Source organism: Dermacentor albipictus, chromosome 1 (assembly GCF_038994185.2).
Source record: "Dermacentor albipictus isolate Rhodes 1998 colony chromosome 1, USDA_Dalb.pri_finalv2, whole genome shotgun sequence".
Lineage (NCBI taxonomy): Eukaryota > Metazoa > Arthropoda > Arachnida > Ixodida > Ixodidae > Dermacentor > Dermacentor albipictus.
In genome coordinates this window covers 440,449,110-440,737,467 of record NC_091821.1, presented here as the reverse complement: position 1 = coordinate 440,737,467, position 288,358 = coordinate 440,449,110, and the positions used below count along the sequence as shown (strand labels likewise).

Here is a 288,358-nt window from a genome sequence, read left to right as displayed (position 1 = left end):
CCTGCAGCTCCGGCTCCCCTGCCCTCAAAGCAATGTTGTGGAGAGCGGCGCAGGCTGCCACGATTGTGGCTGCATCCTTGGGCTCATAAAGGAGTGTCCGGTACCTTTGAAGGCACCGGAACCTTGCCTTCAAGACGCCAATAGCCCTCTCCACAACGTTCCTCATGGAGACATGGGCCTGGTTGTAGCGCCCCTCCGGAGTGTCAATGCCTGGATGGCCTGGCACAGGAGTCAGCAGCCATGGCTCAAGAGGGTAGCCCGAGTCTCCTGCATGTTGGAAACATAACTGTGTAATATACTTCACTGATTGCAACATGTCTGCAGCACTCACCAAGCACCCATTCTCCACGTCGCAGGTTACGTGTGAGGCGGCCTAACAGTGGTGAGTGCCTCCACACGTAGGAGTCATGGCACGATCCGGGGAAACGGGGATCGATGTCCACGATGCGCATGTGGGCATCACACACCTGGAGGGCAGAGCAAACGGGCGGAAAATGGTTCAGAATAAGCAATTTGAGCTGGAATATTCTCATATTTCACGTCATGCTGACAGATAAATTGTCTGAATGAAATGTTTTTGCACCGACATGATTTCATAATTCTTTCCCAGACACAGCTGCATTCTTTCTCACATTAGTAAAAAGCAATCTCCGAAATAGTCTTCTTTAATTATTGCAAGAAATGTGCAAAAAGCTACATTCACGAGACATTTGTGAATTAATGCTCATCATAGCCGCCTTGGTTGTTCAATGCGTACTCTTATACCCGTACCGCAAGGGCACTATCGATCAATTTGATTCCGTTCGAAATTATCAACCGCGATTACCTGCCTCCCGCAGCTTAAGCAAATGAGTCAATCTGGACCGAGAAATTAAATTCCGAACGGGCTCGATCACGATCGATATTGCTTTACGTGGTACCCGTATTGTACACACTACGACGGCATTACATAAAACCGATAACCTAATAAAAGATGACAGCGTGCAAAAAAAATGTCAGATCGTGAGTACTTACGATCATGGTATTCAAGGCGTAGAAGCCTTTTCTTGACATGAAGCCCGCGGTCTCGCCCGGGCTGAGTCCTTCGGGCTGTTTGATCGCTATGAGCGTCCCGTCGACGCAGGCCACTACACCGGGAATGCGGCCCCGATCCGCAAAGGCCGCCTTTGCACTAGCCTTGCCGGCCGTTGACAACGGGAAGCTTACCCAGCCCTGTTGCCGGCCCACCACGGTTATTGCTTCCGCAACTGCGTGAATGCTTTCGCTCACGGAAGCTTGCCCCATCGATACGAATTCTTCGCTGCCGATGGATCTTTGGTAGCTCCCCGTCGCGAAGAAACGGAGAGCACAAAGCACCCTGTCTTGCGTCGTGATGCCACCGGTCCGAAGGCCACCGATGGCGTCTTCCAGTTGTTCGCAGAGCCAGCGCACAGTGCGCTTCGAGAGCCTGAAGTGGTCGCGGAACTCTTCCTCGGTAAGCTCGTCAAATGCGTCCCGAAAGATGCGTTGCCGAGGCTGCCCGAGCGACTCCAAAAGCGCGATAATAGGAGCGGCCATCGCGACTCGTGAGCACCAAACAAACCGCCGAACAATGAACGCGATTCTCTGAGCACAACGTGAAACGGCGAGCATTATCGACAAATGCACTCGGATCAATCAAAATTAAAACAGCATTTATATTTATCACAGCGCAGGCGCAGCATTTAATTTCACTGTGATCACAGTTGTTTTCAATAATTAACATCGCTGACGTTCGGCGATGGCGGATCGCGTTTTAATCTCGAAAAACTCGACCCCCGCCAGGGCCAGCCATGTTCGGCGAGCGACGACATTATGAGCAGACGACAGGCGCATCGTCTGCTACTAGCGCTGCTATGGCAACGGCCATTCATTCTTCGAAACGAATGCCCTTGTCGACCGTTCCACGAAAGTGGCCGTTTCCCCTCGCTTTTGGAATGATTGACAGGAGTGTGACGTAAGCGCATTTTGTGGTCCCGCCCCGGCACAATGGCCGCCGTGACGAAACACGCGGGCGCCAACGAATCACGAGAGGGCAAGCGAGAGAACGGAAAAGCGAGCTGTTTGCGCGATCGCACCCCAGATACGACTAGGCTTCGAGTGGTCGGGCGGGTGTGAATGACACCAGTTTACCGCGTGCACGTCACTCAAGCGACCCTCTTATTGGTCTCAGCCGTTCGAGATTCACGTCTTTCACCTCTCTATCCGCGTTCACTCTTTCATCTTGTGTGTTCGTTCGCTCGGTTACGGTGCCCCCGCCGCCAACGCTCGCTGCAGTAAGGAACACCTATGGGTTGCCCTCTAAAAATATCTATAGAAGGAATAGAACAGTTTTCCTCTATCAGCATCTCGACCAGATCGTGCACATTCACTCACTCTAAACAGTCTTGTAACAGTATTAAAAAAAATGTGAATAACGCTTAAGCTCCGCCTTTAAGAGTGGAACGCGACAGCGTTCAAGGATCACTCACTGCTTCTCACGCTTCCCAGCAACTGCAGCTTATGTAACTGTAACGTTTACTGCGAAACACTGGCGAAGAACGCTATGCAGGAAGGCGATCTTGCTGGTATAAACGCGGCCTCTTGCGTGGGTCGCGATGCGGCGGAGGCAAGCACCATCTGGAGGTGTTGCTAGGAACCAGGCGCGCTGCTCCGTAGCCTCCGAGATTTGAGCGCGCAAATACTGGACGCCATGGCATGTCTGTGAATGGTAGAAACGCTGGAAAAGGCGTTTGTGTTTGAGTTTCCGTGCAACAGAAATAGGATTTTTCGCTATTCAAATTCCAATCCGACGCTATCAGATCTGTAGGTCATGTGTAAGTCCTACCCTATAATTTTTTCTGACGTATTTTACTTTGAGAAATTCAATTAGTGCAGCAACTTCTTTGCGCTACACGGATGGCTTGCGTGGTTGGAAATTACTTTTGCCGAAACGATGGCCGCCGCCGGGTTTTCTACGACGCTGGGTCCTTAATGCTATCGCGTGACTACTTTTTTTCATGTCATCGCAACGACGGTAGCCGCACACTAGTCGCAGCGTAATGGTCGCAGGCTAAATACTAGGTGCAAACTGCGCTGACATTATTTTTATGGGCTGATATATCGGCTGGAGCGGATTTGGTGGTTCCCACCATGTGCTAACAGCTTCTCCACGGAAGTAATCTATTTGGTGCGGCGCCAACACCTGAGTCAAGCGCGCTCTCTTAAAAAATTCACCATTTCACACATAACTTTAAAACGGAATGAAACGGACAGCGCACGGAGCGCGACATCGAAGAATATTGCTCCGAGAACAACAACGCTGCGCGGAGCTCGGCCATCTTTTCTTCCCTCCTCGTACACACTGGGAGCCATGGAAAAGCACAAGCATATTCGAGGCGTATGTCGCCGCGACTTATTAACGTAGAATAACGAATCGAATGGTCATGGTCCCTCCTGCGGCGAAACGCGCAAACTTAATATAAAGGTCAGAGTCACGTGTGCGATGAATGTGAGGTGTCCACTTGGTGACGCATCGCGATAATGAAAACAAAAGTAAAAAGCGTCAAGCGAGGGAGTCTGAAGAGGCAGGGAGGGCACTGTGAAAGAGGGGAGTTGTCGCGCATTGTTTAATTGTAGCGCTAGTAATATTTCTGCTATAGGGAAGTGCCGGTTGAGGCTAATACGAATCTCGTTGGTGCCTTCCACCCTAGGCGTACTTTTGGTTGTAGGTGTAGAGTAGCAGTGCCGCCACTAAACCAGCGTACGAGGCAGAAGCGCCCTGAGAAAAGACTGCCTTCCGCGGTTATTCGGGTCTATTCTTACATCAAGTGGCTGGATCGTATCAAAAAGAGTGTCATGCCCTCAGTGGAGTCATATGCGACACTTGTTATTTTGACCTACTGATGAGCAACACCATCAAATAATTATTGGCACCTCTCCAAAAGCAGCGTGGGGCTGCATTTTATGTATTTGTCTCCATAAACGTTTTGTTTCCGCGCTCTCTTCAGGTGTTCTGTTGCGTAGTTTTTCTTACGCTCAAAGGACTTGTTTCAGTAACCTTTCAAAAAGGAACTAAGAAAGCGGAATATAATTGTCTAAGATTTTATGATACTGTCTGCCACGTGAAGAGACAAATGCACACAAACCTGGCTCTATGATTTGGAAGATAGTACAAAATGTTAACATGCGTGCTCACGCTTGGACTGCCAAACATATCTTTATTCACAGCGTAAGCGCAGCTGCATCTTACGGTTTCCGAGGGGCTCCTGTTACGACAAAGTGCCCCTTTGCTTTCCTTCCAGAATAGTAACAAAGAATTGAGTGCTTTTCACAGTCTTCGGGGCTTGAAAGGAGATTCCAATGGCCTTTTCTGACTGAGAGGCCCTTCGAGAGAAAATAATGGAAGAGGGCATTCACCGCTTCCTCGCTGCACGATGTCTTAGTGTATCCCGATGCAGCCAACATAAATGGAGCTATTTACGCACCCAGCAACGCCATCGATTTTCCAGATAAATGCAAGTACGGTATAATGAAAACTAAAAGGCGCAACTGTGCTGAAGGTTCTGCTGTACAGGGCCTCCACCACTATCCTACTCATTCTCTATGTTCTATGGCATACTTTCCGTTAAATATATTTCCCTGTGATTGTAATTGTGCGTGATCGATTGCCAATTTGGCTTGGTTACGAAATGTGTTTAAAGTACATACGTACTGTTTAAATATTTCTGCGTTAAACAATCACGCGCTAATGATAGACCGTCATGAAGAAAAGCGCCTTCCATGCCGTAACGTCAAGACGACATGGGCGCTCTTATGAAATTGGGCTGAAGTGTTTGTTCTTGATCACGCACAGCGATGTGCTTGGTGTCAAAGTCTGCTGATTTCTGACGACGGCTTCCAAGAGCACAATGGTTGGACGGGATTCTTGTCACGTAGGGCACGTCCATCTCGGGTAAAATTATGTGCAAGGTGTTGTTGGTACGTGATGCTCCTGAAGGTCACCCCAAGAAGTAGCGATTCTGCTCGTCAGCCGGGGCAGACACTTTTTGTTCATTTCGATACCGTAAATACTTAGACCAAGCAGAATAAAAGTGCTGTCTGCATGCATGGGGCCAACCTCTTTTTAATGCTGGCATATCGATATTGGCCTTCGCCCAATTAGGACAATTACGTCGTGGCTGTACGTTCTTTACAATTTTGCAGATGTCGGGGACTTGTTTATTCGCGGTTAGCTGAAACAAATTTTGTATACAGAAGATGTCTCTGTTGTCTCGCGTGTAAATGCCCCAAGTGATAGGCGGGCAGCCATCATCTATTCTTTTCGGAACGGGGTAGTGTCCGGCTATTAAGAAAAAAAAATCATTTTTTAGGCATAACATTGAGACTAGTACATGTAACTTTGACACGGTGAGTTTTCGTGGTTTTATGATGTCATGTGGCAGACAGGTGAAGTGAGTGCGGCCTGAAAGCGCTTGACCAAGAGCGGTGGGCTAATGGCAAAAAGGCGTCAAATCAGCGATAATCTTTCTGCCTTCATTCGGTTTATTATTGCATATACAGTGCACCCATATTTAGTGTGTTGTCGCAAGACAAAGACTCGAAATTGGGTTTGCTGGAATGTATTTCGACCAGTAGTGCAGGGCTGACTGCAGAAGTGGCGCATTATAGCGTAAAGCTATCCGAATTCTGCCATCAGCGCGTCATGACTGATCAAAAAAGCTTCCGCACCACCGCCACTTTGCGTTTTTGCCTGCGACGTCACTAAAACCGTGATAGCTCCCCATCTGATAGGAAGTGTACGCAATAATTATGCATTGTGCCCCGTTCCGAAAAGAAGATGGCTGGCCACCGAACGCTCAGGCACTGGCTCCTTGCACCTAATGGAGAGCATGAATTGAACGCATAACAAAACTTTTTTGTGTGGCAGTATAACGTTACCCAACCATTTCGGCACGTATATGACATTGCTCTGCCAACTCTTTCTTGCTAAGAATCCGCTTCAACGGCGTTCTTAACCTTACGTTGCACGCCGCCACGATTTTCGAACACCGACCGCATCCAAGTAACAGGAAGCGGACCAATCCCAGACGCCGTTTTCAACATCCTCGTTCGGTTATCTATTTTAACTGCACTGGCTTGGCCATATCGAAACGCTCTCCACTTGAGCGTGTTCCCCGCTTCTTGTCAGCCAATTAGATAAGAAAAACTACCTAATGTGGCCAATGTTATTGGTTCTTATAGCAAACAAGAGGGACCTGCTACAAACGAGGAGATGGTTTAAGTGGGCTGGTCAGGCAACGCTGTGGGTTACCGCCCGATGCTTGCGCCGGTGGTTACGTAAATTTGATGAGAGGAGATTGGAATAAAAACAGACTGGAATAGTTTTACGTTATAAGGCCCTTGGAATAGATTAGTTTCGAATAGCTTTACGTTGCAGCGCCCCTGTTGATGACTGAGGTCAGCGGTCTGTTACGTCGTTTGCGCACAAAATGGCGAATAAGCATGCATAAACACGTATTATAAATAACGCCTAATAGTGCACTTTCGTTTTAACATGTTCGTTTTAAAATACCTAGTCACTCCCATAGGTGGAGTAAAATGAAAAATTTACCAATTCTGGACCCCCGTAGAAGTCATATATTGCCAGGAATCATTGTTAGTGCCCGTCATTGCAGGGTCACAGTATCTAAAGCGATTTCGGAAGACCTAAAGCAGCCATAGAATTGGATAGCCAGCTTGCTACGCTACGGCTTACAACGAGGTGCAGAAATGTTCGTGTGAAAGCTGTGGTTTTATTTCACCGTTGCAGAGCCAGTGAGTACATGTAGCACTTCTAGGTTTATATGCCTACCTAATTAGGCCATTTAATTATTCTAGTGCCAATCTGCTGTAAAAAATCATCATCATCATCATCATCAGACTGGTTACGCCCACTGCAGGGCAAACACCTCTCGCATACTTCTCCAACTACCCCGGTCATGTACTAATGGTGGCCATGTCGTCCCTGCAAACTCCTTAATCTCATCCGCCCACCTAACTTTCTGCCACCCTCTGCTACGCTTCCCTTCCCTTGGAATCCATTCCATAACTCTTAATGACCATCGGTTATCTTCCCTCCTCATTACGTGTCCTGCCCATGCCCATTTCTTTTTCTTGATTTCAACTAAGATATCATTACCTCGCGTTTGTTCCCCCACCCAATCTGCTCTTTTCTTACCCGAAACGTTAAACCTATCATTATTCTTTCCATAGCTCGTTGCGTCGTCCTTAATTTAAGGAGAACCCTTTTCGTAAGCCTCTACGTTTCTGCCCCGTACGTGAGTACTGGTAAGACACAGCTGTTATGAACATTTCTCTTGAGGGATAATGGCAACCTTCTGTTCATGATCTGAGAATGCCTGCCAAACGAACCCCAGCCCATTCTTATTCTTCTGATTATTTGAGTCTCATGATCCGGATCCGCAGTCACTACCTGTCCTAAGTATACTCTTACCACTTGAAGTGGCTCACTACCTATCGTACATTGCTGTTCTCTTCCGATAATGTTGAGCATTACTTTAGTTTTGTGCAGATTAATTTTTAGACCCACCCTTCGGCTTTGCCTCTCCAGGTCAGTGAGCATGCATTGCAGTTGGTCCCCTGAGTTACTAAGCAAGGCAATATCATCAGCGAATCGAAAGTTACTAAGGTATTCTCCATTAATTCTTATCCCCAATTCTTCCCAATCTAGGTCTCTAATACCTCCTGCAAACACGCTGTGAATAGGATTGGAGAGATCGTACCTCCCTGCATGACGCCTCTCATTATTGGGATTTTGTTGCTTTCTTTATAGAGGACTATGGTGTTTGTGGAGCCGCTAAAGATATCCTTTAGTATTTTTACATACGGCTCGTGAACACCCTGATTCCGCAATGCGTCCATGACTGCTGAGCTTTCGACTGAATCAAACGCTTTCTCGTAATCAATGAAAGCTATATATAAAGGTTGGTTATATTCCGCTCATTTTTCTATCACCTGATTGATAGTGTGAATATGGTCTATTGCTGAGTAGCCTCTACAGAATCCTGCCTGCTCCTTTGGTTGACGGAAATCTAAGGTGTTCCTGATTCTATTTGTAATTACCTTAGTAAATACTTTGTAGTCAACGGAGAATAAGCTGATCAGCCTATAAATTTTCAAGTCTTCTCAATCCCCTTTCTTATGGATTAGGATTATGTTAGCGTTTTTCCAAGATTCCGGAACGCTCGAAGTCATTAAGCATAGTGTATACAGGGTGGCCATTTTCTCTAGAACAATCAGCACACCATCCTTCAAGAAATCTGCTGTTACCTGATCCTCCCCAGCTGCCTTCCCCGTTTGCATAGCTCCCAAGGCTTTCCTTACTTCTGGCGTTACCTGTGCGATTTCGAATTCCTCTAGACTATTATCTATTCCATTTTCGTCGTGAATGCCACTGGTGTATAAATATCTCAGCCACTTGAATTATCTCATCCATATTAGTAATGATATTGCCGGCTTTTTATCTTAACGCACACATCTGATCCTTGCCAATTCCTAGTTTCTTCTTCACTGCTTTAAGACTTCCTCCGTTCCTGAGGGCATGTCTAATTCTATCCATATTGTACTTCCTTATGTCAGCTGTCTTACGCTTGTTGATTAACTTCGAAAGTTCTGCCAGTTCTATTCTAGCTGCAGGGTTAGAGGCTTTCATACATTGGCGTTTCTTGATCAGATCTTTCGTCTCCTGCGATAGCTTACTTGTATCCTGTCTAATGGAATTACCACATACGTCGATTGCACACTCCTTAATGATGCCCACAAGATTGTCGTTCATTGCTTCAACACTAAGGTCCTCTTCCTGAAATAAAGCCGAATACCTGTTCTGTAGCTTGATCTTGAATTCCTCTATTTTCCCTCTTACCGCTAACTCATTGATCGACTGCTTATGTACCAGTTTCTTCCGTTCCCTCCTCAGGTCTAGGCTAATTCGATTTCTTACCAGTCTATGGTCACTGCAGCGCACCTTGCCGAGCACGTCCACGCCATGTATGATGCCAGGGTTAGCGCAGAGTATGAGGTCTATTTCATTTCTAGACTCGCCGTTCGGGCTCCTCCACGTCCACTTTCGGCTATCCCGCTTGCGGAAGAAGGTATTCATTATCCACATATTATTCTTTTCCGGAAACTCTACTAATAACTCTCCCTTGCTATCCCTAGTGCCTATGCCATATTCCCCCACTGCCTTGTCTCCAGCCTGCTTCTTGCCTACCTTGGCATTGAATTCGCCCATCAGTATAGTGTGTTTTGTTTTGACTTTACCCATCGCCGATTCCACGTCCTCATAGAAGCTTTCGACTTCCTGGTCATCATGACTGGATGTAGGGGCGTATACCTGTACAACCTTCATTTTTTACTTATTAAGTTTCACAAGACCTGCCACCCTCTCGTTAATGTGATATTATTCCTGTATGTTACCAGCTATATTCTTATTAATCAGGAATCCGACTCCTAGTTCTCGCCTCTCCGCTAAGCCCCGGTTGCATAGGACGTGCCCGCTTTTTAGCACTCTATATGCTTCTCCTAACTTCACTGAGCCCTATTATGTCCCATTTACTGCCCTCTAACTCCTCTAATAGCACTGCAAGACTCGCCTCACTAGATAACGTTCTAGCGTTAAACGTTGCGAGGTTCACATACCAATGACGGCCTCTCCAGAGCCAGGGATTTTAGCACCCTCTGGTGCGTCGCAGGTCTGACCGCAGCCGTGGTCAGTTGGTTCGCAGCTGCTGGGGTCTGAGTTCCGGGGTTTGATTGTTGTGTTCGTATAGGAGGTTGTGGTCAAGTACTGCAACAGGGTGGCCAATCCGGCTCTCGTGAGGGAGTGCGTTACCGGTTCTGGTCACCGGTATCAGACCACACTACAGATCTCTTTATGCAATTTTATCAACACGCGGATTTTTTTTTATTCCGGTGGAAAATTGCGCGGCACCGGGATTCTAACCACGGACCTCTTGCATGCGAGGCGGGTGTTCTACCGCTACCCCACCTTTGCACCCTTATAAAACACCGAGATTGGAATTTCGCCTCCTGAGAACGTTTCTAAAAAAAGCATCTGTGCGAATAACGAAAAGAGGCCCTTCTACGATACACTAAATCATTACACCAAAAATTGCACCTGCTTTCATTTCCTTTTTTTGCGACACTCGAAAGATGCAATGTGTGCAGCCATCATCACCTTCGTTATTAATTATGCCCGCTGCAGTACGAAGGCCTCTACATGCGTTCTCCAACTACCCCTGTCCTGTGCCTACCAATTCCAACTAACGCCTGCGAATTCCCTATTCTCATTACCCCACCTAGTCATCGACCGTCCTCGACTGCGCTTCCTTTCTGTTGACAACCATTCTGTGACCCTAAAGGTACACCGGTTATCTAACCTAGGCATTAGTGGACTGCCGAGCTCCGTTTTTTTCTCTACACGTGAATTAGAAAAATGGCTATCCGTTTGCTCTCTGATCCATCTGCTCTCTGATCTTCCTGTGTTTTAACGTTACACCTAACGTTCTTCGTTCCATCGCTCTTTGCATGGTCCTGAACTTCTCGAGCAGCTTTGTCAATTCCCAAGTTTCGGCCCCATATGTTAGCACCGGTAGAATGTATTGATTGTAGACGTTCCTTTTCAACTGTAGTGGTAATCTTCCTGTCAGGATCTGACAATGTATGATGTATGTCACTCCAACCCATTTTTATAATTCTGTAAATTTCCTTCTCATGATCCCCTGTGAGTAATTGACCTAGGTAAACGTGTTCCTTCATGGACTCTAGAGGCTGACTTTTGATTATGTACTCTTGTTCTTTTGTCAGACTATTTAGCATTGTCTTTGTCTTCTGCATATTGATCTTCAACCCCATTCTTACGCTTTCTCTGTCAAGGTCCTCAATCATTTGTTGCAACTCGTCCGCAGTGGTGCTGGACAGGACAATGTAATCTGCAAACCGATAGTTGTTGAGGTATTAGCCATTTATCCTCACTCCTACGCCTTCCCAGTTTAACAGCTTGAATACTTTTTCCAACATTGCAATGAATAGCATTGGAGAGGTTGTGTCTACATGCCTGACCATTTTTCTTTAGAGGTATGTTTCTACTTTTCTTGTGCTGGATTAAGTCAGCTGTGGAACCTGTAGATGTTTTCAACGATACTTACTTAAGCCTCTGGTACTCCTTGATTACTTAATGCCTCTATGACTGGTGGTATCTCTACTGAATCAAATGTCCATTTGTAATCTATGAAAGCCATGTAGAGAAGATGGTTGTGTTCTGCAGGTTTCTCGATTGCCTTATTGATGACGTGGATGTGGTCCATTGCAGAGTATGCTTCCTGAAGCTAGCCTGTTGTCTTGGTTGACTGAAGTGCAGTGTTGCCCTAATTAGATTGGTGATCGGTAAATGCTCGTTATAATGCTGGAGGTAAGCTAACGCGCCTATAATTTTCCAACTCTATAACGTCTCTGTTTTTGTGGATTAGCCTATTGTTGCCATTCTTCGAGTTCTCTTGGACACCTAATGTCGATATACCGTTCGTAGAAAGGGCCACCGGTTTTTCAAGCATAAGGTTTCCTCCATTTTGGATTAAATCAACTGTTATTCAATCTTCTCCTGCCACTTTTCCCCGTTTGACATCTTGCGAGGTTTTTATATGTTCATCGCTAGTTATCGAAGAAGCCTCTGTATTCTGTTCATTACTACTTCGAATGAAGGTACTGTGGCTGCTCTGCGTATTGTACAGGTCAGTATAGAGTTTTCCTGCTGATTTTACTATATCATCGAGATTGCTGATGATATTTTGCTGCTTATCGTACTGAACATATATCTTGGCTTGTCCTATGCCAAGTGTTCTCACTGACTTCATGCTGTGTTGATTTTTGACTACTTCATCGATCTTTCTCACGTTTTACTCTTGAATATCCCTTACTTACATGCCGTATCATGAGCTCATAATTTAGGAATCGGTCTTCTAAAACGTACACGTGACAATGAGTATCGAGAAAATAATTTGATAAGGTGGAAGCTTGGACAAGTTGGTGATTAAATATCGGCATGTTTGAACAGTGCAAAAGACGAGGACTGAAGGAATAACACAATTTTGCCTGATCTGTCGGCCCATTTTAAGCTGATGAAACGGGGCATTGTAATTCTATGATTCACCAAATGCACTAAACAAGTCTTGCTTCCACTCTTTAACGCGCAGTCTCCAAGTGCAGGCCTCCGACCTAACATATGCTGGGTACCCCAAGCTTTTGTTAGTTTCAGTCGCAGAAAAGCGATTAAAGAAAATCAAGCTGGGAGGCAAAGTAGCAGTTCACAGCGCTGCCGGAGACAATAAGCCAGTCGCGGTGCTCCCTTACTTGAACAAGATATTGCACAGCTGGAAGAAGATAGACAGTAAAGTAGAGGTTAAAGTTGCCTTTTCTGCCCCGGAAAGTTTATCAGTGCTCTGTAGGTGTGTAAATGCTCATGCCGCATGACGAAATATTTGCGATGCTAACCATAGGAAGCTGTTTGGAGCATGCGCCGTGGGTGTGGTTTACGTGATTCCCTTCACTTGCGCAAAGAAATAGGTTGGCCAAACAGGCACATGTTTAAATTAGCAATTAAAAGAGCAGTTTTACAATGTTCCTACCGCAGTGCAACGTCATCTTGGCATTCACTGCAGAGACTTCCACTGCGACCCTGAATCTGAAAAGTGCGTCGTAATTTGCAAACGCCGCGAGAATAGCTTACACGTGAAATTATAGAGGCTCAAAAGATATAGCGGCTGGGTGATCTTTGCATCAGCATGCCGTTTATTGCCCTCACAAGAAACCAAATGAAGTATCTGGCTATGATGCAATAGGGGTTCATGTGTGACATAATGCAAAAGCTGTTTTTTTCATTACTTTTGCTCATGTACATAGTTCTGGTGATCCCGCAAATAAAGATCAGCTGAATCATGCAGCGCCCGTGTTGTGTTGTTCCTTCAGTCCTCTTTTTTTGCGCTGTGCAAACATTTCTATAGGGAAAATAACATTATGAATGATGAGAATGAATAATCTGCGCTCGCAGCAGTGCAAGCCATGCTCACTAACTCTCCAAGTTTCCCCTCTGATGATGTAAGATCGAGAAGATCATACTAACCCAAACAATAATGAAATGTAATCATATGGGCAAGATGCTTAGCAAACAAACTAGCTATGGAAAAAGAACAGTTCCTTTGTTGAATTACTTAAAACTCACAACAGGGATATCAATTGAAAAGTACACTGTATGGTAACGGGCTAAGTTCTGTCCGCAATGTACACACTATGTTTGAAATGCCTACCCCACATATTTGAATTTCTTGTACATATGCATAGCCTCATAACTATTACTGTCGAGCTGCCTGGTACATGACTATACTCCGCTTCAGACATCAGGTGCAATGCTGTGTAAGCTACGCAAAAATTTCGGTAACAAAAATATACCACGTCGTGCATTCTGTCTCTGCTTCGCAGCGCGCCAACGGCGTTCGCTCGCGCCACCGTGCACGTGAGGCTGCCGCCATGGCCTGGAAATATAAAACCCGAACAGAACCGCAATAAAAAACAAATTTAGTTTAAAAGATTATGCAGATCCCTCGCACTGTGGCAATCTTCATAAGCGAAGCTTTCCGTGCTGTTTGCTTTGATTGAAAATAAATAGCGTTGAGGTTGACGACGAATGTTTTTTTCTTGAACGTTTTGTCCAACAGAAGAGTGGCGCGTTGATGTTAAACGTTACCTTGCATGCGCCTCTGCTCTTTGTCGGCCTAGCACAGAAAACCCGAAGGGAAAGGTGTTTGCTTGAGGTGTTGCTGCGTGCCATATTTCATAACCTCAGAGAGGGCCGAACAATGTCATTGCCTCGCATGGCACATCACATCGTGGCAGAAGCGTTAAACTTGAATTGGATTACGGGGCTGTAAACTATCGGATCATCAGGCAGGCCGTAGTGGCGCACACACAATTATTTTGGCATCTTGGTGTTTTTCAACATATGCCTAAATCAAACCGGATGGGTTTCTTTTATTTCACCCCGTCGAAATGCGGCTGCCTCGGTCAAATCCGCGACCTCGAGCAATGTCATAGCCGCAAAGCTATCGTCGCGGGCACCAAAGTGTTTATTTGACTTGCGACCGCTTACGTTGTGTCGCCTAGGCCATGCCGTGCGCTTTAATTAACGTGGCTCTGCTTCTGCACGCCCTGCATAAGTTGTCTGCTAGACATATTTGCACGGTTTTATTTTTCAGAAATAGCAGAAACGAACCGTAGCATTCCTTGAACTCAGGTTTATGCAGCGTTTCCTTGCCTTCTCACGTCGGCTTTTCCCTATCTCCCCCCCCCCCCCCTTGTTTGGGAACTGCGAGCAAAGAGTGGCAAGGCTGTTATCCACTCGTTTCGCGAGTGCGTCGATTCTGCCCAATCTCTGCCTTCTTGCCCCCTCCTCTCTTCCATTCTATCTAGCTTCCTTCTGGACTTGCACGTCCGTAGAAAGGTAAGCCCTTTCGGGGGTCACGGATAATTACCGCTGTTAAAGATCGCTACTTCAGAGGTCATTCGAAGCGGTGCGGTCCAAACGAGTGCCTCTCGTCTGTTTTCTTCTCTGCCACGCATTTTCCATATATATGCACACACTAAACCACTCCCCAACGATGTGTGTCGCACAGCAACAGCCACAGTGGCCACAGCAGTAGCAGCAGCAGTGGGAAAGTCGAGGGAAAGGCAAAGGAAGCTTCGATTTATTAAGACATTAGATAGCCGTATACGACAGTTGGTTTGTTCGTAAGAATTAGCACTTTCTTCATTCAATACTGAGCCAGCACAGTTTCGCACAACTGCGATCCAGAATATCGAACTATTTCTGAGGGCGGAATGCAACAAGCCACTGCAAAAAATTCGCTAGCCTCCACAGCGTGCACCTGATGTCTGAAACGGTAGTATAGAATGGGACTGAGACGTAACATGATACGAGGATGAAGAAGTGCAAGTTTTCGCATCTATTTTTGCTGTAAAGCTTTATTGCACTGTATTGTAAATGAACTCTGCTTTCAGCTATTTGAGGGGGCACCTACAAGAGTCCTCTTAAGCCAGTGCGTAGACTCAAGCAGTGCATTTTGAAACTAAGTGCATAAGGTACTTTGTATTTCGTTTAGGTTTTCTTTCTTGAAATGAATTATCTTGCGAAAATTATGAAATTAGAAAATTTGGAGCCATACCTTGGAAACAGCTAGCGCAAGGTAGTGGTAATTGGAGGGCGCTCGGACAGGCCTTGGTCTTGGGCAGTGGAGAAAAAAAGTTTGCTGGTGATGGGGGTCAGGCTCCTGAAGAAAGCATCTCAGCAACATAAGGCTTTTATTGAACATGATGGTCAGCTTTCGAGAAGTGCCACTTGTTTTCTCGCAGTCCTCTCACTTTCAGTGCAGTGTTGCGTGACCTTGATAAAAGCAATGCAAGCTGCACGGCATACAGCAGCATTTTAGCCTGTATGTGACATGTTTTCTTTGAGGACACTTATATTCAGCAATGATTTCGGCTGCACGCAAACGAAGGCGGCTTTACTGCACTCGAGAACTGGGAAGCACCCTTTTAAGACCATTATTCATCAGAAGTCCACCATTTCAATCAGGAATACCAGTCCTACACTTCGCATTACCTTCTTAGGGATAGTACAGAATAAATCTACGCAGTTTGTTTTCCCCTTGAAAGTGTAGCCAGCGTAAAAAGCACGATATATAACTTATGCCTTAAACCACTCTCAACACGACATAAAGTTGCATGATTAGGTTTATGTCATAGATTTCCTCCTCATGAACGTTGCACCATATCCTTCTCGTTCCACGTTCACGCTTATCTTTTGCTTGATCCCAGGTGGAGGAGGAAGACGAAAAGGAAGGAAGGAACGGTAGGAAGGTTTACCAGACGCACATCTGGTTTGCTACCCTAAACAGGGAAGGGGTTTAACGGAAGAAAATAAAGAAGAGAGGGAGAAGAAGGTACTATCGGTGTGAGTATATGTGGATGTCCATAACCTCACACCTATAATCGATTACTGAGGCCAGTCGCTTTCATGAAACCTAGCAGTGCCCGCGTCGCTTTGTAAGCCTGTGACGCATAGGGCCATGGTCCGAGAATCTTAGCCTATAAATTATACATTCTATCATGTAAAACCAATGCCTTTTTTATTCATGTATTCCATACTCATGCTATGATTGGGAAGACCTTTCCTCTAATGCCACGAACATAAATGACGGTTCATTATGCAGTTCTGACATTCTCCAATTAACGAACAATGAACAAGTGTTATTTTTGTGCTATTCTATTTTAGTTTTTTTCTGTCCTTAAGTATGAACCGTTCATGCTTATTTTCAGTTGCATACTTATATTTCGTAATCTGCAGTTGTAAATTTTATAATTTACTTGTTTGCTTAGCACTACTCTCTCTTAGGTCATGTTTTTATTTCGAGAGTTCAAACAAGTAAATAAGCATCGCGGAGCACTTTAGCCGTATTAACCATTTGTCTACGATTTTTAACAGCCAGTTGGATCGATGATTTGCCTGAAGCCATGTATCACAAGGAGGCTTGCTTTCTCTCGGGATAGCGTGGCTGATTATGAAGTGACTTGGAGAAGCTACCCATCTGATCTATTCCACGAAAACAAGCAATTAATTTATTCTATTATATTTTTGTTCTGACCGGCAATGCCCACTAGATTGAACGTCGGGTTCTGTGTTTGCCAATCATAGCTCTATGCTACTGCAAACATAAGAGCATTAGACTCTTTTTAGCACCAAAATAACAGCGCTCGAACGTGTATACCAACCTTGCTTCTTCCTCGACTGTTGTAGCGCTGTCTTTGTCAAATGTAAATGTTGCGCAACCTAGTCCCAGTTTTCATCTAATTGCAGTAACTAAGCCTCCCATCTTTCTTGGTTGCTTCTCCATGCTGTGCTCACGTTACCTTGCTCATGCATTTGAGGGAGCGATCATTCTCAGCAGAACGATTCTTGGAGATTCTGCGCGTAGAACAGGGAATTCGCGTTGCTTGAGAGGGAGCTCCTGCAAATGTCTGGAAATTATTGAAGGCTGACTCCTTTGGGAACATGAAATTCATAGCGTGTGTAAGCGCCGGCTGTGTTATCTGTTGCAAAGCATCAGGCGCAGACTACTGAGGGTCAGTTGAAGGACGGCTGCAAAGCTGTGAGCACCATCGCTGTCACCAGAGCTGCATTTGATGTAGGAAGCGTTGCTGCCAAGAAATTTCCAAGTTTTCGTGAGCGTACCTACACGCGTGCGTCATTACCACTTAAAAAAAAAGCACACGCAGGTGCTCTCACACGCACGCACGCACACGCACACGCACGCACAGATAGCCACATCACGGCTAACATCGACCAATCACACCGGGGAAAATTACAACCGTTTCTTCGCCTAATGACTGCCATTCAAACGCGGACGCGCAGGCGAAAGGCATCTCGTGGAGAGAGACAATGTTGATCATCTATTGCTGCTCTCCGTATACAAAACCAAGAAAACTTGAGGAAAAGACTGGGTAAATACTCAAAACGCGAACTCTGTGGGCTACTCCCTCGTTCGCCTTTCTACTTTTCCTTTCATTTCTGTATGTCTTCTGTTCTCAACTCACTATCGTGAATATTGTCTTCTCACTACAGCCGTTATGCGTATCGTTGAGCTCAGCTGAGTGGTACAGTGCAGGGCCATTATAACGTCGATACATTCCAATCTGTTGCTGTTTCATTTCAGACACTAGTCCTCCACAATTCGTATATTATTTTTCGGGACACTCTCACTTCACCTGCCTGCGACGCAACCTCATGAAATACGCGGACACGCTCTGATCTTACGTGTACATACTCAGTAGGCCCCATAATTACGCCAAACAAAACAAACTAAATTCTTTAGGATCCCTTGAATTTTTCACCTTGAGCCCTACGCTTTTGCTCGAAACATTGCGTGCTGGGCCCACTTCGTCTATCTGTCACAAGATGGCACAGAACCACGTCAACCCACCATTTCAAAGTAGCACTTACGCAATCAAGATGCATTATTATGCCGAACAACAGTGAACATTTTTATCCGAATAGACGTAGACTGCCCAACTCTGGAAAGGATAACCGTGACTACTCAGCAATCGCTTTGACCATAGCTACTCGTAGGTGCTGCGGAAATTTTAATTCTCTTCGTATAATAAAATGTTTGTAATTTTGTTTGTAGTAATTCGTTCTTTAAGCGGACCTGTAACACAAAGCTTCCCATTTCGTGCTCTCGCTGTAGCCAGGGACACGTGTGAAATATTAGTTGCAGATGAATTTTGTGAGCTAATTTCCAGATCTGCCTTTTCATCACAATGTGCAGAATTTGATATTTCAGTAGAGTTGGCTAAGCGAAAAATTACTGCTTGCTACTGGGCCCAACATCCTCAGTTAGATCACACTTTCACATTAAACGAGCTCCAATGTGCAATTGCATCATGTCGCCAAAAGTCCGCTGCTGGGCCGGACGGCATTACGTACAATATGCTAAGAAACCTCGGACCGACAGGTACAAATGCGCTCTTAGACATCTATAATAACTTATGGATAGAGGAAACTGTACCTGACTCTTGGAAAGTCGCTCGAATCATACCAATTTTAAAACCTGGTAAGACGCCCTTGTGCCTTGAATCCTTCCGCGCCGTTAGTTTGACAAGTTGTTTATGCAAAGTAATGGAGAAAATGATTGACGCGCGACTTCAATGGTGGTGTAATGAAACGAAGGTGTTGTCCAACTACTTAGTAGGTTTTAGAAAACATAGATGCACAATGGATACAATATTAGATATAGTAACCTGTGTGGAGCACGAGCGTGCACGTGGAAACATGACGATAGCAGTATTCCTAGACATCAAGAGGGCATTTGACACCGTTAGTCACGTTCATGTTCTGCTAAGCATGTTGGAACTTGGTCTGTCTGGCCGGTCCTTGCGATGGATTTCTGAATTTTTATCAGGTCGCAAAATATTTGTTCAGACGGGTGAAGGAAAGAGTTCTGAACATATTGTCAAACAGGGAGTACCACAGGGAAGCGTACTCAGCCCCTTCCTTTTTAACTGCGTCATGGCTGATTTAACGCGAAGACTGCCATCACAGTTAAAGTTTTCACTGTATGCAGATGATGTGTGTATTTGGACATCTGGGTCTAAAGCTCAACTACTCCAGATGGCATTGCAAGACGGCATAAATATCATCAACCAATTTTTGAGAAAAAGAGGAATGGTACTATCACATGCAAAGACTGCTGTATTGCCCTTCACTCGGAAGGTGTTAAAAAATTTCACTCTTAATCTGGAAGGACACCCTCTAACGATTGTCACACAGCATCGATTTCTTGGCATAATACTTGATAGGCAGCTATCCTGGGCACCCCACTTAAAAAAACTCGAAAACGAGGTCAATGCCATAGTGACTGTACTTCGCAGACTTGCAGACACATCATGGGGCGGATCAGTATCGTCCATGCTGACTGTTTACAATGCATTAATACGTCAAAAAATTGCATATTCCGCGCCCATCTTACACGGACTTTCCCACACGTCAGAAGAGAGACTTCAAAGACTTTTAGCTAGAGGACTACGCCTGTGTCTAGGAGTTCCACGAGCGACTTCGAGTTCTCTTGTAATAGCTGAGGCTCGCCAATCACCATTTCCAGTTATGCGAACTACAGAAACATGCCGGCATTATTTCCGCCTTCAAACCCAGCATAAAAACCACCCATTGGCTTTAGACATAATGAATCGAGATAGAAGTTATGTTCATATAGAAATTCAAGAAAATCTTCACATATTGCCAGAAAATGAATTTTGGAACTCAGACATCGAATATCCTCCATGGCTGCTTGCAGTTCCAAAAATTGAATTATCAGTAGAAGGGATATTCAGCAAAAGAGACATGTTCATTCAAGCTGCTCAACAACTAGCACTATACCAGATATATATGCGGTATTCAGGATACACACACGTCTATACAGACGGCTCCAGTACAGCAACCTCTTCAACTTCATCATTCATTATACCGCACCTCAACAAACAAGAATCATTTAAGTTATCTCGTACGACTTCGTCCACAACGGCTGAACTGTTCGCAATCCTATGTGCGGTAAAATTTATATTGTCAGTAGCAGAAGCGCAAAAATGGGTAATTTTCAGCGATTCACAGGCGGCACTAACATCACTCTGCAGCACAAAGGGGAAAACATTCAGCGACAGTGTAATATATGAAACACTTAAATACCTCACAAAGGCAAGCGAAGCAAAACATGCAATAGCATTCCAGTGGATACCAGGGCATTGCAACATTCCTGGCAACACAGCAGCTGATGAAGCAGCACGACAAGCGCACCTGAAAGACGATACGGCTCCGCTCCCAATATCAAAGAATGAATTACGCTGCATTATAAGGACAACGTCTTTCAACATGTCTAGAAACACTTGGTTTGACCAGAATTCTAAGAGCTCTGACTTATATCATATTGATCCATTTATTGAATTCAAATTTTCATTGTCATTAGATAGAACTATGGAAACGCTTATTCATCGATTAAGGCTAGGCACTGCCTACACAAAGCATTTCTTACACAGAATTGGCCGAGCGGAAACCCCCGAATGTGATTGCGGATTTGTAGATGAAGATATATATCACCTCCTTCTAGATTGCCCACATCACGACACACCAAGATGCCGACTTAAATCAGCGCTAAGTAAATTAGACCGCAGACCTTTCAGTTTAAGGAAACTTTTGGGCCCTTGGCCAACAACGGCCTTGCAGAAAAGCGTTTTAAAAGCACTAAAGACTTTCTTTGAAGACAGCGGCATCGCTGGACGCTATTAGTGCTTTCATTGCTCTGTTCATTTCAATGTGACCCTATATATCCATCTGTTTGGGAATTATGTTATGTTGAGTGCTTTGTTGTGACTGTGAATGATTGTTTACACGATGTATATACCACCCGCTGACTAGACAATGTGCTATTAGGCAACAGTATCGTTTGTACTTTTGATACTTTCGACTACATAAGTGTGGAGACATTTGCCATGTATACTGTATGTACCCGCTGATCCGCTGACTAGAAAATGTGTTATTAGGCGACAGTATCGTTTCTACTTTTGAGACTTTCGACTACATAGGTGTGGAGACATTTGCCATAGTCTTCCTGTGGAAACGTTGCTTTATAAGTCCTGGTGCTTGTGTGAAATGATTATTTGATATGTAACCGTGAACCCTGAATGATGTATGACGGAACCACCCAAGAGATAAGGAGTAGCCGGCGCCTTAAATTGCGCGCCAACATCTCCTTATATCATATCAATAAAAAAAAAATGTTTGTCATAATAGAACAATCGAGCCATTTCTGTGTGCATGCTACTCGTTCCTCCAACACTTCTTCACTGAGGATCAATCTTAGCGGTGTTTTTACGTTTCGCTTGCACGCCTCTGCGCGTTTGGACTAGCCACCGCAACTAAGCAAGCGGAAGTGTAACAAACACAGACGCCGGCATAACACTCCTCATCCGTTTCTTTACTATCATTTCGCTGAGACGAACCTACCAATCTCCCTGCACTTTATCGCGCTCCTTGCCTCCTGTAAGCAATTCAAATTAAAATAATAATAAAAAGAAACACGTCAAGGGAGGCAATGCTATCTGCTTTCAAAGCAAACAGTATTGATCTCCAATACAAGATGAGAATGTTTTAGTGGGCAGCTCAAAAAACGCTGCGGGTCACCGCCCAATGCCTGCTTCGACGATTACGAAAATTTGACATATGGAAGGGAATCATGTAAAAACGAAATAGTTTTAAGTTACTCGGCTTTCGACGGTGTACAAACTAGCAAAACTATCTACCCTCAACTGAGTTTATGACTAACGCTCATTGGTATGGCTAAAAACGAAATTGCGGCCATTCTACTCTCTGAATGTGAGCTATCAGTGGAGCTGTAAAAAAGACAAAGCACACCACGGAGTTTAAAATCTAAGTTATTTTCGAGCTGTTCTTTTCCGCGTCTGTAGCATACCCTGCGAACGTGCGCAATCGCTACTAATAGCGACTCTACTCGACATGGTGTCCAACTCCAAACGTGCCAAGCGCCTCAAGACGCTGGCTAGCCCACAATAAATTCATAAGTGCGTTCTATTCCGCTTGTCGTGGCGCGCCTTCGTGGCTTGATGGCTTCAATGTCGGGCATCTGTGCTAGAGGTCCTGTGCTCGAATCCTGCCGGCGGATGAGCTTAATAATGTTTGTTTATTACACAGTACTTTGTTGAAAATGACGAATTTACAAAGTTGAAGTGGCGTTTAAAACAAGAAGGATGAAGTTTAGGCAAATCCATGCACTTCCCATAATTCCCTTGCTGGCTTAACCACACTGATTGCAGGTCCTGTAGACACTAGCGCCAGAGTTTGCTCTAGTAATTATTGTACGGAACTATGTTTTGGGTAGCCCTTTAGCTTTCTTTATCGTACGACAGGTATCAGCACGTGCTTATAGTTTGCTATGCCTCCTCAAGGAGGACGCGGGAGCCTCGAGGCCATGGACATTGAAAAACGTATGGAAGGGTAGACATATACAGCTCTGCTGTTAAAAAGATTGTCCCTGATCATCACTCTGCCTTGTACAACGGTGTCTCTACTGGTCCGACTGCGCCTGAGTGCAATTTACGGGCTCATGCTCCTCCTTCTGTTTACATACTGCTAGAGATTGAGAGCCTTACTTCCTTCGCTCATCATGAGGCAAAATTGGTACGATTTGGCGGAGGGTGTGACTGTCACTCTTCCCCTCGTGACTCTTCCCATGACAGGTAGTAGCACCTCAATAAAAGTGATCATGCCATTCCTTTTTTAGGCTTGTAGCGTAGCTCAGAACGAGCAAAAAGGAAGGCGGAAGATGAAAAGGAACGGAAAACGGGGTCAGCACTCACCATGTTCTCCGTTCCGTTTTATTACCCCTTCCGCCTTCTTTTTTTCTCGTTATGAGCTGCGCTACAAGCCTAAAAAAAATATGACATACCGACTCACCCAAAATGCTACGCTTGTGATCATGTCATGGCCGGCATAAAGAAGTCGAGGGGGTGCCGTGGGGCAAACTAAAACAAAAAAGAAGCAGAAAGCAATTACAAGTCTCTTCAAGAGCAGCAAGATATCAAGCTGTACACACGATATGGAGAACAACGTCACCGGCATTATAGGCCTTAGAGCCTCCATATATAGCTCTTCTAGGCAGCAAAGTCAAAGAAAGACACTTCACCGTCTTTAACTAAAGCTTTGCTCATTGGGCCGCCTGCGTATCTAGCAAACAACGTCCAATGTGCAGCATGAGAAGCCTGATTATTCTGAAGAAAGGCTCGCTCGCATGAAGACGTCGAAGGCATAAAGACCATTCTTTGACTGCGCAAGAATTCGAACCACAGTAATAATGACCTCCCCACTGGGAGTACACGGATTTAGGCAGATGCAATACGAGAAAAGTAGAAAAGAGCAATGCTATCTAAGTCATAGCATGAAGGCTACAGTGCTACCTAATACGGTCATTCCATCGCCGTGCACACGAGATAGCACCTCTTCTCGTTCGCTTGAGAACAAAGAAATCGAGATGAAAAAGCGGTATTCAGGTAATGAAATGTATATTGGATGAGAGAGATAAGTTATTCCGCCAATAACCTGATGGCATGGCTGCAGTAATGACAAGTCCGCCACGCGTAAGACTATGTTGAATTCTTTGAAGAACATTGCTCAGTAGACAGACGTAGATAACTTCTTTTGTGATGATCTTAGAATTTTGAGTGAAATTGTGCGGGTGCATTGTTCTTTAAAAGGTCCAGATGCAAGCTTTCCAGAGCTATCTAAGCACATGCGCAGTGAATCTTTTTTTTTTTTGTGATGCAACCATTCCTTGGGAGTATTGGCTAGAAGTTAGCAATGTAATTTGCGGAGGTAAAGTGAAAACAAGAAACTAATTATTTTCGCCTTATTGCGCGGCCGTTAAAAAGCGTCAAAGTTTAGAATGATGGATGGGCGCCTGTGCCTTGAAAAACTTTTTTATTGTAGCTTACTACTATGCACAGGGTACGTTCCGAAAGTTTCGTCATTTATTTTCAGATGCAACTTTATTGTCATAAAAAATAGACCATGGCATCATGAAATATACACCTCGCACTATTTTTCTGCGCAGTTGCCATCGTCATTGTGACATTTTTCTTAGGGTGCATTGAATTTGAATGAACGACTATAGTAAAATTTCGTGCCGTGCGACGCAAGGCCTGAGACATGTCCTCTTCACCGTATATGATCCGTAGGCATTCACAGATGACGGACACACTAATCCCACGTGCCCATTCATACCGGATAACAGCACGCGCTTCCATTCTGAAATAACCTCAGGCATGCTGGTCTGCTTGCAATCTTTCTTATTCGGCGGCCCACGCATCCGTCACTCCGCATCCGCTGTCGATCCTTCCGTCCTTGAATGAGCCACGGGCGTCGTTCTTTATGGCGACTGTTTCACCTAGTGTGCTATCTTTTCTCCCTGAAAATGACGAAACTTACTTTCGGAACGTCCCTTGTAGCTTTGATAAATTCGTTAGGAGTGCCCACGCAGTGTTTATTTCAGGGCAATTCTTCGCGTGATTTGTTTTCAGTTCTTCTCAAAAGGTTGTGCAACAATAATCATCGCGAGTTCCTGCCTTATTCTTTTTTTAACAACTTCAAAACTCCCATGCCGAGGCTTGCAAACGATATCGGTAATATGTGAATTACTTCAGGCCTTTTGTGCAGCTTGCTTGCTTGCTTGCATTCTTTCTTCCCATATTATGGCGCGTAGCCACTAAGGGGATTGGCCAGAATCCGGTAGTGGAACGGCTCTGGCACTGGTATAAAACTTGGTGGAAAAGGTATATGTGAGGGAACAGTTGAAATTGTACAATGAATTAAAGTGGACAACCTAGTGTCAGAGACATTCTTCTTGCGGAAAACGTGTCCCTTTTGAAGGGCGAGCACGCCAGAATGTAATAATTTCTACTCTACATAAATGAAAATTTTGTTAAATAGTTAATAATAGATAAGTAACTCAACCAGGTATTTTTCTTGTGTCACTAATGAATTTGCAGACGGGCATGCATACGTTCCTGTGCCTATAACTCAGTGTAGATGCCCCAAAGGAGAGAATAATTTCAGTGCTTACGGAAATGCCTAATGTTCAGAATGGTATTTCGAAGTACATTGTTCTCTCATTGCAAATTATTTATTTGTTATTTGGAATACCTGTTTTGCAGAGCATATTAAAAGAGAAGATATTCTAAATTAAGCCGCGATGATGTAAGCCTGTTATATTTCTGGAGCCCTTACAGCAGATTTTTGGTTCCTTCTCCTTGCGCGGAGCTTTATTGCAAACTTCTTTCTTGGCGCCCTTATAGACGCAAATATGCAGAGCTTTCATGTAGAGGGCTCATCGCTTAGCTCATTTAGATACGCTCCTTCAGAAACCATACGCAGTTTTACAGCTTTTCCTTTTAGGGTTGTAGGAGGTTACAGCTTTTCAAAAAAAAAGAGAAAAAAAAAGAACGGGAAGAGTTGGTCAACTGATGTGTGTGGACAAACTACGCGGCGCTATACTTTGCTGAAAAGAAATTTTGAATGCGCCCCCCCCCCATGCTTCGCAATCTCCCAACGTTTCCTTGATAGTCACATTTCTTTTCTATTGTGTATTGTCCAATATTGTTTCAGAAGACAACTAACTACCGGAAAATGATGGGTTTAAAAGGAATGACATGAGCTGAATATTCAAAAAGCAACTTCTCACTCTGTTGTAATATCCCACAGTGGCCTTTGTAAGTGTGATTTTTTTACCAGAAATTGTTTCGCTGGGCTGTAGCGAAGAAGAGCGACGCTATATTGTGCCATCCTCTCCAGAGCTTTTGGCTCGGGAACGCTGCTCGTCCTGGGAGTCTGTGACCTACTCTAACAATTGGCACCCGTCTCAAACCACCGACACAATTCTGCCTTACTGGCCGGATACATATGAATGCCACAGCAAGAGATGCTAAAGAGCTCCGCGATCTCGCTCGGGCTTTAACTCCAATGACCAAGAGCGCCAGAAGACCACTCGCGGTGATACAACTTCTGCGCCCACCTTCCTTCCTGCAGCCCTTGTGTGGCTATCGGGTTCTTCCGCTGCACCTGCTCTTTCTTAAAAACTACTACCCAGTATGAAGGACCCTACCACGTCGTCGAACGAGCATTCCCCGTCAACAACGTGATCGAACCCATCGCACGGTCTTCGGACATGCGCCGTCGTTAACGAGACATTGTCAACATTTAGCGGCTCAACCCACTCATAGTGAAGAACTGTTAGGGCGCCGGACGGCTCCCGCTTAGTCTCCGGGGGTAATTGTAGGGAAGAAGAGAGACGCTTTAGTAGGCCATCGTCAACAGCGCTTTCTATACTCGCGGACAACTTTCTTTGGCAATGAAAGGAAAGCAACGGAGGCAAAGCACGCACAAGTGAGAGCGCTCCTGAAAAGATTTCCGTGTTTTGATCCACCGTAGTTTAAGCTGGGGAAGAGAAAACACAAACAATTTATTAGTAACCGTTAAAGAAGATAAAACATAACACTGAATGTAGAAGCTTACTTATTTTGCGGCTTTTCCCTTCCCTGTCTGAGCAAACGCGAAACGTTCGCACGTGAAGCTGCGTCGATTCAGCGTGTTTTCCGAGCAACCAAAGCACTATCAATCGCTGGCGGACTACCTGGTGCCCTAACACATGTGCGGCAGCCACGTGCCCGTAGTGTTCCCTTCATTGCCACAGAAAGTTGTCCGCGGGTCCAGCGGGTCAGTCTCTCCAGCGCTTTTGCCCGACGAACACCCATCGGGCTGGTCCCAAACTTCGGTAACTATGCTTTTACGTAGTGGCATAGTATTTCCAAATAAATACGCTAGACGGAAATGTGGCGCTAGTGTCTACGGGGGTTCAGCTGAGCGTCGCCTGAACCTACATGGGAATGAGGGGAAATACAAGCTTCGGATTGACTTCGACCTTTAGTCTAGCGGCGTTCGCTTGCGGCGCAGTAAACGAAGCTATACTCAAACATTATCGCGTAAAATCTAATTTTATTTCTGCAATGTGTTGTATAATGCACAACACTCTACATAAACTTTGTATGGTTTTGAGATTGAAGCACGGTTTACTATGGTTTACAACGTGACACACCAGGGTATGCATTCTTGTGCAATTCTCTTCCCCATTTTCCACCAGAGAATAACTGTTTATTTATTTTTGCTACAGCAATAACAACTGTGCATGTGCTCATATAAAGATACTCATCAAGTATTTATGGAAATAAAAATGTTCTACGGTGAGAAAGTGTTGCGCCCTTGAGAGAAATGCTACAAGTGTCGCCGGCTACGACGCCTGCTCGCTGTGAATGCAAGATTTTTTCGCAGGCGACAGGCACATGCGAACCCTCTCGCTCTTTCGAAAGGCTGCATCGGCTGTCACGATTGCTGAACATCATCAAGTAATTTTAAGCACATCTGCTGGACTGCTAGCAGGGATGCTTGAGGCTTCCTACGAGTATGCTTCATTTTATATTATGTTGACGTACCGCTTGCGAAGCGTTAAGGCGTGGCTTTGCACTTGCCCACTTTGCGACACTAGACTACCGCCAAGAAGTAGCAACCTTTCCTACCGCAAGTAAGTTTGTGTGCTTAAATTCCTAAAACACGCATTTCAATGAGCACATCAATGAGCAATGCGTAATGAAGCCCTCAATAAATTTGATTATCAAGCCACTAGGAGTACAGTTGTCCATGGCTTTTATCAGTAGTGCTTTCTTTTTCCTATTCTCAAGTTTCATAAAGCAGATAATGCTACAGCGCCAACCAAACACATTTAACAAACCAAGGTCCAAATGGTCAAAACATGTTCTTTCAACGTTTACGATGCCGTCGCTTTCTGGTAAGGGCTTCGACACCACAGCGCGACACAAACACCATCCTAGCCGCTGGCCCAGCGCGCTATCTTCCCATCGAGAGAGAGAGAAAAAACATTTATTTGTCATGAAATTGGGCGACTTCCTCGCAGGGTGGAGCCTTTAGTTCAGGGCCCCATTGGCTCGCGCCACTCCGCGTGCCCGCCATTTCAGCCGTCGCTGCTCTTGCGGTTCTGAGCTGGTCAGCGCAGTTTCCCAGGAGGAAGGTGAAGGTGAAGAAATAGGGGAGTAGCCCGGAGGGTGTGGGCACTCCCAGGTGCAATGATATACTGTGGACTTTGCTCCACAATAGGGACAGTATGAGGAATATTGTGTGGGGTGCAAGAGGTAAAAATAAAAGAGGCAGGGAAATGAATTAGTTTGAAGCTGTCGCCACGCGATGGCATCTTCTCGATTAAGGGAATTATGTGGTGGAGGGAAGTCTCTCCTTTTATCTCTCTAATATTGTAGAGTTTCAGTGTAGTTCAGTGGTTCTGTCGTTTCGTCGTCTGGGTTGGACAGCTCTTCCATTGGCGCCCGGTTAGCGAGCTCTCGGGCTACCGCATTAGCGCGTTCATTACCATGGAGAGAGGCATGTCCAAGTGTCCAGGCGATACTCACCCTGTGTAAAGCTGTTGGGTGTAATGATGTAAGGATGCGGTGTGTGTAGGGTGTCACCCTCCCTTGTGCCAAAAGCCTGCAGCTGGTCTGAGAATCAGTGACCACTGTGATAGGTCCATCCGGCGCCGCCATGGTTGAAGCGTGTACGATGGCTAGGGCGATAGCAGCCTCTTCCGCCGTGCCACTGTCCACAGTGTTGAGCGTGGCCGAAGCCCTCAGAATGCCTGCACTATCTAGTACGACTAGACATAGAGCACATTTCTATCGTCAATTCGAGTAACAGAACAAAGGAAGAGAGCTTTGCTTTGCACTCTCCCACGGCAGACTATAGCAATTGCGCTTGGAGCGAAACCAAAACTGGCAAAAAATACTTGTAGACTAGTTTGCCACTCAACAGAATGTCAATTCGTAGCCTGTACTTCCCATAATTCCCATGATGGTTGAACGATCGCAGCCCCAGATTTCCCTCTCGTTATACTAATATGACACTTTATGCCTAGAGGTAAAAAATTTCGCTGTCAAATAAATTTCGAAAGCATTCACACACGTACGTCTTTTGAAGGGTATTCACACACGGAGTCTTTTGAAGGGTATGCAATGAGGCATAGGAGGAAATATGCAAGTTGATTGTGCCTTTTTGTGCACTTCTGCAAAGCAGCGTCGTTCCAGCTAAGCATTTCGTCACAGAACTCTGACGCAGTGCGGTTCACTGGCCCTGTTTTCCTTCGCGCAACAGCTGTCTCAGCAAAGGTGACTACATTCCAGAACGTTCTACAATGCAACCCGAGTACCTTCAACCACATACTGGAAAAAAATCATGCATATCCAATGCACAGGTTATAAGCAATGTCAAAAAATGCTTTCGTTACGCCCTGGTAAGTCTAATGCTATAAAAATGTTTTTTTTTTTTCACTGCAGCATTAGTTGCCGCACAACAGTTATATTCCTGCTCGCAAAAACTTCAAGAAGACGCGGCACTGCCGCGCATAAAATTAATAATGCGGTGGCTCTGCGTTACAGCCATTGTTAATTAATATCCAATCAAAATTAAAGATCCAGGAAGGCAAGGTGGTAGAAATGTGAACATACTAGCCCCTGTCTTGGGCGCAGTATGCGAAATCTTGCAAGAACCTTGTGCATTTCTGCTCATGCGAATATTTTATCCAGAAGATTCAGCGCAATTTTCCTAATTAACTTGTATGATATTCGTTCTTTCTGCGAGTCTTATGGGTTATTTATTTATTTTTTGATTTACAATAAACATCCTGGAGGCTTCCGTCGTAAGGTCTGCAGGACACGAATCTTTCACTAAGACGCCTCGACCACGCTAAAAGAGAAGCTTGCAGGCCAGCAGTGTCGGAGCGGTTGCTGCGTTGCATCAATCCTCTCTCGCGGGAAATTAGACTGGCCTTTGCTCGTAGCACGCGCTTTCCGTATACGCAAAGCCAGCGGTACACGACTGCCATGCGCTGAAATGCTCGCACCCGGGGGACACGTCCTTTCGGGGGAGCCGTTTGCATACCAAAGTACAGGGGTCAGCAGCAGTCTTCTTCCAGGAAAGAACTTGCGCTCTGTTTCCCGCAAAGCAGGCTAAAGAAATCAACCGTTTTGTAGCGCCCACATACTGGCCGGCCTGCCCAAAGCACGGTGCAGGTAATATGACCTCGAAAGAGAGCAAGGTCTTGTAGGACTTGTAGCACGATAAACAATCGCACTTAACCGTTGCTGTGCCAGTCAAAAATTAACAGTGCGGTATTTTCATGGCGCACACAGTAGCAGCCTCTAGTATTGCCGCGTCCTGATGTCATTTGTTTCTGTTAGCATTTCACAACACTGGTTGCATGAGAAAAGTCTTTCCACTTCCTGGGTTTTGCTTTAAGGTTAATTTGTTGGTAATCAAATCTGGTCAGTGCTCGGTCACTCGGGTCAGAGAAGGAATGCGTGGCTATAACTTCGTGAGTGCTCTGATGCCGAAATAACTTTAGTAGCAGGAGTTGCTGGGCTTGTCGCTTCATGCTGAACAAATTCAAACCATCAATTGGCTGACTATTGCTGCCAAGGCATGTAAATGGTTTTTACGCATTAGCAAGTCAGACAATTTGTTGCAGTTTTTGTAGTCCACATCCTTTCGCGGATGGGTCACCCCTGCAGGCAGTACATACCGCGGGCAAAGAAGTTGCTGTCATACGAGTCGGCACATTCGAAGATTGAAATCAGAGCCATGGCCTGTTTTTCATGGTCCACTCTTGTAAAGTCATGCCCTCCTGTTATGCAGCCCTGTGTTCAATTACATCGACAGTCAATTACATCGACTGTCTTCGATTGCGTTTTCTTGAGCACTATTCAATTCCATTGCTGAGTCACTCCTCTCAAAATTCAAGTGAGGTGATTCAAGGGAAAATGAGTACCTAGCGCAGGAAGCCCTAAGGCGTGAAGTTCTGCCTTATATGCACCATGTATCCCACAACGCAAAGAAGGTAGCAGAAGACATGCAGTGCCCATTTTGTTCCCTGCGCCACGCTAGCTCTCCCAGCTGGGCCTCTGAATACTATTTGATAGTAGAAAAAAGGATTCGTTGCACTAAGAAGCATGTCTGGCTGTACCGAAAAATGTGCTAACCCAGTTGTCTGCAAGACACAGCTGTATTCTGGCAAGAGCTATGTCGGCGAGGCCGGGCACTCCGTAAGCGAACTTGCGGGGCAATATGAGCTAAGTCCAAAACGTAAAGGCGCAGCGGTTCTTTGGCTTCGCACTAGAATTCACATGAGTGTGAGCCACGAATACAGAAGATAAAGATTCTCGGCAGAAGTAGGGCCGCAGTGGCACGTGAACTAGACGCCTTTCATATTGCATAGCGAGGTGCGTCTGGTATCAGCTATGCACCAGTTGCTTTCGTTCCTTCTGAGACAGGTTTTATGGATAGCTTGGCGGGGCGGCTGCACTCGTGCACGTTTGAAGATTTTTAGCATACATTGCAGTGCATGCTTACATCTGTTGGATATCCTTGTAAGCAGAATAAAAAAATCGAAAGTAAGGCACCCACCTGGTGCTCGCCCCCCTCTCCTTTTGCTTTCATTATGCGCTAAGTCGTCACAGGTGTGATGATGTCAAATAATTCTGACATAGCATTACTTTCTGTGTACAGCGTAAGCTGTTATTAGCTCGTTGCAATAGCCGTTTCGGTTGGTAATTATGTCCACCGCCACTGCCGCCGCCGGTGTCTGGTGTCCGTAGCAGCTATCGCCTGACATGAGTAAAAGATACCTTGCTTCCCATCCCGATCAAACGCGGGCCTGCGGCGTGGGGAAAGCTACAATACCAGAGCCATGCTGACGCGTGCTAGCATACAGCGGAAAAATGCCCTATAAACGCGTCCTAGCGTGCGAGTAGAGACACGATGTGACATGCAGGCTGCGTAGCGTCCATACGTGCGCGCATCATCATCATCGTTGTCACCACCATCATCATCATCATCATAATCACCATCATCATCATCATCTTCATCGGCCTACTTTATGTCCACTGCAGGACGAAGGTCCCACCCTGCAATTTCCCATTGCCCCTGTCCTGCGCCAACTGATTCCAACTAACGCCTGTGAATTTCCTGATTTCTTCACCCCATCTAGACTTCTGCCGTCCTCGACTGCGCTTTCCTTCTATTCGCACCCATTCTGTAACCCTAATCGTCCACTGGTCACACATCCTATGTATTACATGACCTGCTCAGCTCCGTTTTTTCTCGCAATGTCAATTAGAATATCAGCTATGCCCATTTCCGCTTTGATCCACACCGCTATATTTCTCTCTCTTAATATTACGCCTAACATTCTTAGTTCCATCACTCTTTGCGCGGTGCTTGACTTGTTCTGAAGCTTCTTTGCCAGTCTCTAAATTTCTGCCCCATATATTAGCATCTGTAGAATGCATTGATTTTACACATTTCTTTTAATTATAATGATAAGCTTCCTGCCGGAATGCACTCCAACCCATTCTTATTTTGTAAATTTCCCTCTCATGATGGGAGTACCCTGTCAGTTATAAGATAGGTATGCGCATTATTTCCCAGACTAACTGTTAAAGACGCTGTGTGTTCAGACGCTGACTGGCCACCCTGAACTCTTGTTCCCTTGCCAGGCTGTTGATAATTATCTTTGTCTTTTGCATGTTAATCTTCAACCCTACTGCTATGCTTCCTCTGCTAAGGTCCTCAATAATTTGTTGCAACTGGTCCCCAGTGTTGCTGAATAGGACAAGATCATCTACAAACCGAATGTTGTAGATATATTCACAGTTTATCCTCACTCCTATGCCTTCCCAGTTTTACAGCTTAAATACATCTTCCAACCATGCAATGAATAGAATTAGAGAAATTGTCTCTTTTCCTTACCCCTTTCTTTAGAGGTACCTTTCTACTTTTCTTTTGGAGAAATAAGTTGGCTGTGGAATCTCTGTAGATATTTTGGAACATATTTCCGTAACCGCCCTGTACACCTTGAATACGTAATTTCTCTATGACTCCTGGTATCTCTACTGAATCAAATGCCTTTTCGTAAATTATGAAAGCCATATCAAGAGGGCGATTGTGCTCTGCGGATTTCTCGATTACCTGATTGATGACATGGATGGGATCCCTTGTAATGTAACCCATCCTGAAGCCCAGCCTGTTCCTTTGGTTGACCGAAATCCAGTGTTGCTCTTATTATATGGGAAATAATGTTGGTGAATATTTGATATAATACTCGGATAAGCTAACAGGCTAATCATTTTTCAAATTTTTAACGTTTCCCTTTTCGTGGATTAGTACAATGTTGGCATTCTTCCAGTTTTATTGGACCCTTGAAGTGGATCGACACTTCGTACAGACAGCTGCCAGTTTTTCAATCAATATGTCACCTCCATCATTGATTGACCATTATTCCTTCTTCTCGTGCCACTTTTTTCCTTTTCATGTCTTGCAAGGCCCTTCTAGCCCCATCGATTGTTATAGAAAGAGCATCTGTAACCTGTTCATTAGTTCTTCGTATGCATGTATCGTGGCGCCACTGGACATTGTACAGGTCAGTATGAAATTCCTCTGCTGCTTTTGCTATATCTCCATGATTGCTGATGATATTTCCTGCTAATATTTCAGTACATACATCTTGGTTTGTCATATTACAAGTTTCCTTCCCACTGATTTCAACTGCGTCCATTTTTTATTGCTTCGTCATTCTGTCTGACGTTATAATTTCGATTATCGCTTATTCTCTCCATGTTGACCAATTCTGACAGTTCCGCTAATTTTATATTACCTCTTGAGTTGGACACTTTCAGGCTTTTTCATTTCATTTTTAGGCCCTTTGTTATATTGGAAAGCTTCTCTATTGATTGTCATGGTGCCTTACTTCCGTCTTCAATTGCTGCTTCTTAAGCCAGCGTAGTTACAGTTTCATTCATTACCTCTATACCGTCTTCATCTCTCTGTTCTAAGGCTGCTTATCTGTTTGCAAATACTAGCCTGAATTGGTCTTTTTTAACCCTTCCTGCGTCTGTTTCTTTGTGACGCATTTAAATAATTCTATCTTCAAATGAAGGTGAATCCTTGACCTCAGTAACCTATGATTACTGCACTTTACCCTACCTAAATATTCAATATCCGGCAGAATACTGGGATTGGCACAAACAATAAAATCTATTTCATTTCTTTTTTCACAATTAGGGCCTTTCCAGATGCACTTTCTGTGGCTACGCTTCCTGAAGAACGTTCTGATTATTCGCAGCTTATTCTTTTCCGCGAATTCTATCAGTACATGAAGCTTACGTAAATATCTTGCAAAGAAACTACAGAGATTCCACAGCTACCTTAATTCTACACAACAAAACCGTAAAGAAAGGCGTGAGACAAGTATAGACGCAATCTATCCAATGATATTCAGTGCGTGCTTGGAAGAAGTATTCAAGCTATTAAACTAGGAAGGCTTAGGAGTTAGGCTCGATGGCGGATATCTCCGCAACCTTCGATTTGCAGATTACATTGTTCTGTTCAGCAACACTGCAGACGAGTTACAACAAATGATTAGCCTTTATCAGAGAGAGTAAAGGAGTGAAGTTGCAGAAATATATGCAGAAAACATAGATAATGATCAATAGCCGGGCAAGGGAACAAGACTTCAGGATAGCCAGTCAGCCTCTAGAGTTTGTGAAGGAGTACGTTTACCTAGGCCAGTCATTCACAGGGAACCCTGATCACGAGAAAGCATTTCATAGAAGAATAAAAACGGCAGACATTGTCAGCTCCTGACTGGAAGCTTACCATTATCATTGAAAAGGAAGGTGTGCAATCAGTACATTTTAACGGTGCTGTGATATTAGGAACACACTTGGAGATAGAAAAAGAAGCTTCAGGCCAAGCTAAGGGCCGCGCAAAGAGCGGTGGAACGAAGAATGTTAGGCGTAACGTTTGGAGACAGGAAGAGAGCGCTGTGGATCAGAGAGCAAACAGGGATAGCAGACATTCTAATTGGCATCGAGAAAAATAAATGGAGCTAGGCAGGTCATGTAATACGTAGGTTAGATATCCAGTGGACCATTAGGGTTACAGAATGGGAGCCAAGAGAAGCGAAGTGCAGTCGAGGAAGGCAGAAGACTAGGTGGGGTGATGAAACTTAGGAATTTGTAGTCGCTAGCTGGAATCGGTTGGCGTATGACAGGGGTACTTCGTGATCGCGGGGATAGGCTTTAGTCCTAGAGTGGACATAAAATAGGCTGATGATGATGATTATGAATACAAAATCACTGAAAAAAAAGAACATTACACAAATATTAAGTATGCACCCATATACAATGGCACACAACCTTGTGCGACAGAACACGGAATCTAGAAAAAAATTAATATAACTAGCAGCTTCCACAAGTAACACCTCTGTAAATTCAGGGAAAATACAGGGAAGGCGGGAGATGGAAATAAAGACGACGAGGAAAACGATAATCAGGTAAAAGCGGGAGCGAGCGTTTCGATAAGTGGACTTGTCTTCTTCAAGGCGACATATGTTTTATACAGACCAGAACAGCAAGGCGTCATACACCCATCTTTGGAGGAATAAAAACACAGCACGTGGTAAGAACTCTAACAACAGAGGGAATAATAATAATATTAATATGAAACGACCATCATGACAATTTATGCCAGCTAACATATTTTAGTGCCTACAGTAATTCTGAAATAAATATCAAAGCTTTCTTTATTGATCCTGATTAACAGCACGGGAAACGTGCAACGCAAGGTCTGCGAACGGTAATATGCTCGAAATGTGGGGGCCACCCCCCCACATTCCTCACAGGAATCACTTTCCTGTAACTAGAACAAAGATATTGTTGCATCATTGGTAAACTTCATGGGAAACTAATTCTTCATCCAGAGTGTGAAGTTCCACAATAAAAGCACTGGTAAAATTTCATTCTGTTTAAATAAGTCTTTAGTTGGATCGCAGAAAAATACGCTAGCTAGTAAGCAAACCGAATGAGCAAAAAACAATAGCAAATTTTAGGTCAGTTTTACATAAGCACAAACACGCAAGTTATATTAGCAAAGTAGGAATAATTGTCAAGCATGGGAGACGCAGAGAAGTGCGTAATGAATAGAAATGATTATATGTATTATATATTAAATCTCGGCTGAGGTAAAGCTCTTAGATAATGCTGTTTTGCTATGAGGGAAGGCGAAGCCCAATAAGCACGCCAGAATGACACAATCGCCCATGTCATTCAGCCACATTATTTCGCTTTTTAATGAGTGCAGCACAGTAAAAAAAAAGTGTATTGCATTGTTAAAAATCTTATGTTACAAAGTCGAGTACAGCACCACTCATCTTGTCAGAGAAGCAGATTAGCTGATGCCACCTTCAAACACCAGCCTGTCATTAAAGGCAGTGAAAAAAAGTTAGTCTTTTACCATGTCCAATATCACCTCTTGATTCAATCAGCGCTAAACGTGGCGCACAAAAAGCGCAAAATAACATCATCTTCATTTATTGATCGAGTTTCAAGAAATCCCATTGTTGACAGACTGAGCCTCGCATAGCTTCGCATAAAAGCCGCACCTAATGCTAGCCTACGCTGGAGACTCACATGCCTGAATTTTAGCGAAATTGTGCCAGACATTAAATGAGCAAGCTGTGCCTTGCCAATATGCAACCAAGCTGCAACCAACTGAATATTTTTCACTGTTCGCTTGAGAAGATCGGTGTATTTTTTCCCAGACGTCTTGCATTATTCACCAATAACTATCAAAGACCTTTGAGAGAATTGATAAATGTTCATACATAACAAGAACCTAATAGTGCGAGTTTTTAAAGGGTATGTACAACATACGCGCCAAGATTCATCAATAGTGTCCTCAAAGGCGGGCTATCATTTGTGACGTTGACGCACTTTGGGGCTATACTTTAAAATGAATACACTAACAACGTAGCAGCACCGTGAGAAAAAATTGACCTGCCTGCTTTTTTTATCACAAGTGTGGACTATGTCGGAAGTCAAGCCTCCCAGTGGAAATGTCGACACGACAGTCTAGTTCTTTCCGCGGCTGCAGGTCTACTTTGTCCGATGCATATCGACTCGTCCGCTTCCTCGTTCATCTTCTAACAGAACGAAAATATTGATCTCCATGTAACATGTTATATTTAGCACAACACTTTCAGGAGTGCCTGTGATTCCGTGTAGCAGTGCGCAACAATAAATTCTTTTTTCTCGAATAAATTTTCATCCACAGCGCAATTTCGCCTCCGCTACATCTAGTTTGGCTTACAAAAACGACATTTCGGTTATTTCCTGGCGATTGCTTACGCTTGTTTAGCTGCTCATATTTATTCCTGTTAGAATACAATCAGAACTTGAAGAAATGCAATTAGAAGACCACCAATATTGGCAGCTAAAATCTGTTTTCTCGGGAAGCGTTATCACGAGTACTTTTACTCTTGTCTCCGCAATTTCGCATTGTAGTCATGGAGCATTTACTGCGAGCACTGCGCGTTTGCCTTATTGCTTTCACCGACGCAGTTCTCTAAAGCTGATTTTCATCTCTTATATCGTGAGACGTGTACTGGTTTATCTTTTTCGCTTCTTTCTTGCTCTGCGTTTTCCTCCACCTTCATGTGGTAGGTATTTTTTGCCTCGTCAATCTTTTTTTCTTGTTTTCCTTTGTTTATATGCGTGAACTTTGTTACTTCCTCGTCAATAATCGTAACCCCTTTTTTTTCATCCCCTCTTTCCCGTTTGTTTATCTTCGAAGCTGCTAAGTCTTCCGCTGTCGTTTGCACGCATCTGCCAGCAAGGGGTGCGGTACGGGAAACATGGGTCGAGCTGCACCGCCTCGTTGCGAAGCTGCTTATTCTGCATCCTAAGAGGATGCGGGTCTGTTCGTTCTCGGAAGAGACCATTTATTTCGCTCTCTCAGTCTTTTTCCCTCCTAAAGTATTCCACTCGTCCCAGCAAGAATTCAACTCACAGGAGATTGCTGATTGAGCGGAACGAATAAGCAATACGCAAGCTCCTCGGAGAGCTGACGTTCGCAAATAAAGGGACGCCACTCAGAACGGGGCCGCCAAGAGCCTCTTACAGAAAAAGATCACGCTTTCTTTTTGTGTCTTTGTGTTGCGTTTTTCTCCTTCTTTTCTGACAACTAAAGGTTGCTTGCGTCAAAACAAAGAAAAGGGTACGCATCTGTAAAACAACGTCTAGCAATAATAATCATGATGTCTGGCTGAACGACCATGCTCGGTTGAGCTGAAAACAAGACCAATATGTGGATCCTAGGCTACGTACTCAGAAATGGGAAAATATAACATGGAAGACTTTTAGTTCAATGCCTAGTGTAGTGGTATCTGTAGGACCGTATGTTAGTCACCTTCAGATGTAGCACTTAGGTCCACCTCTCGAGCGCAACGACAAATACAAATAATCGTGAAAGAGCTAAGAAAGGCCATAGGCTGCCTGCCTGAAAGCAAAAAAAAAAGAAGAGCACCATTTAACGTTCTTACCCGCACTGTCGATTCAGCGGTCGATTGATTTATAAAAATATTGTGCCTGAGTAATGCACGCCATATATTGGCCACCGTATGGGAGGAAGGAGAACAAAAGAGTACGCACAGGAACGATTTCAAAATCAGGTGTTTTATTAGTGCCATAGGACGGCGAACAAGTGTTATTTCAGGTTGCCCTAGAAAATTGGGGCGGCCCGCAGTAGATCCCGCTGAAGACATTGTTAAAGGAATGTGGGATATGTTTCGACAAATATATAGCGGGGATAAGGATGATCATAGTGATGGTCATCATGAAGAAGAAAAATGATAATATTTTGTCTATAGATAATGGAAGGCTGATCTAGTGGTGCGTCAGTGGATGGCAATTGTTCCGTGGGAACAATGCCTTAACTGAGAGTTTAAGAAATGCAAACGTCTAGGTCGATTCTGCTGGCGTCATCCTAGGCACCATTTTGGCGAACTGTCATGGCAAGAATCTGTGGCCTTGACGTCGCGTGCAAGCTATCTCTAGGAACATTGCGAAATGCCCCGTTAAATATAAGCGCAGCGCGAATCAGGCGAACAATGGGGCACTCAGTGTGAGTTTTGTTAGCATGATGTTTACCACGCTTTGCTTTAAAAAATTATGAGCAATTGAGCGCTATGAAGCTGGTTGACCAGCGAAGCTGTTTAGCACACGACATGCAGGTGACAAATAATTTTGAACAAAGGTTCGAGCTCATTTATTGACTTGATGGGTGTCATCGTGACGAAAGGTACGCAAACTCATTTATTGACTTGATGTGTGATAATTATTTCACTCGCAACTGCAATCACATTCTTTGGTAGTGTCAAATCGATTCACGTATGCCACTGGGTGGTCGGTTGGGCCTCATCGATGTGCCATCGTAAGGGAAGTGTCTGTTACACCGAACGCGTAAACCGCTCCTTTTTCAGTACCAACACATTCACATTTAAATCACCGACAACGACAACAGGGGTAGTGTCATCGCAGCTAATTCACGCAGAGTGAGTATCCGTGACCCTCACGGGACTATGAATCATTGCATTTTTTGCTTGCTTACGGAGGTATGAGCCATTGCTCATACATGGGGGTATGCGCCATTGATAATGACCGTTTTTGACATGCTGTGCTCTATGTTGTGTGCGTGATTAGAAAGAATTTAAACACTGTTTGCTTCACTTTGCTGAGTGCTTGTAGCCTCTGCCTTACGGGGCTATGAGCCATTGCATTTTTTGCTCGCTTACAGGAGCATGAATGCCTACGGTGGTATGTGCCATTGATGATGATAATTTTTGTTCACGGAGAACAAAAATTCATGGAACCCTAGTCATATACAGCACCGCCGTAAAATTTTATTAGTGCAAGTTGTTTTTTTAGGTAGCCCCATATTAAAATAAATATTGACACAATGATGATGAGTGGAGATAATATTGACGCGCATGCAGTACACTTGTCTGGAGGGAGCCGTCTAAGTGCCCCCTTAGTTGTCAATTTGCAATAAAGAAGGGCAATAATTAGACTCATGGTAGTGATGCCATTTTTTGGAAGCAGAGCTCTGAATGTGTGCCACCTATCTCTACTTTTTGCATTGTCAGTGCTGACGTATGTCAGTGCTCTTTCCTGCCATTTCTCTTTCAAATGTAGATCGTCGCGCTGCTAACCAAAGATAGCTGATAATTATCAACCTGATGCTTTTTTTTATGAATAACAAGTTTAAATTCTTCATCCTGTCTGCTAATCTACGAGCTTCGGCTTGAAATAGTCGTGAATGGCTTACAATAGTTGGTTATCGGTCTGCCCCTCCCCCTCCGCCAGTCAGCTGCAGTTATAACAAACGCGTGTCTCCTGTGTGAGGGGAGTCCTCCGCTTCAGCCAGCCGTAACTTGGCGCAAGAACGTTGGTTTGTGGACGCCAACATATAGCGCGGCGAGGGTGTCAGAACTGCTATGAAAGCGAGCGCTGCTTCGTACAGAACTTAGGCAAAATAACAGCGTAGCGATGGAGTTCGCCGTTGCTTTTCTTCTTACTCATCTACCTCAGTGGTAAATTTTGATGGTATCTCTCCATTTTTATAATACTGGCATTGAATGAGCTGCCGATAGTCTCTTGTGAATCATGGTGCTGAATTCTTCATTCTTTCCATTCAACATCCCAAAAAAGATTGACGTGATTCAAGCAACGAAAAACAGATTTCTCCTGCCTTAAAAAAACTTGCCACCACGTTTTAGTCATTGCATTTTGTCTTCATGTGAAAACATACCGTAAGGAACTATGGTTGAGCTCTGCTTCGTTTACATGCTGTTGCTAAGTCACTTATGTGCTTTAAATTCACTTTCCCTCGCAATTATCTTATTGCCTTTGGCGCTAAGATAAGCGCGACTACATTTAGATTTCCAGGAAATATTACGAAGCACAATCATAAAAGTGTTACAGCAAATCAAGCAGGACTACAAGACAAGAAACATCATTAAAAAAATTTTGGGAAGAGTTGTTTTACATGCGGCATCCGCTACATTTGTGACGTTTATATTCCGTCTGCGAGCAAGCATAACGCTAGGGAGGACATATGAGGAGCAATCCTGGTATCGAGATCTAAAGCAAGCAGCTGCGGGGGCCAACGTGCACCCTCCTTAATACAAAATAATCCATTGAGCCTAAACTCGCCATTGGCTACTGCAGTATTTCCGCAAACCTCAAATAATTTGTCGCTGCAAATAATTAGGATCCATATTTCGAACCCCATGCATCAGTGCCCGGTACCCTTCCCGTATCCTACTCCACAAATGCTCCAGGCTCTAGATTTTGCCGTTTCACACCTGGAAAGTTTTTCAGTTTGACCAGCTTTGCCACAGTGCGCCTAAACCCGAGCCAACTGCATTTACAATCTGGCAGTGTATTGGGGCTCTGACGCCGAGATAGGGCATGGTATTTCATCCACACTGTCCATCCTCGCCATTGATATTTCATCACCATCATCATCAGCCTGGTTACGCCCACTGCAGGGCAAAGGCCTCTCCCATACTTCTCCAACAACCCCGGTCATGTACTAATTGTGGCCATGCCGTCCCTGCAAACTTCTTAATCTCATCCGCCCACCTAACTTTCTGCCGTCCCCTGCTACGCTTCCCTTCCCTTGGGATCCAGTCCGTAACCCTTAATGACCATCGGCTATCCTACCTCCTCATTACATGCCCTGCCCATGCCCATTTCTTTTTCTTGATTTCAACTAAGATGTCATTAACTCGCGTTTGTTCCCTCACCCAATCTGCTCTTTTCTTATCCCTTAACGTTACACCTATCATTCTTCTTTCCATAGTTCGTTGCGTCGTCCTCAATTTGAGTAGAACCCTTTTCGTAAGCCTCCAGGTTTCTGCCCCGTAGGTGAGTACTGGTAAGACGAAGCTATTATACACTTTCCTCTTGAGGGATAATGGCAACCTGCTGTTCATGATCTGAGAATGCCTGCCAAACGCACCCCAGCCCATTCTTATTCGTCTGAATATTTCTATCTCATGATCCGGATCTGCTGTCACTACCTGCCCTAAGTAGATGTATTCCCTATTTACGGCAATTTAACGTGCAAAAGAGTTATCGTAAGTGCCGTCAATATTCATCTGCATTTGGCGTGCATTCAACAGACACACAAACCCAAGTCGGCACCACACAGACGCACATGCGCCCGCACACACGTGCAAATATACGTAATAACTAAATCGTTGTACAGATGCAGCAATGTTTTCGTGATAGTTAGGCGAAGTGGCAAACAGCATTTTGGTTTCTTAGAGGCAATATGGATTTCAAAATATGGAACTGGAGAGCTCTGGCCGGTTAATCGGCGCGGTTGTGCCCGGTTGTGCAATAAAGCGCTTGAAGTATATTTCAGTTGGTACCGCTAGCACAAGTCCATTGAGCTTACCGGCACAGTCGTAATTAACACTGGAAAAATGGTCTCTATGGGTCAGCATAATGACACTTTAAAAAATGCTTTGTATTGCGGTCTGAATTGTTACTTCTCCTCACTGGAGGTTTTGTCTATGGGAAAATACCGGCGATGATAACCCATTCTGACAAAGAAGTGCGTTTTGTGTCCGAACATAGCAAAATATATTTTTTTATAAATTAATGGCCTGCAGCAGACGAACGTCCTATTTTTTGTTAATGATATCCACCACTATTTCTATTGTTCTAGCAGCGTCTAGAAAAATGTTTTATTCTTTTACCCAATTCGTACTGACATCTGCCATATATTTCTATTGTTCCAGCAGCGTCTAGAAAAATGTTTTATTCTTTGACGAAATTCGTATTCTAGGGAGGTCTGTCCCATCTGAATAAATCAGCATATGCTGCTTTGAAGAGGGTAAGTGGAGAGCAGCTGTGGTCAAGAAAGCGAAATTTAACGACGAAGTACTCTCGCATAATAGCATTGCGATTTTTGCCTGGCAGGCAGCCTCCTTCCCTGAACCTCGTTCTCTAAACCTCACACGTTTACGATGATGAAAGCAAAAAAAAAAAAAGACATGGGATAGTAGTTTTCCCAACCCTGACGTGGCCGATCGTTCTTCCCTTCCGGGATGTTTTTATTTGCTATTTTCCATTCTGCTGTCGGTTACTTCTTTGCCTTTGCCTTATAGCACCGTAAGTTTTTCCAACTGGATGCGTAACTACACAGCTCGAGATAACGATAGATTAACGACGAAAATATACATAGTTGAATGCGGTATTTTCTTTCTGCTCATGTGGAGAGAGCTCAGCAGCATATAACGAGATTTGCGCGTTGGGAACCGCCCTAATTGACAGTCTCTGCGTAACCGGGTGGAAGGTCGAGTAATTATGACGAACGAATTTTCGCCCTGAGCTCATGTCGTCCTGTGTTCCAGAGGGTTGCCTTACTACGCATAATGCTCTCTGCAGCCCAGTCGGTACAACCCTGCGATGCTCGCCAATTTGCGTTCTGGGTTTAGATTTTCTTCTTTTTTTGCCAGTGTATAAGTTTTTGAAAGAAATGAAAATAAATGACATATATTTACACTCCGCCTAATGGTGGCGTTTACTGCTTTGCACACAATAATACTATTAGAAAAAATCCAAAATAAAGAAGGGACACCAACGATGCATAAAATATTAAACACTGCAAGTTTACAAAATGAATAAGATCATCTTGTCGTCGTCGACACGCTGAAACATACGGAAGTAAATGGAAATGAAAGTTTGCATCATGCAGTATGCTGAGTCACTGCAGATACGAATATATCGAGTTCCTAACACGACGCCGCAATGTGTTTCGAGATAAACAGGAGCACCGATGCGAAATGCACAACAGAGAAAGTCAGACTTCTTCACAGAAGACGGAGAAAGACGTAAATGTTGAACGTACCAGACAATAAGGAAGAAGAAGAAGAAGAAGAACCAGAAGAAGAATAAGGGCCTACAAGTGGGTTTAAAATGCGTAACTCGAGGTAGTGCAGGGCCTAGTGGACGTTTAGTATGTCTCTGCATATATATTCAGACATTTTTATTTATACTGTTTAATTATTTGTTGTGGAATGTGGTCATCCTTACGTTTTGTCATAGCTTAGTTTCGCCATCAGTAAACCACCATATCATTTCTTCCGTTGATGCTTTTTAGCCATTCTGTCCGATACTGCCGCCGCCGCCGTGACTTTTGCTTTGAGCAACATGAAATGCAAACGTCGTTATCTGTTCATAACTATACTAGAATTCAAGTGTCTGTACTTATATTCTTGACAATTCTGACCATTTGTTAATCTTGGTTTTGCAATGTTCGTGTTCATATGTAGTGATAGCGGTTATCCTACTAATTTTCGAATTCGTTACCCTTCTAAGTAATTTCAATAGCTTAGCCCTATTGCTTGCTTCCAGTCGTCTATATGAATGGGACGTTGATAGTGTGTAACACAATGTAACGCCTTCCCAGGCTGCGTGGCAGCACCCACAGAAACAGTTTTGTATTGTGTGCGTGTGCTGTTCATTTCTTTTCGTATCCTTTTTTGCTCATCTATCTCATCCATTTGCCCCTCCTGCGGTACAGGGTAGGCAAACGGAGATAATTTCTGGTTAACCTCCCTGTCTTTCCTTTGCCTTTCTTTCTCTCTCTCTCCAGACATGTTATACTGTCGCTCGCTAATAAATCTTTGATTTTTCGTGCTCCTGCACCCATGTTTACGTCTTGTGCCAATACTAATTTAACCAAACTATATATCGTTATAGGTGCACAGAGCTATGCACTAAAGAAACTAAGATTGCTATATTGAAAAAATTGGCCCTTTTCATTTCATGTATTTTGAGAACACTCATTGTATGTCGTTTTCAAATGGGTACGTATTTCTATGCCTACCAAGGAAGGATACCTGTCCGTCCGCCACGTAACACGATTCGCAAAAAATTAATGTATAAGAGAAAATTCATTCGAAACAAATAACGCTCGCGGTGATGAATTTCCCACCGGCTACCCCATGCTCAGAAGTCGAGTGTCTTACTCAATCGGGTAAACACGCTAGCTTGCACAAGATGAATATATCTGAGCTCTAGGATTGCGTTGTACCGGTGGTGAAAAAACAAATGTCAAATGAGAAACAGTTTCTATGAAGCTTTGTTGAAAGATTTGGGGATGATGAAATGAAAGCCATCTTTAGGAACCAATGTAGAGTCGTCTCAGAGCATTGTAAACACCAGGAAATTTCCGATTTTGCGAATATTTAATGCCAAACATGCCTTATTCTCGATGCGTTTTGGTGGTCGCGGGTGGTCCGTTGGGACGTTCCTTCGTTGGCCAAAATGTCACTGATCTCTGAGGTATTATGCGCTTGACATCACGCAAAACGCCGACAGATAAGCTGGCAATGAGTTGGTGAGGAGTGGTGAGGGGATATATGGGTTTCCTCACGGTTTATAATGGTTCGACGCGTATGGATAAGGTTCTAAAGACCGACAAAGGCTTATAATGATCAAAGAAATGCTAATAAGGTTAATAAGTATCGATAAGGCTTAAATAAAGTCCGGTAAGGTTGCTAACGACTGATAAGGCTTGATAAGGGTTTATACTGATTGACTCAAGTTTCATAAGGTTGATAATGACACGGGGCTGTGTGGAGATGAGCAAGTGGCGCAATGCTTATGCATGCTTAGACAAATACAAGATGAGTTCCTGCGTGAATTATTTCTGCAACTGTATCCGAATCGTTGTGCCCTCAGTACCTCTCTTATGATGTATTTCTTGTTTTTCTTTGATCTGTCTTCAGAAACCCAAATCTGTAGACAGGTATTATGTTAATAGCATCGCTCGTTCTGGCTATCATATTTTTGATAGTAGTATATTAGCATAAATGTAATACAAACGTCACAATTATGTGCGCTTTTTGGTTATTTAGTTTTTAGGCGGAAGGTACCTGTGGGCTATTGACCTTATACTGTAAATGGCGGCCAGGGTAGGCGGCGGTTGGCTTGCAGCGCACCATGTCTTTTTTTTTTATGGCGTTGTTGCCTGGAGCGTAGAAAGCTCGCACCCTGCCGATGGTCATCGCTTACGGCGACAAAAGTGAGCGACTCCTTGTGGCGCCGCTGTTTGCTCGAAAGCAAAAACGCATTCTGAGTGATCACATGTCGCCGCTCGAGCTGGTTCATCACCATGAAGTGCTGTGAATACGTTCTCACTTGACTACAATAAGTGCTGAAATAAACGGTGACTTGAGCGCTTCAGGGCCATAACAATCGCAGTGTAATTTGAAGAAATAGTCTTTTATGTAGTCCAGAATATTATACATTGCATTATGCGCAGGATGGTCAGGTGACACTAATAATAATAAAGTTTGCCCGCCGCACTTTATTAAACATAATTTCTCGGAGAGATCCAGTCACTTTGGAGTAGTCATCTACGAGCCACAATTATTTGCCGCCACTGGAGGCGGCAACGACCTCGAGCATACGAGAAGAATTCCGATCATCGGAAGCTTTCGGATGCAACAAAAGAAAAAGAAAGGCGGTAAAGCGAGAGTGCAGGGTAATTGCGAGCTGCTCTTGAAGTTAGGATAACGAGGAAATTAGGGCAATTAGTTTAGCCCTGCGAAAAACGATGCTGTTTGCGCTTGGAGAGCGAGTACTTGTGACACACCGAATTCAGAATACCGCAGTCCTTCGGCACAAGGATTTCGCTTCCGCACATAAATCTATAAATGCGCTGCTAGGCAATGTCCTTTAAAGGGCTGTGTATTGATGTGCTCTTTACACCACCGTTTCGTCCTGAAAAAAAAAATCGGCGTATATTAGCTTTGTAGGTGCACTGAGCACTCGTTCGTTTGTGTCCTGTCGAGCAGCACGTTCCAGATCTGTAAGATAAAGAAAATAGGTGTCCGTAAAGACTACTACGAATCGAATCAAAATTATAAAGCCTATTACGATTCTTATCGTAAAACAATTACGATTCTAAGGAGGTGAGATAGATGAGGTACCCTGCTCCTCATTCTAATTTTCTATATGTCTTGCACGAAAAGACAACGTAAGCTGTTAGAAAAAAGTATCAAAATGCTAATCATTCTTTACGCAGGAAAATTAGTGAAGAAATGCAGGTAACTATGGGGACACTTAAACAATTCATATGGTGTGTAAATGCGAGAGCATTACTTGTCGCGTAGCGTGTCACTGAGTTATGTCGTTGAGGTAAATGTTGCGGCGTAATGTTACTGAGTTAGTGCTGCTCTCCTACGTTTCCGAGTGTAACGCTGCTGCTTATGAGGTCACGACAACGAAAGATGAGAAACCAGCCATATTGCGATAATCTCAGGCGAGTTATATTTGCGGAGTTCTCAGTAGGATTTCTCGCACATTGCATTCAGTGTTGCTTCTCGATGAGGGCACCTTTCATCAGGATGACACAACTTTCACGAGCAACGAAAGTACTTTTCCGAGCAGCACCATAGTGTTGACACTAGACTTCTTCGTCGTGTTCGTAGGCGAACTCCACCGCATACTCTGGGGGGTTGCCGTAGTTGTCGTCCGATGTGTACCTACGAGCTGCATCTTTTCGTCATCGTCGGTCATCGGCTCCGGCCACGGTGTCTGCGGGCCTCCGACAATGCGAAAGGCCGAGCGAGAGGCAGCAGCTCGGCGTGCTCGCTCCGCAGCCGCTGGCTCTGCCATCTAGTGAACCGCATGTCAAACAGAGCGCAACCACGCATACATGCCCGAATATATTCATAACGGTGTATGTTGCCTCGCTCGACAAAGTTTGTGCTTCGGGTAGAGGCTGCTTAAGTGCTTAATGTGGTTGGAACCTTTTATCCGGTTCCTGGTGAGGCGATTTTCCCTATGGGCGATTTTGCTTGTTTGCCTAGTTTTTGAACTTTCGTTGGACTGAGTAGCACGTGTGCATTTCTTTTTCATCTGTGTACAAGTATAACATTACAATTTTGGTCATGAAACTACTCATAATTGCATGCCATAAGAAAAAGAAATTGCAAAGGTGGCGCCGTGGTTGGCGTCCTCGGATGGTGGCAGTGGCGGTGAGGCACACTACGGAATCGTCACTGTCGCCACTGTTTTCCTTTGTTACATGAAGACGACATATTTGTGTGATGCTTTCTTTCCGTGGCTTTCCGATGACGGCGGGGTCGCAGAATGAGCAAATTAATGCTATCGCATTAGGAATGCAATTATGTTTGAGTTAGCAAATCGTTAGTGATGCTTTTGACCTCTGCTTAAATATACAAATTATACCACACCCGTACTTATCCCGCTCACTTTCATTAAAAGGGAACAGCTGGCGATGACAAGAACTGCAGCAGCAACGTACGCCTATAGAAATAACAGCGCCGCTTCAAGAATGACAGGCATGACTATCTGCCTACACTCGTTATTAAGGCGAGCCGTGCTTAGTTTTCAAACTCTAATTGTGTGGCATGCCTGCCAACGAGCTTCATATACAGTGATCTCCCCACCCGACGTAGAATTTAGAAGATAGGCTCAATTTCAAAGCTGTTCGTTGGGCTAGTATTAACGCTTTTATTGATGACATTACCGAAACAGATGGCAAAGTTACGAGATTGTTGGAATATGCATTATGAATTCAGCATTAAGTCGCAAGGCACAGGAAGAATAGATTGGGATATTGCTTATTGTGAACCAGTCCTTGGTGAGCGTATCATTCGCGTTACTTGTGCAGAAGCACTTAATCAACTACGTGCAGTAAGTCTACGTTCACCTAAAAGGTTATTTCAGATGCACTAAATATTTTGGCAAGATCTGCATATAGATGTGGCACCACGATAGTCATGAATTGCACCAGCCTATTTAGCTGCAACATGCCATATACCCTGCACCACAAAGATAGGTCAGATGTGATCACCAGACTATGGATGACTATGCTTACTCTTTGACATTAACAATCTAAAGAGAAGCTTCCTTTCCCTCATCATTCTATTTTTGCCATACAGGGTTCCATATTTGAAAATAAACTGACAAAGAAATTATACTAATCAGTCAGCGCATATGTGGGTCTACTTTCTCGGCACCATTGTCAATGTGCTTGGAGAATCCTAGTGTGTCCTAACAACTAAGTCGATCATCAATAGTCTGCTTAACGAAACGTAGTAGCGAGAGCGAAGCAGTTACAGTACGGTTCTATAGGTGAGCAACAGCGCCTTGTTTCACGTCCTATCATGACCCGCGAATTGCAAAAACGAAAAGAAGCGCTGACACGAGCAGGCCATTTTCCTTTTTTTTTTTCTACCAGCGCAGAAAATGATAAACATGCATATATTCCGCAAATTTTGAAGCCTAATGCACTTGCAATATATGGAGATGTATTGCAGAGGTATTACGTTTCTACAAGAAATGCATGCAAATGGAGGCTATGTTCATAAGTAATAAGATTAATAAATATATATTAACACTAGCACACGTATTACTCCCTGCATACATTCAGCCATTACTTGCGAAAACAATAGGAATAATACAGTTGCACAAAACGACTTTTATGCACAAAACGACGGGTATGGTGCGACTATCGCCGCACCATACCCGGCCGCATCCCGGAGCGTCAGAAAGCGCCTCGGCTATAAGCGGTGCGGAGAGGAACGTGGCTCCGCCCAATGCAGAACGTACGCTTCCTTCGTCCGAAATCGTCAGCTGGAGGGAAACGTGCTCGCACAACCTAGGAGGACATTGTGCGGCCTCACAGTTTCTATCAGTTTCGTATGGATTCGCTTTAGGGAAAGCATTTTAGGTATTGAATTAATCAGCAAAAGCTTGTCATTTTCTGTTGAACTCACAGCGACTTCAATTATTAAATTTTGACTGGCAGACATATTTAGTTGTTCGTTTTATCTACAGTTTCCTTGCACCGCGTTGGGTTCCGTATCTGTTCACGAAGACCTGTCAAAGTCCTGCGCCTTTATCTACGTACGCCAGTCAGGACTACCATATTTCTTGACGTTATGATCTTTGACTTTTTCTTTCCTGTATTTATTGTTTAACTATCTTGGCACCTTCACGTCATTTCAAACCCTCCATCTGAAGCAGCAAGCATAGCACTAGCAGAGGCTCATATCTTCAATTCTCAATTAACGATTTCTCTCTCCGGGTAAAAGCACGTATTTTGCTGGCTTCTGGTGCGCGACAGCTTCATTTTTTATTCAGCAGTGCTGGGATATGTCAGCAAGATACGTGAGCGCACAAATTGAAGAATGTTCGGCGTATGGACATTCCTGCAATTGTGAGGCGGGCTTCTAGATTGAGACCTACCGAAAAGGGAGATGGGCGAGCGACGTAAATTTCCAATACTAAAAAGGAAAGAAAAATAAATAACAAAAACACATTAGTCGCACGCTTACATCACTGTATTTCATGCACTAGGGTGCCTTGTAGGAACATTGTGACATAAAACTAAGAACTTGTCGTGCTTTGGTGCTTTTTTTATTTTTTGTAGGTCTAGCAAATGAGATCTACGAATGCACTTGATGTTTGTGAGGAGCATACATGCAATTTTGTATGGGTAATAAAATAATTGGTAATAGCGCCAGCCTTGCTTTCTTTTTTATTTCTGTATGAGTGCTCATCAACTACTCGCCTATCTGTTAGCATTTGTGAGAAGCCTGCAGCGTACAGGCTGCCGCATTCGACTCTTCTCCAGCGCCTAGGGAAGTTGCAATAAATTCTTGAGAAGGTCTTTCTGTAACACATTGCTGCAGTAGTTTCCCGAGGAAATATCGTTTCCGTACGACGTTTATTATAACGCAGTCATTCAATAGCTGCAGATGAAACTGAAAGGAAGCCATTTTCATAGATACCTTTGTGTTGTAGTTCTACTATGGTTTGCGTTCTCCACCCATTAGAGCTCTATACATCGTGTTTCCCATCAATGTGAATAAGCCACATTTTTTTTGTTTTACGAAAGCACGAGAGATCTTTTTTTTCCTGCTGACATAACTGCGGGATAAATTATGGTGAAGCTGGTTTGCTCGGGCACATCATTTACTTTTCTACCCTCTTTTGCAAGACTCACCGCCTCGGCGATATCCTTTTCTTCCTACTCCGTGACCTGAAAATTCCGAGGCCTTTGGCACCTTGCCAAATGGGAAGCTACCGGTGAAAGGCGACCCAAAAACGTCAGCTTGTCGCGATGAGCCTAAAATAAAGTGCGCTTTGTGCAGTGCCAATCTCGGAAAAATGCCAACTTATCTCTTGACCCTCATTTTGATCCCCACCTCCTTATTTCCTGCCTCCTCCTCACCTTTAGTTTTCTGTTTGCTTACCTTTTGTCTCTCTAATTCATGTCTGCCTGTAACTTTTTATTTGCTTTCACAGCAACATTGCTACTATACATTATGTCAGTTCTTATTTTCTTCGGCATGTTCCTTTTGCTATAGCCGTAACTGATTGAAGCGCTGTTTGACTTTTGTCTTCTATTTCAAGAAATTGTTGATGTTTTTTGTTATCCTATGACCTAATTCTCATCTTCTTGGTCATAGAAAGTGTTATCAGAGTTCAATTTTATTCGAACAATTTAGTTGCCTTCCAATTTTACAAGCAACAATCTTTATGCGTTTGACGCAGCTTCCTTCATTCCCGCGATACCGTATACATACTTCACAAACATTCGCTGCTTTCTTTTTTTTCTGGTTCGCCTTTTCATTTAGTTTTAGGATTTCTATTGATAACGTAGTCGAATAGCTGTGAGTAAACGACTCAGATTACCAAATTTCCCACATGGCGGTGAAGACGCTGCGTAGCGCTTCCGCGAAGTTGTTGTAAACAGGAAAACGTGGGCGCTAACAAATCAGAACGCATGAAAAAAACAAAAGAACTTCTGCAGTAAGAATAGCGAAAAAGTATTTGACATTTAGGCGTTAAGTTAACAATCCACAGGAGACGCAAAATGGTCAAATATAGGCGAAGCAAACACAGCACCTTTTGTCGCCTATGTTAGTGGTGGTATGACCATGAGCCGCTGATGCGGACTTGAACCCAGTAATCGGGAGACGACAAAGACGGGCTTCGTGATGATGAAAACATTAAAAGCTATGACAGAACCTATCTCACGATGGGTGTCTACTTCAATGCGATTAGCAATCAAGCTGTGCAGCCTCACACTGTAAAACCGCGGCCGAAGCACGCCATCGAGAAGGCGCTTAAGCAGCCTGCATGGCTTCCCTCGTAGTTCTCTGAACAAGCTCTGCCATCTGGCGTCACCGCCATGAAGTACAGTTGTGGCGCGCGTGAATATAGATTCAGAGATGATTGTCAGAATTCATATTACGCGTGTTCGGTGTCGCCACATACGGGATAAATTTTAAAGGCTGTCTTGTTTTTTATTGTCACTTAAGAAGGGCACTGTAAGAACGGCACATGCAAATGGTGTCGTATTGATCAATTTAAGAATGGTCCATACTCAGTGGCACACATTCAGCGACCCAAGTTAGCGTCAAGGATCTTCACTGACGAGTGGCACAAGAGCAGTGGCGCTTTCCCACTAACACACGTTGTCTTGAAACGGTTTAAGAAATGAGCGGCAAATACCCAGTGTCACGTACCCAGTGATCCAAGATGTTCCCGAGGATGGTTTCGAACACGGTTCCTTAAAGGGACTGGTAACCAATTTTCCTGGTACCCACTTTTTTTAGTGAAATGGAAAGCTTACCGCCCAGAGTGTCTAAACATGAAGTGATAATGCGGAAAATGCCATTGAACATTTTATCAGAATTTTTCAATCTGCACCGAGGACGAAGCCGTTCACTGCAAGCATGCGGACAGCTGTGATAGGTGAGTCATGGGTGAGCGCGATAGCGATTATAGGCAGGCTCTAGTGAGAGGCCGACAAGTGCGGCCGTAGGTGTGCGAAAGTATTATTTTTTTTTATCAAGTCGATGTTCCTGCGATTCGTGTTTTCCAAATTGTTGAAGTTTTTCTTCGATAATAGCTACGTGTTTTCGCGGTTTCCTGTTCAATTACTTCGGTATTTGACTTAATCAAAACGAAATCAAACGCGTCGAAAACGAAACGACGCTTTTACAACTGATACGGGTTTCATGTTGTTGTAGCCAAGCATGTGCTTCTGTCTTCCGATGTCGTCTCTCGAGGACCTGAGCGGGGTGGAACAAAGTATTTTAGCTCGCATGCGGGCTCAGAATTTAGATTCTTGTGAAGTAGCACCCGAACGTCATGCTTCGGTGGACGAAATGAGCAGCGGAAGCAACGGATCCGACTTGCACGATAGGCCACCATCCCTGCCCCAAACAGCTCCTCTTGAGAATGCCGATTGGTAAATGCTCAATTTTACTAGGCCGACCCGACACCAATTTCGGTCTGCCCACTGTAGGCCGCATCGTTTTTTCCTTCGTTTCGGCGCCTGTGTCACACTGTACCAACACCGACAATCTGCCGACGCTCGGCGGAGAGCTCGGCGTCGATACATTGGGATAGAAGCACCGACACGAAGGTAAAAAATGCACCCATTTATGGCACAACTCTTCGATGTCATCTTGTATCACAGGGAGATCACAAAACTATGGGTTCGCAAGTGTACTTGCAAACTGCAAGTATCCATGCATTATTGGCGTGGAATGTACAATTTCACCGACAAATATGTTCGCTCCTGCATTGCCTGTCAACGACCCGCATCGCTCCACAGCACCGCTTCTCTGCCCAGCTCACCAATTTGACCACGTCGGCATTGATTTATATGTGCCTTTTCCACTGGCGCTGGCAACCGATTGATTATAGTCGCCGTAGAGCCTTTCACACGATATAATGAAACCGCTGACGTGCCTGCTGCATGAGCAAAACACGTCGCCTCATTCATTCGAAACAACCTTGTCCTCCACCATGGCGGACCTCGTGAACTGTTGAGCGATCGGGGTCGCGTATTTCTTGCGGATATCCCACAGTTACTCATATCTCAATGCCAAATTATTCACCACACTACAACTGCTTATCATTCACAGATCAATGGATTAACAGAACGATTCAACAAAATACATAGTGACATGCTATCAATGTATGTTGCATCTGACCACTCCAACTGGGATCTTACACTTCCGTTCGTCACATACCCTTATAGCACTGCCTCTCAAGCCACTACCGGATTCTCACCATTTTTTCTGCTCTACGGCCGCCATCCCTTTAGCGCCAATGATACGGTTCTCCCATGCAGGCCGGACTCTTCTGAACGCTCAACTGTTTCTATGATTGCTAAGCACGCCGAGAAATGCCAACAACTGACCCGTTCTTTGACGTCTGCTCAACAGTGTCGCCAGAAAGAGTGTCAAGACCTCAGCCCACCCCCTTACCTCTTCCCCATCGACTCACTCGTGCGGCTTTGGGTCCCGCCTACTGCTGCTCCTGGCCTGCTCCTGGCTCCTGCTGCTCCCAAGCTGCTACCCGAATACCACGGGCCCTACCACATGGTTGCGCAACCATCGCCAGTTAATTACGTGGTCTAACCCGTATTGCCGTCTTAAGATCTCCGTCGTCACGTGTGAGAGACAGTGCACACTGACTGGCTGAAGGGGTATTACGATCCGCTCACCTCTTCCTAGGTCGCCAGGATGGCTGCCCTTCACTTCCGGGGGTGAATGTGAGAATTAGATTCGGTATGCAGAAGAGCGCCGTTGCCATCGCGTGGTTCGTACCCAGTTCGCTCTCTGGCTGCACCCTACCTGCAAGGGCTACACTTTGTCGCTGCTGCTTTATGAACCGAATAAACCCCCTCTGTAAATTATATAAATATTACTAAAATTGTCCGCTGGTACATTTTGAACACAGGACCTCTAGCACAGACGACCGATATTGCAACCATTACGACAACGACGCATGCGCCGGCAAGCGACATATAATGCCCTTATAAATTTATTGCACGCACGCTAGTTCTTTGAGACGTTTGGCGCGTTTTGTTTTGGCAACTTCGTCAAGCTGAACCGTTGCAATTAGTAGTGATTATGCGTGTTATCTGCGTATTCTGCACATAGAAAAGTATAGATTGCTCTGAAATGTACGACACTGAAGGCTTACAAAACGCAATAAACAAATTCACACAAACGCCTGAATGCACAAGCACGAAGATCGAACAAATCCCATTATTGCAGCGCCAGAGTTCCATATAGTATATAGTGGGAAACTTTATGCCCTAAATAAACTGCCACTACGGCGGCTGCATCACCCATGACAGCGTCAGCTCACTTAATGTACAAAGGCGTGAGGGACGTGGCCTCCCGTGGGCTAGGAGACATTCCGTGGTTCTAGGATTTCAGCAAATTCTACGTCGACGTCATGAACATCTGGTTCATCCAGCTGGACAGCCACTTCCTTCTCAACAAGGCTCCAGGCTCCGGCTGCATTCCAGGCTCCAGTTGTCATAACCCGGCCGCGATGTCTAGCGAACTTGCGGGTAGCCTTCCTTGCTTACTACGTCAGCTCGAGCGCTCACTCACAACAGCTCTCGCCATTCAACCGCTCCGTCTGTCCGCGTCTTGTCGGCCCACATCGCCTGCCTTCACCCTTGCCAATCGTCAGCACGCGCCAGTCCCAGCATCAAACCTCTTCTAGGTCGGTGAACCCACTCCCCAGCTCAAAGGCAGCTGCACGACGACTCTTTTTAGAAATTCACTAGAACAAACGCGAGCGCTTTCAGAAACGTCGCTCTCCTTCTTTGGGCGTTCCCGGAGGTGCCCGCTTTCTATTCGGGGGCTCCTCACTCATCACCGATTCAGAGGCTCTCCTACGGGCTCCAATAGGAGCATATGTCACTCTAGAAGGCGTGACGGCGCCACAAGAACAACCTTCGCGATTGCCTCAGCGATAACCGCAAGCCTGATGCTATCGGCATTCGAGATTTCTCTGCAAGCAGCAGAGGCGGGCCTTGCAAAATCCTGTGCTCGCACCTTCCGCTGATGCATTGCCTACGGAAGTTTTACAAGAGCAGGTCTGCTATCTGGTTTCTATAGCTCGAGTATCACATCTACGTCAACATTGGGAGTGACCGACACTTGCGCTATCTCTACGCAAATCTCGAGCTGCCTGATTGTCTAATTTTGAAGCCTTCTACAGGCCCGGGCATCTTCGAGAACCTGTGGCTGGTGGTGATTCCGCCCAATAGCATCACTATGGTTGCATCTCGCTCCCAACCTTCGCTCCTGGTGTTCCTGGTACACCTCTCCCGGGTTGTGTGAACCAAACACTACCACCGACGACATTAGCTGCACACTTTACCTAGACTTTACCACTGTACTTTATTTCAATCACTCTTCGCACTAGGAGGGGGGCCCTGTAGTGGTACGACTATTTCCTCGAATACAAGCGAACGAGAAGATGGACTCACGTGCAGGTAGCGCGAGAATGGGACACGCTGGCGCGATCGCTGATAACCTCATTGTGCCCCTTACCCGTCTTCAACAAATACCAGACTTTCCAGCGTGCCTTGAGTGGATTGCACGATCGGCCTTTTACCAAAGCAAAAGTATTCAGAGCCTGGCCTCACAGTTAATCAGCCCAGAAAGGCAAATGAGCTTTTCTGCAGCCCATGACGGCGACAGAGTGCCCGATTGTAGATAAACGGTAATTGCTTAGGGCGTGTTAATCAGCTATACTCATCTGTTCGCTCTCTATCGCTTTTGCTCCCACAGCCGCCTCAACACGCTTAGGTAAACAAACTGGAGAACATCTAGTTAACTTGCGTGCCTTCATTTCTTTCTTCTCTCTCTCTGTCTATGAATGTCAGGATGCATTCAGTTTCCAGGTTGACGGTGACAAATCTTGGTTTAGACAACAGCACCTTGACAGTCTCCATTCGTTTTCTTAGCAGAATCTGAATTCACTTTTTATTACGTTGGTCTGTTTGTTGCTACTTCATCGTCATGTGCCCTGCCTGGAGTTCTGTCCGCATTTGGTGCACTTAGCTGCAACATCCGGGAGCACCAGCAAAAGTTCTCATGAGAGGAGATGCGTTAAACTTGTATGAATAGGTATGTTGTTTTTTTGCAAATCAATGCTCTATTCTTGCGCCTTCACTACTTGGACGTTTAAAGACAGTGTCTCTTTTGGTGAGTTATCCCGGATTTTTCGTATTGCATATATTTTTAAAATTTTGGGGGATATTTATTTACAGGACCACGAAATCCAGACATGGATACCAGAAGCACATAAAACTAGGAGCTGCAAGAAACAGAAACCGTTTTCCTGAGTAATCTATTTTTGGCAAGAGATGAAACGTCAACAAAAAATTGCTGGCTCTCGCATAATCGAGAGGAGATGTAAGCATGAAATGGCAACCGGCAAAGTAGATTCGTTGGAGATGATACTAGCCACAATCTTAAAATGGGTGTAGTGCATGTTCGCAACGGCACACCGCAACACGCAACACCGCAACACACTGGCAGCGACAGGCAGCGAAAGTGCTAGGGTGACAGAGGAGACTCACGCGGGGGCCACAATTTGCTTTCCAGCCACGCCATTATGGGCAACTCTGCATTAATTTTGGCCACCAGGGGATCTTTAGCATGCCCCAATGCACGAGACATGGGTGTTTTTGCATTTCCCCTTCATCGAAATGTGGCCGGCATTTCATCCCGCGACCTCGTGCTTAGCACCGCAACACCATAACCGTTAAGGAACCGCGGCGGGTAGAAGCGCCTGAAGCAGGCGCCATGCAGCATGGCGCCATCTATCGAGGCAACGGCGAATCCGCACCGTGGAACTCACGGACCGCTGGCGTTCAATCCTCAGCGCCGAAAAATGTCAATGAAGTGTGTGGTGCCCTGTATCTGCCTTTTCAACGTCGCCATTGGAAATGACAAATAAAGATTCAGCGCGCCAGAAGTTACAGCTTGAGTTTTATTATGAACAAACATTAAGAAGAACTCGGAAGCAATACTTTTTGCAACTTCCTTTGCCTGTAGCAAGCGTATGTAATGTGGTCATGTACAAAAGGTTGGGGACCAGAGTCCGCATATTTTGACTGACTACCCTGATGATCTCTCGTTATATTCGCAAGTGGCCCGGATGGCGACTCTGACTTATGGCTCAAGGTCACTTGGAAGTCACCGACAACGGGAACTAAAAGCATTTCATGCCTAAAATTATTAATTTGTCCGTTTTTTTGACGATACGTAGCTTACAGTTTTTTTTCTGCATTCGCGAACTGCGGGTAGATGCGCAGTAAAAGAAGTTGGAAGGCGTTTCAAACTCCACTTGAAGTCGATGAAAGACGAAGTCCCACTGACGAGCAAAACTAGAATAAGGTAAAAGCCGGAGTCAAAGTTTTGACAAGTGGAGCTTTCGGTTTCTTGGTGACATGCTTTCCTCGGCACAATGTATATAGGGGGGCTTCTTCGAAAGGGGAGAGGGGTTAAGACGGGTGGGCGAGGCCATGACCATGAGTGTGTTAGCGGCGACGGTGAAGAAATGAAAAGAATGCTGCGTTATTCCACGTATGTGTAAGCCGGCTGACGTACCACCAGCTGACACACGGTGCTTCCTGAAATCCTTCGACCGACGTTGAATAACACATCTTTGTTTTTAATTCTACACTTCGCCGCTGGCGCACCCTCGGTCGTTGCTTCGCCCACCCGCCTTAATACCTCTCCCTTTCCGAATAAGCCCGCCTATATATACTGTGCCGAGGAAAGCAGATGTCGACTTGAAAAAGACAAGCCCACTTCTCGAAATTTTGACTCCCAATTTTACCTGGCTCTCGTTTTGCTCGTCGTCTGAAATTTCCATCTGGCGCTTTCATCGTGTTTTCCCTAATGTCCAACTAGGAAATTTGGGTTTGAGGTAGGGGCGGAATCACTGCGCAACGAACTTTATCGGGTCACTTCTCCACCGCAGGCATGGTCCACTGAGGAGGACACCCGTGTTGGCTGCAGGAGTTGCGTGGTTCGATCGCCACCACTGGACACCTACCGGTCTCCGAGACGGGTACAAACAGCCTTCCAGCCGGGCGACCGGTCTTCAAGGGGTTCTTTGCTTAGGAGAGGTTCGTACTGACCCTTATGCTTGTTGTGTAAGAGCCAAGACAAACAAAGCCGCATTCATCGAGTGGGGGGAATAGGAGCACCACCATCATTTTAAGGATCAACCCACATTTTGACGCATGGCGACTTGTTAATGAATTTTAAGTAAGCTTCTAGACTGAGCATGTCAAAACTACGATCCGATTATGAAACACGCTGTTTGGGGGAAAAGTGCCCGTGGCGTAATCGTTAGAATAGCAAGTTTTTGTACTAGATATTCTTTCTGTGAATTCAACCCTTGACCAATATTATTTATTTATTATTGAGCTAAGTTTTAACGTTGTTAATGCCTGAACAACAATTGGTAATGTGGTGACCGCTGTTTAATTGATGAATCAGGGACCTCCGGGTTCCCTGATCAATGATTTAAACCGCGTTCACCAAACTGATTTCACGCATGATCTGATTCACAATTTAGATCATTGATCGCACGCTACTTTTTGTTTTAAAAGTCAAAGTTTGGCCATAAGGATGATGCAAATAATATGCGATTGCAACGCGTTACAATATTTACACAAAATAAAAGTCGTAACTTTAGTCGCAGTGTGAATTCCAGTAAGAATAAGCTGGGTAAGTAAACACGCTTTCTCTCACGTGCGCAGACAACACGGAAACAAAGAACTCGATGATAGCGAGCAGCATCGTCTGGGATCCATAAGGTCTTGTCGGCGTTCTCGGCTTGCGTAAGCTTCACGTTTCCTTACTCCGGCATGCTCATGGCAGCCATGACGCGCCTGCGGTCCCCGCTTTTTAACTGCATCGTTTTTGTCCGCGCTATCTCTGAGCCTCGGCCTGCTTAGGATGCCTCGATGTGGCCCCGGCATTCAGCTGCAGCGTGCCCCGCACACGCCGCAATGCGTTGTTCCTGCGTCGGAATCACGGAGTGGTGTTGGCTCGTGTACAAGCCCTCCTTGTTACAGCGCAACTAGCGTTTCACAGGAGCTTCTCGGCTGGCGTCCTAACCATACGCAGATACATGTTTGGGGGATGTGACGGGCGCTGTTTCCTCGCTGCAGAAGTCCCACACTTACAGGTAATACTATGGAAATTACGTGGGGGGAAAATGACACAAGCTGGCAGTGTCTGCAGAGCTCTGTTACAAATCGTTCCAGCAAGCAAAGCTGTCTAACCTGAGGCTTTAAAAAGATTCACCAGCCCAATCACTCCGTAGAGATGGTTAACCAGCGAAACTGAAACATGCGGCCCCACTATTTATCAGTGTGTCAATTCTATCGGTTAATTAGGCGATGGATTGATAGGCTGCCGGATCCTCGGTACGCAGTTGCTACTTGCGCTTGGCTGCGAGAACCTGTTCTTGTGCCCGGGCCACAGAATCGGCACGGTGTAGACGAGCTCGTTGGCAGTTCTGCTCGTGGCGTTGCTGACCGAAAGCTGACTGCTCTTCGGGAGTACGTATGACGCGTGGCCTACCTATTTCAGAGCCGGAGAGAAATTGCTACGTGCTCGTTCGGCTGCGACAGACAGCAAAGACGTCACCACTGGTGCAGCCAATAGCGCGTCTCTCTTTCTCTTTTCTTTCGCGCATGCGCATGGGATTGCGCCGGAGGAGTTTTCACCATACAGGCGACAAAGGGACTGACGAATCACCTGGTCCATATACAGCTTCGCTGTTATTCAGCTGCTTCTGTGCATCAGCCAGTGCGATTTGAACATGGACTCACCTAGACATATTTCTCCCCCTGGCGTTGAATTTCTGACGCAAAGGGAAAGCGTATGGTCAATAGAGAGATTTATTTTCACGTATGTACGTGGAATCGCTACGTACGTGAAGACCTTGTGGGATCTAAATGCGCATACACTGAACGTAGAGAGTACCGTCGCGTCTCACGAACACACATGAAAGCTGTGCCGTTGCGTCGCGTGACTCACGCGCTCCACGGGCTCTGCGAGCTACCAGGCAAAGAACGCTGCACAAACTAGCACGGACGCGCAGACATCGAGAATTGCATGTTCGCACCAATTACGGCTCGCCTTGAACAAACTTGGCTGGTGTCTTGTTGATCTCTGCCGACAGAGGTCCCTAACAGACATAGGGAAGCAAAGACCTGTATACCACACATTGCTGCGTACGCAAAGTTATGCGCGTCCCACACATGTGACGCGTAAGACACGAAGAACTCTCATCTTTACCTATGGAAAACTTCTGCGTACAGGAAATTAAACAGTCTAATATGAGTAATGTGTTTCAGAGAACGTAATCAAACTAAAGAAATTTGTATTTGTTTGTGTAATTAGCAAAGACGACGCAAGCTCGTACGAACTGTTCATATAATATCGCAATAAAACCCACTAAGCACCTCAAGGCGCTGTCTTGCAGGCGGAAAATGCTTAAGGATGTTCTATCGCATCCAACCACCTGCGCCGGCATTCTAATGGCTATTGCATCAAGCTGCTGTGCTATAGGGTCTTCGTTTCTTAACCTATCACCGGACAATTTTTTTGGTGTTAGTTGCATTAGTACATATATAATTAGTATATATATATATATATATATATATATATATATATATATATATATATATATATATATATATATATATATATATATATATATATATATATATATATATATATATATACATTCATATCATAGGAAGCCAACAAACACTGACACGAAGGACAACATAGGGGAAATTACTTGTGCTTAATAAATGAAGTAAAGAAACGATACATAAATTGAAGTAAAAGCCGATGAAAAAACAACTTGCCGCAGGTGAGAACCACACCCACCTGCGGCCACTATATATATATTGTCATGTGGTGGTGACGTAGAAGAACACAGTAGCAATACTGCGAGCGACAAAACTAACTTTTATTGGGCGAACCTGTGCCCACAAAAACAGGCTACACTGATAGCACAACGATAGCGGCGAACACGGTCGGCGATCGTCGAAAATATAATCAGTGGGTCAAGCGCGTCGGCTTTTATAGAGCAGTCGCGAATGTTCCAGACTAATCGTTGGGACCCGCGTGCCTTCCACAGAGTTCTACACCATTCGCGTCAGGCGACGAAATCAGATAACACTAGGTTCGGCGACAATAGACAGCGGATAGAAGCATCGATAACTTTCCAGAAACTTCGGATACATGCAGGCGCGTCCCGCGCTGTGTGATAACAATTGTTAGGCGGCGAAACGTGGTCGCCCGATAAAGATAAGTACACGTGTCAATATGTATAAAGAAGTCCCAGGTTCACATGGCCAGGAAAACATATCGGCTCACATTTCTACGCTACATAATTTCGCGGATCAGCCCCCGATAAGGGGGTGGAAAGATACCAAAAAGCGGTGGTAGCTCGCTAAGGAAAAAAAGAAAAAGCATTTCGCCTGCGTAACTTCGGCTGCGCTGCCCTACAAATCTGTTGCGCAGTGTAGTAGTCCAATCCAAGCATTTTCGTTTTGTTCACATCTGGTGCTTTAAAGCCCGAAAAAGTTGAATGTGATTTTGCAGCGAAGCCGTTTACCGCTGCCCCCCATCGACACAATCGTATCCGCGGGCAGATAAGTACGAGCAAAAGCTATTATCACCAGCAATGGCTCATACCCCCCCCCCCCAAGCAAGCAAAAAAAATACATCATAGAAAAGAACATATTTAGAACTGTGATCATCAATGGCTCATACCCGCGGAAGCAATCGCTCATGCGCCCTGTAATCAAGCGAACAATACAATGGCTTATAGTCTCGTACATCACAGCATATCACCGTGTATATCATAATAGTCAGTATGTCACAGTAATACGACGAACGTTCGCCAAAGTGTCGTGTTTGCCTCGTCGCCATATTGTATGTGGTGCGCCTCCCACAGCTTCGCTGTCCAACCACCTTCACAGGGTGGAATGGGTCCCGATTTTTTTTTTCTCCTTCAGCAGTCTTGTTATTGTATTTCTCGACTTCCACCCTTTCAACTGAAGACCCCTGCTTATGTATACCACTCTGTCACAAATCCTAAAACAGCCCGATGCGTCCAGCCGCACAGGTGCTGAAACAAATGAACAAACACGTCAAAGTTAACCGTCATATGAGTGTATATTATTAGTAGTTGCACCATCCGCCGTGGTGACTTAGCGGTTCTGATGTTGCGCTGCTAAGCACGGCGTCACGCGATATAACTGCCGGCTGGGTAGGCCGCATTTCAATAGAGGCGAAATGCAAAAGCCCCATTTCCGGTGCACTGGGGGCACAAATATACACAGGTGGTCGAAATTTCCGGAGCCCCTTCTACTTCGTGCCTCATAATCATATCGTAGTTTTCGCATGTAAAACCCAAGCATACATATTTTTTGTTGCATTGCTTCTGGCGTATTCTGATACGTAAGAATTGCTAGAGCACGACTAGACGCTCCTTGGTGCAGCGATGCGGCGACGGTGCCAAGGACAAGACATCTTTAATTGTTACTGTCATTTTGGTTTAGGCGACGTGTAGGACTGCAAACGTTCATGCATGAATATGCAGCCAAGTACTCTAAATGATGTACTAACCTTGAAATGATACATGTAAAATGTATATAGCACCATTATCATCCTATGTGTTTCAGTGCTGCTCAGTCCCACATCACAGTTAAAGAAAAGCATGCGTTGTCTCAATTCGTGGAGCAAATGAAGCAGCCAGAAAATTTGTGCGCGTTCATGACTGTAGTATTGCTAAGAGCTGCGACATGCAAATAGCACTGATAAGATTTGTGTGGCTCACGTGCTGGTCGCTCTACCTTAGCAAGTATCCAACCGCAACTGTGATGGCTAGCATGATGCGGAAATGGCACTCGTGCAACTACTAAATGCAGAAGAGTACGATTTTGGGCTGGTTGGTTCATTATTACGAGCAGGAAACAGTGCTGAACAACAGGACAAAGAGAGGGACGCAGACAACAGCGATGCTGTCGGTGCCCTTCTCTTTGTGCTGATGTTTAGCGCTGTTTCCTGCTCGTAATCACTAAATGCATATAAACCAAGTACTATCTTGATCTTTGTGAGCATGAACACCCTAGCGCGTTTTCGCCAAACGATGCCGAATTCACCTATAAGAGCGCTTCACAAAATGCATATGATGTGACACAGTAGGTCAGCAGGACATAGCGAATTCTGTACTTCGAACAAGCCGCTCTGAGAATGTTTCCAGAAGTCAAGCGTCACAAGTTTGCAAGCGCCGTATCGCTAACGACGGACCCTAAAGAAAGTGGGCGATCAGTGGCCAAGGCATGCAGAACACGCGCCGGTGGCTATAATATGCTTCACGCGCATAAAACGCTCGCTCAGTTTCACAGACGGTACGCTCCGCATTTTCTCTGCTAATAGAGCATGATACATTATTAAGGGTTTAAAGGCACGCAATACCAAAATTATTTATCCTGAATAGCAAGCAATATAGCCTGCTGTAAAACCAGAAGTCTAATTTCAGAGGACGTTCGCAACAACGGTGGAGCAACAACATGAGCGGCTCGTCGACTGAAGCCAGCAGCTAAAAAGGATCTGGAATTTTTCTGGACAAGAGCGAGAATAAAGAATTAATGAATGAATGCGAAGACGACCACCCTTTAAGTGAGGCGGCATTGTCCCGCCAACACCCTGTTTTTCAGGCTTCTACTAGCTAGGTCGTTAAGTGGCACGAGTGGTAACTCTTTCCCAAGTAGATTCTTTATGCCGGTATCTCTTGCAGTCTCCTCTATGCTATGACGAAAACGCCCTCTGCCGGGAAAGTTACTGATTCAGGATAAGGTCTAGTTTCAACCTTCGCATCGCGAGCATTCCCACGTCTGCGCACTGCAATGCCTTCTCATTGCACGTGATGACGTGCTGTTACAGTAGTTGCAAGATATTTCCTTTCAGTATTTATCGCTCTTCACGTGTCTATATATAAGTTAAACTGCGTTGAACACACGCTATTTTTCACTGACTGGTGGTGCGGGAACGTTGGTGCTTTGCAAATTGCTACGACGGCAATAAGGAGGGGATTGCTGCGAGTGAAGGAAACGAGTAGGAATCGATGGAGCAATCGACGGCGCCTACGAAACATGACACTAGTGAAGATGCCTCAGCGTCCTTGCCTTCGCAGAGCGCTGATTCACGTAGTAGGACGACGAGCGCAGATGGACAGAAGTTGCCTTCAGTGTCCTCAGCCACTGACCTACCACCACCTGCCTCGCAGACACAACCGGCCCCACAGCGACAGTCGTCGTCCTTTGTACCACAGTCGCCGATTTTACCACCTGGTACTATTGTCCAACTGCCGGAACAAACACCGCGTTTGGCGTTTGAAGACATCCATGGACAGCGCTCTAGCTACCAGAGCCTGAGCCTGCCTTCACTGACAGGCGCGGCCGCAGCTGCACGTGAAGACCCTGCACCGCCTCAGCATCAGCGACCGCTTATTCCACCACAGGCGCTGCCACCGGGACTTGCCACCATAGCAGCCTCGTTGGCACAGCCACTTCCTCCGGCAATGATCCCCTTTACTGCAGCACCTACTCTCACCAGCGCGCCAGGGCTGCAGCTGGAGTCTGGGATGCTAATCTTCCCACTCGGACAACCGGGCAGTGTTGTAGGAAGTGGGCTCGGCGACTTCACATCCCAGGCTCCAATCATTCTTGGCCCACAGGGGCCGTTCGTAGCACCACTGCCCACACCTATGGACCTTTTGCCATTCATGCCACTGCCAGATAACATGGTGCAGCCGCCCCTACCTGTAATAATTGACTCTTCTACTGGTCCTGGTGCCATGACGCTCGCCCAACCACCCATAACGCTAGAACAGGTGGAAGAGCAAACAGGCGTCATGGACATGGACATTTCTACCACGCCACTGGACACGCCAAAGGACGCTCCGAGCACACCACAGCACACACCGGTGCACGATTCGACCGCCTCGCAGCTCCCTCCAAAGGACGATTTGGCTACGTTGCCTCGCGCTCAGAAGCAAGACTCCAGCGTTCTGCAGCCTGAACTCGTCGAACAGATGGAAGAGCAAACCGGTATCATGGACATGGACATTTCAACCACACCACTCGATACGCCGAAGCATAAGCCGAGCACACCACAGCTTGCACCGAAAGACGATTCCGCCACGTTACAGCACCCACGACCAGACGATTTGACTATGTCGCCGAAGCAAGATCCAAGCGCCTTGCCATACTCCCCCACGGATGAGCCTACCACGTCGCCGTACTCACCAACGAAAGAACCGATAAAGTCGCCGCTGTACTCTCCAACATACGATCCGCTGTCGCCTTCCTCGGTGGACTTTTCCTACTCGCCCCCATCCTCACCACCAGACATTGCGGCTTTGGAGGCTTCTGAAATGTCACTGCAGCAAACGTCCACGGTTCAAGGGGAGCTACCGACATGCGGCTCCCGTGTACCCTCACCCGGCAAGGGTGCTACTAGCAAGAGTCTTTCTGCATCCCAAGTTGCTGAAGCCAGTGCTAGCGGTGCTTCAGCAACCGGAGACAAGTCTACCCGCCACAGCATGGACGAAAAGCAACAACACTCCATCGCTGAGCCGGCAGTTGCTTCGCATAACATACAGAAGAGAGCACTCATACTTCGCGCAGAGCAGGAAGTGAAGTTCGCGATCAGGAAGTACGTCTCGTCTCGGGAAATAAGCACAGAGGAATACAAGTACATTTTGAAGCATGCAGTCAAGAAAATCTGCAGCAGTACGAGGACCGGAATCAACCCAAGAGTAATTGGGCAGTTTATCGAAAGATACGTCGAGAGCGTGAAGCGCAGGCGTTGGCATTCTAGCACAAAGCATAAGGATTGAGCATTTCAAGGTTGAAAAGACAGTTGCTACGTGAGCCTGAGCCATTGTTACAGCGTAAGTGGACATTGTAGACTGAACAAGTAGCCCGTGTCGAAAAGCATTGAAATGATATATGCCAGTGTGTACGCATGAATTACGACACTTCCAACGTTTGTCGAAATGAATAAAACACTTTTAGTAATGCCTTGTATGTGCGCAGAATGCAATGAAAACGTTTGGACGCAACCACCCGTTCTCAACCTAAATTACAGATTTGACATCCACCGCTAGTTTGATCGTTGAACGATATCAGTTGCAATACTCAAGCGGATTACAAAACCCTCCCGCTTTTCTACTACAATCACGCGAGCGTCAGCCAGAGTACCAACCAGTGCCTGATGACTTACTGCATCAGGGAATTGTCCAAGAGGACGCGCTAAGCACCGGCCAGTGAAAGTGTCCTCGTTCAGGTCGTTTCACTAGAGGGAATCGCCGCCTGCGCTTATTGTTGCGTTATCTTCTACGGTTGAGTGGTGTGTAGCAAGGTTCTGGAAAAAATGGCGTGCGTACTTCTATCGAGCCATGCAGATCGGAAATTTCTACCTAGATGCGGGTTGATCCCGAAGGTATTGCAATACCGTGACGACCCGGGGCGGAGGTGAAGCAGGCTTTAAGCACTCCGCCTTCTTTCAAAAATAAGTTTAATATGTTAGGTTTAAATACAGCCAGTATCAGATATTAAGCTGATCAGAACAGACACTACACGTCTCCCGTCAGCCATGTTTACGTTCGCACCGCACCTTCTTTGTCGGCGTTCCAACCGCCTTGCGTATTTCGTTTCCTTCCACTCTCCCGTGGTGGCAGTCCCGTAAGCGTGACCGCGCCCGTACCACGGGGTGGAAACAAATACGAACCGTCCATGTGGCCCCCAAACGGCGAACTTTGAACGTTTTATCGGAGCAACGACCAGGCTTCGGAGGGAGCTTGCGGGGAACGAATTTTCTGTGGCCTGTGTTGCGTGTAACCGCTTGTGGCTTTCGAGTGACCTCACATCCATTACTGCACTTCGGGACGTACTGCACTGAAGCCAATGCACGATCGCCTTGGCTACAGCGAAACAGTGGTTACACTCGGAGGTGCAGTGAGGTGCGTGAGTAAAAGGTGTCATGCCGCGTTTTGCAACAATACAAGGATATGTATTACATGCAGTGGCCTAGCTAGGTTGTCTGGCACCTGGGGCCCATAGGTCTTCTGTCACCCCCCTTCTCCGGCAGTAGTAGTCGGGAAGGTGAGAATATCGCAAGTTTTCGCAGAGGGGGGGGGGAGGGGGCGTGATGGTCAAGCACCAGCACAGCCGCATTGTATACCGCGCATGCCCTCGCCTCCCCCCCCCCCTCAACTTCATTCGCAGAGATCGCGAATCGCGAATGCAACAGGTGTACATGAAGTTTCATTTTCTACACCCAGTTACACAGGGTACTGTACTGATAACTTGTGATGAAGCGCATTTTCACATCTGCTGTGAGACTGTAAGGCTTCGCAGCCACAAGAGATGCGCCATCATGAAGAATGTGGCTCGCAAGTATCAAAAATATTGTAATGCATTTTTAATTCACGATATTAGAGGCACTATTTCATTCGCAAAATTGAAGCCCTAAAGTTATATGTTGCCTGACAACAGCTTCACGGAAATCGTCGTAAATACTCGCAGTGCAGAATTTTGGCTGCGTGGAGCCCTGAACCCAAACGAAAACTAAATAGCGTGTCAGTGTCACTGATCTCTCCATCCTATCACAAAAGGCTACCTGCTTCCCTACTGCGGGGCAACAATGCTATGACATTACGAGTTCTCTTCATTTTGATGCATAAAGCCTTTGTTTATTTGCTGATATTAGCAAACGTCATTATCTGAACTGTGATACCGCCACAAGGTTCCGACCGGAACGTGCTTGGCCTCGATTCTTTGCGTCACTGTGCAAAAAACCAGAAGGCCGCGATGAAGCCCGTGCCAGCGAAAGCTTCCGCTAGTGTTGTTTGCACTCGCAATGGCGAGGACAGAAAGATTGACGTCAGTGGTCCGCTATTTCATATATCTTTCAGTATCGCCATACTGGGTCACCAGCAGTGCCAAAGTACTGCAGGCTCTATGACTCAAGACGATTTGTTCAGAGAATAAGTTTATGTTGAGTTAAAATAATTCTTTCGGTTATCAATTCCCGAATCCCAGTGTTTCCTATATATATGTTAATTCAGCTGTTATTTAAGATATCCTATTTTGATACAGCGGGGACTGAACGTAAGAAGGACCCAAGAGCCACATGGCTAGACCGTATCTTTAGCTAGTGACGCCCGCTCCGAGCATGAGCACGCCGCACGAGCCCACCACAAATAATACGTTCCTCTAAGACGAGTAGTAGCGACCACTTAGCGAATTAGCCGGTACATTTGTGCAATTATTTCGTAAGATGTTGATAAAGCTGTAGCCGACAATTCTACGGCACTACACATCTGGTATATCGGGTACGTGAACTTAGGCTGCTGTGGAGCATTCTTTATCATTAACACCCAGTCAAGCCGGCGGAAAGAGGAGGTTTCAGACACATATGGCACCTGCCCCCCACCCCCCACCCCTCGGCACCTGGCACATGAAACCAGCGCCCCCACACCCTCTTCTGTTACTGCGCCACTGTGTATACCCTCGTCGGTGGCTTATCATTTCCCGAGGCTCAACATCGTGGAGGAGCGACCAGTCGCCTGTTGCCTTCCACTTGTGGGCATACGGCGTTTGAAGCACGAGAAGGGACAGTTCGCCTTCAAAAGGCCCACATACACAGGTTTGCTGGTCACCCGCCTTCACAGAGTGGAATGGCACTGAACTTTTTTTCTGTTTGTTTTTATAAAAGGAATAAATTATAGGGTTTCACGTGCCAAAACCTCGATCTGATTATGAGCCACGCCATAGTGGAGATTTCGGAAATTTTGACCACCTGTGGTTCTATAACGTGCACCGAAATCTAAGTACACGGGAGTTTTCGGATTTCGCCCCCATCGAAATTCTGCCGCCTTGGCCGGGATCATATTTAGCAGCCCACCCTTATGAAAATGGATTTAGAGTTCCTTTAGAACTCCTAATGAGTTCCTATGGAGTCAAAAGGGACTCTATAGGAACTCGCGATCTATAGAGTCGTCTGCATAGAATCTCTATAAGAAGTCTATAGAAACCTTTCTATAGAAACAAGTCATTTCACACACAATAGATGTTCTATAGAGGGTGTATTGACGTCGTATGTACTGAATTCTATAAAGTAATTTTTATAGAATGTCTTTAAAACTTCTAACGCGACCTGTCTATAGAATGGCTCTCCATTCGTTCTCTATAAATGTTCTATAGAGATTGTATTGATATCATATGTACTAAATTCTATAAAATAATGTCTATAGAAAGTTTTTAACACTTCTAATGCGGCTTGTCTATAGACTGACTCTCCATTCACGCTCTATAAGCAGTCTATAGAGGGTTTATTGTCATCATATGTACAATATTCTATAAAATAATGTCTATAGAAAGTTTTTAACACTTCTAATGCGACTTGTCTATAGACTGACTTTCCATTCACCCTCCATAAATGTTCTATAGAGGTCGTATTGACATTTTATGTACCAAATTCTATAGAAAAAAATTTATAGAACTTTTTCGGAAACGTTCTATAGAGGTCGTATTAACATCTTATGTGCCAAATCCTACAGAAAAATGTTAATAGAACCTTTTCAGAACTTCTAATGCGGCCTGTCTATAGAATGGCTCTACATCCTCCATAAAAGTTCTATAGAGGTCGTGTTGGCATCTTATGTACCAAATTCTATAGAAAAATTTATAGAACGTTTTCAGAACTTCTAATGCGGCCTGTCTCTAGACTGGCTCTCCATTCCCGTTCTAAAAGTGTGCCATCATATGGCATACGTACTGAGTTCTGTAAAGGAACGTTTATAGGAAATTAAACAAGCTAAAGTGCGGCCTGTCTAAGAACGGCTCTATATTTTCACTCTATAAACAGTACCCAGTATCCAGTGCATCGCCGGATTATGGGTCCAGTGCCGCGCGCTGGATGCATGGGGCGCTGGGCAAGCGCGGCGTACTGGGAGGCGCTGGTTACTGGTGCGAAAAACAGCTCTAGCGCGTTAAATACGTGGTGCCTGGACACCGTATGTATTTTTTTTTAATACAGAAAGCAACAGATAGCGTTTTAGTACAATATACATCGAAAAAATGAACATCTAAAAACAGAAGTGCTCTGACCAGGATTCGATCGTCGTACCTGCAGATCCCCAGCCCGGCTCATTACCGCTACGCCGCGTCAGCATAGGGACATGGGCGGATAATTTAGCTTATCAAAATCGAGAAGCAGTTTTAGTTTCACAGAGAGAAGTCTTGCACAGACGTGGTAGATGCGCTATCGGCCAGCAACTAAAACTCACGCCTGTACCTCAAAGAGAAATTTGCTCTCCATATTCAATAGTGTGCTCGGAAGTGCCATAACATCGACTGCGATTGGTATTTTAGCTTCGAAAAAAAGTCCTAAATGAACCACCGACCCGGGACGCTGCATGAATGGGCTGTTACTGCCGATTTCGATAGCCGTTTCTTGTTCTTCACGCGAGGGGTATGCAATGTTTTCTTAGTTCAGTGATGACTTTCAGTCTACACGTCTGTCTAGCCATATATATTCGTCAGAGAAACGCAGGCTAGTGCTGGGAGCCTTCGGCGACAGCACATATACCTGCGTTTATGATGCGTCACATCGGCGCTCCTCACTTCTTGTGCTGGCACTGTAGACATGAAAAAATTGTTTATTTAAAAGCACCGATGCGAAATCTGAAATATAAAGTAATTTATCCTTTTTAGACTTCTTGATTCTTGAGGTTAGACGCGCCGATAGCGTGCAGACGGACTCGGCGGATACGCTATGCCTAAGCTTCGATGGGGACTGATCTCGGCGCGGGTAGCTGGCGAAAGCTAAAATGTGTGTATTTGAGCCTCAGAACTCTTTTTAGTACAATAGGGAAAGTGGAAGCGCACGAATCGCCTCAGCCTTGTTATCGGTTATATCAAGCAGCGGTAGGCATCGAACTCGGGGTCCGTTCGAGCGCGTCTGAACGACTTCTGGATTTCATGTCCACTCCACAACACTGCGACAATGGCGATAACTCCCAGTCATACGCTACGTGCGAACTACTAAAAAAGCGGCGTCCTCCGTCTATGCGTGGTTTCGTTAAAGAATTTAGCTGTCCGCCCTGTCACAAGGCAAAATGCAAAAAACGAAAGTGATTTTCAGTGTCACATGTGCAGGAATAAACAAGGCAGCTCACGCACCTTTATTCCATACTGCGACACGAAATAGTTCTATGACCCTAAGATATAGCGTTATTTAGGACAAGAGACTAGTATCAAGCCATGAAATTGTATAAAGCATTTAATATTCAGCAGCGCTCGTCCTTGCGTGCTGGAGCCAGCGCGGCACAAACACAACCAGCGCCGTTTCCAATGCGAGCATCTCTTCCAGTGTGACCCAGCTCTTATCCAGCGTTCTCACTGGTCTCGAGTGAGTCCCAGCGAGCGCCAGCGTACCCAGTGCGATCCAGTGCTTAAAAAAAAAAGAAAGAAAAAGAAAAAAGAAAAACGCGCTGGTTTCACACTGGAAGGCACTGGAAGACGCTGGTTCTTGCAATCACCATTTCAGAGGTTTTTCACTATCAAGTAAGAGCATCGTTAAAAAGACACTCATTGACCAAGGCAAACATCACACTAATCGAAATTAGGAAAACGAAAGAAATATAACGGAAGCGCGCATTGTGGTTTATATCGCATATGCAGGTAAATCACAAAGATGTATACCAAGAAACACTAACGGCCACGGCGGCCGCATTTCGATGGGGGCGAAATGCGAAAACACCCGTGTGCTTAGATTTAGGTGCACGTTAAAGAACCCCAGGTGGTCAAAATTTCCGGAGTCCTCCACTACGGCGTGCCTCATAATCAGAAAGTGGTTTTGGCACGTAAAACCCCAAATATTATTATTATTAAGAAACACTAAGCAAAACTGCGCCTTAGCAATCGCGTCATATCTATTTGCTGGCATGCAGTGACTGCAGCACTTGGGGCGGAAACAGATCGAACGCCGCCGCAAATTTCTGGCACATACCACTCAAATGCACGCTGCAGAAACGATTTTTTTTTTCAAGGAATCTTGAACAGTCACAGACCACATGAGCGCGATCCGCGCATGATAAGCGCATCGCCACGAAAGCAAGATAGGGAACACATAAGCGTAACCTGTGCCTCACGGGTAAAATTAAACATCATCGTATATACGTTGCTGTGCGACGGACACAAGCGCACGGAAACATCACACACTGCACACGTGTACCTCCGAGGTTGTGTCGACAATTTCTGGGCTACATTTAAACGACAGCAGGAAGTTACTTCAATGAGAAACGAAGTGAGGGCACAGGCACTGCAGGTAACGGCTGCGCATAAAGTCAGTTAGGGTTTTAAGGCCAGTGACCGAGGTTGAAATCGTTAAAATCACACCGCAGCGATAGCTTACACAGGGTAAATTGTCGAGATCTTGAAGGCCATGCTTTTTGCTGACTACATGTGGCATAAGCGATTCAAAAGCAAGAATACTGCATGTAATTTATTTCTGCCCTAAACTATAGCACACAATATGAGCATGTCAATGTTTCTTCTTGTCTAGCAACATATGTATGTAGTTCGGCTCAAAGGCCGGCTCAAAACGGCACAAAACCTGCTGTAGTGGTATTATTGTAGGAATCACGGAGGCCACAGCAGCCGCACTATTATACAGACGGCGCTGGCGGCGCCGGTATTTTCGTATTCAACGCGACAGGTAGAATACGAAGCTACGGCGTGTTGTTATTGCTCCGTCTTCAACGGTTGTCGTGCGAGCTGCGTCGATGTGTTTGTTTGACCGTGTGTTATTAGGTTTGCTGTAATGAAATGAGACGTAGTTCGCGAGCACGAAAGTGCCAGAAGATGGCTTGAGTCTCGCTGTAAGCACGCCGTATGCGTGGCGCGCCAGCTAAATGTGGACCAACGATTTTCATGCCATGGAGTGCGTTCCCTTTGTCTCCGCTTGTGTTCGTGGAAAGTTTGGTGGACGGCGCAGAGAAGTAATGCGTATTATTAGCGCGCTTCAGCTCGTCCACTACCCAGTGGCTTGTTTGCTGCAAGTAACATCGCAGACGCATCACTGGAAACTTGGAGAGTGCCTTTCGACCTCGTCGTACTGTTGAAACGGTAAGCAATCGTGCTCGCCAACTACACGTGCGTTCATCCGTGTTGTGTGTGCTTCCCGTGTGTGTATAGAGTGCCTTGCGAACGTAGTAAGTGGAACACCCACGACAACAGTGAACCCTGTGCTGATACTTGCTACGCGCTGGTTGTAAGAATTGTGTACGCAACTCTATTGCCACAGTGCGGAATTTATAATCCTGATAAGCGTTTGCTTCCCCTGAGAAAAGTTTCGGAAATCGTGTTCGCTTTGTGCAGTTGTGCGTGAGCTCCCGCCTGTCTGCTAAAGTTGCATAGTAACGACCCGTCTACCTCTTCATCGATTCTTTCTTCAATGACGTTTCCTCACTTATAAATGCTTCGACGTTGTGCACAATCTCTGCTTACGAGGTTTTTGGCTAACGAACAGTTCTAAGAAAAAAATGTAAGCCAATCACAGCTTGCTACTAGTACAGCTTTATTTCCAAGGCAAGATGTGTTGACATAACTGACTTAACTAAGCATGACAGGGGAACGTTGCCTATACTAAGTAATGGAAAAAAAAACCATTAAGTTTAGATTGTAATCTGCTGCTGCGGTGCGTCCAAAACTTTATTTGATGTAGAGGTCCGCATTGTCATGACATTCGATGATTTCGAGCATTTGCTCTCTTTCCACATTAGTGCAGACATTGTTTTCGTGACTCTTTTAGGTGCTGATTGCATGTTTTCACGATATCACAGCTTTATTGTGCCACTGCTTTAAGCTAACATAGAATTTATTTTGTAGTGGCGAGGCCGTGACCCACAACATTAACTACAAGATCGAGGAGCCCCAAGAAATGCCGACCCTGTGGATATATGGCTGCAGCAGCATGGCGTGTGATCTGGATCGTCATGACAGGTGTGTATGAAATGTACGTGTTCCAAAAAGGGGGCTTGGTGTCATTCATGGTGAAGTTTGTCGACACATTACTTAATGCAGGATACTAAAGAGACTAAATATTTATGCAACCTTATTGAACTTGCTACCTATTAGTGTGCATAGCCATTATGCCCACATGATTGTGTTCTGTATAAAACTATACCCAACCATTCCTGATGTTTAGTATTTCTTTTGCGTAAGTTGCTTACCTGCAAGTTACATATATTTTTTGCTTTGTACATAGTGTATTTATGACTTTTTATTGGGGTTTTATTCTTTGAAAACTATTTCCTATGCTGTACCCCTATTTGCATATTTTTTTTTCTGTTTGTGCTAGAATCTCGTGCAGTTTTCTGTGCATGTAGGAATTCGAAGGGTAGTGGACTAAATATGTCACAGGCCTAAGCACGTAGTGTGCACATCTTTGTTTATCATTGATATCTTTACAGTTACTTCTCTGTTCCCATAGTAACAGCCACTGCAAAATACACATTTGGTGAGCTTTAATTTCTTGAAAATTAATATGAAGGTCAGTATTTACTAAGCTGCATTTACTTCTGTAGTACATAGGCACAGACTGATATGGATACCTTGTTGACCTACACAGGACGCCTTTTTTGTTTGTTGCATTAAATATGGGGGCTCACCCACATCTCTTACTATATATGTGGTATGCCTCATCGATTTCACTTGTCAGTTTTTACGGTGGATGAAAACAGATGAACGATTGTAATCCAACATGAAGCCCCGTTGTGGAAATGTACGGCCAAGTTGGATGACCATACTGGATCTCTTATACACATGAGAAGATACCGGCCAGCTTGCCGTATGTACGCTTGACCACATGTGAAAGGGATACAGTGCACTCACTGCCTGTGACACACGACAAATTTGGTGGTATCTTTCACCGAGCAAGCCTCCCTTGCCTGCTTGCCTTTCTCAATTCTCTTGCACACTGCTGTGCATATGGCACCCTGACAAGAAAGGCTTGCTTAGATACCACTAAATTTGTCTTGTCTGTCAGGGGTAGTGTAGTCTATTCTTGTGATCATGTGTATATTTGGTCAAATGTACATGCAACAGATTGGCTGGTGCCTCAACACGTACCTAAGACAGCACCATAATTCACTCCCCGGATCAGTATGTTCGTCCCACTTGACCATGCACCGATGGGACTGGGGCTGCGCACCTGATTTAGACTGTTCATCTGTTTTGTTCAGCTGCGGCAACCAATTGGCCAACAACATCGCTGAGGAATGCCACATAAAAAGACTGGGTCACAATCTGTTTACTGAATTGTCCGCAACCTTCGTAGTAACAAATTTGTTTGTTGCAACTAGTTTTAGGCACGTTATTTCTTGTTAAATTTTCTGTTTGACCTATAGAGCAGTTATGCAATCAGTTTTCAAAGTTACTTGGTTAGTATAATTTTTGTTTTCTGTTTTTCACATGCCAGGTTGCAAGAAGGACCCTTTTTAATTAAAACTGAATTAATATTTCAATTGCAATTGGGCAGTCTTATCATTGCGTTTAGGATACATATCAGTGTACATACCCGTACTAGATTAGAAACTAATTGTTTCAATAACTCAAAAAGCACGAATATACTGTGTCCATTGTATCTGACAGTGACACCGCGACTGTGTTCCAAATACCACAAATTGGCAGTTATCCATCATAGTTTGCGAAAACAACTTAAAACATTATTGTTCCCCATACAATGCATACTTAGATGCCCAAGCTCCATGTGAGAAATTTATTATTCGCATATTAAGTATAGTACATACCAACTATGGCTAATAGCGGATGGAATATTAATTTTGTCTACCGCTCAGCAATAGAAGCCAGTAGGTCATTCCCTTTTCAAAAAAAAAAAATTTTCTATGCATAGTGTGACATCTGTATAGGACTCTTAGCTCATGGGTGTTCCTGCTTGCTTATGTTATAAATGGGAATGTGTTGTCATTGCAAGATGAGATTAATGTGTGACTAGGCTGTTGTCGTTCGGAGATGCTTTTTGTCATCAGCAATGATATTCTACTGCCAGGCACATTGGCCCAGTGCTGATGTCACCGAATCTTGGGAAAGTAAAAATATTCTCAAAAGTGATTCTCAAAAGAACTGCCACTGTTTGGCAGAGTGGTGGGGAGGTGGGGCGTTCTGCCACCTTTCTGTTATAATTTTTTTCTGAAATACTGAAATGAAACTTAGCATAATGCTACAACTATATAGATATTTGTGGCATGTTTGTGCCTGCTAATACATTATGACTGAATGTTCATTACACCTTTTGAAAATTAATTTCAATTTTATTTTCCAGGCTCCACCGTCGCCGTTACTAGACGGACCAAATGAGGCCAAAAACTAGCCTTTCCTCGCTCCATTCCTGGGAAGTGAAATAGCAGGTGGTCATGTAAGAATGAACTTGCAACCATGTGGGCAGTAGCCAAAGCTCCCTACAGTTCATGCTGGTGGTGGAATGATAAGACAAACCGCAATATTTATTTGTTTACTTATTCACTTAATATTTATTTATTCATATCTCATGAATACTGTGCAGTTTTTTTAGCAAGGAGTCAGGTAAAATAAAGAAATATTGTTGCATCAAAGTAAACGTTATTTGAAAAAGCATAATTCACGTAGCACGAATTCATGGAAACTGTAAATTTTGAAGAAACAGAGCAGTAAGGTTAACAAATCTTATATAACAAAAAATGAGATCACATTTCTGTTGGAGCTAATACCATAATTTAATCTGTCAAATTAGAGATACCATATGCTGCTCTAATATACAATCACTAATTTATGAGTAGATGCGCGAAACTCAAACGTTGCAACAATTTCATGCTAGCTGTAAATTCATATGTACAGTTTGTTGACTTTAGACTTAGCAGATGGAGTCTGCAGAACTATGATATCTCTTTCTGGCACAGAGACGGGCATTAGTAAGCTTCGTGGTGTTATTTTTCTTAAACCTGCCAAATAGACCTTCCTGCAACAGGTAGAATTCTCAAATGCCGCAAACTTAATTCAAATTAGTGCTGTGGTTGTCTCAAAAGTATTTCTGTATTTTGGATGTATTTGAGTAGGAAAATTTACAGAATTAACGAACTTGTGCTAGCTCTTTTTTTTATTTACAGTTGCAAACTAAGTCCTTTTCCTTCAAGTTTTGCTATTTTCAGCAAATTTTAATAAAAATTGATGGTGTTAATGTAAAAACTATAATTTAAACATTTTTAAATGTATCAAACCTCATCAAATTTGGTTGCATAGTTGCCGAGAAAAACGATTTTACTGTTCATGTGCATTACATAGGAGCTCCTGAGCTAGATCTCTTTTTTAGTCATTGCGTGTGTCGGTCTGGTTTGTATTTCTCACCCTAATTAGAATATTGGCTCTGATCTCAAAATTGTTTCCCTTACAACGAAATACAAGCTTTTAAACTATTTACGATATATGCTGTACTGCTCTATGATAACCCCTGTTTGCCACATTTTTGCAGGGCCTACCAGTGCTAATTTTACACATAAACATAGACTAAAATGCTGTGTGGTTTCGGTATATGGTGTACTTATCTGTGAAAGCCATTATTTGCCACATTTTTGCAGCGACTGCCAGTGTTATTTTTGCTCAGACTAAAATGCTGTGTCGTTTCGTCAGGCTGACACAACATTGCAGTGCACATTCATATCAGTTTATTTTCAGGCTTTAGTATCCAAACATTTAATGTGCACTGCTGGAACAGGCACTCCTTTTGCAGTTTTAATGGTATGGTTTCTTGTCCTAGTCAAGCCTGTTATTGCGAGGTGTCAACTGTAATCAAGTCTGCCACTGATTCTTTTACCTCATGTTTCGTGTGTTTGCACCACCAGCTTGACCTGAGAAGCATGTTGGCAGCTACAGTTTGTGTGTTGCAAGTTCTAGTCTGAAGTGTGTATGTCACATATATGAAGCATGTATCTAGTCTGAAGTGCAATAAACATTTCAAACTGAATACTTTGTGGTTGTAGCACCAATTATTTTGCCACTGCATTTACTGTAGTCCTTATTGCCTACAGTAGAACTTTGGTAAATTGCAAGTACTTTACACACATCGGCCTAGCTTTTATAGGCATTTGCTTGTAGGGACTCGAAAGCAACTCGATAGAAATATTCTATAGAAATTTGCCTTTAGCATCTCTAAAGAAACTCGATAGAAATATTCTATAGAAATTTGTCTTTAGCACATCTAAAGGAACTCGATAGAAATATTCTATAGAAATTTGCCTTTAGCATCTCTAAAGAAACTCGATAGAAATATTCTATAGAAATTTGTCTTTAGCACATCTAAAGGAACTCGATAGAAATATTCTATAGAAATTTGTCTTTAGCATCTCTAAAGGAACTCGATAGAAATATTCTATAGAAATTTGTCTTTAGCATCTCTAAAGCAACTCGATAGAAATGTTCTATAGAAATGTGTCTTTAGAGTTCCTATAAGAATGCGGTGGCCAAATAACTTTTGAAACTCTATAGGAAAATTCTATAGGCAATCAAAATAAACACAATAAAGTTCTATAGAGAAAGTTCAAAAGACTTTCTAAAAAAACACATTAAAAATTTTTGTAAGGGCAACACCATGGCCATTGTTTTCATTTGCTTAGGGATGCCCTACTCAAGCGATCACTTAAAGTCACTTCCCTTACTTGAGCACCGGTGAACTCGACACACTCTAACAAGACTTCTATATAGTTATGAATTGCCGAGAATAGAGCTAAACCACACAATTTGTGACGAACAGTGGGCTAAAATAACGAGCAATTAGATGCTGTTCAAATGGACCCCGACCTCTTTTCAGCATTCTGCGGATCGTTGAGGTCCTCCAAGCTCCCAGAGGAATCTCGGCTTATTGTAGAATGGTACAAACACACAATAGGAATCACTGTGCTTGCTTAAGGGCCGGCGTTTCCTTGCTAAACACGAGCTCGCGGGGTGAAATCCTGATTGCGGAGGCCTTATCTCGATGCAGACGAAGTGCAAGAACGCCAGTGTACAATGCATTGGGTGCACGGGAAAGAACCCCAGGTGGTCAAAATTATTTCGGAGTGCCTCAGTACAGCGTGCTTCGTATTCAGATGGTCGCTTTGTAATTTAATCCTTTTTTATTTAACTTAAGTATTGCCTCTTGTTCTTCCAGCCGTTTAATAAAACAGAATAAGGTCGCATTTTTAACGATGAGAACAGGCTGTCCATTCATATACAAAATTTCTGTTGCAGTTTCTGAGAAGTTTAAATAATTGAAATGTTCAATGTCTTAAGCTCCTGAGATAAAATTCGAGGCCTCTGGTACTTCCATACTTTCATTACCTGCGAATATTAAACAAATTGGTGGCGCACCCAAGAGTTGGCAATAATTGTTGATTTTACTGCTATTCACAATCAATCTTACGATTTTTTGGGTAATTCCTGATTATATGCTTTATATAATAAGTGCCATGAAAGACTGTCAATAACGAGTAACACATGCCCAGTGCCCCGAGTTTTCGTGAAAGAGGGTCAATCAAGAGCAACACATACCAAGTGGAACATACCCAGTGATTAGAGGTGGCGTCAAAGTTCACTGCTGAAGGGCACCACATACACAGAGTTACATACCGAGAGCCTCAGTTTGGCGTAAAAGAAGTCCATTGCACAGCGGCTCGTAGCCAGTGGCCCAAGGTAACGGGAGAGAGTTTCGCTGAACTGCACCACAAACCCATAGTTACGCACCCAGTGATCCAATATGTTCCGACTCATCATCATCACTTATTATTCCCTTAAGGGCCACACAAGGAGTATTACATAACAAGGAGGGGGGGGGGGCAAAACAATATTACAAGCATCGAAGCAATGTTCATGTACATAGCAACAAAAAGCAACTAAAGCGACACTCAAAATACATGTTTTGCAAAATGAAAAACACAGGTTCTTCTGTGATATATATGTGTATATATATATATATATATATATATATATATATATATATATATATATATATATATATATATATATATATATATATCACGGTGAACGCCTAACACAAGATTAGAGGGAAGTAAATATGGGTTTCTAGAACGAAGCCTAACTCAGCGTTGTTCAACTGAGGCACTTTCAATATTCTACATATGTAATTCCTGACAGTTGGGCTCACTATACAGCCAGGTAAAAAAAAAAAAACAGGAAAGAGATATCTAGAGGGCAGTGATGTTAAGGAGAGAAGTGCCTGATTGACTTTCGTTTGCTGGGAGAACAGGGGAATGGAGATAAATGAGAGAGAAGAACGCGGTGAGTGAGTTCACGGGCGTGGACAGCAACACGCATTCAAATATATTCTTCTCTAGGTAAGCCATATGGAATGTGTGCGCATGCCTTTCGCGTTTTCTAACACACAGAAAACGCCGACTAGAGCGCAGATCTTCCTAACTAGCACAAAGGAGCAGAGATAGGCACATTTGCTAAATTAACAACACGGTAAAGGGCGATAGCAGCACTGAGCACATAACTGTACACTGAGTATGGGTAAATGAAGGCACTGAGTACAAGAGCCGCGTCACCATTTAACTTCAGCGAAAAGCAGCAGTTGTTCACTACTTAGACTTTCGTTTGCATGCTATCGCAATATCGACAAACGGAATGTTAAATCATTTACAGCCGCGCCATGCTAAGTGCAAAGACGTTTTTTTTTTATATGTGGGATCTTTCTTATAGCAAACATATAAAAAAAGACAGCATTCTTAAGGCACATATAGTACATACTACCTATTCGCTGACTTCATCAGCGTGTTGCAACTACAGCGCATTACTTCTGCACTAGCTTGACATCTGAAATTAGTTAATGTACACTTATTCTGGAAGCGCTAAATAGCATATAAGCATTACCTGGGAGCGACGTGTAAGGGAACTGTGATACTTTATAAATGTAACATGAATTATGGCAAATCAGTTCTGTGGAAGCCCCGCAAGTTCGTGGAATGTTCACAAAGGGGAAAGTATTCATCCACCTGACGCAGTACTCGCAGATAAGTTTGTTTGGCAATGAAGGTAAAACTACGGGTCCGTGGCTGCCGCACATGTGTTACGGCACCGAGTTGTCCGCCATCCCTCGACAGTACTTCTGGTTGCTCTGAACAGACGCTGAATCGACGCAGCTTCACGTGCGATGGTTTCTCGTTTGCCCAGACGCGGAAGGAAAATGCCGCTCATTCGTGTGTTTTACTTTATTTCACGGTTACTAATAACGTGTTTATGTTTTATCTTCCGCAGCTTGCACTCGCGTAGATAAAAACACGGTACTACTTTCAGAAGCGCTCTCACTTGTGCGCACTTCGCCTTTGTAGCTTTCCCTTCATTGCCACAAAACGTTGTCCGCGAGTATGTGGCTGACGTTTGCTATCAAACGCCAGTTTCACCCTTTCCACTAGCGGTGCGCTGCGTCTAGCAGTGCACCTTCACGTGTAGACGCTGCCATGTGCATGCAGTGCTAGCGGTCTTTGCAATACTGCCTCCTCGTCTCGCCGTTGTCTCGCGATAGCTCGACGGTGGGGTAGCCAAGAATGCCGCTGGTGTTGGGTGGTGAACTGTAACAATCGTGGCGGAAACACCTGTGGCCTGCAGCCACCTGTCAAGTTCCACACTCCTCCGGCTAAACGACATCCGTTGGAAGGCGCGCAGGCAGGCATGGCTAACCGCTGTCTGCAGAATCAGGTAAGTTGGAGAGTCTTAACTTCGCCATTTTTCTGAGTGCTTGCTATTATTTGTGGTGGCGTTGTTGCGGGCGACGAGACGTGACAGCTTGCTATTGACGACGAGAATATCGCTCCAGCTATACTTCGACGCTCTGTGAGTTGACGAATTTAGAGCTGGCTGATTCGCGCTTGCGGCGGACGTTGCGGTTTGTCGTGTTTGTATGACAGGGCACTCACCCACAGGCGTATGATCAGGTAGGACCATTTGTAACAAGAATGCGGACCGTAGTGACGTCTTGACTAAGGGAGTTCCGTTGCGATGAGAGGGCAGGGGCGGTTTAAATTGCTGTAGCTTTCAGTCATTCTTTTTTCCCGGTACAACACGAGCACTTTCGATCATGGTCAAGCCCGATCCGGATCACTTGTTTTCTGTCACGATCAAGTGTTGTCGCTGGTGCATTGTCCAACAATTCGGATCGAGTTCGTCGAGCTCACTCAGCATAACAATGCAGACGACCACCTATGACGCCGTGCGACTGGGTCTGCGTCGTCCACACTCGGGGTTGAAAGCGCCTTCTAGAGTGAATGGACCCAGACGGGATCCGATCGTGGTTACAAATATCTGTGGGACATGGGTACAAATCTCTACTGAGTTTCTGGACATTACTGGACGTCGCACTCGTGCCGCGCAATGCGATAGTAAAAGCATCGCCCTTAATACTTCCGAGGCTGCTTTCCACACGATTTTTTTCGCGCTGGTTCAGTCTGACGAATACTTTGCCGCTTTAGTTTCACACTCGACGGGGGTGGTATCGACAATTCGATGCAGTGGGACGCTGATGATTCCGGGTTCGAATCCCAGAGAAGGACAAATATTCAACTACGAAGCTTTGTTTTGAAGAAACCCGTATCTATTTCCTTTGTAAATTCGTGCTACAGTCGGGTGGATGGCAATTCCTAACTTTCATGAATCGATATAAACGTAATGATAGTAAGACCTACTGTCTGTTATATTATTGACCTCGTATTGGGGTAGCGGCTGCTCAGCTTACGGCTCTAGCATGGGCAGTACGAAGTCGTGGGTTGAATTTTCAGGCCAGCCGCCATTTACCCTGGGAGAAAACTGAAAGAAATTATTGAGTGTAGAAGCTTGTAATAGGAGTGTGTAGTGAAGCATGTACGGACATGAATATTTCTGATTTTACGCCTACTTAAGTTCCATATTTCCTGAAGTGTTAAGAAGTTACGTTGAATCATTACTTCCGCTATAAATTAAAATAACAACATAGCCAGGAATTGGGGACACTTCATTCACTTTAATTTTTTGGACAACACGTGGCGTAACCAGCTTAAGGAATTTGAAATTCACGCTATGATGTATGCCATGACGCACAACTAAGGAAAACAACAAAAAGAAGCACACCCTGAGACTCACTTCAGTTAGGCTCTTGGAAACGAGTGCGCGTATGTATCAGCGTCATCTCGAAGACAGACAGCTACTTGCTTTATTGCCAATGAATCGACGATTTTGCTAGACGCCTGGTCAGACAGCACGTCCGCATCGCGGAGAGATGTCTGGCCGAGATAACGGCTTCTAAGAAGTTTCCGGGATATATATGTATATTCTATTGGTACACCCCTGTGGCTTGCGTATACGTCAGCGTTCTTTTTCATGGGTTTCCTATATAAATGGCGTTATGTAATGTTTAAGTGGAAGTTTTAGGTCACGCATTTCTCCGATGCCGGCTAGTCAGATAGATGTACAACGCAGGAATGTTTTTACGAGAAAATCCTGGAACCCACTTGAATGAAATTTCTTGCATTTAAGGAAGGGAGGGTACGAAGACTGCAGCAAATATAGTTATAATTTAGACCATGAATATTTTTACGAGAATTACAGCAAATTTGGTAACTTTGAAAAAAAGGAAATAGAATGAAGTTTACGTATCCCTCAAATCAACAATGAAAAACAAATATCGAATTTCTATAAACTGCATCCGTTATCACATCAAAAGCGATGAAATCGTATACATGAATTTACAATTAAGCAAGTTTGTTATTATGTCTAGGAGGGTTTTGTAAATGCAACATTCACAAATTGGTGGTATATTTCAGGATAGTGAATAAAGGGAAAATCCTTGGGTTTCCTTGATTTCCTTGGGTCTCCTTGGGTTTCCTTTGTAGCAATTGCTACGAACGGGTGGATCTCTGATTTTTCCGTTTATTCATTACTTTTCTCCACCTTGCGGGTTTCCGCAGAACTACTACGTCAAACTCTTGCCTTTGCTTCGTGTTGTCGACAAATTCGACTTCGTCCTGTTATCTGCTAGCCGACTGGTTAGCTCAGATGGTAGGCGGCTGCCCAGGAAAGGCGGTGGTCCAGGTTTCGAGTCCCGGCCCAGGATGAATTTTTCTTCAACTATGAGGCATTTCGTTCGAGGAACCCGTATGGGTTTTCTTTGTAGCAATTGCTACGAACGGGTGGATGTTTGATTTTCCCTTTATTCATAACTTCTCTCCACCTTGCGGGTTTCTGCAGAACTACTACGTCATTTCAGGATAGCGTATGATATATTATTCCTGTGAGCTTTAAATGTATTATTAGGTAGAGTTTACAGGATTACGACATCTCTATTAGTTGCTGAGGTACAGAGTTCTGTAGGTCATCTTGTTTTATGAAATTTCGGAGATTGTTTCAAAATTTATGTAGGCAGCCTAAACAAGATACCACTTTCTGAATTAACTACATTTCTGAACTACTTTCTGAATTAACTACATTTCTACCTCGGTGTGCACCACTACCGCTACCACTACCTCAGTGTGCACCGGAGAATCGCGAAACGCTACGTATGCTGCGAGATGCATTACACACGTTCTCATCTTCTCTGATCATTCTCAATATACGGCTGAAATACTGTGAAGATATGCTATCACAATCTAAGAAACGCGCAGCCTGTGTGCTACATCACAAAATCTAGCAATATTCCTAGCGAAGCTGCTTCTGTAGAGCAGTTGCAGTAGGAATTTTAATTGGCAGTAATTTTAACGGACAACTTGAATCTTCTCCTGCATTTGATTTGGCAGATGGTTCAGGCTCTAACACCCTTTCCTCCTCATTAAACGCCAGTGACACGGCTCGTTCTCCCAAGACGCCTAAGAAAATGAGTATAACGCTCGTATAACGCGGTAATCAACTGACACGAATGAAACTTTGCACGCACTTGTGACATAATGAGCGCCATTCCCAGAAATATGAAGTCGTTTCACGAGCTGACAAGGGCAATCGGGATGCGTACAACGTGCGTCGTATTACACATGAAAATTACAAAACGCAGTAATAATTAATTTCTGGAAACTCATAATTACCCTAGAGAAGGCTGAGTTAGTGCTCCAGAGAAGACATTGCTAATTTCTTTCGCTATGCTCGTGTCATCAGCATCCACCGATTGTGCGGCTATCGATTCAGGAGGCAATTTAAACTTAACAATACACAGTAGTACAGTGTCCGTCACCAATTTGCTTGTTTGAAGAACAGTGGAACGCGGCTATAAGACCAGGAAAGGTGAAACGTGGTTAAGCGCTAACCGCGAGTTTATACTCCAAAGTGTCGAATTATTACGACTCCATCTAGTTTGATTCGTTTTCCCCTGACTCAAGCAATTTAGCCTGGAATTTTATAAGCACGAAACCATAGTTCCATAAGGTAAAATAATTCAGCGTTCGTCTGTTCACTGGTTATTGAGTTACCTTTGCAGAAATATTAAAATGAAGATATCAATAGAGTCATCTCTGGCCTTGATGCCGTAACTAATTCGCGAACCAATCGTTCATAGAAATAAACACTAAACAACGTAAATTTATGTGGGTGTCATGCATTTCTCCAACTTTACTTACTCCTAATTCATACATGATCAGCAGATTCATTAAGGCATATCTGCGGGGGGGGGGGGGGGGATGGTAAAGGACATCAAGAATGCTGCGGTACACCACATGCGCAAGTAGTGAGCTCCAAGCGACAATGGATTCTGGAAAAAAAGAATACCTAAACGCGTTACGGCAGAATTCATCCCATGAAGACTTCGATAGTAATGCGATTAGCGTTCGAGCGTGTAGCAACCCACCATGTGTCTCACGTCAAGTGTTTGTAACATCTGTATTATCATTTTAAAACTTCCGTTGGTTTGGATATATGTGACCTAATCGGGTATCCTCACATGTTGGTATCGCATTCACTTGCCATAGTAAAGCTTGTACATTGCTGCGTGACGACGACTCTATGACGCCGACGCACTAAGGACTGTGTTCTCAGAGAAGGAATTCCATCGACGCGATGACAAAGGTGGTATGACGCCAACGGAATGATTACAATCACATGAACATATTTAAAAAGACGACATTAGTAAAATGACGAAAGCCTGACGACTCCAACATAAGGGCGATTGGATGACGATGAGTGTGTGACGACCAAGGTATGACGACAAGCGTATGGCGACGATGACATGACTAGGATGGCATGACGACGATGATCTGACAACGGGTGCATGATAGCGACTGTCTGAACATGATTCCACGAAAACGTTGACATTGACACGACAGCGGTGGCATAATCACGATTGAATGACGACAGCATAATTGCGATAGAATCACGAAGACGGATTGACGTCGATGGAAGGACGAAGGCAGTATTATGACGACTGCAGGGTGACAATGGTATGACGTTACTAAAGTGATGACCGTGGTAAACCTACAGCATGAAGACGACGACATGACTGCAATGGTGTGACGCCTGCTGTGTGAAATGCGGCACGACGAGTGTTGGGTGACGACGTTAGAGTAAAGACGATAGAACGACCACGACGGCATCGTGACCACAGTATGAGGACGAATGCATGACAATGACTCTGTGACTAGGACACAATAACAACGATGGGATGAAAATGTATGAAGACAATCGCATGACCCCGAGTGTATGACAACAATGGCGTAACGCCGACTGTGTCACGAAGCCTGTATGATGACGATGACCTGAAGACAAGCGGCATGACGACAGACGGTTGGCGAAGCTGGGATGACGATGTTGGAACGACCATGACGGCATTACCACCACGAATACATACCTAGAGACCCAAGCTTCTAGACACCCTGGCCCACTTGGCGAGCGTAATAGGCGTGATGACAACGGCATGATGATAGTCAGTTAAAGATTGAATGCCAATTATTCGGGGCCCGGGAAGAGCCCCAATTAGGCCGGGACGTGCTATTTGCAACTTCAGAAAACTAAAGACTATGCTGCACAGATTAGTGCACATTAGGGGTGCTCTTCGACCACGGAGAAAAGGGTATCAGTTGTCGACCACGCCCAATGTCACCATGTTGTTTAATGCTATCGGCATTCTTTGCCCACTTCGGGTGCTTCCTTATCTATCTACCTATTTATCTATATCTATCTATCTACTTATCTATCTTATGCCATGTGACCCAGTTGTTTTTACTAACTAGAGACACTACACATGTCCTCCGAGTCACAGTAGCTCCATCGTTGTGATGCGGTCATTATGATTCCGTTTTGGTCATGTAGCTCTCGTAACGCTGCCATATCAGCATCGTCATTTGAGAAACATCATAAAATTGTCGTCATACCCTCATCATTGCAACACCTTCGTAGTTTCATGCACGTCACTCCATCAAAACCTTGCTGTCGTCCTTCAATCGTGATTATGTTGTGGGTGTCATGCCATCGTTGTCATTGGATCGTTGACATAGTCATCCTCATGCATTTGTTTAAATAGCGTAGTTGTGATACCGTGATGGTAGTTTCATCTTCATCCCAGCTTCGTCATCTGATTTCCGTCATACTGCCTGCATCCCGCCATTTTCTATATACAGTTGTCGTCACACTGTAATCAACGTAAACTTGTCACTTCATTGTTGCCAGCTCAACGTCGTCACACTGTTGTCGCACTATCTCCATCACTACCGAAATGTCATGCAATTCACGCCGCCGTCGTCATACTTCCTTCGTCTTTCCATTAGCATTCTCATTCATTTCGTTGTTATTGTGTAATCGTCAATCAATCGTGATTATGCCGCCGTCGTCATGGCATCATAATTGCGTCGTGTTTATTTATCGTCATCGCTTCAGAATCGTCACGGTCATCCTCATGCGCTCGTCCTCGTATGCCTTCGTCTTTCCATCAATTTCATCGTTTCGACGTAATTTCATCGTTGTTACTCCATGCGCCGTCAACGTGCAGTCCTCGTCCTACCGTCGTGAGATAACATTGGTGAGCAATGATCATAACAAAGCGGGCTAATCACGAATACAGTGTATGTAGTATATAGCAGAATCACTTGAAATCTTAGCAGGATAAGTACAGATTCTAAATAAAGGTTTCCTAATCAATAGGGCGAGTCACTGCGGGGTCGCTACATTGCGTGAATACTAATCGAATAAACTTCGAGGGTCATCTTACGATGGTTTCTGCCGGAGTTCTTTTTTCTTCGCGACGCTAAAAAGCTCTGGTCAACATTGTTCCCATGTTATTAAGACCTCGAATTCCTAGAGGGGACCATGCTCAGTCAGCAGATGTACGACCCGACGTTCGATGGACGTAGCGCTGTGAACTTCACACCGATCCCCCCCCCCCCCCCCCTATCATCAAGCGGAAGCGCAATAGGGTGCTTGGGAGTGGCAACGAAAGGCAGACTTCAAGAGTCGCGAGGTATAACCAAGTTGAATCAAAATTGCGAAAAATAAGAGGGATATAGGGAATCGCGTTAAATAAAGTGTAAACTATTTGATTGGTACTAAACTCACTGCGAGGCGACTAAGTAAATTGTCGTAAGGTATCGAAGCCATATGTATACGCTTCATATAGAAACCACAAGAAGAATCAATGAGAGGAGGTTCGGTACAGCTGGTTACATTTTTCAAAAGTGGCAGGCGTGACTAGAGTGAGTGGTCTGCGATATTTCGTTGTTGCGAAAGAAAAGCAATATTGGTAGCATGATGCACTCTTTTTTCTTGCTCCTAAAGTTACCAAGTGGTTGTATCTCCCCAGGAACAACCTTGCCGCGACTGATTGGATATTTGCCAGTGCAATAATGCACACATGAAAAAAATGGATCCCACACCGGGGAAGCCTGCTCCGAATTTACTAAGACTTTTTTGCACGCTGCTTGTTTCACCTTAATGCCTGCGCATATTATACTTTGTTTCAAGAAGCCAAGGCCTTGCTCTGCACTTCCACTTACTGTATTCTCGTGTTATTACCAAGACCAACCTTAATGTTCGACTGATGAATAGGCGTCACACCTAAATGTTTGACTGATGAATAATTTTTTTTGGCCTTTTAGCAAATACTTTTATTTGATCTTCTTAATTTTTTCTAGTAAAGCTAACGTGTACACAATATTTATGTTCTGCGGCATGCTATTCACTTCACTTTATTACCTTAAAGGCCCCCATGATTGGGGGCATTACATAAGGGGTGGGTAGCTAATAAACGAAATTAAATACACAAGGAAAAGATGTTTAGGTACAAGTTTGCTCGCTGGTAAATATGTTAATTATACAGTTCAAAAACGTCGATGGGCAGGTGATTGCGGCGATGGCGTGTGGAAGGCCGTTCGAGTCCGAGGCTGAACGTGGGAAGAATGAGGAAGCGAAAGTGGTAGTGTGCGCACGTGGATGGGCGGCTTGAAGGGGAAGACCAATGCGGAGTGAAATGCGTGTCGAGCAAATGCGTGCGTGTCGTATGCGCACCGTATTTCTACGCGCTTCCGGTTAGCCGCGAATGGAAAACAATGCGTCATTAGATGTGCTTGCGCACAGTGCACAATCTTCCGCAAAATTTGTATCGCTGTCTCAATAAAATTGTAATTATTATTACCAAAATAGAGAGTCGGTCTCAACACGGAGCCTTGCGGCAAACCAGACTTAGCAGAAACATTGTCTGAGGAACTCTCCTTCAAAGCAGCTCTTCGGCGCACTTACTTACCAACACTGACTTAGCGCTTGTATATTCAGAAAGGTAAATACGCGTTTATATTACCGCTACTCTCACCTGGTCAACCCTATCTCAACATTAGTAACAACGCAAAAAAAAAAGAATCGAAGTGTGGGTTATTTGCTCCGCTACGTTTATAATGCAACCATCATTTCTGAAGTTAGTACTATAAAAACACTAATACGAACAATAGTGAAGTATGCGTTTGCCTCACGAGATTCCATTAAGTTTATTACCTCAATAGAAATTCTCAATGTTACTCCACTTGCTTTACATTTTCAACTTATGATCGAATAGCTACCCTGAATACAAATTAAACTGACCTTGAATTTCCAACTTTCAAACAGATATCTCTATCGACACATATATCGAATCGTATTGATCAGCTGCATAAAGTAGGCATAAAATCGAGTTACAGTAACTTTGTGAAGTTCTTTTTGGCCTTCAATGAATTCGCCTCCCCGAAGACATCCTAAAGAGTACTAATAAATGTAAGTTTCATGCAACGTGAAGCAGCTGACGTTGTTATATGAGCTTGATAATTACTGATAATATTAGTTCATAATTGTTTACAATGTCAGACAAATTGTAGAATGGTAGAGCTGCCTTCCTGGTGACTTTTCTTTGCATTTACGATCAGCTAAAATTGTTTGATTAGAAAGTTACATTTTAGTCGTTCCAATATTTCTTTATACTTCTCAACCCATTCCGTTTTGTAATGCATTGGAGCGCTAATGGCGTAAATGAGCAAATTACTAACGGTGAAGCAATATTTAGATGCTGATGTATTATCTGCCGGTGATGAGTTATATGCAGCAACAGCAGCAACCTAATCAGTTGTCGCTCTTAGATATTTATTTTTTCTATGCATGAAAATCTCTCATCTTCATTGCTAAAATGACAAACTAATCAATGAGCTCTTGAAACTTGTATCGACTTAGCGGATTATCTCGGAAAACAAATTGCTTGTGTATTCCTGGAAACACCCTAAAAAAAAAAAACGTATGATGTTGATAAATGCAGCGGATGAAATGTGCTGCGAAATGACAAAGCCGTGCAATATAGTTGCGATTTTCATTTCCTGCCTATATCCCGGAAGTTTATGCGAAAAAGATCTTGCGTATTATGATATTCGCAAATGCTACACTAATTTCCTTACCTGTCAGAAACCAGTTTGAATTGATTCACAATTCGACTTAAATATGTTTCCACCACATTATATATATATATATATATATATATGATCGAGAAATATGTGCCTCAACAGTAGGAAGACATGTTGAAGGAAACAATTCTTAGAAATTTTGCACAATTTGTCCCTGTTCAATATTTGAATCACATATTTTAACCCTCCAATGGATAACACATTGAAATGAATCACATGCGTCGAAGATTGCTTTGCGAGTATACGAAGGATAGCTTCAGTTTTCGTTCTTGTAATTAATGATATATGACAGTTGATGTGACTCTGCCTTTAATTTCATGTTTCACTTATAGGCTGCTGATACTGTACAAAGTAGAATTTGTCATAATGCGGAACACAGGCAGTGAAGTTCATCTCATCAACATATCGGGGCAATGAGACGTAATTTGTTGATCGGTTCCTCGCCATGAGTAATAAGGAGCCCCTTTCTCGTAAATATGTCTCGAGTCAGAACGTGTGTGTTCAAAGCACGCTGATTGTCTACGCTTTCTGTGTAGCCACCCAAGAGATTGTGAAAAACTTGCGCTGTTTGAAGGCTTAAGCCTTTCGATGACATGCGACAGAAATACACCCGAACGCGCTCGTCCGGCACTCTAAAGGTCCCAAGCACCATGTCGAAGTTGGAGTTACCCTTCTATTGGCTAGTCGCGTCCTTCAGAAAGAAACTGGGGATTGACATGTAAATTTTGAACGAGAGGCTGCCGCTCTTATCGTTATAACAGGTGACGACTGGCGCCAATCTACCGGGCTTTGTCGTAAAGCTGTGATGGTTGGTCCTTTAGAAACTGTATTTATTTTTGTTCCGCGACCTGACTTACGTCATCGGGGCAAATGTTTAAAATATAAAGGTCACGAGTCAGCCGGGATATCCATGTGAAAAAAACCATGCCCAAGAAAGATGGACAAATGCAGTCACGTTCTTTTTGAAGTGACGATAACATTACGGTTTCGCCCACAGCAAAACTTCCAACATTACGCTTCTCCAAATAGCTTAACAGAATGCTAATAAGTCCTTCTATTATTAAACGCATGAGTTTTTATTGGAGGCACTTTCAGAAGATAACAATATATAAAATATGGGGCTTTGTAATTTGGACCATGACTTAACACATACAATGACGTAGTTCATGCTATAATACCATTCAGCCTGCCTAAACGTACAGCATTACCAATCATATCTTCCATAGCCTCGGCTACATCCTAAGAGGCAACTGGCAACGTCTCCTCACTGCTAAAGACTAGGTAAGCGTAAGACAGGCCATAATTCGAATAGGCATGCGCAGTGCCGGATTAGTATGGAATCTTCAGTGATATATAACCTATGCAGCACACGCGAGTTGGTACAGAATCGAACGGTAAGATTCATTTGCTCTGACTATTTATTCATCATCAGTGTCACTACACAAAAAAGCAAGCTGAGCTTATATCGCTAGATATAAGCTACGTCGTGAAGTCCCCTGACCTTGCATAAGCTCCAACGTTCTTCACTCCAATATTCGATCATCAAGAGCTCGGCATTTGTCATAACGTATAAGCCAAAAAGCAGCTCGCCTTCCTAACGTATAGTCAGCGTCAAAAGCTTAAGGAACGCACAATATGAAAAAAAAGTATATATTTCTGCACCCAAGGCACGCAGCATGGCATTCAGATTTTCAGCATGTGCGGGTCTAGAGTAAAGAACGGTTTTGCATAATATAACTGGCTGCGCGCCTAGCTACGTTGAAAAGTTCTTTGCAGAACCTGGCCCCTAAGCTTCTGACGGCGACTGTGTCATTTTGCACGTGTACTTTCTTTATTATGCACATTTATTAATGGTCTTCCGACCAGCGTCATGCAGTGCTTCAGCCAGGCTAATTTTCAGCATCGCCATTGCAAACATAATATATTGTGTATAACAACCAACCCGCATGTGTTACATCGCTATTAGTAAAAATGGGGTATAATACATAAATAAGAAGTTAAAGGATGATGAAATTCCCTATGAACTGTTCATGAAATGTCAGCACTACCTGAAAAGATCGCGAGCTGCTATCCTGTGCATCCTTAAGATTTCTAGGAAACTAAAAGGGGGAAATTCAAGGCCACCATTGACATGTATTGCGGCACAATGTCAGAAGACGGAATGTGTGGCTTAGTGGGAACATATGAAAGGCTGAACTGCCATTGCGATACTCGTCCACAACGAACAATAATTTTAGATTTTATTCACTGGCAGTGGAGAAAATGATACACGGTGCCCAGTGGGCATTTGCGTGACCGTTACAAACCCGCCATCACGATATGGGTCGTAAAAGATTCTAATAAGAGAACATTTCTAATGGGCATTCACGATCTTTTTTCATGTTCAATTGTTCAGGCACATTATGTTTAGGGTAGAAGAAAAGTCAAACAGAATTGCGGAAGATTTTCACCATAATTATGCTATGGCTATGACCTCACTGTGCCTAGTGTGAGTGAAGAACTGGACAGCAGTGGCGCTAAAGCACATGTGCTGATTGTAGCCGAGGACAAGGTGTTCTTGCACGACCTTGTGCGCATAACTAAAAAAGGGTCTGTGGTTGGAATCGTTCTCTCTTTTTACACGGCAATCTATATCATCACGTCCTTGTGTCTTATTGCAGAATTCTCACTCCTCTTCTAAGCGTGTTGTGGTAAAAAGATATGAAGACCCTTAGTATTTCTAAAAATTTTTGAAGCTATTTGGGAATGGTTCAAATGATTAGATACGTGCTCTGCATATTGAGGATATAATTTTTAGACTTCGAGGTATCGGTTTGTACTAAGTAAACAAACATTTGCACTAATTCGGACAGCCTTCATTTGCAGCCAAGAGAAGGTACGAAAAAATCCTACTTTGATATAACGCAAATGTACTCCATCAAATAGCGTCGACTATATTGCGTTGTTTGCGTCTGCGGTTCCAGGCGGCTGTGCAACATTTGTGTCTTTTATTTGACCCCACTGGACGCTCTTTTCTTCTGATACGTTTCAAGCAGCGTTAGAGTCGCACGAACACGCCTTTTCCACGTCACATCTGTGGAGGCAAAAATACTTGTAATAGCTTCTTAAATGTTTGCCTTAAGAAGGAAATAAACTTTTAAAATGCGTTATCGTTATTTATTGTCGAAAATTCCTAAAGTGTGAAAGGGCTTTTGAAGCACGTTCGCGATACCATCCAGCTATTTTTTCTGCGAAAATGATGGTGCAGATAGTAATCAGCAAAACAAGAGCCATGACTAAATCACCAGCATTTTGTAATATGTCATCTGGCGGAAAGCTGCCAGACTAAGCAGCCAAAAGGAGCAAGGCGCCGCTGGCTTCGAACCTGCTAACTCGTGCTACCAGGAATTTTAATGTGTGTTTTTTGGAGCGCTCGGCTATCACTTCGACCGGCTATTGAAGGCAAAAACCAAGTTCATATATTTACCACAATAAAGTCCGCGACGTGGCAATGAAAACTGCGATTTTGGAGCGACCCTATCGCAATTAGAAGAGCTGCTGTTGCGACCAGCAGATAGCTGAGTAAGTGAAGTTGATACATCCACGAGAATACGCCAATCGATGCAATAGTGTCATCGCAAATCGCTTTTTACTAGCCAAGAGAAAGGCTCCAAAGTTTGAACGTTTCCATAGACTGCCATACTTCTAACTTCGCCAGCAATGTAGAACGTGTTTTCGGCCGTAAGTATTGGTACCACTCGCATGAGATGTCGGGCTAGGCGCGTAGAGCCTCTTTACTTGTGGCTATTTTGAAAGATGGCTTCTGAGACTAGTTATTTGCGACAAATGACGCTCTCCCATAGAAAACGCCCATGTTTGCAGAAGCGTCCGCTAGAGGTGCTGTTCGGCAATGTCCCTGGCAAGGTGAAACGTGTTTGTGGAACGGAAATAACTACACAAAGAAGAATCAGGAGTTTGTGGAATGCGTAAGTGCTCCTAATAAAGGTTTCTCGAATGATGCCGAAATCGTCATATTAGGTGACATGAACGCCCACATACAGGATCTAGGTGGCTATACCTACAACAACGGGTAGTCAATGATAGAATTTTGTGAGCAACATAACCTCGTTATCGTGAATACAAGGCCCATGTGTGATGGCCATACCACGTGGGAAGCGGGAAATCGGCAATTGTGACGATTACTTACCGTTCGATAAGAGAAGGAATTCATGATAAAGTGAAAGAAATGGTCACTGAAGAGGAAGATATAGCAGCATAATGAGTGACCATAAAAGCGTCATACGAAAAAGAGGATATGAGGATATCTAGTTCGGGAAGAGGGCAAGCAGCGAAGAATGGCCAGTGTATACTTGAACGCTGAGCAAATAACAAATATAGCCACAAGAGTAGCGGAAGAACTTGGCAAATGGCCTAGCAAAGAGTGGGAATATAGTGAGCTTCTAAATGTAATTACTACAGAAATACGGAAAGAGAAGCGACATGCTCGCTGGAAAGCAAAAAGGAAACGGAAAAGCTGGCGAAATATGGAGATACGACAAGCGATGCAAAACGACAGAAACCATCCGGAGAGCACAGGCACGCAAAAAAAGCACACTTCCCGCGAGAAGTAGTAGTAAAAAAAAAGTGCAATATTCCGAGAGAAAAAAAAAACCTAATTCAAATACTTGTTCAAGAAAAGATAAAATATGCAAGTGAACGTTGGTTGTCAGAAATACGTGAGAAAAAGAATGCCGCAACTCGAATGTTTTGAAACCACATAAACTTATTAGGTAGAATGTTTGGAACGATGCAACATATACTAGATAAAGATAGAAACAAAGTGGGAGGGGACGCGGCATTCAATTAGATCCGAAAAATAGCAACCGAATCTTTCGAAGGCACAGAGGAGGTCGTATTTGTTAAAAAAAGAGAGCATGAAAGAGAACCAGGTGAAAGAGGAGCTATTGCTAACAAATTTCAGGTGAAAGAAAGCCGAAAAGAAAATTCTTAAGAGCACAGCCACAAGGTTTAGACGAGGCTCCCTTTAGGCTGATTAATGAATTAGGACCAAAAAAGTAAAGAAGGTATGCTGAAAGCATAAAAAAAAATTTAAAACATAGATTAATTTTCTACAATTGGCGACAAAGTAGAATGAACTTAATTTATAAAGGCAAATGCGAAAAACAAGATTCATTCATATGGACTGTTGACCATTACATTAGTAATATACAGGTTAGCAAATGCAGGCGAATAAATTAAAGCTGCAAGCATGGGCAGAGAATATTGGGATGTTGGGGGAACTTCAGAATGGTGCAGAATCGGCAGTCGTCTGGATGATAACTTTGTCTATTGAAATCTCCAGAGTAGAAAGGAGACCGCAAATGTGGGTTTTTCAAACACTGAAGGACAGTATCAAATGGACTGCAACATTTTGTGGCATATCCTAGAAGGGGAAAGCTTAGGCGTCTATTACATACAGCTTCTGAGAAAGATTTACCTAGAAAATACCCTTTGCGTTGAATGGGAAGGAATGAGGAGCGAGGCGAAGGTTGATATCGACAAAGGATTGAGGCAGGAGTGCCTTTATCCCCACTGTTGTTTATGGTGTACATGGTGATGATGGATAGGCTGGTAGAAGGAAGTAATATCGGGTTGTAGCTATCATACAAACAGGTGGGTACAGTAGTAGAGCAGCAGCTTCCAGGTTTGTTTGATGTGGACGACATTGTGCAGCCAGCTAACAAGGAAAGTGATGTGCAACGTATGGCTAATATCTGTGCACAGGAAGGCGATAATTTAGGCCCGAAATGTAGCGTTCAAGATCAACAGTTGTGGTACTCAAAGAAAACAGTGAACGGAGAGTATCAATTCACGGCCAGCAAATACCTTCAGTAAAAGAATATGAATACCTTGGTATATCGATAAACGAAGGCAATAGATATCTGGAACATAGCAAATTACAATATCAGCAAAGGGGAAGAGAAATACTTCCATAATGAAACACAGAGCGCATGGGGATAAAATAGGTACGAGGTGCTCCACGGTATGTGGAAAGGTGTAATGGTTCCAGTATTTACATTTGAAAAGGCGGTTGTTGGCTTGAAATCAGGAGTACAATCAGGACTCGATGGCAACCAAAGGTCACTGGAACGCCTCCCACTGGGTGCTCACGGGAAAACTACAAATGAAGGTGTGCAGGGAGATATGGGCTGAGAAAGTTTTGAAGTGAGGGACGCTCATAGTAAAATTATGAACGACTGAGGATTACAGATAAGATTAAATGGACTGGGAGAGTGCTCAGATATCTATACAGGAAAAACATGGATTCACAGTGGCGAAAAAGAACTAGGAAGCTTAACAGCAAGTTTGCGACAGGTATGGTGAGCGACATGTCCACAAAGAACGTCAAGCGGGAATTCAGAGGATGAGATAATGTCATGGGTGGTGGCAATGCAAAAGAAACCTGCTTTGAGTAACTTCTTGGGAAGAAACGAAATCGGGAAAGGAATAACGATACCTCAAATGGAAGCTCATTTATTTTCCAAGACAGATCTGCCTTGAAACACGCACTTATAAAGCGAGATACAAAGATGCAGAAGGAGCATGTGCTTGCTGCTGTGAAGCTATGGAAACGATGGAGCATGTTTTATTGGAATGTGAAGGTATCTTCCCAGTGATTGATTTAGGTACCTCCGAACTCGTTGAAGCCCTTGCGTTCAGCGAGAGTAGCGGGAAAGTAAACATGTGAGAAATAGAGATGGGTGCGAGTCGATTCGATCATTGCTGGAAGAAACATTGGCAAACGACAAACAACGGCGGCGCACAAAAGCAAAGTTCTCATCAGGGGTTCAGAAAGTTTGGAGAGCTTGGTGGCGCAACTCACCACCCCTTTAGAAATGCGACGCGCAAAGCATCCATCCACCCATTCATCCTAATTCGTGATCAAGTTGGAGCCTATGGATTTCATTTTTTTTTCTTAGTTCCAAGCTGAGGCTCCTCAAGTTCGCAATAACAGTCTCGACTACGCACTTGTGCTTTCGCTTTAAACTGCAGCTGAACTGTTCAACAAAACGAACACTCCATTCCGTGCAAGAACAGGTCAAGTAGCGCTTAAGAACTTGAGGTTGTTCTGATCCACATCATAATGCGTTTTTGAGGGTACTCAGATACAAGAAACGCTGTGAAAATGACGGATGTCTTAACTCAAACACGGCAGCCATATGATATCTGGCCGTTTAAAACCGGGGAAAATCAACAGCTATCCAGTACAGCATGCATCCCTTTGTCTTTGGCTTTAGCTGCATGAATGAGGGTTTGAAAGAAGGCAAATAAATAAGCTTCCTTATCCATGTAAATTTGTCTCAGTCTAGCTATGACGATGATGGGCTGCCGACTACTGTACCCATATAAGAAAAAGATACTTAAACTTAAAAGAAAAGAGCTGAGTACAACAAGTCAGTTGCAAACCTTCAGCCAAAAGAGAAACAAAGAAAACAGGTCTCGCTTATTCACCAACAGAAACAAGAAATGCTTCTAACAACTGCCTCAAAACGAGAATAAAATAGCTCAAGAATGAAGCACGCGTTCATGCTAAAACTCAAGTGACTTAACGTAAATGTTATCCCCTTTACCCTGCGCCAAACTTTCTGCTTGAAAGAAAATGCAGCCAGGAACAGTGCAGGCCGATGTGAGTGGGCTGGCGCCAAGAATAATGCTAGATTAAGCTCAAGCGAATCGTCTTATGAATAAGGCTGAAAATGTGTGCAGCAAGACATAACAAAGGATACCGGGAAGGAAGGAAGTGAGGAAAGGAAATACTAGATATATGAGACAATTTTAATTTATTCTCAAAGCGGGTTTATGCACCAATGCGCCTAAGTACAGCGCTCTTTGCGAGAAGTTCTGTTTCGTGTAGCTGCAAAATGAAAAGCACACGTTGCCTAGCGCTTGTTGCAGTCGTTCCAGGCACCAGCGGGACCTGGCGACACACTCGCGTGGGTTGCAGTCAAAGAAAGCCAGGACAATTAAGGACGTGCTTCTAAAATGGGTGGATTTTCTGGCGCATATCCAAGCTGCAACGCCATTGAGTAACCTCCCTGTGCACTGGGGTCTGCAGACTTGAAAAATAATAACATATGAACGTGGCAAGCGTCAGCGCGTTTTCGGCACAATACATCCTCGTACTCCCTTTGTCCGCCCCACTCTGCTTCGTCACAGCCTCAGCTTGTTTTTTTTTTTTCTTCTTTTGGGGTTTGCTTCCTGGAATAAAATGCAACGTGGGTGTTCTCTTACCAGTAGTGTGGTACCAGGAGGCCAGAGTTCCTTAGATTTGCTTATCGGGTGCCAAAGCGATAAATATTCTGGGAACTGTCGGGAGCAATGGATGCGTTCTTGTACTGAAGCATTACAAGCTACTTTCTTTTACGTTTACTAGCTTCTTACATACCGATTGCTTATAGTCGCTTATATAATTTTTGAAACAATAAGTTCCGTTGCGATAATGCCAAACTGGAGGTTGCGTACTTGTTTCGTTAAACACTGAAAATATAACGGATAAAAAACTTCTACTTCAGGCAGCAATGGGTGACTGTTATAGTATTTTAGTACGCCATATTTACTCGTGTGAAGCTCGTCCGCTTCCAAGGCCCGCACTCGCACTTTGAAGTGCGATTATTTAGACAGAAAAAAGTTTCACCAAACGTCACGCCTACGCTGGTGTGATGGTTAATTCCCGCAAGCCGCTACAAGAGGCCACTAGTTCGTCTTCACCAAATGCGCCATCTGTTGATGTTATCATAGTGGGCCACCAGAGATTGCATTCATCATAACAGTCTTAGCGCCCTTAGACAATATCAAAAGCAGACTACGTCGAGGTTGATAATTAGTAGATCAGAGCTCTTGCATTTATTTCAGCTAACTTAGCGAATGGTGGGCAAAACACTTACCTTATATGTGAATATGAACTACATGGAAAAACACGTTGAAAGGTGAAGCGTTCGGAAGATTTACTCCTTGATCTCACACATTTCACATGTTCTTCATACGTGAACTGCTAAACCAGATTTTAAAGTGTATTCCGTAATTTGGATGGTATGTTATGCGTTTGAGGACCTTAATAGAGAGAGTGTAAGATTAGCGTTGAAGATAAATATGCAAAAGACAAAGCTAATGATGAACAACCGGGCAAGGGAATAAGAGTTCAGGATCGCAAGTAAGCCTCTAGAGTCTGTAAAGGAGTACGTTTACCTAGGTAAACAAATTACATGGAAGGAAATTCACCGAAGAACAAAAATGGGTTTGATCGCACACGGCAGACATTGTGCGCTGCTGACTGGAAGCTTACCGTTATCATTGAAAACGACGGAATGCAATCTGTGCTGTCCTATGGGGCAGAGACTTGTAGACTGACAACGGAGCTTGAGAACCAGTTAAGGACCGCGCAAAGAGCGATGGAACGAAGATTGCTAGGCATAACTTTAAGAGACAGAAAGAAAGTGGTTTGGATGAGTGAGCAAACGCGCATAGACGATATTCTAATTGACATTGGGAGGAAAAACCTGGCACTGGATAGGTCATGTAATGCGCAGATTAGATAACCGTTGAAGCATTAAGGTGACAGAATGAGTACCAAGAGAAGGGAAGCGCAGTAGAGGATGGAAGAAGACTAGGGGGTGCGACGAAATTAGGCCATTCGCGGGTACTTTTTGGGAATCGGTTGGCGCAGGGGTAGTTCGAGATTGCAGGGAGAGGCCTTCGTCCTGCAGTGGACATAAAATAGGATGATGATGATGATGATGATATTCGTTTAGGTTAGTGTATGTTAACATAGGCTAGTGCTGCGAAAATTCGGTTTGACAATGCGCTGACTCTGTCCAGGCTAAATAATTATTCCACCTTAGAATCAGCCTGTGAAACGTATGCACCTAGACTAATAACCCTCCCAGTAGAGGCGCAACATTGATAATACCGTAGTTCCAGTTCATGTTGCAGCCTGCTCAAACACGCATGGCATGTTCCCACTGGCCACTGCCACGTCGAGGCAAAACTCGTACATGTGACGCCTCGTCGCGGCGCACTCCTCCTCGTAACTTTTGTGTGCTGTAGCCGTCCATCAGAAGTCTCGTGTGCAGAAGATGTGTATATAAGGTGGTCAGCGCTAGTGGCCAGTTAACGTCATTTCACGCGTTCTCATGTATGTATTCCACCAATTCTTTTTTTTTACTGAGATTTCATATCTTCTGAAAATGACGTAATCTCGCTACTATAATCGCCTGTAGCTAGCAAGCGAACCAGCCTGGTGGACTGAGCGGCATTAGCTCAAAGGTTTTGGAATAGTTTTGGACAATTAATTTCGTAGCGTGAAGCTGAATTAAGGGGGGCCTCTTAGCATGGCAGGCTGCCGCTGTAATGCGGCCATTGAATCAGAAAATCAGTCACTATTGCGTTGTCAGAAGAGAAGCTCCTATAGTGTCCCTGAGATGGTAAAATGCAGATTGAACGAATATTGACGAGGAGAATTTCTATAAATCCCTAAACACCTATTAATGTTATTTGCTATTTACAGATAAGTCTAGGCATATGAGGAAATTCTCTTCTTTCATACCCCCATGGTGGTTGGAGACCCGCTTCAAAAGTATCATGGCGTTGGCTGTATTGATCTTAATTTTGGCGAGGGCCATGCTATTCGCTCCGCTCGCCTTTACGAGCATGCGGAGCACACGGATATGGGTGACGAAGGGTAAAGGGCTGCCATCCGTGAGGTGAAGCGCGATGTCTTCACACTGGCGTTTAGCGGTAGGATATTTCGAACGGCGGCCACGGAGAGTAGGCCTGTAGAGGAGGAGGTCGGACTTCGCAGAGGAGCAGCGAAGCCCCGTGCCTTGGATATAGGACTGTTTAAATCGCGGATTGTAGTGCCGTTTCTATTTGGCCGTCACTGCTTTGGTGAGCCCAGATGGTTATCTCGCCAACGTAAATTGTGTGGTGCAACTCCCTGGCAAGATCGATCATGACGAGGTGAAAGAGCATAGGGGAGATAACGGAGCCCTGGGGGGTTCACACGCTGCCCAGAGTCTAGGTGTCTGAGCGGAGATTCCCCACCGAGAGGAAGGCTGGGCAATTTAACAGAAAGTCTCTGACGTGATTATAAGTGTGTGCGCCAAGATTAACGCGTGAGATGCGGTCAAGAATGGTAGAAAGTGCTATGCTGTCAAAGGCATTTTGAGGTCAAGTCGGAGTATAGCTTTAGTAGTACGTGTTCAGCATTCTAGTATGTGATACTTAAGTTGTAGCATGGCGTCTTGGGTCGACAGATGGGCCCGGAAGCCAATGACTGAGTGAGGATACGCAGCCGCGTCTTCCAGATGGGTGTTAATTTGGGCGAGGTAGGCAGGCTCCATAACCGTTCCCACACATGAGGTTAGTGAGATGAGGCGAAGATGATCGAGGCTAGAAAGTTGGCCGAGTTTGGGAATAAGGATTACCTTTGCTGTTTTCCAGGCCAGGGGAATGGCGCCTCCCTCACCCACCATGAGGTGGGTGACGGAGGCGTCATCTAGGTTACGGAGCGCTTTGTTAGGGACCCTATTGAGGCCAGGAGCAGAGCGGATGTTTAATTTATGCAAGGCGGCTTGGATCTCAGCGACACTATAGTCTTCGTATGGTGGGGTGTTGTGGGTCCCGGTGTAGCAGCCGTGAGGTTGCACTGGGCCCACGGGGAAATACTTGTTAGTGAAGTAGTCTAAGACTTGGGTATGGCCCTGTTTCTTCGTTTTGTACAGAGAAGTTTAGTAAAGCGATCTTGTTGGGAAGAGCGCGTGGCTTGACTATCGTGGAGGTGTTTCAGACGCGTCCAAGAAGAGGGGACAGTGGATGTGTCCATCAGCATTATTGCACAGTTAGTCCTCTGTTGACGATTGAGGGTGAGGCAATGGGCTTCGATTTCCTTTTTGAGGATGGCTATTTTAGTGTGGAGGCGCCTGTTGAGATGTTGCCCGTTCCACCGGGTAGTATCGACGTTTCACCGCGAGGAGATGGGAGAGTCAGCTAAGCGCGCGCTCGAGGCGGCCATCAGTGGTAACGGTGTGCATGGCTGCCTTGGCACCGAAGTGGAGATTTCGGGTCCATGCATCAATGTCCCCTATGCGTTCCGCGTGCTGGTCAGCGGATCGATTCTCGCAAAATGCATCCCAATCAACCCAGGTGAACTCACAGGATTTGGCGGTGATTGCAGCAGTCCGAGGAATAAGTATGATAATGATGGAATGGTCACTACCGAGATCATATTGTGTGTTGCTCCATTGGGCGTCGGTTACGTTCTTCGTAAATGTCAGGTCTCGGGTCGTGTCACGGGAAGTGGAGTTACCGAACCGTGTGTGGAAGGTGGGGTCTGTAATGAAAGTGAGGCCGAGGTCCTGGGAGTCTTGCCAGAGGTTTTCAGCCGCCGTGGTCGAGTAGCCTTACCCCCATACCATGCGGGGTAGGTGGAAACCTCCACCGATAACAAGGGGGTTGGTGCCAGTTACGTTAAGGGCCTTCTTGAAGAGGGTGAGAAGACGGCTTCGAGCTTTGGCGCATGTTAAGGAAAAAAAAAATTTCCTTACGTTTCCTTGTGGTTTTAAGTCCAACGAGAAGGTGTTCGATGTTCCGAACGTGGAGATTGTGTTCAATGGTGGGGATCATCTTGCAGTGCAGAGCAGGTGGGGAGCGTGTGACGGGAGCGTTTCACCTTCCCTGGTTGTTAACCTGGGAGGGTGACCGAATAGGTATGTGTTTCCTGAATTATGACGACGTCTGGTTGAGGGATGAGGGTACGAAGGTGTGACATAAGACTGGTTGCTTGCCGGGATAGCCTTGGCCGTTCCCCTGCCAGATAACTGTTAGTGTGGGCCACGATGAGGATTGGGGGATACCATCAAGGGCAATGCCGGGGTTTCGTGGACGGAAGGAGCGGGCATGGGGAGAGTTTCTAGGTGGGGTTTATTGTTTGTGATGTGCTGCGCCAGGGCGAGAAGGGCATGTCGTATGGATTTGACTGCGTTCTGCAGTGTGTCCATTGTGCTTTGAAGTGAGACTACCATGTACGTAAAATCTGAGCGCACTTCGCCCGCGGCTCCCTCTTGGAGGGCGCGCGTTTTGGGGGCTGGTATCAGTGAAGCGTCGTGGCTAGAGGAGGGGGACACTCCGGCGGGATGCGTAGAAGCGGGTGTTTTGGATTGTTTGAGGTCGCGAACCTCTTGTGAGTGCTTGTGAATTACGCTGCGCATAAAGGCACTTTCTTTTTTGAGGTGAGCTACACACAAACTGGCATCCTGTCTAATGGAGTTACCACCGACTTCTATTGCGCACTCCTTATTGATGCCCATAATATTGTCGTTCATATCTTCAACACTAAGGTCCTTTTCCTGAGTTAAGGCCAAATACCTGTACTGTAGCTTGATCCGGAATTCCTCTAGTTTCCATCTTACCGCTAACTCATCGATTGACCTCTTCTGTGCCAGTTTCTTCCGTTCCCTCCTCAAGTCTGGGCTAATTCGAGTTCTTACCATCCTATGGTCACTGCAGCTCACCTTGCCGAGCACGTCCACATCTTGTATGATGCCAGGGTCAGCGCACAGTATAATCCTATTTCATTTCTAGTCACGGAATTCGGTCTCCTCCACGTCCGCTTTTGGCTATCAGGCTTGTGAAGAAGGTATTCATTATCCGCATATTATTCTGTTCAGCAAACTCTGCTAATAACTCTCCCCTGCTCTTCCTAGAGCCTATGCCATATTCCCCTCCTCACTTGTCTCTAGCCTGCTTCTTGCCTACCGTGGCATTGAAGCCGCCCATCAGTATAGTGTATATTGTTTTGACTTTACCCATCGCCAATTCCACGTCTTCATAGAAGCTTTCGGCTTCCTGGTCATCATGACTGGATGTAGAGGCGTAGAGCTGTACGACCTTCAATTTGTACCTGTTATTAGGTTCGCAACAAGACCTGCAACCCTCTCGTTAATGCTATAGAATTCCTGTATGTTACCAGACTCTTTATTAATCAGGAACCTGATTCCTAGTTCTCGCCTCTCCGCTAGGCCCCGGCAGCACAGGACGTGCCCGCTTTTTAGCACTGAGTGTGCTTCTTTCGTCCTCCTAACTTCATTGAGCCCTATTATATCCCATTTACTGCCCTCTAATTCCTCCAATAGCACTGCTAGGCTCGCCTTACTAGATAACGTTCTAGCGTTAAACGTTGCCAGGTTCAGATTCCAATGGCGGCCTGTCCGGAGCCAGGGATTCTTAGCACCTTCTGCTGCGTCGCAGGTCTGACTGCTGCCATGGTGAGTTGCTTCGAAGCTGCTGGGGACTGAGGTCCAGGATTTGATTGTTCTGTTCATATAGGAGGTTGTGGCCAAGTACTGCACCAGGGTAGCCAAACCTGCGATGGTGAGGGAATGCGATACCGGTTCTGGTCACCGGGATCAGGCAACATTCCAGACCTGTTTATGCAACTTGAGCAGCCCACGGAATTTTTATTTTAATCTGGTAGAAAAATGGCGCGGCACCGGGAATCGACCCATGGTCCTCTTGCTTAGTAATAATAAGTATAATATGGATATTACTGAACATGCTCTCAGGAACGGAGGAAGCCTAAAAGCAGTGAAGAAACTAGGAATAGGCAGGGATCAGATCTATGCGTTAAGAGACAAAGGCGGAAATATCATTACTAATATGGATAAGATAGTTCAAGTGGCTGAGGAGTTCTATAGAGATTTATACAGTACCAGTGGCACCCACGACAATAATGGAAGAGAGAATAGTATAGAGGAATTTGAAACCCAAAAAGTAGCGCCGGAAGAAGGAAATAATTCTAGGGAGCTATGCAAAGGAGGAATGAAGCTGAGGAGGATCAGGCAAAAGCAGATTTGTTGAAGAATGGTGGGCAGATTGTTCTGGAAAAACTGGCCACCCTGTATACGCAATGCCTCATGACTTCTAACGTACCGGAACCTTGGAAGAACGCTAACATATTCCTAATGCAAAAGAAAGGGGACGCCAAAGACTTGAAAAATCATGCACCGATCAGCCCACTGTCCGTTACCTACAAAGTATTTACTAAGGTAATCGCAAATAGAATCAGGAACACCTTAGACTTCTGTCAAACACAGGACCCGGCAGGATTCCATAAAGGCTACTCAAAATTAGACCATATTCACACTATCAATCAGGTAATAGAGAAATGTGCGGAATATAACCAACCCTTATATATAACTTTCATTGATTACGAGAAAGCGTTTGATTCATTCGAAACTCAGCAGTCATGGAGACATTACGGAATCAGGTTGTAGCCGAGCCGTATGTAAAAATACTGAATGATATCTAAAGCGGCTCCACAGCCATCGTAGTCCTCCATAAAGAAAGCAACAAAATCTCAATAAAAAAAGGTGTCAGGCAGGGAGATACGATCTCTCGAATGCGGCTTTTCACAGCGCGTTTACAGGAGGTATTCAGAGATCTGGATTGGGAAGAATTGGCGATAAGAGTAAAATGGAGAATACCTTAGTAACTTGCGATTCGCTGATGATATTGCCTTGCTTAGTAACTCAGGGGACCGACTGCAATACTTGCTCACTGACCTGGAGAGGCAAAGCAGAAGGGTGCCTCTAAAAATTAATCTGCAGAAATCTAAAGTAATGTTTAACAGTCTCGGGAGAGAACAGCAGTTTAGGATAGGTAGCGAAGCACTGGAAGTGGTAAGGGAATACATCTACTTAGGACTTAGGTCGCTACTTAGGTAGTGACCGCGGATCCGGGTCATGAGACTGAAATAATCGGAAGAATAAGAATGGGCTGGGGTGCGTTTGGCAGGCATTCTCAGATCATGAACAGCAGATTCCCATTATCCCTCAAGAGAAAAGTGTATAACAGCTGTGTCTTACCAGTACTCACGTATGGGCCAGAAACCTGGAGGCTTACGAAAAGGGTTCTGCTTAAATTGAAGACGACGCAACGCGCTATGGAAAGAATAATGATAGGTGGAACGTTAAGAGACGAGAAAAGAGTAGGTTGGGTGAGGGAACAAACGCGAGTTAATGACATCTCAGTTGAAATCAAGAAAAAAAAACGGGCATGGGCAGGACATGTAATGAGCAGGGAAGATAACCGATGGTCATTAAGGGCTACAGACTGGATTCCAAGAGCAGGGAAGCGTGGCAGGGGGCGGCAGAAAATTAGGTGGGCGGATGAGATTAAGAAGTTTGCTGGGACAACATGGCCACAATTAGTACACGGCCGGGGTAGCTGGAAAAGTATGGGAGAGGCATTTGCCCTGCAGTGGGTGTAACCAGGATGATGATGATGCTGATGATGCTGCTGCTGCTGCTGATGATGATACAAAAATTTAGCTATCGCTTTCAGCATATTCCCGATTCGAACAGGAAAGCTAGAGCCACTTGAAGGACGAGCGCATGAGGCTGCAAGCCCGCAGTGCCACAGGCCTGCCAACGTTGCTGCTTTTGTCTCCGGTGGTTTGCTGCGAATTACTGCGGCGCTTTCGCGACGTGCACGCTTCCTGCCCGCATATGAATTATTCCAGCAAGAGGCAACCGTGATGAATGGTCAAGCTCTTACCCGAAGCACGCACGCCAGGGCGGAAGCTGTTTGCATACACCGTAACCACTGCAGTGGCGCTGTTTCAGAGCTCGTCCCTTCCGCTCTCCTTCTCTCGTTGGGGCGAAGGATCTGCACAGATGAGCGGCTATGTAAACGTAATTGAAACAGTGTGTTCTGATGCGCGCGATGCGTGCTGGCGACCCGCGAGCTGCGCCCGCGTTTTGTGTGGCGGAACTGGAGAAATTGCGAGCGTTCTCGAATAATGCAGCGCCCGATAAATAATCGGCTTCTACGGCAGCTCTTCGGATACTACACTGGCGCATGCTCATCATGGAAATGCCTCACACGTTTGCGGCACGAGGAGGTGCCGCAATGGGTGATACACTTGAGCTGGCAATCAACAGCTGGGCCGCAGAAGCTCAAAACAAATCCGGCAAAGGAATGTAAAGAAATAAAAGCAAACACAAGGTAAGTATGCTGCACCAAATTTGCAGTAAACACGGATCGTGCTTCCAGCAGCTTAGAGCTAGGGTACTTGACACTCCTGCTCTTTCTCAATTCCATTTTACTTGCCCAACAATCTTTTATTTTTTCGCTTCTTTCGCCTGGCACGAAGCTGCTCATAGTGCATTACATTTCACCATGCCCGTCCTTTGCTCCACAATGAATGAGGGGTGATGGTGCTTAATCTGTACCTTTCTCGCATTTGTTTCCACAAGCCCCAAAAGTGCGAATAAGTGATGAAAGTGCGAATATTGGTTGCGTTTCCTTATGTATATACATTTTGTAGCATTATCATCATAATCGTGCTTTGTCATAGCGTGCAATCACAGACTCTGCAACCTGCTTCGTCATTAAAACGCGCTCTAATCCTAGGCCTGACTGTATGCTGCTGACGCCGCCCCACTCTTCGCCTCACGGAATAAACCAAGGGACGACCGTACGTCGTGTAGCAGCCCTTACATCGTCCTGAAATTCTCGTGGTCCATTTGAATTACAATGCACTTTGAATACAGCTCCTGGGGGGGGCTGTATTCCCAAAGCGTCACTATAGTGGAAATTGAGCACCTATAAAGAATTGTAGTAGCAATGTCTAATATTTTCCCAAGTGCGTAAACATGCGTATCGTTACCTGCAGCTCTCGATTCCTACACAAGCTTCACCGCACTGGTCAAGCGTTTTCTTTTACGTCCAGAAGCATAAATATGTCCGCTCATACCGTTTCGCGCAGCGTCCCATCTTCAGCAATCCGTAGCATCGGCAGCCCGGGGATGCCTTGTTATGGTCACGTCTGGCTATTTAGGAATCGCACGCTAGAGACGTTGTGTCCGCCGGGACAAAGTTTCTCTCCCCGAAAATTAGATGGCTTGCCCACAAGAGATTCATAAAGGCGTTCTATAGCGCTCGTCGATGTATGCGTCCGTGCCGTAATGATTTAAATGTCTGGCTTTTGCACCACAGGTCCTGTGTTCGAATCCTGCTGGCGGATGATTTCAATTAGCAAGGTAGTGCGGACTGTAGCCAACATTAATTTTGCTTTAACCCTTCGAGGGTCAATTTTTTTTTGCCATATGCGACCACCCAGGGTTGATTTTTTTTATTGCACATTTAAATTCTTCAGAGGGACCTATTTCTTAAAAAATTTACCGTTACTTTTCTAGGGTGACCGTAAAGTGAGAAAAAATGTTTTGCATTGGCATATATGTACTGTTTATTCATGGAAAACATCAAAAAATAGCAAATAAAGTTACAAGAATTTTAACAAATGGGCGCATTGTTATATACAATGTCCACACGAGAAAAATACAGAAGGAGAATGCGCACACGAAAATTTTTCGCAAGTCTCAAATGTTCCTCTTGCACTAATATTTCTTCAGCGTGTGGTAGTCCTTGAAGCATGGCTCCACGCAGAGCGGTTTGTTGCACTCAGCGCACATGTACCATCTGTCCTTGCGATATTTTTCTCCCGAGTGGTGTTGGCGCAGACGTGGCATCTCCTCTGGGTACTGCTTCCCTGAGCAGCCGTGGGAGGAAACTTCTGAATAAAGTGGCAAAAAAGAAAACGCATGCACGGCGGCATCCTTCGTATGCGGACCCCTGTGAGTAACAAACGAGCGAGTAACAGACGGTCACCCTTTGAGTGATAAGAACGAGATAGCCATCAGTTTCGCGAGCGAAAGAAGCCGAAACTGCATGCGGAACAAAACCAAAACTAACCGCCGCGCATCCGCGAGGGCGCCAATGCGCGAGCGGTAGCAGACGCTTCGGAGCAAAAAAAGAACTATACAACGAAAACCGAAAAAGAGAGACGCAAGAAATTAAATTCCATGTAATCCCACATAGTGGCAGCATATGTCAGGCAAGAAAAAGTTAGGAAATTAGCACGCGTTTTAAACGTACAGACGGTGCCATAAATATACGGAATCGAACATTTTCGGACCTGTTAGCGGCGCCGCATATTTACGGTATCAACCCTCAAAGGGTTAACCGATTGCAGTGCGACTACAGCAGAAAATGAAAGCATTAGGGAGAAATATCCCCAAGCCAACTGGTACTTTAGCCAAATATAAGTACGCTCTTAACTCCGCGCAATGTAAAGTGCGAAGAGAATGTATTTGTCTTTTTCTATGAAATATTTGAAGCACTTCTGCGCTTATTTACTAGATCGTAAGGCTAAATGCATGAAAAAGCAAGTTTTTTTTTGTCTGTCAAACTGTCTTGTTGGGGATAGGTAGACGCCAATAATAGTAAAAGACAGCCTCTTCTTTTTCACACTAACGCAGACGTATTGGTTACCGTCATGTGGCGCTACGGGTTGGGAAAAATACGTAAGGTCCTTACGAACGTAAACCAGAACCTTACTACTACGGACACACGTGATTGAAACAAAAGGTTCATATCCTGATAGTCTTATGGGGACTGATAAGTTCGGTTCACAGATGACCAGTATAAGAAAGTAGTTTTCAAACACGAACTGCCGTAAACTCGAATACGTGACCTGAGACCTCTCGCATTCCATTGGAATATGGAGGCACTTCTGACATCGTCCCGGAACGATCGCTGTTGTTGTCGATGATCCATGGTTCTGCTGTAGAAGTTCTCAAGCACTGGACTTTTAAAGGCTCGCTAGAACCGGATTGATGGCATCCAGCACTTGACACGCACTTCGAGCTGTTGGTGTCTGTAGCTTGTCCAGAGGAACACGAATAGCACTCACAAGAGCTGATCATGACAACACTTTGTTGATCCATGGTCCGTCAATTTATCAGGAACAGTCGAAGTGTCCCTTGCTGTGTAAGTCTGATTTCGCTCAGTAGGAGTATGTAGCCTCGGGAGTGCAGGCCAAGCGTCAGCAGCGCTGCTGTTCGTTGCACCTTTGTCCTTTGAGCTGACTGCATTTGGCCTGGGCGGAAGAGCGGGTGGTAATGTACGTGGCTGGCGCTCTGCAGAGGCTTTGCAGGTTCGTAATTGACGTCGGCGAAGTGATCGTTGTCGCCTAATGTGTCTGCTTCTCGGTGAGACGAGTGGCCTCTATTTCTTCAATATTGCCATTTCCTTGCGAATCAAAGAGCATTCCTTCGAGGATGCATCGTGAGGGCCGCTGCAATTTGTGCACTTCAGCACACTGGCCTCTCACGTGTTAGGGCCGTGGATCCCAGTGCAGCGCGAACAGACGGAAGTGTCATAACACACATTACTCACATGGCCAAGCTTCATGCACTTCCAGCACTGCTGCGGTTTTGGTATAAAGGGGCGAATTTCGTGTCGGAAGTGGCCCACTTTTACATGTGATGCGAGGGATTTGCCCTTAAATATGACCTTAACACGCCCTGGCGTGCCGAGACGAAACGCGTTTGTGGTGATGGTGTTTTCTGTAGTTGGCTTGATTAACACTGACAGACAGGAGCCGACAATGGTCTCGTCAACATTGTAAATTACGCCAGTAATGACTTGTTTGTCCAGCAGAATATGAGGGCGGGCTTTCATCCCGTCAAGTTCCGTGACTTTGCGCAAAGAATCCAACGCAGCCGCGTGTTTTATGTCAATCGCTGGGACGTTCTTACCGATGTTCACTCTGATGTCTATGATTTCATTCAGAACCAGTGCCTCTAGATGTGAAGACACGTCTTACCTGTTCAGGCGTCTCAGGTTGTCAGTGGCGACAACTGGCGCGAACAGGATGGTGAGCACATCGGTATTCTGCGAAGATATCATGGTAGACTCACTCGAACTCGATCATGCGCTGAGAAACCTTCGCTTTGCTTTACGACTCCACACCAGCTCGAAGGTGCCGTCACAAGAATCTTCACTCCTGACATAGTACTGCTTGGTGTCACCGCTGTCAGTGGCGCTCTCAGTGCCGTTGCGCTTCCTGGAGGCAGCCGCCGCGGGCACTGCCGAGCCCGGCGGACGCGCGTGAGGCTCCATCTTCATCGCAGTTAAGGAGGAAACACCAGTTCACTGGCAAAGTCTCAGAAATTCACAAAATGAGTAGAGCTGGAAGGCTCGGCGTTCTGCCTGAAGGACACTTCGTGTTCTTCCTGCAATTATTGGTATCGTTTAGGATTTCTGCGTGAAGACGATTTCATTCAAGGGATGTTCGAGGCAAGAAATACGATATTCTGACTACATTTGATGCCTACTTTCTGACGATAAAGACGATGCAATATGTTAAATAGCAAGTGTGGTATTAGAGAACGTATACTGGTTGCTCTGAAGTACCTTCGACTAATGTAACATCATTAATGCCCACCAATGCATAACGACATAACTGTTTTGCGTTCCCTTCCAGTGAGCAGAGCACGTGGCCTCGGGCACAACAGGAGGAAGTCATGTCGCAGTTGACGTCGTAATTATCGTAATGTTACATTTTATTGCGACACTTCTCGATAGATGAAATATTATTACCACAGCGCGTATAAACAGATGACAAAAAATGAAAGCTTTGATCCTTTAAATAAGGAATATTTATTTATTTATATTTATCCTTTAAAAATGAAATGATAAATAAATTATTCTTTAATTAGGCGAAAGCGAACGTATTGGCCGGTTTTATTTTTATGGTGCTGCCCCGTGCAAATGAAGAAAAGAAGCAGTAGAAGCCCTGGAGCTGTTCCCGAAATGAACATTGTCGTTATATTACTGATGTCGTTTCCTGTTCTTTTTTTCATTTTCACCATCACAATTAAACGTACACACGAAGATTGAAAGTTGTTTTGATATATGCCATGATTGAAATTGCAATATATATTAAAGAATCGTGTGGCAGCACACGCTTAAAGCAATAAATGAGCGCTGTGCGCACTTTTATTTCACTTAGTGGGGTATATTAAATGTTATTTGTTAAGAATATGTGAAATGAAGAGGAACATGGGCACAATGTGCTAAACACTCAAAGCATTTTCGGAAGCACCTAGCCAGATAGTAAAAACAAATGAGGGTCTCATACCTATGCACCACCTCGATATCCATACGAAATGGCGTAATGGCTAGGAGTGACACACCACACACAGGTTTTATTCTGATGGGCTTCTTCAGACGTTACTTCAGCTCATGCTGACATGAAATCTTTATTTTATGGTCGAGTGCCAAGAATAAGCAGGAGTAAGTGCACTCGCTCACTCACTCACTCACTCCTCACTCACTCACTCACTCACTCACTCACTCACTCACTCACTCACTCACTCACTCACTCACTCACTCACTCACTCACTCACTCACTCACTCACTCACTCACTCGCTCGCTAACACTCCATTCCATTGGTGACCGCGTCGCAGGCAAGCCCAAGCATCACTCACTCACTTCCTTATCCACTTACTACTGCATCCATCTGCTCACTGACTCGAAGAGCAGTACAATCATTTGTCTATTGGCTAGATATGATTCGGTGAATTCACACTATCGAAAAATTACTGAGTATTACACTCAACCAAACTTACTCTCCATTCCCCCCTCTTCAGTATTCACTTGCTCTCGGTCACATATACCGTGTGTCCCAGCTAACGTTAGCAAGGATACAATTACAAGACGTGCGGTGTTCAGTTTCGAAATCTCTGGTGACCGAACGCGTTAAAATCATACCTTGCACCGATTTTTTATAAGCGATGCTTTTTTTTTTGCGAGCTAACCCCGTTTTCGTGACCGTGACTGCTGCGTAGCTGTTCTCTAGCCGAATGAGCCAACCAATCACAGGGCAGGACACGCGCCACGTCATCGCCGCTAGGTTCCTTGCCCCTGCACAACATGGCGCTCGCATCTGTGCATCCGTGGCAGCGGCTGCCACGCGGGGGATAAAATAACAGAACAAGAAAAACGTGTACTCGTGTTTCTACTCTTAAAGGGCCCCTGAAACGGTTCGGACAAATTTTGTAGGTGAGTAGGGTACAGCTAAAGTTAATCATTCGCACCACAATTTGTGTGAAACGTCTCATATTCAGAGAGCTACGGACGATTACAAGTTACCCTCCTTCATAAACATGCATTTTCCCCTCAACTTGTTCGCCAAGTGATCGGGGCTAAGCTGCACCTTCACTGGCTCGGCGTCATGATGGCACGTCGTGTTGTCGACTTCCGGTTCTCTAGGAGCGAGCGCGCGAAGCCTCTCTAATCTCTCCGCCAGCTGCTTGGCAGTCGTCCCCAAGCGAGAGCTGTCAAAGCAGCATGCGTTGCGAGCATTCTGTCGTAGCGCCAAACGTGTCTGGTATCCCGGTAACCACAGGCTAACCGGGCGTTTCGACGGAATGGTGGAGGTATAAACTCAAGCTGATGAAGTAAATTTGGCGTAGACGTACGCGAGCTGGCTGATCGGTCTCCACGGTCCAGCCACCCGTTGGCGCAGAGCTTAACCAGCCAAAGAGCTTACATTTCTCGAACCAAGTGTAAAACATTTTAAATATTTACAAAAACAACGTGTTAATGATTACACTCCCGCCTAAAAATTTACACCAGCAGCAAAGAATACATTTTGTTACTGCCACTGTGTGTGGTTGAGCTCTGTGCCACCAGGTGGCTGCACCGTGCAGACCCTTCACATTTGCGCTTCTGCTCATCCCATGAAAAACACGCAAGGGGAGACGGCCAGGCCCTGCCCCTTGCGCTTGCGTATAGCCTAATACCAGACTCGCGAAATGCCATTGCGTTAGTAATCTTCCGGTGTAATGTGACGGCCGGAAACGCGCAAATTATGGCGCTGATTGAATAGCGGCAGTCCGATGCGCTGCAGCCAGTCCGCTCGTCTGCTGCCATGCAGAGGGACACGATGTCGCAGCTTCACATATTGCCAGTCGCTACGATTGCAGTCCACAGCGCAACAAGTCGGATTATAGTACTCGCGAAAAGACTGAAGACGACTCTGACCGCGGAGCTCTCGTCGAAATGGAGCACGTTGTAACACAAGCAGAAGACGCTTGCTGTGTGCCAGAAGTGCCTAAGTGTAGTGAGGAATTGTTCTTCTGCATTCTCTTTCTGTTGCTTTCTTTTTATAGAAACAAGTTAACTAATATGCCAACTATTACGACCATCATTTGTTCCACATAAAGGTGCAAAGAATATTGATGACGTTCCTGGGCAGCCAATCGGATGGTTCCCCCACATCACATCATCTGGGTGGTTTACGTTACATGGGTAAAGGCGGCTGAAAATTTCGCCGAGCAGTGTGCTGCGATGGGCAGCGACGTACGTTTTCAAAGCTTTATAGTAAAGTACACGCTTTATGCGGAGCACTTAAATGCGTCACTTATTGATCAGAAGGACCTACTCTAACGACTCAGTACGTTTGTAGAAAATCGTCAAAATCGCTTCAGGGTGCCTTTAATGTACTCAGACTTAACGCACTCAGTTATGCACTCAAGTTCGCGGTGTGAATATATAGCTAGTTGGATCTGCTGCATTGCTTATTCAATATTTTTTACATCTTGGCTAACATTAGCGGGGGCACCCTATGTACTACAGACAGTCGCATGCAATGAAAAAAAAACATATGCATGGACATCACAGGAGAAGGTGCCTCCCGGTATGTGCCTCGTCGCCAATCGTGTAAAATGGCGGCAAGAGGGACACGTGTCGCCCTAGGCGAGAAAATAAGTTGCACGCAACATCAGAAGATAAAGCAACGCTTCTCACTATGCATTCGACGAGCTTCCGTTTCCTTGTGTGCATAGCGTACCAGAAAAGGAAGGGAAAGAAGCGGGCGTGACGCCGGCACCAACATGATTGTGCCACTCACGCATTTTCTTCTGCTAACGCAGGTTATCTGCTGCACCGACGCACAGCCACCTCATCGCAAAGGCAGCGCAGACGCAGAGGGTCGTGTATCGACGACTACGGCATTCAGGATGGAGCACGCAAGCTTCGGCGGCAGCGACTTCGATGTGTGCCCAGCTACCTTGTTTGGACAGTGCCGACTTTTGGTCAACGAACCTTGGGCGGATGACGGCCATGTCTACGGTGTACAAAAGGCGGACTGGATCAGTGCAGCATCGGGGCGTGAGGCCGGCACCAACATGATTGTGCCACTCACGCATTTTCTTCTGCTAACGCAGGTTATCTGCTGCACCGACGCACAGCCACCTCATCGCAAAGGCAGCGCAGACGCAGAGGGTCGTGTATCGACGACTACGGCATTCAGGATGGAGCACGCAAGCTTCGGCGGCAACGACTTCGATGTGTGCCCAGCTACCTTGTTTGGACAGTGCCGACTTTTGGTCAACGAACCTTGGGCGGATGACGGCCATGTCTACGGTGTACAAAAGGCGGACTGGATCAGTGCAGCATCGGGGCGTGAGGCCGGCACCAACATGATTGTGCCACTCACGCATTTTCTTCTGCTAACGCAGGTTGGTGATTATTCTAATGAGAGTTTCACCTTTTACGTATTCATGGTGCCGGTTACGCCCCGTGGTTTAAGTGTGCATTCAGAGTACCGTACTGTGCGTTGTCATGCCAAACGTCGTTTCTTTTTACTGCGAAGATATGCATTGTATTTCTTGCTTTTATTCCTGTGCGGTGACATAGAGCTAAATCCTGGCCCAACTACTGCTGAAACGCTGAATCTAATTTTGGATGGCCAAAGGGAAATAAAGGCCAAATTACAGGCTATCGAAACATCGCAGAATCAAGGCCAAATAGCTATAGAAGAGCTTAAGTCACGATTAGATTCTGTGGAAACTGCAATAACACAGTTTGCAAACCTAAGAGGAGCTGTTACTGAATGTAGGAAGAAAACTGAAGATACCCACAGCACGGTGAAGGCCTTATCCCGCAAAATAGACGACTTGGAAAACCGCAGCAGGCGATGTAACCTGATATTTTATGGTGTCCCTGACAGTGAAAGTCGTGAACTGTCCGCTGTCTCCGAGAAAAAAGTACAAGAAATTGTATCACGTTTAGGACTAGCACCAGTGCAGATTGAAAGGGCACACAGACTCGGCCGGTTCCAGGCCAATAAACCTCGGCCGCTCATTGCAATGTTTTCAATGTTTAAAGATAAACAAGCGATTCTAGCCAACGCCAAGAAACTAAAAGGATCGAATATTAGTATATCAGAAGATTTTTCAGAGGCAGTGCGCAGAAAACGAAAGTTTCTTTGGGAATTCGGCAAAAGGAATGCCCTTGACGGTGCTCGCGCAAACCTAAAATATGATAAGCTGTTTATTAACGGGCAAGCATATGTATATGATGAAGGTAGGGGCCAGGTTGTGCAAACGACATGACGCATGCGCAGCTCCGTAGCAGATGTAACTTTCCTTGTTGTCAACTGCCGTAGTATCAAGAACAAAATAGATGATTTCCACAACCTTCTGTGCATGACCAAACCAACTGTAGTGCTTGGAACGGAATCATGGCTAGATGAAGAAATAACGAGCAATGAAGTCTTTCCAAGCGGCTACACATGCTTTAGGAACGATAGAAACCGTCATGGTGGTGGGGTCTTTATACTTGTTCACACATTGCTTTCTTGTTATGCTCTTGATATCGGCAGCCCAAATTGCGAGGATATATGGTGCAAGATTCGGTTACCAAACGGGAAAACATTATCAGTATGTTCATTTTATAGGCCTCCTTCAAGCCCTCTTGCTTTCTTGTCTGATTTTTCAAAGACGATAGAGACAGTCAATACAGATTATCTTGTCATTGGCGGGGACTTTAACATCCCAGAGCTTTCTTGGAATAAGCACCCTTCTAATACTAGGGCTACATCTGCAGTGGCAAAGGAATTGTTGATGATACTAAGCAGTTTTTCCTTAACCCAGGTGGTAACAGAAGGTACGAGACAAAATAACGTTTTAGACTTAATTTTAACTAATCAGCCAAATTGGATTAGGAAAGTTTTGGTGGTTCCAGGTATTAGCGACCATAAAGCTGTGGTTTGTGAAATGAAGTTGACGTACGAAAAGACGCAAAGCTCGGGAGCCCGAAGGATGTATAATTACAGCCAAGCCAACATAAATGAAATAGGACTTGCATTACAGGAATTCCTCCCAAAATTCGAAATACTTTCTGAGACAATCGGCGTTGATGAGTTATGGGTACTTTTCAAAGCAAAAATGCTTGAGATGCAGGAAAACTATGTGCCGTCGTGGGTGCAGACCAAACGGCGCGCAAAATCTAAGCCATGGTTTAATGGTGAGCTGCGACGCCTCACTAGTAAAAGAAATAGGATATACAGGAAATATAAAAGAAACTCCATTTCGGAAACTTGCGATCAACTTGCGACCATAACCAGAACGCTGCAAACAAGAATCCACCAGGCAAAACAAGAATTCTTTGGTGCTTTGCCTTCTCGATTTGAAACTACAAAAAAGCTATTCTGGAATCTTGTCAAGTATAACAGAAAAGACAAAGTATGTATTCCATCACTTCAGCATGACGGAGTGGAAATAGAAAATAGCTTAGAAAAAGCCAACTGCTTCAACAAGTTTTTTGCTTCCATTTTCTCACCCAGTGCCTCGAGCGCAATTCCGCATCCGTCTACTAATGAGATCATCGAAAACATGGATGATATAATTATTGATGAAACTGGAATACGGTCTCTTCTTGAACGTATAGACTCCAGTAAAGCAGGGGGGCCTGATGGATTGACGGGCGCTTTTCTCAAATTGTGTGCGTCGTTCATCCCTCCCTTTCTTAAGATACTGTACTCGAAGTCATTGAACACCGGGGTCCTACCTAATGAATGGAAGATGGCGTGCGTTGTGCCAGTGTATAAATCGGGGCCTCGCGAACTGGTCGGCAATTACAGACCGATATCTCTAACGAGTATTGTCTGCAAAGTATTAGAGCACATCTTGTGCAGTAACATGATGACACACATTACCAATCATAACCTCCTGAATCAGAAACAGCATGGTTTCAGGCAAGGGCTTTCCTGTACAACTCAATTAACAGAATTCGTTCATGAAGTTTGTGGTGCACTGGATGCTCGTTCTTGTGTTGACTCGGTGTTTGTAGATTTTAGAAAAGCTTTTGACCTGGTGGATCACAAATTGCTTGTATGTAAACTACGCTGGTTTAATATCAATGACCAAGTAATTGCATGGATTCAGGAATACCTTTCTTTGCGGTTTCAGCATGTAGTGGTAAATGGCGCAGAATCTAGTGCGGCCCGCGTAACGTCTGGCGTCCCACAGGGCTCGGTATTGGGCCCATTGCTTTTCTTATTGTTTATAAATGACCTTCCCAACACTATTGTTTCTTCCGTAAGATTGTTTGCTGATGATCTGATAATATATAGAGAAATTACAAGCATTGCCGATACTGTTATCTTGCAAAATGATTTAGTTGAACTACAAAACTGGTGCAGGGAGTCACATATGCAAATAAACACACAGAAAACTGTCCACATGCGCTTTACTAAAAAGTGTATGCCAGAAGCCGTATATTATCTCTCCGGTTCCCCATTGCAGATTGTTCACGAGTACAAGTACTTGGGTGTATTCCTCACGCCGTCCATGTGTTGGCACAGGCATGTTGATTTCATTACAGCAAAGGCATGCAAAGTGTTAGGATTTCTACGGCGCAATACAAAACTCTTTCCCCAGCAGGCTCGCGATCTTCTGTACAAAAGCTATGTTAGACCCATTTTAGAATATGGATGTACCGTATGGGACCCTCCTACGTGTACCGACCGAGATAAACTTGAGAGAGTTCAGAATATAGCAGCACGGTACGTAATCGGCAACTATGACAGAAACCTTAGTATTACTAGTGCAAAACAAACATTAAAATGGGACACCTTAGAAAAGAGAAGGCAGACATTACGCTTGAAACTTTTTCACAATATATTTTATGACCAAATCGGAATAGACCGTAATAAGTATATTCTTCAGCCACATTATATATCCAGACGAACAGATCACGAGCTCAAGGTTAGGGAATACACTTGTAGAACTAAACTTTTCAAAAGCACCTTTTTCCCCAAAACCATTTTAGAATGGAATCGACTGCCTGCTGCCGTAGTTAGTATACTTAATAATGAACATTTTGCAAATGCTCTTTGAAATTTTCTTCTTTATTTTTCAGTATGCAGTAATTGCAGAGTTTGCTATCATTATATAGTGCTTTATTACTTAATTCTATGATGCCGTTTCCTGCGTGCTGTACATTGATATCCTGATGTACCATTTTTGTCATGTCATTTTTGCGTTTTTTTTTCTCTTTTTCTCTTTCATTGTATTGTATAGCATAATACTGTTTATTCGATGCCATAAGCTGCTTACATTGATGTATGTAACCCCCCCACTGTAATGCCTAAATGGCGCTGTGGGTATGAGAGTAAATAAATAAATAAATAAATAAACAACATGATAGAGTCGACCGCGTTGAAGGGAAGGGAAACTCAGAAACAGAAGGTGCTGTTTGAAGTTGGTCGACCAACGAGCTAGCTCGCTCGCCCTGCTATCGCAAACAAATCGGCCTGCTCATCGTGCTTTAGGCGAACCGCGGTCTGTGTGAATGGGAACAGAAATGAGACTACGGTAAAGCACTGTGTGTGAGCGCCGTTTCTGCATTTTGCTGTCCTTGCATGCGAAGCGTAATGTAACAAAATCCTGACATTGCGCTTCATATTGCTGGCACAGAGAGTTCTCAGGGTTTTATGTTTCCTGTTGCTTTCGATGGCACGCAAGCGCAATGTTTGAGCGAATGAGAACGTCTCGCGTCTAGTCCTTTGCTCTCTTGTTAGCACGAGGATCATGTTACCATACATATCTGCAATATTGTATGAACTTGACGTTAGCGGATTTCCTCAGAAACGCATATATTTATCCACCTTGCTGAGAGATCTTTGCACATTATGCATTTATGAGCATTTAAGACGTTATGCTTGCAGGCCATGAAGGAAGAGTTATTCCGCCTGTTTTTCATCCATTACAGGATGTACAATTGATCTGTGCGATAACAACGGCCGATTGGCGTAAGTACGGTGAGTTTCCGGCTTTAGAGACAACTTTAGAGACAAGCACGAATATTATCATGACAAAACAATAGAGGCCACAAAAATGTTTCGCTTTTCCATGTCATCATATATAAAAACGCATGGACAGTGTCCCGTTGTCTCCACCATTTAATATTATCAACCGCAATAGGTTCTTTGCGTTCAAGACTCATACTCTGTCTTGTTCTCGAGCTTAAATAGTAAAAGTAATGTTAGCTACAGCGCGAGCCAATTAGCCTAGGCACAAAGCAAGGACGGCCTTGCTTTGTGGTCTACGATGCAATGACAGATAAAAATAATGTATGTACTTTGTGGAACCACTTCACGACAGTTTTAAAGGAATGCTTATCACTTTTTTACCACTGAAGGTGAAGTGCTCACAGAAATTTAATCCCTGGATAACCCGCAACTTGATACTTGAGGCGGTGACTACGACGCGTCTGGCAGAAAGTTCCAAGAAATCCTGATATCATTGCCGATCTTGGTAGTTATGTTCAAGTAGAAGTAAAACCATCTAAAAGGCACTTTCTATCTCTGATATTGACCGAGTACTTGAAAAGCTCGCCTCAGATATTCTAGAGATAGTTGTCAGATAGCAAATCAGTTATATGTGGAGTTAACATAAACGGCGCCACATGTAACGATTCCGCCCTAACTGTGCGAGAATTCAATAATTACTTCTGTTCATTATTTACCCGAAAATCACCTAATGCTCCTCTTACAATGGCGCGCGACAGAGTATCAACCGCATTGTTATATCTAGGGAAGGTATTTTGTCTTTGATGTTACAATTAGACACTTAGAAGTCGGCGGGCCCTGATATCTGGCGTTATGAGTGTTTAAGACGATATTGCGAATGGATTTAGCATTTTCTCTTAAGAATCTTTAATGCATCACTGCGAGAACCAACAGTGCCGGGTGACTAACTGATGACAAGAGGTGTGCCAGTATTAAAATCGGGAGACAAACTGAAGATAGCCAATTACCGCCCGATCTCAATCCCATGCACCATGTATAAGATATTGGAACACCTAATTTTGAAAAAGTGGTCCAGTGTATTGAAGACAACCATCTTTACTTGGTGCAGCAATGCGGTTTTCTGAAACACTTGTCAACTGTGATGCAGCTCTTTGAAACAATCCACACCTTTGCCACGGCAAATAATTGTTCAGAATAAATTGATATAATCGCAATAGACTTTTCAAAGGCATTTGACACGGCTTACCATGTAAGTTACACGGCTTACCATGTAAACACGGCTTACCATGTTTACACGGCTTACCATGTACCATGTACCATGTTACCATGTAACATGTAATTACATGTTACAATGTAATGAAAACATGCTAGAGCTTCTTGTTGATTTGGAGATTATCAAGTGGGTAGAAGTCTATTTGCACATAAGGTACCAGTTTGTAGAGATTTCTGGTGCGCGTTCACTCACGTTGCCTGTGACGTCCGGAGTACCACAGGATTCGGTCTTGAGACCTATTTTGTTTCTGCCATATTATATTTGTATTGCAAAAGATTTTCATTTTCCTGTTGATGTGATACTGTTCGCGCACAACTGTGTGCTATTTATTCGCCCGAAATGTCTCACTGACCAGGTCTTGCTGAATGCTTCCTTAAGAGCTGTTGAGTGGTGTGAAAAAATGGGATATGAAAATTAATTTTGATAAAACCGCATGTATGTCTGCATTAAATAGGAAAGAGCCACTGGTGCTTACACATAAAATTCAAGATAAAACAGTTAGCCGATCTTGGGGTACAGGGGAACTTGGGGTACAGGGGAACGCATGCTGGGCATTTCATGGCGCAAATTAGGAGATGTGACGCCTGTGACAAAGATGATGGCTTATAGAAAAATAGTAAGGGCAACCTTAAAATATGCTAGCATAATCTAGGAGTCGCACAGTCAAAAGCAATTCGATGAGTTGGAACGAATCTAATGATTAGTAGTCAGGGTTATTTACTCATGTTACCATAGGACTCAGTCAGTGACTGCGTTACTCCACAGGGCTAACGTACAAAAACTGTCTATATGTAGCGAAATCGCATGTTTGAAAATTTTGTACCAGCTGTGTAATCAAACACCAAACTGAGGTCCTAGTTTATATTTGCGCCCTACACTACAATTCCTTTATTATTTAAAACTATTGCTATTGCTTTACTATTACTACTATTGCTATCATTATTTACGGTTACTGCTATTTAACCTACAATACATGAGTAGATGTGTTCAAGCTTTCTGGCACGTACAATTTCCCAATCAAACAAACTCGATTATGGGGGTGTTTGTGCACTGCCAATTACCTGAGGCTTTTCAGCGACGTTTGGAGCTGCTTTATATAAAGGATTGCGTATTCTTTTCTTCAGTCCTGTACAGTATTGTGATTTTATCATCATCAGCAGCAGCAGCCTGGCTACGCCCACTGAAGGGCAAAGGCCTCTCCCATACTTCTCAAGCTATCCCGGTCACGTGTTAATTGCGGCCATTTTGTCTCAGCAAACTTCTTAATCTCATCCGCCTACCTAACTTTGTGCCGCCCCCTGCTACGCTTCCCTTCTCTTGGAATCCAGTCCGTAACCCTTAATGACCATCGGTTATCTTCTCTCCTCATTACATGTCCTACTCATGCCCATTTCTTTTTCTTGATTTCAACTAAGATGCAATTAACTCGAGTTTGTTCCATCACCCAATCTGCTGTTTCCTTATTCCTTAACGTTACACCAATCGTTATTTCCATAGCTCGTTGCGTCGTCCTCAATTTAGTAGAAACATTTTCGTGAGCCTCCGGGTTGCTGCCCCCTACGTGAGTACTTAAGACACACATGTTATACACTTTTCTTTTAAGGGGTAATGGGAACCTGTTGTTCATAATTTGAGATTGCCTGCCAAATGCACCCCAGCCCTTTCTTATTCTTTTGACTATTTCAGACTCGTGATACCGATCCGCGGTCGCTACCTATCCTAAGTAGATATAATCGCTTGCTACTTCCAGTGCCTCGCTACCTACCGTAAATCGCTGTTCTCTTCCAAGACTGTTTAGCATTACTTTAGTTTTCTGTAGATTAATTTTTAGGCCTACCCTTCTGCTCTGCCTCTCCAGCTCAGTGAGCATGCATTGCAATTCATCCCCTGAGTTACTAAGCAAGACAATATCATCAGCGAGTCGTAAGTTACTAAAGTATTCTCCATTAACCTTTATTCCCAATTCTTCCCAATCCAGGTCTCTGAATTGATCCTGCAAACAAGCTGTCAATAGCATTGGAGAGATCGTATCTCCCTGTCTGACGCCTTTCTTTATTGGGATTTCGTTGCTTTCTTTGTGGAGGACTACGGTGGCTGTGGAGTCGCTATAGATATCTTCCAGTATTTTTACATAAGGCTCATCTACACCCTGATTCCGCAATGCCTCCATGACTGCTGAGGTTTTGATTGAATCAAGCGCTTTCTCGTAATCAATAAAATCTATATATAAGGGTTGGTTATATTCTGCACATTTCTCTATCACTTGATTGATAGTGTGAATATGGTCTATTGTTGAGTAGCTTTTACGAAATCCTGCCTGGCTCGTTGGTAGGCAGAAGTCTAAGGTGTTCCTGATTCTATTTGCGATTACCTTTCTAAATGCTTTGTAGGCAACGGACAGTAAGCTGATGGGTCTATAATTTTTCAAGACTTTGGAGTCCGCTATCTTATGGATTAAGATTATCTTGGCGTTCTTCCAAGATTCCGGTACCCTCGAGGTCATGAGGCATTGCGTATACAGGGTGGCCACTTTTTCTAGAACAATCTGCCCACCATCCTTCAACAAATTTGCTGTTACCTAATCCTCATCAGCTGCCTCGCTCTTTGCATAGCTCCCAAGGCTTTCTTTACTTCTTCCGGCGTTACTTGTGGGATTTCAAGTCCCTCTAGACTCGTCCTGTGCTCGTCTAGCACTCGTCCTGTGCCCTCCCTTGTCCGTGGTTTTTAGCGCTGTTTTAAATATGGATGATCCGTACCAACTAGCTCACAGCCAAACCTTTGTGAGTCCTCCAGATTATTGCCTCTTCGATTATCGTCGCGGGTGCCACTGGTACTCTATATATCTCTATAGATCTTTTCAGCCACTGGAGCTCTCATCCATATTGGTAATATTAGCATTGATATTTATTAAATAATGAATAAAATAGGGGCGTCTGTGTAAGGAGGCGTTTGGTGCGTTGCGACAGCACGTACCCGATCCCACGAGAGTTGGAGCCTCCTGCGTGTTGCTGCGCGTGGCTCAGCCATGTCTAGGGACAGGGGGATACGGTGGGTTGATTCAATGCTGGCTGTTCCGGCCTTTAAGGCCCTCCTCCCCCCCCCCCTCCCCGGTGGAGGCAACCCGCCTCTTCGGCCTCTGCTTTGCATAGATGGCACCTGCAGAGTGAACCACCTGGAGGAAATCGGCAGTCGCCTTTTCTTGTCCCCTTCTTGAATCTCTGTGCTTTTCCTGCCGGCTTTCCACCTTTCCGGCCTCCTATGTACTCCTTTAACTTATTAGCTCTCAGTGGGAACGTGCCACTTGCGTGCGCAAAATAGAATATTTCTAATCCTCGGACGACCCCAGGGGTTGGCATCTGAGGTGTGTGGCGGGCATTCTTACCGAATACAATAGTGCTATATATGGCTTACGTTCTTGCCCCACTTCTTGATCGCCCCTTGAAGTGGGGGTGCACCGGTGAAACCTTCTGCTTTTTTATGAAACTAAGGGAAATATTTCCAAAGTACCATGTAATGCATAGCATGAAAGTAAGACTGTCCATACAATATCCCCAATTGTTGTCACCAAATATCTGGCAGGAGCGATCGGCTCGGGTTACAAGGCAAGTAATGTGGGAAACAGAGACCCTTGTCTTTAAGTGTGCGATAAGCTTCAATACAAAAAACTGCAAAAACGTGTGGCATTTGGTGACTTTCCTGTCTCTGTGGGCCCCGGAGGTCATGAAACCTATGCGCGGTAACACTTCTGATTACCATATCGTTCAACTCCGTGAAAGTGAGCAGCTGGATGAATGGCAAGATCAGAACGTGAAAAAGGCTTAACGAAAGGTAAGGCGAGACAACGAAATTCTAACCAAGCATGTCATCATTACGTCTGCAACAAGTGAACCGTTTATTCAATACAGACCAGATATTGTAAACTTTGCGTGTGACAGCACATTCCCAGTCCGCGACGATGCTCCAAGTGTCAGCGTTTTGTACATGGGTCTCAGCGCTGCCGATGTCATACGACTTGCGCAAAATGTGCATCTAAAGTACAGACCTCAAACACCTCTATTTGCATGACCCATTGTGCTAATCTGACGCACATTCTTGATCGTTCCCCTGATGGAAGAATGAAGCACAAATAATTGAACTAAAGGTCAAAATTAACATTTCCTTCCCCAATAGTGCATAGCCCTTTTACTGCTCACCATAAGTCCAAACAATCCTACAGTGATTTGACGCGCCGGGGGACTGCGCCACTTCCTCCGGCGGCCACCCGAGTTACACGGAGTGTGACGGTGGTTCAGCCATCAGCCCCTCAGGCAGGGGCAGCCAGAGCTGTTCTGCCACATGCCTGGGTCCACCAGACCTCCGGGCTTGCCGATCCCAGGGTAACTGTGCCTGCAGACAGGTCCAAAAAAAAACCCCGCGTGTACTTGCCCGAGCTGGTGTCATCCAGTGTCTCAAGAGGCGATGGATGTAAGCAGCACTAGCACGACGTGTCAGACGCCGAACGAACGGCGCAGCTCCATGTGGCGCGTCGGGAAAATTTCCGTATATCTATGCATGCGTCCAGGGGTGTGATACCATCGTGGTCGTTACATCGTCGTCATTCTAGCTTTGACGTCCGACTACCGTCATGCCGTCTTCATACGCCATAGTCGTCAACACGGTTGTCACCATGCCATCGTCGTCACGCCGTCGTTCTACCTTTGTCATCACTTCACTAAAGTCACCCAATTGTCACGCCGTCATCATAATACCACATTCGTCCTTTCTTTGACGTCTTCCTTTGGGCATCATTGCATCGTAATAATGCCTACATGGTCAGGCTGTCATCGTAATGCCATCGAGATCGTTCCAGCGCCGTCATCGCAGCTTCGCCATCGGACTCTTGTCATGCCCTTGCGCCGCGTCATTGTCGTCATAGATGTTTTGTGATGAAGTCATCGTTACGTCATTGTCTATATGCTTTTTTCGTCATTCATTTGTCATCAGGCAGTTCTATTGTGGTCGTCATTCTTGAATATTCGCCATACCGCAGTCGTATATATCCGGGGCCTTATCGTCGTGGGGATGCTGCCACGGTCGCTCAGATGTCATCAATGCAACTTCAGCATTCGGCCTCTGTCATGCCGTAGTCATCTTTCCGTGGTCGTCCTACCGTTGTCGCCATGTCATCCCCATCACGATCTTGTTTCACTGTCGTCATCACTTCGGTATTATTATCCTATTGGGGCCATGCCGTCGTCGTCATACCACTTTTACCGATTCATTGACGCCATTTTTATTCGTAATTTTATCGTAATTACGCTATTGTCATTCCATCATCGTGACAATGACGCTGTTGACTTGCCATCGTCATCATTGAATTTCGGTCACATAAACGAAAATCCCTTATCATACCGTCGTCGTCAGGCTGTTTTGGTCGTGCTAACGTCGTGATCCCCGCGTTTTCAACCGGCTTCGTCATACCACCATGGGCGTGCCATTACCATGACTCCATCTTAGTTACCCAATTCTTGTCCTGCGTTGTCGTTATTCAAGTTTTGTGATGTAATCATCTTCACGTCATTCTGATCATACGCTCATCGTCATCCAGTTATCATAGGGCCCTGGTCATGCCATCGTCGTCATGCATTAGTTACCATGAGGCCCTCGCGACCCTGTCACAGTTCATCGTCCTCATTGTAACGTGGGATTCTTGCCATGCTGTTGTCTCTTCACCCTTCCGATTCATCATTGCCATCAGTTCATTATTACAACCCATTATCATGCAGTCGTCGTCATACAACTTTGGTCGATCTATCTAATTGGTTCTTTGTTCGTCATGCTATCTTCATCATGCTGTCGTCATTCTATCGTGATTATGCCACCGCTTTAATGCTATCGTCCTTGCGTCATCGTCATGTAATCATATCGTGCATCCTTTGTCATACCGTCGTCATCATGCCTTCTTGGTCGTTCCATAGTAATCATTTGCGCTTCTTCATCTGACTGTCATCATACCGGCGTCACCACGTAATCGTTGCTACAGTCGTTATCCTATAGTCCTCATGTCGTCGTTATACCATGGCTATATTTTAGAAATATACATCTTATTGTCGTCATATCGTCGTGGTTATGTGTCTTAGTCATTCCATCAGAACCATTTCTTGGACATTTCATCATCACTGCGTCATCGTCACAAAATTGTCATCCTGCCTTCATACTGACGGATGACCTTGGCGAGCGAGCGCCATAAGAAAGTGGGACAATATCAGAGTGTATGGTATACAGCCGAAACAATGCAAGTCTCAGAATCACTAATATGCCTGGTAAATAAACGTTACATCGCTACATTGATATTTGCATTACCCTTGATTGTTATCATGAGATGAATTCCGCCGTAAGTCTTTTTGCTCTCTAGACAGCGTCAGCGAGCAGTGATAGCTGCTCTTACCTTGAACGGCGACTGAATGGTAGCAAGACACTTTTGAGGAGTGCCATCTTTACTAACCTTCAAAGGGTTCAATGTCTATCTTTAATGACATATCTTTACGAAATTGCGCAGTGTCATGAAATGACGCCTAAAAGTCTTCACTGCAGCAAATACACGTCTTCAAAAGCACAGTCCCTTTACTAAAACAACAATTTCTGGATTTTATATGCATACTATCCTAAGCATTAGGCTAGAAAACAGTTGCCACCTGGCCGATTTGCGTGGTAATGGTTGCGTGACCTACGTACGCGGGATACGTTTTCTGTGGACCCCTGCATAGAACAGAGAGAATAAATATACTTATTGTGGAAAAGACGCTTCCGAGAGACATGGTTATTCTAAAATGTCTTGAGCTCGGCTCGCGTCCTCGGCCTTCGCGGCCAGCCATAGCACATTCTCGAGGCCGGAGCTGGACAGGGCTTTCTCCCAAAGTACAGCGTTGGGGTAAATGCTGGGTGGATATAGTGTTGCTTGCTAGCAGCCGCTTGCCACATGTCCGAAAGACCCCGGTTCTCTGCAGAAGCGGCCCTGCGGGAAGAATTACATAGATCATTTCTGTAGGAGGGGGTGGGGAAGCTCACGTGTTAGCCGGAAGAGCTCGGAGTACGTCTTTCTCGTTCCCTAGGTAGTGACCTGTGCCGCCATAAGACAATGTAATGCTAAAATTGTCAGCCGTCTGCAAATCAACCCTCCAGCGCTCAAATTATTTACGAGGATAGCGGCACGCTCTCACAATCAGATCATTATTTTCGCGATAACAACTTGCAATGTAGGTAACTTTATCTCCGTCTGACAGGACTACGACCATTGTGCGCATGCACGCACAGATTTTACTGATCGCAGTTTGCGCCGAGCACAAAACCTTGCACGAGGTACAAATACGAATCTGGCGCAATGGCACTGCTGTAAGCGCGTCGAGCTTCCAAGTGCCGATTGCCGAAGGGAGCCGCAGATATATTGCCTCTACTGGAATAGTAGCACATACCCCGCGGGCTAGGAATACGTCAAACTTATGAAAATTGAAGAAACTGTTTGTATATCGTGCTATCACATTCCTCTTTGTGCCATTTGCGGAGCATGTTTTCCAGACCATTGAGGCTCCATAAAAGCTCTCTGCTCGCGTTTCGAAATCGGAGCTTCGCATTCGATAATGGGTATTGCCAGAGTGTCATCACGGGCACTTTCCCAAGTCCGACAACGAAAAAAGGCTTCCGAGTGTAGAGAATTTATTGGACGAGACACGAGTTTTATGGCATTTATGTAAGATCTGCGCAATTATTGTGCCACCTAATATTGCGGCGGAAGCCACGCAGCAGAGATCACACGCAGGTTTGGCGTCGGGCTAGCGTAAACGCAATAACGATGAACATCTCGCTGGCAAACAAACTTCAAATGTACACCATTCTCGGAAGCCTTCATTTTACGATCAATCGCCTCCACCCTCCATGTGTTGTGATAGCAGCGCGGGCCGTGCTGCAATTTTCGCGGAACGCACGGCCTATATTCTTCAAAGCTTTAGGGACGATGCTGCTGCGTTCACGGCCAGCATACTCACACGGTTGTTGTGATGAGCGTCCTCTATGTCTCTTTGGTTCCACTTTCCCTGTCCAAAATTAGAGTGGCTGCTTAGAGCACGCAGTGTCACACATTGCTAACACATAAGTGAAAAAAACAAGAAATTGACAACTTAGAACAAAAGAACTCAACGAGAGACAAAGAACGTTGAAAAAGGATCATCCCGATCATCCCCACCACCACCGCCACCGTTCTACCAGTCTGTTCTTCCTTGTTTGCCGAATGTTTTCTTTTTCTGCGTCAAGTTGAATATTCTTACACTGTTTCTTGTTCCACGATAACTGTTTTCTTTTCCTCAAGCTCTGAATAGAGAGGATGATGATTTTTAGATTGTATTGGCGCAAGGGCATCTAAGGTCAAGGACGCCAAGAAAAAATTCAGCTAGATGGAGAGCAATAACAAAAGGGAAGGCATTGAAACAGTTTCAAATGTGTAAGTTACAACTTTATTTGCTTTGTTCATAACATGAAAGCTTCAATTTAGGCTTACTTTGTGCCCTTTCCTAGAAATACTTTTGTTCCGTTAAAAAGCCGAGCGATGGTACGTTGCTCTCGTATACTAGTACCTGCTGGAAATCTGTATACCACGCTTCTGAAATAACCAGCTATTTCTCGAATTCTGAGGGCCATAAAGCTTTCAGGCTAAAGTGGCTGTAAGCGGCCGCAATTGCAGGTGCTGCATGGCCAGTTTATTTCCCGGAACAAACGGCAGCCATTTTAACATACCATAGGTTCATCACATTAGTAGTAAATGGACAGCGTGTAAAGGATCACACGTTGTTCGCAACGTTTGTTCTTAGCGTGAACATGCCTAATGTAAGCTGCAGGTATGCAGGAGCATTAGAATGTTGAATAATAGATGCCTCCCGTATTCTGTGCAAGGGAGTTATCCTGGTCGGCAAAAGGTGCCGAGAACAGCCTAAATAAGCACTTGTAAAAACATTGGTTCCGATCCACGTTGTGAAGAATTTGGCCTGCGAAGGTGTCGCATCACCTGATCTGACATAGCCTTGAACTGCGTCTTGTGAGCCTGAGCATGACACCATTGTGCATATTGACGTTGTTGTTCCTTTTGTCGGTCGTCGGGAGGAAGACGAAGTGATTCTTTGATAGAACGCTTGTGCTTTTGTCTCCGCTTTTTCGCTTTGTTTCCCTGCATTTCTGGGAGCTGCCGCTCCCTCCTTGCGGTAATGGATGAAGAAATCTCCGCGGACTTTCCTGGTGTGCAGCCGTCAGGTCGGCTAGCGTCCAGGAAACGTGGAAGTGCGTCAAGCGATACCGACAGCGAGGCCACTGAGATATGTTCGGACAGCTACGACTCGTCGGACGATGACTTCCAGGTCGTGATGAGTAGATCAGCGAAAAGAAGACTACTGCAGGCATCTTCGTCGCCAAGTGCTTCTACCGTGAAGAGTGCACCGCTGCGCTGGCCGCACACTGTGCTCTTTATGCCCGTGGACCCGGCGACCAATTTGCGGCTCCTCAACAGGCAGGTCCTCTCTTCCTTACTCGAGAGAATCGCACCAAATGAGATTAAAGACGTGCGAATAAACCCGCGGAAAAATGTCCTGGCAGTTGATGTGCTACATCGTAGTGCCCTACAACACCTACGAAATATAACTGATATCGACAACGTAAAGGTGCGATCAATGATCCCTACAGGCGGCGATGGTACTGCGGGCGTCATTTATGACGTCGACGTTGCCATTCCTAATGACGACTTGCCAACGCTGATAAAGCCAACGACAGAAGGCAATTCCATTACAAGAATTTCCAGATTGGGAAACACACGCTGTGTGAAGATTATGTTTGAAGGAGACAGCCTTCCTTCCCACGTCAAAGTAGGACATGTCCGCCATCCAGTACGACCATTCGTACCGAAGCCCCTCCAGTGTTTCAAATGTTGCAAGATTGGCCACGTGAAGGGTGTCTGCGTGAACAGTGTAGTGTGCCCGCGGTGCTCTGAGTCCCATTCAGAAGACGCCTGCAGCACACATGTTCTAAAGTGCCCGAACTGCAGTGGTCCTCACAAGGCCTCATCAAAGGATTGCCCGCGGATGCGGAAGGAATTCACGATTCTAAAACGCATGGTGCGCGACAATTCGACGCATCGAGAGGCTGCTACCGCTGTTCGGCGACGTCGGCATCGACACCGAAAACGTTCAAGAAATTCCGCAACTGAAGATAGGTACACGCCAGCTACAGTCAGAAGGGCTGCCGCATCTCCGCACTGCGCCACCAAGACAGATACAAGGAAAGCGAACAAAGAGGAGAGCCTCGCCCGTCCTGAAGAATGGCCTGAGCTACCGAGGGCACACCTCCCTGCTAAGATACCTCAAAACGCACCGGCTTCAACGGCTTCTGCCACTGTTGAAGCGACGCTGGCTGATGATCTCCAGGTCATCAACATTCTGCGGTCGCTCATGAGTGCCATTCGCGGTATACTTACCAACATGAAGTCTTCGTCTGCGCAAAGCGCACTACAGGTGCTGGACACTTTGAGTCCAGTACTTGCAGCTCTTGGTTAAAATCATGGCTCTCCAGAAGCCGTCGTTTCGTGACGAAGTCCGAAACGCGTCGATATTTCAGTGGAACGCCAGAGGACTGAAGTCACGCATGTCGGACTTTCGACAGTTTGTGTTAACGAATAAGTTCCCAGTCATCGTCATCTGCGAGCCCCTATCAGATAACATCAGACTGTCCGGGTATGAATGTTTCATGTCCGCCACTCACGGAGAATGCAGCAAGATCATCGTATTCATGCGACGTGATCTTACGTATGTCCATCACCCAGTATCGCCTGACCAAGAAAACCAATACGTCTGTCTGACAGTGAGGAAAGGCAAGCTCACTTTCACATTAATTGGAGCCTACATATCGCCCTCAAGTCGGTTGGACTGCGAGAGATTACAGCGAATCACCACAGCGACTCCGCAGCCTTTGGTGATTACTGGAGATTTTAATGCCCACCACCATCTCTGGGGAAGTTCTAAGATAAACTCGAGAGGCAGAAGATTAGTGTCGTTTGCCTCCGAACAAGAACTATGCTTGTTAAATGATGGAAGCCCCACCTTTCTACGTGGAACTGCCTACTGTAGCTGCCTGGACCTGACCTTTGTTTCACGCTCCTTCACTAGAAAGGTCAGGTGGTTTCCGGATATTGAAACGCGGGGAAGTGACCACCTACCCACTTATCTTAGGGTTGAAGGGTTGACGGACTCCAGGTTAGCCGCCGTCACACAATGCATCGACTGGCCAATGTTCAAGTCAATTGTCGAAGACGGCTGTCGTGATGACTTGGCCACTAGCCTAGAGGACATCATAAAAGGTGCCCTAGAGACTGCGAAACATTCACTTCCGAGAACGTCCACACGCACCGAATATGACATTGAGCTAGAGAAGCTTCGTGCAATTCGTCGTCGTGCAGAGCGAAGATACAGGCGCACGAAGTCTGTAAATGACTTGAGGTTGGCCAGAAGAACTCAAAAGAAAATTCAGCGTCGCATGGACAAACTTGCATCACAAAGATGGAAATCATTCTGCGAATCTTTGGATCCACGAAAACCATTGTCTCACATATGGAGAACTGTTCGTGGTCTCCGTGGAACCCCTCAGCAGCGCCACCCTTTTAAGTCTTTGGCCCTTCACCAACAATGCAGCGAGATTGACGTAGCGGAAGCTTTCTGCAGGAGGATTGCTGGCGAAACTAGTTGCGCTGGAACATCGACGCTCCGCCACTCACCGATTTCACGCGACTCCCGCATGGATAGTCCTTTCTCCATGGACGAGCTCGAAGCTGCACTGGCCTTGTGCAAGCGTTCATCTTCACCAGGCCCCGACGGTATAACCTACCGTGCCCTGTGTAATCTGGGTGATGAGGCTCGAAAAGTGCTCCTGCTCCTATTCAACAGCTCCTGGCGGACAGGTACGGTTCCCCAAGAATGGAAGACCAGTCGCATAATTCCACTGCTCAAGCCTGGCAAGTCGCCTGTAGACATTGCATCATACCGACCAATTGCGCTTGCCAGTTGCATCGGAAAACTAATGGAGAGGATGGTTCTAGCACGGCTAGAATGGTACCTCGAACATTACCAGGTATACCCAGATGCAGTGGCCGGTTTCAGGCGGGGCCGTTCTTCCATAGACAACGTTATCGACTTGGTGACGTACGTCGAGCACCAGAAGTCCTGCAAAAGATTATCTGCTGCCCTGTTTCTGGATGTTAAAGGAGCGTACGATAACGTAACGCACGAAGCGATTTTGAACGCGTTAGAGGCAGTAGGACTTGGCGGCAAAGTATATATTTGGATACGTAGCTATCTACATACGAGATCCTTTTTCGTACTTACCGAGGATGGCCCGACCTCCCAGCATTACAGTAACCGTGGGGTGCCTCAGGGCGGAGTACTCAGCCCAACGCTCTTCAGTCTAACACTCATTGGACTCACCGACATCCTGCCAGGCATTGTTAGGCTCTCCGTCTATGCCGACGACATTTGCATTTGGACGTCGGCTGTGACGCGACTGCAGCTTCGCGCGCGGCTTCAAAAGTCAGCTACTTTGACATCATCCTACCTTCGAGAACAAGGACTTCATATATCATACGAGAAGTGCGCAGCGATGGCATTTACCAGGAAATCAATGTCGCCATACGTGATATCCGTCGACAGACACATGATCTCGTACAGCACGAGTCACAGATTTTTAGGGGTGGTCCTTGACAAATATCTCTCCTGGACCCCTCATGTGAATTATGTGAAAAAACGCCTGACAGGAATTTGCCATATGTTTCAGTTCCTTGCAGGAAAGACCTGGGGAGTGCCAATACACTCTATGCTGCAACTGTACAGGGTCCTCTTTATTGGCTTCCTGCGATACAGCCTACCTGTCATGTCCAACACCTGCAGAACTAACCTGAACATAATCCAAAGCATCCAAGCCCAAGCACTCAAGATATGTCTCGGTCTACCGCGGAGTGCGTCAACGACTGAAGTTATTGCAGTGGCTCAAGATTTCACTATTAGAACGCACATTAGCATTGAAACAATGCGTGTGCACCTAAGACACTTCGCCCGGAACCCTACCCACCACCTAGCAAGTCTCCCAATAGATAGGCCCCACACGACATTCAGTGCGACTGTCTTCGCGCACCGTGACTCTTTCAGGTCAGGTTACACACCTGCGGCAAGGCCTTGTATTCCTCCATGGTGTATGCGCCGTACTCAAGTGAACCTTACAGTCCCAGGACTTCAGAAAAAGTCGGACTTGCCATCATCAGCGCTCAAGCAACTAACTTTATTTCTCTTGTACGAGAAATACAGCGACTGCACACACGTCTACACTGATGGATCAACTACATCAACCAGTTCCGGCGGCGCTGTAGTTATACCAGCAATGAGAATAACCAAGCGGTTCAAGACTTCCCATGTCACTACGTCTACAGCTGCAGAGCTCGCGGCTCTCCGCGACGCGCTTCAAGTGATAAATACTGAAAGTCCTAGAAAATGGGCAGTCTTCTGCGATTCCAGGCCGGCCTTGCAATGTGTGCATTCATTTCTCCGACATGGAACTCACGATCAGCTCACGTGCGAAATCGCGGAACTTGTCCATCACTTAGGAGAAAAAGGCCATGATATCTTTTTTCAGTGGATACCAGGTCATTGCGGTATCATTGGTAATGAAGACGCCGATAAAGCAGCTCGGACGTCAAACCAAGAAGACCGATGCGTCCCCATTCCGCTCTCAAGGACCGACGCCGCGAGACAACTTGGCATTCTGGCACGCACGATCTCCTTAGCAGAGTGGAATAATGTACATACAAGACGCACAAGACTGCACCGACTAAACCCATCACTTCAACTCAGACCTCCAGCCGGTGTGCACCGGCGTGAAGCGTCTCTTCTGTGTCGGTTATGGCTTGGAGTGGCCTTCACGAATGCCTACTCAGCACTAATTGGAATGGCTGATAGTCCTGCATGTGATGTTTGCGCATGCGAGGAGAACATTGACCACATATTGTGCCATTGTCCTCAATTTCAAGCCCAAAGACAGTATTTGTCCGACACATTGAGTAAACTAGACGATCGTCCTCTAAGTGAACAGACAATATTAGAGCACCGTCCCGACCGATCATCGGCTCAGAAGGCAGTGAAGGCACTTTTGTGTTTTCTCAGAACTTCTGGTTTGCTCGAGCGACTTTAACTGAAGTGCTGTCCGTACGCGTACCTACACCTTCTCTCTCCCTTCTTTCTCTTCCCCTTTTCCCTTCCCCCAGTGTAGGGTAGCCAACCAGACTATTGACTGGTTAACATCCCTGCCTTCCTGTATTCTTCTCTCTCTCTCTCTTGTCGGTCGTCCTTTTTGCGCTGCTCTTTAGGCGTCGCAACTTGTTTGGTTTGCTTCGGGCAAGCACCGCTGCGTCCTACTTAGCCTGAGCACGGCGCACCTGTGCATATAGACTTTGCATTTCCCGTAGCCACTAATCGGGTTCACGCTGCCCTTCTGAACTCCTAACTATGCGTGGCCTTTCCACAGAGCTATCAGAACACAAATTAATTCAGTTGATAGGCAGGTTCTTCTTTTATGTATGAAAATGTAGTTACATCACTCCCTGCTTCGTATGCTACAGTTGCCGCTTTATTTATTTATTTATTTATTTATTTATTTATTTATTTACAGATACTGCTGTCTCAATACATGAGACATAGCAGGAGTGGATACATCAGAGATTCGATCAACACAACATACAATGAACTTGAAACGTAATTACAAAATATGATTAGACAATTCTTCGCAAACTCACAAACTCTTCACAAACTCTTCTTTAGATTTTTCCCGCAAGGAACCAGCTAGGTTGTTCCAAATTTCAACAGTGCTTGGAAAAAACGAATACTTAAAACAATTTACAAAAGACTGGAAAGGAACAATATTAAGTGGGTGTGAACGGCGCGTGGCACGCCCAGTGGGATGACTGAAGGAAATCGGGGCATCAATGCAACTTTGGCCGTGTACAATCTTGTGTAGCAAAGTGATACGTTCAAGTGTGCGTCGATGAGCCAAGGGTTCTATTGATAATGCGCATGCGTGAGATGAGGGAGAAAAGTTGCGGTCATATCGGCTAAAAATGAACCGTATTGCTTTCTTTTGTATAGCTTCAAGCTTACTAATGTCAAGTGCAGTGTATGGTGCCCAAACCACTGAGGCGTACTCTAGTAATGGTCTGACCAGACATTTATAAGCTGTTAATTTGCAGTCCTTAGTTGAGAATTTGAGGGTTCGCTTTAAATATCCCAGTTTCCTAAGTGCCCTAGCGCAAATTGTTTCAATATGAAGCTGCCATTTTAAGTTTTGAGTGAAGGTAACTCCAAGATATTTGAAGGTATTCACAGAATTTAGGTAGTGCCCATTACAGCTATAACTGAAATTGAACGGCTGCTTTTTATTAGTGAAAGTCATTTGTACAGTTTTTTGGTAATTAATACTCATTTGCCACGCATTGCTCCAACCACAAAAGGACGAAAAGACATTGTTGAGAACCTCTTGATCTCGTCTGTTAGTTACTGTGGTATAGAGCACGCAGTCGTCGGCGTACAATCGCAGTTTCACTGGTGTGTCCCTAATGACCTGTGTGACATCGTTAATATAAATAATGAACAGCAGGGGCCCAAGGACTGAGCCCTGTGGTACCCCGGAAGTGACTGTGGCCGACGATGACTGCGCGTGATTAAAAGTAACATACTGAGATCTTAAATGTAGCCAATCGGCTATCCAGCCAAGTATTTTATCATCGTTAATAATTTTACTGAGCCTAAGAAGAAGTTGTCTGTGGCACACCATATCAAACGCTTTGCTATAATCTATGAATATGGCATCAACCTGACCTCGATTATTTAGAGCCAAAGCGATGTCATGAGTGAATTCAATGAGTTGAGTAGTTGTAGAAAAACCAGAGCGGAAACCGTGTTGATTCTGCGACAATATATTATTAGTAGTTAAATACTGAAGGACATGTTTGTGAATTATGTGCTCTAAGAGTTTGCAACAAGTGCTTGTTAACGAGATAGGCCTGTAGTTGGAAATTAGTTGCTTATTACCCGATTTGAACACAGGAATTACGTTGGCGATTTTCCAAATGGCCGGTACAGTACATGTCTCTAATGACTTACAAAAAATTATGGTTAGGTAATGAGCATTCCATTCTGCATAGCGCTTCAAAAACATGTTTGGTATACCGTCCGGTCCGGCACCCTTAGTGACGTCGATGTTCAAGAGAAGGTTATAAATACCGGTATAGCTCATTTCAATTACTGGAAACGGTGGCATTTCCTGGATAATACCAATGTCGGGGGTGGTACCATTGTCATCTCCAAACACAGATTTGAAATAGCCATTAAACGCCTCCGAGATTATCGAAGGGTCCGAACAGGACACATCATTTATTACGAAGGATGACGGGCAGGAGGTAGCAGGGTTGATGGTTTTCCAAAACTTAAGTGGATTATTTTTCATAAAAGAGGATAATGTGGTATTGAAATAGAACCTTCTAGCCTCACTCATTTTGGATTTTAGTTCAGATTTAAGTAATTTATTTAGGGACTCCCCGTCATTATTTTGTGCATTACGTCGTTTTCGCAGTCGCTTAATGCGACGTTTGAGTTGTATAATTGGTCTGGTATACCACGGGTGTGTAGCATGCCGTTTTATACTCTTTCGAGGAACAAATTGCGCTATACACTCATTAGCTATACCATAAAATTGGTTAGTCAACATATCAACACTGTAGTGTTCACTACAAGACACAAAATCATCAAAACATGATGCAAGTTTAGCAATAATAGAAGTGTCGTCAGCACGCTCAAAATTCAGGACAGTTTTAAACGTTGGTCGTACTGGTACACAAGCAACATTTAGGCGAACAATAACAGCCTTATGGTCGGAAATTCCGTCAACAACACGGCACTGATATCCATTCTTTACCAGGTCATCATTGACAAAAACAAGATCTAAGACAGCATCTTCGCGCGTTGTATCGACAACCAGCTGCGATAGATCGAAAGCTACACAAGCTGCCATTGCTTCCCGGCAATGGCAGCTTGTGTGCCAGTAATCTTTACCAGCACACGCTTGCGGCGAACCCTATGTGCGAAGGCTAGCTATCTGGTTCTTTTTTTTTTGTTTCCCCGCAGGGCCGGCGCCGCCGCTGCCGCGGATGCACAGAGGCGAGCGCCATTTGGTGGTGCCGCAAAAACCGCACGGCACGTGCGTCCCGCTGTGATAGGTTCAGTTTTTGTCCACGAACACGACATATTCATAGTGGGGTAGAGGTATACAGCTTCGTTGTAATAATAATTTTCGTTGAATTACAGGAGGTGGCGCGAAACTAACGTCTGATGACGGTATTTTCAGCTACTTATGCAAAAACGGGAAGCTCAAGTGTGGATAGCGACAGTCCGCTGTGTACAGAGTGTATAGACCAAAAATGAAGTTGCAATAGATATCCTAATTCTTCACCAATACAGTTTTCATACTCACCAGAAAAACTTATAGGCTGGACGACAGAGTCGAACATATTCAATGTTTGCGCTCTCCCGACAATGCCATCGCGGCAGCACTGTTCATATGGCTACTTAAGGCCAACCTTTTGATAATGGAAGATCATCACTAGACCAGAGGCACTATGGTTGCTTTCAGTGGGAACTAAAATGCGCGGCGCTAATCTGTTGCGGATGGAACGAAAATAAAATGACTGGCTGCACGATGACGAATCAGCGCCCGTAGCAGCGCTTTGTTTAGTCCGGCGCATCAAGACAAATTCAGTTTATGACCATGTAAAGTCGAGGGGCACATATACTCCGACGTTCTCGTACTCAGGCAGCAAGTCCACAAAGGAGCACAGAAGTTGCACACATGGGCCTCAAGGTTAGATGCAAATTGCTCGGTGAGATATCTCAGCACGTCGTACTGAAAACCATTCTTCTATCGTTAAGCATTCTTTTACGCTGCCCCTGCTGGCACGCAATTTTTTCGTCGAGTGACACAGCGTGGCGAAATTTTTGGTGGGATTTACGAGTCCTCCCGCACGGCATTCGGGTAACGCGTGAAGGAATTTTGGCGTTGATTTTGAGCGTGATACGCGTAAAGCTACTGGGCTGGATGGTCCCTCGAACCTATTTTTGAGAAGATATGTCGAACAAATCTCTTGGCACGTAACAGAGCTCTTTAACTTTTCACTGGAAATGGGGGAAATAACTGATGATTGGCGTCTCGCGCGTGTAGTTACCCTACACAAAAAGGGCAGCCGTCTTCTGCCTTCTAACTACCGCCCTGTTTAAACGACCAGTCAATGCTGTAAGATGTTAGAGCATGTGATTTCTAAGCACATACAAGACTTCCTCTCCGAACATAAAGTTTTATCGGTTCATCAGCAGGGGTTTAGAAATGGTATGTCTACAGTTACACAGCTGGTATCGACATTGCATAATTTGTTTAGTGTCCTTGACATGACTTGCCAAGTAGATGTATTGTTTATGGACTTTTGCAAGGCATTTGGCAAGGTACCGCGTGTTCAATTATAATATAGGTTGGAGAGCATTGTACTTCCACTCTTTGTTGTTAGGCGGATTTCCGGTTACCTTAATGCCGGGCAACAGTTTGTACAAGTGCAGGATTTTTCTTCCAGTGTGCTGCCAGTTACCTCGGAGGTTCCGCAGGGGAGTGTTTTAGGGCCATTGTTGTTTTTATTTATATAAATATTTAACAGAGGTAATACCAAAGGATGTCTCAATGAGATTATTTGCTGATAGTTGGGTGGTTTTTAAAACAATGTCGAATGCAAATGACCACGCCTCTTTACAAGCAACTGTTCAGGCAAATCAAGACTGGTGCGAGAACTGGGGCATGGAACTGAATAGGCAAAAAAAATGTTCTTCTACGTGTAACAAGGAAAAAAAATGTGCGAGTACCTTCACTTACCACATTAACGTCTGCACTATAAAGGATGTTGATAAATATAACTACCTAGAGGTAACTCTTACCAGTAATCTTTCATGGGGAGTGCACATTTCAGATATCTGTGCGTCAGCTTTCCCAAAGCTATGTTTTCTTAAGAGGAAACTTAGAAATACTCCTGTAAATGTTCGGCTTCTAGGTTATAACGCATGTGTTAGGTCGAAGTTAGAGTACGCGTCTGCGCTGTGTGACCCATATGTTAAGAAAGATATAGTAAAACTTGAGGGTGTTCAGAGAAAGGCTGTACAGTTTATATTCGGAAAATACAGAAGGATGGATTCACCATCGTCACTGATGAAACGTAATAAGATTATAACATTGGAGATACGTAGAAAAATAAACAGACTTTTGTTACTTTACAGTTTTATGCCCGGAAATATAACCCTATCTTAACCAAGTTATGCTCACCCTGCTGCTACTAGGAAAACAAGGCACACAGTGGAACATTCACTGAGGCCTATGTTTGCGAAAACTAATTTCTACAAATACAGTTTTTTTTCCCTGAAACAGTTAAAGAGTGGAATCAGTTGCCGCCAAGTGTTATCAAGGCCGAATACTTTTCGGCGCAGCTGGAACATTTCTTTTGTGAGCAATAGATACTTGCAATTGTATAAATGTACGTATTTGTTGCTGGTTTAGTTCTGTTCTGTCTGTTTTTGTTCCTTTTGTTTTGTTAAAAGTTGCTTCTCCATTGTGCTAGCCTTGTTGCTTTTGCCCGTTTTTCTGTTTGCGAGTTTATTGCTGTTATTTGTTGTCATTCCGAAGATGCCGCTCCTGCTAGGGCCAGGGAACGGTGTTAAATAAATAAAATTGTAACTGCATCTGTTTTAGTAGCTATCGAACGAAAAAAGAAAAGGGTGGTGTTTGACTATGCAGAAAAAACAGTTGATAGAACGGTAACTGAGTGCACGGCGTACTGATCTAGTCACATACACATAGGGGCTTTTGTGGCTTTAATGTACGCCGTTGTTTTTCATGATCATGCAGTCTTCCCAGGCATGTGCAAGCGGCGGAAGGCAGGCATGTAGGAGATGACGTCTCCAAAGAGAACGAAAAGTGGACGTAGCTCCGCTAACCTCTCTTCTGTCACCGTCAACCTTCTGTATCTATCCAAATGAATCTCATCAATAGGTTTATACGCGTAACAATATGACATCACATTGTCCTCCTGGATGGTCCATAGGTGTTGGCATAGGAAAAGAAGCAGCTAAGAAGTGAAGCGCTTTTTTCCTAACTGCTTCCCTTAGCATCTCGGTCCGCAGTGCCAAGCCTTCGGGATTACCCGCCATATTTCTCCCATCCTTGTGCCGTAGTTGTGTCGTTCTCGTCGTGATCTAGGTGTCATATATACCAGGAGTATTTTTAGAAGCAAAACCTTTTTAAATCGCCTGCGACGGATAGCGTGATAGTAGTCCTCGAGCTCGCTTACTCGAAGCGACGCACGTTACTTCCACGAGAAAACGAAATGCATAAACAAATATTTAATAAAAGAATCTGTCATTACCTTTTTAGTAATTACTTTATGGCACATAATTCATTATACGAATGGCAGTCCGTGAGTTTACAAGACGTAATCGCTAGAAACAAATTTTCACACCAGTTTTAAGATATTCTTTCCCAAAGTGTGCGACAAAATGCATGGTGTGTTACAGTTACTTTTTGCTTGAATGCATAAAACGGTAGTTTGATAATAAAGTGGTCCAACAGTGCGTTTTTACTGCAAGTTTCACGGCACATATATCGAATTTCATGGGCGTGCCTTGCAAACTCACCGGCAACAATCCGTAAATTGCAGTATGTGCCGTAAAGTAAATATTTAGGAGCTGTTAACTTGTAATAATTTGTTGAACATACATTTCGATTTCTTGTGGAAGTGTAATGTGCGCCCCGAGTAGCTCAGGTACTGCAACAATGCTATCTCCCACATCCGACATTCCAACATAGCCGCGGACTGATGGCGTGGTAACCGCCGTTGTGGTCAGGCTATCCACGTCGCCATTGTCCACTACTTTATTGTCATCGCGGTCACCCAAACTTTGATGCCGTCGTCTCCCTGCCGTCTTCTTGTTGTCGTTACACACATGCATGCTTAACGAATACACGATCGCTGGTCTCACACAGACTCGTTCACAATGTGGTAACATATAGCGCCACCCCAATGAAGTAGCGGTAAGCGACCAGTCGCAAGATCTTTATTATAACATTACACTCTACATTAGATCTACGTATTTACGCAACTAGCTTCGGTTCTTAGTATCATTAAAATACTCGCGTCGGCACGCTCTACATCTACTCTTTAATGCTAATGGGCAAAGCGCCATCACCGTGCCAGAGCAATTGCCATTACTTCGGAACACGTCCCTGTGCGCAGCAAGCGTTGCTCGTGGAGGCAGCACGTGCACATGCAACTATCCATCTCTCCCCTCTCTTTGAAGAATGGCGGTAAATTGAAGGAGCTTCTGTTGCCCTGAGAGTGTGGCGCACCATGCGGTCAACGCAGTGCACTACACGAAAAAAAAGTTGTCTCATGAAAGAACGTGACACGGCACCGTCGAGAGGAAAAACAATGACCCAGAGTGTGTGCCCTTTGTATACCGGTCAAACGAGCGGATGAGCGGCCTACCAAGCTGGCGGCAGGGGAGCCGTGCGCGCGTGTCCGCTCTTACGACGGAGGCGTTCGCGAATAAAGGCTGCCGATAAGGCGGTCCGTAGAAAAAAAAAAAGGGAAAGAACGAATGGCAGGCCATTCGCTGTTCCTTCATTAATTCTTTTCTTTTCCTTCTTTATGAGCCGGGTTGGCAGTTCGACCTCGCCATAAAGGAATGAAGCATAGACACAAACGAGTCTCACACACACGGGGACGATACGATACCGATCTTACGGTACCAAGGAAAGGGAATTGGGCAGGCATCGGAAGAAAGAGAAAAAAACCCCGCAAGATCAGGAACACAAAAAGAACATGCAGTCTTACATGGGGACGCAGTCTTTGCAGCTTCTTTGTTTAGCGCCCCTTTTTCAGATTTCTGATTACCTTTCTCGTAGAGATTTCAATTCCTGCTTTCCTTTCTTCTTTTCGTTGCGTTCTATCACTGTCGATCTTTTTCCCCATCCCCTCTGGTCTATACCACGACTATGTGTTTATTACCTTGCTTGGGAATGCCGCTACTAGATTTGATGTGCGTGCCGGTGGCAATTTTCCTGGGTACGAATCAGCGACCTCCATAGCGCATCATAGCTTGTTTTCTGTCGCAATCATGTGGCATCGAGGATAGACGCCCAGAGATGATAGAGATCAGGAGACCGAAAGAGGAGCCGGTGAGCAGGATGAGTTCCTTCCTGCCTCAATTAATCGATCACAGGGACATAATGCTGCGCACAGAATATATAGGAGTCTTCGATACGCCAGCCATGGTGGCGAAGTGCACACTGAGAATGGTTATGGTCGCCAAAGCTGTCTAGGGTGGATTAGCTTCCGGAAGACCGCGGACGCTATGAGCTTCTTACGTTGAAATTGGGAGAGCCAAATTTGACATCATATACTGCCTCCAGACATGTATACTCTATCCCTAAAACACACTATCGGGATTCATGAAGACCACTTCTTTCCTACACTGCGAGAAATGGATTGGTGTGTCTCCACGGCGTTAAAATGTAAGACAGTGCCTTGTTGGTCCGCTGATTTTCTTTTGTGCTTTTAAGCACGCCAAGGTTACCAAAAATCAGTCTGGTGATTGGTGTGCTCAGTGGTATGCCAAAAACCTTGGCTCCTTTGCGGATGTAAGTGGCGCACACATTTCCCACACATGGAGACGGCTCCCTGTAAGTAATGAGAGCGAATGGGACATAACATCGTGATCAGGATGTACGTAGCAGTTTTAGCACTTAGCATCTCCGCGCAATGTACCCGCATAAACTCAGCTTTAGGCCTTGTTTTGTGAATTATGTCAAAGCGTCAGTATGGACACGTTTCCTGGTTGTGTGCTGCCGTTGTGTGCTGCCTCAGATACATTGAAACTCACATGCCTAAACACTTGCTCCTGCTTTGCGTCGGATGCCTTAAATCTTGTGACCTTCTTTAAAATTGCAAAGTCCAAGATATTTTTCCCTAACCTTATATACAATTAAAACTGTTCTCGAAAAACGAATTCGCGACTTTCTGAAGAATCTGACGTAGATTCAAACGAACAAAATTTTAATGAGCAAATTGAGCTTTGTCGCCTTCGGAATTACGCGTTGAATTATTTAAAGCAGGGGTGGTACTTTCAATAGTGATTTCTAGGGAACTTCCTCACCAAGCGGTTCTTCTTTTGCACCCTTAGGATAACCACATGTGAATTGTGCGAAATGTTTTCGTATCATTTCCCGTGCAAGACACCACAGAGGGGGGGAAACATTAGAAATAATGCTTAGGATACCCGATAACAGGCGTTATCGAGTTGTTTTAATGCGTCGCTGTTAAATTTATTTTTCTCTGAGCATACAAAATTTAACTCAACTCGAAATTAATTTTTATGTAGGCAATGACGCATCTGCTGTGTACTCGTAACCCTCTATTGAGTCTCACCTAGATGGCATGCAGATCGAAGCATTCAAAATAAGTTATAGCGAATCAAGCACCAGCCTAGTATCGCTTACGGCCGCATGTGTCAGCCCCTAACGTAAGCCTTGCAAGTAATAAATATCTGAAACATCATTATCAGTACATGCGCCGTTGGAGCATTACAAATTATTTAATAGTAGTGCAGATGCATGTTTACCCCTTTCAGTCACGGTGTGTTGATATGCAATGCAACATCCTTTTAAATTTCACGCGTGTTTAGGAATAAGAAGCACCTTGTGGTGAAAGTAAGCGTAACCATTGGTGTTGCCAGAAACAACGTCCAACGCCAGTTCTGTTTTGGGGAGCAAAACGAAACAATAACAGTTTAGCAGGAGAAGTGCCCCTTTTGAAGAGATATCATGCTTGTTTCTCTGTATCAATGCGGTAAACTTCCACTCGGTGTTATTTCAGAAGGCCCTCAACTCAGTAATACTCAACATTGCCTTCTAAAAAGTACATCACTTTTTTAACGTCATAATGTATACTCTGTGCGAAGTTACTATCCCTAAAACCTTAATTTATCTATATGAGGAGGCCTTAACAATGTAAAATAAATCTGTCACAATTCATGAGAAGTTGTGAGTAAAGGAACAGGATTTGAGGAGCAGTCCATCCTATTCCTACGATAATGTGCATGTCGAAATAGATTGTTTCTTTTATAACAGTCTGTAGAATCTGTTCGGTGCGCTATTGCGGGGTCCTTTCATATAAAAAAGTGACATCGCAAATGCCTAGCATTATACTTTTGGCTCCGCTGATATCAGGTAGAACTCATGCCATATACAGAAGACAGCTAACATTATTGATAACACAAAATAACAACACAAGAAACACCAACAGTTTGAAGTTCGTTTTCTTTTTTTATTGATTCTAATATCGGCAGAGTATGGCTACCGATGGTGGTTTAATACTTCCATGTAATCTAGATAGTGGAGTTTGAAATAGTTTTAAATAAAATTCTTGGACTTATTACGTTGTGGTGCCTCCATCTGTATAAGTAGACTTGAAGTTTTGTTCCGTTTTGTTAATAACTCGGCACTACTAAAACATAAAGGACTAATAGCACAGGCGATGAGCAATAAATACTCAGTGTTCCTCGAAGGAGCAATCAGGTTCGCCATAAAATGAACCTTCTGCTTTCTTTGTGGTATGGAGAGCTTAGGAAACCATCAAAAAGACACGACCGAGAGGCGTTTATTATTCCAAGTGCACTAGGCCACCAGTCAGCGTAGCGTAAGAAAAAAGCTCGCGGGAAAAGCAAAAAAGAAAGAGAAACTGTCGTTTGATAGTCTTCTTTATTGGTAAGAAGCCTCATAAAGCGCACCGTAATTGACGTAAGCAGTGGTTCCGACGTAAGGAATCCTCTCCACGTTAGAATCATCAGAAAAATGAAAAAAATAACCTTTGTTGATCGACGGAAGAAGAGCTGAGGTATTATGCCTTAATTAATTAGAAGGCCGGCAAAGGAGTAGCCACTACTTTTGGCCCCCAAAGAACCACCGAACAAAATTCCTCTTCGAAAGGAGCAGTTCTTTGCAACGCCTTGTGCAACGGCATGCTGTCAGACGAAATCACGACAAGCACGAGGTAGGCCTGATTTCGAAGTACTTTCCCAATGAAAAATGAGAAAGCAATTCTTTTGACCTTTTCGAACCATTTTTTTTTTACTTCACGTGACTGCGCAAGGGGTGTCGTTGCGCATTCAGTCACCATGTAGCGTATTGTTTAGCACAAATGAACTTGTGGCTGAGAGCGGCAATCACATTACAGACTGGCATTGTTTCGGCAGAGCTCGTATGCGGTAGACTTTGAAACAAAACATCTTCCGCCGTTTCCAACGGCCTGAAAAGAGCAGATGCGGTCAGGCCGTGCACATGAGCTTCTTTTCTTATTTTTCTCATCTACGAAGACCTCACAAGGCAAAGCCTCCGTTAATGTGGCAGGCAACGTGCTATCTCGCTGTAGGAGAGATAACAGAAAGTATTGCTGAATTTGAAAACGAAATCGGCAGCATACCATGAAAGCGAGGAGAGAGGCGTGGGGGAGGAGGATAAGTGCTGTGATGGACAAGATATTTATATCCATATAAAATTTCGCGTCAACCCTTGTAGTTATGTAGGAAACACTCGCTCATTAGCCGAAGAAATAAATCACGTTTTCGCTAATGTAGTGCTAAAGAACTGAGCACAATGTATACTTTTGCACGAAGCTGGGCAGTTTCTGTCACTTACTCTAGGCGCCTTGGCCAGAAAACTTTGTGGCAGATTAGTACATGGTAGCGCACTACGTATCTTCTTGAGCATCCCTATATAAATCTATAATTTAGTACCAGGGGAAACGTTGCAGGCCGGTGACATACGTGGGTGCCAAATGGCTCATGACGTTTGCACGCGTTGCTCGGGAGTAATTTAGACATGTTTCTCTTATGCGTGGCTTGCGCATAACTGTTCGACACACCTGAGACGGGATTATCAAGACGCGATTTTGACCATGAAGTTTTTTCAGGGATGCTGTATAGCTCTACCTTCCAGTCGGTCATTCGTGTTCTGAGGCAAACATTCTGGAGGCTCTTACGCCTTGCGCCGGTGCGTTTCTTGCAGGACCAGCAGATGGCGCTCGTCGTCACGCACCCGCGCTAGCGGTGGCGCTGGGCTTGTGGGGGAGAGAAAAAAAAGAACCAGAAAGCTCGCCTTCGCACACAGCGTTCACCGCCAGCGTTTCCCGGTAAAGATTACGGTTGCATGAGCTCCAGCTGCCGGGATGTGGCAACTGTGGCATGTGAAGCAGGGAGTAAGTGATGTAACTACACCTTCGTTTCTAAAAGAAGAACCCGCCCAGCAACGGATTTCTCGTATGGCAGTGCCATGGGAAGGGCACGTACAGTGAGGACTTCTTAAGAGCAGCGTGCATACGAGGCGCGTTGGAAGTTGTAGGTAACTGTGTAGGGAAATTGTGATGGCGGCCTAGGAGCTGTGCCGTGGTCCCTGCATTTATAGCGGCGGAATGGCGAATATGGGGGGGGGGGAGGCAGGCGGAGCGGCGGCAACCAGCGCTGTAGGCTTCCAGAACAACACTGTGCGTGCACTGTGCGAGCACGCGATGCCCAACACTGTTTTTATTGTCTTTTTTTCAAAGTACCGGCTAAGAGCGCCAACCATAGCGTTCCTGCGTTGCGGCGTCGGTGGGCGCGACATGGGCCCCCGCCCAGACAGAAAGGGCGATAAGGCGAGTTAGTGAAAGCGAGTTGAAAAGAGTCCGTATAAGTCTGAATAGTGGGAGTCCATTTGTATGAATAGTATTTGTATGAGTTCATGAGTAGTGCGAGTCCATGGATGAGGTGGCGCAGTGTTCGGGTGTATATCTCGGGAAGACTACCCCGCGTGCTGTTTACCGTGTGTCTAGTTGATTAGATGCAAAATGATTCTAAAAGTGATCAAGGGATCCGCACGGGGCCCGAAACGCATGGTCTTTATTTTTATTTTATTCTTGGCGAGTGCACATTTTTTGGCATCAATAGCTCGGTGTATTAGGGATGAAAATCGCGATAATTAGTTAATCGTAATTGCGAAACAAAAGCGCGAGAAAAACATGGGACAAACACATTGTGTGCTGATTATGTTTGTGTTTAAGAGTCTGAGAAGCCTCCTTGAAGGCACCACATGCTAACTAGAAAACAATGTAGCCTAGTGGGCAAAGCTTGCAGCATGGAGCTGGCGTTTTAGACATTACAGCACTGTACTGATGAGCGATTTGATTTCATTGTTTTATTTTTATTTGACTCATAATCACTAATGTCTTATTCTTGCTAATAAATTTTATTACCGGTAAAGTGCACGACTTTGTAAAACATGTTGAGACAGTGCAATGTATCTTAAGCGAAAGTACAATGACAGTGACCATACTATGCAAGAATATGCGCAAAATTACATCCCAGCAGCTTAAAACATAGTGCAGAAATTGATTAAATATCGATCTCTCAAAGATATTCACGAACTTTAAATATACGAAGTAAAGCATCACTCGTACAATTAAACTACAGGGCAAGTGCTCAATTTTTATTACAAATTATTAGATCGGAAGAAGTATTCTCTGAACGAAAACAAAATTCGGGCTGAACGTGCTGTTCTCCCAATTGCTGCTGCGCAAAAATATCCACTTCTCCCACTAAGCAAAGGACTTATGGCCGCATAATTTGAAAAAAAAAATTGTTGACTCAAACAACAAAACAGACAAGGGTATGGAGCGCTGAACTGACCTGAACCGACCAGTAGTTTGTGTTCATTCGGTTTTTGCGCACTCTGTAATTAAGGAAACCATTTCAACTAAGCCCCGAAGAACCAACTAATCTACATAACCTACTAACGAAGTCCTCTAAAGTCCTTCCACGATATGTTTTAGTTGTGAGACGTTCTTGTTTCTGTTAGCACACCGTACACAGATGTGTGTGGCCATAGAAAACAAAGTGGACGGATCTTCGAAACAGTCCTCAGAGAAGAAACGTACATGTAGAGTTTTAATTACCTTCCAGACTTATTAGTAGTGCTTCTAGCCTCTGAGACAAAGGAGTAGAGCTAACAGGCAAAACGAAGGCAAAATTTTGAACCTCCATTCCTTTTCCAGTCAGGCAAGACGAAGTGCCGGTTAGAAGACAAAGTTGTGCTGCGTGAAGGAACCAAATTTCGCGTAAATTTGGAATGAACAGAAAAAACTCAGGAAATAAAAAGGAAATTGAGGCACAGTTTGATGTATAGGAGAAGCTATAAAAGACATTATGCATAGATCGAGAAGTTTGTTTGAACAGGGTGAAGGCTTTCCTGCAATCAGGATTTCTGGATGACATAGATCCTCCTGTCTACCAGTTTGAGAAATGACAAAAACTTCAAAATAAGAGGTAATTTCTTTCGCAAGAAGTTCACCTTCAAGAATGTCTTATCGACGTTCTCCTTGCAATTTTGTTCTGTACTTAGTTTGAGTAAATGATGACGGAGGGGCTCGGAAACTAGTGCTCGCATAAGATGGCGCTGGACGCGTCGGGGCAAAATGTGAAGTAGTGCATAAAACTAAACTGTATCGTGCATTCTTAAGAAAACACAGTGAGTCTCAATTAGCGCTGCGTTTGTAACAGCAAACTTGTAAGTGTCTGACATTTGCGGAGCAGCGGCCTAAGTTTCCTTCAAGGAAGATGAAATCCGCGGCCATAATTGGACCATCCACACGAATAGAAACATCCAATGGAGAAACCTGCAAGACGAATTACTGGCTGTGAACTGAATTTACAAAATGGTATTGGCGAACAAACTAAGGCCATCATTGCAGATGTTTTTTTTTCTTTCTTAAATGAGCGCCGTGTCATTAACCAAGAAGAGGTGGGTAAAGTTCACTGTAAGTGATCACCGTGATGTGTTATTATCAGGACCGATTATTCGGACAATGACTGTGACTTTTATTCACAAAGCGAGAGAGACTGTAAACACCACAGTTATAGGAGCACTGCTGTGCTCTATGTGACACTCACGGTATATTAGAGTGATGTAAAGTGTCGCCTTAGTTGTACAATACTTTAATGGCAAGTTTAATAAAGTTATGTTCTTCGCAGGGCAGCGGATTTCTGCAAAAGTCACGGTAAATTAATGCGGTGCGTAAATAGTGTCTCTATGGCAGGGCACTCCACGGTTCCAAATTTGTGGCGTTCAGGCGTCCATACGGACCATCGAGAAAGTTCCACGAGAGCGTGCATGGGTCAATTGGGATAGCAGTGTTCATGGGAGCATCGTCGTGCTATTCAGTACGTCACACAAAGAAATGTGCAAGCGAAAGGAGTCTCTTCCAAACCTGAACACACAACAAAAAACACCAAGCAGTCAGCAGATACCGTAAAGCATCCCAGTATGGTTCGCGCACAACATCAGCCCCAGAAACATTGCTAAAAAACCTAAATAATGTGATTGATTTGGCTATTTACTTTTGAAGCATTTTGTGTGACAGCGCGAGTCGTTTAACCGCTAGACAAGGACAAATATACACGAGGACATCCTCGTGTATTTGGGTTCTTCTCTGGCTGTCAAACCTTTCACGCTTTCACACGCACCATAAATATACTACCCAAGGAAAAGCGTCGCGGCTTCTCAAGAGCTCTGTCACGCCTGCTTGGCTTTTTGCTTCGCCATATCGTAATCAGCGCTTTATCATTCCTTTTGGTTTAATAAAGTTTTGCCGTAAATGCCAATGAGTCAACATTGGATATAAGCTGGCGAAAATACCAAAAGTGATTTAAACGGAAACGAGATGGGTTATTACTTTCTTTTGCTTTCATTGGGAACCTCAAGTAGTGCACACAAAAACGGTATTACACAGATATTATGAAACGTTACCGTGCTGAAAAACTACTCACTTCTGCAAATTATTTCGAAAGCAAAGTCTAATTTATTTCTTATAGTCTGCATCAGCAGGCGTTTGGTGTGTTGCGACACCACGTGCACGAGCACATGAGGGGATTGTACACTCCTGCGTGTATCCATGCGCGGCGTAGCTGTGCCTGGTGAAGAAGGGATTCTAGTGGTTGAGCCCATGCCGGGCGTTTCGACTATTGCGGCCCCCGGATGGAGGCCACACAAATCTTTGATCTGTGCTTCACACAGACCCCCCTGGAGGAAATCGACAGTCACCTTCTCCTGTCCTCTTCTTCAGCCTTCGTCTTGCTGTCTTACTTTCAATCATTTCTGTCTTCTCGTGACTTCTCACTTCCGAGTTTTCCGGCGCCAAGGGTTAAGCTGGAGTAGTTATCCAAACTTGGGTTACATTATATTAAGTTATTGCGGTGATACATGGCTGGCCTCTGAAGACATTCTTCCAACGTAGTAGCGTCCCGTTCTTCGGTTCGGTGGTGTGTGGCCACCATCGCCGCCGAATTTACCAAGGCTTACATGACAAACGCTTTCCCCTTCCAAGATCTATCCTGAAAAGATGGCGCACCAAAGCAACTTTCCATTTCTTTTTAAAACAAACAAAGACACATTTCCTAACTACCACATTTTTTACAGTGCAGAAAACACAACCGTGAGATAACCGTCACAATTCCTAGTTTCTAACTGTCTAACAAACACGTTTGAACCTGGCTTCGGAGCATGAAAAATGGCAAGCGGAGACCTCCTCTTCCAACAGACTAAGAAAGAACAAGTTCAAAAGCTTGCTGAACTCAACAGTGTCGGTGGCGTCAACGTTACAATCTCTGCGCATCGCTTGCTCAACAGAAGCAGGGGAGTACTATCAGATAAAGGCTTCCTGAACCTGAGTGACGAAGAGCTCCTTGAAAGATTTTAGGTGAAAAACGTAATCAAGGTACGAAGACTAACAATACGGCCGAATGACTACAGATCCATCTCATAAGAAGCCAACAAACAAGTACACCAAGGCGAATACAGGGGCATTGTACCTAGCAATTCAAGTAAAAAAATTATACATTAATGAAATTCAAAGTGAATGAAATAATAACTTGCCGCAGGTGGCGAACGGTCCCACGTCTTCGCATTACGCGTGCGATGCTCCACGAATTCAGCAACCGCGGCGCCGTCTTCCCATCCACTTTCTGGGGTATTTATGTGTTACTATTAATGCTAACTCTGGGAGTGTTAGCCAGCGCCACCACTCACAAACCTAGGTGGCGGATGTGGAACATCATTTCTGCTGCAGGCGTCTATGACGCGATCTTTTTGGGTGATAGCAACAGGTCAATAAACCTACCTGAATGCATGAATGTTGCCGGGTTCGAGACCCTCATTATTTAATAAACGAGAAGACAGGGACTTAACCGCGGGGTCCGATTTTTATTAATCATACGTACACAGTTATGGGATTGGACACTAACATATCTTAAAAACAAAAGGCACTCCTCAAGAACAGATAATACAAGAGTTTTTAGCCATTCGAGAAAAAAATATATAAAGATTACACAGAATTGTACACTGACGGCTCTAAAACACAAGAGCATGTGGGTGTAGGGACTGTAACGAAAAAAATAGGAAGCAAGTGTTAGAATACTACAGTATGTCTGTGCTTTCACTGCTTAAGTTTATGCTGCATTGATGGTAGTTAAAAATATAATCACTGACATAGAAGAAAATACAATCGTACATACTGATTAGTTAAGTATCCTGAAGGATCTAAATCAAATGTGAGCGTGAATCCCTGGTAGGCGATATTTTAAGCATGGTGACTCAACAAATACGGCCGATCAATTCACTTCTCTGGACTCCGAAGCCATGTTGTCATACCAGGTAAGAAAGCAGCAGATAGATGCGGATCCATGGCAGTGTAGAAATTCATAAAGAACATAGCACTTCCTTACAAAGATACTATCCGAGCGAATTGTAACGCGAATGGCACTCTTCCATAAACAAGCTACATCTTACTCAGCCCGTGCTTGGCGAGTGCAAGTCATTTATTCACTAGGAACGGTTTTATTAAAGTAGTTTATGTCGACTTCGGATTTGACACAAACACCTTTCCACATTTTTTTACTTACAAAAGAAGACCCACCAACAAGCGAGAACTGCCAAGAACCGCTAACAGTGAGACACATCTTACTTACAGGTACACATATTGAAACACACAAACGAAAACTGTTGCACAGTGTATATAAATTGCGCATGCTTTTATAATTCATATACACCCTGCCTTAATTCCAGGAGATAACACAGTAGTGCAATTACCTGACCTGCTTAAATTTCTAGACAACGCCGGCTCTTTCCACAAGCTAGTGAGCAACACAACTTTTGTAGTTTTTCAGTTTGATTTCATAACACCATGTGTTTCACACCTTGGCCGCTTTCGCGCCACTAAACTCCATTTAGTTATTTTAATTTCTAGAGTGCCGCAATTAAACACTCACGCATTGGGCTTCAATATGTTTGAAAGATATCATGAGGTGATTTCTTGCGGTCCGATCTTTGGAGAGCACGCTGCTGGTGAATTAACGTTGTTATTACGCCTAGCTTTCACGCAACATCGCGTGCTATTTAATACTCTATTACGAAAAGTGCAATGGTCCATTCATTTTCACTTGTATTTGTGAATTCAGCACTCGGCAATAGCTCGTGCGATATATTATCCTCCTAGAAATTCGAGATACACTTAAAATAAATATCTGCAGTTGCATCCCTGTACGCTGTTGCGCCATAAAGCAGCGAAAAAGAAAACACGGAACGTCAGCATCTCTCGCGCTGTCCCTAATTATGTCGTTCGAATGAGCGGTTTGGTAACGCACACCACACATCATTACGGATGGACGCTAGCAGAAACCGTTAGGATTATGCGGCTTGATCTTCTCACTGGCCACACTTGCACTGCTGCGAAGCCGATTCTCTGTAAGTTGGTTTATATGGGAAAGCAAAGAGGCAGTTAGTGAAACGCACGTCGGCATAACAATGGATCTAGCTAGCCAGTATACAAAAGGTTCGAACTTAGAAGTACATCCGTGCTACGTTACTTGGAGAGGCAGCACCAACAACCACGCATCTCACGTTCTGTGGAGAAACTGAGGCAAAGATCGTGGGGTATAGAGATAAATGCACCTGAATAAATGCCTCACTGCTGCTATACCCCCGTACTCAGAAGGCAAGACTCTCAGTGCTGGGTTTAGTAGGTGTACGCCGTATTAAATATGAACTATTAGGAAAAAGATAACAATACTTTGTCGTGTAGTGGTGCTAGTTCTCATAGTGGTGAATAGTTAAACCTATGATCAGTCTTTCTACTTGGAAAATTTGATTTGCTCTTTTTAATACGACATGCTATTTCTTATCAGGCCACTGCTATAGTCAGGCTTTATTAAGTGAGAAAATTTATTTCCTTTTTACTTGCTATCCTCCTATGCTTCCTATCCGCAGCCCAATTTCAAGCAAGAATGAAAGTCCATTCTGTTGCCAGCTCACACATTATGTGAATGTTGAAGGCACAGTGAGAAAACTAAACTTCTGATGTTGCGGAATTAATAGAAACGACGCAAGTACGAAAAAACTAGATCTACATCAAATGTAGCCCAACTTTTCAAATTATAGTCGTAAGCTGTGGATCCTTTCCTAGAATTTCAAATTTAAAGAATCTTTTTCCAACCTCTTTATTACGCCGCCGATTTTTCTCGTAATGGCCATCTTCAGGATCAGCTTTTATTTCAAGCGCACAAGTCAGAAAAATTTACCGCTTTGTGGCTTGTATGTGGTAAATGGGAATGAAAAATTATTTCAACTTGAAGCTGCTGATGATAGAAGTGAGCCTTGTGGAAAGATTTTAATTGTTTCAAAGTCAACCTTTCCGGCTTTTTCTGGGTAGTACTATGCGCGTCTTTCCTACATAAATTACCGCTTATTGTTTAGTCTCAGTGGTACCGATTCCTTTGGCTCGATCGGCGTGTGCAACCTAATAATAACTTAAAAATGTATTCTTGCCCAGGTGAAGCTAGCATACGCTCGAAGGTTTGAAAAACATTGGAAATATACTTTCTTTATTAAGCATTACCTCATCTGACTTTCCCTGAACTCCTTCATATAGCCGGATGATTGGAAGGTTGGTAGGGGGCCCATTCAACGTGTTCATTGATTTAATGATACAAAATATAATTATGTGCCAATATTATTATCATGGTTATCGAAACCATGGAACATATAATGTACAGTAAATGAAACTCATTTTGTAACCCATGTGAAACACAGATCAGCGTTTAAGATGTTTTTCAATGGCCTACCTTCACTCATGGAATACATCTTTATTTTTCGTAAATCCTTTATTTATTTCTGCAATCTGTTGCAATGTATAAAGCTTTGTATGAGTAACGTTGACCATAAGTCTTTCTTTTAAGCACATTGAATGTCTTCGTTTGAAAAACAAGCAGTGCGTAACAGCTAATGATTGAAACGAGGCTTTGAAGTTCGTAAATTTGTCCAGACGCAATGCCCCGTATTTGACATGTAATTTTTTTTGCCTACATTGATCACCTACCAAATACAATACACACAAAAAAATTTCTCGGGTGATTCGGTGATCTGTTGTAAAATTGTAAACAACTCTTCGAATATTTCTCTTAAGACTGGTATAAATGACTGTTAAGCGTGGTATAATTATTGGTGAATAATACTTCACACCAATAATTGCTAATCATGGTGGTTTCATAGGAAAAGAAATTCAGCAACAGGGGACACACTCGGGTGAAAACTGGCAACAGGAAACACGCCGTGCCTAGTGGTAATTCCATTCGTTAGTTGACGCGAGCATCCGAAAAAAAAGAATGTGAAATGAACTTACAGACAACGTTTTATTTATTTTTATTCTTTATCGCTAAAACTAAAAAAATATTTGCGTATAAATGAACTTATACTTCGCAACCTATTTTTCTTGCGTTACCTAGCAACAAGCTAGCGGCACGCCGGACGCGCCATATGATGCGTCATGTGCCAGACGAGCCACCGAAGCGAGTGAGGCCGGCTGCGCATGTGAAGTTCGTGAAGCACGTGCAACCCAACAAGCCCGTTTGTTGGGCTCCCGGCGTTTTCTTGCGTTCCTTCTGCATTTCGACATGGCACCACTGCACTATCGGACTACGGCAAGGTGAGACATTTTGTTCGACAGTCTGTGACGCATTTCGAGCAGATTTAGGTTTACGGCACAGAACCGAGACTAGTGACGCAGTTAGCGAAAACCAGCTCGGCCGTTCTGGCGCAGTTAATTTGAGTTAATGACTCGTAATGGGAGATATTTGCTAGGCTTTCTATGATCCCCAACATTATTGCAACTTATTTCGGTAGGTTTTGGGCGCGCTTGCCGCACCCGGCTATGTAAGGCAGTTAGCGAAATGCAGCTCGACCATGATGACGCTTTCGCGTGAAGTGAAGCTTATTGGAACGAGTTCATGACGCTTTCATTGACGACCAACATTATTGTATTTCACTACTTTTTGGGGTAATTCTCAGGTACGCACGCCACGCCTGGCATTGTACCGCAGTTAGCGAAAAGCAGCGTAGCTGCGTGCCGCAGTTTCGCGTGTGCTGAATCTTACTGCGACAAGTTCGTGACGCATTCTCCAACCCCCCAAATTATTCTATTTAATGTTGTAACCTTTTCGATTACTTTTGAGGCATGCTTGCCCCGCCTAGGGTTGTGAAGCAGTTAGCGAAAAAGCAAGCCGACCGTGGGGACAGTTAGTTTGGCGTGTTCTCAATTTTAGTGGGACAAGTTTGTGACGCTTTTTATGGCCCTGCAACAACGTATGTATACATTCTTTCGATACTCACGCTTGTCGAAAAGGCGACGAGCGATTGCCAAGAATGATAACACGGGAGTGTGTTGCTTGCTCCGGCAGGATACGTAAAGGTAACGCCGAGGAGCTCAAAAACCAAGAACTTGACAATCTGTCTTCTGAACGACTGAAAACAGGCTTTTCACCCACGAATTTGTCTTGAGGGCGAATAGAAGGCATTCTCCGAGCGTGTAATATGGTCTGGCTGAGAAACAGTGTTGTGGCCACCTCTGTGTATTTGGCGTACCATCGCGTCTACTGAGGCCAAGTTGTTTTGGAAACCCGCAGTCACCCATGACTTTGCGCTCTTAAAGTGCAGGAAATAATGCCCGGGAAGGGAGGGATGCTTGAAAATCAGATGTTTTCTTCTTATTTTATGACCTTGTTTGGGAGGAGGCTATTTGCTACGAAATGTATGTAAAAGTGAATTGCTCTGTAATGCCGCCCAATCACGACTTGCGCACCTGTCGCCTCTATACGCAATATTTCTTTTATGTAAATATACCAAAATACATGTCATACATGCTTGTATTTTCCTTTTTTTCAGCTGATGGCATCCGGTGGAGCTCCGTACGGCAACGACTGCTGCTCACCTGTTGCCAGAACTTTGGATGAATGCACAAAACCCGGAACGAGCATTTATATCGAACAAAATAAACATTTCATCATTTCAGAAAATGTCTTGCGTTTACTTTATGAGATCGCACCTGGCACATGTTCGGCGGAGGCTTGTAAAGATCCTTCGCAGTCATATTTACTCAATAATAAAACGATTCCGGGCCAAGGCGGCGCGTGATTCAGCAGTAGAAGCGAAAAAAAAAAAATTCCGCGCCGGTCAACGGAGCCGGCGTAGCGTGTACCAGCTGGCGTTCAAAACGCGTGCGCCCAAAGCCGAAACCGTAAGATGTTAATCCCATCCGCTTGGCGCGCTACAGTCAATTTGGCCGCTGGGCTCTATGGGAGTGCCCGCTATTGTTGAACCTCTTTCTCTATGGCAGTTTCTTCTACAGTGTTCCTAGAAAAGGGCGCTGCATCTGCTTTCTCGATAACGCAAGCCTATGCAAGTTATTTCTCACAAATGTCTTCTCAATATCTCTTGCAGTCTGTTGTGGTGGGCTCACATTGAATATGGAATCAGAATATGTAATTCATCAGAATTGTATATATATAGAATGCCAGTACATTATAACCTAAAAAAGGCAGCGACGATCACAAACCCGCGCATAAAAGTCGACTTCGGCTCGAGGACTTACGTAAATATTTTCACACTTCTATAGAGTTCGCCAAAAAAACTCATGTTAACTTGCCTTATCTTTAACTCTTCATCACAATTACCCGTCTTATTTTTTTATAATGTGTATTACTTCCATTCCACCGTGGTTGCTGAGTGGCTGTGGTGTTGGGCTGCTGAGCCCGAGGTCGCGGAATCGAATCCCGGCCACGGCGGCCGCATTTTGATGGGCGCGAAATGCGAACACCCGTGTACTTAGATTTAGGTGCACGTTAAGGAACCCCAGGTGGTCGAAATTGCCGGAGTCCTCCACTACAGCGTGCCTCATAACCAGAAAATGGTTTTGGCAGGTAAAACGCCATGTTTTTTTATATCCCTTCCACAGGATTTCATGTGATTTCATTTATTGCCCTCCACCATACCATTAAATCACAGTGATCATCAGTTAAAGCGTGATGAGCCCATTCGCAGCACCAATATTAACTTCAGTTTCGTTGTCCGAAATACAATCACTGAGTGAAAGCACTTCTAATCTACCATATGATTTGCAAACGCGTTGTAGTTTATTGCTACATTTATTTATGCTGAAATGCTTTGTTGGCAATCTCTTGAATCACGCATGCTGTTATATATTTGTGTACCTTCGCAATTTATGCTCCTCTATTTATTCACCCTTAAAAGTAAGTAAGTACGAAGATATAAAATTTGTTCATGTCCTATTCCGCTGACCAATGGTACTGTTTATGTAGGGGCGTAAACTTTCTCGTTATCAAAGAGAATTTTATTCTACCTTAATTTGGTAAATACGACTAACCCATATACTTTACGTAGAGCCCTAAATTTTCGACAGTTCATTCTAAGTTGCCTCTTTTCGCATCACAGTACTTGCGTTAATAATCCCGTACCTGTTAGCAACGAAAACTTGCGTGGCATCAGTCGAATGCGGTGTCAACGAACACAAATTTTATGCGAAATATTTGATGACACTCGAGACGATCAGCTGTGTTTGAGCTAAATGCGTTCGGCAGCAATGAATCAAATTAAATCTCAAGAGCATCGTGTGTGTCTTTCTTTTTGTTTGTTTTAAATTAACAGATGAACGTTTGCATCCAAGACATGGTGCTACAAATAGAGCACGTTTGATGGAAAACTGGTAGGATATACGAGACACGTCAAAAAAAGCACAAAATTCGAATAACAAAGACAGGAAGGTACGACATGATGTTCGCAGCAGGCGATTCACTTGATGTTGTTGCCCCGGCTAGCTCTATTGCTCTCCTGGGATGCGTTCGTCGCCCGGCAGATCCGGCCTCTGGCGGCCACGGAGCATGTTGCGGCTGGGGATCGATCTGCCCCTTAATATGCACTCAGCGGTCAGGCCTGCGGCCAGGGTAGGACAGTCAGCAAAAGGTTGACGCATCGGGCCCGTTACCATTTTCCTTGCGGCATTAACGACTAGGAGCAGTTTATTTCTTTACTTCTCTCGCGTCTATGAAACGGCCCGTTTCTGCAGACTGCCCGCGGGTTGGTTGTGTGTGTGGTCTCTCTTTGGTCTTGCAAGGCGGGATGGAAGTTTCTTCGGACAGGACCGCATGCGTGTTTCGCGATGTAAAATTTGGCTATGACGTGGCTAATGCCTGAGGCACAAAGAGGACCTACCATCCCAAACACGATTCTAACCGTTATATATAGATTATGGATCCGGGAAAATTCGTAGCTGGTGTGTGTGCTTCCAGGAAATTTTAAGGTTTTTGCGTGCTTTTTTTCCTGGCCTAACGTTTCGCAGCCATTCACACAGAATAAGTTTAATAACTAATAAACAGGTAATAACCTTAATAAACAGGTAAGCGTTATTCGAAATGTCTTCTGTAATTATGCTTTTCAGGAAAGATGTGGGTGACATGTAACGCACATTATATTTCTTTTTCCGGCAGCGCGGATGCTTACTTTTCTTGCTGCTTGCCTGGTAGATGTCATATTATTTTTCTAATAAACTGCAGTTTCTTACCAATTCAACAACCTAATTGTTCATAAAGCTCTTGTAGATGCTAAAAGTACACGAAATTCGGCTAAACATTGACTACTGTGGCAGACTCATTTTTAAAAGTTGTCCTTTGTGTCACTTTATTCATAGACGCAATGCTTGAACCTAGCATTAGGAGTGACCTTTATGCCGCACTCCACAGCATATTGCCACTGTCAACATTTGCATGCATCCCTCTACTGACATTTAAGTTCGTCGACGCTCGTTCTCATGTTGTAGCTTGCTTCACAGCGCACCTCCATGACTTGGCGTGAGTGTTATAAAATTATAAAAATTATACCACCAACCAAATGCTTTCATAGCGCCCAGAAACAGCTACGCGGCCTTTGTACTGTTCCACTTAAAAAGTAATACGGAGCAAACGATGTGCAGAAAATTGAAATACAGAAGATTAAACCATTTGGCGAGAGAGGAAGAAATGGGGGAAAAGAAAACAATGAAGGCGGGAGCAAAAAGGTGCTAAGCGCACATGTTTACAACGCCAAAATGACTTCTTCTTGGGCAAGTTGGTGCTTAGATTTCTTAGGTATACTTTGTAGCGCAAAATACATTTCTTCAAAAGGGACTGCCTTCCTTTCTTCTGTCGCTTTTCAAGCAATGTATTTTGTGCCACAAAGTATACCCAGGAAGTTTATCTATGCATATACAGGACACAGCGATTGAACTCTGAAATATCTCTGTACAGACAGAATACTTAATACACGGCTTTTTCTTATTTTTTTGTTCGAGCAATGGGACGGTCCATCAACGAATGCCTCAGGCGTCTGAGGCTATGCTGCTGTTATCGAAGCTTACAGTAGAACCTTTGTCTTGTGCTTACATCAATATTAAATAAGTTTAGAACAATTCCGCTTTTCGGCGTGCCTATAATATATTTTAAAACCTGCGCCAGAAGATATGTCAAGAACTATAGGCTGATTTATGTTCTGTCTGTCATTTCAGAGCTTGTCGAATGAGCTGTTCACAATGTATTTTCATGTGTAAAATGTTTTCTCGTTCCAAATCAGCATAGATTTCTTTCTGGTCGCTCACTGACCTTCGAAATTGTAAGCTTTACGGTGCAGGTTTCCTCGCCAATAATACAAAGGGAGCAAGTGGATGCTGTCTACTGCAACAACAGCAAAGCCTTTGATGCAAAATATCATCCATTACTGCTCGAGAAGTAGCTACACTGCTGTGCTGGAGCTGCTATTTATTGTAGCCCTTCTACGCAACTCCACCTTCGATACGTCCTTCTTCGTGAGCATCAATGACCGATCCTTCGTCTGTACGGTATCAAATGGTGTACTCCACTGCTCCGTCTTAGCAAGCCCTAAATTCTTAATTTTATTAAGGTAGTTTGCTCAGCAATCCGAAATTCTTCATTTATCTCTAACGCTGATGACATCAAAATATTTAAGATGCGCAGTACTGTCGCACTTCGTAGTTCAATTTATGTCCATTCTATGTGCGACCGCCTGGTAAGAAGTCGGACGTACATGTGTCTATGCTATGTGGTGTCTGTTAAAACAACATATGCATGTATAGTCCAGCTTGGACATGGAAATGCGGGTCGATCCTGAAGGCTGTGCTCACCAATGAGATATGCCAAGACACTCAATAGCTTTCACGAAGAGAGAACCACCCGCCGTGGTTGCTCAGTGCCTGTGGTGTTGGGCTGCTGAGCACGAGGTCGCGGGATCGAATCCTGGCCACGGCGGCCGCATTTCGGCGGGGGCGAAATGCGAAAACACACGTGTTACTTAGATTTAGGTGCATGTGAAAGAAGCCCAGGTGGTCGAAATTTCCAGAGTCCTCCACTGCGGCGTGCCTCATAATCAGAAAATGGTTTTGGCACGTAAAACCCCATAATTTTTTCTAACGAAGAGAGAACCATAAACTGGCACGAGGCGCACATGGCAAATCTTTCAATAAGCTTGTCACCTTGGTCGCAACATAACTATACATGTGAACCGACCAAAAAGCAATTGTTACCTAATGCTTAAATCAGTGCGCTGCTGTTTTGAAAGCTAGAGGTTCTATGCCATCATAGGCAAGGCGTTTCATGTTATTGAAGAGGTCCGAAGCAATGTGGAACAGGAACAAAAGTACACACCTGCCAAAAATGTGCCTGGAAGCACGCCAAAAATGTGTAGCCTTCGTCAGTTTCAGATTTCAATTAATGTACTTCAGCTCGATATTCATACATGCCTACTTGCTCCTCACATGTCCGCAAAACACTATGCTGCAGGCTGTTCACACTAAAACACTTTATCTGTATTGCATTCATGAAGTGTAGCGCGGATCGTACAAGCCTGTGACTTTTTTTTCTAACGGAGCAGCAATTCTGGATGCTTTCTTTTCGCAATTAGTGACAGAGTCAACTAAGGTATTCAAAATCCTAAAGATGACATACATCATGATACCCATGGGCGATTACGACCCGCTCAGTAGTCGCTGAGAAAGCCAGCTCTAATCGTGGTGCCATAGTGGCAGTGTGTGTGATCCTGGGCCCTTTGATCAGCTTGTGGCCTCGGAGATACTTATATAGGCCCCAAAAGAAAAACGTTTCATTGAAATGCAGAATTTTAATTAAGGCACCAAAACACAAGTTTCGCACTGTTATATATCAGTGGAAAAATTCAAACGCAGTCACCCTACTTCTAATGGTCCTTAAATTTCATGTAGGAAATCTCATTTTAAAATGTACCAATGCAAGTGCTTGCTCCGAAAAGGGTATCTGAGTAAATACAAGTGCGTTCCAGGGAGCCAGTTTTTGGAATTGTAGTAAAACGAGTGGCGTGCAATGCTAGTGACACAGTATGCGAAATCTACTCAGAGCAGCAAATCAGGTATGTATGTATGTATGTATGTATGTATGTATGTATGTATGTATGTATGTATGTATGTATGTATGTATGTATGTATGTATGTATGTGTGTATGTATGTATGTATGTATGTATGTATGTATGTATGTATGTATGTATGTATGTATGTGTGTGTGTGTATGCATGTATGTATGTATGTATGTATGTATGTATGTATGTATGTATGTATGTATGTATGTATGTATGTATGTATGTATGTATGTATGTATGTATGTATGTATGTATGTATGTATGTATGTATGTATGTATGTATGTATGTATGTATGTATGTATGTATGTATGTATGTATGTATGTATGTATGTATGTATGTATGTATGTATGTATGTATGTATGTATGTATGTATGTATGTATGTATGTATGTATGTATGTATGTATGTATGTATGTATGTATGTATGTATGTATGTATGTATGTATGTATGTATGTATGTATGTATGTATGTATGTATGTATGTATGTATGTATGTATGTATGTATGTATGTATGTATGTATGTATGTATGTATGTATGTATGTATGTATGTATGTATGTATGTATGTATGTATGTATGTATGTATGTATGTATGTATGTATGTATGTATGTATGTATGTATGTATGTATGTATGTATGTATGTGCGTGGGTAACGATGTACAGATAGACCGTCGTTGAAAGGAGAGGAAGAGAGATTAAAGGCAGTGTTGGGGCCACCTTGTTGGGTCTCCGTCGGCAACATCCTGTTCCTGCTCGCGTCAAATACACACACACACAAGCACACACACATACACACACGTATATACATGTATATACTATGTAGCATGAGTATGTCTGCAAATTCACAGCCCGGCTTGCCTTTATTTTTCTTGCCCTCTAAGAAACGTAAAAGTAGAACGATCTTACCTGCTTGCAGGTGACGGCTGTAACATAAAAAGTACTCTTCGCAGCACAACCTAAAAATATTGATCAAATTTCAAGCCTACAGAAATACAACATGCATAAGGAGAAAATGTCGATGGATGAGCCAACATGCCGACGAGGTGAGCACAAAAGAAACATAGAAACAAATTGGTATTATCCTTGTACACAGATAAAGTAGGGTGAGTGGTATTAGACTGGTAGTGTGGCAAAGAAAACCATACGCAAAACTGGGAGTTGTTCATTGCGGTGAATCATTGCAAGCTTACGGCACAGCTCGCATGTCGTAACCGTCTGGGTGTTCCGCACCACTGACCGCAGGGGTCGTTTGCAGTGAGGGACGAACCAAGCATGGTGACCTCAGTCAGCAGTAGTCGTCATGCTTGGGCCAGTGCACCCCATCAAATGCCTGCCACTGAAGGATAAGCCCATAGAAGCGACGTCGCAACCGTGACTCTGTTGACTCTGTTCGGGCGCAACTCGGCTTCCTGCAGGCTAGATGATGCGGCCGTACGGCCTCCCGATACGGTGGTTTTACACAATCAATTGCTCTTTTGTTTTTCATTTGTTGAGCTTAGACGTTGTGAAACTGTGCTTATACGGCAGTTGCTAAGATCTGCTGGAGTGTTGCTTATTGGCGTTTTTTTTTTCACGCGATTTAGCGCATTGGTGGAGGGTGTGCGGATTGCAGCGTAACCTCTGCTAAAGTCGACAACCTGCAATGGCCGTAAACGTTTCTTCTCATTTAAGTAATTGAGGCAAGCTTGTAGAGCATCGCAAACTGCGAACAAATTGTACAACATGAAATATTACGTACGATGATCAATTGGTAGAGCATCGCAAACGTAATGCGAAGACGTGGGATCGTTCCTCACTTGCGGCAAATTGTTTTTTTCATCCACTTTCATTTCCATTTATTTGTCATTTCTTTAAATAAATTTGTAAGTACACGTGATTTCCTCGTCCTTCGAGTCATTGTTGGCTTCTTATGATGTGCGCGTGCCCGTGCGTGTGTGTGTGTGCTTGCGTGTGTGTGCGTGCGAGTGCGTGCGCGCGCTTGTGTATACGCGTGTGCGTGCGCGTGCTTGTGCGTGTGTGTGTGTGTGTGTGTGTGTGTGTGTGTGTGTGTGTGTGTGTGTGTGTTTGTGCGTGTGTGTGCGTGTGTGTGCTACACTAGGTGAGTGGGCTCTGTGGCATATACGTTTTCCAGAAGAGCGTGCACATCTGTTTACTAACGATCTTATTTTTCTGATAAGAATAGACACTGGCGCGACTACATCTCGAAATGTAATTCAGCAATTGCAGGTAAGGAAGAAATGTGAAGCACTAACGGTAACATTTTTCTCTGAAAGTTTGCGAGAGTATCACCAGTTGGAATACAAAGCGCCTGGTAATATTGAACACGAAGGCATGCATCATGCCCAAGCGTTGAGATTGCTGCACACACCAGTCGAGGCCTGCTTTTAAGGTAGTTGCCAGTTGAAGAGTGCCTCCCGCCGATTATCTCCATACACGCCATTATCATTATGTGTGCTAATGAAGGCACAAGACCCCTTGGAAGGCATTGTCAAAATGTAGCCGCGGGATGCAGAGAGCTTATTTATTTATTTATTTATTTGCCTATTCATTTATTTAACTATTTATTTACTTATTCAGTTACCTCATAGGCCCACGAAGGAGTATTGCATGAGGGGAGGATACAGGGAAATAGCAGAAATAAAGGAGTACAAAAAATTATCCGACGATTACGATACTCCCTAATGCGAAATTTGAGCGCAGCTCTATACGTGTTTCCATTTCGCGATATTTTGAAGCAAAGAATTTGAGAGAGACATGTAGCAGAGTCGGTAATGGTCGAAAATCTGATCTGCGGATCAAGCGAGCCGGCGTTTATACATGACTCGTCAAAGGTTCCAGTGTGATCGCTGGTGCCGCATGGCTTCCAGAAAGTACTATACAATTCGCATAGCGCATACAATCAGATTAAGAAACAATCTCACACAATAACAACCAAAACAAGCGCGAACGAGACCGACCCAACAGAACCAAACAGGCGCGGGCGAGAGCTTTGGCGCGAGCAGACGATAGTACGAAACGAGCGGATCGGCTGAGACCAGACACGAGTGCGCATCGAGCCGTAAGGAGGGTCCGCATGACACCAGCATCGCGCGCGCACGTCACTGAAGGGGCCGCTCTCATTGGTCTCCGCCATTCGCGGCTCGCGTCCTTCGTCTCCCACTCCAGCGAAGGGGGGCGGAGCTGGTTACGAGGCCGACAACGCCGACGACGACGCGAAACCCAGGAACGGACGCCAAAGAGCTGCGCTCTAAAAAATTATGCATTGCTAGCGCGCAAATATGAAAGAATATGTTAGTGATGTTCAGAGCAGTGGTGGCAGATTGAATGCTCCCAAAATATGCTGTCCCTGAGATTGAGTTCGCGCTGCGTCATTTTGGGGATCAACTAACTTAGTTTCTTCTTCTCCTGCAGACAGCTTGCAAGCGACATGTGCGCTTGTTGTTTCATAAATTTGTAGATTTGACCAACGTGGACCCTCGGCAATCTACTCCTTTCACATACAAGATGTGGTGTACCTAGCTTGGCTGGCGAGATACGTTCACTATGGTTGTTATACTGGTACCTCTTCTTGGTTCTTGCTTTCTTCACATGACATCGTCTCTTGTTCATCCGATTTGTCGTCCACGTTTCAGTTGCACTGTCTAGATTTCCTTCGATGAAAGATATGGCTCAGCTGCAACGACTGACCATGGCCAGAGCTTTCGTTTCAGCAATCGGCAAAACGGGATGCAATGATAGCATACTTCAATAACTACATTATTCCAACATTAGGCACGTGAGCTTCCGTACGCACAGACACAGTAAATCACACATGCACGTAAAGATAAACAGAGTGGTGGCCGTCACGGCACTCCGTTTGCAAATGCGATTCCAAACGCTTTCAGTGTAGGGAACCGCGCTCCTGGGTGATTGCTTAACGGAGAAGCGTGGACTGACAAACAAAGTGCCTGCTGCAACAGAAGGTGCAGCGCATAGTGCCGCTGTCCTTCTGCTGCGGTCATGTATGCGAAGAGGAACTTGTGCAACGCGAACAATAGAAGGCGTATACACTTATTTCATATTCAACAAACTAGTTCTTCTTCACGCCACAAAATATCTTTGAACTGATGGTTTAACTTTGGAAATACGTGCCGTGATTTGCCCAGGTAAAATTCCTAGCGTGCTTAAATTCTTTTGATGTGTTCCGTTCAGTTAATGTGAGAAAAAAGATTCTGTAATGCCCTGGATTGTTGTAAAAAAATAATGTAAATGACTGCAGGCTAACCTGCAGTTACTACTGCAGTTACTACTGCAGGCTGTTACTACGCTGAGCATCTTGCAAACCCTTATTTTGACGGCATGCGTTCTCGCCCGCTAAATCATTCGCTCGCTTGCTCGCTCACTCACTCACTAAATCACTCACTCCATAACTCATTTATTGACTCACTAGTTAGATTGTTAGTTCTTTCACTCGTTCTCTTGTTCATCTTATTCGCTCTGTCATTCTCTCACCTACACTTTCAATTATTCGCTCGTTCGTTCACCCTGCGGAGACTGCAAGCGGACCATCGATTCTATAATTTGGGACTTGTATGTGAACATTACTATGGTAGAATGATTCAGTTCTCGTCATTGCTAAGTCACAGTAGCGTCACTATGAACGAAACCTTCGGTTATATCGGATTTAATTATGAGTTCAACTTTAAATAAATTTAAAAAAATGGTGTTAGGAGTCCTAGTAAGACTTCTGAATCTCAGATGTTTGCTCCATCGTCTAAAACTTAGCCTGTGCAATTGAGACGACATAATTGTACCAGCGGTTCCACGAAAGTAGCAGTTTCATTAAAGGTCATAAAAACCTTTATTCACTATAACTTTTTTCTTAACGGCAGCTTGCCAGTAGCGAGATAGTTGTACTTGCGATGCGATAGGCGATTCGAATGTTTTAGGTAATAAGGCAGAATTGGACGAAAATGTTCCAAAGATTGCGTTTTTTGTAATTTCAGTCCTATTTGCATGCAATGCGGACCGCGCACAGGAATTCCCTACTGTCTGTTTCGTTCCTGCGCATATATGTTAGATTTTGCAGATCATGCCTTAGTGTAGGGCATGATCCCGCCGTTCGCTGATTTACATCAGTCAGCTACAATCTTTGAGCACACAGGCGAAAGTTCATGCATCTTTAAAAAATGTGTGTTGCATAAAGTTACTGCAGAGTTGTTAACATAGCAGGTAATGGTATAGGTAGCTGCATGCAAATGTGAGAAAACAGAAGAGCATATCTGTGATCTGTACAAGAGAGGCTTAATAATATGGATTATTACGTGGTTTTCATAGCGGAGTAGTATAGTATAACTCCTTAGAAATAAATGCAAAGGCCAGGTATTTTAGAATGACAGACCTCGTTATCCCGTATTAATATAGAATACTTTATCTATGGAGATCACTAATAATTTGTCGAAGTCTATTCCACTCGCTCACAAAAGCCGCTGTCGAACACTAAAACAAAGAGATTGTTTGACATTTGTTGACAATGTACAACTCCGACTATTCCTCCGGGGCAAGTAGTGTATGTGAAAACAATATTTTTGTACTATACTTTTTTGCTAGATTATATTTCTGCGCAATATTATTTCGTGTAAATATTCCGCTTGCAAAGGTACTGCTATTACTAATAGTCTACATTGCGTGATCTGCGGAAAAAAGCACCTTGCCTTTACTCATTTCTAATTGTGTACTGCAATTTGTTCTCTTGCATTAGGAATAAGTCAATGCAATGCGTCCACATTTATTTATACCACAACTTTCGACGTTTGCTGCCAAGCATGCATTTTTTTATTCACGTTTTCATAGTAAATATCTCTAACACTTGATACTTGAAATCTTTGTTTGTATTATGCTACTCTGTGCATTAGGCGTTACAGAAACACTTGCGTATATTTGAAATTGAACATATAAATTCAATAATTCTCGATTATTTTTGCCGGAAACAGTCACAGGGCGCTCTCGCCCCCATTTTTTAAGACATGATGGCGACGACACCAATATCTCCCCTACTGCAACACGCGAACAAATGGACGCGTTGAAATGGCCTATGGCAAGTAACTCGAAAGCGCCGTTGCTTGCGTCTTCGTATACGTACGAAAGGTTCAACGAATCCATTTCGCCGCAGTTGCAACATCTTTCGCCTCAACAGGGCCGAAAGCCTGGCGCAATAGTCTCTCTATTGCTCGATATATCAGCGACTTAAGTTCTGTGGCTGCCGCGCTGGCGATGGCCATGGCTTTTGACGTCAGGAAGCCTCTGACATTGTTGATAGGTCCGGTGCTGTCGCTGTCACATTCTGGCTGAGCGAGAAGTCGGGCAACGGCCGCTGCGACCGCTGTTCAATAAACTCTACTTCCAATGTCACGGCCACAACCAAGTTGAAGCAACACGAATAAATGATGTCGTAAGCCACGTTCACAGAGTGTCGTAGACAAAACTAAAATAAAGAACAACTTTCCCGAGTTCCATGCTCGAGGCGTGAAAGCGAATGAAAATCGGTGCTTGCTTTGGTTCTCCATACCACGTGCTCCTTTCCTAGCGCATCTTGTTCCTTCTATTTGGGTCTATATATGCGTGTACAGTTGCATCTACAGTTGAGTCTACATTCCGGTATACATATATGGCTTTTCTCCTTGGTATTATGAAGTAACGTAAATGGCAGAACAATACGTAATTAAGTATTTTAAACCAGGAGTGTGCCCATGCCAATTCGTCACCAAATGGGGTTCTACGAAACCCGGGCTCATTAATCGCTACTTCAATGCACGGTAAAGTTGCTAAGGTCCATTGTCAGCACTTTCACGTTCTGTAGTAGCACAACTAGATCACATAATCCAGGCCACGAATATTTGCCTCGAAATCCGCATTGAAGGTGGAAGAGCGCGGCTCGTAGCAGCCGCGCTCTTTTGTCATGTATTTGTCATGTATTTAGACGTGTTAAATATCCGATCTCAGAAAGAATTCTTGTCGGTGACTTCAACTACCCAGGTATAAATTGGCGCTCTTGCACAGCCGAAGGCACTGCAAGGAAGAATGAATGTAAAGAATCCCTGTGTTTGATATCTCAGTTCAGTTTGTCACAGATTGTTTCGGCTCCGACACGTGGCGAGTCGGTCCTAGATCTTGTCTTGACAACGCAACCTGAAAAAATGACAGTGCATGTTTTGGAATATGTCAGTGACCACAATGCTCCTCACTGTGTATACACATTAGAAACAAGAAGCAGGGAATTCCTAGGAAAACTATTTTCAATTACGCACGGGCGAATATTGGAGGATTGGTTAGTGAACTGTCATTGTTCAGTGCGCAGCTCCTGGAATCATTATCAAGCCGCTGTTCAAATGACAACTGTTATCTACTAAGCGCTGAACTTAAAAAAATTAATAGAAAGACACATTCCAAAAATCACGCTCACAACTTCATCACAGAGCGTTTGGTTCACTTCCAACGTTAAACGTTGCATCGGGAAGAAAAAGTGCCTTTAATCTAAAGAAAAACGTTTGGCATCTGAGGATGATTGGAATAACTACCGTGCGCAGTCGAGAATACGCCAAGCAGAAATCTAGCGAGCCAAAGATAAATTTTTTAAGCATGACATATCAACTTTGCTTAAAACCAATACTCAAAAGTTTTGGAAAATAGTCAATCCTAAGCCTCCTTCATCTAGTTTGACAATAATAGTAAAAGACGGTGATATTATTCAGCCTTCTGAGGTTGCCACCGAATTGAGCCTATTTTTTAGTTTCGTGTTTACTAAGGAAACACCACTTCCCACATGTTTTAATGCGACTAGTATAAACGCGGATATGAATGACATCCTAAAGACGCAGGAAGGCATTGGGCAAGCTATTGATCGTTTGCCGAGTAACTCCGCCCCGGACCCGATGACATATGTCCAAAATTGCTCAAGGTAATGAAACCAATGATATCTCGCATACTCGTCCCAATTTTTGAGCAATTCATTGGCACAGGAATTGTGCCAGATGCTTAAATAATCGCACGCATTATACCTCTATTTAACTCTGGAGATTCTTCTGTCCTTTCAAATTAGAGGCCCATCTCATTACCGAGTATACCTTGCACGATTCTGGAACGCATCATATCATCAGCAATGATGAAGTACCTCAGTCAGCAGAACTTTTTCTTTGAAAACCAACACGGATTCTTGCGTGGCCGTTCCTGCGAGTCAGTTATTTGAACTCGTGGCCAACCTGCCCGACGCTGTACACCATTTAACGAGAATTGATGCCGTATTCATCGACTTTGCAAAAGCGTTCGACAAAGTTGCTCACAATCGTCTTATATTTAAACTTGGAAATATGAACATAAACACCAATGTCTTGAACTGGATTGTTAATTTTTTAACTAACAGACAGCAGTTCGTATCTGCCAATGAATTTTGCTCCGCACCAACCCATGTAAACTCTGGTGTGCCTCAAGGTTCGGTGCTCGGGCCAATCCTCTTCCTTATTTACATTAATGACCTATGCAGCAACCTAACTTCTACAATTAGGCTATTTGGGACGACTGTGCTATTTACAGAAAGATTACTGAGCCTCATGACACTAATGCTTTGCAATCAGATCGTGACAAAATCACTAAGTGGTGCGAACAATGGCATATGGAAATAAACGTTTCGAAAACGAAACTTGTAACATTTACGACGACTAGAGTCACTGAAGCCATCTTTTATTCTATCGCTAACGTGGCCATTGAAAAATTCCTGGAATCAAATACCTGGGTGTCCACATTTCTTCTGATTGGACATGCCACAAACACATTGAATACATAACCACCAAAACATCCAAAACACTCGGTTTCATTAGGCGTAACTGGTACTTTGCAAATCAGGCGACCAAACTCTTAGCATACACAACTTTAGCCAGATCACAACTAGAATATGCCGGTTGCATCTGGAACCCGCATCAAGTTTATCTTGCCGATAAACTGGAATCACTTCAAAATAAGGCTTCTTGGTTTATCACAAGGAAATACGCTCGCTACTCCAGCATCACAGATAATAAATCATCTCTAAATTTAAGCTCATTTGAAAAGAGAAGACTTGTCACCCTGCTATGTCACTTTCACAAGCCCTATCCCAATCCTTCCCCGTTCACAGAATGTCATATCAAACCAGCACATCGCGTTTTCCCCCGATTAGGCCACTGACTCAAAGTGCAACCCAGGATAACTCACACCAAACTTATGCGACATTCGCCATTGTTCCTTGCCGTTTATCATCGGAATAAACTGCCTGCCGAAATTGTTTCCGAAAATAATTACGACGCATTTGTGAACAAACTGAAGTGCTTACTCTGTGCTGGTCTTTAATAGATTATTATCAGAAGTGTATTCTTCTTTACATTGTCTTTAGCATTGTGGTTCAGCTGTGTACGTGTTCTCAAACACTTCTTCTATCCAAATATGTTCCCTGTTTTCCTTAGCGCATGTTTGTTTATGCATTTCTGATTTTTCACTGCGGTATGCATTATGATCACTTTATTGTTTCTTTAACCCCTCATGTAATGCCCGTAAAGGGCCCTTAGGCTATGTGAATAATAAAAAAAGAGGCACCTAGCCTTGCAGAAGTTGCGCCATATTGCTCCACCCGAGTGCTATTTATAATACGCGGTTCGGTCTTAAGCCCGTCGCAGATCATGTGTCGAATTAAGAGCACCCGGTCGCACAATGAACTTAACATGTAGCACGACAGGCTGCGCGTTGCCCAAACCACGTCGATCCACGGGGCTCACCATTCGCACTCCAACCTCGTCCCCAGTAGGAACTTTAGGGCGAGTCGTAAACCCTTGAGCACATCTCTTCGGGAAAGCTCCACTGTCTACATCAGACGCACTGCCTTGAACGTCACCGCCTATAACACGACAGTTGGCAAACATCTCAAGCAGGAACCGCGAAAGACGGCCCCTGCAATTGCGCGGCGCAGTAAAATGGGGAACGTAAACAAAAAGAAGATGAAATAGGGGGTGGTGGTCGTGATGTAAATTTGACGCGTTTCCTCTACTCTGCTGTGGGATGAAGCAAGGAATGAATGTCTCTTGGGTAGGCTAGATGAGGCAAAGGGGGAGTGTGTCTACGCCAGCAGTGAAGCCCATCTTCTCTTAGCATGGCGGTGCGAAATGGCTATTTCTCCTATCTGCTGTAGTAGATACCTAAAGAAAACATTATTGCTGTCAAATACTCCATAGACTGCGCTTTAGAACTTCCTCGCATATGCGAAATTACCGATGAAGTTTGTTAAGCGGTGCTTTAAACTTGGCGCTTACATTACTCCAACATACTTAGCTACAGTGAGCTATTTCCCGTGAGTACCGCGTACATTAAATGCAATATTATGTGCAGCCTCTTTATGAGTTATATTAACACACGCTGTCTTGTTAAATGTCAAAATGAATTTGACGAGGGCCTGCAACGTCACGAAACATTTTGAGACCATTCGTATGTGTATGTAGCGGACACTAGGACACTATATGTATATTTATGCCTTAGTAAGTAAACATGAATATGCATATATATATATAAATATATATATATATATATATATATATATATATATATATATATATATATATATATATATATATAGACAGAGAGAGAGACGGAAAGATTATCGATTATATAGAATATACATTGATTGATTGATTAGTAGGGTTTTTTGGCGCAAGGGCCAGATGTGACCAAAGAGCGCCAAGTCGATGGTCTGTACTTCTGAATGATATATGGTTGTTAATTGCGGGGAGTAATGAAACACGGCTGTATAGTGGCCTAAAATATTCGCTAAAAAGCGGAGTATGTGCATGTGGTGCGATGTGGCTGTAAAAGGGCCTAAAATTTATTTACTCTAAAGTGCGTAAAATACAAGTATATACATAGTATAAAAAATGACTGTGATTGATCGTTTCTGCGATGACAACAGATGTTTCACAAGATGGGGATGGTCAGTAAATTATGTTATCTGTAGCACTAGTGCCTCAGCAAAGCCTTGAAATCCAGGACTGAGAGGCAGGTGCTCTAGAGAATGTTTTCATTGCAGCTACGACCTCCAGGTGGAGGCCGCGCTACAAGTAGCCTGGCCAAATCACATTTAGGGTGTCAGTTTCAAATAAAAAGTTCAATAGCGATTGAAAAGTAAAAAGGGGCTCATTGCTAAGAAAAAATGTTGGATGTAACGGTATGTGTTGGATATAAGCAGAGGGAAAGTGCTTTTTTCTTTCTGCCTCTATTTCAGTGCATTGGATAAGAACATGAATAACTGTAAGCCTGTTGCCACATTTGCTACATGTCGGAGGTTCGCTTCCCGTCAAAAGGTAGGAGTGAGTGGCGTACGTATGTCCTATTCTTAGTCTACACAGAAGCACTTCCTTATGTCTTGTTGTTCTTTCAGTTATCCAGTTCCCTAATTTTGGCTTAATAACGTGTAGCTTATTCAATACTGCATTATCCCATTGGTCCTGCCAGTACTTCCTCAGTTTGTTGCGTAAGAAGGGCTTAAGTTCTTTTGCTGATATAGGTTTATTCATATCCGTTTCATTAAAGGTGACTGACGTTGCACTTTCGTCAGCAGCTACATTGCCTTTTATGCCCCTATGGCCAGGTACCCAACATAGTATGATGTTCTGGTTATACATTAATGCTAGGCATAGTTGTGTGTATAGTTCATTAAAAACAGGGTTCTTATGTTTTCGTAAACTCATTAAGGCTCTTACTACGCTTAATGAATCTGTGAAAATGATGGCCTTATTGAGATTACTTTGTCTGATATGTTTTACAGCTGAGAGTATCGCGTACGCCTCAGCCGTGAAAATAACTTGTGTTAGGATTTAGAGAATCCGAGGTGGAAAAAAATGGCCCAAGAGCTCCATACGCAACACCAGCAGATGACCTGGAAGCATCTGTATAATATTCGGCACAGCAGTACTTCGCTTTGAGTTCGAGGAAGTGTGATCGTATGTGTGCCTCAGGTGCATGTTTTGTTATTTTGACAAACGAGATATCGCACTCCATGGTCTGCCATTCCCAAGGCGGTGGAAGGCGAGTGGGAGGCAGGATATTTTCTGGGAGATGGATGTCTGTTTCGTCTACCATTGCTTCCAAGCCTAGGCTCAAAGGGGTTCTAATACGTGGGTGGTTACTGTAAAGTCTGGCAGCGCGCAGGTCGCTAACGATGGAATGGCATGGATGTTCGGTGTCTGATTTTACCTTAGAATAGTATGATAAACTTAAGAATATTCTTCGCAGATGTAAGGACCATTCGTTGGATTCAACGTAGAGACTTTCAACAGGGCTCGTTCTGAAGGCGCCTGTTGCCAGTCGTATACCGAGGTTGTGGACTGGGTCGAGAATCTTTAGCGCAGTCTCTGTTGCGGAGTGGTACACCACGGCTCCGTAGTCGAGGCGTGATTGTACGAGACTCTTGTACAGGCTAAGGAGACACTTCCTGTCACTGCCCCAAGTTGTTCTCGAGAGCAGCTTGAGGAGGTTCATGGTCTTCAGGCATTTTTCTTTAAGATATTTTAAGTGGGGAATGAAGTTAAGCTTTGTGTCCAGGATAATACCTAAGAATTTGTGTTCATGACTAACAGTTAGTCTTTCTCCATTAAGGTTAATGTCTGGTTGTGGCAGTACACCTCTCCTGTTTGAAAATAAGACACATGTGCTTTTTTGGGGGTTCAAGTTAAAACCATTTTTGTCCGCCCACCTTGAGAGTCTATTCAAGCCAAGTTGTAGCTGCCTCTCGCAAATGCTAGCATTGCATGACCTGAACCCTATTTGTACATCGTCCACATAGACGGAGTAGAAGAGTGTGCGAGGCAATATGGTGTGGAGGGAGTTCATTTTAACAATAAATAACGTACAGCTCAGTACTCCACCCTGCGGTACACCTGCCTCCTGCAAAAATGGTCGAGACTGTACGTTGCCAACACTAACACGAAATGTCCTGTCAGAGAGATAGCTTTCAATTATTCTTAGCAGGTTGCCGCGAATGCCCATTGCAGAAAGATCCCGAAGGATCCCGAAGCGCCACGTAGTATCATACGCCTTCTCCATGTCAAGAAACACTAATAACACTAGCTGTTTGTGGACAAACGCTTCCCTGATGTACATTTCCATGCGTACAAGCTGATCTGTCATCGACCTGCCTTCTCTAAAGCCACATTGATATGGATCTAATTTCTTGTTAATTTCTAGATAATGTACCAGGCGAGTGTTTACCATCTTCTCAAAAACCTTGCATAAGCAGCTCGTCAATGCTATAGGCCTATAACTATTTGCCAAAGAAGGGTCCTTACCCGATTTCAATATAGGAATTATGATGGCCTCTTTCCAAGCAGAGGGAATGTGGCCGGACGACCATATAGAATTGTAAAGACAAAGAAGCGTATTTTGTGTTTCAGGCGGCAGATGTTTTAGCATTTCATATAAGATGCGGTCAGAACCGGGGGCAGATTTGTTGCAGCTGTTTAGGGCTGCCTGAAGCTCTGCCATGCAAAAAGGTCTATTGTATGCCTGGCATTTTGTGCTTTTCCGGTCTAGTGGTTTTCCTTCTATTTGCTTTTTGTACCTTTGGAATGCTTCAGAATAGTGCGACGAGCTGGATATCTGTTCGAAATGTGCACCAAGAAAGTTCGTCTGGTCTTCCATGCTGTCGCCTTGAGTATTCACCAAAGGTAACGAGTAAGGCTGTCGACCGTTTATTCTATTCACTCTATTCCAAACCTTTGTTTCATCAGTGTATGAGTTAATTCCCGATATATACTTTCTCCAACTCTCTCTTCTAGCTTGTCGCCGCGTTCTCCGACCCCGGGATTTGACCTGCTTCAAATTTACTAGATTTTCTGCTGTCGGAGAATCCCGAAGTAAAGCCCATGCCTTGTTTTGCTTCTTTCGCGCTTTTCGACACTCATCGTTCCACCACGGAAGACGGCGTTTTGTGGACAATCCACTTGTTACAGGGATATATTTGGAGGAGATGTCAATGAGAAAAACCGTAAAATATTCAACCGCAGCGTCTATGCTTAAAGCACACATGTCGTCCCAGGATAAAGAAGCAAGATTTTTGAACTTTTCCCAGTCAGCTGAGTCAGTTCTCCATCGAGGTAGTTGTGGAAGGCATTCATTAGACATTGGTGTGCTTAGAACCACAGGGAAATGGTCACTCCCGTAAGGGTTTTTAATAACTTTCCATTTAAAGTGGGGTAGAAGAGTTGGAGATGCAATGCTAAGATCTATTGAGGAGTATGTTTTGTTTGCCAGATTGTAATACGTGGGCTCCTTCCCATTCAAAAGACATGCACCTGAAGAAAAAAGGAATTGTTCAATCAGGCGACCTCTCGCGTCGCAGCGCGAGTCGCCCCATAGGTTGCTGTGTGCATTTAAATCTCCAAGCACAAGATATGGTTCGGGTAACTGATCTATTAATGTTTGGAATTCTTGTTTGTGAAGCTGAAAATGCGGTGGTATGTATAAAGAGCAAATGGTTATTAGTTTATTTAAAAGTACAGCACGAACGGCCACTGCCTCAAGGGGTGTTAGTAGCCGTAGGTGTTGACAGGCTATAGATTTGTCAGGTATGATGGCTACGCCGCCGGATGATGCGAGAGCATCATCGCGATCCTTCCGAAAAATAACATACTGACGTAGGAAGTTTTTATGATTGGATTTCAAGTGAGTCTCTTGGACACACAGCACTTTTGGAGTTAGTTCTTTAAGGATTTCTTGGATATCATCGAGGTTGCAAAGCAGGCCTCTGATATTCCACTGAATAATTAGTGTATCCATATTGAATAAGTGTTGTGCTATGTGTCAAAGAGAATGAACTTGGTTTAGCTTAGAGTGCCCTTTTGGGGCCCTGTAATTGGAGTTTTGTCTTTTCTGGAGCGGTCGACAAAATCGCGCCGCTCCTTAGGCGTCAACTGCGCCTTCTGACTGGGTGTTGTGTCCATGGCCTCTTGAGAGGCGCTGGACACACGCTCTTGCGAGCGGTGTGTTTTCCGCGAAGGCCTTGTCTCTGAAGACAAGGCCTTGGAGCCCACCGTCCTGGTAGTTGGTGGGCTAGTCTTGACCTCAGAGCTGGGCTGACTGGTGCCAGCACTAGCAGAGGCCTCAACTGTGGACAAATTTGGGAGAGGTAGGGCAGCCTTTGCTGCTCCCACCATGGGGGCGGGTGGGGTTGCCGCACGCTCGCTACGCGTGGTGCTGGCGTCCGCCAAGTGTCTTTGTGGTACTGCCCCCCGACGTACCACTTCGTCGAAAGATGCGGTTTGTGCAAATGTTTGTGAGATGCGTTGCCTTGCTTCTCTGAAAGTTATGTTTTCTTTTACCTTTATTGTAATTATTTCTTTTTCTTCCTTCCAGACTGCGCATGATCGTGAATATGCTGGGTGACCACCATTACAATTACTACAACGGGGCTCAGCCTTGCAGTCATCTGCAGAGTGGTCATTGATGCCACATTTTGCACATGTTAGCCGCCCTCGGCAGCTCTGAGAAGCATGACCAAACCTCTGGCATTTAAAACATCGTCGAGGGTTTGGGATGTATGGTCGTACTCTGAGTTTGGTATATCCCGTTTCTAATGTCTCTGGTAGTGTGCTAGAGCCAAAGGTAATAATCAGGTGCTTAGTTGGCAGTTCCTTGTTGTCACTTCTAATTTTTATTCTTTGTACACTTATTACGTTTTCATCCTTCCATCCTTCCAGGAGTTCTTCATCGGTCAGGTCCATCAAGTCTATGTCAGAGATTACGCCTTTGGCGGTATTCATGGTTCGGTGTGCTGTCACACTGACAGGGATGTCTCCAAGTTGTACAAGGTTTGTTAGCTTGTCGTGTTGTGCTTTGTCTTTTAGTTCTAGTAACAGGTCCCCACTGGCCAGCTTGGTGATCTTATAGCCGCCTCCAATGGTCTCTGCGAGATGCTTCGCGACAACGAATGGTGAAATAGTTCTTGCTTTCTTGTCGGGTTTGTCACTGTGGACAACATGAAATTTAGGGAAAGTCTGAGTGCCTTTTAGAAAAAACTGAAACGTTGCATCGGTGCGCCCCCTTTTAGAGGGACGATTGGTACAGAAGGGGTTGGAAGTTCCCATGAAATGTGTTGTGTATTCAGCGACGATGCCAGTCACCCACCACCGAGCCCAACAAGGGGACACGGCAGGGTATGCGGTGAAGCAAACCCTACCATGCCAACTGTACATCGTCGCTATAACCACATATGTTATAACCAAGGTAGGTCATAGCACACCAGGTTAACCCTAGCCGCCAGGAAAGTTGGAAGTTATCAGAAGAAAAAGTGGACAGGAAAGACTAAAAGTGAGAGGGAAAGACGAAGGTGTGCGAAGAGAGAGACAGGAAAAGGCGACTGCCGATTTCCCCCTGGTGGGTCAGTCCGGGGGTGCCGTCTATGTGAAGCAGAGGCCAAAGGGGTGTGTTGCCTCCGCCGGGGGGCCTTAAAGGTCCAAACACCCAGCATCGGCTCAACCCCCAGGATCCCCTTTTCCCCAGACACGGCTAAGCCGCGCACGGCTACACGCGGGAGGGTCCAACCCCCATGTGCTCGGGTCCGTGGTGTCGCAACACACCAAACGCCTGCTTGCGCAGACGCCCCTGCGGGGTATATAGAATATACAGAGTATATCTGTATCTTTTTTTTACTGAGGCGTAAATTATGCATATGGAAATATGGAAATTATGGAAAAAAGAAGAATTCCAGATTAAGCTACAGAACAGGTATTCAGCTTTAACTCAGGAAGAGGACCTTAGTGTTGAAACAATGAACGACAATCTTGTGGGCATCATTAAGGAGTGTGCAATGGAAGTCGGTGGTAACTCCATTAGGCAGGGTACCAGCAAACTATCGCAGGAGACGAAAGATCTGATCAAGAAACGCCAATGTATGAAAGCCTCTAACCCTACAGCTAGAATAGAGCTGGCACAATTTTCGAAGTTAATCAACAAGCGTAAAACAGCTGACATAAGGAAGTATAATATGGATGGAATTGAACATGCTCTCAGGAACGGAGGAAGCCTAAAAACAGTGAAGAAGAAACTAGGAATCGGCAAGAATCAGATGTATGCGTTAAGAGACAAAGCCGGCAATATCATTACTAATATGGATGAGATAGTTCAAGTGGCTGAGGAGTTCTATAGAGATTTATACAGCACCAGTGGCACCCACGACGATAATGGAAGGCAAAATAGTATAGAGGAATTCGAAGTCCCAAAGGTAACGCCGGAAGAAGTAAAGAAAGCCTTGGGAGATATGCAAAGGGGGAAGGCAGCTGCGGAGGATCAGGTAACAGCAGATTTATTGAAGGATGGTGGACAGATTGTTCTGGAGAAACTGGCCACCCTGTATACGCAATGCCTCATGACCTCGAGCGTACCGGAATCTTGGAAAAACGCTAACATAATCCTAATGCATAAGAAAGGAGACGCCAAAGACTTGAAATATTATAGACCGATCAGCTAACTGTCCGTTGCCTACAAACTATTGACTAAGGTAATCGGAAATAGAATCAGGAACACCTTAGACTTCTCTCAAGCAAAGGACCAGGCAGGATTCCGCAAAGGCTACTCAACAATAGATCATATTCACACTATCAATCAGGTGATAGAGAAATGTGCGGAATATAACCAACCCTTATATATAGCTTTCATTGATTACGAGAAAGCGTTTGATTCTGTCGAAACATCAGCAGTCATGGAGGCATTACGGAATCAGGGTGTAGACGAGCCGTATGTAAAAATACTGAAAGATATCTATAGCGGCTCCACAGCCACCATAGTCCTCCATAAAGAAAGCAACAAAATCCCAATAAAAAAAGGCGTCAGGCAGGGAGATACGATCTCTCCAATGCTATTCACAGCATGTTTACAGGAGGTATTCAGAGACCTGGATTGGGAAGAATTGGGGATAAAAGTTAATGGAGAGTACCTTAGTAACATGCGATTCGCTGATGATATTGCCTTGCTTAGTAACTCAGGGGACCAATTGCAATGCATGCTCACTGACCTGGAGAGGCAAAGCAGAAGAGTGGGTCTAAAAATTAATCTGCAGAAAACTAAAGTAATGCTTAACAGTCTCGGAAGACAACAGCAATTTACAATAGGCAGCGAGGCACTGGAAGTCGTAAGGGAATACACCTACTTGGGGCAGGTAGTGACGGCGGATCCGGATCATGAGACGGAAATAATTAGGAGAATAAGAATGGGCTGGGGTGCGTTTGGCAGGCACTCTCAGATCTTGAACAGCAGGTTGCCATTATCCCTCAAGAGAAAAGTATATAACAGCTGTGTGTTACCAGTACTCACCTACGGGGCAGAAACCTGGAGGCTTACGAAAAGGGTTCTACTCAAATTGAGGACGACGCAACGAGCTATGGAAAGAAGAATGATAGGTGTAACGTTAAGGGATAAGAAAAGAGCAGATTGGGTCAGGGAACAAACGCGAGTTAATGACATCTTAGTTGAAATCAAGAAAAAGAAATGGGCATGGGCAGGACATGTAATGAGGAGGGAAGATAACCGATGGTCATTAAGGGTTACGGACTGGATTCCAAGGTAAGGGAAGCGTAGCAGGGGGCGGCAGAAAGTTAGGTGGGCGGATGAGATTAAGAAGTTTGCAGGGACGGCGTGGCCACAATTAGTACATGACGGGGGTTGTTGGAGAAATATGGGCGAGGCCTTTGCCCTGCATTGGGCGTAACCAGGCTGATGATGAAGAAGATGATGATGATGATGATGATGATGATGATGAAATTATGCATACAAACGTCCTGTACATACCCATTCAAATGGTATCAAAATATTTAGCGACGTTGACAGGCCCTCGTAAAATTTATTTTGACGTTTATATTTCTCTATTTGGGCTTGGTATTCAGCGCTAAATAACACCTAATAACTAAGCACCCTAAGAGAAGGCGACGTGGTATGAGAGAAGTGCTGTTTCGCCATGTAAAATACTTCAAAGTGGTGTAAGGAAGGTACAGTTTTTTTTCCTTTTGGCGCTTCTGTTTTATTTTTTATCTTCAGCTGAGCTGCCTTTTCATGCATCTACAGGTTCCATTTGTGTAGTAGTAATAAACTTTCCTAAAGATGTAAGCAGGCGAGAGTGTTCTTACTAAGCGGGCTGCGTCCTTATTCCGGGAGTGCGTGGGCCCTGGTCATTTGCCGTGCCCTGTCCACCAGTATGAGCTCGTCCTCGACGTCGTGGCTAGTGAGCAGGGTATTTGAGTCTTCCTCCGTTGGTTGTTACGCCGGCGATAGCTCAGTGACGTCGCACTCCCTCGCTAAGTGGCGTACGGTGTTGGACGCCTCTCAGTACTTGCAGCTGAATTCGTAGCACATTGGGTAAGTCTTGTTGCGTACGTTGGCACTGATGGGCTGATTTGCAGTTGACTGAAGATGACTGCTTCTTCCCTGCTCAACGTGGGATGAGGAGGTGCCTACCTGCGTCACTGGATAGAAGATGGTCGAAAGGCGACGCATCGGGCTGCCGTGCTGATGAAACAGAGTTCAAACCAACCGTCGGACCAACTTCGGTCATTGAGTATGTTGCAATGTGTAGGTATCTACTGCTCATGCACGAACTATATTCAGGCAAACGTAGGTTACTGTAGATGCGGCGGGAGTGCGTAGGCACGACCGTTCAGCGAAATTCTTTGACGCCGACTTCTAGTACAGGGCATGTGTCATTCGGTGTGTGCCGGTCACCAATGAACGCCTTTGACGCCAACTTTGGTATCTTGGCATGTGGTACTTGGAATATGCCGCCCTACAATATCGAAAAATATTCTTTAAATTTCTTCGATCGTGGGTGGAACTAAACCCATGGCACACGACGTCTTCAGTGGTTCAGCGGGCTCCGTCACGAATCCACCCGGAAATGTGCCGCTTTTTGATGAGCGTCTCTCACACCAACGCTTTAACGAGCTGAGCCATGAATGCAGTGGTTATGTACGTCCCACTCTTCAATTACCTTCCCGCCAGCTTGGGCTTCTGAGTATGTGCCTGTGGGTGTGCCGCAATGTGAGGGAACAATTATCAAAGTTCGCACGCACCGGCGCGCCACGCTTCTCCTCTAGGAAGCGAGGTGCGCGCTTCTCAACAGCGCCACGACACGGTGCAGCGTGTCCAGAAAGGAGTGCGATAGAGAGCCCGGCCGCGCCGCATGAAATGTTTCTCAGCTTTCGCAAGCTCCTGCGCTGCACACATTATGGAGAGCACGGACAAGCTTTGCGGCGTCATTGCTAGATGACGCCGAGTGTTCATAGGAAAGTGTGAAGGAGGAGTCCCGCTGCAGTACTCGCCTCATAGATAACTCGTATCACCGATGAAGATAATTGTATCGCTGTAATGATTCAATCCTAAACGCAATACAGTCGTCAGTCATTGTGAGATGCGTTCTGCCGAATCTGCATGCGAAATGAAATCAACCATGAATCGCATGAACCGAAGATATCTATCAATGCGAGTAAACTAAGTGCTAATTTCAGTGAATCGCACGCGATCGGCACTTATGTATGACGTTATACAATGTTTCATTCATACTTGGTAACCTTCGAAGACCGCAATGCTTGGAACTACGATGATTTCTACACTTATTTGGATTTGGAGCCGGCACGCTGGCAGACATGCAGCTGATTCCCCTGTTATTCACGCAGGTTCTCGCAAGTTTTGGAATCACCTTCTGGCTCGGTGCACTTGTCGGCAGCACAGAATTTCGTCATGGCCAAAACCGAACTTCAGCGGTACCTTCAACTTCGGCGGGTATCACATCCCATGACTTGTTAAGCCACATCGACAATTCAAGGCCCATTATCTTCAGTGCAGCGCTCGGCGCGTGGTGGAATTCGAGCGATTGCCCTCGACCAATCGCCGCTGGAAATCGACGCCCACGTGACCAGAGTGGACACTATATAGATGAGCGACGCTTCTGCCTCGTGGGATTTGGAGCCGGCACGCTGGCAGACATGCAGCTGATTCCCCTGTTATTCACGCAGGTTCTCGCAAGTTTTGGAATCACCTTCTGGCTCGGTGCGCTTGTCGGCAGCACAGAATTTCGTCATGGCCAAAACCGAACTTCAGCGGTACCTTCAACTTCGGCGGGTATCACATCCCATGACTTGTTAAGCCACATCGACAATTCAAGGCCCATTATCTTCAGTGCAGCGCTCGGCGCGTGGTGGAATTCGAGCGATTGCCCTCGACCAATCGCCGCTGGAAATCGACGCCCACGTGACCAGAGCGGACACTATATAGATGAGCGACGCTTCTGCCTCGTGGGATTTGGAGCCGGCACGCTGGCAGACATGCAGCTGATTCGCCTGTTATTCACGCAGGTTGGTTTGCATTACCCTATTCGTGTCTCACGACTATTGTGTGCGTTGCCGGCTCCTCCCACTTTGGTATTTGCTGATGCTTGTTGTCGTAAAAGAGCGCGTGCGCCTCGAAGTAGGTCTTTTCTATTCTTGAACAGATTTTTGTACGTGTTCCTGCTTTTGTTGCTTTCCGGCGATATCTAACTTAATCCGGGTCCTGTCGAAATGGAAATATTGCAAAGCCTGCAAAAAGGGCAGACTGCAATCTTGAATAAGCTAGATACTATTGAATCCAGGATCGCCGTACATGAAGGAATGATAGCGGACATAGAAGGCAGCCTTGAAGCAACTAAGGAACAAGTTCAGGACCTTGGTAGAGCAGTTTCAGAACATAAGGATGAACTTGAGACTCTTCAGAAAGTATTCAGGGATTTGCAGGTTAAGAATATTGACCTAGAGAACAGAGGTCGGAGACAAAACCTTTTGTTTTACGGAGTGGATGACAACAGGGCGGAAACGTGGGACCAATCAGAGGAGTTGATTAAAAAGATTGTTGGCGACAAGCTGGGAATTGAAGTTACATCACTACAAAGAGCACATCGGATTGGTGTATACCGAGAACAAAAAAAGAGGCCGATTATAGCAAACCTCTCTTCGTATAAAGAAAAACAAGAAATTTTGTCCAATGCAAGAAAATTTAAGGGGTCAGAGATCAGAGTTGATCAGGATTATGCGCCGGCTACTCGGGAAGTACGGAAGCGATTATGGGAATACGGTAAGGCGCACAAAGGCGAGAAAACAAAAGTTAAACTGAATTTTGATAGGCTTACTCTTGGTGAAAAAACTTACGTATGGGATGACGAAAAGAAGGTAGTCGCCCCACTAAAAAGAAAGAAATGATGCTTGCCTGAAAAAAAAATAACACGGCACAACCTGGTCGCCGTTTTAATAAACTGTAGAAGTGTAATGAATAAGGCGGAAGAATTGGCAGGACTAATTGAGACGGTGAGAGCTGACGTAGTTATTGGCACGGAATCATGGTTGAACCGTGATATCGGCGATAGTGAAATCTTTCCCAGCGAATTTGTCGCGTATCGTAGAGATAGGTCGAGCCATGGGGGCGGTGTATTTTTACTTGTGCGAAGTTCCCTGAAATCTGCCGCCTTAGACATCCCGTGTGATGTCGAATCTGTTTGGTGCACAGTAACCCTAGATGATAATTCTTCGTTTGCCGTAGGTGCATTTTACCGACCACCGAACTCTGATTACAATACACTTCAATCGCTGAATGAAATTATCTCGGAAGTTTCAAGCAGACCATTCATTCTTGCCGGTGATTTTAACCTGCCAGACTTAGAATGGCGTGATGGAATATGTGTAAGCAGCACTGGGTGCCGTGTAAACATAGAAATGAAAAATATTCTTGACAATTTTGGTCTTATTCAATTTGTTACTTGCCCAACTCGAAATAGTAACGTTCTAGACCTCGTATTCTCGAATAACCCCAGTTTGGTGAATAATGTCAGTGTTATTCCAGGTATCAGTGACCACATGGCCGTTGTTGCAGACATTAAAAAAGAGAGCAGAAGAACCTTAAGTTGTGCAACTAGAAAGGTTTTTCTATTCAGCAAGGGTGACTACTCAAGCATAGCTCAAAAACTAGAAGATTATCTGCCCGTGTTTGAGTGCCTTGCTGAAACCGATGGTGTAAACGATTTATGGCTTAAGTTTAGGGATAAGGTGTTAGCCCTTGTGGATAAGCACATACCTGCGATGCAAGCAGGCAAGATTAATAAACGCAAGAAGCCATGGATGACGTCAGGTATTTTGAGAGAAATCAGGAGAAGGCGACGAGTTTTCCGTAAGTTAAAGAAAACTGGAAGCAGTGAGCACGCGAAAGAATTACAAGCATTAACGGAGCAATATAAAGCAAGTGTCGAAAAAGCAAAAGTGAGATATTTTGAAGGGCTCAATAATAAAATGAAAACTAATCCCAAGTCGTTCTGGCATTATATCAAGGAGTGCGGATCTGATAATGTTGGAGTCAGCGAACTGAATGTTAACGATACGGTTATAGTCGATGAGGAAGCTAAAGCCACATGTTTAAATACGTATTTCCAATCCGTGTTTTTGCCTAAGCATGACGCTCCTTCCCAACGGCACCCAAGCACGTTTCCACTGATGCCGCCGGTGGAACTGAGTGTTCGTGGTATCCGCTCTCTTCTTGAAAGCCAAGACGAATCCAAAGCAGTTGGTCCTGATGGAATCTCTCCTCGTGTACTGAAGCGATGTGCTGCGCCCATCTCGCTTTACCTTTACATAATTTACACTAAGTCCCTTTCAACAGGCACTTTACCCGATGATTGGAAAATTTCCCATGTTGTTCCGGTTCATAAGGGTGGCTCAAAAAAGGATGTAACAAATTACCGGCCCATTTCATTAACATCGATATCATGTAAACTCTTTGAACATATCCTATTTAAGCACATATTGACCCATCTTACAGATAATAATGTCCTGATAAATGAGCAGCACGGTTTTCGCAAAGGATTTTCTTGTACCACGCAACTTATAGAGTTCTTTCATGAGTTGGCTTCCAACGTTGACGAGGGTGGGCAAACAGATTGTGTCTTTTTAGATTTTCGAAAGGCCTTCGACACCGTGTCGCACTCCCTTCTCCTCGTCAAACTGCAGATTCTAAATTTTGACCAGAATGTACTAACTTGGATAACCAATTACTTGTTCGACAGGCGTCAATGCGTGCTTTTAAATGGGAGGTGTTCATCCCATGTTGGTGTAACGTCAGGCGTGCCACAAGGCTCCGTCCTTGGGCCGCTTTTATTCCTCATTTTTGTTAATGATATTTCTGTGGGTATTTCATCGCGCATGCGTTTATTTGCCGACGATTGTGTTTTATATCGGCAGATTAGGGACGCAAGTGATGGCGTTTCTTTGCAGGAGGATTTGGATCGTATTACAAGGTGGTGCCAGAAGTGGCAAATGTCGTTGAACCCGAAAAAGTGTGTGCACATGCGTGTTTCCAAAAAAAAAGAAACCAATTGAGACATCTTACAGCCTGAATATGTATATCATTGCTACTGAACCGGCATGCAAATATCTTGGTGTTGTTTTATCGCATGATTGCTCATGGAATGCTAATATTGATTATGTTGTTGGTAAAGCAGCAAGGGCTCTTAACTTTATCCAACGGAACCTAAGATGGGCACCCCAGAATTTAAAGAACACAGCCTACCTCACCTGTATTAGACCGATTTTAGAGTACGCATGCCCTGTATGGGACACGATGCAGGCCAGGTCTATAGATAAACTTGAAAAAATTCAGAATAGAGCTACGCGGTTTGTTTTAGGGCGGTACAAGCGGACAGATAGCTGTACCGCTATGAAAACGGAATTGGGTTGGGAATTGCTTTCTTTACGCAGAAAGAAACTGCGGTTGAAGTTTTTCTTTTGTATTTTTCATGGTAACACTGGAATTGCTTATAATAACTACTTGTATCAACCCAATTACATATCCAGTAGAAATGATCACCGACACAAAGTGAAAGAGTACCGTGTAAGAACAACTATGTATTACAATTCCTTCTTTGTGATGACCATCAGAGATTGGAACCGGCTGCAAGAGACGCAAGTGTGCTGTATAGATGAAGTGTTCTATTCAAGTCTGTAACCCCCCCCCCCCTGCTGTAACGCCTTACTGGCAAAAGCGGGGCACTCACTGAATAAAGAATAAATAAATAAAGAATATTTATTTACTTACAATCTGACTCTCACCCAATATAGTTGCAGTAGGGGGTAGCCAACACTATATATGGGAATGCGCCTAAAAAATACTTCACAGGCAAGCGATGTTGTGAATACTTCCCTGTGCTACTGCGCTGATCACATCCATAATTCAATTTAGTGGTTTCTTATCATTTTCAGCCCTTAGGTTGCTAAGTTAAACAGTTTAATGTTTAACGTTCCTGTGCTGTTATAAACAATGTGGTGGTCACGGATTTTCTTCCAAGGGATGGATGGATGGAAACAACTTTATTTTGAATCCGGCAAATTTGACGACCTGGGCTCAGGTCTCCCATGAGGGGACTTCGAGGCCTTGCCTTGTCGCCGCCTCTCGGGCTTGCTGGACAGCCCACTCTTGTGTCTTGAGTTTGGAGCTGCGCAGAGTGGCGGCCCACTTCGACTCAAGAGCCTCCGGAGCTACTGCCATTGTAGCTGATGTAACCCGACACTCCCACAACATGTGTGACAGCGTCGCTCTATTTTCCTAACATAATTTGCAAAGAGCAGTCGGGTATTGCGTGGGGAAAATGCGCTGCAATCGCACCGGACTGGGGAACGTTTGTGTTTGCAGTTGTCGCCACATGACTGCCTAGCGACGTTTCACCATGGGGTGAGGTGGGGGCAGCAACCGCCTGCCTAGCTGGTAGTGCTTGGTGATATTTTACCTGACCAGGCGTTCTCGCGTGTTTTGAACCTTGAGTTCCGGACTCGATGAGGCAGTCTCTGATTCTGCGCGGCGGGTCAGTTCTCGCGCAGAGCGGTGTGCTACCTCGTTCAAGTTAATGAGGCCCTCATCGGTGGGGGTGGCGACGTGCGCTGGAAACCATATGATCGCGGTGTTATCGAAGTGCTGTCGACCAGCTTTCCTTAGAATCTGGAGAGCTTCGGAGGAAATGCGCCCCCGCGCGTAGTTGCGAACTGCGGATGACTGCCGAGTTTAGCAAAGCACTAGCATCTTGGTTTGCAGAGCTCGACGTATAGGGAGTTAAAGCGACACACGCACATACACACAAACATGACCCACTGATTCCTAATGTTGCCATCTTGCGTGCACATCATAATTAAGATGTTGTTGCTATATCTTTTTGTTATGTGTCGTAGTATATAGGTCTTGCTCCGAGATATCCAAACAAACTTTTCTCGTCCAAAAAAAAAAAACGCCGAGAGATGTTTCACGCTGTCTTACTTAATTTTTTGTACCACGCCTACATGTTGATGTGGCGCTTTCCTGTATATTTCATGTACATATACCGTATATACTCGTGTATAAGCGGCCCCCGTGTATAGCACACACTTCACGTTTTCGGACGCAAAAATTTCAGAAAAGAAAAAACACCATATGGTCCAAAAACACGCCTAGTCCCACAAAGTGCTACATGATGGCGCAAGTTAGTTTCTCCCACTCACCACATACCACCATCATCATCATCATCATCATCATCGCGCGTCGACCTAGCAGTCCGAGTGGAGGCTCGGCTGGCCCACGGCCGAACTGACTTGGCCATGATTCCTGGTGGCTGGACAGGCATGCTGCAACCGCTCGATGTTTGCGTAATCCTGCCATTCAAGGCAGAATTTTGGCGGTGCTGCTCCGAGTGGATGGCCGCGGGCAAACACGGAACAACTCCGACAGGGTGACTGAAGCGAGCGTCTCTTCAGCAAGTGTGCGCTCGGATTCTGGAAGCGTGGCGTTCCCTATCAGTGAACATCATCGCAAAAAGGTTTGATTCACGGGGATATTAAACGCCACGGACGACACAGATGACGACCAGCTTTGGGAGCGCACCGACGAGGCGAGCTCCTCCGACAGTGGTGAGAATGCCGGTGAGCTGAGCTCGTCCGAGAGTGATTAGCTTGAAAGCGGCCAAAAATAATGAAATAAAATGCTGATCTTTGCCATCAATTTTCTTTAATTATCTCAAACAGAAGTCGCAGTGGCATTACAGTGTGTTAATATGTAGCTATAGGCCTGATTTGTGTATAACCCGCAGCTCAGAAAATTTCATGAAAAAAATAGGGCAGCTTATGCACAGGTACATACGTACTCTTGTACTAAAAATCAAATGCGTAGTTCTGCGGTGTGTAACCTTATTATGCACCATTAAATGGCTTTTCAAATTGCCTCACGTTTCATATAGTTTAGAAATTTTACGTTTTTTTGTGTTTGCATTTATTATTTTGTTAGAAATGACAAAGGTCCTAACGTTGAGGTTTGTATCCTTATTGTGGGCAGCTACGTGTTGGTGTGAAAAATAGAACAATGCTTTCTGCGTGTTTCCTACAAAATGGGTACACTAACGTTTACGAAGGAAAACTACGTAGCAGGGTTAAACGAAAATTCAAACTACTGCAAACGACTATTTAAGGAAGTTCTCTTCTCTCCTTCGCTCAGAAGCCATCAGCCCGCGAGGAAACGTCCCGCGGCATGGCGGTTACAAAGGCTTATTTCCAGCAGCGCGTGGTGCACTAACAAGCAGTCATTCCTGATGTCGCGCTATGCGTGCATCAAATGACCAGCGTGCACCTCAGGCTCGTCCAAGTTGGGTTTTACACGTTCAGTCCGCCGGAAGCCAGTCTCTTCTATAGTCGTCTCTGTGAGCTTACCGGCGAGATTACCAAAGCAGATCCACAATCATGCTCACCGGCGTCGTGGCACTGATCCCGCCACGCGTGGCGTTTCTGAATCAAGCTGTAGTGTACGCAGATTTCCTAGCTGTGCTTTCATTGCAGACCGCACTCTTACCGGAGCCTTTCTTCGCAGTGCGGTTACACGCAACAACAATTTTAAGCTGGCCAATCTGGAGCGAGTACCCTGTACCATCTCGCCGCGCCACTCTCCATTCGGTGGCCTCCCTGCGTCTGGCAGCCTTCGCAATTCATCTACGCGGTTTGCCAACGGGCATTCGGCTAGCCGCCTTCTCACTGGCCCTATATAGGCCTCAAGGTTCGCAGGCCTTGGCAACAAGGTGCTTCGACTCACTCAGCGTGACTGAGCCTAATTGACTCAGACCCCCGCTCCCACTTCGGCACCACATTGGGGGTGTTCGGCCCATCTCCTTCATTCATCGGCCTTCCGAATCACACAATCATGAGCAGCTGCAAGAACCATAGCAACTTATCGCTTAGAGTCGTTCTTCGATTTGGCGCTGTATAAAGTTCGCAGGTAGTTGGAAAAAGTCATCTGGGTCCACACTAAATATTCTGAGACGTGAGAACGCCTAAAACCACATGACCCCCCTTTACAGTTCTGTCTTTTATCATATTTTATATGTATGTTTTTCCAAACATTTTATCATTTTGAGTAAAATAGAGTGGTACTCTTAAGTCGACGTATAGCTCAAAAACGGGTCTTTACGCTTCTGTGCGACGCCGCTAATACTGGGCGACAAAATTTGGAATGTGCCAAATCCGAGCAGCATTTTCAGCATGATTCACCTAAACGAGGCAATAGAGAGAAATAACATGTGGTATAATACAGAAAAGGAGAATGAAGGGCAAGAAGCCGCAAGAAACGTAATTACTGCCTAGAATGGCCTTCTGGAAAAACTTAACAGCAGAACGAGAAATTTTCAATACAGGGAGCTCCTTGTGGTGCACAACTAAATGGCTTGGAATAGAAGATAACGTCAAAAAAAAGTACTCTACAGAAGGAAAGAGCGTGACAGAGCGTGAAACGAAAGTGGAAATTTACAAATTGGCGCCCAGTGCTCTGAAAGCTTCGGCGCCTGATTCTAGTAGTGTCTCAACAACTTTACGCTCCCGCATGCCCTTTAATGAAAGGAATATTTTTTAGAATATTTTTATTCCTCACGTACCCACGGTCAACTTTCCCGTTGGGACCTCTCGGTCGAACTGCTTTCTCGCGACTGAAGGAAGAGCACAGCACGTGAATACTAAATTGCCAAAAGAAATGAAATGAAAGGGGCAAAAAGCCTAGGAGATTACGGTGTCCGTTTCTGCTCCCAATGGGCAGAACACGAAACAGGCGGTCATGGTAAGATTGGTAGGCGACATTATTTAGGTATGGTGAGAAAAAAGAATAAACGGGACACCATTTCTGGGCACTAGGAAAGTCCAGCGCTGACCCTCGGAGGAGCGCTGCAGACAAGCATCAACTTGATGAGATGCAAAGGAGGCCAACGTTTCTCTTGCCGAAGTGCCAACGCACTAGGGAGCAAAAGACCAATCTTTACTTTATCCTTTTCTCACTTACACCACGCTAACCCGAGAGTTAAGAAGTACTGCTGCAAGCCTTGTAATAAACTGTGTCTGGATAAGTCGGTTAGCCAACTCGTTGGCACGATTCCCGCAGACTTCTAGACATTTCACCTTCCTCTCTTGTTTCATTCCCCTGAGCTTTTCTTTTTCCTTGGTTTGATTTGTATTTGACCTACGTTCGTCAGTATATCTGCCTTGAGCGTGCTTGGTTTGGCTCCAAGAAAAGTTTTCACTTTGCTTTTATTTCAAGAAGGATTTTGATCAGGCACTGCTTTGTCGAGTGCTTCCAAATCTTTGAGATGGACGTGTCGTCACGGATCCAGTTTTGCCAACTCTGTCACAGAGGTGTGTCACTATTTGTACGGTTTGGATAATTGAAATCTATACGGATTTTCGCCCGTGAATACCTTCGATGGTTCTCCCGAACTCAGAATGGGCGAGGCGCGAACAATAACTTGGACCTCAAATTGCTCATGCTGCCCCGGTTAGGACTGTAGTTGTGCGTCTCCTTCTCTAGAATCGTTTTTTGCGGTTGTACACGTAGTTACCCGTTCGAATCATATGGTTCTCCTTCTGTTTCTTGTGGTATGCCCATTTCCAACGCTTCGTTTTTTTGATCAAGTGTACAATACAAGTCTGTCAATAGTGCACTTTTATAATTATTTTAGAGAACTCTAGAGTTACACTCATCACATGAAACTCACAATTATATGTAGTTTCGTGTTCAAACAAGTTGGACGTAATTACTTTTTTGCTTTTTCTCTGCCTCTTTTATTTATTTCTTGTTTGCTTTTTGTCCTCCTCATTATTTTTCATTCACCCTTGAATATGATCATATACGCTCATGCACGTCTGAACCGTCACTCCCCTGTCACACACAAAAATGGAGAGCTTATGCAGGATAGAACGTTGCCACTGGTTATCATACGTATTTTTGCGCTCAAAGAATTTTGATACATATAAGACATAAAGAGCACATAACGACGAAATATTTCGTGGAATAATGCTGTTACCACAGCGTACCTACGCACCGGCTCGATTTTGCCTTCGCACTTTTCGAGGCATTGAAACTAAGCGCTCGAGACACAGTGCCGCACGCAGTATGCCACGCATCGGTATGCCACGCATGGAACTGACACACATGATCGCGCAGGGATGGGGAGGATTATGGGGGCGGGCGTGGGGAGGATGGGGAGGCCATGGGGGCATAATTTTGTTGATGACTTGGAAATTTCTAAGCAGAGCAAATTATTGTTACATCGCCAGCACGTTCTTTGTGAGGTGTTTTCTTTGAAGCTCTCGGCACAAAAACGGGAAAGCGAACCCTGGCCGATAAGCTTGAAAAAAATCAAAATGTTAATGCAACGACATTGCCTTCGCTTAAGAGGACCAACAGGGTCTGTAATTTCTTAAGATTATCTCATTACTATGTGTGTGCCAATTAAATAGATTGTAGCCTGGAACTTCTGAGAGCAGTGCCATGCACTCAGAGGAGAGCATGAAATAGATTACTGCGTTGGTGCCGGGCACGGCGGACATCCTATTAAGAGTAGAGCGGAAGGCAGCAACTACATTACAGGAAAAGAGGGAGACCCACTAGGTTCTAATGAGGGGAGCGCTGGTTGGGTTCGAGTCTCAGTCTATTTCCAAAGCCGCTCCCACGCTGACTTTGTCTACTTTCCGGTTTCCCTACTGGTTTCCTGTTTCCGCCTCTCTGTTCCCCATTGCGAGTCGATTGCGCCTGGCACCCATACGACCCATTCGCTCATCCGGTTTTTCCTTTTATTCGGCAGGAGGCTTTCTGTGTTGTGCTTGTGATGTTCCGTTCTCTCTTGGGCATCGACATTACTTCCACATCAATCAGTTGTTGCTGACTACTTCAGCAATTTTCTACCCACAGGTACTAGCCATTTCGCGCCATGCCAGTTTTTCGTCTTGTCTGGTTTCGAACAAATAGAGGGGGATGATGATGTTGGGCACAAGTAGATAGTGTTCAGAGTCCTCCCTGTGTTTGTTCTACCCGACTGACACTTTTCAACTGAGCTTAAAAAAGATACATTCCACACGTGTGTCGCTCAGTGCGTCATCGTTTAGCAGCAAAGAGCAAGACAGGTGCAGAAGTCGAGTCGCATATTGGGGCAGAACAGCGCGAAATACCACCACTTCTTTCCCATCCAGCACGATTCCGTTTATGCCGGTTGCCTGTCTGTGCAGAACGATACGAAATGACTGCTATGTGTTACCACTTAGAAGTGAAGTCTACACCACTTGCTAATTTTACTAAAACATCGCGAACAGCCTTCCTGGAAATCAATTGATGGCATACAACGTATTGTCCAAATTAGAGTCTGGAGAGCCTCGAAATTGCACATGAACCATGGTGTTCTCTTCGAGTCCAGGATATTCGAAAAAAAATCTTCTTCTGGTAATAAACAGAAAGAAAAAGGGGAACTGAAGAACGTGATCTCCATTTGTGAAAACAATGTCTCTCCAACCTTCAATAGAGAAAAAAATGCGTCCGGGAAATTTGAATTGCATGAAATTTGACGAAAAAAACAGCTTACTGCTTATGAGAGTCGAAGAAGAAGGTTGATTGGTGTTCAGGACGTTTATTGCACGAAATGCAAGATATCATTCGGCAATGGCTATAAAAAAATGTGGAAGCTGCTCGAGGTATGCTAAACATACTCGAATCCCACATAAACTGCAGTAGCAACCTTGAGTTCCGTCTAGAATTCCAAATTCATTGTATCATTGAAGGCGTACTAATAAACCTCAGGTGTACAAAATTATTTGTAGAAACTCAACTGTACTGTGTTTTTCGCAGGTGTAGTATTCATTTAAGAAGTTATACCTCATCAATCACTCAAGTCGATGTAGGTTCACTGAACTGGTACAACAGCTGAGAGCCTGAAATTTGTGTGACTGACCGTGTCAGCTGGGACTCGCAATTAGGGAGCGGCAAGAGGCAATACATGAAATCCCTTCCACACTCACATGTCTTTGTGCTTCCGTACCAAACCTTGTACACCAATGCCTGCACTGACATGAATCAGTAGATGTGCGGCTACAGAACACGGATCACCCAGCAAAAATATACGCTCAAGTACGGAGCACAAACGTCAGTAACACGAGTTGAATAATAAAAGCCAGAAAGTAGCCCTAATAACCGTATTACCCGCTGGAATGGCTTCTCCTTACATTGGCATTTGTAAAAAGCGCAGCCAAACAGTAATTGGCGAGCCGGTGAAAAAGTAGGGCCGTTCGTATAATACGACGAGCTATACACGTGAGAGGCACTCCTTATGTGCTATTATCCTGTCTAGCTTTTTCTTTATATTCAATTTACTGAGTTAAGCTATGGCATGCCCTTTTATTTTTTTATCAATTAAATTACTTTTGGGGGTTTTGCGTGCATAAAGCACGTCACACACCGTAGTACAATAAAAAGAAAGTTCCCTTGCATACAGTGAAACCTGCTGGTAAAAGGTTTGTACCTTCGTTCTTGTGATTACAAAGGAGAAGAGCTGAAAAAAAAATCTTACAATTAGCACTGTGGAAAGTATGTGCTGAACAATCCTCGCTTATTTTGCGATTTGCTAAACAGACCAACAAAACAGACAGGGCACAAGTCACTATACACATTTTCGAGAGCTTATAACAGCTCCAAATGTCGTTTTAAGAAATCATACAAGCTTACACTCTAAAGAAATGGCACCGGTTTATCAAAAATGCTGAGGGTAATTTGTGCCAGGGCACTCACGTGTTCTTCAAGAATGGAACATTCCGTAGGATGGAGAGTCTGTAATACAAATAATGACATGATGCAAAATACAACCACTTTAGTATTTAGGAAGTTGATAACTCCGTAAAGCGTAAGAAGCATACATAGAAATCAGGGTCAAGAAAGGAATCAACATGAGAGTGTCTCCGTACTTTGGAAAAAGATATCCATGTGGCTTACAACAAGCGTACAATTTAATTAGCATGACACTCTCTCATGCAAAAATGCTCCAGAAACGTTTAATATAAAATGTGAATGCCACTCTGGCTGCGTGGAATACCGTGTCAATGTGCGAGAAATTGGTAGTTTGATTGTATTTTTGTTGCTCACGCCCTTTCAGTTGGAGAAAATAAACGGGAAGGAAAGTGAAAAAAAAAAGAGCACAATGTGAAGCGTTGTTTGCTGCATCAAGTACGTATTTTGCACAAGAAATGGCTTTACTTACATTGTGTGTTATCAAATAACCTGAAACGTTTGTCGCTTCCTCTATGAGCACGGACACATAACTCCCAAGTTGTCTGTAGCTTCTCGACACAATGCAGACATCACTTTACTGCGTGAAGGTAAAGCAGACGACACGATCACGTACTTTCTGCGACTCGAATGCTAATCGAATAGCTCGCAAAAGAAAACGATTAGCTATTCTAGATAATAAGCCTAATGTGAAAGTAAAAACGACGCACTCAAACAATTGTTGGTGCTTCGTGTATAGAGTGACAGAATAAAGCTGCGCACAAGAAAGTTTCACCCTCGCAGCTGCTTTTGCTGCCAGCGCGTATATCGGTCGCGTAGAGCACAAACTCTAAAAAAAGATAATGTATCCTTGTCCCTTGATAATCATCAAAAATTGCACGCGAGTATGAGCCACTTCCTATGAAAATAATAATACTGATGCCTTTTGTAACAAAAATACAAATATTCTGTGCGGTTTGGGAAACAAAGCAACCACTGCAATTTTTACGTGCAAAGTGCTTGTTAAACCTAAAGAACAGCAACTTTGTATGTATAACGTAGAAAGTGTTCTTATTGTACGAAAATAATTATTTTTATTATGTTCAAATCACCAACAAATCAAGGGCAACTTTTCACAGAGCACTCAACCACTCTACATAAGAGATATGAAAAACAAGGAGACTTCAGCCGTTTTAAACACTCCTTAAGAATCAACCCTAGCAGTGCACCATGTGTCCCACGTACCTTGTACAAAATATTTAGTATATGAAAGCGCCACGTAGCTGGACAGAACCATGGTAATGTTGTTGCGTCCCACATGAAGCAAGCCAGACTACAACCGCCGAAACACAAATGCAGGTTGACCCCCTCACAGTATACTTCTGAAAAAATGATTAAAAAAACTGTATAATCAGGCAAAATTTACCGGTATATATCACGGCGGATGACTGTCTGCTGCTGTTTTTTTTTTGAGAAAAAGAAACTCCACTTTAATTCCGTTTTTTACGGTAGTATTTTGCAATTTCACCTAATTACATATTTAGTAAAATTCATAATAAATTTATCAAATATTAGGAGCAGAAGTATGAACGACAAAACGTAGACCGTGCTTCAAAAATTCCGATCCAGTTTTCTGTTGCTCAATACTCCCTATACGAAAGTTTTTGTCAAGCCTGAAACAAAGCCCACAAAACACGAAGTGCTGCGATACTAGTCGCGAGGCACGGTTCTGGCAAGCTCGGCAAGTGCTGCAGAAATTGACAGTAATTTGATTACTTTGAGTCAGACTACAGAGCGTCTGTAAAAGAAAATGCCCGGTGTAAGCTTATAAAACCAGAACCAGAAAACTTATTTTAATGAGAAAGAATGCCATCTGGGCACTCCTTCACCAATACTTGTGTATAAATTTTTCTTATAGTGTAATGACTACGCGAGGAAAGCGGGGGATTTCCTGATTTTATCGACGCCTTTCAAAGGGGCTGATCGCCTAGCGACTGTGTGATTGACTTCATGTCCTCTGTCCAAAAGAATAAAAGACGTCGCCGTCTGGTACGTGCTATACTTCTGGATAATAAAAGTACCTACCACGCCAACGTCTTGCACCATACGATCCTCCAGTCGCTTGAAGATCTCGGTTTTGGTGGCCGGATTTATGCGTGGCTGTACAGTTATCTCGAGTAGCGGCACCATTCTTATGGCCACTGTGGATGGTGAGACTGATAGAAATTCCAATATTGTTCGAATTTTATAATGGTGCGCCTTACAGATGAGCTACCTCACACAACCCATATCTGCATGTATGGTGATGACATTTCTATCTGGTCGGTTGGGTTCACACATCTACAGGTACTTGGAAGGTTTCAATGTGGGCCTATCATCACGGCGAAGTACATGCACCGTAAAGGCCTGCAGATCTCAGCAACTAAGTGCACAGAGCTGGAATTCAAAGGGAAATCAATGTCACAGTATTCCATTTTTGTCGAGGCAACGGCGCTCCCTACAGTCACCAACCACAGATTTCTTGGTGTCATAATAGACCACAATCTTTCTTGTACAAGTGACGTTATTTTGTTCCGGACTGTACTGACAAGATTCATACTCGTCCTTCGAGTTATATCGGGGCTAAGATGAAGCCTTTCTGAAAAAAAATCTGTTCCAATTGTATGAGGCGCTTTTCAAGGGCTGCATACGTTACAGCATGTCGTTGCTGTCTAACATAAGGTCATCTCGTCGGTGAACACTGGAAAGCCTTCAGGCACAAGCGCTGCTGATACGACTTGGCTTGCCACGCTGCACGTCAACCAAGGGCACAATATCGGAATCACGGGCTTATTCAAGCGATGTATGCAGGTCCTGAACCTATCTGGATTGTGAATTTAATAAAGCAATGTTTTGTCACGGAAGCACTATACCTACAAGGTTACATGCGACCAACACCCTCAGAACACCTTCCTGGGTGGTTCCGAGACGACTAGTTAGGCTTGGAATTCCTGGAATTGCAATGGAGTCCTATGTTTCTTCCGTTGGCTTTAAATAGCTCACCATGTCCAATATATTTACTTTATATAGTGAGGCTCTACAAGTATATACCGATGGTTCGGTCACACGATCTACCACAAGGGCTGCATTTGTTATGAAGCAACGTGGTATTACCCGGCCATTTAAATTTAAGCACACATCAACTACTACGGCTCCAGAACTGGCGGTAATACGGGAAGCGTTCTGTTTTATGAGAACTAGGACAGCTCATACACTGACGGTGTTCTGCGATGCCAAATCAGCGTGACGGCCAAGTGAACGTTGGAATTGGGCACGTCGGTTTTGAACGTGGGTCAACTCAATTCTCGAATTGGGCAAAGTAATTTTTTTTGGCTGGGGGCAACGGCGTCCGTCCGACGCAGTGGCTGTTCACCGTGGGATTTCGCAGTACGAGCCACTGCAGGTCCAGCGCCGGGAACGTGACGTCATCACTTGGCCACACGGGTTTCCCTGCCATCGAATCTGAATGCCGGATGCTCGCCGAATTTTCTGCTTCATGGGGCATATAAGGCTTTCGCCTTAATATTATGCTTGATGAAACCGCTTTTTTTTTTTACGGACCAGCTGTAGACTGCTCCCTTACGAATGAAATAGAAGATAGCTGCCCGCCGATTGCGTTGGCGCTGACTAATCACAGCTGCTAGCAGGAATTGATTTCTTTGCCTAGAATAAACACTTTTGCGTGGCTGTATAACGTTGTCGAGTCACTTGTGCACACCTACGACATCACTCTGCCAAGTCTTCTTCCATGTAGACTCGTTCTAGGGGAATAGCTAACTTTCCATTGCAGGCTGCAGATGTAACTGACAAATCATCACAAGCTGATCGGCGGGTAGCGTGGGGAGGCTTGTAAATATCAGATGATGGCACCACTCTTCTCGATAAGCGCTACTGCCAACTCGATCTGTTGCCGCTTGATTAGCAATAGAATATCACCAATAGTGCGTCATTGTCGTACGTGTTATGTTTGTGGTGGCAATTCTACGCACGACATGTATTCTTCTGAAGATCCCTGACTATCTTATCGCCACGTCCTTTTGAATTGTTAGCATACTTAGTACGACAGCAGCATTCTCTCAAAATAAAGAATACCACTTTCTTTTAGCCTGCCTGCTTTTCTGTCTAGTACGTGGTGGCTGTGGTTTATGATGTGATACTACTAGGGGTCTGCACTTAGCGGCTATGCATCCTGCGAGCTAATTTGTAAGGCATAGCGGGAGCATACGAGAAGAGAAAGTCATCCCCTGCACAATGTCTTCGATTTCCAGACGCATTGCGGCTGCACCTTCCACTGTGGGTATGCGCCTTGTTTTAGCCCCATCGTCATTATTGTAATATATGCCTGATTGTGCCTGTAACGCGGTTTTGCGACCATTACGCCAAATAATAGCCGGCCAACACAACGCCATCGTGTCATTTATAAATTATTTGAAAAACACACATGCCATCCTCGTCAGCTTCTGTATTGCGATTCATTGCTTCCGAAGTACATGCAACGGTGCTGATGTTTTCACAGTCTGTCTGCAGTGCAAAACATGGAACGCATTGCCAGTAGCGGTCCTTTTGTGATAGCATGACTTTTACCACATCCAGTTGGCTAGTTGACATTGTTGAAGGGACATAAGTTTGAATCGTAAGTGGTGGCATGCGGAGTCAAAATTATCTTTTATTTCACCCTATGGCATTAGTCAAACTCATGACGAGGAGGTGGCGTGACAATGATAGAAACACGTCCACGACGACAAAAGTCATCATCAGGGCAACGCAATGAATGGAGAGCCAGCCAAACAAACGAAGCTTTGATCACCTAACTGTCGCCTTGTTAAAAGAAAAATTGTTCTGACCTTTTCGTTCAACCTGGATACTCCTGAGGTTGGAAACTATAAGAAACCCTCCCCCCCCCCCATAAAAAAAAATAGGGCGTATTTTATAAAGAGATTGTGGTTGCTCGCTTTATTCGGGTTTTGTTTTTCTCGAGGTATTAGAGTAATTTTTTTCCCTACTGCGATGCTTTTTTTACGATCGGGTCTCCTAATAAGCTATTGAGGTCACAGCGCGCTTGTTAACGTCGGATCACATGTTAACATTTTTCTTCCGAACACTCTCAAAAGCTTACCCGACTACTCAAATCAAGGGAAAGTGTTTTTCAAACATGGTTTCCAAGTTATAATACACTCTTTACTTCTGGGTGTCTTCTTTTTCTTTGAGTGTACCTTGTTTCGTGGACTACAGTTCGATGAGCATCCGCTGAGGTCACTATGTCCACAGTGGCAAGCAATTGCATCCAACGGCAACTGACTCATCGAGTTCGTTGAAATTAGTTGTCGGGTTCTTTTTCTTTGCCCATTTATATTCTGAAATGATATCTTCATGAGCTTCCACAATTTAAGTTGTTCACATATGTGCGCAACTATTGCCAATAATAGTTTGGTTCAAAAGTGCAACCACGTGTGCTATTGTTGCATGGCAGCTGCTTCGAGACACAACGCCTCACTATGTGTATATATATATATATATATATATATATATATATATAAATATATATATATATATATATATATATATATATATATATATATATATATATATATATATATATATATATATATATGTTCCTTAGTATGGTTTCTAGGTGCAAAACATTTTTGAGCCAACTTCAAGTAAATATTGGTAATTGAGTTTCCAAATAGAAAGATGTTTTCTATGTAGCGAAGCCAGATCTAATTGCACCCCTAAATCAACACGGCTTCAAGCAGGTCTTCAACGTGGCTGCAATGTTTTGACCTACGGAGACTCAGCGTGAACACAGCTCAAGCACGATTCCCAATGCGAAATGTCATTCTTACGCTTAGTCGTCTCGGCTTGGTGCCTGCAGTCGAGCCAGCCTAGCGACAACCTAAGAAGCACCTGTATATCTAGCTAGCTTAAGGCGTGGTTATGATTATGCAGGAACTACTCACACTTATGTATTGCGTGCAGTACTGGAGACAAGATTGTGCGTACAGACAGTACAGTGAAAATGAACAGCGATGCATTTAAACGCTGCTCACGTGGAGAATAAGCGATAACTAGGCCCTCTTTAGCCCCTATAGGACGCACGTGGTGACAGCGCATAACACTAACACCATAAAGGAACAACCATCATGTTTATGAGCACATAATTGCTACATCTAGGAGACAGTAAAAGATAAAAACACGGAATATTCCTGCTGGCCTTGAAAAGACAAGTATTTAAAAGGCGCCGAGACTAGCGGTATTATTACAGCTACTTTCTGCACAAAAACTTTGACCATGTGCCTCCATCCCTCTTTCTCTTTCAGATTTCGTATATGTTATAAGCACGAATTGCACGTCTTCAACAAAGCGGCGGTCGAAATGAAACCTCCCACAGAAATGGATACATCCGCTAATGCTCTTATTCGCCTGTCATCACATACAGTCGCAAAAAGCGTACGTGACCTTCCAGCAGGAAAGATGCAAGAGAAAAATGTTACGTAAAACAATGCTGCGTTTTCTCCCTCTGCTTGCACAGTGGCTTTGTGCTGGCATGCGTAATGCGCGCCACAATAGCGAGAGAATGAGACAGAAAGCGCTGACGCATCGTGAGCAAACGGAAGCGAAAAGGCAACCGCACTGATCGAAGTTGGTCGATCAGCCCACCTACCCGCTCTTGGTCCCGCGAACAAATCAGCTAGCCTAAGTGCAACAGCGCGTTTCTTCGCCCTCTGGAAACGACCGAGGAAAAATAAATGACGACGACACGCCAGAGTCACCGACACCATCCGTCTTTTTCTCGCTTTTCTGTTGAATCTTCTTTCGTAGCGTTAGTCTCTCATTGTTTCGTCTGTAATTTGTTGCGGCATGGCTTGGCTGGCCGTTAAAGTGCCTGCACTCAGTTTACTCTTTCGTGTGCACGCGTCATTGCTACAGCGCTATGTTGGAATGGATGCGCTGAGTTCACTGACTTTTCTCGCTGGTAGCTGCTCTAACCACGAAAATAATTGCCTGTGGCGTACATATATCGGACGGAATTGACCTAACCTTTTGAGCAGGAAATAACCCGTACGCATATGCGTCCCCCTCCATATCTTGAAGTCAAATTGTCGCTGGCCTTCTCACCCATTTATTTGAGCGGTTTTAGATAATGTTTCAAGCTGTCTCTCACCTGCAGCATGAAACTTTAGAATATTGTGCTCATCGTTTAAATGCTTGGTGCTCAGACTGTTTTACTTTAAGAAACGTTTGTATAGATTTTGTCTTAAGTCAGTGAAACGCACTGCCTCGACAGAGTGTATATGTTTAGGATATGCGTAAATCTATTGCTACTAGCAAGCGGGATGATCTTGAGGCTATTTGGCGCTGAGAATGCTAGCGCCTTTAAATGATCATGGCCGTTTTAGAATGTCGCTGTGCCATTCGCATGGATCTTTAGCGAAACGTTTTATGAGAGTGTGGGGGCGTCCCGGATTTTGCGGCCACCGGAGAGGCACATGAATACTGGCACGCTACCTCAAAAAGAAATAAATAGATAGAAGCCTAGAAATACGAGGAGTTTAAACTCAAGTGGTCATTAACAAAAAGTTGAAAATAGTTGCACACATTTTAGTCCAATTTTTTCGTATGCAGGGTAAAATTCCTTGTATATCTGCTACAAATTCTAAAAATTACTAAATGCGAATTTCTGACCGCTATGTTAGGGTTTAGTAATCATTTAAACAAAACACAACAGAAATGACATCATCTGCCAACATCTACAGATGATAAGACAAAGATAAAGGTGGTGACTGCATTAAAAAGGTAACCTTGAGTTCTCAAGCAGACGTGTTTTGTGCAGAACAATACGAGTGATTTTGTAGCGCTCCTTCTCACTTGCAATATCGCCCAAAGTGCAGGGGAAAATTCGGTAGGAAAAATAAGGTGCATGTTACACTTCCTCGTAGCAGCCCACAAGAAAACGGGCGCATTCGAAGTTTCGAGAATGAATAAACAGCGACAAAAATAATTAGCTTTCGGTTTGCCTCCTCTTACGCACCAAGCGTTCCCACAGGGCAATAACACTAATGCGATGGCGGCCCACCGGGCAAAATACTATCCATCAATTCCCGACCCCTAGTGGCATTTACCCGGTAACGATGTTAGGGCTGCAGAGGCGCTACGTCAGCGAAGCAAGATTTTTTATTCGTGATTTAGTAGCTGGCAGTCGTCCACGAACTTCAGTATGAAATACTTGCGCGGACCTCATGACTAAGCTACGCATAGAATGTAACGATCACGGTGAATTTCATTACGCGTGGCGACTTTGCAAAACGTACGTTTCATTCACGGAAGGCTCTTGCAAGAGCATGCGAGGAGTGCTTGACTGACCTGCGTATGCAAACAGCACAAGCTGACGTAAGCGGGTACGCATGTTCCTTACTCCGTTATTAGCTTACTTGCTGCGTACGAATGGGACACGCAGTAGACACGTACCGCTGCAATTAGAAAATAGGCACCAGAGAGGAGAGCATCGACAGCCGCAGGTGCGATACTTTGAGCCTCCACTCATGTGCATGTTCGCTTTTCTTTCCAGAACATCTTCGGAGGGGAGTCCATGTTCTTTGCTTCTATTTATACGCATTGCTTATTAAAAAGGCAGGCACTCACAATATCTTCTGCACAACTACGCAACAATCATAAACAAAAAAATAAAGAATATGCTGGGAACTACACTTACAGTACTAAAGAAAAGAATGCTACATGCCCCACTCAGGTTTCTTTCTTGAGTAACATATCCTTGCTTTCTAGGAAAGGACTAAGCCATTTCGTAACAAAACGCAGTGTCTTTATTGGGCTAACAAAATACCCTATATATCCAAATGGCTTAATTGAGTAAACAATATGAACGAGTAACATAGAGTACACGTCTGCACATCAGTTTACCCATCCCTTCGCTCTTGTTAAAGGTGAAATTTTTGTACAAGTCTGTGAACTTTAACGCAAGCTCTTGGGTCAGTTGGTGCATGATGAAATTGAAAAAGGGGGTACCAGCGAAACACAAAGGACGCGCACACAAAGAAAAGGCGTTGGACACGGTCGGACGACAAGGAGCGTCCGTACTTTTCTAACGCATTTTCCTTGTGTGCGCGTCCTTTGTGTTTCGCTGGTACCCCCCTTTTTCAATTTCATATGTGTACTTTGTAGATGAAGGAAGCTTCGAAGGAGCACCACGCGGCTCTTCTGTGATGGCACGGAATATGAGAGGCATCTCGAGTAATTATCATAATGTACGCTTCCGGTCACCGCTGATCTCTTGGAAGAAATATTGCTCTGCTGGGTAAGCCAGGGTTATGTCCTCTAAGCCGGCTGAATACACTTTGCGTTTGTTCGGCGAGTGCGTCATCGAACAGGCAATTCCTACTACATGAAGCTTTGGTTTAACTTTTACAGCTCGGTTTGTGACCATAAAGAATCCCATGACAACCCTGACGATGCTTTCACTCAACTGCCTGCCCACTGCGACCTTTGACGCCCCCACAGGATGTTTGCCGCCCAAGAAAGCAGGTGACAGAGTAGGTAACGACCGGTCTACGCAAGATTGTAATCTTATCCCTGAAATTTTTCTGATTGACGCTTTCTGTGAAGATGGTAGCACGCGAGAACAGCTGTTTGCAGTGGTTGTGGTGCCAGAAAAAACAAAAAATGGCCGATATGAATACCTTCGACGAAGTATGCAGGAGCCGAGGATGACAACAATGACGAGCCGCTTGGTGTACCACGCGTTCTCCGGAGAGAAAAAAAAAAACAATATGAACAGAATTGACAGAATGACTGTCATGCGATTAGCACTCTAGCAAACTTTTTACAGACCGGATTTCTAACGTGACGTATATTTGCCACCTCCAGTGATCATTCTGTCGCTTCTGGGGCTTCATCTTTACGCAGGATATTCGTTGTCGCCTCACTTTGCTATAGCACTCGTTTGCCAAGGTTGTTCATGAGTATGGTTGTATGCCGATGACTGTATGACTGCAGCAAACTGGTAATAAAGTATGACAAATAAGAAATGACGTCATATAAACGACAAGGCAGTGTGGCAGCAATGGCGTGGCGACAATGAGATAACCCTTTTTAAATGATGAAGATGGTATGATGAAAACCGTGTCATCACCACGATACGAAGGAAATGGGGTGCCGACGAGTACATCACGTTGGTATGACAACTTAATAATGAAGCTGGAATGAGCACAGTTGAATTGAATTGACTTTATTCCGCAACAAGAAAACGTTACGAGGAGGACAGGTAAAAGCTGTAAAAACAGCTTGAGGAGCCCTGACCCCCTATCACGCGGGGAAGCATAAAAACATGCGGCTAATGGAGTACAACCTACTAAGATGAAAACACTTACAGGAGTTATAAAACGTCACTTGTAAAGGGGATTATACAGTAGTCAAATAGAAAATCATCGTATCATATCATTATACAAACATTAAACGCAGTTGTTTTGGTGATGTACTATATATGTCAATCTTATTTTCTTTTATTATGTGGTTTAGAAGTGTAGGCAATTGAAATTTTAACATTTGATTTCCGTAATTGGTCCTACATTTGGCGACATACCACACTTCAGGATGGCGCACATTATAAGCAAGAAAATTTTTCTCTAGCCTTGCTAGGTTTGTCATGGCATCATTATTTTTCAACAAACCGAGTTTATACAAACGGCATAGCTTGTAATCATACATTGATGGGAACCTGAATAATGTGGTGCTTCTTAAACAATTCTGCACTGTGGTAGCGATATGGGACTTTACAGGCTAGTCGTAGAGCACTTTTTTGCAAGACAGAAAGTTTGCTGATGTTTGAAGCTGTTGTTGACCATACAAGAAACGCGTAATTCTATAGAGAAGAAAATAAAGAGTTATATACGAGTATGTTAACAGAGGTGGGAAAATAGTAACAGTGACGGCGCATAATGCTGGTTGTCCTAAATAGTTTATTAATAATGTAGTTCACGTGATCATCCCATGTCATGTTTTGTGAAAAATACACGCCCAATGATTTGAAGCTTTTTACCACTTCAATTTTAGAGTTATTTAACGAAATGGTGGGTAACTGGACGTATGTGTGGTGAGGGTGAAATAGAACAGCCTTCGTTTTATTAATGTTTAGTTTTAGGGAGTTCACTTGAGCCCATGCATTAATTTCAGACAGTGCGCTATTCACTCGACTGCCCAAATCGGCACATGACTTGCCTGAAAAGAATAAACTCGTATCGTCTGCATAGATTATATAATGGGCTGTTTCATCAATGTGGACAATCTCATTAATATAAAGTATGAACAGAAATGGTCCCAGGATGCTTCCCTGAGGGACACCTGTTTTAATAGGTTTTATTGCGGAATGTTTTCCTTCAATGGCTACAAATTGAGTACGGTATAGTAAGTACGACTTGATTAATTTGTGCGCGATACTTCTTATGCCATAGGGGTCTAGTTCTTGAAGCAGAATATCATGATTAATGAGGTCTAAGGCTTTTGAAAAGTCTAAAAAAAGCCTAAGTACCAAATTTCTGTACTCGAAATTTTCTAGAATGAATTCCTTTTGGGGCCAGTAGTGCGAGCTCTGTAGACTTGTTTCTCCGAAAACCATACTGTGCAGAACTTATCAAGTTGAAGCGGTCAGTGAAAGAGGTCAGGCGTTTCAGAATTATTTTCCCCAAACCTTTGGAAAATACAGGCAGAACTGATATAGGTCGGTAGTTGGACATGTCATTTTTATTACCCTTTTTATATACAACTGTTACATTTGCTGTCTGCATGTTTCGAGGAAAAGATCCCGTAGATAAAAACATATTAAAGATGTAGGCAAGGCAGGGTGCTAGTATGTCAATTAAGTATTTTACTGGTTTCATTTGGATATTGTCCGCGTCAGTGGCTTTGCTATTGCTTAGAGTTAGAAATTAGCTACAAGCTCACCATCTGAAACTGGCTCTAAAAATATGGTTTCGTTTGTTCGATCATTCATATATCTTAGGTCAGCGCTGCTGGTGGTAGCGTCACCAACTCATAGAAAGAAGTCGTTAAATGCATTAGCTAGCTCAGGGCCTTGAATTTCTATTCCATCTTGTACAATTTTAATTACTGCATCAGATGCACTACTAATTACAGTGTTAAGTGCCTTCCAAACATTTTCTGTGCGCCCTTGTGTCGAGTTAAATAGGTTAAAATAATATTGCTTTTTTGCATCACGAAGGTGTTTAGTGACGAAATTTCTGTATTTCTTGAAAATCTTGAGGGATTCAGGAGATTTACTCACTATAAATGCCTTAAACAAATGGTCCCACTTTCTTATAAGCTTGAGGCATTTTTTATTTACCGAAGGTTTTCGACTTTTCTCGTGTGTTTTAAAAGTCCTGACGGGAAAACATGTAAAGTACATTTCAGAGAACTTCTTGAGAAACAAATCGTATGCCAAGTTGGGGTCACTCGCTGCGAATACTTCGTTCCACTTTGTTCTGCCTAACCGGTCTCTAAAATCGGATAGTGTTTCAGGAGTAATTAGTCTGTATGAAAATTCAGAATGCAGTCGTTTAGGTGCGGTAATGAATTGACTGACAAACATAAATATAGGCAAGTGGTCGCTAATATTATGAATTAAAGTGCCAGCCTTAACAAATGAAGGATCAAAATTGTTATAAACAGATCCAAATGTGTTGTTGATTGTGTAGTGATTCGCGTGGGGGATGTTATATAGTTTTGACAAGAATGGGAGCTTAACGGCGATTCGAGTTCTAATTTAGCACTGCTATCAGCTAACATGTTGATGTTGAAGTCACCACCTAGAATTAATGCGTATTTTCTTTCACTGATGAATTCTAACAGAGAATTCAAGAAGGAGAAAAACAGACGGATAATATTCGAAGGAGGGCGGCAACAAACACAAAAGACTGAAGTACCACATTTGATAGCAAGCGTTTCATAAAATGGAGTGATACAGCTGAATTCTGGCATTAGTTCAGAATAAATTAGGTTGGATATTAGCATTGCTACGCCATCACCCCTTTTGCTTTTGCGGTTCATGCAGTAAGATTTATATGTTGGAGATGTAAACACGTTCTCTTCCACGGCGACAACGTCATTATGACGGCAGTATGTCAACAGGTGCATGATAGTGACTGTCCATCGCCGATACAATGGCAACGATGACGTGACAATGGCGGCATACGTTTTAGTAACGATATTCACCGACAAATACGACAATCTCTACTACGAAAGGTGAACCCAGCTCTATACGCGCTCTATTTTGCGATATATTGGCTGGCGCAGACAATCTGTCGCATGCGGAGCGTTGGAAATGGAGCGAATTGTCACGCGGCTACCTCGCTGATTGGGAGTTCGCGAGAGGCAGCGCATGTGTGGCGCGTGGGCGTGAGTAACAGCAGCCGCCGCAGACAGACCTCAATTCATGTAGCGCGTTATTTCTACATATGGTATCGGTGGCGTCATCTGTTAAGAGATGACGCGCGCTACTCTAACGCCATTTCCTAGTCATAGTCCCCGAAGACACGGTCTTGCGCGGCACTACGCTTTTGTTCTCACGCTTTCACCATACCCTCCACCTCCGCTTTCTGCATGATGGTTCCGCTGTACCCTCCTCCTACACTTTCCTCCTCGCGTTCTCTTGGCTACTACCGTCTTTTATTTGCCGCTACGCTCTGCGCTCGATGTTTAATTCTTTGCTGTGCTCGCTCGCTTCGTTATGCCGAGGACGCTGAGGGACACCGAGGGACGCCGACGTTCACTGCAGGAACGGGCACCTAAGAGCTGTGCTCTCAAAACGAGTTGATGTTGATGGAGCGACGAAAGTGGCAGGACGATGACGGAATGAAGACGATGATATGACAATGAAGATATGACGACGATTGTAGAATGGCAACGACACGACGAAGTCAGAATGGCGACGATGGAGCGACCACGGCGACATCACGACAACAGTATCAAAATAAATGCGTCAAGATGGCTGTAGGTATGACGCCACAATGACGACTACGACATCACAACTGTATGAGGACAACGAGATAACGACGAGCGCATGACGACAATGGCGTGAAGAGAGTCGGATGAGGAATCTATAGTGGCAACGACGGAAGGGCCACAACAGCATTGCGATTTCGGCGTGACAACGAATACATGATGACTGAACCACGACGATGGTTTGACGACGACACAATGAGGGGATTTGGATGACAAAGCTGAAATGATGATGTTAAAACGACTAGGACGGCATCACGTACACGAGCACATACATATAGTGAGTCTATTTGACAACCTAACCCACTAGGTCAGCGTTGTATACGTGACGGTGACCACATGACGAGAGTCTTTACGATGCCAAAATGACGTCGATGGAACCACCATGATGCCATAATGACGAAAGCACGTGCTTAGTGCCCAGAAATAATTGACAACTTGGGCCACTGCGTCGGCGTAGATAGATAGATAGATAGATAGATAGATAGATAGATAGATAGATAGATAGATAGATAGATAGATAGATAGATAGATAGATAGATAGATAGATAGATAGATAGATAGATAGATAGATAGATAGATAGATAGATAGATAGATAGATAGATAGATAGATAGATAGATAGATAGATAGATAGATAGATAGATAGATAGATAGATAGATAGATAGATAGATAGATAGATATTCAGAACGGCTGAAGTAGGGAAAAAATTGCTAATCACATTATTACAGAAAAGTGCAGCACTTGCATTGAATGCTGGTTGGGAGAGAGAGACTGAAAATGTCGCAGTTTAACCGAAGAGGCGAAGCATGCATATCGATAGCAAACTAATGGACAGCTATACTGAGTAAGGATAGTAGTATTATCGGCCTTGAAAACTTTTTAACATAGGCCTACTAACTAAATTACCAAGATGGTGTCACGCGCGCTCAAGCAAACATCAACACACCTCGCTGGGTAACCGCGGCAACTGGCTGTCGAAACGCTGACATGAGGAAACGCAGCAGCAGAAGCGAGTGAAGTGACATTCGTGCTGCCATCGCTTCAGGGTGAAGCTAGCGCCGAGAACACACCACACGCACAAAGCTGCGAGTTACCGATGCACCAATACTGGCGGACAACTACCTGTGGTAATGAAGGGAAAGCTACGGGGGCGTAGCTTCTGGAAATGTGTTACCGTGCCAAGTAGTCCGCCAGCATGTCACAGAACTTTTGGTTGCTCGGAAGAGACGCTGAATCGACGCAGCTTCCACGGGCGACGGTTTTGCGTTGACGGTATCGCGTTGACATGACTAAACATTTACATTGAGTGGTGTGTTTTATCTTCCTGATGTATTGTATCTTAGTGGCGTGTTTTATCCTCCCCAGCATAAACTAACGTGGTTGAAAACATCCGATTCTTTTCAGAAGCGCTCTAACTTCTGCGTACTTCGCCTCCGTAGCTTTCCCTTCGTTGACGCAGAAAGTTGTCCGCGAGTACAGACTCTGTCCCCAACGTAGATCGCCTTCAAGTTGCCCTGTCACCCCGTTTTCTTCTCTTTCAAGCGGGCGAGATTGGGCAACGGCTGTCGGCTCCTGTCGCATGATTCCACTCGCACATACAGCCTAGATAGCGCAGCGATGGTTATCGCCCTTGGATTTTATGCGGAACTTCACGGCATCAGCGACGCCGATGAATGAAATGCCCTTGAAGTTGGAGTGCCAATATAATTGCTATGAATATAAAAGAGGATGCAGGGATGAATTGGAAAGCGGCTGTTCGTGTTCATACGCCTCGAAGTGCTATGGTATGCCGAAGACTACTTGCGCATCAGCACAGCCGTCGGGCTTTGGGCCCGAGCTTCCTGACCCAACCGAAAACTCAACAATTCTTCCCGGCTTCAAGTGTCTCCAAGTTATTTGAAGGCTTGCGCATCAGCACAGCCGTCGGGCTTTGGGCCCGAGCTTCCTGACCCAACCGAAAACTCAACAATTCTTCCCGGCTTCAAGTGTCTCCAAGTTATTTGAAGGCTTCACCGTGCTCGCCGCAGGAGTGACCGGGAAGCTTGCGCTGCCACCATATCTACAGTCTTTACGCCAAAGACCGGCGTCGACTCTTCCGTGAACTGTCCTCCTCGTTCATTCCGTGTCGTCTCCACATCCACTGCATGTTAGGACATTACCTTTTGTCATTAGTTGCAGCTGTTTTATTTATGTGAATGGTACTGATTCTCCTTGTTTATCACTGTTTGCCAATGTCCGTTTTTTCTTTTGTTTGCTTTCCTTTGCAAATTCTCTCGTTCTCATTCAATGCGCTGAGATTTCGGCTCAGCTGCATAGCAACCTCTTGTAAATGAAACAAACATCCCAACTTCAACGCCGCCAAGCAGTTCATTTGTGACCGAACAATACTTTCGCTAGTTCCTAGTCGAGGAGGACAGCCAAGTAGAGCTGGCAAAGCCCTTCTTCCCCACTGGCACGGCACACTCTGCTAAGCCACTCTAATGAGGCTGATAAGATGCCCATTAAGTTTGCCAACCTTAGTAACAATGATTCCTTATTTATTTAGTTACCATGAAATGAGCAACTAATTAAAGGTCATTATTTAGGAATGCATTGCAATTGGTCCCCTGAGTTACTAAGCTCACTGACCTGGAGAGGCAAAGCAGAAGAGTGGGTTTAAAAATTATTCTGCAGAAAACTTAAGTAATAATTAACAGTCTCGGAAGAGAACAGCGATTTACAATAGGCAGCGAGGCACTGGAAGTAGTAAGCGAATACATCTACTTAGGGCAGGTAGTGACGGCAGATCCGGATCATGAGACAGAAATAATCAGAAGAATAAGAATGGGCTGGGGTGCGTTTGGCAGGTATTCTCAGATCATGAACAGCAGGTTGCCATTATCCCTCAAGAGGAAAGTATATAATAGCTGCGTCTTACCAGTACTCACCTACGGGGCAGAAACCTGGAGGCTTACGAAAAGGGTTCTACTCAAATTGAGGACGACGCAACGAGCTATGGAAAGGAGAATGATAGGTGTAACGTTAAGGGATAAGAAAAGAGCAGATTGGGTGAGGGAACAAACGCGAGTTAATGACATCTTAGTTGAAATCAAGAAAAAGAAATGGGCATGGGCAGGACATGTAATGCGGAGGGAGGATAACCGATGGTCATTAAGGGTTACGGACTGGATCCCAAGGGAAGGGAAGCGTAGCAGGGGGCGGCAGAAAGTTAGGTGGGCGGATGAGATTAAGAAGTTTGCAGGGACGGCATGGCCACAATTAGTACATGTACCGGGGTTGTTGGAGAAGTATGGGAGAGGCCTTTGTCCTGCAGTGGGCGTAACCAGGCTGATGATGATGATGATGATTTAGGAATATTTCACAGTACACAGTCATTAGATAGCGCGATTAGCTTGACAGGTGTCGTTAAAATCGAAGAAGTGAGATCGCAAATGTACTCCTTCACTATCATGTTTGTGGTCGAGGTATTATGGCTGTGCTCTATTATTACATTTCTCTGTGCGACAGCACTGTTAAAGTATATATGAAGAAGTTTTGTGCTGCACTTTTCAAGGGAGAAAACTAATATTATTTTACATTTCTTTCACAAGCCGCAATAATACCCTACTATATTTCAAATCTTCGTTAGGAAGATTCGTCTTACTGTCATTGCCTTCATGGTGATAAGTATAAAGGTGCCCTCATCATTAGGAGAATGGAAAAACATTTATGGTCATACTCATGAGAGAATGACAAAGAAGTGAGTTTGATAACGAGTGCTGACCTCTTCAAAGCGTGTGCGTTCTCCCGAATATTCCATGAGCTGTATTGCAGCTTTCGCTCACTAAGGGGACGCCTTCTGTTGCTTCTTCACCCAAGTGTCACGGCAACCCATAGAAACCAGGGATACTGTTTTGAGTATCTGAACAAATAAATTATGAGGCATAGCCAGGCACTGCCACTTACATTCGAGAAAAAAAAAACATCAATCACATCACACCTATTACAAACACACCCAAAATTTATTTGCTCTTGTTTGCGCCCCATTGTGCACATTGGTGCTTCATTGTTCTTGTGTACACTGACGAACACTTCAGACGGTCATCCAGGCAGAAAGACATGAGCGGACATAGTGAAAGCCTTCATCCCCTCTGTTTGTTCCCAGCTACCTATGCGACCTTTTTGTTTTTCCCTGCATCGCACTTCTATGTGTTCCCTGGCCATTTCGGAACAATTCAGAAGGGGTGGCGCGCCGCGGCGGCCACTTATCACGAGCAGCAGTGGCTATAGGACAAGCGAACAGGAAGCTCGTACTTGTCATCGTCGCAAATAATGGAGCCTCGTTAGTGGACGGAGCGGTGTTTCCCCTTTGTTTAGGTGGCACTCTGTTCCTCGTGGGCTCCAAATGGCGTCTTTGTTTTATTATTCTTGCCAAACCTTCATTGCGCCTGGACATCTCGGTGCTGTTTAGGCTGCTGACACGCTTGGGCTTAGTTAATGTGACATCCCGGGAACAAGTGGCATCGCAAGCCTGGTGATGTGTACTGCACTGTCGCTACGGTCAGTACTCTTTGCAAGCGCAGTAAAGAGAGCAATGCGCTGATCCGTCGTGCAGAGCATGACTAGCATTTGGGTTTCATATTCCTTCAAGATTCGCGTGTGTTCCTTATTTATTAGGCATTACCTCCTCTGTCTTCGACTGGCTAATAAGCGTGTGACATTCATTTCATAATTGGCCAGGGTCAGATACGCGGTGCTCTATTGGTCTCCTGACGCTCGTAGCTTGCTTGCTGCGCAATACAGATGGATTTTAATTGTTATGTTTTAATATATCTAGGTGGGAAGTATAGCTTTCTTGTGAACTGGCATACGCATGTTGCGCAGAGTATTGGCCTCCGCCGTCCACTTTCATTTTCTGTAAGATATGTCGAGAAGTTTTGACATACTAATCGCTTCGAGTTTTGAGGGAATTATTTAGAAATCGCGCACGTAGAAGCTCTTGTGTCAAGCGTTATAAAACTTTCAACGCACACAACAGCAGCAACCTATTCGTAAATAAGAACAGCAAAAACTTGTCACATTATTTTGCAGCAGGATAGAGTTTTCCAAAAATATGTAGCAACTATAAGTGTTTTTTTATCACTGGACGGTTTAAAGATTAACTCCACGGTCTCCAAAAAGAACATTATTGGGCACATTTTCTATATTATCTGCTTATTAGCTTTAATTTAAAACCACGAGAAAATGCATTCTCCGTTCTCGCTTTGCGATTTTATAAATCCATTCATTCCTAATTACGATGCACATTTATCACATTGCAAGCGTGGTCCTGAATGAGCAAGCGTCTGTGGTTTCGTTCCTATTCAACAGCGCTTAGCTGAAGAAATGCACGTTTCACGCGGTGTTCAAATTCCTGAACACTCATGACGTGGTATCCTTGATCAAGAAACTACCATTGCTTCACAGCAGCTGCGTTTCTTTACAACCTGTAAAGCGTCATACAAGGCCACCGAGAAGCTAATAGTGGAACTCACATCAAAAGTGTTTGAAATGGAACATGTCATCCATGGCCAGTAGCTTATCACATGCTTCTTGTGCCTTAGGAACTTCTCAAGTACTTAATATGGGCATTGCTATCTTTACAATTTTCTCTCAAGTTTACGGTATTTGCACAGCTAAAAATCAGTATATTGGAGATATTGGAGATATTTCTCCAGAGCTATTAGAGGCACTAAATTATACATATATTCTGTATATGAGATGCCCTCAATATTTTTCACCAAAAGATAATGAATACCATGACAAAAATAACGTTCCTATTCAAGTGGTCACTGTAGTATATTCCAGTCGAGAAGAACATCCAAATGCCCAATGGGTCATTCAACGCCAATCAGCCAGAGTTTCTTCGTAGATCACAGATATAGCTGAAAAAATTTGCTCATGTTTCTCGAAGTTCAATACTTGTTCTCCACGTTTATTCTTGTTGCAAAAAAATTTGAGAACTTCGTCGACAACTTATTTTTGCAGCACAGCTGAGCTAGAAAGCATGCATCAATCAGCATATTTTTAAGGTAAATTGCATTATCCAGTCCTTCAAATGGTCTGTATGAGAAGATAATGAAGTGGTGAGGCGGCCAAAATCATGGTAATCGGTCCATTCTCTAGGGAGACCCATTGTGTTCCCAGTAACTTCGCGCGGTTACATTTAGGAACATAAGAATACCATGGCAAGAATACTCATTACATCACAAATTCGGAACCAACGACGTGTTCTCTTCCGGCAAAATTTATTTGAAGCGAGGAATTGAGTTGAATATTTGTTAAGTAGCAGAAGCATCACAGCAATATGTGCAGGTTACAGATATGTAGATAAATAGGATTCCAATTGTTCCTAAGCCCTTCGTCACGCCAGTAAGCATTGCACTCGTCATCATTACTCGTGGTTTCCATTTCGGGTTCCGCACAACACGCACAATTGAGACGAATGGCAACACGTTATCATATTCCTAAAGGGTTACCTGTGGCAGATAGCATCATTCTAGTTCATGAGATGGTCTACTCGAAGCGGTGGACACTTATTGCAAAAAAAATGAAATTCGTAATCGGCTAATTAACAAAAATTATCTAATTGCCTCTTTAACTAATTACCGTATGGTCCATATTTCAATTTACAAGTTCCAGCCGTGAAGTGCGCAAGCCGGATCCACTTGGAATGAATTCGCAGGATGACACCAGTCCAGAGATATTGATTCGCGAACTTCGTGATGAAGTGCATTGGCGTTCCAGTTACTTTTGTGCTTGCACTCATAATACGTCGTTTTTTTCTCAGGCCCCTGGCGTAAAGCGTATAATGCCATGATACCATCGTGTACTCTGCATCGAATCGGTTCTTTCGACGAGTACAGTTCCTTCACGCAGACAGGGCACCGCTCTGGAAAAAGCAAATATTTGGCCATTAGATGAATGTCTGTGTCAGACGCACTGTATGCCATGGCAGCTTTAATTTCTAGACTAGACCACCGGTAACATCACTGCGCCTCTGAAAAAAAATGTAAAGGGTATTTTACTTTCCTCTTTCGTTGTTTCCAGTCGAGTGCGCAGGCTCTGAGGTCGGCCGACGCGAGGCCTGACTACAGCGAAAATAACCGTACTTTCTTGGCTTGACAACGAGTCTGCGCGCAGCCATGGCAAGCGAGAGAGAGTGGCGATGCATTTTCGCGTCGTTTCGGAACCCTTGGAGCTACTGCTAGTGAGCCAGCTTTTTGCGCAGCATCTGATGGCGTAGTCGCTACATTAAAGCAAGCTAGCGCTTGAAAGCACTATCGCAGGTCCCAATTCCGGAACGCGTGAACGTTCAGGTTTTTTTTGTTTTTTAATCAGCTATAAAATGTTAGCGCTTCGCAGCGACGTTCTGTGCCACGCCCTTCTATACCAGCTATTTATTTTAGAATGTCCGAATTATTCAAAAGTTTCCTGTGGTCTAACCTTTGATCTAATTTCTCGATGAGGCACCCAATAATCCTACGAGAAATCAAAACGCCTAAATAACTAATTAACACATTTTCTGTTACTAACTTTTTGTTTATTTGTTTTACGGCACATGTTTGTTCCTACGAATTAAAACCGCCCAAGAAAAAGCTCGGTTTCTTAAACGTCACTTACGAAAAGCTCCTCCCCACGTAAACCTATTAGCACACAAATCGTCCATCAGGCCAAAACTTGAATACGTTTCTGCTATCTGGAGGCCGCATGAAATTTACCTCACTAACGCCCTTGACGACGTAGAGAATCACGCTACTAGGTTCATTCCCTCGACATATTCTTACGGCATCAGCCTATCATCATTAAAAGCGGACTCCAGTTTCCCACCTGTTCCGTATCGCCGTCGCACCGCCGGCATATCATTGTTTCACAAAGTTTTCTTTTTCAGTCCTCTCGCCATCGCATCATAGATTTCCCAGCCGGCATGAAATTACGTCGCACAGAGCATTCATTAAGTTTCACTCGCCCCAAAATGCACACTGTAACTTTACTGTCTTATTTTTTTCCATCGTGAAGTTGTAGACCGGAACGGCCTTCCTTACGGCATCGCTGTCATCACCAGTTCACCTGCATTCACGGAAGAAGTGTCAGCGATTCTTTTATCTGAACTAATATTGTTTTAACTACTGTTCTAATACCACCCCTTGTGCCATACCCCCGTGTGGGGTCTTTAAGGAAAGAAAATAAAGAATTCCGTGGACTGCATCAGTTTCGAAATAATAATTTTCAGTGTGTCCGACGGAAAGCATTGGTGCTCCAGTTACGTTTGTGCTTGAATGCATAAAGGGATGTTTTACTAACAGAAGTAACTGGAACGCCATTGCGATTTGTCGAACGCTTAGAAAAGGAATATCTCGAAAATGGTACAGTCCAGAGAATTTGTTCCAACTGGGCACTTCTTGCGAACTGACAGGCTATAATCCGTAGATTTAAATATGTGCCGCAGTGTAATTATTTAAAAGGTAATTACCGTAATTACCTGACTTATTCAATTATACGCTGTTCTTTCTCGTTGAAGTTATGGCCGGCTCATCGAGTAATTTAGATTAATGGTTAGAATTGTGATATCTGCACAGGCAATTTTTAAATTTCTTGGACCTTCTGAAAAAAAATTTACCTCCCGGTGTATAAATACATACCGACTGATCATTTCTAGGCTTTAAATAATTTTTACTAATACACACACCATTTTTCTGGATAAAAAGGTTATTTTCGAACCGGATAAAAGTTGCACTTCAATAAAATTCAAAAGGGACATGAAACTTTCTGAAGACAACCCGGTGGCATTGCGAAAATCTACCTCGCCACTTTCTTCGATGCACGTCATCACACTGCGAAATAGCTCATCATGCGGTATTGAATAGTAAAGATCTTCGACGTCAACAGAAAAAATGTCGGTTACTGAATGGTTGTCTTCCAGAAAGGAAACAACATCAAAGACTCCTTTATGCCATAAGGATCGTCAATAGTTAAATGCTTCAACTGTTTTTGCAAGAAGCGGCTAACCAAAACCTGCCAACAGTTTTCACTGACTATTGTACGGAAAGGCACATCCGGTTTGTGCATTTTTGCAGTAAAAAAAACCTTAGAGCAAGTACCTTACATTGTTTTACATTTTTCACAATCTTGGTGAGGCCTATATTTCTCAACAAAGAAATGGCTTTCCGTTTTACCTTCTGAGCTTTCTCATTTGCCAAAATGAAGTTCTTGTTGACAGCCTCAATGGCTTTTTTGTTGAAGACAGCAGACGGAGCTATCACAAAACCGCCCTCTTTGTCACTCAGTAACCGCCGAAGTTCATTGTCCCTAAAGAAAGATAATGTCCTTTTGATCACAGCTGTCGAAGGTGGCGCGCTCCCGGTGATGGTCCTACGAAGGCAGTCCACCCCATCGAGGAGGCACCACTCCTGGTTCTCTAGTTCGGCTTTCCTTGCGATGCGCCTGTTCAAAGCCAGTAGCTCATGTGCAGGAATTCTTGGTTCCGTGCTATACTTCGGCCCATTCTTTAACGATGCAGCAACTTCGTCAGGAAGCCTAACGTCAACGAGTACCTGGAAACCAGTGGTGACAGGTTGCGTTTTTTCCTTTCTGCATGGGAGTCTGGACCAGAGGAGTAGCAGCAGCTGTGTCCACCCGAATTCTGTAGTCTGAGTTGATAGACGTCTGTAGAAACGAAACTTCTCGGCCACAATAGGCGCATCGCGCGTGTAGCAGACAGCTCCCAACCAGTCGTAGAGAAGGCGTACCTGCTGCCAAATTTTATAAGGAAGAATCCGACACATTCGCCACACGTGACCGACAGAAGGCCTGACGTTCCCGAAGAGACTCACCACGTCTTGAGGAACATGTCCATTCTTCATGCAGAACGTAAGCATCCTTGCACGGCACACAGCAAAAGCTATGTGACTGACCAGAACAGCAGGATCAGGAGATGCCACAGATACAAAAATATCAGGGCCCACAGTAGAAGAAAGATAGTTCAGCCCAATGCGTTGGCGGGCTAGTTGGTGCGAATGTATGAATACTTTGTTTAGCGCAAAACGACACACACGAGAAAGACGACAGGACAAGGCGCTACTCTCAACCGACATCATTTTATTGCGTCACTCCTTTATAGACCGCTCAAACCAGAGGAATATGCGCAGTGAGCACCATGCGGTGGAGTCACCAACATACAATCCCAAGAGCGCACTCATGCGACAGAACCCAAAAAACAAATTCAGTGCTGTACAAGGTTAAGGAAGGCACACCAATGCACTGTGACCCCAATGACTGAATGAAAAATGCTTCCGATAACTCTCGGGTGGTGGTGTCACCGCTCTTTTTCAAAATCATGGTATCATGAAACATGGGTTTGCGATTGCATGTTTTACAATGCTGAGCCAAATGGGAACCTGTGCTTGTTGGTATGCATCGCTCATGTTCTTTAAGGAGCTCGTTAACACAGTGGCCTGACTGCCCTACATACACTTTGCCACATGACTACTACTTCCCTTGGGAACCAGTCCGTAACCCTTAATGACCATCGGTTATCTTCCCTCCTCATTGCATGTCCTGCTCATGCCCATTTCTTTTTCTTGATTTCTACTAAGATGTCATTATCTCGCGTTTGTTCCTTCACCCAATCTGCTCTTTTCTTATCCCTTAACGTTACACCTATCATTCTTCTTTCCATAGCTCATTGCGTCGTCCTCAATTTAAGTGGAACCCTTTTCGTAAGCCTCCAGGTTTCTGCACCGTAGGTGAGTACTGCCTTATTACGCAGCCGTATTATGAGCCTATCGTTTCGTCATCGATTTAGGTCGCCAGGCTGGCTCGTTGTTCAGCCAAGAGGCGATTGTAAGCAAGAAGAATGGCACTGAAAAGTCCCGTCGGGATCGTGTGTGGCGCGGCCAGCTCGCAAATCTAGCGGATCTATCATTGCTGCCGCTGTGTTTCTGACTACCGCTTGACGAGTCCGATAAACCTCATCACACTACCTATAATTTAAAATTTGTGGATCTTTTTATCTGATTTCTTCAGTAGAAGCGGCTCAGTGAACACAGGCTCTGCCAAAAGACTAACCGTAGTTAGAAGAACAATGAAGAATGTTTTATTGAACTAAAAAGATACACAACATTACTGTGACAGCATCCAGGCACATCCGTGACCGCATTTCGGTACCACCGTGCAAGCTCGTGGGGTTCCTATCGTAAACTCTATATATATCCGCCGTTCAGCGCTACAACCAAAGTTTTACTTGCATTATGTAAATAAGAAAGTGATTTCGAAGTAATGGAATTCGAGCATGCAAGAATAAATGCTTTATAATTTATCCACATGCCACCGCAATCCCGGTTACATCGTTAGCGGCTTCTTGCGCAAGCACAAGAGCACTTGCAATGGATTCGCTAAAAGTGAACTCTAATATTGCTTCCTGTCCAATGTTCGTCTTTTATAATTCGAATCAAGAGCTCTTCACAATTACATACGCGAAGTTTACGATTACCATTGTTCCCCACGCAATTCTGGCGAAACGGCTCCTTTTAATATAGATGGTCCTTTCCTGAAGACGATGAGTGTTTGCGTGAGGGCCCCAGTTTCCCGAAAGCACTCGTAAAAGCTTTCTCTTCGTAGTCCAAGCCTTGCGTCATTTTAGCGAATAATTACGGTGCGCGATCTACATGAGAAAAAGCAAAATCCAGGTTCCGGCTGGAATTAATGGGGTGCATTGCGCAAAGAGTTGCAGATTGCATGCAGAATACCTCTATTGGAATTTCAGAGTTGTTAAAATTAGTGTACTGATGGTCTCCTTAAATAATTATTTATCGCACATAATGCAATGTATTGTATGGAGTTAGTGAGATTTCAAGGCACGCTGGCTTGGGAGTAATTCTGAAACAAACAATATTACTTTTACTTTATTGCGCCGTTAAATCAGAGGCAAACAGCACGATTGCTCAACTAAATTTTTCAAATACTTTTCTATGCAGTTAAGGGCAATAATCAGCGGAATAACAATGCCTCTCCTCGCTCATTCGGGAAGGCGCATAACAGAACCGGTGCCATCCTCAAATTTCTTTGCAATTGTATGCTAGTTGCGGACTCACCGGCGCCATTGGCTAATTGCAATATGTGACTTAACACAATTCGTTATCAAATAGACTACCAAAATTTTTATTTAACAATAAATTATGCTTTTCGATTTCATGCGGAAATCATCTTCTTCCATTTCAGGGAGAGCTGTTTAGTTTCAGGACGTAAGTTTAGCTATTGGCAGTTGTGCTACTTGTCAACCTTTACAATTATGGAAAACTCAACACTCATGTGCATGATATACAGTACTATCCTACTCTAGGCCCTGCAAGTTTTCACGCCGGCTCACCGAGTTCACATGCGATATCACCCCGTTGAATGTTCGCTCGTCATCTTCCGTGCCCTTTTCCAAGGTCGTGCATGTATCCTGTCTTAAGCCATACGTTTCAGCCTACAGCCCTTCCCTTCACTAAGCTCCGGGCTTCATGTGTTACAGGCCATGCTACAATTTACACACACACACACACACACACACACACACACACATATATATATATATATATAGTTGCAGAAACAAAGGCCCACCCTTAAGAAAAGTGCATGCTTTGTTTTCACGCTTGGGACGCGGCACGGCCTTCGTCAGGAGAAAAACCACAGCCGAAACGTTAAAGCACGTAAGTGCGCCTTCGTTTCTTCAACTACATAAGTACCGGACCTAGAGAACTTTCACTTGAATGGTGTATATATATATATCTATATCTATATATATATATATATATATATATATATATATATATAGAGAGAGAGAGAGAGAGAGAGAGAGAGAGTGAGAGAGAGAGGAGAAGAAAGGGGAAAGGCAGGGAAGTTAGCCAGATGAGTAGATCTCATTTACTACCCTACGTTGGGGAGAGACGGTATGGGGAGGTAAAGTGATAGCAAAGTACAATAAAGAAAGAATGCAGCATAGACATACAATCCCAGTCAAATATTGTCACCGTATACCGTCACCACACAGCACAGTAGCACTTGCAGCACTATAAACATCGGTTCAGGCTACAGCCGCTTGTCAACTTCCGTTGCACTTAAAGAGTGCAACAGCACCCACGTCACCCTCTTCTGCGATAGTTTGTGATTTCGGAATTCCAAAATAAGTTGCTCTGGTATTAGTCTTTGGTCGAATCGCACTATAGCGATTTAAGCGATCGTCTCTGTAAATTGTAACGAGGACAGTCACAGAGAAGGTGTTGACGAGTCTCCTCGCTACTACAGTCATCACACGAGGCGTCGTAGGCCCATCCGATTCGGAATGCAAAGGACTTAGGGGAGGCCACTCCTAGCCATATTCGACGCAGCAGGGTAGCTTCGCGACGGCAGAGGCCAGCTGGAATGTAAAGGCGTAGAGAGGAGTCTAGGTTTTGCAGCTGGTTGTTTTGAAAGCTTCCTGCGTTCCACAAGAAGGAAGTGATGCCACGCCTGAGCATTCGAAGTTCTTTAGTGACATCTGTCCTTGATAACGGTATCGGCTCCTTTTCGTCGCCTTCAAGAGCCAACCAAGCAGCGATATAGCGAGTTCATTCCCTATGACACCGCAGGGACTTGGAAGCCACTGAAATGTCACGTGGCGTCCTTTCTCGGTCAAGGTATGGATTAGTTTCCTAATCTCGAATACCAGTGGCTGGTGTGGTCTACGCCGCAGGACTGATAGCAAAGACTGCAGTGCTGCCTTCGAATCACTGAATATTGACCACCTTCGAGTTTGTTCTTGGCTGACAAGATGAAGTTCAGCGCAAAGAGCTGCAAATTCCGCAGCCATTGGTGACTTTGGGTGGCACGCCTTGAAAACAACGACTCCAGAGGAACACTGGGGACTTGCCAAACCATCAGTACGGGGTCGGCGTACTTCTCGTGCGAAGGCGCAGAGTCAGTTGTTTAAGAACGGGTTATGACAGCTCAGGTTTTTTTCCTGATTCCTGGTACGGTGAGGTGCATTGCAGGTTGAGCCAAACACCATGAATGAATTGATGGCTTAGTTACGGGGGTGAAGCCTGATGGAAGGCGGGTGTAATAATACGAAATTGTAGCACAAAATCATGCCTCCGGCCTCTCTGAGGGTAGCGTTGCGAGATTATGAGAATGGACACGGGCAAAGTGCCTAATGAGCACTCTCACTACTTCCACCGCAATCTGTGTTTGTAAGGCTTGGTCCCGGGCGATTGTAATAGTCACCACTGTCGATGTGCATTTCGACAAACCAAGACGAACCCTGAGAGCCCGAGCTTGTATAGCATGCAGAGCACGAAGAATTGCAAGGGAAGTGTTGGTCAGTACGGGCAAAGTTTATCTCAAGAAGCCCAGAAAAAAGCGCTGTGCAATTCCAACATTGCATGAACTAACATTCCACAAGTCTTTCCGTCCAAAAACTTGAAAAGCTGGGAGATTGCTGCCAGACGCTGTTTCAAGTAGGTCACATGCGGGCTCCATGAGAGATCTCTATCAATGATTATGCCGAGAAAACTGCGAGTCTTCTCATAAGAATTTATCTGGCCATTTGTTGAGATGGTGCAGGGTGTCATTAGTTTGCGAGTGAATGCCGTCAGTGCCCATTCGCATGGCGAGATTTCAAGACCTCGGTTGCGGAGGTGTATAGCTGTCAGAGTAGCAGCTTTTTGAAGTCTTGCACCTATCTGAAGACGTGTCACATCTGAAGTCCATATACATCTGTCGTCTGCGTACATTGATATCTTCATCGCTGCTGCCAGATGTTCAACGAGACTAATGAGTGCGAGGTTTAATAGGGTTATGCTTAGTACACCGCCTTGAGGAACACCTCGGTAGGTGTAGTGTCGTGCGGTAAACCACGCGGCTTGACACGAGACATACGTACGACTTAGGTGGTGGGCACTGAAGATGACAAGTGACCCTCTGACGGGGCGATGTCACATGTGACCTTGCTGAGCTAGCGTAAATACTGATAGGGCCCGGAGTACCAGGAGATAATTTTCGAAGATGGACCGACGTAGCGCCAAGGCATCCAAAGAAGGACCAAGGAGCCTGGTTGGAACTGAAGGGTTCTGTGGTGGCTATCGTAACAATCCTTCTGAGTCAGTTGCAAGGCAACGAGACGTGACGAGCCGTTTGCACAGAAGCGTTTGCAGTTTATGAAAGTCGGGTCTCAAAGGGCAACGCGAGGTGGCTGCAAAACAAGAGACAAAAGGGGCATAGCTGGTCGGGTCGTGGCGGCACAAGTTGTATGCCAATTTAAGCAAAATTATATAAGAAATAATAATACCTTTATTCAAAAAACAAGTGGTACAAAGTGCCAAGGCATTAGGAAAAAAGTTGCTACAAAAGCAACTTGTCTGGTCCAAATAACCAGAAGGTCCAAAAGGCAGCAGACAGCAAGGAGCGAGAAAAAAAAAGAAGAAAAGAAAGGAAAGAGGAAGAACGAAAATAGCGAAAGGAGAGAGAGTAACGGCATGTAGTACATATATCTCACTTAAACAATTTGCTTCACACATAAACCAACTCGGGAAAAACAAACAATATAGATATATAGAAACACAAAACTCTTAAAAAGAAAAAACATTAGGTACATGTTTAAACCCAATTCTTGGGGCAATAGAAATTATACAGTTCTCTGCCAGAGCAATTAGGTACATCGATGGACGCAGATCTGAGATTATCCAGCAGAGTGGGGAGAGTGTAACAAGTCATTTGGTTACCATAGGTTGAACGCACATGCGGTACATGCCAGTATTCCAGGGACCTGGTGTTATAACATGGGATGTTGTGTTTTAATCTAGCCAGAGATGGAAAAAGGCCTAAGTTCTGTTTGGTTTCTTTTAGCTATCCAAGAGCAAGGTAGTATTTAAACATATCACTGACTTTATTTACCCGAAGCTTTCAAATAGGGGCTCAGATGGGTAGTCAAATGGCATATCACTAATTCCGCGAACAATTTTTTGTGTATTACATAATGCATAATTCGCATAAGGCAAACCTATGTTCCAGTCACGGTGATCTACTGAAATGTGCACGGATAACATCGCGATGAGTGTGTGGTTGGAGCCTTCTTTAAGTTCATTAGCGCTGGTAGGAGATAGTTATTCTGTGCGCTGTGGTGGAACCCCAGAGAAGAATATCGCAGACAACTTGTAAACGAAAAGACTGACCCCGCTCTGTCTGCTGCTGCCGTGGAGTGCCGCGGTGGAGGATAAAATCATGAAGCAGGAACTCTGCAACGTCACCAGCACAATTGCTGGTGAGTGCCCGTGTGATGGCGTATTGCTCAGCGTAGTAATTAGCTACGCCGATCCACTTGTATCCTAAGGATACGTCGGAAATTTTCCAGCGAGATCAAGGCCGAGGAGGTTGACTGGACTAGTCGGAATGGCTACAGGCTAAGTGGGCTGGCATGCTGCAAGGAGGGAGGCTCGTGGCCTTGGCAAGGCTCTAAGCTAGCAGCGTGCTGACGCAAAGAAGAGCAGACACCGCACGCGGTCGTATGTGCGGAATACTCCGAGGTGGCAGCTGTTGGGGCATCGTGGAGCTGGGGCGAAGTGTAGAACGGAGCAGAAGCTTAAGGCCATCTAGGTTAGTATTGCGGCTGCAGAGAATATTGTCATTGAGTATGAATAGGCGGAGAGGTGGAGGAACGGGTTGGAATGATTAGAGCGTGGCCGATAGATGACGGACTGCAAGTTTGAATCGAAGAGCTGTTGATTGTGTGTATCACTGCAGCGGCAGGTGGCAAGAACGCAGATATCAGCATCATGGGCAGTGGAGTCGGGAGGGTCCACGCCATGGCGTGACAGGCAATCGCTGTCCTGGTACATGGAGCCGAACTTGCAAAAGACATCAAAGCTGTATTCTTGTATCTTTAGCGCCCAGCTATCATGTCATCCAGTCGGGTCTTTAAGGCATGAGAAACAGTACGCACATGACGGTCCGCGATAATCGAAAAGGTACGGCCAAACAAGTGGGGCGAGTGAAGTGACGGACGACGAGAGTGGCGAACAAGGCTTGAGTCCACGCAGGGATTGTGAGCAGTGACAAGTCATGGTGGGAGCGTCATCGCTGGTGGCATGCGATTGTATGCTATGAGGTTCGAAACAGTCAGGATTGTTCTCAAAGTGATCGTTATAGGCATAGGTAGCACGAGAAGATCAGGACCAACTGCTGTCACAATTGTGGGCGGCATCACCTACACAATGACAGCTAAAGCAAACAGAATAGTAATCGCCAGTCCTCCATTCGGCCGGATTGCGACGACGCAGCGAGGCCTCAGGCCTTGAGTATAGGAGACAGAGACGGTCAGCCAGGCGTGAGGAAGTGACGGCACACACTGAGCCTAGACCAACACTGGACAACTTCTCACGAACCATTGTTCGGCAAGTGGTATAGATTCAAAGGCGCCGGAGCACCTCGAAGCAGAAGACATAGCCTCATTTTCGCTCAGACAATTTTTATCAGGTGCGGCGCGGCTAGCGGAACTTGTGGTGCAGGTAATTCTTTGCACGACGGTGTTGCTGTCGTGTTAGGCACTTGCACGAACCAATGGGCAATGCGTTGGCTTTTGGCCTTCTCAAGACGCTTGGACTCCCGTATGATGGAGTCGACCGTGTTTCAGTCCTTGCAAAAGAGCAGTAAACGCAGTTTTAAATGCATCATCTGCTATCACTTTTAAAACATGTCCCACTGTGTCTGACTCACTCATGTCATCTTCTCATTTGTCACAAAAAGCCAGCACGTCCTGTTTATAAGAATGGTAGGACTTCGTAGAAGTTTGGGCACCTGACACCAGCGCATTATTCGCGGCGGCCGTATGACCAAAGGCCTTTCCAAACAGATCATGCAGCTTTTCCTTGCAGGAATCCCAACTTCCCATTTCAGCTTCATGATTCCCGAACCAGTTCTTTGCCGTTGCTTATTAGTAAATACATCGTTCACTAGCATGACCATGTCGTCTCATCGTTTATATTTACCTACATGCTCCGAGATGGCCAACCAGTTTTCATTAACGACGTCATCGGTTCCGGAAAGCGTACCTGGATGTCTTTGCTGCGCAAGAACAACCGTTAACGTTGCCGCTGTGAGGAAGAGGCGACCTCTTCTGTCATTGTGGAAAAATCCAAGCAACCACCGCTGCGGAGCTTCATCCTAATGAATTCAGCCATGCTCGCTTCTGAGTGGCGGTTCTCGATGAAAAATGGCGTGTCACAAAATGTTTCGCGCACCGCGCGTGCAAACACACAGACATTGTACAATGTCTTCCTGTTAACAAGGTTTCAAGAGAAGATTGTCACGATCTATAAGGCCCGTATGAGTCCAGTACCCTGCACATCCACCGAAAATGTGTCGCAGGCAAAGAGTATGCAAAATCGACTTTCCAAATTTATTTAGTGTCACAGTGGAGGTGGCAGAATAACAGCTACCACGAACGTCCTTTTCGATCGTCCTACTGAGTGCCTTCTTCAGAACGCTGGAGTGGCCTGTAAAGCTCTCTCTCTCTCTCTCTCTCTCTCTCTCTCTATATATATATATATATATATATATATATATATATATATATAATAGTGTGTGTGTGGGCGTGACACCTTATCCACGGCATGTCTTTTGCTCCTGACAAAGGACAACTTGTTCGGGTCTACTATAGAATTGCATACCTGGCTGCATTCGTTCACGAGGCATAACTGAATTTGATAGTCCTCTTAACATCAGTCTGAGTCTACTTAGTTGCGGGTCTTTAGTGTCATTCTGTGAATGATATATTACTGCAGAGGTTGACGGTTTTTGATATTAAACTTGCATTTTCCTGTGTTTAAATTGATGCCGTAATATTCAAAAGTTGCAATTAGTGAACGCACTGTTGCTTTAATACGGGCTATCATTGCGTTCATTACTGTTTTAACGGACTCCTTCTTGCCTTCTATGGGGCTGCATTACGCACAAATAAATAAAGCAACACTCGCTCTTCTTTCCATTATGCCTTTCGACGTCTTACCTTTGACGAATTTGGTGCAGCTCTCAAACGAGTGTTTACTTTGTTGGAACAAAGGGAGATAAATCAAGGAAACAAGCGGAGTAATCTTCAGATCGAGAATGAGTTCATGGCTCAGTTGTAAAACATAATTTATTTCGTTCATTATCTTGTGTCTTCCACGCTGAGAGGTAAGACCGACAGCAGCCACAGCTGTCCTCATGAATTGCACTATATAGCTCATACCCGTCCGTCTACTACACCTCACATTAGGTGTATAGTCCATTATGTTTGTTTTGTTCTTTTGCATGTCCATCAGCGTCTCAGTGTCATCGATAGATGAAGCACTCTTATTCATTGTGAAATAAAAGGTAATCGTAAAAATTCACGCGCTATTATTACGGCACACAGAAATACGCCAACAATCAACAGAGTTCCAAGATACAAGCAGCAGGGACGAGCAACTTACCGCCGTTGTCCCAATCCACCGCTCAGCCAACAGCGAGTACTCAATTACCAAATGACTGCTGATTTTAATTCATTTCATGAGGCTCCAGCTTGAGGCGTTGATATTGTTTACGCGCTTGCCAATAAAGATACTGATATTGTCGCGACACCTTCGACAACCACGAATTCTTCAGTAGTTGAGGGATGATAACCTGAGCCGCAAGTGGCACATTCGGGCAACGAAGCAGCATTCATAAAGGAGCCTGGACAAGCAATTGAGTAAAAAAATATTAGCACTTGAAGAAACTAAGAAATGCCGCATTTTCCAGTTTCTGCGATTTCGCACACACCACTTAAAGCACCACCTAGACCAATTCAAGAAAGAATTCAAAACCAAGAGATAATTCCGGCCTAAAAAATACGCGTGCAAAGTTGCACACAAAACAGTGTATCTTACAGTTACTCCTATTGAACACATCTCACCAGAAGCAAAGTCATGCGGGGTTCTGCATATTTCAAACACGAACGACAATATCAACTTTGAAGTCAAAGTCACTACCGAGTGACGGTTCTCAATGAAAAATGGCGTGTCGCAAAAATTTTCGCGCACCGCTCATACAAAGACACAGGCACTGTACACCGTCTTTATGCTAATAAGGTTTCAAGGGAAGATTGTAACGATGGCTAGGGCCGATATGAATCTAGAATAGAACTGCCATTCTCACATTCAAATTGTCTTGCAGGTATTGACATTCCGCGAAACTTATAAACGACGAAACGGAAACTTCAAACAGTGGCGTTGCCCTTTCGACGCCTGCGGCCGGACTCGCGCAACTCTGCTCTCGCAGCGCTCAGTTCCCACACTAGACGGAACGGAGCTGCACCGCCTGCTACCAGCAGCCAAGTGGGCCCGGCCATCGATCGTGTCGCCATCTGTCGAGAGTGGCGTGATTCAAGCCACCATAACTCCAAACACGTGGTGAGGCGCCCGGCACCCCGGAAAAATCGAAGAAAGAGCCTGCAGATTATCAAAAGGCACGGGTCAATATTTCTTTCCCTCTCCAAAGTATTTTTTTTTTATGGTGGCAGAGCGAAACTTTTGAGCAGAAGGTTTCCATTGAAGTTTCTGAAGTAATTAACCCTATCCATGTTGATTACGTCTATCGTGGTGTGTGAGTTCCCGGCGCCGGAGAACCGCAGCTAGTTTTATAGTCACGACTAACTAGACATAGATCTTGCCACTAATTTTCTGCGAGTGCAAAAATAATGTTTATATAGCGGTTTTCTTTTCTCTTGAGACTTTAAAAAATTTTAAGATATCGCCTCGAGTATACAGCCTAATTATAGTTCTCGAGCAGCATTACTCGAAGTGATGGTAATTACTCGCAGGAAAAATTGAAATGCATGATTGAGTAATTAAATAAAATTTCGTTCTAATTTAGAACTATTTTCTTTACGGCACGTCGTGAAATTTACGACTGTAGCCGGTGAGATTAGCCGATACTTCCACTTGAAATGAATTCCAAAGATCGCACGTGTTTTGACGTACGTGGAGTGAAACTTGCAGCAGAAGTGCACTATTGATGAACCTACTTTTTTAACCAACAGCCACTCAGTGCATCCAAACAAAAAGGTAACTAGAACGCCACTGTAATATTCGAACATATTGGGAATGAATATCACGAAAGTGGTGTCATTCTGCAAATTTGTTCCAAGTTAAGGCGCCATGTGAACTCACTGGCTACAATTCCTAAATTGCAATATGTCCCGCCAATAAATAACCAGTTATTAAGTGCAATTACCTAAATTACTGAAATACGAAGCTATATTTCTCGCACCACTTGTTTTCTTAACCAAGCTCGATGACTACGAGTATGCTATCAGCCGCAAGCAAATTTTAAAAATTTTGGATTGTCGAGAAAAAACGTATGCCATGATCCTATACAATCTGAAATTTCAAACTGAGCGACTCCGTAGAAAGAAGTAAAAATTAAATAATATTAGGAGTAAAAAGTTACGCTTTAGACCAACTTCGAATAAATAAGCGTGGTATTCACATGCAATTGCATTGCAGAACACAGACATACATTAGGACAAAAAAAAAATTGTACCTCGTTCAGTGTTCTCATCCGGCCTCCAGTTCGGCTTTTCTATAAAATGTGCTGGAAGGATTTCTCTCTCTCTCTCTCTCTCTCTCTCTATATATATATATATATATATATATATATATATATATATATATATATATGCACACCACTACCCGTAGCTACACAGCTAGCGCTGAGTCTTGTCGGGCGTATCTTTTTGCGTGTTTCCTTATTTGAATACGGCTCAAGTTCACCCTTTTCTCCAAATATACACGTCCACTTTTATTTAGTGTTTCCATGACACCTAATCACTGTAATGACAGATAAAATCCTGAAATTTTGATACGTGATGTCTTCGTCTCAAGAGATGATAAGGCCTTACAAGCGCTGCAGACATAGATATTAAGAACGACAGACAGAAATGTGACTGTGTGTTCAGGCACTGTGGAGAGTGCATACGTTTCTAGGCTTTATTATTATCTTGTTAAGGAAGTAAACAGCAGATACATTTCGTGATATTTGTGGCTCAATCTTGTCGTACCTAGCTAACCTAACAGCATATCGTTACAATAGTATTGATTTAGCTTCATTGTTATTTGAACTCGCTACGTAATTAGTGGCGTTTTGGTCAAATAAGGCAGTTTGAAATGTGCGTGTCGCTAAAGCTAGGTAATGTGTGCTACGTGCAGAATCAAGTTGCTATTTCAAACATTTTTAGAGTTTCGATAGCCTTCCAATGTAATCGTATTCTAGTATTTACAGGCTAACTGAGACTAAACTTTGCCATACAACAAATCTCTGGCAAAAAATGACCTTAGAAATGTTAAAAGAGAACTAGCATGCCATTTACTTCATTGTGTTTTGTTTATACTTGGTAAAAACATTGGAGATGTATAAATATGCTGCCACGCCCCTAAGCGCTCTAACATTTTACTGTAATGCGTTTAATTATTAAAGGGGAAATGTACATTTACAGCTTTTTGTTTCTAAGCGTTCTCTGCCATTGTACGGCTGCGTTCAATAAGAATGTGACCCAGCATCAGGATTGGCTGCGATTCCCGTCTTCCGAAGATGTCTAGCGTAACAGCGTTTTGTAAAGATGGTTCATTTTTTTCACAAGGTGGTGTACTGACATGTGTTGCAACATCAGTAAGTTAGGATGCTTCGATGATTTCCAGTGTTTTGTCTGTAGTTTCAAACTTGAGGGCCTCATTTCAAAGGAAAGTGTGAAAGCACAGAAACGCCTTGCGAGTATCCCCTTAATCTTAAAATCCACCCTACCATTCTAAGCCAGAAGGACAAAGCCGAGGCCAGTTTTGCTAAGCCCGTATTTGCATGGAAGAAAAAGCGCTTACACTGCAATCGTTCGTAAGCAAAAATTACAGAGCTTCTTGATGCTGGGCACACTGTTATCGAAGGCGACCGAACCATGTCAAACAGCACTTACGAACGCGAACCTTCATCAATTTGAACCTCGGCTGCTCCTCACGTATATTTCCTTACTGTTTTTTTTTTACTTTCTCGATGTATCGATCTCGTATATAGCTGTATGCCGAGTTAATTAACCCAGCATTAACATCACAGCCATGTAAGGAAACACTAATGTGAGATTTACAAGGAAACTTCAAAGTATAAATTATATCTCTATAATGCACGACACAGCGTAAAACTTGGCGAGTTGGTTCTTCTTCATGGTAAAAGCAGCGAAAAGGAGCAGCAACACAAGACAGAGAAGCACTCATAGAAGGCGTTGAAGGAGATGCACCGAGCAGATTCAATAGTTTACGCGCAATTGAAGAAGCAAAGACGCCGTTGAAATTTCTACACAGAGACCTAATTCAAATGATGCGGAAGCACCTTATTTCTGCCAGCAAATACGTTGACACCGCGAGTGTGCAGCTGTGTTCAACTGTTCAAGGTACACTCTTAAGCAAATGTACACTCTTTGGACCGTATCTTGCCAATCAAGAATAGTCGTCATCTATCTTGCTTGCATTTCTTTTCTTGAAAACGCTGCGCTTGCTACTTTCCTCTCGAGAAAGTTTTGTCATGCAGAGAACGCGCATGCCATTCGTGACCTGGAAGTAGCGGCGCTGCAGCGTTAAAAGGGAGGAAATGTTTACAAGACAGATGACGATTATTGCTGTGTGGCAATACAACTCAAAGGGTGCGATTTGGGTTAAGAATGTAGCGCAGACTTGTTGTAAAAAAAGGTTGGCAAAGCAGTTATCAATCACGCGATAAAATGTGTAGATCTTACTTACCCAGGTCTGTACTAATTTATAGCAATACTAATTCTAAATATGTGTAGAATATAAGAACACACAGACCAGATTTTTGTATTGCGATACTAATTATATGGACACTGCAGGCACATTTTTGTCGTCGACGTTGCCAGAAGGTTCCGTATAAAGTCAAAGGCCTTCATTTTGGGAGGTTCCAGGCTGCCATGGAATGAAGTAACGTTCCACAATTGAATGCACGACTTACTGGGTTTCTTCCGTCGCAGCACATAGCTGTCAGCGAAAGATTAAAATATATATAATCCGTATACAGGTCGACCCAGTCTTCTTAGAAAAGGGAAGAGTTTTGAACATGACGCATCCTCATGTACATGAAGCTCGGCTACTATTTCTCTCAAGTTATTGTCATAAGCTGCACCTTCGTCGAAACTGGCAGTCTTCCTCGGCACCTCAAACGGCGCCTTCCTCGGCACCGCCGAATGGGTCGGATGTCCAGTAGCTCTTAAAACCCGTCTGGAAAATCACCAGATTGGCTGTACGCTGGGTGCGACGATAAACGTCTGTTACCTCTATAGCTTTCCCAACTTTGTACGAGCGTAGGCCAGTATTCTTTGGTCAGAGTGTACGCATCTACAACAATATACGATTAAGTGCGGTACGTGCTAGAAACAAAACTTTAACTGCCTCTGCCATTTTTGTTTGAGCTAGTATCCTCGTGGCAGAGTGCAACTTGGTATCTGTGTCCGCTAAGCACTGTTCTATGGCATCACAATCGCGCTTCATGATTTATGCACGCTTTTGCACTCCAAGCAGACTCCTGGGATGGTGGCCCCTGCAGAGAACATGGCAGCATCAAGTTCAACTTTCAATTAAGTTATGGGGTTTTACGTGGTCTTATGTCGTGAAAGGTCAAAATAAACTTGAATCCAGACTTAACTGTCGTGATCAGCGCATTAGTAGAGTAGCTTGTGCCTGAAAACGCAAACCGAAGACAGGACAGCAAATATCTTTCGCCTTTTTAAGCACAATTATCACGCTAAATATCACAGTCCGTAATGTGAAAATAAAATACTCTCACGCTATTCACTTGTTGGTAAGAGCACATGTCAGCCAATCGCGATGTCGTATACATGATTAGCGAATAGCGAAGACCCACCAGAGGCTAACAGTGCTCACACAAGAAAATCCTTGTAAATTAGGCCCTTGTTCTTTATTACCTATCTTGGGGCCTCAGGGAGTGTTGTGTTGTGCTGCAGAGCAGGAAGTGCGCAGGTTTGAGTTTCAGTGTTGCAGCTGCAATACTACGGCATCAGAATGTTTAAAAAAACTTACAGTACAGTACTCTGAGTCCTTTTAAGGTACTTCACGTGCTGAAATAAAGTGCTGCTCCCCAGAAACGTTGGGCTTAAATCGACATATTAGCAAATACAACTCAGTGCTCTTTATTGTATCAAATGTGGTTTGTCGCTTGGGCACAAATACCCGGATTGTGCTTTTCCCTTATAGTTTAATTAATAACAGAACTGCACGAGCCAGCGCGCTTCAATTTACCGCATGCCACAAGCGAACGATGAGCTCAATGTGTCTTTGGAGTGTTGCGCGAGTACGCGGTGGCACAATAAGAACAATGAAATGAAGTAGACAAAACATATATCGAGTAAAAGGCGTAAGAGAGACAACTTACATGAACGATTACCTGCCAGAGCGCGCACGCAACTTATAGAAGCCTCTGAGAATGAGTAGGACAGAGAGCAAGAAAGTAAGGAACCTATATTTGATTTGAGCGTGGAATAGCCGGGCGCGATCGCTCTCGGGTCTATACTTTGAGAAAGCACTGACAGAAACTGAAAAAAAAAATACACTGCTAAGTCAACTGGAGATATTTGCCAACGCTCGTGTTAGAAACGTTGCAAATACACATAGGCAGTGTCTCGCGAGCAATCCTAGCCGCTCGTCATTAGAGACACCGTGTAACCGTAATGTGTGCTGCGTACCACGTGCCCTCGACTCTTTCTGATGCTGGGATTCGCTTTGTGGGTGCATGTTAACGGATGCCTGTCATCCCCCCGCACCCGGGAACTATTGTACGGCGTGCACCCGACTGGGAGGCAGAGCAGCGTAGCTGCAAGGCTCTTACAAAGCCCCAGGCACATCAGTTTTTGGTAGCTCCCCCGATTAGTAATTAGATAAGCTTGACAAATTGCAAGCCACGCACGTATGTAGTAAGAGTGGCAGATATCGACCGACTGGGATTTCGCCTCTCTAATATTAACCGCAACTCGACAATGCCACTCTCTGACGAGAGTATCGTCACGCTTTCCAGCAAGAAGAGCGAGCCGGAGCGGTAGGGTAGACGCAGGGGTGTCGCGCCTCTTTTTCATAACAGTAGTTGTCGCGTCTGCCGCGGAAGTCAGTTTCCGTATTTTTTTCTTCGTAATGAACACAAATGGTTCCGCTGCCGCACGTTGGTACCAGAATATTGACTGCAGCTAATCGCTGCTGATGTTAGGAAAGAGGGAGATTAAGTATTGCGAAACCGCACGTATCTAACAAAATCATCTCGCCGTTGCCACCTGTGAAGAGCTGCCTAAGGAATGGCCTTTTTCCGCCCGGTTTATCTGCTTCAAGTACACACGTGCAGAAGCCAGAGAATCGGCTTCCCTTCTTGCGAGTGACGCCACTACTCCGCTACTGTCGCCGTCACCTCAGGCTTCCGATTCTGATAAAATGCCTTCAAGCATTCACTCTGCCGATTCGGATTCCACTGGCAGTCAGCCTGCGCCCGTCTAGCGGCTGCTCTCCTATTCTCTCTTGAAGCAAGCGTTCACCAGAGACTACTCTCCGTAGAGAGCGTATGTCTTCCGCAAAGAGTCGCATCGCCGACCTCATCACATCTGTTTCAAGCCTCGTGTCGCCTGCTTCCACTGATCGAGCTCCACCTGTCTTGGCACCTCAGCCCCCTTACCCATTCCTACTCTATCCTTCTGCTTGTCCTTCTCTTCCTCTTCTTTCACTTGCGGCATTCTTCGTTACCGCTACAATGTATATATGTATATAAAATGACGAAGCAGCACATGGTTACAATTATTTGCTTCTCCTATATCTCCATTTTCTTAGTGGACCTTGTCATTGACCTTGACCTTAGCAAAGCAAGTCACAAGCTCTATAGTCTTGGACCATATATTTACGTTTAACCGCCAGGTCAACAATATTTTGACCTACTGTGTCAGGTGTAGGTTTTGAAGAAACGTGTTCACATTTCATTTAGTATGTATTTGTGCAGCATGAAAAAATAAAGCAACAAATAAACTTTATGCCCAGTCATTCGTATCTTGCCAGTTATAGGGTTAAGACACTTTGGTAGATTATTCGTTTTTTCATAGAAACTTCACCATAATGCCACCGCAAGTTTTCTATTACCTTGCAAATTTCTTCACTTTCCGCAACAGTGCTCGTTTAGCTTTTTTTTCTAGTTTACTATTTTAAAAGGACCCTGAACCACCCCTATGGCTCGGTGAAATGACATAGCCCGCGGGTAGCGTACGCTGCTGTGAAAATCTCAGCCAAGTTTTGCTGTCGTACGCAGTGCCTGGAGTTCGAAAGCGGAACGCTAAGCCACCTTTCTCTCAAACGTTCTCTGTTCAACAGAAGGCCCAGTTCTCATCCCTTCTGGACGCTTTATTTCGTCACCCGACACTCTATTTTGCCACTCCCTTTGACGGCTGCTATTGGCCGATAGCTGGCATCAAGCTGCGGTCGCCTACATGGCGTAGATACCGTGGCCGCCGCGGGGTGTAGCCACTAGTCCACTGGCTAAGGACACGGGAGCTCGCTCAGGACAACGGCATCTGGCTTATGTTTACCGCATCGTAGGCACGAAAGCCGCACGTCCTGGCGTCTACGTTAAGATCCAAAGTGAAAGGTGAACTGGCGCCATGGTGACATTTAGAAGTCGTAGCGCTGTCGGCACGCCCCACTACTCCATGGCCTTCACAGTGCAAGGCATTGAAGAAGGAATGCGAACACAGCGGAAGCCGTGTTCGATTGCCACTGACTCCGCTTCTGCTGAACGCGTTGAAGTGCTTTCTTCAATAGAGTATTTCTGAAATTGCCTATTTCAGTTTAAATGATTTTCTCCACTTCGTTAAAAAGTGGTAGGGCCCCTTTACCATGCAACAATTTCACAAAAGTTCTAACAAAATACTGTATAACCTTTCTTGAAGAGTTCAGGTGGGTGAACGGCACGGACATCATCAAAGGGAAGGATGTTAAGCCAAAAATGAGAATGGGTAAATGGCATCGTGCACAGGTGCAATGAACAGGAAGTCACCTTTGGAATTATATTGATGAGCAGAAACGAAATCAAAACGTAGCAGCCTCATAAAAATTCAAAACGCGGATTACTAAAGTGTCAACTCAGCTCATGCTGTCGGACTCTGAAAAAACTGTATCATGGATAACATTCGTCGATTACAATTGTTCATTCATAGCTTGTATATAGCACAGGAAAGGTTCACGATGTCGGAGACGCTATTGATGTAGGTTTTTGCATTTGCTGCAATTGTGATTGTTATGTGATGAAATATTACCATTGCGCTGTTTTTCTATTGGGTCATTCTACACCATTAGGTGGCTGCAGATGCTATGTAGAGTGAAAAAGTAAATAATATTGCAATGGTGGAGCTAAATTTCAGTTCGTTTTTTTAATAACAAAACAAAATGATCCCTTGCTAAAATTTTTCCACTGAAAGGATTACACACTTCTTCGAATTTTTCATACCGCCTTGCTGCTGTATTTCATCATGGCTCATTCTAACGCAGTAGCATAAACCAAAATGACGTTGTATTTTTCTTAGACTGTCGTTTTCAGAGCCGGTTTGCACCATCCAGGTGCAAATAAAATTTTAGCCGCGTAAACACTTTTCAGCCCTCCCATGAAGCTGTTCCGGGTTTTGTTACGTGAATGATTCTTGGTGCATATTTTCTGAAAAATATTGTCATTTGGCCTCATTTAATTTCGTTTTTTTCTTTTTTCTGAAGCTTTTTTCTGAAGTTATCTTTGTGTGAACATAGAACATCCATTTGATAAAAAAATAGAAATTCATAGAGTAATTCCTGCAAGACTTCGTTTTCTAAAATGATAGTTCTCCCAGCTAGTTTCGTACTGTCTAGCGGAATTGAAAAAAACTTCACGTGTACGAAATATCTTTCTGTCTCTTTATTTAATTAAAATATATTTCTATAGACTCATTAAAACCAACCCACATCTTTAAATACACAATACTTCTCCTGACGTATTGAACATACAGATACTGATACACATGTTTGCGAATTCGTCATAACACAGCTACGATATAGCCAAACAGTCTCTTGAAGATGGTATATAAGATACACGAATCTTTAATACTACCCTGTCCTGCGATCTGCCATTCTAAGGCACCATGTAAGACACCTGGTGTGACAGAAATAAAGTTAGCCTTATTATCTTCCTTAATGTGACGGTGAAAATCATTCCACTAGACTTCATATCTTTTTCTGTCTTTTCAAGTGCAGATGAAGAGTTGTCAATTTTAGGTCGGAATTAGAGGTTTTTGTTAGTCGCGTAAAAACAGGGAACGGTGCCGAGGCGGGAAGTTAACTGCTGTGTAGTGGCTGGATAGAATGCGGCCGCCGTAACAGATGTCTTAAGCGCAGCACGTTGGCGTCCATTGGCGGTGTCCTGCGGACAGCGCACGAGTAGCAAATGCGCTTACTCATTTCTGCTGAACACGTGACGCCAAGCCGACAAGTCCGCACTGCTCAGGCATTACAACTTTCACTGCTTTATGTCGTAGTGATTTTTTTACAATCGCTAGAGGTTACTTGAGCGCTGATGTTGGGTGGACCAGCAAGCTGCGTAGTTCAGATAGTATGGAAATGATGCGTTGTACATGGATTCCCCTTCACTTCGTCCTTCTGGCTGCAAACAACTTCGTGACTTTTTTACAAGTTATGATATCCAAGGAAAACAAATCATTGCGGGTATAAATGTAACCTGAGAAGTTAATAATAAATCACCCCCTTTTGTTTGAGAAGGTACAAACACCCACGGAAGCGAACTCCTCCCTCCCTCTTCCTTTAGAGAGCCGCGGCTACCGCTGCGCAGTATAATTCTATACGGGGGGGGGGGGGGGGGGGGCGCACGTTTCACTTCGTTAGTTACGCTTATGCTAATGGTCCTCTAAAATACATTTACGCGCTGGTGTGACATTGCACATATATCTGGATGCGTTATTGCCCAATAAATTAGCTTTGCTTCGTAAATACCAATTAATGCCCGCCCATACTTTTTTCAGTAATTCTGTATATTATGAAACACCGAACATGAATTAACCCCCTTCATTCAACAGTGGGTGCGATTCCCAACTCCTACGTAAATTCTTTGGTGCAGTTCATGGACAACTTTCTATACAAGTACGAATAAAATATGTTCTAGGCAAACATCGACTTTCATTACTTTACTTTGTTGAAAAATATCACAAAAAATGACAGAGACGAGAAGAAGCAGGTAGGTAACGACAACTGCAAAAGGCACAAATCAAACTGATTCTTCGGCACAGGTACAATACAAGTATTGTAATTGCTGATAGGAAGGATTATTCTACATGATTGATAGCACACTATGTTTTTCTACTATCGTAATCAGCCTTCCTTTTAAGGAAGCTCCGGGATTGAGTTCATTAAAAATAATTTCTTCAACTTAATAACCCTTGAATATTGGTGTTATAGAAGCTGTTCGCTGAGGCTCTCTACACAGAGCTGCAGCTCTGTCACTTCTTTAAGTCAACGAAACAAACAAGTAATGCTTCATTGGGGATAATCATCAGTTCATTTGTCGCAGACGCTTTGATTGCTGCCATTTTGTACTTATGTTTCTTTTTCCCACAATCGGAAACAAAAACAAATCACTCGACGTAAGATCAGAATAATAAGACTGATGGATGTGGCATAAAGCTGGAATATTGCGTTTTCCCAGCTATTCCTGGACAGATGCAGCATTGTGTGACCTCACGTTTTGTCGTGCAGCCAGAACCACTGCCCAGATGACAGCTAATCTACACGGCGGCGCCGAATTCCTCGGCGGGGACGTTGTAGCACGTCGGTATAGACGCAGGTGGATTGAGAAAAAGCAATACTCAGATCAGCATTTATTGGTGATCAACACAACCAACAACGCGTGCATCCCACCTAGTAGAGTACAGCGGCAGCTCCGAGTTCGCTCATTTTGAAAACTCTATTTCATAGTATGCATAAGCAGTTCATAAAGATATCCAAATAACTTACGTTAACAAAGCGTAAGCAAGCCACAGAAAGCATCCCGCGGTAGGGTAACGCTGTTTGTTTACACAAGCATGGCTTTGCGTTTTTTCACGAAATTTATTCTATACAAGACTATCCGAGCTCGCCCACGTACCTTGTCGCCTGCTGCACCATAATTCAGGATGTAATCCCTACCAGCCTCTCCGGCCACTGTCTCATATTTTATTAACTACACGTGCACTTCCGTTGCAAGTCCATTCACAACATATAGTGCATAATAGTTGTAAGCTTAAAGGAAGCGCATCCGTTCCTTATGGAAGAAGTGCTCGTAAAATGTAACTGTGGAGATAATTCGATATACTAAATCCCAGCCTTGCGCTGTCGTTCTCTGTTCACCGTCGGAGCGTTCACTGTCGCAGATTGCGAATAGCACGCTGCGAATGAGCAAGACGCACGCAGCCAACCAACTCCGTGCAACGACGGATCGTGCGTGTGCTTGGAGCCTGTGTACTTACTGTTCCGGAAACTTGCTTGCGCTGAAGAGAAATAAAAATGCGAGACTCGCGTAGCTAGGTGCTTCCGCTCTAATTTCTTTTACTGGGCGTGTGACGAATGCAGTAAGAGAATACGCGTAATAAAACAACTCCGATTCGCTCTGCTTCGCGCGTTTCTCCTCACCTTAAACAACGACGCAGATATTGCGCGGGGAAATGCGATGAATTATTTCGATGAACCGATGGAGCACCGAACCATGGAGTGGGGCATCTTTACCGATTTAATAGGTCTGGCGGCAACTGCAGTAGTTTCCCGCTTATTCTCTGTTGTCACGCGGTTGCTGGAGTTCTTTCTTGTATTCCTCTAAATTTGATGCGTGGAGCATGCATTTTCGGTTATTACTCCCGAGTTTGTAGGGACGCTTAGTGCTACCCAAACTTCAAGACGAATGCTGTTCTAGAAGTACTTAAGGTCCAAGATTTAGGTATCTGCACAGATGAGTCTACGTCTCGTGTTGAGTTCTGAAAGCCTTTTGTTCGTAACTGCTCTTTTGCATTAGCTATCCGCCTTCCCCAGTGATACGTGCAATATCAAGATTGGCTGAAATTTTTTGACAAAAACTTCTAGCGTAAGATGTTTATGTGAATACGGGGCAAGGGTTTGTTTAGAATGCAACAAAACCAGCCCAACTTTGAAGGAATTCATCCTACTTGTCCCAGATGTCGCATTATTGGGAGTAATATAAACGTGACCATAAGAATGGAATTGAATATATGCGAGAGAAAAAAATTGGCGGACTCGACTGCAGTTCACGTCAACGTAATGCGAAGCATTCATAATTTGTAGAGGATGGTTGTATAAATAATGTAACTGTTGTGCAGCAAATGGTTAAGCCGGAAATATTTGCTGTATGGATAGAATAATAATTAGGACGTAATGCTTGTAAAGTGAAGATTATAATATATAAAGCAAGCTGAAACCCACTGGCCACGTGCATGCATGATCATTGGCACATGTCCAGTGAGACATACCCAGGTCTACATACCAAGTGGACCACACCTGGTGGCCCAAGTGCACGCAATGTGTCCATCTGGCCAGTGCACATACCCAGTCACCTCAGCTGCATATAATTTTAAGCTGCACAATCACCACGATCGGCCCACAAAAGCAGTAAAATAGGCTCGCCCGCCAAAACGTGGCGGGACAGGGAGAAGAATGCTTCGCATTGAAATATACTGACTACGGATGCCAATAGGGCTCTGCTAAAATCACTTGTCTTTGCCCTAAAACAGGACCACTTCAGACAAACAAATAGAAGGCCAGTTACATCAGCGAGGCCAGTAAAATAAAAAAGAAAAGAAAAAATGTGTGGATCGTATGCTTTGTTTGAGTCGGTTATAACAAAGCCTGTTGTTTGAGAAAAGAGATGTTCTTGCTCAGCACCGATTTGCAAAGAGAACGTACAACCAAGATGGACGCATTTACAGCAGAAAAGGTCTCACTCAACATAAACCTGTGCCGCTGAACAAGCAAAAGACGATGATGGAATGAGGATGATGGAACGACCAGGATGGCATGACAATGTTGGCATGACGACACCGCAATGACGATGATTAAATGTCGACGAATGAATGACGATGAGAGGATAACGACGAAGCATGATCAGAGTCCGATGAAGATGGTGGCATGATGATGACGACTTATCGAACTGATGTTGCAACTGTGACGATTGTATGATGACGACAATGGCATGACAATAGGGTGATGAAGCTAGACTTGCTATGGCGGAAGAATCATTATAGAATCACGATGACCACATGACCGCAAATGCACGACAATGACTGTGCGACGACAAAGCAAAGACGGCAATAGCATGAAAACAATGAAATTACAACGATGGCATAATGGCAATGGCACAATGATACTGGAAAGACTACAACCAAATGATCATGGTGGAACGCCCTATATGGCATCACGATGACTGTTTCACGACGACGCAACGACGTCGATGGAATGTCAAAGAAGGAATGACAAAGATGGCATGATTACCATGAGATGACAATGTTTTGGTGGCAGTGATAATATGATGACGACGGTCTGAATTCAGTCGGCATGACAGCGATTGTGTGTGATAATTGGATGCCAACGCTCGAAAATGACGATGATATGACTACAAATGCATGAGGACGACTGAGTGATCTCTACGCAGTGACGACGCTAAATTACGTCGAAGAAAGGACGATGATGGCATGATGACGATAAAATGGCTACGACAGTATGATAATGCGGACGTGACGACGACAAAATGACAACGCTGTATTCACAGCTGAGTGAAAGCGGCCGAATGATAACGCTGGCATGACAAGGAGCAAACGATCACAGTGGAATGAAAGCGGTGAAATGACGTCGTGTTTCGGTTGAAGCTCACGTCCATGGTTGCATACGTCATTGGACGCCTGGGGTCACCTCGCTTTGCACAATATAGGGTACTGGATTGCGCTATACCAAGGTTTGTCCGATAGAACAACACAGGGAACAACGAACACCGTAAAGGTGGGAAGGACGAGGCGAGGAAAGCTTCGCATTATAATGAAAGAATGAGCAGATACCACGCAATGTTGGAATCTAATTGACGGGAAGCTTCTCTGAGTTAGTGAGACAGCAGCAGTATAGAATGATATGTGCAAAGCTCTGTTCTTCTTCAGCTGTTGAAGCCCAGTCGCGTAGGCCGAGACGATGCGATTTCGTGAGCCTACTTTCCGCGCCAGCTGGCTCGATACTGCCGATGCTGCCGTCATACTGCGCAAGACTAGAATAATCCGCAGATTTCTGCCGACAGCCGTGTAGTGGCACGTCGGGCGAGCAGTCGTCGGCAGACGGTCAGGCATTTTTATGGTTACACTGGAAGACATGATGATCTTGCGTGGGAAACATGGCGGTGCCTTCGAGGGAACAACCGCCCTCTTAGAATCTGTTAAGTCATCGTCCTGCACTGTTTCGTTCTATTGTTTCTAAAATATAGGTTTACTTGCTTTAGATTTGAGTCTTCATACTTTGAGAGCAAGGTACTAGTGTCAACTTGGTGTGATTCCAAGATTGTTCCTCGCTTTGTTTGCTCATCAGCCTTAAACAAGAGGGATGTATTAGCTGGATAGTGTGTTTCCACGAAACGCAGGACAACCGATGCATGCATGCAGTTGTCAGAGGCCACACATTACAAATATTTGCTTGTGCGATAAAGCATGTCACAGCTTTCCTCATTTGTATACCAATTTATCGGAGAGGTGCTTTTTTTTAATATTTGACGTAAACGGATACTATTCATCATAAGCTTCAAATACAGCGCAAATATTCAGCGCTAATATGAAATACGGACGAAGTGCTGCAAGACGCATAGATTTAAATTTGCATGTCTGAGCAGCGTCGCATCACAACTACGCGAACCATGAGTGGTCGTGCTTCCTCACAGACGGCTCTTGCTGCTGATTTTCCTAGCAGGTTCTCGCAATCTCGTGCTATCACGTAAGTTTCCGCTTGTTGTGTGAGCATCATACAAAGTGTCTGGTTCGTTTCATATTGCTGCGGTTTGAACAGAGCTACGCTGAACTCGAGAGACCAAATTCAACGTCGTTTCAGCGTAGTGTGTTGCGGGCTGGCCTCTAGGTAAGGCACGCTGGTAATGGGTGCACGAATTTGTCCGCTGAACGATGTCGGCACTAGCTCAAAATTGGTGTGGGCGGCAGCAAGAGAAAACAACCTTGTAGTTAAACTTTCCAAGCGCATTTAGACTCAGTTGGTCGTCGAATGAATGTGTGTAGAAGCATAATAGCGGCGGCAATTTCGTTGTCAGTGCAATCTTTTAGTTCAGCGGCCTATCTCATGATGACTCGCCGAACAATGGTTCGCAGAATGGTCTTCTTGGCGTCGCTGGCCTGAAAGCCTGCCACGTTACGCCGACTCGCAGTTATAAGTTGAGAAGCCGTATAGTAGGCCAAGTGTGACAGGGCGCCGCTCAGTGGCGCATTCTTTATATACGCTTTTTAACAGTTTACCCATACTTTATTTTATGTGCTGAGGGAAAAACCAGCAGTCGGACCAAATTGGTTCTTTCAGGTGTGTGACGGTCTTCGAAACACTAGTTTAACGACAGTTTGAGTCGCTGGGTATGCGCCGCTAGATATGATCCGCTCTTCAATGAGAAAAAGAGAATGCGCTTAAATTTGCTTGCTGCTGGTTGGAATGTAATTCTTGTCATTGATTCAGACAGCCTTGTCCGAATATGTTGCAACACATGCAACACGCGCGAACTTCGCGGCAGTACCATTAAATGGCACAGCGTGTCCACCCCTGTGGACACACGGCTCATATATCAAGGATTGACTTCTGGCCTTGCTGGTGGGACATCTTTGTTATAGTGGGTTAGGACGGAACCGCTTTCAAATGGAAACGCGAATGGACGCACACAAGTGTTTTCCACAGTATGTTTATTGGAAGCCGGACCACTATTTATGTACGCCATTCAGCAGCTCGGCCATGCGCAAACAGAGCTGCATTTAGATACGAGGATTCTATCCTTTCTTTCCTTGTTAAAGATAGTGAAGGCCTGCTAACAACATTTTTGTCTAGCTTCTCAATAGTTGCAGTTTCAGTTATCAGTCTTGTTATTTCTTCCATGTGCTTGCGCACAACGAAATATTCTTGGAAGGGAGGCGAACAACCACACGTACTGCAGTTGACTGCTAACCAGCGACCAAAGACTTATTTACATCGTTGCAGTGCTCTCTGAGCCTATCGTTCAGTGCCTACCACACGATTGTGGTATGTGGTATACGACTCCCTTATTTGTTGAATACAGTGTTCTGTGGCTCTTATCACAGCCTGCCCTTTTATGAGCATGCTTTAGCGTACGTTTCCCAGCTTATTCGGGCCGCGAAAACCACACTAACATTTGCCCAAGCACCCACCTTTTTTATGTCGTGGATGCTTATATAACGACGACAGTGGGACGACCGACGAAGTCATGAATACAACTGCATGACAGCCACTATATATGACAACGATGGTATGATGATGAACGCACAAAGGAGCGGGTATGACAACGATGTTCATAAACGAGAGTGTTCAGATGCAATAATGCCGAAAGGACAGAGGCGGCTGCAGCAGGTGTGTACAGCAGATTCTTTAAAGCCCTTGTAAGAATACGAAATTGAAAAGAATCCTCACGTGTAGGCAGGCCCTTTAAATCCCGAAGGCGTAAGTTTTTGTGAAAACAGGAGTACACAAATAAAATTTTCATGGTTCAAAAACGCGCCTAAAAATAAGGTAGGTTAACAGAGTGCAAGCTGTACTAATAGACTCGTATTTCAACTCATTGCTTTCATTTCAAATTTGCTCCATTTATTCCATGCGCTCGTTGGCGACAGCGTGGGGCTGCTTAGCTCGAGGCCATAGGTTCAGATACCGGTGATGGCGGCCACATTCCGTGAGAGTTAACCGGGCTTGACGTGTGTTGTCAAAAACACTAGGTTGTGAAAATAAATATGCAGGCCTTCCCTACGGTGTCTCTCATAGTCTACTTCTTTTTGTTTCTGGAGAACAAACCCTTCAAATAAAGCTAACAGAACACTTTTCACACTGTTGTGCGCACGAAGAGCAGCACAGCTTTCTGCATATTTATCACATGGAGGATAAGTGAGAAAAATTCTGTGAATGACCTGTTCATTCTGCACTGACACATACATATCACTAAACGAAGGCAGTACAGAGAGTGAGAATAATTAGATCACAGCTTTCCCGCACGGTAATCTAATTACAACAGGACGCACATGAGATAAAAAAATAGCCACACTCGCGAGACCCCAAAGAGTGAACATATGCTCCTGCTCACTCGAACTTTGCATTAAGGCATGAAATTATAGAAAGTGTTCATGCTCGCCTTCATTTCAGACACACCTGTAATCATTTCATCGCCTGAAAAATAAAAATAACTTATCTGATGCTAACGATTTCTTATGTGGAAAATTACTGTATGACAGCAGATTTTTCCTTAGAAACGTATAAAACGTGCTGCATGCAAAAAAAAACAAAATCTTCACACAGGCACGCATTTGCTTCCCAAAAGCACTTCTTTTTATGACCTGTTTCGTGCCGTCGACATAACAATGCAAGACAAGCTGTGCTTTTGCGACGTTTTTATAGTGAAAATATTCATTTGAGCTTCATACAGATCAGATGGTGTAGATGTCCACTGACACGAAGCGCTTGTGGCACACTGTCGCCATGTACCTTACGCAAGCAGACCGGCCCAAACAGAAAATTGTGCTTCGACAGGGTGGCGATACGAAGGAAGACCGCGCGCTGTACCCACCGGCAGTGTAAATTTATTGCTGTAGGTGGCGTCTGAAAGTGGCACCGCAGCACCTCTGCGTGTCACATTGGTTGTCTGTTGCTTTAATGCTAATCGCAATGACTTGAACATTCATCGTGAGGTGAGCCCTGCCGAAATTTTCGCAGGACACACTAAACTAGCTAACCATGATGGAGATTGCACGAAAATTAAAACGGGTATTTCTTTAGCAGGCAAGGAATACTGATACAATGAGTGCGTATAATCGATATCATTCAAAATAGCTAAATGTTCACCGAAAGGAAAGATAACCTTATTAGCAGCGAGAACAGAAAAAAAATGACTTTAGTGCGCGCATGAAACTTTTTAGAGATTCCTATCCCACCTCCTCCGTCGTTTGCATGCTCCCAGTCGCTCCGCTTGGGGTGGCCGGGATCTTCCTTCATGAGAGGGTGCAGCCGCGTCTTCTCAACGCCGTTTCCTGGGGGGGGGGGGAGGGGGGAAGGGGGGCAATGAGTGGCTGCGTTCGGCATTTGGAACAAGATGCAGCTGCCGCACGCTATCATAAACATTGGAGGGTAGCGGAAAAGAAAAATGCATTCCCGGCCGACAGCAGAAGTTATGGCCGTGTTCTGCCCTCATTTCTAAGGAAAGGAAACACTTCCCTTCAATATGATTGATTACTCGAAGTGCAACATCAGACATGTTCGCAAAGTTGCAACAATTTGCAACGTTTATTGAATGATGAAGTACGAGATTGTTTGCTTCCATTTTTTCACAGCATAAGAACATTTGGATGGAGGCTCCTTCGCGGGGACATCGTTAATCTTTCTTCTCGATGATCCAACAAGGCAAAGCTGAAACTTAGTGGGCAGTTGTACCAATGCGCCTGTTTATTTTATATGGAGATGGGCTTAGCAGGATCCACCATATTTTATCGTATGCACATTGCATATTAACCGCACAAATAAATTCTTTATCGCTAATTCAACAACATTACTCATCTATTCATTTGTAATTTGTCACTGAATTTTTTTTATGCAAATAAAATTTAGAGACCTTAGAAAACAACTTACTTGAAACGCAAAAGGAAATATTCGCACGTGGGCGGAAAAGGTGACATTATTCTGAAACAATTATTCGTAGTGTTGTTTTTCGGTGTGGAATACCCAGCACTGTGATTTTTTGAGAGTCAGTCAAACGCTGACTGATATTTTTTACTGATATATTTTTCATGTTTGAGGATCCAATGGATAATTTACACCCCCTGTGGACTTGTTTGGTATATAATGACGCTCATGTTGTAAACATTAGTTCTGGTGTCGTCTCGTATCTACTGCGCACTGCTGTCCCTTCTCCTTAGTAAAACATTTATGGCTGTTAGATTGCTCCCCATAGATTTAGCTCTCGGCGAAGGAGCATGCAGAGGCTGGGAACTTATTTTGGCCCACATAGCGTCCAAACAACACGAAAAAGAACTGATGGTAGTCATGTTATCAAGAGATAACTATTTGTTGTGCAACCTTCGTTGTGACTCCTTCCATAGGTGAATTTCACTGATTTGGGACTTATATGCAGTCTCAATTGAGCGAATAACTTTCTAGCTCTATAGGGGCACCTACTGATCTGTTCATTCAAGGGTTGCTTATCGGGACTGTGATCGTGAATTCCCTTTCATAAGGCGTAACGGGATTGAGCTTGTGGTTTAAAAAGGTGGTGGCAATACCACCATGCCACCAGCATGGAACATCCTTTCAGAAAGCAATATGTGTGAGTACTCTGGCTTTTCGTTCAGGCAAAGGGTAATCAATCGCATAATTTCTTTTTTATTATTAACAACTTATTTATATTGAGTTGGCTGGTTTTCGCCCCCCCCCCCCCAAAAAAATATAGCAAAAGCTACAGCGGGTCTAAAACAAGTCATTATAAAGAGGTAGCTTTACGTTTTGAACAACATGCGTGTCTGTGTAAGTGTTTCTCCTCCCTCGTATATGCGGCGGTTCAACAAAAATAGTGGTCGGGCTGCTTGAAAGTGACCGCGCACCTCCGAACCAGTAGGTGGCCGGTCACTTTACTTTATTTTTTTCTACTTGAGCTTGTAAGTGTTTTTACATTGTTGTCATTTCACTGGCTGTGCTGCATACTTGCATGTTTCAATTACCTTAAAAGCAATTTCACGTGCTTTATCAGCCAGTGAACACACTTAAAGATACCACCAGTGTTCCAGAAGAAAGTCTGATGGCAATATGGCAAAATTACCAGAGCCAAAATGAAAGATCGTAAACATATATTTTTCGAAATATTCTGTCTTCGTTTTGACCACCTAAGCTTTCAAGATAGGGGGGTTCTAATAACGTGAGCGACAGGTTGAGAGTGCTTGCGTCATTAGCCTTCTCAAAAGATTCATGTCAGGTAATTTGTTTATGGCCTGAGCACTGCTACAACCGAACGCACAATTCATATTCGTCACTTGTTGCATGTTTGTGAAGTTCCCGGAGCCCCTTCAATTAGTTTTCTCTGATAACTACCACACTTGCTACGCCTCTTGCTTGCACTTCCTTTTCATCTGTGCTGCATCGTAAACTGCAAGGTCATAATATGTGAACGTACTGTCGTAGCTGCTAAACCGAGTTAAAATTTATTTTATGAAATAAAAAAAAGAGTTTCGCCCGGAAGGCGAACCACCGATTGTGATAGCAGACTAGTGGATAGCTGTACCAAGTAACGATATTACTTTTAGCGGTCCTATAAGCTTGCAAACATTTCCTTACGAATAAAATTAACGAATAAATTAATAGACTGCGTAAACGTGACTGAATGAGGACATGGGTAGAAGCAGTCAAACAGAGACAGCGCTGTCTTTGTGTGTCTGCTTCTTTCTACGCCCTTGTTCAGTCGCGCTTACACATTCTCACATGGATTCAAATTAATGAGCCCGCCAACGTGTTTTAGCTACATTAACCAGCACAGTGTCACGCGTGCACAGGTAAACATGAATAAATCTCGCTCGATGAGCGCGGAAACTCGCTTGTCAAAACTGTGGAGTGGGGAATCGTGGTAGCAACAAACGAATCGGCCTCCATGCATGCCTCGCTTCAACTCGACCAAAACGTTGAAAACACAGTGCACACTACGCGGGCTCTGCAAACATCACAGATTGCTTTGGAGATGAGGCTCTCGCGGGCACGCACTTTGGCCCCGTTGCAGATCGCTTTCAGGACGACGAGCGCCGGCAACGCGTCCCTATAGGGCATGTGCAATTTGCGTGGGCAATGCTGCAGTAGATGCCGAAGTTGTCTCCGCTCTGTACGGAGCATCGGGCGAGGAGGACATCGACATCGAAGCACCCTAGCCGGCGCCGGATAGTGGTGGTAACAACTTTATTTCGTCAACATAAAGGATTTGGTTGACTTTAGTGGGCTTCCAGGGTGCGTGAGGTGGCCGTCTGATCAGTTCCTCTAGTGCCATCTGTTATGGTCGTGAGGCCCTCTCTGTCGGCGACTTCCAAAGCCCAGCTGACAGCCTGCAGTTGAGCCCCCGGGTCCGAGCTAGACACCGCATCCGCCCACTCTTGCTCGTTAGAGAGATGCCATTCTCTTTTCGGTCTTAGGTTGTCGCAGTCGAATAAAATGTGCTTTAAATCGGCCTTTGTGACCCCGCAGAGCTTACAGTCGGGGCTGTAGACTCCTGGGTAGGCCTTGGAGTATATATAGGGGTTGGGGAAGGTGTTAGTTTGTAACTTCCGCCAGGCCACTTGTTGATGTTTATTAAGGTTTTCGTCCAGCGGTGGGAGCGTCCTCCTGTTGTTTCTGTAATATACCGCCGCCGGAGAAGAACGTCCGTTCTCCCTCGCCTCACCGCCCTGCCTCACGTGCGACAGGGCCACGTTCATCGCTCGCGCACGCGACAATGAACCGCGTTCGGCGGCTCGCCTTCACACATTTTCACTCACACAAACAGCATACGGCGCGCGCCGATGGTTTTACCTCCCTCGGATGTTACACAGAACGTCGCAGTGACGGTGACGCCGACCACAGAAATGCGCCTGGACTGTCCATGTAATTGTTATCGCAATAAAAAGGAAACGCCTAACAGGACTAGAATGCTCTCAACCACTGCTCTCAGCAACAGCGCTGCATGTGGCTTATTTCTAGAAGGCACCGCGAAATTGATTCGAGGCCTTCATGTTACTAAAATATGCTCTTCAAGTTTTTTTTTCCCCGCTCTTTCTTACTGCTTGAGTAATATTTTTCACAAGCAATTTTCACATCAGAAATTAGGTTATCCTTAAATGAGTAAAGGCAAGGCGCAAAAGACCAGGACTGAAGAAGAACACAAACGACAGGACTGGCGCCGAAAGGCGACAGGACCGCCTTTCTTTCAAAGAAGATTTTGCACCGGTCCTGTCATTTTGTGCGTCAACTTGATAGCCGTCTCAGCTTGCCAGTCGTATGTGTTCTTCTTCAGTCCTGGTCTTTTGCGCCTTGCCTTTACTCATTCTAGCATGAACCAACAAGTCCAAGCAAGGTTTTACTTAGGTTATACTAGTCCAATGAGAAAAAAATTGGCAGGGACACTAAGGCGGCTTACGTGTGGGAGGGCAAAAGAAGACTACCGTTTGTAGACCTCGGAACGCCATGAATGCGCTATACTATACACTCCAGGACGTGGCGCCACCTGCTCCCTTTGGCTGCCCCGTCAGTTGCACACACCACTCTACACCTTTAGTCTACCAGATGGCTTCAACGTGACGTGTGCAGTGACGCACGCACTAGGCACACTTTAAGTCAGCCAAACCGTGGAGCCGCTGTGGCGTCTGTGAAGCGTGCGCGTCTCGTACCACGGCCAAAATTCACAAAATTCTCTTTTAGAAGTCATTAATTTAGCGTGTTTACAGGACCCTCCCCGAGAAATCTGACGTGAATCCGATGACGATGTACGGGGTTCTGTGGTGCAAGGGGCAATGATGGCCAACGAGCACCAGTGAATCCGAGCATCTTTTTTACCTTTTTTTTTTACTTTTTGCGCCGTCGGCCATTTTTGGTACGATCTTACAGGCACGCCGACGCAAATCAACTTTCGCGTAACGCGGTATAAAATGCTTTCGCATTAAAGAAGAATGCCACCAGTAGCGGTTTTATATATATCTAGAGTCGCTTTTCTCTTGTTCATTTCTCTTGGTAAGCCTTCGTCGCGAGGCAGTTCTTTTGTTCTCCGTTTCTTAATTCCCTGTGTAACCCGAAGCGAGCCGTCAGCGGAAAGCGTGTCAGCTTTCCTTAGCTAATATTGTAAATTTAGCTGAATGGCTTGTCGCTGTATCAGGAACTACACAAATGTATAGCCTCGCGACAACAATTTTAAATATCCGTATGCGTTTCGCTGTTTCTTATGAGCGTGTCATTTATGTGCGTGTATATGCAGCATGATCACACACAGTGTTGCGGTTGCTTGAAGACAACTTCGGGTACTAAGTCGGAGTACGAGTATAGATACGCAGACTTTATATATATATATATATATATATATATATATATATATATATATATATATATATATATATATATATATATATATATATATATATATATATATATATATATATATATATATATATATATAACTCCTCAATAGGCAACGTAGGCAAAACTCCCAAATAGGCAAAGGGCTGATCGCATTAAAAAGGAGCCGCTGGCATATGTTTGTACAGCAAAAGGAACCCGTTTCTGTAGGGTATCCTAAAGCAGTGGTAGTGGCATAGGACGACAAAATTAGTATTTATTGATGCCAAGAAAGAATTCTGCAGTGTTTCTTCTATGCGGTTTGTCTATCCTGTACAGCTACACGTAGCCAACGCACCATATGGGACTTGGAATGTTCTGGGCATGACTAATACTCTATCTTCTGTTGCCAACCCATTGTTTTGTATGCGTAATAAAATACTAATAGCTTGCGATTCATGCTATCTTGCTCAGAGATTGAGAGTTTGAGATAACCGGCCACAGATTAGATTATGACACCCTGTCGTCAGTATTCGTTTTTTCAGTATGTGCTAATATTTCCTATCAGATGTTTGCATTTATTTGTCACCCTTTATATAGTCAAAAATATACGAAGAAATTGCGCGATAAAGCTGGTTTTATCCTCTGCCTGTGAATGCAACTTAAACGTACGCACTGCACTCCAAACTTGACAATGTGAACTCTTGCGCGCACTCAGCTTATGTATGTTAATTACGAAGAAGTTCGCCTTTATCGGTAACCCAGCAGACTATATATATATACTATTGCTCACGGGTGCCCGTATTATGCCCTTTACATTTGCCTTAATTGCGTTCTAAAGAATTTTTTGCATTGAACGGCTACGTTGTTATCGCATACATTGCACATCAGAAACGTGTGGTTTCGATTGAGCAGAAAATACGTGTGAGGACGTTGACTTCATTTATTTCGCGAGTCAGTGGTGCTACCCGTGTCTACCCACAGAGATATAAAGGTGCTGAGAAATCGAGCCAAAAGAAGATATTGCACAACGTAGCTCGTCCAGTTGCTACGTGCTGTGTCGGGGAAGGCAAATTCAATCAAGTAACATTTGTTGTTTGTGACAAAGAAGGAACAAGAAATTCATGTTGCGAAGAGTGTGAGGAGCAGTGTTAAAGAAGCATTTCGTAGGGTTTTCTACTTGCACGAATTGTGATCCCCTAATTAAATTACTTTGGAATTTCACGCACCAGAACGGAGATATGATCATAGGGCGAGTCGAAGTGGGGGGGGGGGGGGGGGGGGGGGGGAGGTAGCTTCGGATTAATTTCGACCTCCCGGGGTTCTTTGACATGCACCTAATGCTCGGTACACGAGCATTCTTAGCCCTCCGTTTTCGTAGGAATGTGGTCACCCTCGCCGGGATTAAATCCGCTTGGTTGTGCTCAGAAGCGCAATGCCATAGCCAACCGGGTAGCTCAGAGGGTGTTATCCAATAGGCAACAGGTACGTGTATGCCGAATGCGTGACTCGAGCATGTTTCTGATGGCAATGAGAAGGTGACGGCACGACCACGAAGATGGCGTCAGGGCTGATTTCTACTACACCATCAATGAAGTGTAATAACTCGGGTCCGTATTTTATGGAAGGGTGTTTTTCTACCGATTGTTTTCATTTTTAGATTATCTGGGGAAAGCGCATTCGCGAGAACCCGCATTCGTTCGAACCGGTGACAAAGAACAAAATGCTGGAAAACGCATACAGAACAGCCCCAAGTCAATGCCAGCGTTTATCACCTCCACAGCAATACACACATTTGCATGACGTAGCTATCCCAGTGGTTCAACCAGATGAATGTTTACATAGGTAACGTGTGAGATTGACCTTCAACACCAATGTACAATGGTGTCACGTTATTCCTCTGCCAGAGGAGAAATTAACTTGAGATGCATTCTCGTTTCTGAGGCTGTGGGCTTGACCTTACAAGCAGCCGTGATTATACGGTTTACAAGGAACTGTGAGTTGACGGTAACTTTCCGATACTTATCTCCTAACTACGTAGCTCAGTAAAACGAAAACGAACGTTTTAAATGCTCGCCTGACACGTTACGACCTAAGCCAATGCCAGGGCTGGCGCAGCGGCAGAACTCTGCCCATCGCGAAGGCATTGCAATGTAACGGCGAGTCGCAAAGTATCTGCTGTCACGAGAGAAGGACATTGAAAACTAGTGTGCTCTCGCGCGAGATAACAATATTGTAACCATGCCAGACGGCGCACGCGCCAGCTGTCGAAAAATTGGCCCCAGAGCTATGCATGCGCCTTTTACCCGGGAATATAGCTGCAGCTAGTCGCTTAGTAGAACGTTGAGCTTGCGTGCTGGTGGACTGAGTTTGAATATGGGAAACTGCGCGTTGTTTTTTAATGCGCAGCAGCTTCTGCCAGACGTCTCGCTGCGCCTACTCAGCAAGTAGAAGCATCCTAGCGCCATCTGTCGTAGAACGAACAACGCTGATCAAGACGTGCCATCTGGCGTACGCAAGATGGGAGAACGTGTGAAAACAAAGCGAAAACGTCTGCTCACAACGCGACCGGATCCTGCGCGGAAGTTACTCCGACGAAGACGCGGAAAAATAAGGATGTATTTAAAACATCTTTCCCATAAAGCATATCGAGGGCTCGCACGTTCTTCTACCTTCGCCTGAGTCCTCGAGATTGTCCATAAGTATGTGTATTTGATTTTCTTGCCGCCGGATCAATCTTGACGCAGCAACCTGTACTACAGTTTTCATAGCTCTTTGTAGATTCCTATGAGTAAATTGATATTAACACTTTCGCTTGGATAGTTTCAGCAGTGCTGATTGAACTAAAAGACTTGTAAAGAGGCTGGCGATGAAGAGGTGTGCATAAAGCGTTGCCTCAATAGCGAAGAGCTGCATAGCATCTCTCACTTCTTTCTCTTAAAGCCTGCTCTTCCCGTTCATCTTGTGGCAACACTTGTGTTAACATATCTTTCCACAAGTAAAATGTGTTTCGGAGGGCAAGTATGAGCATATCGACAGGGAAGTAAACCTCCGTTAGAAATTCTGAGTCTGCTTTTCTTCTTTGACAAAAAAGTAACAGTTTCGCCCGACAGGCGAAGAATTGATTGCGATAGCAAATTATGAGACAGCTATACGAAGTAACGTTCTTCGTTATATCGGGTGCACAAGGTGCTGTAAAGATTTGTTTACTAACTACAATATCAAGCTCGCTAACCATTTAACAAGCAAAAGCGCGCGCATACCTTAGCACATCAAACTCAGTTACCGCGGACACTCATTTTTGGAACACTGGCGTGTGAAGCATGGAAGCAGCGGTGAGTGAATTTACCTTCGTGCTGCCTCTCGTTTGAATGAGAACCAGGCGGGCGAGAACACAGCGCACGCGAAGCCGTCAGGTATTTGAGGTCCGCTAGCCTTCGAACCGATCGTAGATGGCCTCCAAGATAGGAGGGGAGCCTCAGCGCTCAGACGCCACAGCTGAAGCAGAAGGATAGATGCGCGGAAACCTGCCCCTTGCACCCACCTCCTAGCGCGCGCACATCTCCCCGCTCGCCCCCCTTGCGCGCGTGAGAAGATGGCACGAAGCCACCCCGCCTTCCTCCCTTGGGAGCGCGCGAAGACACCGCCGCATCAAGCCGCAGTCCTTGTTGGCTCACCCGCACAAGCCTTCGCACGCATCTACCGAATACGACTCGCGATAGCGATGTTATCTGTTATTGCGCTTCGAGTTCAATTTCGCCGACGGCGAACATTCACCTATAGAGTGTCCAAATAATTAGTATCGCATTGAATGGCGTCATTGTCTAGCTTTAGGAATTAATGAACAGGGCACGAATGGTATGCTGCCTGAAATAATATGTACCCATAGCTTTTATGCAAATCGCAGTGGATTTTGCAACCTTGTGTTTCTATCACCGCGCAAATGTAGAAAACGGTAGCACATGCCCACGCAGGGAAATAAGAAAATCTTGACTTTTCTAGTATACATAATGTGAGCAAATGTGCATGGTACCCTCTATAACTTTCAAGTAGCATGAAATTGCACCAAGGAAATCTCTAGTGTTCCATGTTTCTGGTTTAAGCAGAGAAAAGCCGTCCAGAATCAGCCAGTAATATATTGGAAAATTAAGTTTTCTCTGAAAAACTACGACTTTTCCGCTTTGACTTCCGAAAGAGGAAGTAATCGACTTTATTGGGCGGAAAAGCTGCACCAGCCCGTAAAAGTTGAAGTATGTAGTTCGAGTATGCCTTGGTTTGGAGATAAGCCTATTTTGACTGGGCTTGCGGCCGTTACAAACAAGCTGCAATGGGCGCTGTGCAATCGTGCTTGTGGTGACCCATCGTCATTGTAAATATTTCACTTGGAGAAAGTTAGTTTCAGCATTCCAGACACGTTTTTGGCTGGTTGATGTCCCTGTTTATAACGCGCGATAATGCTAAACGCAAGATATAAAGTCCAAATTGCACATTAATGGGTGATCTAATAAAAATTTAACTAGTGCCGGCGAGCATCCGCCAAATTTTGTCAAAAATAAACACTGAAAGCACGGAACCCTAGTTATATATATATATATATATATATATATATATATATATATATATATATATATATATATATATATATATATATATATATATATATATATATATATATATATATATATATATATATACTTTATACGAAAACATGGAACGATCGCGGCCATGGTAGAAACCTGATGCGTAGAAGCAAGCTAAAGTTTTTTGCAGGAAGTGCTTAACAGGAAGGACGCATTTAGCGCATCTTGAACAGGAAGCAACACATTTTTCCCGCGAGGAGCCCCGCTAGCTAACCTGGCGCCTATTCTAAGCTCCTCGGGATCTGAGCTTAACCTACAATTCAGTAGAAGACTGAACTCCGGTAGCAAGCTCTTTTCTAAAGGAGCCAGCTGCCGACCTGTAGAATTTCCAAAGAGGTCGATGAGGTTCTCCTTGAAAACATCCCAGCTAGACATCTTGTCCTCGTGTGTCCAGAACCAGACACGAGGAGTTCCGCCCAAGTAGAATAGGACATTCGCTAGTATAATGGTAGGATACCAGCGGTTGTTTCGGCTAACACGATCATACAGGCTGAGCCAGAATTCGACGTCAACATTATCTTGGCCGAAGAATATTCTGGTATCACGGGCATTGGTAGCCGTAACGTAGATTGTTGTCGGGGTCGCAGGGGTAGAAGGAGACGAGGTGTCGTCACCAGGTGCCATGGCGGAAAGCAGGATGGTGCGGCCGTCGCGGAGCTCCATGGCGAGGAAGGGGAAAGGCTCCCTCCACCAAAATGTTACGCGAACGAAGGATAAAAACTGGAGACTATTTACAAAATATATTTACAAGAGATAACGCAGCGCTGGCCAGTTCAGGCGACAGCTCGAGAGCCAGAGAGCATTCTCCCTCCTCTTTTCTCGAGTGATGACGCCCACGCGCCTCGTTCAAACAATCAAATACTACACGCGTGTAGCAATATAGAGGCGGAATCTTCAGTCCTTCTGGCAACAGAGGTCTTTTCAAGAATAGAAATGAAATGCGTGTTGAGCAGCAAGATGTTGCTATAGTCTTTCGATTTAGAAACATTTAGAAACATTTAGATTTAGAAATCATTTGTGAAGTGCAACATCGCGAGTTATCTGCACATGCGCCTACATATAAACACCACTACTTGTAGTATGCCTACTGTGTGCTAACTAAGCTGCTTTAAATGTTAGTGCGAATGGAAGCATAAAAACCACGTTAATTATTGAAGGTATCCTGATAAACAGTGGTCGGTCTGTTATTTCCCTAAAAATGGGCGAACGAACGCATGGCACATTACTAAATACGGTAGTTGGCGGTTGAAAGCGGCAGTGAATGAGAAACCTCTTCGACAGTTGGTTGCAAACGTTTAACCCCAAATTTCAATCGACCGATAACCGTAACTTTGGCCATCACAATCCCTTGCTACGTAACTGGCAAACTAAAGGTGTGGATGGGAGGGGTGTTGTAATGATATGTTTAAGTTCTTGAAGAGACGAGAAATCACAAGTCCGTTGTTTCCTGCCTAACTGCGAATAGAAAATAAAAGGAGCATCACTGCGTTTTCTGTTCACTGTTAAAAAGAAAGGGTGGCGTGCATTCTCGCACAGTCTATGCACGTCAAGAATCAATCATCCTGGTCGTTCGACTTATCTCTCTACAAAATAACGGTGTAGTGGTTCCGAACGGAACACAGGCTGTTGCATAAGAATTGCGCATAAGACCATAATATAAGAACAGGAGCAAAAGAACCCCGTTGATTATTGTACGGATCCTGATTAACAGTGTCTGGTCTGTTATTTTCCTAAAAATGGGCCAACGAACGTATGGCATCATTACTAAATAAGTTAGTTGGCGAAAGAAAGCGACAGTGAAGGAGAAACCTCCTCTGCAGTTGGTTGCAAACTTCTAACCGCAAATTCCAATCGATGGACAACCGTAACTTTGGACATCACGATCCCTGCTACGTAACTGGCAAAAACGTGGGGGGGGGGGGGGGCATTGTAATGATATGCTTATGTTCTTTAACAGACGAGAAATCACAAGTCCGCGGTTTTCTGCCTAACCTTTATTAGAAAATAAAAGGAGCATCACTGCGTTTTCTGTTCGCTGCTGACACAAAAGTGCGGCGTGTGTTTTCGTCTAGTCGAGGCACGCCAAGAATCAATCGACCTGGCCGTTCGATTTATCTCTCCACAAAATAACGGTGTTGCGGTTCCGAACGGAACGCAGGCTGTCGTCTTGGTCGTTTGGTGTACGTGCTCGCGTGCATGCTTGCGTGCGCACTGGAATGTGCATGCGCGTTTGGTTGGTTGAGTATAGCTAACGGCGCAATCCAGCGTGCCTCCACCTGACGCGGTGAGCAGTGCTGCTAGAGCCACACGAAAGGTTGTCAGCGATCGCCGCTGAGGCCATCACAGCCACTCCAGCTCTCTGGACAGGACTGTTCCCTTTTGGCGAAGGCCGAACGTAAACAGCATACAAACGGCATGAATACACCATAAAGCAGAAGCAGGAAGAGGTGATGGCCTGTGCAGGAAGCAATGCGGAAGAGCAAAAAAACCACAGGAGCAGTATTGATGAACGCATAGCGCACGCCCAGTTCGTGAAATTGGGTGCGCGAATGAGAGCAGGCTTTTGGCTCTATAGGCAAAGGTAGGAGTAGTCACAGGTATAAAAATGATAGCGTGGAAGGCACACTTGCTTCCTGGCCTGAAAGAGGAGACGATCAATTGCACAGGTCCAGAGATCAATGCATAGCCTAGTCGTTTCCGACACGGAATATTTTGTGAGCGCTCACACTTGCAGCCCTGCCTGTACTGCTTCAGTCTGAGGGTTCGCCGGCAGGTTACTCCTTCAGCGCCGATGCCTTGCAGGCAAAAGGAAGCAAACACAACGAATTACTGCCGCAACTGCAACCACATAAGCAATAATTAATTCCCGCAATAAAATATTGCGAGAAGGTTTGTACATGTATTTGAAGAAATTCACGTTGCAGAACTTGAAATTGAAATATTTCTTCAAATATTTGAACAGTTGCGAGGAACTCCTATTCTATCGTCTATATATCTTCCCTATGTATCTATCTATTCCCTATGTCGTCTATTTTCCCCCAAGTCGTTTTAATGTTCACAAGTATTCCCTTTTTCCTTCAGTCATTTCCCAGTGGGACAAGTTAACTAACGATATTTTGTGTTGCAATAACATCGACTCTTTTATTAACCGCATTCATTTTAGTGACTTGTCATCATGATTTTTTATGCGAAGCATATTACTAGAGCTCAACCCAGCTCCTCAGGCGCGGCGGTGTCGCCTTCAATACCACGTGACACCGTGACGTCACGACAGAGGAGAAACGGGGCTCCAACTCGCGCCGTCGCTCGTGGCGTCGCGGCGGTATATAAGCAGCTGCGCTTGCCTCTGCTAGACACTCACGAGGTGAGATGCCTCCTGGAGACAGAGCTGCTCGTTGGAATGAGAAGCGAAGGTTGCGGCGTGCTACAGAGCCTGTTTCTAGGTGGCTTTGCTACGGCGCAGCGACTACGCGCCCCGCATCGGACGCGGTGAGCGTCGAGCAACGCAGTGTTCGGCGCGACAACGAAATGTGCGCCTGAGCAAGCGCCGCACGCCTGAGCCAACGCCGACGACACCGGCTTTTCTGTACCACACCTGCACGGGCATATATATATATATATATATATATATATATATATATATATATATATATATATATATATATATATATATAATCATTTGTCAAAAGTTGAGGCGCACGTAGAAAAGCATGAAATGCACAAACATTACTACATTATTTACTCTCGAGATTGCGGCGGGAAGGTCGGGCCTTCATCAAGATTGGTTGGCTCTTCTATTCATGATGCAATCGATTGTCTCTCGAAGAGACAATCGATTGCATCATGAGTAGGCACCAGACAGAACGTCCAAATTTAAAAAAATTCTTTTGCTTCTCCACGTCCGCTTGCGCTTTTTTAAGGCGATCACAACACCCGATCCGGAGAACTTCTTTCATACATACGACAGAATCGGACGGAAAGAGCCTTAGAATACTTCTTGGTAAATTCAATGATGTGGGCGAGGAAGAACCAGACACGATGGTGGCTGATGTCCACAAATCATATTTTTCACCGGGCCCGCTCAGTCAGGCGGGAGCCCGACGAAGAGCCGCTCACCTTCGATCTAGCAACCGCCGATTCCAATGCTCACGCACCTGTAGCGTGGTGGGCATGTCGTCTTCATCTTTTTATGATCGCATCACTGTGGCACCTAAAATGGCACTACAACAGTATCTTTCCGTATTTGAAGGCATGCATTGCCACAGGTTAAGCTCCTCTAATCTCAAAGTGCAACGTTGGGCATTCAAAGCTGAGGTAAAATTGACGACGTATTTCTTTCAATGCGAGGGTAAATGCCTCAGGGTATGCAGGGGTATGGGATGGGGGTGAATAAGGATCGATAAATGAATGAAAAAGGATTTGCTGCTCTATTGAATTCCAAGAGGGATCGATAATGTGGTCCTTGCGTCCAAGCAGTGTAATCTCTCGGATTATGCATGCGGCGAAAGTCCCGCTGCTGCGAGGTGCCGGATCCTCGTCGGTTTCAGTGCAGGGCAAACTCACAGCAGGTGGTGCATGTCGGCTTCAGCATTTCGTGACGTATTTTCTTTGTGTGAATCCGTTGTCATTTGGCAGCCCGGGCGCAGCCAAAAGGCACGCTCTGGGGCAAGCAACCTTTCATTCATGGTCGCACATAGTAAAGCACCGTCACCTCTTGTACGTAACAGGTTGGAGGCGTTGGATATGTCATTTAACAGGCCGCTCTTCCCACCATGGCCGAATCTTCTTCGATAGATAATGGATGTCAAGCTTTGTGTGGAGATGCATCATGAGTTGTTTTCACATGGGCCAGTAATCTTACAAGACGTCACGGATAAGCTTCGTCACAAGCAACGAGAAAACTCCCGTTTGTTTGCGGCATGCGCAGCTCCGTTTGCGTTGATGGATAACATAGCTGAAGAACTATAGAGATCACAACGGGCAGAGGTACACTCCGTACAATATGTGAAAATTTTAGTTTGAAAATGCATTCGATCGCAACACGCAAAGCACCACCGTTACGTCACTGCAAAAAAAAAAATGGTGCAGTGCGCATTCGTGGTTGTATCGACGCTGGTTTTTATTACAAAAACGTATGAGCAACATCACGTTAATGTGTGCCTTTTCAAGATGGAAAATCACGCGAGAGAAATAAAATGTACCAAAAAGGGCAAAATATTTCAGATTTTCCCTTTTCTTTTTCTTTGTATTGTTTTTCTTTTGTACAAATAACGCAGGCCTGAGTGTGCTATATTCTGTTTACGTTACACTCACAACTGAACCAATTATGATGACTTAGGTTCTATATTCATCTATGCAAATCATTCTTACACCATCAAGTGTCACGATACCTTGCAAAGGCTCACTGCAATCAGTCCTCTCTTCGAACTTCCCGTTTTGTTGTTGACGCAGATAATCTGAACACTCTGTCATCATTTCTATAATCTTCGATATATAGATTGTGGTAGTACGCGCTTAGTGAGGTACTGTTCAAGCGCATCTTCAAACTGATGTTAAGAGGAAGGTATTTTCTCTCTTTCTTATATTTTGTATAGAGAGTCACTCTTAGGTGCTTAGTTTTGCTCTACATGCAACGTTTCAGAGACCAACCGTTTACCTTGAAACGAAAGTCGTGGACCTGCCTCGGTGTAGCAGCGTTCGCTATTTAGAAAAATGAAATGCTGGTAAAAAAATATAGTGTTTTATGTTCTAGAACCACTTTCTGATTATGAGGCACGTAACGTTTGCTATTTAGAAATCACTATTTAGAAATTGCTGTGTGCGCAATGTGGATGTGAAAACGCTTCCTTTATCTTTCGCTAGAAGATGTATGCATTGCAGTGTGCAAAAATACGGTGATGGTGATACTTGCTCTTCCTTTTCCTCCTACCTGTGGGCTTGTAATTCTGTCCTGCGTATTCTGCCTTTCTTAAAAGCAGCCATGTGCTTTGATGCGTTATTTCGCTTCCATGTATCTTTGCTCCAGGCTCACAACGCCGAGTATTTTTCTATTTCCATCACTCTACCCCAGTCTATACTTTCCGTCTCCACGGTTATTCTCCTTCAAGTTGCATGTGCATTCTGACATTCTTTAGAGCATTCTTACCTTGTTCATCTGTTCCTTTTACTGCGTGTCGTCAAATTATTTCCGGCTGTGTTTCTTTCTTCCCTTTTTTTTTCTGTGGCATCATCATTCAGTTATGTTCTGTGCATCTCCTTCTTTGCCTAAAGCGAGCCTCTCTGCCTCATCGCCTAGCGTATGTTTACGTTCGGTGACGTATGCCGTCTCCTATATCACAGACATCGGGTTCACTATTACATATTTCTACTTTTGATGTGCTGCGGACTGTAGTAAATGCCCAAAACCGTGTTAAAATAAATGAAGGACCTGGAAATATAGGCTCATTGGCGAAACCATTCAGTTTACGGCTTATTCCTTAAACATACAAGATTAAAGAAAGAACAAAAAATGACGATGCAGACGCTTCTTATAAGTGACTATGTACATATGCTCGCGGATGCCTTTAGTTCCCACGGTAACTTCATTAGTGGTACCGTTGGGCCAACCTTAAAACATCACTTGACCCATTAAGGCCCAAGAAAAATCTACCCGTTACAAGTTGTTGATTTATGCTGCCAGACAATCTTTTCACCCTGTAAAGGCATTGTGAAAGTTTTGTGAATGGCTCTTTATTCTTTCCAACGCCACGATAGTGTGCTTTATAAAGTACGCTGGGCACTTGTGGGAACAAAACCTGATGTAGGTCCCGAAATGTATATGCTTTACCTTGGAGGTTCCAAAAACGAAAACGCTTGCAGTGAAAAGACAAACAAGATTTTGCATAAGCCCGCATAACCTTCTGGTAGTCAAATGTCAATTGTACTACCAAAAGAATTCTCGTGCTACCAGAATACTACCAGAATGTGAGGAGGCGCTAGTGGAGTTTCTCTACCAAAAACGCTGGTCAGTAAAATTAAGTTCACGTGTGGCCGTCTACACATCGTTACTCAATGACATGTGAAGCTCCTTGAAAAACTTGGCCCAAAATTAAGCTGTAAGCGTGACCTCAAGAGAAATATTGTTTCTTATGGAGGTATGTTTGCTTATCAAGTGTGTAACATGACTTCAAGTAACAAGGAACGGCTTTGCTTGTGCTTTCAGAGGCGCGCACTACACAAATATATTACTGACGCAGATGTAAACGCGATAACTAACAATTGATACAGGCATTCAATACTAAAGCATTCAGCATTTGGTTCAATGGCAATTGACATGTTCAAGAGACTGGTTACATCTCCAGTGACAGTCGGTTCTAGCATTATAATCCTGTCGTATGATGCTAGGTGTCATTCTCGTTGGAACTTTCCGTCACATCAAAAGGTGGTGCCCACATCTCGTTTACCAATCCGGGTGGCCCTACTTTTATAGCATAACTTACCTCGATTGGCATAGGAATATACATAGTCTGTTGTATTCTGTTCCCTCCCACTCATTCTTCAATTTGTAGTAAATGATGCACGAATCATCTTTCTTTTTAAATATTCTTTATATGATATGTAAATGTTTTCTATTTATGTAAACTTACTCTAACGATTCTCGCTACTTTATTGACTGAGAAGACAAGAGCATCGTCATTTTGTCGGCAGCAAGAAAAGAACCAAAGGGAATAATAGCATTGTTGATGTAATTCGAAATACATTTCTTTCCTGCAACAGTCTCTAAAGTTCATGTAGCCAGCAAAAATATTTCGACCAAATACAGGTAAAAAAGATAACGTTTGTGCTTCAAGATCTAGCACACCCCTCTAGCATACACATAGCCCCAGCGTACTTTGCAAAGTACACCTGCAGTCATTTTCTTGCGACGGTATAAATATGTATTGTATATGGAATGGCGTGCGTTCATCGTTTACACCCGTCTTTTCTAAAGCTTACCCCAAACCTTGAGCGTCGAGAAGCGTTTGCTATGCTTGACAAAAAATAAATACGCTGCATGTAAAGCGGCACCTGCTATATTCAGCACTTTTCCAAGTTTGACGATGAATGGATCAAACACATAATGTAGCTGACGAAAAACTACAATGCCGTCGTCTTCGCAGGATCCTTCTTAGCAAAATGGCGTACCAAGGAACACTGTGTTTTCTTTAATAATTTCCAAATGAAAACGGTACTGTACTTTTAAGGGTACGCTGGGTGCTAGGGGGTTAAAAGGAATGATAGAATCAAAAATAGTTAAGAAATTAATTGATTACGAAGGCAAGGAGCTTTGAAACCTAGAAAGTGGTGACGCTTACATATTGTGAAGCAGGAAAAATTGATGTGGTCTGGTGCAGCATGAAAGTAACTGACGAGACACCTCTGAAAGGAAGTAAGAAAATAGTTTTGTGTGGAAGCGTTTACCTTGTGTCGTATAAGTGAAGAGATAATGGAGTCAGCAAGTTCATGAGCTCAAGCAGCATATGCTGCCGGGAGTCAATTTCGTAGCAAAGCACTTAGCTGGGGCGAGTACCACAGAGTCTTCTCACCAGGGGGAAACGAAAACGCGTACACCTCACTAGCAGTGCGCAGTATGGCGTTCAACTTTTTGAATTGTTGCGTGAGCGAGACACACCGTGGGCATGCACAGCTCCGTCTCCAACGTCTCACACTCTTTGTGTAAGGCCCATGTTTCATGTTTCCAGGTGCGGAATCGCGCCACTGCATCCCTCTTCATTTTCCGGTTGTAATGTCAAGAGGCACTAGTGGAAGTTCCCTACCAAATACGCTGGTCAGAAAAATTAAGTTCTTGTTGTGACTGTCTCCACAACTTTACTCAACGATATTTGAAGCTCCTTGAAAAACTTGGTTTAAAATTCAGCTGTAGGCGTGACCCCAAGAGAAAAGAAAAGCAGAGCATGATTAAAGGTAGCGGAGAACATGTTCTCAGGAAATATTGGAAAGAATGTTGTCAATGAAGTAAGAAACCATGAAGGAAGAAGAGGTGATTTCGCGACCAAAATTCAATTCATACCTTCACGTTTGCCGAGCTGACCTTCTGGATGCAAATTCTGATCTGTACTTGTTGAGGCGTGGGCTGGTTGCCTGCCAATGAAAAATGTATTCAACATCATCATCATCATCATCATAAGCCTATTTTATGCCCGCTGCAGGACGACCACCTCTTACTGCGATCTCCAATAGCCCTTGTCTAGTGCCAACCAATTCCAACTAGCGCCCGCGAATTCCCTAGTTCATCGCCACACCTAGTCTTCTTCCGTCCTCGACTGCGCTTACCCTCTCTTAGTACCCATTCTGTAACCCTAGTGGTCCAGCGGTTATCTAACCTGCGCATTACATGACCTGCCCAGCTCCATTTTTTTCTCTTAACGTCAATTTGAATATCGGCTATAGCCGTTTGCTCTAAGTTCAAACCGCCCTCTTTCTGTCTCTTAACGTTATGCGTAGCATTCCTCATTACATAGTTCTTTTCGCGCTCCTTAACTTATTCTCAAGCTTCTTTTCCAGGAGTCAAATACACTGTTCGACTTGTACACCTCTGTTCTCATTGAATATTGGCAGTTCTAGTTCTTGTTCATCATTTACGTATTTCATTTGTTCATAAAGGGCGCCCGTAGTTTGAAAGTGTGTTTGTAGCTTGCACGTGCGTGGCGCATGATGAGATGCTTCAAAACACTTTTTCCTTAGTGGGCGTTCGTCTTTTTAAATCGCAATGACTACGTTTGTGCAGAAACGTAAAAAAAGCAAGAACTTCGGAAAGGAAGAAATAATGTCCCACTTGCAAATTCTGAACGTCTAACAGTAAGAACACAAAGGCTTTGCAGCTGCGCCAACAGACTTGAATGCAATAAGCGCTTCCGGAAATGTCGCTAGTATACACACAATAACTTCGCTGCGCTATGTCATTTCCCTAGAAAGTAGCCGATGTATTCTTTAACACCGGCAATACTGTGTTTTGCCTGCTAACTCAATGTAGTGAGGATAATGTGTACTGCAGAGTAATGTGAAACAATGGAGGCTTCGAACGCCATTGGCTATAAAGTGAAGAACGCAAGACGGTGCAATGTGCGCCCGGCAACGATGCTGGGAAGCCGTATGCGAAACCATGGAAGACAAAAAAGAGAGGCCTCGTTATGCCAATTTTAGGTCTTTGCCAGAGGGCCTTCTGGACTCGAGAGCAACAACAAAGCATAAGACCACCGATTGGAATGTATGAGGCCACAAAGCGAGCACCTGTACGCACCAAAATGAAGAAAAAGCTATTCGCTACCTACGCAGGTATGTGAACTTCTGCCTACAGTAAAACTCCCACCGCTATTACATACAGCTATTCTTGTGTGTTAAGAAATTACAAAAGCGCATAATGGCCATGGAGAACGCGCGTTTCGGGTGCGCTATAAGCTAAACTGTTTGTTTGTAGCTGCGTTCTCATCGGGAACCACGGCTGTAGTTGAAAACAAAAGAGTCGCAAGGCAATTAGTAAATGGGCATGCAAGACACCCGGTCAAAGTGGCCATTAATCCCCGAGAGTTCTACAAACACCTCCTATAGCCAGCACTGAAGCCCTCAAGCATCGCAATGTTCTATGACCAAGTTAATATCCCATAACAAATTATAGTATTGAATGTATGCTACTCCGCATTCCCGGAACAACTTCGCAGAAGATCTTGTGGGCCACATGATCGAATGTTTATTTTCTTTTTTTTTGCAAGCCGAATAGCAACAGTGTTACACAATCATTAGACGTATAGCATATTTCTAAGATGCTTCTGGCTATGTGGATGTTAGTGTATATCAATTTTATTTTGATCTCAGATGTTTGGTGTGGAGCTATTATCTGTTTTACAATATTTTGCGACCTTCTGGCTAACATAGTCAAGAATAGTTTGTAGTCGCGTTTGTCATTGACATCGGTCAGTACCACTCTACGGACTGAAGTATTGTAGGGTCGTCCATCTTCAGAAGAACCATAGTAGGCGATTTTCCAAAGGAAAGAGGTACCGTTTTCGAAGATATACATTCGTAAATAACCTGTGTAAATGTTGCCTAACACTTGTATAGAAGTATCTGGAGAAGCCCGCCCTCGAAGTGTCAGGCCTCGGAAGCTTGCTCAAATACAGGTCGTTGATTGCCATTTCGGCTTCGTGCAAGGCGATTGGCATTTCCAGATAAGCGTGTGTGTAATCACGTAATTTTATCATAAGAAGCCAACAAACAATGACACCAAAGACTACACCGGGGAAATTACTTGTACTTACTGAATGAATTAAACAAATTATAAATTAATGGTCATGAAAGTGGATGAAGAAAGAAAAAAAAAGCTGGGGAACGATGCCCTATAAGACGAGCTATTGCAGCGCCGTTTTCCCGTACACTTTTGGGGTAATTATGTTTTACGACTAGAACTAACCCTAAGAGTGGGTACACGTGCGAAGAATAACAATATGGACCTCTCTGTAACGCCATTACTTTATCCACGCAGCTCGTAATAGCATTCCAAATACGCTCGCTGAATTAAATTTTGGTCACCGCTCACTTTATTTCCGCACCTTTTTTTTTGTATTTATCCTTGCGTAAGCCGTTTCTTCGGCTAGAGAATTCTTTGTCTCTACCTCACCGAGTCAGGCCTATTTAGTGCACCCCGGAAACATCACACCCGAAACTTATCTTCATTGAGGAGCTTCAGCTGTTTTTTGCGATCTCGGCAATATATGCTGTGTTTTTCTTGGTAGCTGATTGCTCCGCGCGTGCCTGCGAATGCTTGTTATAAGCCATACTGGGTGAAACATAATATTGCGCCGATGCAGAACGTGCGCCTGAAGAACAGCGATTGTCTGACGCGCTCTGACTCCGTAATGTTTGGCAGCTGATCTATAAAACAGCACTAAGCTTATCTAAGCCCGTCGTAAGAAGGGAGAAGGCTGAGTAGGAAATACCAAACACAGCTCGGTATCTGCGCTTTGCCGCCGTAGGCGCAGTATACATGAAGTATACCACGATGACATCCATATCCTACTGTGACGATATGACCTGCTCGAACAGTGCCTTGGCGAAAAATGGTGAGAAATAAATTCGTATGGCCTTTTACTTGCTTGAAATGTTGAAGTGCCTGAGCACCCTTAAAATAGCACAAAATAACCTTCTAGCACCACAAAGCTAATTAAAGAAGAAATGGGTGTGTTCTGAAAGTGAGTACACCCATTTCCGTAACTTTCAGCAACATCGGGTGCAGAAAACGTGCTTCGAAATACAATTACCCTCGAAGATGTTATTTTCCTTAGTGCGTATGGAAGTACTAGCGCCGTGTGCTGAATTTCTTTCTTTCAAGCTGTTAGAAACCGCTGTAGTAGCAGTGGGGCTTTATTTACCCAAGGTGGCATGATATCGCGTTTGAAATAAACGAGTTTTCCTTCGGTATCAATGTATAGTTTTTTACTGATAATTTCCGGTGAGCTCAAATAACGCGGAATGTCAAGTTAACCGACGTCGAAATAACAGGAGTGATCTTATAAAAACATCTGCTAGATCTGAAAGGTTTTTGAAACAAGCTAAACACACACAAAAGCGTTATATATTATAGAAAGCAGCACCACTTCCAAATATTAGAATACAACCTGCAATGTTTATAAATTGAGTTAGACTTAATGGGTGAGAAACACCGCTAAGGCAACCTTCATACTGCACCACACAGCAGTATCCTGCCCTTTATGAGGGAATTGTACTACTTATCAGTTTAATTATCGCGATGCTACACGCATACAAGAACCATTTTCTAGTGAGACGCGCACATAGCGATGATGAGAATGGTAAATGACAAATTTGATCCCTTGGTGAGCATTAACCAAAAATTTTTTGTGCCCCCAAAAAGCCACAGCGGAGTTTATGCCATTATAAGCTTAAATACACAATTGCTTCGCCATTAAAAATACAATGCAACAAGGTAAAGCGACATCAAGAAGCAGCATTTGGTACAAAGTCATGTATAGTCATGAGTCTCGCGACGTTGTGGTTTAAAGGGACACTAAAATCGCATATTGAAATTTCCCTTGACGACGACGCGGGCGGTCGGAAGGTTTTGTTTTCGCTCAACCCCGCGCCGCTCACGCTTTCGCGTTTCAGTAGTTATCGCGTTGTGCTCCACTGGTTTTGCTGGCTCGCGAAACTCGGGCGGACTGTAAGTAGCAGAGAATTCAACTTCCATGCGATGTCTCGGAATGTGCTAACGGTCTGCGCCACTTGACCGAAAAGAAGCTGCAGCGGCGAATCCGCAGCTCTGTCGTGGCTCGGTCCCGCCGTCTGTCGGGCGCCCTATTACTCACCCACGGCGGCAAAGGGCGGTGATGGCGTATGCAACTTCGCCACTTCCCCGATTGGGTGGCGGGAGATTTGAATTTCGAAAAAGGTAGTCGGACCTTTCAGATGCTATTTTCCCGTAAACCAAATCTCTTCTTGGCAAGAAACAGCCGTTGCGAGGTTTCTGGAATGGCATTCCCACAGTCCACGTCGACTTAGTATTTGCCTTTAGTGTCCCATTAAATAACACGTTTTGGGTTTTCAGAGCTTCCGAGATTATGGAGGTTACAATCGTACGTGGTCATACGTGGTCGTAACTGCAGTTCGAGACGTGTGGTCACCGAGCCGAACGCAGCGCGCAGCCGAAGCGAAAGGAGGCAGCAGACTACGCGCTGCATGCGCACCCCCCCCCCCCCCCCCCCCCGCGCCGTCTCGCGCGGGCGCTTGGTTTTCGGCCCTTCTCGTGCAAAGCACTGCGCGGAGCATGAACCAGGCGCTCGGGTGTCCCTTCAACATTAGACCTACTTGTACATCTGGCCACCAGCCTTGCGTTCATCCCGATCGACGCCACCTGAAAGCGCGCCGCCTGAAGAGCTTCGGGACCGTGCACCGAGGACTGCCAAGGTCGTAAATGCCGCGCGTAAGGCTGGCTCTGAATGCCACTCCGCGGAGCGAGTACAATCGGCCAGTGTCATGAGCCGCGCGCCTCGCTCACCTTGGCGCCGTATACCCCAATAGGCATACGCCGCCGAGGTACAACCAATGATCCCCATGTGTTTTGCTCGTCGACCAAGGAACCTCGGCGACATAGCGTCAGCCGTCTCTTTACCAGTTCTTTGCAGCCGCTTCGTTCGGAGGGACCAAAAAGAAAGAAAAGGACGTTGTCAAGCTTGTCAAGCTATAATTAAGGAAATAAATCGCGCATTTTTCCAGCAGCAAGCTTGCACTGTTCTTACCTATAAATAATTAACGACGCCAGACTAAATGCCCCAATGTCCATGACGTCAAGACCAGCTGCTAGGGTAACTGTGCGATGAAATGGCCAGTAATATTTCTTTTTTGCCTCTTTTAATGCTCATCAAGACATCTCTCATGGCATGAATAGCCGCTTTTCTACTGCAGAGGATTAATTTACTAAAATAGCTTAAGTAATATTCAGCTGTAAAATATAACACTGAGCTTGTTAGTGTTCCATCCTGTTAAACAGCGCAAATTAAGACAAACGATGTCAAAAACGGTGGGGAAAAGACAAGGAGAAGGTAAGAAATCGGGATCTTTATTGTCTCTTTACAGGTCTATGTGGATGCCAAAAAGCACTCCTGTTGTTATATGCGTCTTCGGTATGTTTGAAGACTTTGGGCTCAGCCTCCACAAGCATTATTTATGCATGCGGAAGAGCACACTGTTGTAAAAAAACTTCGCGAATGGCTGTTCTTGTGAAGATGCAGTGGCATGTTACCGTCAACGCTGAATATCTCGCCCCTATGAAAAAGTGCGCTGAGCTTCGCTTGTAAAGCTCAAAGTTTAGTAGCGACCCCAAATGCTAGCTTTATTAGCACTTTCTCTATGTATTCACTTGCTTCGTAACACACTTTCTTCATTAATCCTTCGCCGGCTTGAACTCCTGCCACTGCATATCTCGAATGCATAGCCGACTAACTTCCCTTTACTTCAGCAAATCACTTCACTTACTTTGTCACTGGCTTGTTTTGACACGAGCTATACTGTCTTCTCTCTAGCTCACAAACATGTTTCGGAGACAACCTGAGTTTCAGTTTCAGCTAGCTCTCTAACTTAACCCCTGACATAGGTTCATCATTCATGTTTTTTGTTGTGATTCTGTCATTTTCCGTAGTGATTCTCGCTGCCACGGTGCGCTTGAACACTTATCCTCCTCGCGAGTAAATTTCTTCTCTGCAGGTTTCTATTCCTGTGAACCGTAATTTCACTCGTGTAATCTTACATTTGCCTCTACCAAAAGAAAACTGTTGGGAGCGTGTTTTGATGCACACGCGAGAGAAAAGCGTCCGGGCGGAAAGGGCCATTCCAGGCAACCCACGTAATGGCTTCCGAGACACTGCTTTTATCGCCGCGCATACGCACAAAGCGGTGGTCTCTCATAGAGGGAGCACGCTGCGTACATCCATATCCGTCTCAGGCGGTCGTTCCTTCTTTTATAGCCAGGCATAAGCAGTGCCGGGGGAAACGTAGCAAATAGGTTCCTTGGCCGTATGGGGCTGCCATATGACCCTTGGTTTACCGAGCCCCGGTTCGTATATCATGTTATGCGTCTAAGCGTGCGAGAAAGGTGCTGCTGGGGCCAACCCAAAAGTAAGGCAGGACTAAATGTGAGCCAGCTGCACATTTCGGATACGCGTTGGTCGATGTACGTCGAAGGATTCACGTCTTGGAGGACGGGCTACCCTTCCATCATAATGGCGGCAAACAATATTTTGAGACTGTATTTGTATGCTGCAAACTGCTCCTATATTCATATCTTTTTTTATCGTCAGTCTTCGTGTAGTCCTTTTCTAAATATGCGGCACTCGTATTGGTTTACTCAGAAAACGTTGGACATTTCACAATGCCGGGCTTCGAAAGCACTACAGTGCTTGAGTGCAGCACTGGCTGTCAGTCAGTATAGCACCTTATTTTAAACAAAACGCGTTAAGGAAGGACACACACACACGCACACACACCCAAATGCTGCATCCGAAATCGGTGAATATGAATACATTTTAAAATAACCTACACAGCGTCGCTTAGCCTCTTCGCACAAAGCATAGAAGTTTTGGTTTAAACAATCGGTATTTGAATTTTTAAAACTGGAATATAGTACGACAGTACATTTGCATTGAGATGTACGAGAACACCTACATACATCTAGCACATCAATCATGAGCAATCAGTGCATCCCAGTGAGCATTTTTTAAGTACTACGCTGGCCTTCTTTAATGATGTGATATTCGCAACATCCACAGGCAGGTTTTTAAAAACTGGTGGCCCACAGTGCAACTTTATTTTTACGTGTACATTCGAGGCACTGAAGAGCTTTGAGTTATCTTGAAGTTGAACTTAGGTTTGGGTTTAACTTTTATAAAAGGATTGGTCATCACAATTACGTGTATATATCACTCATATCGCATATTCACGTATTTGATGCTTAATGAATATGCCTAAAGCTTTATCACAACACAGTCCGTAGCCTGCATTGGCTGTACACGTATTCGTAATTATATTGAGTACATTTCTTGAGGTGTTAAGGCAGAATTCCTAGAATGTGATCTCGTTTCTCAGGACTGACGTTCCTAGGGACTCATTATTTGTAGTTATATATAGTACTGTGCAGTTATTAACGAGGTACAGTCTCACGTAATAGAAACCTAAGATTGCAGGCCTATATATAGGCACGCATGCAAGTGTGCTTTTATTTAATGTATGTTTCCTATGTGGCATGCAACCATCCTTTATACCAATCGCTGACCCATCACAGTAGAGAAAATTATGATTACCAATCGGTCATTCCACGCAATCTGCACCAACCTTGGCGCTCCATCATAGCGATATTTTAATAAAATTTTAGACGCTTTCGTACAAGTGAAAAAAGTCTTTCCATAAAATATTTTTCCTTATATAAGCTTATCACCAACGCAAACAACACCTGAAGTTACCTGCAAGGCACAACAGCATGCATATAAGAGCCTTTGCCAAAAACTGTGTTCTATTGGTAAAAATCAACGATAACCTTTCAAAAGAGATTTAAGATAGGCCTTACACACGAAATTACATTAATATCTTATCAGCCTTTCTTTCATTCTACAGGCTTTTAAGGATGCGATAAATAATCAATGTTTATTACATCTTTTATTGCGATCGAAATTATGTGGACACTTCAGACGCATTTATGCCGTCGTCGTCAGCATAGGCGTCGTCGTGATGTTCCATAACAAATCCAAGGGCGATTACATCGTAGCTGAGCGCGTATGTTGTACATGCGAGTCAAGGCGTGTGACGGGTGAGCCGATGGTAGAAAGCAAGGAAAGAGTGGAGCAAGTGCGCCGTCTTCAGTGGGGCGCAAGGCCCGCAAGGCGACGGGTGAACGAAAGGGTGAGGGGCAAGGGCGGGGCGTTTCTAGTCCGGCAGCTGCTGCGTATGGCGCGCCCGTGCGGGCCCTATCTTGAAAGCGATCTGGGAAGGAGACAGAGCGTGACGAGTGCTGATAGCTTCATGTGCGCTGTGTTCGCGACACTTACTTCGCAATGAAGCGAGGGGCAGCGCGAAGGTGAATTGGCTCACTGTTTCTACCGTGCTTCCTCACTCCAGTGTTTTGACAGTGAGTGTACATGGCCATCGAGTGAAACGTGTTGATGTTTGCTTGTGCGCTCGTGACTCCTTGCTCGTTAATTTAATTAGCAAGCAAACGTTTGCAAGTTTATACGGTCGATAAACTTACTACCGTTTATTTGCATAGCTGTCTACCAATACGCTATTGCGATCGATGGTTCGCATTTTGGGCGGAACTCCGAGTTTTTCATAGAAGATAATTGAATGCATAAACGATAACCTTATGCAGGCTAAATCTCAAAAAAGCTCTGCTTTATACGAAAACGAGCTAAGGCAGATATGTTGTACAGCCTTGCCACACAGTGGGCAATAAGTATGCAAGAAACTGATTTGCGGCCCATGTTTATCCGCCAGTGAAAGAAACTTGGAGGATAAAAATACCGAAAACAATTATTAAGGACACCACAATGATGTTAAAATGGAAACTGATTGGCTCAACCTCAATAGAGAGGAAGATGGTGGCACAGATTAGAGAGCAAGCTGATGTGACTAATATCCTATGTGATCATTGCACTCAAAAATTGTAGTTGGGCTGGAGGATATAATACGTGCAAAATCTCACGTCGTCCAGTCAAATTCGCCGAATACTAGAAGCATAGTCCCTGATGACCGAAAATTAAACGATATGATGACATTTGGAAATAGGCGGGAATTTAATATATTTGTCTGACGTGACATACAGGCACGTGGGAAGCGTTTGGGAGTGGACTTCGTCCTGCGGTGCACGAAAACTGAAGCAGACTCTATAGACCGGTTGGCACCTACGTAACGCGAAGCGCTCGTGGTTTGGTTGAAATGGCTTTGAACAATCGTATAACTTTTCTGCGGCGAACGGTTGATGCCTGTGCAACGTGTTGCGAAGTGGCGCGGAGTGCAGCGCATGGTGTTGTTTGATGTTGTTGGGATTCCCAGCGACCCATGCTGATGTGAAGGAATTTCGTTGAATGGTGGCTCATACGCAGTGGCACAGATAAAACAACAGAAAGCTTTCCGCTGCTCAGACCACAAAAATATGACGCATTCTCTGCTGTTTCAGTTGCTCTACGCTGCCAATGGGTATACGACTGCTTCGCAACATCGTAAGAAGCGAAACCTAAAAAAGAAGACTATGTTCTAAACACCGATACATCGAATATCAATCCATAAAAGACTAGAATAAAGTAGAAATTGGCTGATCTCCATCGTTTTTCTTTAATCCCAACGCATAAATCACCACAGAGAAGGTGTATAACTTCCAGGCTGTGTTCATTTCCCAAGAGACCAAAACGTTTGGCTTTATCGACTGGATGTGCTTGTCCTTCGCAATATCTGGTAATTATATTGGCCGCATTTTCTCCGCCTTTTCTGTGTATAGGTGAATTTTTTGTGTCTTCAGCTACATTGGCCACCCATAAAGAAAAGTCGATGGAAGGAACGTTTGCGTGCACCAAAAGAGCTAAGGGCACTTAGGCGGCCCTACATCGATGATCGCGAAAGCATTGCGACGTCATCCCGATCACAACTCGTTTTACAATAATAATGGTAACATTGTTAGGTTGCCTTGTCTCATTTCTCGCATCACGTGCCTCGTCCTCATCCGTGTACTTGCATGGACGCCCAAAGGAGCCTGGCGCAGCTACTAAGACGTGAAGGTGGACGGTTCCTCCATCAGAGCGCAGATCAGAAATCCGCGAATTCACCGCATCGACTGGTAGCGCCGCGACGCGAGGCGCTGTATGTAGACCGGCCACCGGCGTGGTCTGTCCTTGTGACCACGGGAATTTCGAAACATCTCCTTCAAAGGTTTATCCATCCGAGCGCACGAAAGAACTCACCGTAATCAACACACTGACTGGCAGTGGACCAGTGCCATCAGCGCTTTTGCAGAGGTATTGGCTCTATGGCAAAGCTGTCATGATGAGCGGCATAGGAGCGAGCTGTGGAAGAAAACGACGAACGCGCGAGAAGTAGCATGAGCGCATCTTTGTGACTACGTAACTTTTTGCGCCATCTCCGGCACCGCCGCCCAATTTCCGCTTCATGAGCCATAGAATATTTTCACTTTAATAAAGAAAGGCAAACGAGCTAAAAAGATTCGTGGCGAGGGCTTCTGCCTTTAGGTGATTTGAGTGGGGGGCCAAAGAGACGTATGCAGCGCTGTGAAGCTCTCTGCTCGCAAGCACGCGAGCGCGTAGATACAAAACTGGCAGTTGATAACTATCTGTGTGTGTAAAAAATTTGATGGAGAGAACATCACTTTTTCGAGCAAGGCCTGATAGCTTTCTCGACTATGAATATTGGGAATTTTGTGGTATTTGCAACATATTAGGCTCACTTTTTGGTCTGCGCCATTTCCTGCATCATTTAATCGTTAGATACTCTTACTTCAGTAGCGCAATTTACATCAAAGAACAAATAGAAAGCTTTATTCGTTGTAATTCATTTATCTGTAAGGCGGCTTAGAATGCAGTCGTGGCAAACATCTGCTCTAGTAGTGTGTCCAGAGTACATCGGCATGCCCTACCTCTCGCAGTTATATATTTCTTCAAATGTGCTCTCGATGTCCGCATCGTTAAAGATAGCAAAAGTATCAAGCGTAGCTGTATAAAAATGGTCGTGTCTACCTGAAAACTGATGCAGCATATAGCATGGGGTGCCCGTACGAAATAGCATTTGGGACATCAAATATCGTTCGGTGTCTCCTCTTTTTTTTCCTGGAAAATGATGTGGGATTTTTTTTTTGCGCGCCAATATTTTTCACAGACGTGCCTACATATTCAAGCATTGGACCGTACGAAAAGGATCAAGCGTATGCTATCGTGTTTCCAAGCGCAAACTGGTATCGTCCTGGCTGATGTCCTCGGTGATAAAAACAGCTTGGCTTTATCGCCCAACAAAATAAAGAAAAAATAAATAAGAGCTAGCACACACAATGCATCCCGGTGCGTGCTCATGGCTTTCATGTCCTTATGTTTTAGCGTACAAAATGAACGGAGGTATCATTTCACCAAAAAACTTTGTTAAATTGTGTAAGCCAACAATATTCGAAAGAATACCTCTGTTCTAAAGTTTGTGTTTAGCGCAATGCAACACGTTTTTCGTAAGATTCTCTACTGTAGTCTCCTATAGTGCGTCATTGCCTGAGAGCCGTTATCTTTTATTTCCTTCCTACGGTGGTACGTCTTCGGGTTCATGCTTTTATTTTCTTACTGTTTACACCTTTTGTATATCACAGACTGTTTTTCAAAGCAGATCCTTCGTTCTATTATGTTGCACTCTGTTTCACGTAGACGCTTGTCGCTATAGACGTTATATTGCATCTGAGAAACCGAATAAATGGCGGCCCTAGACACACGAAAAAACACAAGCATGTTCGCGACGTTAGATGAGGGAGCTCGTAAAAACAATTCGAGCCATGTCAGCCAGGCCGACATGACAATAAAGTCGTCAGAGGGCTTGCAGCATCCTACACGCTGACCGTTCGGTGTTGGAAGGGGCAGTAAATAAACGTAAGGGTGGCAGGTGGCGGCAGAGGAAAGGAAATAAAGAAACTGTTTGTCCGGAAAGGGGTCACACTTAAATTAGAACGCAGACACTTTTTTGGAACCAAGAAAACAGTGTTCTGTGAACGTCAAGCGTGGGTTAGCAGCATCGATCGTCGATGGACCCTCGTGTAAACCAACGTGCCATTCGACTTTGGGCTGACAAGTGAATTGCTGGAAACGGTTATAGGATGACAGTAGTGGCTGCACCGTTTTGCGGAATATCAGCGGCACCTCTTTAAGGGCGTGTGGAGATTGTAAAATATATTCAGCGCCTATGTTCTATGCCTTAATGGCCCACCGACTAAATATCGGCGGGTTGCAATAGCTTTGGATACTTACTTTAGTAAACTGCTTCATACTTTCTATGTGCAAAATGTAAGCATAAAAGAAGAAGAACAATTTTAGGAAGTCCCACTTCAAAGTTCGTTGTCATAGCCCCGGAATCAGTACCATTTTATATCCGGGAAAATATTTCTGATACTTCTGAAGGAATGACATGCCACTTACCAACTTACGCCAGAAAAGAAAATGTGTCTAAAACGTGTATAGCCAGAAAATTGTTTGCAAAAAATTATTGCTGTTATGCCTTCTCAGAAATAATGCTGTTCGAGAGGACAAGAAGATAGAAGATTACCTGTGTTAACATTGCTTGAAAATAAAGTGTTTAATTATATAACCATATATATTATTAGACTCAAGGGAAGAGACGAAATTTCGTAGGCAGGAAAGTTTTCCACCTCCATTATACAACATACTATCGCAAGGATTCTCCCCTTAGAGGGACGGGGGTTAGGAAATGCGTTGAATTTCAGGAGAGAATCGTTGCAAATTATAGCCCTAGTTACCACGACACTAATAGAAGGCTGGTCTCACGCGGAGGGCATGTTTCCTGCCGCAAGTCAAAACACACACAAAAGGAAAACACATGGAAGACAACATGGGTGGCCGTGTTGTCTAGTATGTGTCTTTCTTTCGTGTGTGTTTTGACTTGCGGCAAGAAACATGTTTTTTAGGAAGCACCAACTAGGACAACAAGAAGTGGTCACGCGGAGTAGCGTGCCAATCCTATTGCTGACGTAACCTGTTCACATAATATTAAACTTTTCTGTTGTGATTTCTTACAAGCTTTCGAACAATATCATGTATCTTGTACACAGACAGGACACAGCGAGAACTCCTCTCTGTAGCAGCGGGCTAAGTACAAGAAATACATATACACATACAGTCTAGAAGAGTTAACTGCTGGGCTAGTTCGTGATCTTGCATACTGAAAAGATTTTGCGCCAAAAAACAACACACACAAGAAAGACGACGACACCACGGGCGCGCATGGTGTCGTCGTCTTTCTTGTGTGTGTTGTTTTTTGGCGCAAAATCTTTTCAGTACACATATACCATTTTTCATTTCTTCGCGTTCATATATACATATATAAACATACATGCAATCTATCTATCTATCTATCTATCTATCTATCTATCTATCTATCTATCTATCTATCTATCTATCTATCTATCTATCTATCTATCTATCTATCTATCTATCTATCTATCTATCTATCTATCTATCTATCTATCTATCTATCTATCTATCTATCTATCTATCTATCTATCTATCTATCTATCTATCTATCTATCTATCTATCTATCTATCTGTCTATCTATCTATCTATCTATCTATCTATCTATCTATCTATCTATCTATCTATCTATCTATCTATCTATCTATCTATCTATCTATCTATCTATCTATCTATCTATCTATCTATCTATCTATCTATCTATCTATCTATCTATCTATCTATCTATCTATCTATCTATCTATCTAAAAATTAAAATGTGTTGGATCCGTAGGTGTTATCCTTCAAGCACCCTATATACACAGCATTTCAGCGAACACTTACAAAATGCTTGAAATGTTGCCTGTGGCAGATAGCTCAATTCTAGTAAATGAGCTGGTCTCTTCGAAGAGTTGAACACTACTTTCACAAAACATTGAGGTGGAAAGTCGACTGATTAACAAGAATTCGCCAATTACCATTTAAACTAATTTCCTTATGACCCATGTTGCAATTTACAAATTCTAGCCGTCGAGTTCGCAAGGCGGATCCACTTGGAACGAGTTCTCAGGACGGCGCCAGTTTCGAGATAACAATTCCCAAACTTTGCGGAAAAATACATGGCCTTTCCAGTTACTTGTGTGCTTGAATGCATAAAACCACGTTTTGTTAAGATAGTAACAATTGACGTAAGAAAGGAAAGGACAAGAAATTAGGCAGATATTTGCACGCCCGTTGCTACAAGCGTGTCGAAATAGCCTGATGGCCACTTTCCCCTTCTGACCAAATTACAGTTCCATCGCCTCGTTGCTTCCTCATATATTTAACATGCAAAGTGTGATTGGTTCCCTTCACCACACAAATTGACGTCTCCAAAAGTTAAAACAAAGTTCCAGGTCCTCTTTGAATTTATCAAATGCGCAACAAGGACCTATACTTTGCATCGCCCTGGCCGTGCGCTGCATAAGCGTTGCTGCAACCGTTGCGCGCTATGACAAAAACGCCCAAGCCCATCACAGGTTTGCTACAAAATGTCTGGCCATCACACAAGGTGCGAAAACTGGTGAGATTAGTGAGTCAACTCAACACCGATGCCTTTTTGACATAAATAGTTTTTCATGTCGGTCGGCATAGAGGGTGACTTGCCAAAGCAGCATGCAATGTTACATGCATGTAAGGAAATTTGTGAAGATGGTTGACCAGCGAAGCTGTTTAGCACACGACACGGAGGTGACACATAATTTTGAACCAAGGTACGAACTTGTTTGTTGTCTTGATGGGTGGTCATTATTTCACTCGAACTGCAATCAACATGGCCGGTTAGGCCGGATCGGTGTGGCATCGAAAGGAATATGTCTGCAACGAGGAACACATAAAGTAATCCCTTTTCGGTTCGGACACATTCACACTGAAATCACCGACAACAACCACAGGGGTAGTGTCGTCGCAGGTAATTCACGCAAAGTGAGTAGCCATGTACCCTATGGAGTTATGAGTCATTGCATTTTCTTTCTTGCTTACGGTGGTATGAGCCTTTGCTCACGAGGGTATTAGCCATTGATGATAACAGTTTTTGTTCACGGAGAACGAAAATGCGTGTAACCATGGCCATATACAGCTTCACTTTAAACCATGTGTAATCGTTGACGTCATTTCGGTACCCTGCTGCCCATATACCCTCAGCAGTCCGCACAAGGTGTTTCACATCAACCTCACTCTGGCTGCGTCTGAACACAGCCTACACGATTTGTCTTTGTTCAGTGCAGACACCATGGCGCTGCAAACGGCTTGCGATAACGCGAACCCTCGGATTGGCACAACTGTTGGCGTCGAGTATGGCGGCCGCCGCGAACCACTAGCACCGTTCAGCCGGCCGTGGAAAATCAGCCTAATCTATTTATCGCGAGAACAGTGGGGCTGAACGAGGGCAACAGCGCAGCAGAGCCAGTTTCAGCAGCCTGTCCACGTTATAATAGCTTTATGTAAAACGTTATGCGCACATGCGTGTTTACAAGCTGATGTTCCCCTACGCGAACGCGGTCATTGGTGTCAACGAAAGGCCCGATGGTTGGCAGTTTTGTAGGCGCAAGTGTTGGAGCAATTGACAGACAATGCACGTAGAAGAGAAAGCGCGCACCTTTGAAAACATACTCAATAGTATGCTGCGTAAATGCAACAGAGCGAAGAACAAATTTCCTGCATGACATATCAATCTCTGTGGGTACCGTGATTTATTTCTGTGGAAGTAGCTGTTACTACTTATTCTTTCTTCATGAGCGGTCTGCCGAGCCACTTTGCCGATAAAAGCAAATATACGAACTTTCCTGGCCTATGTTTTTTCATTATTCTCACCTTCTTTCTCTAAAGGCGTTCCACATTATTTAGCTATACTTCTTTATCTAAGACTTTAGGGTAAAATAGTACAAGAAATGCCGGCGTCTAGATTAAAGCTGTGCATTGCTGAAGATTACTTAACACTCGCCAAATAGAACAGAAATAAATTAAATGATGTTCCTACAATTGTATCCATCATGTTTGCAAAATATGACATAAGTTGTTTACTGACTTATATGTACGTTGCAGCGGTCATTGATCTTTAAATTTTCGCAAACCTACACGATACATTTTGACCCATATTGAACTCCTGATATCTAGCGCACGTACTAGCTGTGGGCCGTTCCTCTTAGTCGTAGAGCCCAATGTGTTTTTTTTCTTTGGAAACATTTCATTTCAGTCAGTCGCAAATAGTGTGAAGGCTATGACTTCTCCTAGAAAGAGGATCAAAAAGGGAGCACATAGAAGGTGGCAAACTAATGCGCGATGACTTGTCGGCGAAAGAAAAACAAGAAAACTAACCAGCTAGTTTTCTTGTCTGTGTGTGTGCTCATGTGGCCGAACAGTTAGTGCTACTATACCTCAATTTTAATTTGGAGGCTCACATGTGACATGATCGTGAAAGTTGTTTGCAAGAATGCGTAGGCATATTTTATGCAGTTTCTTCAAGTTTTGATGAGTGATAATAAACTTGCACTTTTTGACCAGCCAGGTAATAGCTTAAGTTGCCAGAAATAATTTTTCTTAGAAACACGCCTTTTGTTTTATATCACCCGTTACAGAGTCTAACTACGCGAGCTTTATCAGGGGTTATATCGGCAATAATTTTTTTCCTCGAAAACATTTGAACTACCTTAGCTCACGCCGTTCGCAATATGAGGGCACAACATACTCTTTTAGTCGTGTAAGTAGTGCCCAGTCTTGTGCATCATACAAATATATAGCTTGCTTCACTAACCCGTGTAACCAAGCCATTTTTGCATTCCATGTCTAACGTGCTCTTAGTGACCACAGGAGAATCTCAGAAAAACACAAACTCTGCTATAAACTTCTAATTCATTAGAAACTCATAGCAGAGGTTTTACCGGCAGTCGTCTGCTCACACAGCTTTATATTAGCATTCAGTTTGCGTCCATAGGAGAACTGGAGAGGTAAAAGGGGTTGCATTATACAAAATAAACGATAGCGCATAAATTGCCAAGACACTTACTTATGGATCATTTAGGGCGAATACAAAGTCTGTTTGAAAAAAAACTACGTGCGCTGGTACCGGAGATGCGGCCGCAGTTTGGTATGGTAAATGTCTTGCGTGTACTCCGGAGAGTGTCTGGGTGCTAAGGTGCAGCAATGACGTAATCAAATACAACTGCTACATTCATTCGCGCATTGCGAAGCTGGCATGCTTAACCTATGATACCGCTAGTGGAGGGTATTGTAGTTCAATCTTGTCATCTTTCTCACTCCCTATTCGCAGCCGGCTTGCAGTAGTCAAAGGTAGTGGGGGATGATTGGCATCCCTCTGCCTTGCTTTCCTACTCCATTCACGCACTACTGTACTCCAATCCATTTATGGGCCCCACATTTCGAACACGGAGATGCCATAGATTAGCATACGTCAAGTATTCTGTAAATAAATTGCGCACTTTAAGTCTTACAAGCCCTGATGAACGCATGTTTGACACACATAGATTATATTTACTAGGCTAGAGTGAACTCTCTCGGAACGCCGCGTGAGAGGCTAGATTTAGCTCTGATTGCGCCAAGCGTGCCGCGACAGCAATGCCACCTGCGCACGCAACGCATGCGCGATTGAGTAATGACGCCTTTATTCTACACGATACCAACGTAAGGCGCGTGGGTAGAATTGCTGCAACGATACATGTGATGTTAGTGTTGCATGCTTTTCTTATATCCGGTTTCAGCAAATGAACACCAATGCTGACCGAAATGAAAGGCGTTTCACATCAGAAAAGTGTTCGCAGAAGACCTGCAGGGAATTGTAGGTTACAATTTTTATGCGAAGCATATTACGAGGGCTCAACCCAGCTCCTCAGGCGCGGCGGTGACCATGAAATCACGTGACACCGTGACGTCACGACAGAGGAGAAGTGGCTTTGGCTCAACTCTTGCAAGACGGGCTGGGTGGGAATCGAACCAGGGTCTCCGGAGTGTGGGACGGAGACGCTACCACTGAGCCACGAGTACAACGCTTCAAAGCGGTACAAAAGCGCCTCTAGTGAATGCGGTGTTGCCTTAGAAACGCGCTGTTTCTAAGGCGTGCGTCTCTTGCTCAGGCGCACATTTCGTTGCCGCGCCGAACGCTGCTTTGCTCGACGCTCACCGCGTCCAATGCGGGGCGCGTAGTCGCTGCCCTGTAGCCCATTGTCTTACACCCCTTGGCGGGTCGACGGGAACGCTGTCGCGTTCCACTCTTGAAGGCGAAGAAGTAATGCATGAGTTGTTTCTTCGTCTAGCCGAACCAAATATAGCCAAGCAACAGCAGTTCACCAGGCTAAACAGTGGTTCAACAACTAAAATAAAGGCTAGTATGCTTCGCATCCTGGGCTTAACCTTACCTAAGCCACAGCCATTTTTTAAAAATGATGGCTTTCTATGCAGCAAATGTCCACTCTTATTGTTGGTTTACTT

At 44.4% G+C, this 288,358-nt stretch overlaps 3 protein-coding genes, 1 long non-coding RNA gene and 1 pseudogene across 8 annotated transcripts in view; 3 read left to right on the top strand and 2 right to left on the bottom strand.

The window, feature by feature from the left end:
• The window catches only part of LOC135919954 (putative nuclease HARBI1), a 1,796-nt gene extending 239 nt beyond the window's left edge, over positions 1 to 1,557 (bottom strand). Inside the window, exons 1-3 of the mRNA XM_065453981.2 lie at positions 1,015 to 1,557; positions 332 to 467; positions 1 to 267 (exon numbers count right to left, since the gene is read on the bottom strand). The exon at positions 1 to 267 is cut by the window's left edge and continues 239 nt beyond it. Of these exons, the coding sequence (XP_065310053.2) occupies positions 1 to 267; positions 332 to 467; positions 1,015 to 1,557 (946 nt within the window). The remainder of the gene's footprint in view (positions 268 to 331; positions 468 to 1,014) is intronic.
• Positions 1,558 to 65,232: 63,675 nt separating this feature from the next.
• LOC135919953 (PHD and RING finger domain-containing protein 1-like) lies at positions 65,233 to 67,008 on the top strand. Its single transcript, XM_065453980.1, has one exon. It carries the CDS (start codon positions 65,233 to 65,235, stop codon positions 67,006 to 67,008), a length of 1,776 nt encoding a protein of 591 aa, XP_065310052.1.
• Positions 67,009 to 67,591: 583 nt separating this feature from the next.
• Positions 67,592 to 67,768, bottom strand: LOC135919961 (U2 spliceosomal RNA; annotated as a pseudogene).
• Positions 67,769 to 73,909: 6,141 nt separating this feature from the next.
• LOC135919956 (uncharacterized) lies at positions 73,910 to 79,198 on the top strand. The gene is made up of 3 exons (XR_011513961.1): positions 73,910 to 74,305; positions 75,068 to 75,181; positions 77,523 to 79,198. It is a non-coding gene; the product is annotated as an uncharacterized lncRNA (long non-coding RNA).
• Positions 79,199 to 82,563: 3,365 nt separating this feature from the next.
• LOC135919947 (uncharacterized) lies at positions 82,564 to 233,050 on the top strand. 5 transcript variants are annotated; one of them, XR_011511477.1, is made up of 4 exons: positions 82,564 to 82,924; positions 116,899 to 117,486; positions 158,382 to 158,581; positions 159,817 to 159,923. XR_011511477.1 is itself a non-coding variant. In XM_070532330.1 (3 exons), exons 1-3 carry the CDS (start codon positions 116,860 to 116,862, stop codon positions 159,818 to 159,820), a joined length of 831 nt encoding a protein of 276 aa, XP_070388431.1. In that variant the 5' UTR covers positions 116,854 to 116,859; the 3' UTR covers positions 159,821 to 159,923. The 5 variants fall into 5 exon arrangements, 3 of the variants coding, with proteins under 3 accessions (XP_070388431.1, XP_070388432.1, XP_070388430.1); XM_070532330.1 differs by lacking the exon at positions 82,564 to 82,924 and having other exon boundaries at positions 116,854 to 117,486; XM_070532331.1 differs by lacking the exons at positions 82,564 to 82,924; positions 158,382 to 158,581; positions 159,817 to 159,923 and adding exons at positions 122,024 to 122,072; positions 140,562 to 141,745 and having other exon boundaries at positions 116,854 to 117,486.
• Positions 233,051 to 288,358: the final 55,308 nt, after the last annotated feature.

Coding starts and splice junctions, on each gene's coding strand:
- LOC135919953 (XM_065453980.1), top strand. CDS start 65,233: ATGGAGCAATCGACGGCGCCTACGAAACATGACACTAGTGAAGATGCC.
- LOC135919947 (XM_070532329.1), top strand. CDS start 116,860: ATGATTGTGCCACTCACGCATTTTCTTCTGCTAACGCAGGTTATCTGC. Junction 117,487..232,758: donor ATTTTCTTCTGCTAACGCAG/GTTGGTGATTAT, acceptor ATTGTCTTGCAG/GTATTGACATTCCGCGAAAC.